General features: G+C 47.9%; 9 protein-coding genes and 1 long non-coding RNA gene across 14 annotated transcripts; 3 read left to right on the top strand and 7 right to left on the bottom strand.

Annotated features, from left to right (window-relative positions):
• The first annotated feature begins 5,366 nt into the window (after window positions 1–5,366).
• DGAT1 (diacylglycerol O-acyltransferase 1) lies at window positions 5,367–43,518 on the top strand. The gene is made up of 17 exons (XM_087958925.1): window positions 5,367–5,689; window positions 10,578–10,665; window positions 15,493–15,533; window positions 17,619–17,704; window positions 17,992–18,044; window positions 19,393–19,498; window positions 22,743–22,862; window positions 29,473–29,547; window positions 31,225–31,328; window positions 32,147–32,185; window positions 32,827–32,868; window positions 34,992–35,036; window positions 36,183–36,295; window positions 38,495–38,560; window positions 39,618–39,705; window positions 42,211–42,273; window positions 42,439–43,518. Exons 1-17 carry the CDS (start codon window positions 5,541–5,543, stop codon window positions 42,583–42,585), a joined length of 1,425 nt encoding a protein of 474 aa, XP_087815051.1. The 5' UTR covers window positions 5,367–5,540; the 3' UTR covers window positions 42,586–43,518.
• Window positions 43,519–45,827: 2,309 nt separating this feature from the next.
• On the top strand, window positions 45,828–67,424 carry LOC113429965 (casein kinase II subunit alpha-like). 2 transcript variants are annotated; one of them, XM_087958928.1, is made up of 14 exons: window positions 45,828–46,061; window positions 48,399–48,660; window positions 54,485–54,620; window positions 55,380–55,491; window positions 56,389–56,490; window positions 58,909–58,959; window positions 60,123–60,182; window positions 61,465–61,548; window positions 62,230–62,340; window positions 64,132–64,233; window positions 65,629–65,729; window positions 65,832–65,980; window positions 66,255–66,344; window positions 66,894–67,424. In XM_087958928.1, exons 3-14 carry the CDS (start codon window positions 54,520–54,522, stop codon window positions 67,007–67,009), a joined length of 1,179 nt encoding a protein of 392 aa, XP_087815054.1. In that variant the 5' UTR covers window positions 45,828–46,061; window positions 48,399–48,660; window positions 54,485–54,519; the 3' UTR covers window positions 67,010–67,424. The 2 variants fall into 2 exon arrangements, with proteins under 2 accessions (XP_087815054.1, XP_087815055.1); XM_087958929.1 differs by having other exon boundaries at window positions 54,424–54,620.
• A 3,531-nt stretch (window positions 67,425–70,955) lies between these two features.
• Window positions 70,956–80,558, bottom strand: LOC113429644 (fucolectin-like). 2 transcript variants are annotated; one of them, XM_087958932.1, is made up of 4 exons: window positions 80,077–80,558; window positions 76,903–76,997; window positions 74,540–74,834; window positions 70,956–71,188 (listed from the first exon to the last, which is right to left on the bottom strand). In XM_087958932.1, the coding sequence occupies exons 1-4, from the start codon at window positions 80,160–80,162 to the stop codon at window positions 71,002–71,004; spliced, it is 663 nt and encodes a 220-aa protein (XP_087815058.1). In that variant the 5' UTR covers window positions 80,163–80,558; the 3' UTR covers window positions 70,956–71,001. The 2 variants fall into 2 exon arrangements, with proteins under 2 accessions (XP_087815058.1, XP_087815059.1); XM_087958933.1 differs by having other exon boundaries at window positions 80,091–80,179.
• A 3,814-nt stretch (window positions 80,559–84,372) lies between these two features.
• LOC113429643 (fucolectin-like) lies at window positions 84,373–94,578 on the bottom strand. Its single transcript, XM_087958934.1, has 4 exons — window positions 94,166–94,578; window positions 90,307–90,395; window positions 86,222–86,516; window positions 84,373–84,610 (listed from the first exon to the last, which is right to left on the bottom strand). The coding sequence occupies exons 1-4, from the start codon at window positions 94,249–94,251 to the stop codon at window positions 84,463–84,465; spliced, it is 618 nt and encodes a 205-aa protein (XP_087815060.1). The 5' UTR covers window positions 94,252–94,578; the 3' UTR covers window positions 84,373–84,462.
• Window positions 94,579–103,544: 8,966 nt separating this feature from the next.
• Window positions 103,545–108,354, bottom strand: LOC113428393 (fucolectin-like). The gene is made up of 4 exons (XM_087958937.1): window positions 108,276–108,354; window positions 106,622–106,710; window positions 105,565–105,865; window positions 103,545–103,776 (listed from the first exon to the last, which is right to left on the bottom strand). Exons 2-4 carry the CDS (start codon window positions 106,707–106,709, stop codon window positions 103,635–103,637), a joined length of 531 nt encoding a protein of 176 aa, XP_087815063.1. The 5' UTR covers window position 106,710; window positions 108,276–108,354; the 3' UTR covers window positions 103,545–103,634.
• A 6,378-nt stretch (window positions 108,355–114,732) lies between these two features.
• On the bottom strand, window positions 114,733–130,387 carry LOC148131592 (fucolectin-like). The gene is made up of 4 exons (XM_087958936.1): window positions 130,283–130,387; window positions 128,568–128,656; window positions 116,667–116,967; window positions 114,733–114,961 (listed from the first exon to the last, which is right to left on the bottom strand). Exons 2-4 carry the CDS (start codon window positions 128,653–128,655, stop codon window positions 114,820–114,822), a joined length of 531 nt encoding a protein of 176 aa, XP_087815062.1. The 5' UTR covers window position 128,656; window positions 130,283–130,387; the 3' UTR covers window positions 114,733–114,819.
• Window positions 130,388–138,874: 8,487 nt separating this feature from the next.
• On the top strand, window positions 138,875–145,249 carry LOC148131591 (uncharacterized). Its single transcript, XR_015748313.1, has 4 exons — window positions 138,875–139,747; window positions 141,940–142,144; window positions 142,603–142,689; window positions 145,120–145,249. It is a non-coding gene; the product is annotated as an uncharacterized LOC148131591 (long non-coding RNA).
• On the bottom strand, window positions 142,310–181,630 carry LOC113430887 (fucolectin-like). 3 transcript variants are annotated; one of them, XM_087958940.1, is made up of 4 exons: window positions 151,292–151,469; window positions 148,077–148,165; window positions 145,091–145,391; window positions 142,310–142,778 (listed from the first exon to the last, which is right to left on the bottom strand). In XM_087958940.1, the coding sequence occupies exons 2-4, from the start codon at window positions 148,162–148,164 to the stop codon at window positions 142,637–142,639; spliced, it is 531 nt and encodes a 176-aa protein (XP_087815066.1). In that variant the 5' UTR covers window position 148,165; window positions 151,292–151,469; the 3' UTR covers window positions 142,310–142,636. The 3 variants fall into 3 exon arrangements, with proteins under 3 accessions (XP_087815066.1, XP_087815065.1, XP_087815064.1); XM_087958939.1 differs by lacking the exon at window positions 151,292–151,469 and adding an exon at window positions 181,332–181,630 and having other exon boundaries at window positions 142,312–142,778; XM_087958938.1 differs by lacking the exons at window positions 142,310–142,778; window positions 145,091–145,391; window positions 148,077–148,165; window positions 151,292–151,469 and adding exons at window positions 173,965–174,200; window positions 176,658–176,958; window positions 180,044–180,132; window positions 181,332–181,484.
• A 10,304-nt stretch (window positions 181,631–191,934) lies between these two features.
• On the bottom strand, window positions 191,935–195,953 carry LOC113431009 (fucolectin-like). The gene is made up of 3 exons (XM_087958935.1): window positions 195,343–195,953; window positions 193,698–193,995; window positions 191,935–192,269 (listed from the first exon to the last, which is right to left on the bottom strand). The coding sequence occupies exons 1-3, from the start codon at window positions 195,425–195,427 to the stop codon at window positions 192,110–192,112; spliced, it is 543 nt and encodes a 180-aa protein (XP_087815061.1). The 5' UTR covers window positions 195,428–195,953; the 3' UTR covers window positions 191,935–192,109.
• Window positions 195,954–201,734: 5,781 nt separating this feature from the next.
• Window positions 201,735–230,771, bottom strand: GPT (glutamic--pyruvic transaminase). Its single transcript, XM_087958924.1, is given in 12 exon segments — window positions 201,735–202,458; window positions 204,102–204,214; window positions 205,724–205,879; window positions 208,430–208,604; window positions 212,193–212,329; window positions 213,528–213,607; window positions 215,069–215,312; window positions 217,696–217,747; window positions 217,749–217,827; window positions 220,514–220,622; window positions 220,807–220,896; window positions 230,582–230,771. Coding segments are annotated over 12 exon segments (1,470 nt in total). The 5' UTR covers window positions 230,720–230,771; the 3' UTR covers window positions 201,735–202,361.
• Window positions 230,772–235,000: the final 4,229 nt, after the last annotated feature.

Raw genomic sequence — 235,000 nt, 5'->3', positions numbered from 1 at the left:
ATTTTCTTCTGAAACTTTTCTTTCCTTGGATTTACCCGTGGTTGGCCTACCAGGGGTCAAAAAGCTCAATAAATTGCATGCCAGTGGGTGTCACACACATTGGCGGTTGGGACACATATTTTGAATGATAAGGAGCAGCAGCAGAGTGGTGAAAGAGCCACATGTGGCTCCAGAGCTGCAGGTTGCTGACCCCTGGGCTAGAACAGGGAAAGCTATGGCGAACCTAGACCACATACTAAAAAGCAGAGACATCCCTTTGCCAACAAACGTGCGTAGAGTCAAGGCTGTGGTGTTCCCAGCGGCAACGTAGGGCTGTGAAAGTTGGACCCTAAGGAAGGCTGAGCGCCAAAGAATGGAGGCCTTTGAACTCTGGTGTCCCTCCTCCGAGTCCCCTGGACAGCAAGGCCATCCAACTGGTTGGTCCTAGTGGGGATCAACCCTGGCTGCTCTATACAAGGCCAGATCCTGAAGATGAAACTCTACATACTTTGGCCGCCTCATGAGAAGGAAAGGCTCCCTGGAGAAGAAGAGCCGAATGCTGGGAACGACGGAGGGTAAAAGAAGAAGAAGAAGAAGAAGGGGACGGCAGAGAAGGATGGATGGAGTCCCTGAAGCAGACGGCGTGAGCTTCAATGGACTCCGGGGGATGGAAGAGGACAGGAAGGGCCTGGAGGAACGTGGTCCATGGGGTCACGATAGGTCGGACAGGACTTTGCAACTAGCAACAACAAAAGAGCTTTGGCCACTTTAGGCCTGGGGACTTCAACTCCCAGAATTCCCCAACCGTGGCTGCTTTAAGCCTGAAGGACCAACTCCCAGAATTCTTCAACCTTGGCCACTTTAAGCCTGGCGGACTACAACTCCCAGAATTCCCCAACCTTGGCCACTTTAAGCCTGGAGGACTACAACTCCCAGAATTCTCCAACCGTGGCCGCTTTAAGCCTGGAGGACCAACTCCCAGAATTCCCTAACCGTGGCCGCTTTAAGCCTGGGGGACTACAACTCCCAGAATTCCCCAACCGTGGCCGCTTTAAGCCTGGGGGACTACAACTCCCAGAATTCTCCAACCTTGGCCACTTTAAGCCTGGGGACTACAACTCCCAGAATTCCCCAACCATGGCCGCTTTAAGCCTGGCGGACTACAACTCCCAGAATTCTCCAACCGTGGCCGCTTTAAGCCTGGAGGACTACAACTCCCAGAATTCCCTAGCCAGCTTTGGGAGTTGAAGTCCTCCAGGCCACTTTAAGCCTGGCGGACTACAACTCCCAGAATTCCCCAAAGCTTTGGCCCAGCCAAGGTTGGAGAGACCTCTGGGCTAGAAGACCTCCAAGGTCCCTTCTAGCCCTGTGACTTTATGATTCTAGTCTCCTCTCCCCTATGGCCTTTTGAATACAGCCCAAATTTCCCAACCAGGAGCCTGTTTGGAAAGAAAGCAGCCTCTTCTTGGAGCGAGGCCCGCCAGGGGCTTCTTTTTGAGACTCAGGAAGCGAAGAGGGGCCGAGGCAGGGCCGATTCAGCCCACTCCCACTTCCCCCACACCAGCTGCAGGTGATGCAAAAACGGCTCCAAGTTGGGCAACCTCCGTTCTTGCACATTTGTGACCGCAAGGGGACTTGGCTGGGCCAGCTTCCAACCGTGAAGGATTTTCGGGGAGGGGAACAGAGCCTTAGAGATGAGCCCTTTTGCGGTCTACTGGCCCCCCCCTCCAGCTGCCATTCCCCAAAGACCCCCCATGAGAGAGGAGGCAGGCTGCAGGCCAGGGCAGGCAGCCCAGAGGTATTTCACGCCTCCAAAGAGTCCTCCACTCCTCCTCCTCCGCTCACAATAGAATCCCTTATGCCACCAGGCTTGAAAGTTCGGACCTGGACAACCTAGAACTATGCTGCCTACAGTCTGACCTACGTTTAGGACACCAAATTGTCGGCTTCAACGTCCTACCTGTCAACGAGCACTTCAGCTTCAACCGCAGTTAACACCCGGGCAAACAACAGGTGCAAACTCAAAGTAAACTGCTCCAAACTCGATTGCAGGAAATACGACTTCAGCAACAGTGGTCAAGGCCTGGAACTCACTCCCTGACTCTGTTATTACAGCCTCAAAACCCCAAAACATTTAACTTTAGACTGTCTACCGTGGACCTCACTCCATCCTCAGAGGTCTGTAAGGAGGCGTGCATAAACACCCCAGCCTGCCTACCGTCCCTGTCCTACTGTTCCCATTTACTCATACTCGTTTATTATGTATATACTTATGCCTGTTTATACTTATATGTTTATATCTTATGTTCAAAGTTATATTTGTTTTCTCATACATGCTTGACAAACTAAATAAATAAGAAATAAGAAATAAATATGCAAGCAGGACAGCCCCTCTGTGTGTGTGTGTGTGCATGTGTGTGTGTGTCCCCAGAAGAAGGCGGAGGAGCGCTGAAACCTGTCAGCCTGCAGGAAGAAAGGCCGAAACACAGTGACAGCAGATCCCTGGGGTGGCAGCCAAAGGGGGAAGCGGCAGGAAGGCTCCGTGCAACCAGAGGCCGACTGCGGGCCCAGAAGGTTCAGCAGGAAGCCAAGAATCTGGGCCCGCGACAAGGCGTCTGGCACAACGGGTTGCCAAATGCGGCTCCTCCTCCCACAAGCCTTGAGGGGGGACGAAATAACCCCGTCGTCCAAGCGAAGGGCTCTCCAAGCCAGTAGCTGCAGCCCCAAAGTCCCCCTTCAAGGCCTGGCGGAGAAGGTGCCCCCTTCCTGCCCCTGAGAGGTGACGTCCCCTCTGAAGAAGCGAATGTGCTCTGGGCCACCAGTCGCCCAGCTGCCAAAGCGTTCTCGGCCTAATCCTTTTTGACAGCTCGTCTATCGTCCCTGGAGGAGCGACCTCCTCAACGCTGCCGGCTTTGGGGACAAAATGTAGCTTCCTCCCTGGATGTAATGTCAATTTTCCTGGTCAGGAAGGATGGTCGTCTTCCCCCAAGCATGGCACTTCTGGTTCGCAGGATCAGAATACAGAATAACAGAGCCAGAAGGGACCTTGGAGGTCATCTAGTCCAACTCCCTGCTCAGGCAGGAAGCCCTAGACCAGGGCTCTCCAGCCTTGGCCACTTTAAGCCTGGCGGACTTCAACTCCCAGAAGCAAATTTCTTTTATTGACTCTTTACTAGTATAATTTGATTTGATTGCTTATTAGATTTCCTAGTATGATTTGATTGCTTATTTGTATCCTTTAACTACTAGTGTTATACCTATGATTCCTGACGAATATATTTTTTCCCCTTTTTATCAACACTGAGAGCATTTGCACCGAAACAAATTCCTTGTGTGTCCAATCACACTTGGCCAATAAAGAATTCTATTCTTGTGCAGAAATGAGTAGATTAATGTTAGCAATTAGAGAGCAAGAAGAAAAAGAACATTTTAAAATATGGACTTTATTTTACCAATGGTTAGATAGAAATATAGGAAATTGAAGTATAATACAATAGCAATGATATGTTATAGTTGATTATTATGGAATGAATTACATGAATTAAATTCAGTAAGAACTGAGATTTGCTCTAAAGGATAATGTGGATTTGAAATTATAGTCTAATGATGATGTAACAATAATATAATACGACATGGAAAGTTGATTAATATGAATGTAAACTTAAATCTAAGAGGAAAAGACTATAGATATTGTGCACAAGAAGTACAGTATATACCAACCCACCCGCTGTGTAATTGAAAGCAGGTTTTATTTGTTGTTTTATGTTTGTCTGTTTGTTAAAAATTAAAAAAAAAACTTTTTATATAAAAAAATAAATAATTCTATTCTATTCAAAGCTGGCTGGGGAATTCTGGGAGTTGAAGTCTGCCAGACTTAAAGTGGCCAAGGTTGGAGACTCTGATTAGGCAGGGCATTGCATGCCAAAACAAGCAGACCCAAGGACGGTTTTGTCCTCCCCCCGCATCCCTCTGCTAAATAACTATTTCCCACAGCACTGTCTTATGCCCTGGGATGTCAAACCACCTAGTAGGGCTCTATTACTATTATCCTTCTCCTCTTTCCTACTACCCATTTCCTTAGCTTCTTATGACTATCACTTGGTTGTTTGTACCTTATGACTTAGGTTGATGGCTTTTATTGAGTATCCTAAGGCCATCACTGAGTGTAGTACCTTATGATTTATAATGATGGTATTTTATGATTATGATCATGGTCTATCACTTGCTGCTTGTATGTGCACTGAGAGCTTCTGCACCAGAGACGAATCCCTTGTGTGTCCAATCACACTTGGCTAATAAAAAACTGAACTCTACTCTTCTCTTCTACCCTACTCTTCTACTCTAGTCCTCTATCCTACTCTACTGTTCACTCTACTCTACTTTTCTACTCTACTCTTCTACCCTACTCTACTCTTTACTATTCTACTACTGTATTCTTCTACTCTGCTCTGCTCTACTCCTCTCCTCTTCTACTCTATTCTACTCTACTTTTCTAGCCTACCCTACTCTTCTACCCTACCCTACTACTCTACTACCCTACTCTTCTACATTCTACTACTCTACTCTTCTACCCTAGACTACTCTACTACTCTACTCTGGTCTACTACTCTACTCCTCTACTCTATTTTACTCTTCCACTACTCTATTCTATTACTTTTTTACTCTATTCTACTGCTCTACTATCCTATTCTACTGTGCTCTACTCTTCTACTTACTCTACTACCCTACTCCTCTACTCTATTACTCTGTTCTGTTCTGCTCTACTCTACTCTACTCTAATGCCGCTCATCTGGTGGGGACCCCCGAACGGAGCGCGGTACCACTGCAACCCCCTGGCTTTGCCACAGGTCCCCCTTCCTCCCCCCCCCCCCGAGGGGCGGGTGGTGGCGTCCCTCCGATCGGGTAGCCCCGCCCCCCATCTGCAGCACCTGCGATTCCACCGCCGCGCATCGCCCCCGGACAGCCGGCGAGAGAAGCCACGCCCCCGCTCTCCCATTGGACGAGAGCGCCGCTCGTCTGCCGTGAGGGCCGGACTGAGAAGCCCGGCTCTGGCGATCCACGGACACCGTCGGGCGAATCGAAGGCCCAAATGCCCCGGTGCGGGGAAAGGAAGGGCTCCTCCCGCCGCGCTCTCACCCTCTCGTAGTCTAATACAAGCGACGGAAACGTTGGCGGGCAGGCAAGGGTTAAGGCCCGCCTTCTGAGGCGGAGGACTCCCCGCCCATCCACCCCAAGCCCCGCCCCCTGCCCGGACTCGCCCCGCCCCTCGCCCGCTATTGGCGGCCGCGCCGAGCGGGCGCGTTTAAAAGGGACTACATTTCCCGGCGGGCGCTGGAGAGGGTTTGCGTGCCTGCGGGGAGAGAGAGAGAGAGAGAGAGAGAGCGAGCGAGGGCGCGTGCGGTGGGCGGAGCTACGGCGTCCCCGAGGCGACGCGGCCGGGCGCTGGCGGCGGAGGGGGCGTGGCCCGGCGGGCGGCGAGCAACGGGCGGCGACGAGGCGGAGGGGAGGAGGTGGCGGAAGGCGCCGCGGGGTCCGCGCTCCCTCCGGCCGCCCCGACAGCCATGGGCGAGCGGGGCAACGACGGCGGCCAGCAGCCGAAGAGGCGGGCGGGGACCGGCTCTCGGCAGCCCCCCGGCGGAGCGGGAGGGGCCAGCCCGGCCCAGCGCGGCGCGGGGGATGGCGCGGATCCTTTCTCCGACGCCGACTTCAGGTAACGAAGGTGCCCGCCCCCCCAGCCCGCGGCTGAGGGGAGGGGTCGTGGGGGGGGGGTGTCTCCCAGCTGTTTCTGCCTCTGGAAGCCCCCCTGAAGGGGGAGTGGAGAGCTCAGACCCCCACGGGGAGGGGTTGGCTTTGGGTTGGAGAGTTTTTAAGAAGGGGCTGTCTGGAATTGCAGGGTATGGGGTCTCCTGTTTGAGTAGGGGGTTGGGCTAGAAGACCTCTAAGGCCCTTGCCAGCTGTATTGATTGATGGATTTGCCCATCGCTTGCAAGCTAATAGGTATAAGTACAAACACGGTTAGGAATACAGGAAATAGGTGCAATAATTGGGGCAATAGGACAGGGACCATGGTGCCCTTATGCACGCCCCTTACAGGCCTCTTAGGAAAGGGGGGAGGTCAATAGGGGATAGGTTGAGGTTCGAGGAGTGGCGGGTTAGAGGATGTAACAGCAGAGTTCCAGGCATTGACCGCTCCGATTGAGAGGCTATATTTTGGGAGGGGGGGGGCTTATTTCTTCTTCCTGCCTTTTTTTCAAATCCAAAATTCTGCCCTGGGAGAGGAGCTTCCCAGTTGTAAAAAGGGAAAGAGAGAGAGAGAGAGAGAGAAACACACCCCTTGGCTTTTTGCTGTTTTTGGCCAAGAAAGCGACCGCGAGGAGGAAGCGAGTTCCTCTTCGAGAGCACGATTGCCTGCGGTTGTTTGCACTGGGTTCAAACTGGTTGCCTCAACCTCTGGCAACACCCATGCAGCCTTCCACGTCAGGAGGGCTTGACTCACGTGCTTGGACTTTGTGCCAGAAGTTGCCAAGACCTTTGGGCTTCCTTGCAAAAAGGCGTCTGGTATGATGCGCCCACACTCTCACAGACAGACCCCCCAAGCCTGGCCAGGAAAGTTAGGAAAGTTTTACTGGCTCTACAAGTCAATGACTCCAAAGCATAGTAAGAACTGGCACACCCTTGGAGAAACTCTGTGTCATCAGTTTTGCAGGACAAAGGTGATCTGCATTTCAACAGGCTCCTCCTGATGTGGTGGTGGTGGGGGGAGAAAGGGGAGGGAGAGCAGCTTTCCCCCCTGCCTTCTCCTGGGGCCCTTGCCCTGCCTTGCCAAGAGTCCTATCACCCTCTCAGGGGCTGCTCCAAAGAAGATTCTGTTCTCCAAAGCCCCCCCCCGAAGGCAGGGCAAGAAGCCCTGGGTGGAAATCCCTGAGGGTGTTTTTATCAAGAGGCAACTGGGCTTCCTTTCCTTTTTTCCTTGGAAGACGTTCTGCTTCTCATCCCAGGAGTTTCTTCAGCTCTTGCATTCTCCTCCATCCGGTCAGAACGGAAGAAGCTTTTCTTGGATGAGAAGCAGAATGTCTTCAAAGGAAAAAAGGAAAGGAAGCCCAGTTGCCTCCCGAAGAAGCACCTTTGGGACAGCTGTGACCTGGGTGACTGAGCATAGATGCTCAAAGGATGGAAACGAGTCAAAGAGAAGCAGCCTAGAACGGAGAAGAAACGTCTTGACAATGAGAACAATCGGTGGAAGACATTAACTCCAGAAGTTGTGGGGGGCCTCAACACTGGAGGTTTCTAAGATGAGACTGGACAGCCATTTGTCTGAAATAGTCTAGGGTTCCCTGCCTGAGCAGAGGGTTGGACTAGAAGACCTCCAAGCTCCCTTCCAACGCTGTATTCCTGAGCTTCACCAGAGTTCAGAACCGCCCGTTTGGCTAAGCCAGTGATAGATTAGGCATTTGTTTTGCCAGGGAGTGAATAGCGGCAATTATTAATTCAGGCTAGTTAGTGGCAGGTTGCAGGGAGGGTTGGCACCGCACCCACGGTGCAAACAGGAGCGTTGGACGCTCTTCTGGGTCGGCTTGCAATGCTTGGCTGGTTTCTTCCTCTGATGCAGAAACTGGCTCCCTGGGTGCCGTTCTCTGGGCGAGGTGTTTGTTTTGAGGTGCCCGGGCAAGTGCTGCAGAACCGCAGCCTTGACGCCCTGGCAGGCATAACTGTCGGCTTGGGTGGTTTATCCATGACCGGTACTGGGAACAAATTGCACGCTCGGCATTTGCATAGGAGCCTCCGGGCTGCAGGTGCCCAGGTCAGGATCCTGCGTTGCCCGGGCTTCCCCTTTGGCAGGAGGCAAAATCTGGGTCGCTTTGTCTGTCCCAAGAGAAGGTCCCGGAGGACGGGCTCCAGCACCAGTCCAAAAGCTTTGGAAGAAGAGGAAACTCCGGTCCCAGAGACCGACTTGGATTAGACCCTGCAGCGTTATCCTGGATTTGCCATCGCTTTGTTTTGCCAGGGGCACCGCTTGAAGACCCAGCCTGCCCTGGGTTCGAGTGCTCAGATAGTCGTGGGAAGCCAACAGGGAGGCTCAGCGTGTTGGGCTGGGCTTTGGGGGCAGCTCCAGCTGACTCTCTGTGTGCTGGGGCTGGAGGGGGCCTGGAATAGGAGCCCCCTCCCCCGGGGTTTCCTCCTGGCAGGGAAGAGCTGGGGCTGCCTTTGGGGGGTGGAGGGGAGGGCCCATGTCCTGGGGGGGCTTCCCTCTTCAAAGGAAGCCTGATCTGGAGCTTCTTCCCTTCTCAGGAATGTGGCTCTGTGTGTGTGGCTGGGGTGGGGACAGAGCCGCTTGCTACCCCGATGAACAGGCTCGGCCAGATAGCAGAACAGCCTGAGAAACGCACAAGGGTCCAAGGTGATTGCCCCTCCCCCACCTCCACAGGCTCTCCTGCTTAACGGGTCCCTTAATAAGCCCGTTTGGCTCTGTTGTTCTTCACCTTAGTGGGGGGTGGGGGGGTCTAGGTGAGCAGGCAAGTTGTGGGGGTAGAGATCCGCTTCCAGTACAGATGCAGGAACTGTTCCCTGCCGCCCTCTTCCCAGAGCAGCCAGCCGGCCAGCAGCTGTCTCCAAGGGGAGGCCCTGGAATTGTGCAGGACAGAAGTCATCTCCAGCTCCCTTCCACAAGTTTGCAAATGAGCCACTCTGCCCCCACGGCCTCTTTGCAGCCCCCCCGGCTTCCAAAGCCAGGATCTTGGCACGGGTCCTCTGGGCAGCCTAGTCGGGCTTCGGTTTTCGATTGAAAGCCCACCTGGAAAGGTTAGTTGTGAGCAGCCTCAGGCGCCCCCACAAGACCCCCAAGAGCTGTGGGCCACGGGGGGTGGGTGTGTCCAAGCGGAGGAGTTGAGGTCCACCAGTCTTAAAGCTGTCAAGTTTGATGACCCCGGCCGTAGAGTTTCTGCTGGAGAGGTTTCCAGAGTTGGTCCTTCTGATTAAAGGACACGGAGGAACCTATGAAGCGGCTGGGTGGCTTTTGCTACCACGTCCCCTTTTCCTGACCTCCTGCCACTTTGTGACTGGGAAGCCACAGGAACACCACCCCCCATATGTAAGAGAGCCCTTCGACACCCCCCATCCAGAAGCAGGGACCTCAAGGAGGGTCACAGTCTGGAGCCCTCGTGTTTCCTGGGTCCTTGCAAGCACGAAGGGGTCCGGCGAGGCATGAGGCGCCCGGGCCCCACTTCTCCTCCGTTGGTCAAGGCAGCCGGGGCTCCAAGGGCCACGGCTGGCCGGAGAGGGCTTGGGAGGGGAAGGCCGGGCTCCTTCCTGTAGGCTGGTCCAGACAGACGAATGGCTTGAGATTAACAGGACCTTTCAACCTGGGGCTGAATGTGGAAACTAGGCGGAGGAGTTGCTCACCTGGGTGTGGTGGGAAGTTCCTCAACCAGAGAGACTTCAAAGGAGGGGTGGAGTCCCGGCTTTTGACATGAGCAGAATAACAGAGTTGGAAGGGGCCTTGGAGGTCTTCTAGTCCAGCCCCCTTGCTCAAGCAGGAGACCCTGTAGCATTCTGTCTAGTCTCTTCTTGGAAATCTCCAGGGATGGAGCACCCACAACCACCGGTGGCCAGCTGTTCCACTGGTTCCTTGTCTTCCCCGTTTCTCCTTGAATTCCAGGTTGCTGCTTCTCCCCTGGATTAGTTTCCATCCATTGCTTCTTGTCCTGCCTTCAGGGGCTTTGGAGAAGCACCCAGAATGCTTGGGGGACCGATTTCAGGACCTCCAGGGCCCTTCCCGTTGCTATCGCCCGTGTCCACACCGTCCTGGACCTGCCTTCCTCACACCCCAAGGATTCTGGGGTGGCCCTCAACCAGAGGTGGGATTCAGCCAGTTCTGGAGAACCGGTAGCGGAACTTTTGAGTGGTTTGGAGAACCGGCCGATCCCGCCTCTGACTGGCCCCGCCAAGCCCACCTCTTGTCCGCCTCCCATTGAGTCCCAGCTGATCGGCAGGGTCTCCTTTGGTTGCCCTGCCCAGGAGAACGGAGCTGGAAAGCAGGTCAGTGGGGTGGGGAAGGAAGGGGGATTTTTGCAGCATATCCTCCCCCTGCCACCATCCCTGGGGCTCAGGTGATCAAAATCCAGACGCTCGGCAATTGACCCGCACAACAGTCGGGCAGCATCCCAGGCTCAGGCGATGGCCTTTTGCGACCTGCGGACAAGGCAAGTCAATGTGGGGAGGCCAGGTTCACTTAACAGCCGCGTGACTCACTTAACAGCGGAATAGAGAGTCCAATTTTCTTAAACTAGTAGCTGGTCCTGGCCAACTGGGCCAGCCCCCCCCCACTCCAATCAGACGAATAACAGAGTTGGGGGGGACCTCGGAGGTCATCTAATCCAACCCCCTGCTCAGGCAGGAGACCCTGCCCAACCCCGTTTCAGACAAACGGCTGTCCAAACTGCAGTGGTTTGCTTAAGAACGTGACCAGAAAGGTTGTAAAATGGGGCAAAACCGACTGAGCTCTCTTGCCCAGCCACAGAATTTGCATTGGGCTCCAACTCCCCCCACACACTTTGAAATCCAGCCTCACCTGTGGCTCCTCCTTCTCTCCCCTCCCCCAGGTGTCACAAGCTGCAGGATTCCCTGCTCAGCTCCGCCAGCGGCTTCAGCAACTACCGGGGCATCTTGAACTGGTGCGTGGTCATGCTGGTGAGTAGCCCCTGCCACCCGATTCCTGGCTGGCTGCCCCTTGGCATCCTCACCCACCCACCCACCCGGACGGCAGACGCCAGCTGCCTTTTTCAGGCCTTGCACCGCGAAAGCTGGCAGCCTGCCAGGCAGATGCTCTCGCCGGCCACTTCTCAGCACAGAGAGGACATTGTGGTCTCAACAGCCCGGCAGCCTGGCGGCTTTGGCTGGGGACGAGTGGCGGCTCGTGCTGGCACGGACGGCTGGGAAATGGGCCAAGGGAACGAGAGTCGAGTGTTTCAGTGGCGATTTTGGCCTCTCGGGATGGAATGGTGGAGGATATTAGAAACTGGGGTGGGTGGGAGGTGACGGTTGTTTTCTTCCCACCTCCTAGAGCAGTGGTCCCCAAACTTGGCCACTTTAAGACTTGAGAACCTCCAGAATTCTCCAGCCAGATCTGTCCCCAAGTCTTCAAGTGGTCAAGTTTGCAGACCTCTGTCCTAGAGGCATCTCCCGTTGGGGTCTTCCAGGCTTCTATCATGGTGGGAAGGCTTCGGGTCTCCATGCTGCCACCGGATGTTTGTCTGCTAGCAAGGGGTCTGCAAACATGGTGCCTTTTAAGACCTGAAGGACTTCAACTCCCAGAATTCCCCAGCCAGCATGAAAAACGTTGCCTTAGACCTGGGAGGCCCAACCTTGGTCACTTCCAGAGGTGAGCTCCCAGAATTCCCCAGGCCAGGATGGCTGGCTGAGGAGAATTCTGGGAGTTGAAGTTCACCCCTCTTGAAGTGGCCATGGTTGGACGTTCCTAGTCTTCTAGAGCAAGGGTCGCCAATCTCTTGGACCTCAGGGACCACCAAACTCATCATTTTAAATCCCACAGACCAGAGACCCTGGGAAAATCCCCCAAAAAGTCTGCAGGAAAATCCCCCACCCCGTTTTCCTACCGATCGATCGTTCTTTATTTGGGATCGCAGGATGTTGTCTCCAGCTCTGTTCTCAGGGGGAAAGAGAGAGAGAGACTTTTGGCTTCATGCAAGGAAAGCAGCAGAAGCCGCAGAAGTCTTTCTTTCTCTCCCCCAAATTCCGCCAGAAACGAGTCTTTGCCGGCGCAGCCTCTTGGAGCAGGAGGCCTTGCAGGGTCCCAAAGACTCATTTCTGGCGGAGTTTGGGGGAGAGAAAGGAAGACTTTGGCTGCTTTCCTTGTGTGCAGCCAAAAGCAGAAGAAGGAAGAAGCGGAGAGAAGCAGCCCAGTGGCCAGGCCAGGCATGTGGAGCGAGTGGGGCAAATTCCCCCCCTCCGCCCTTTCCCCCCTCCCCTCACTCCCTCGTGTTGTGCACAGTGCAAGCGACGCAAGCCTTGTGTTCCCGCAGGCCATGTGGGCGGTGCAGCCTTGCGTTCCTGCGCAGCCTGGATTAATTGCTTTGGGGGGGACATTTCTCTGCGGACCAGCGAAATTTTCTTGCAGACCACCAGTGGTCCCCGGCCCACCAGTTGCCGACCCCTGTGCTAGAGGACTGCCCTGTTCCTCCTCCCTCCTGTCCTCCATGCGTTCCACTTGTTGTGAAGCCCTGGCACAACAGATCGGTTCCCATCCAGAGGACCCCGTGTCCGGTGGCCAGCGGGCACACGGAGGGAGGGCAGCTCTCCACAGGCCATTCCAGTGCTCGGAGGACGCCCCCGAGGCTCCCAAGGGCCTCTTCTCCGGGCCGAAGCGGCTTCCGTCTCCAGGGATTTTATGGGGAACGTAATCCCGGAGCTGGTGGTGAACATCCAAGCAGGTTCCGCATCTCGAGGGTCATCAGGACAGACCCGGGGGGAAAGGAGAGCCGTGCCGGGAGGGGCTCCTGGCCTCCAAGAAGCTGGCGCGACCGCAGGGCAGAGGACTGCAGCGCTGGGCTCCCTCCCAAGGTCCACCCGCACTGCAGATCGGCCTCTCCTGCGGGGATCGGATTGCCAGCTGCACCCGCTGGGGCACAGCTGTGCCAAGGCCGGTAATCCAGCCCCTAATAGCCGGTTCTTGCCAACTGGGCCAGGGGACACCACTCAAAAAAACAAGAAGAATAACAGAACAACCGAGCTGGAAGGGACCTCTGAGGTCACCTAGTCCAGCCCCCTGCTCAAGCAGGAGACCCTTGGCTGTCCAGCCTCTTCTTAAAAGCCTCCAGGGATGAAGCGCTTACAACTTCTGGGGGGAAGCCCTTCCGATGATTCCTTCCTCTCATGGTTAGGAAGTTTCTCCTTAAGTCCAAGTTGTTTCTCTCCTTGATGAGCGTCCACCCACTGCTGCTTGTCCTGCTTTCAGGGGCTTTGGAGAATCAATTGACCCCCTCCCCTTCTTTGGGGCAGCCCCTCAAAGACTGGAGCCCTCCTGTCGTGTCACCCCTAGCCCTTCTCTTCACTAGGCTGGCCATTCCCACTTCCTGGCCACCGTTCTCCATGTGTTTGTTCATATGGACCAGACGCTACTTTGGGGCAGCTTGTCTTCCGAAACGGACCCCTCCATCAGTTCAGCCAAAGGGCTCCCATTCGAGGCTCTTGAACCTTCTCTGAATGGAGGAGTGAGGTGCTTCTGGCAGCATCCTAACAAGATGGATCTCAACCGGCGGGGTCCAACCTTTAAGACTTGTGGACTTCAACTCCTAGCATTCCCCAGCCGGCCACAAGTCTTACATTGGCCAAGGTTGTCTCCCTGTTGGTGGCATGCCCGCTGCTGGCTGCCCTGGCCAAGGACTGCTGTGTTGCTGGCGTCCGTCCCTGGGGGAATGGTTTCTCCATCACGAGACCTTAACAAAAAGTGGGGTGCCCCTCTGTCCATGAACCACAACCACAAGGGCACCTCTGCCATCACCCATCTTCCTGCTTCAGGCTGCTCCCCTAGCTGGCGGTTGGAGGTGACAATCCCTTGCCACGCTGCCTCCTTGACCTTCAACCAGGGCGTGGCTGCACCTGGCACTGCCAGCCCATCTGCCCTCCAGGGACCCAGTGAAGTCGGCTGCAGGATTAGTTAACCTGGGGGTGGAGAAGGGAGTTCAAAGTGTTCTTGGCACATTGCCCCATCACTCTTGGCAACCTTTGCCCTGAAGCTGTGGGATGCCCTGCCTTGTAACTGCACGCTTGCCACAGCAAGGCCCCTCCAATAGCTGGGATGTGCGTCCTCTCCCTCCTCCTCCCCAACTGGGAGAGGGATCTTGGAGTCTTAGTGGACATCCAGCTAAATAGGAGCCAGCCGTGTGCAGCGGCAGCCAAAAAAGCCAATGCAGTCCTAAGCTGCATTAACAGAGGGATACAATCGAGATCAAGGGAGGGACTAATACCACTCTATAAAGCCTGAGTAAGGCCACACCTAGAGTCCTGCATCCAGTTTTGGTCACCTGACTATAAAAAAGATTTTGAGACTCTAGAAAAAGTGCAGAGAAGAGCAACCAGGATGATTAGGGGACTGGGGGCTCAAACACATGAAGAACGGTTGCAGGAACTGGGCCTGGCTGGTCTAGGGAAGAGAAGGACCAGTGGAGACAGGAGAGCATCTTCCAATATTTGAGGGGCTGCCCCAGAGAGGAGAAAGGGGGGGTCAAGCTATTCTCCAAAGTACCCAAAGGCCAGACAAGGAACAATGGAAGGAAACTGATCCAGGAGAGATTCAACCTGGAAATAAGGAGGAACTTTCTGACATTGAGAACAATCAATCCATGGAACAAAAGTTGCCTTCGGAGGTTGTGGGAGCTTCGTCCCTGGAGGCTTTCAAGAAGAGACTGGGCTGCCCTCTGTCAGAAATGGTGTAGCTTCTCCTCTTTGGGCAGGCGGCTGGACTAGATGACCTAGAAGTTCCCTTCCAACTCTGTTAATCTAATCTAACAAGTCTTAAACTTGGGAAGAGCTGGCTAAGCAGGCTGGGGAATTCTGGGAGTTGAAGGCCACAAGTCTTAAGGCCAGAAGTCTTCAATTTGCCAAGGTTGGACACCCTCCTGGTTTCAACCCACTAGGTTTGACCTGCCTTGCTCTGTCTGGACAAAAGTTGGACAGAATTAGGTGTGATCCTGGAAGGCCTTAGGACAGGGGTGTCCAACCTTGGCAACTTTAAGACTTGTGGACTTCAACTCCCAGAATTCCTCAGCCAGCTTTGCTGGCTGGGGCATTCTGGGAATTAAAGTCCACCCGTCTTAAAGTTGCTAAGCTTGGAGACCCCAGCTACATCATCCCAAATCCTGCCCTGCTATTCAAACTTTACCAAATGTATAACTTTAAAAAAATTACTGTCCTTGCTCGAAAACAAAACTCCATTTAAAGAAAACTGCAAGCAAAGCTGGCCGGGGAATTCTGGGAGTTGAAGTCCACAAGTCTTAAAATTGCCAAGGTTGGACACCCCTGCCTTAGGAGGATGTCACTGCCATAATCCCCATACACATTTTCGGTATAATTAGGTGGATCTCGTGTGTGTGTGTGTGTGTGTGTGTGTGTATTCCCTTCTGTCATGTTCTCAACGTATGGTAAACAATACAGGCGGACCTCGACTTACAACAATTCATTTAGTGACAGTTCAAAGTTACAACATCACTGTAAAAAAACCAAACGATGTCCGTTTCCCACCCTATGACCGATACAGCAACCCGTGGTCACGGGAACAAAATTCAGATGCTCGGCAACTGACTCCTATTTACGACCGTTTCGGTGTCCTGGGGTGGTGGCGGTGGTCATATCATCCAAGCTCAACAAGTGCTTGGCTTAGCAATGGGAATTTCTGGGCTCAACGGTGGTCTGTACTGTGGCTCTTCTTACCTACCCCCACTTTCTTTTGGCCCAAGGCTGGTGGGTTATATCGGTCCTGTCTGTCTCCTTTCCCTGCAGGTCCTCAGCAATGCCCGCCTCTTCCTGGAGAACCTCATCAAGTAAGTGCCAGGCGCCCTTCCTCCCTCCAGCTCTGCCAGCTCAACCCCCCACCCCCCCTTGGCCTGCTCCCTGGCCTCTCGCCCAGGAGGGGGTGTTCACGGAAGGCGACAGGGCAAGGAAGGAACTGCCCTTGGGTGCCAAGTCAGTCTAGGCCTGGCAGGGAATCCATCAGAGTCCTACCTTTTGTAGCCTTGCTTGCCCTCAGCTTCAGCAAGGGGGGTGGCGGAGAGGTTAGGGTTGGGCTTAGGTCTCTGTAGTTGCCCCTCCAGCAAAGGCGCTTTTGGAGACCGGATAAACTGCAGGAGCATAAATCCCTCCTCCACCAGTTAGTCAGAACTCCAGGCGCTTCTTGGATGAGAAGCGAAACATTGTCAGAGGGGGAAAAAACCAAGGAAGTTGTTAGGGATATACCCTAGCAGAACGTGCAACGGCAGTCTAGCAGGCAGGCAGATATGTGAGACAAAAGCGTTGTAGTAAGCACACTCAGTAAGACAGATACACTGTGCAAGTTAAATAGTTTTTATTCCAGCAAGAGTTATAGCATAGTCAAAAAGTCCATATGTCATACACTAAGTTCAGTCAGTCCGGGGTTATTCAGTTTGCAAAGTCCAGTGTTGAAAAAGAGTTCATTAAACTTACAATCAATCAGTCCAGTGATATATCTCTTTTGCAGTCAGAGATATGAAGAAAAATCAAACCCCTTTTCTTCTCTCAGCAAACACGCACTTATCACCATCAATTCATCATTGTCAGCAATCCAGTATAAGCCAGGGCAAACAGTGAGCTCTCTTGCTCCCGCTTATGGTGATTTTACAACAGCACCCAAAACTTGGTTTACAGTTTAAAGTGATACATACACTTAAACTCACTAACATAGTTTATATATTATTTTTATCCAAACTAACCAATGTTATCCCTAACAGAAGTCCAATTTCCTTTTTGGAAAAAGCCCCTTTGGGGCAACCCATATATCTACATCTACATCTACATATATATCTACACACACACACACACACACACACACACCTGCTATATACATCTATCTATCCTGATATTCTATGGCAGGGGTCTCCAACCTTGGCACTTTAAGACTCGTGGACTTCAACTCCCAGAATTCCTCAGCCAGCCAGCTCTATGGAACAAAACTGTGACTGAATGGGCTAGGAAAGGGGGAGTCAGACCAGGTCTGCTCCTCCTACAGCTCCTGCTGGAATGCCAGGGTGCCAGGCTGGGAAGCCGCCTGGCGGGTTTTCTATTTCTGGCAGATGGGCAAGGGGGGTGCTGCCACCCTGTGGCTCCACGCCTCTCTGCACGCCCTCCGTCTCTTCCCAGCTAAGCCCCATCTCTTGCCTTCCCACGGGAGACTACAGCTGGCTGGGGAATTCTGGGAGTTGAAGTCCACCGGAGTGGCCAAGGTTGGATACCCCCCTGGCTTTGATCTTCTTCAGCCCCTCCACGGTGACCTCAACGATAGCCCACTCCACTTGAGGCCAGTGCTACGGGCACATCAAACATCTTCCTGCAGCTTGGAAGGCTGCCTGCCCGCTCTCCCTGCAGCAGGCAAAACGCACGGTTGCTCACAAGGGGGAGACACTGGTGCAGTGCGTGGTGTGTGTGCGCCCCCCCTCCCAACGTAAAATGCAGCGTTGCGCATGAGGCAAAGCACAGTTTGCACCATTTCCCACACTCTGAAGGTACTATGGGCCTCCCAGCCCCATTCTTTAAACCTGAGGTCCTTCTCTACCCAGAGGGGGGGGGCCAGGCCGCTCCCTTCCCCTTGCTTAATAGTCTTGGAATCCTCTGGGACAAATTGGAGGGGTGGGGGGCAGTGTTCAAACGACAGAGGATTAGCCCTGATGACGTTACCTAGCTGGGTAATGAAACTTCTGCAAAAATCCAAGCAACCTAAGAGAGCACCAAGGACCCCTCCAACTAAACAGAACTTGGCTTTGGCCTGCAAATAGATAAGACTGTGCAGAATGGGGGGAGGCTGACAGGCTGCTCCATCCCACAACAGCAGCCCCTCCCTTCCTGCCCCCAACCCCCAGTGGGCCCACAGCCAACCAGGTTCTTTGTTTTTTCAGGTATGGCATTCTGGTGGACCCCATCCAGGTCATCTCCCTGTTTCTGAAGGACCCCTATAGCTGGCCAGCTCCATGCCTTATTATTGGTGAGTCAACTTGGCTTCCTTCGGGAGGGGGAGGTGACGGTAGGTGGGTCCTTACTGCCTCCCTCTCAAGAACCCCCGAAACTTTGCTGGGGTGTGTGTGTGTGTGTCAGGTTCTGGACGCTCTGGCATGACGTGGAGAGGGCTACTAAGGGTGCGTTCCAGCAGAAGGGGGTCCCTCCCGCCCGGTTTAGTGGAGAGGGAAGCCCGAGGCCTTTGGGGGGGAGCAGGGGGCCCCTCCTTCGGGGCTGGCCTGTCTGTGACCAGCGTCCTTCTGCCTTCCTTCTCAGGGGCCAACGGCTTTGCCCTGGTGACCCTCCACGTAGAGAAGAAGCTTGCAACGGTGAGCGGGGATGATGGGTTGGGGTGCCGTCCTTCCGCTTTTATTCCCGCTGCTTCATTTATTTGCAGGTCAAGTCCTTGGGTAACTCTCTTGTCCCCACTCGATCCGGCCGTGGGCGATTGGTTTTTATATTGTTTTATATCCGGGTTTTTGCCTTTATAAGCCGCCCGGAGTCGCTGAGGATGACCTGGGCAGCTGTGCAAATTTTCTGAAATAAAGGCAACATCCGATGTAGAGACTCCCATCTCGCTCACAGGATCAGGTCTTCTCTTCCTGGTTGTTTAAGCACAAGACTTACCAGTTAATTTAATGACCGTTCCAAGTTACAGTGGCAGCAAACAAAGCGTCCTAGGACTGGTTTTCACACTTAAGGACGGTTGCAGCCTCCTCGAGGTCACAGGATCAAAATTCAAACGCACGACCGCGGACTCCTGTGTGTCCCCCTTTTGCAGTCTCCTGACAAGCCAAGCCAATGGGGGGAGCCAGAGTCCCTTAACCACTGCAGTGGTTCACTTAACAACTGTGGAAAGAAAGGTCGTAAAATGAGTCACAACTCACTCCACGGCTGCCCCGTTTTGGATCTCGGCGGCGGTTGTAAGTGGAGGGCTGCACCTGGTGCCCTTTGCCATCCGTGGCCCTTGAGAACAAGGAGGACAATGAGAGGAGAGACGGTGGGGGGGTTGGTGCCTGAGGGTTATTATGGGCTGGTCTGTGGCGTCTCTGGCTTTCTCTGAGGGTGACCTTCTCAGGGCTGGAGGTAAGGCAGGGGACCGGAGTGGTGCGGTGGCCTCGAGGTTGGAGCTCTGGCCTCCCAATTAGGAGGCTGTGCGCTCAATCCGAGGCAGATATTTCTCTCTCTGGCCACAATGGGAATATATATCTGCTGAGCAAGAACTCCGCATTGGTGACAGGAAGGGCATCCGGCCAGTAATCACTCAGCTGCCTTCGGTTGCCCAGGCTCCGCTCCAATGCAAGGGATTATGGGGTGGCGAAAAGAAGGTGATGTAGAGCAGGGGATACCCAGCCTTGGCAACTTTAAGAACTATGGGCTTCCGTTCCAGGAATTCCCCAACCAGCACATGGGGGATTCTGGGAGTTGAAGTCCGTAAGTCTTAAAGTCACCACGATTGGACATCCCTGATGCCCCTTTTCTGGAAGGCAGCTGCACCTGTAGGAAGGTCCTGATTGGGGAGGATAACCAGTAAGGCCTTGAACCCAATTCTGGATCGTTTCCCCCATATATGTCATCGAGAGAGTTACCATTTCCTGGTGGGGGTCTGGACTGTGCTGGAGCCTTTTTTTTGGGGGAGGGGTCCTCTGATTAAATGCCCTTTCCTTTGCGCTCCAGGGCTCCTTATCGGAGCAAAGCGGGACGGTCCTGCACACTTTCAACCTCCTGATGGTGTTATGCTTCCCTGCCCTGGTGGTGCTGGCTGTCACCTCCGTCACTCCAGGTGGGTGCTCTCCTGCGGTGGGGGTCTCGCAAGGCAGGCTGCCTCGTGGGAATGGCCTGGCTGGGAGGGGGTCTTGGGGCATATTGAGAGTTTTGCAGGGATAATTCAGCACCGGAAAATTAAAACACAGATGGCTGATGCTTCATTTAACATCTTTATAAACATAATAAGTAGATTTTACAAACCAGTTGTAGATTCCGTCAACCTAGAGCAAACTCAAACAGAAACATATTGCACGTTCAGAGCAGAGTTCCAGTCTTCAGCAAGCAAGCAAGTTAGTTTCATCTTCAACAGACAGACTCGGCGCTCAACGTGGCTGCAGAGTTGCAGAGCTTAACATAGAACCAAGCCTAGGCTGCTTCTAGTTTCAGTTTCCAAACAGCCCTCCTTGGCTGACTTAGTTGCTCTGCCTATTTATTGGCTGACCTTGTTACCAAGCTCCATCCCAGTTCCTGAATAGGCTCTGACAGGGCAACCTGGTGCTTGGACTGCCTTCCCAGCCTGTCCTGCTCCCGTCAGCTGTTCATGGACGGGGCTGCATCTTCCCCAGTTTCCTGCCAGCATGGTCAGACTTAACAGCATAACAGAGCTGGAAGGGACCTTCGAGGTCATCTAGTCCAGCCCCCTGCTCAAGCAGGAGCCCTAATATCTTTTCGGTCTCCTTAAAACCCTCCAGGGATGGACCCACCCACAACCTCTCGAGGGAAGCAGTTCCACGGATTGATTGCTGTAACTACCAGGAAATTCCTTCTTAGTCCTGAGTTGCATCTCTCCTTGAGGGGTTTCCATCCGTTGTTTCTTGTCCTGCCTTCGGGGCTTTGGAGAACTAATTGATATGCTGTTCCACTGGTCGATTGTTCTCACTGTCGGGAAATTCTTCCTTATTTCTAGACTGAATCTCTTCTGGATCAGTTTCCATCCATTACTCCTTGTCTGGCCTTCGGGTGCTTTGGAAAATAGCTTGGCCCCTTCCCTCCTCCTCTCTGGGGCAGCCCCTCAGATCTTGGAAGGCTGCTCTCCTGTCTCCCCTGGTCCTTCTTTTCCTTAAACTAGACATGTCTTCTGTCCATCCATGGTTTGCTCAGATCTTTCTTTCTTCTTTCTTTCTTTCTTTCTTTCTTTCTTTCTTTCTTTCTTTCTTTCTTTCTTTCTTTCTTTCTTTCTTTCTTTCTTTCTTTCTTTCTTCTCTTTCTTCTCTTTCTTCTCTTTCTTCCTTCCTTCTTTCTTTCTCTCTCTTTCTCTCCCTCCCTCTCTCTCTCTCTTTCTTTCTTTTGCTTTGGAGAGTAGCTTGGCCCCTTCCCTCCTCTCTGGGGCAGCCCCTCAGATCTTGGAAGGCTGCTCTCCTGTCTCCCCTGGCCCTTCTCTTCCCTAGACCAGCCATCAGCAAATGTTGAGTAGTTCGGAGAACTGGCAAATACCTTTGACTGGAGATTTTACAGTCTCCTTCCCCTGCCACGCCCACCAAGCCACGCCCATAGAACAGGTAATAAGAAAATTTGAATCCCACCCCTAGACTAGCCAGGCCCATTTCTTGCGATCGATCGTTCTTTGTAGGTTTTAGCCTCCAGCCCGCTAATTGTCTTTATTGCTCTTCTCTGCACTCTTTCTAGAGTCTCCACATTTACATCGTGCCAACCAAAACCTGGATTCAGTATTCCAAGTGTGGCCTCACCAAGGCCTTAGAAAAGTGGTATTAACACTTCGCACGATCTTGATCCTCCGTGGATGCAGCCTAGAACTGGGCTGGCGCTTTTTTGGCAGTTGCTGCACACGGCTGGCTCCTCTTTAAGGGATTCTACTGGGACCCCTAAGGTCCCTCTCACTCTTACTGCTGTTGAGCCGGGTTCTACCTCTATACCGTACCTGTGGATTTGGTTTTTCTTGCCTAAATGGAGAGCCCCTTTTTTTTTTCACCCTTGGCTTTCCTTTCGTTAGACAGGGCCCAATGATGAAGTCTGTTGAGACCCTTCTGTATCACTTAAGCCCACCTTCGGGAGGGTTGCTTAGTCCTGCCAGCTTGGGGTCATCTGAACGTTGTTTTTTTTTGTAAATTTTATTGGATTTTAAAAACAAACAGACAAACAAAACATAAAAACATCAAACTTTCTTCCACAGGTATACAAACAGTGTGCCGGTTGGTTTACAAATCATTTTGTGCATCCATTTTGTACTTTTCAGTTACAATTACATAAAAGCTCATATTATCAATCAAAAATTAAATACCCTAATATTATTAATCAATCATTTGACTATAATTTTGTTCATTCATATTTTACGAGATAACCACAATTTACTTAGTTTATTTTATAACAATTCATATAATCCTCCCAAATCTATCCTAAAAACATTTTGTAGATATAATAAAAAAGAAATACATCTTTATATATTTATTATTTTCTAAAAATCTACATATTTCATTACTGTATTTTATTATCTAACCATTGATAGAAAAGATCCCAAATTTTATAAAATTGTTTATCCTCTTGTTCTCTAATTTCAAATGTCAATCTACTCATTTCAGCACATTCCAATATTTTCTGGGGTCATCTGAACGTTTGATGAGTTCTTGTTGACAGAGGTCTTGGGAAGGTTAGGAGGGCCTCCATAGACACCAGGCAACACGCGGGAAAGCTGCTTTTGTATGCTCTGACCGCGGCCCGTCTGGTCTTTGGGCTATTTCATGGTTGAGGAGAGAGGGAAGAATCTGTGGGCCTCTTCCTTTCAACCTTTTAGAGCAGAGGTCTCCAAACTGGGCCGCTTGAAGACTTGTGGACTTCAACTCCCAGAATTCCTCCTCCTCCAGTCATGTTAGCTCAGGAATTCTGGGAGTCGAAGTCCACAAGTCTTCAAGCTGCCCAGTTTGAAGACCCTTGGAATATAGAAAGAGTAGAACAGAATAAACAGCTGGAAGGGATCTTGGAGGTCTTCTAGTCCAACCCCTGCTCAAGAAGAAGACCCTATACGAGGTGTGTCCAACCGTGGCCACTTTAAGACTTGTGGACTTCCACTCCCAGGATTCCTCCTCCAGTCATGTTACCTGAGGAATTCTGGGGGTTGAAGTCCACAAGTCTTAAAGCTGCCAAGTTTGGGGACCCCTATTCTAGAAATCCCAAGTTCAGACAACTTCGCCCCATCCTTCCTTCTGAGCTGAGACTCGGCCATGAATTCTTTGGGGCTACCCCACCCGAGAGACCACGTGATCCGGGGAAGCCTCTGACCTTCTCTTTCCCACCTTCCTCCACAGCCGGGGCCATCTTTGCCCTCTCGGTCCACACCGTCCTCTTCCTCAAGCTCTTCTCCTTCAGGGACGTCAACAAGTGGTGTCGCGAGAAGAAGTCTGCAAAAGCCGCCCGAGGACCCCCAGGTGAGTGTCGAGGGGCCTCCTGTGATCTGGGCTCCTCTGGAGTCCCCCTGGTGGTGATGGCACCCAGGTGGGAGGAAGGGACGCTGTGAGGGGAAGGAGAGAGGAGGAGGCCCTTGGACCCTTCTGAACTCGACGCAAGCTGAGGAATGGCCTGGTCCTGGCTGAGGGCCAAGGAACACCTGGTTGCAGGTCCAGCCACTGATGACTTCAGGGGATGAGTCAGGGGCCTTTGGGCAGGAGATGGTCTTGTAGAGCAGGGGTCTTCGAACTTGGCAGCTTGAAGACGTGTGGGCTTCAACTCCCAGAATTCCTCCTCCTCCAGTCATGTTAGCTCAGGAATTCTGGGAGTTGAAGTCCACACGTCTTAAAGCTGCCCAGTTTGAAGACCCTTGGAATATAGAAAGAGTAGAACAGAATAAACATCTGGAAGGGATCTTGGAGGTCTTCTAGTCCAGCTCAAGAAGAAGACCCTATGTTAGGGTTTGGGGATTAACCCCTAGAAGAGTATTGCAGCAGTAGTCAATCCAGGCAACCAAAGGAGAGCGGAAGGGCCCCAGAGTATACACACACTGAACACAAACACTGTTTGTAGTTTAAATAGTTTTTAATCCAGTTAGAGTTTAAGCATTGTCATTCAGTCCATTAAGTCATTCACAGTATTTCCATCCAGTAAGACTCACTAGTATAGTCCAAGTTAAGAGTCCTTGCAATATCTTTATCAGCCGATAAAGATATCTTCTCCTCCTCCGGTTTCACTCTCCAGAGAAACAAACGCTGGATATTCAGCAAACAGTAGCAAACAAATAACAGTTCAGTCACAGGCACTCACAGTCAGTAATCACAGTTAGTCGCACACAGTAAGTCGCAGCAACACACAGTTACATTTACAGTAGCACACAGTTACAGCCAGACAGCTTTCCAGCTTCTAATGCTTCCTTATATTGTAACTTCTAACCGCACCCTTAATTGGCTAATTGCCTGCTGCATTGTGCTTAAAGTGATAAACACTTAAACCATGATATCTAAGTTTTATATATTTATTCACCCAAACCATATTTGGTATCAATGTTATACCTAACATACTCCCTTTTGGGTGAAATAAATATATAATACCTTACAATCTTATCCCATATTTTTCACAACTCTCCTGGTGCTTACTGGCACCTTGGGCTTTAGTAAAATTATCAGCTAAATTGTCCTCCGACATACAGTACTCTAGCTGAATCATCTTACTTCTTACAGATTGTCTCACGTTTAGGTATCTTAGATCTGTATGCTTGCTCCTTGTTTTTACTCCAATATTTGTGGCCATTTGAATTGCTGCCTGATTATCTTCATGTATAATTATAGGATAATCTACAGTTATACCTATATCAATTAACATTTGTTTATACATTATTAATTCTGTACATAACAATGATAAACAGGAGAATTCTGCCTCCATAGTAGACAAACTTATATGCTGTTGTCTTATTGACTTCCAGCCTATTAATGTTTTACCCAGCATTATGGCTGTTCCTGAAGTCGACTTTCTAGTGTCTCTTTCTGATGCAAAGCTAGCATCTGCATAAGCACTCAGAATTAAATCACCCTTTGGTTCTAAATACAATGAATAATTCATTGTCTTTTTAAGATATCTTAATATCCTCTTAGCTGCATTCCAGTGTCTTTCACATGGTGCAGAATTGAATCTAGCCAACTGATTCACGCAGTACGATATATCTGGTCTAGACCAATTACTAATATAACTCAAACTACCAATTAAAGATTGATAAATCACCTTATCAAACTCAGGGCTTTGTTCATCAGTGTTGCTAAACTCCTGACTCATTGGAGTCTTAGCTGGCTTACAAAGCTCCATCTTGTAATCTTTTAGCAATTTGCTTATCTTATCTTCCTGAGATATTTTAAAACCTTTCCTTGTTTTCTTTATATTCAAACCGAGATACTTCTTTATCTCCCTAATTGCTTGATCTTTATTCTCTTTCCTAATGATGCTATTATTTTATTTGCTTCATCATTAGTTTCAGTTATCAATGCAATGTCATCTGTGAATAGTAATAATAATGATACTTTCCCATTTGTCTCCTCTTAAACAGACATGGATCGGCTAAACCAGCTTTAAATCCTATATTGTCTAGTTCCTTTACAATATACTGGTTCCATTCATAGCCTGATTGTTTAAGACCATAGAGACTTTTCTTTAACAACCAACAATCATTATTATCCTTATTTTCACTTTTAATACCAACAGGTTTTTTCATATAAATAATATGTTTTAATGGGGCGTGCAAGTAAGCAGTTTCCACATCTAGATGGTTAACTATATAGTTTTTACTAGCTGCCCACACTAAAGCTGCCCTCAAGGTTGCTGCCTTAAGACTAGGTGCAAACACCTCATCATAGTCATTAGCATTCTGCCTAAAACCTTGGGCTACTAACCTTGCCTTTATGGATTAAATTACCATCTTTATCTGTTTTTACCTTAAATATCCATTTGCAGCCAATGGATTTCTTTCCTACAGGTAATTTGGCATTTTCAAACACCTTCATATCACTTAATGAATTCAGTTCCTTATTCATTGCTGCATACCATTTTTCTTTTTCCTTATTAGGATACTTTTTAATTTCTTCAACAGAATTAGGAACTTGATTAATCTGGCACACTGTGTTAGCCTGGTACCTATCAGGCGGTCTAGATATACGTGTAGTTCTTCTGGGAATTACAGGGCTTACAGGAGGACTTTGTTGAACTACTACCTGTTCATCTTCCTCATCCTGTTCAGCTATTGAATCTGTTTCTTCCTTTATGGGCACTATTTCATCCTGTATTTGTCTCTTTACTTTATTTTTAAAGTTACAGGGATAACTAATGGGATTTCTATAGGATTCAATAATTACATCTTTATTGGCATCCTGTTCTAATTTCTCCCATCCTTCATGTTCTAGAAATTGAGCACTAGCACTACATAACACTTTAGATGTGCCTTTCTCCCAAAATCTATATGCCCTATGGTTTGCCTGATAACCAACGAAGAAAATCTTTTAGCTCTATGTTGCCCTTTTTTTCTGAGTTGTGCAGGAATATGCACCCATGCTGGTGCACCAAATGTGTGCAGGTAACTTAGGTCAGGTTTCCTGCCATGCCACCTGGTAAATGGTATTTCACCTGTTGTTGTATTAACAACGTTGTTCAATATGTTATTAGCACACATTGTAGCCTCCCCCACAAAGAATCAGGTAACCCAGAATCATTTAACATTGTTCTAACCATTGCCTGTAGTGTTTGGCCTCTTCTTTCAATAAAAGCATTATGTTCTGGCCTGTATGGAGCAGACTTTATGCTCTATTCCAGCTACCTTAAGTCTGTTCTGGAATTTGTTATTAATAAATTCGTACCATTATCTGTCACCAGGGTTATCAGTTGACGCTTAGACTTTCTTTCAGCAAACCTAAGCCAATTGAAAAATGTTGATATGTTTCAGTTTTGCTTTTCATTAAATAGCAAAACCCATATCTAGAATAATGGTCCATAATGCTCAGTATATATCTAGCACCCCCATACTGGGTTTCTTTGGACCTATTATGTCTGCAAATACCACTTCTAAAGGTTCTTTGTTTTGAAACCATTTAGCCTATTTGCAGGCAATACCTTGCTCTTATCTTCACAGCAAACATTACAACGCAAATATTTATCACAAGGTTTTAACCTTATTCCTTCAGATAACTCAACTGTACGCTTTAGCATTTTAAAATTTACATGCCCCAAACGCCTATGCAATAAATGGATACATTCATCATGAGGCTTTATATTATTAAATACAGTCTGAGCCTCCCCTTTCTTACTATTATCTAAGACATATAATGTTCCATTTAAAGCTGCAGTTACCCTTTTGTTATCTTTTTCAATTATGCAATTATTATCTTTAAAAGTAATTACATAACCTAATTTATCTAATACCCTTACTGAAAGCAAATTAAACTTTAGTTGCGGTACATACAACATTTTTATATCCTGGTTTATGTACGGACAACGTGCAAAACCTTGACCTTTCGCTTTCAGGTTCCAGCCATTGGCAAGTGATATATGTTGAGAACTTGTAGACATTTTTATAAATTTTGTCTTATCTCTTGTGATGCAGTGGGATGCGCCACTGTCAACCACCCATAAATTATTCTTCACATCAGAGTTGCTAAACGTGGCTAGTTCAAATGCTTTCTTTGGCTTTTTACATTCTGGCTTTTTCTCTTTTTGCAGAATCTTGCCAATGTCCTCTGCCTCCACAATTAAAACACTTTTTAATTGTGTATGCCGTTGAAGATAAATTCTCTTCTTCCAGGTGCTTTACTTTGCTTTGCTGGTTTCTTTCAAGCTTTGAAGATAATTTCTCTTCTTTCTTATCTTCTCTCAGCTCGTCACGCCACGCCTTCTTCTGGCTTCTTCTAGTAGCCTGCCTGTAATCTCGGTTAATGAGAGGCTTTCTTTTGGCAATACCTCTAACGAAGTCACATAGTCATCATAGCTTTGATCTAATGAAGATAATATTATGTAGACTTGTTGCAGTTCATTAAATATAAGCTCTTTTTCTTGCAAATCTTGAAAAATGCTCTTCATACAGTTTAAATGAACTAACATATCTCCATTCCTCTGAAGATGCGTTCGAAAAAGCTTCCGTGTAAGATTTATATGTGCTCCTACACTGTCCCGAACATAAATCTTCCTGAGGTTCTCCCAGCAGTTTGCAGCATTTTCTTCTCCACGAATATGGACAAGCTGCTGATCACAGAGAGTCAGTCCTATGATGCATAAAGCCTGCTCATTCTTCAGTTTAAAGTCTTGTAACTTTTCTTTATCATCATCATTAGCAGGATCCCAGCTACTCACATCTGGTGGGTTTGCTATAATGTCCCACAATCCTTCTCTGCGTAGAAGTAAACTACATTTCATTGACCATGAAACATAGTTTGTTCCATCCAGCCTGGATATCATGGACAGTTGTGACAAATTTACTTGTGCCATTACTCTTCAGATATTTTGACTATTTTAAACTAATTAAAACAGTTTGTTTTTACAGTAATGTGCAACTCACACCAACTCTCTCTGCTATATCCTGGTTAGTTAGACTATGCTGCTGGGCCCATAACCAATGTTAGGGTTTGGGGATTAACCCCTAGAAGAGTATTGCAGCAGTAGTCAATCCAGGCAACCAAAGGAGAGCGGAAGGGCCCCAGAGTATACACACACTGAACACAAACACTGTTTGTAGTTTAAATAGTTTTTAATCCAGTTAGAGTTTAAGCATTGTCATTCAGTCCATTAAGTCATTCACAGTATTTCCATCCAGTAAGACTCACTAGTATAGTCCAAGTTAAGAGTCCTTGCAATATCTTTATCAGCCGATAAAGATATCTTCTCCCCTCCGGTTTCACTCTCCAGAGAAACAAACGCTGGATATTCAGCAAACAGTAGCAAACAAATAACAGTTCAGTCACAGGCACTCACAGTCAGTAATCACAGTTAGTCGCACACAGTAAGTCGCAGCAACACACAGTTACATTTACAGTAGCACACAGTTACAGCCAGACAGCTTTCCAGCTTCTAATGCTTCCTTATATTGTAACTTCTAACCGCACCCTTAATTGGCTAATTGCCTGCTGCATTGTGCTTAAAGTGATAAACACTTAAACCATGATATCTAAGTTTTATATATTTATTCACCCAAACCATATTTGGTATCAATGTTATACCTAACACCCTATACGAGGTGTGTCCAACCATGGCCACTTTAAGACTTGTGGACTCTCAGAAGCCCTCCACCAGTCATGTTAGCTCAGGAATTCTGGGAGTTGAAGCCCACAAGTCTTAAACTTGCCAAGTTTGAAGACGCTTGGTTTATCTCTAAGGCAGGGGTCTCCAACCTTGGCCACTTTAAGGCTTGTGGACTTCAACTCCCAGAATTCCTGAGCTAACATGACTGGAGGAGGAGGAATTCTGGGAGTTGAAGTCCTCCAGCCTTAAAGTGGCCAAGTTTGGGGACCTCTGTTGTAGAGGAAGCTCAACCTTTTCCTGTATTGGCGCTTGGGGTGGCCGCCTTCCAGGGACCGTCCTCCAGGCTGCTCTTGAGCCAACCTCTCCCGGTCTGGCTGATGGGGAGCCTGCAGATGCTGCCCTGGGACGCCAGCAGACGGGCCGAGATGGAAGCTTCTCCATGCTCCTTCCGGGGCTCCTGCTCGGCTCTTTTCCTGCCTGACTCAAGCCACTTCCTGCTCCAGTGGCAGGTTCTGCATCCAAAGGGAAGAGCTTCAGAGGTGGAATATTCAGCCGGTTCGGACCAGTTCTGGTGGACCGGCAGTGGGAATTTTGACTGGTTCAGAGAACCGGCAAATGCTCGGGCAGCTCCCCAGCTTTGAACGAGGCTGGCGGTTGAGCCCTGCGTGTGCATGCAAAGCGCACAGAAGCGCATAGGAAAAAAACGTGGGCACCTACCTCTGAAGAGCTTCCTTGGGACCCCCTGGAGCTCCCTCGAGAGACGGTGGCCCAGGGAGGGGGGTCTCTGTCTGGATCAGGCTGGCCCCTGGTCGTGAGCCCCACCGTCTCTTTCTGTTCCAGCTTCGAGGCCACAGAAGGCCAACGGGAACGCGGTTCCACAAGAGGTGACCTATCCAGACAACCTGAGTTACAAAGGTGAGGAACCCAGGGGGTCTCGTGGGGTGAGCGGCAGGCTCTGGTCTCTGCTGGAAGTGTTTTGTCCTCCCAGGGTCACCCACCTTGTCAAGTTAACAAGTAAAGAAAGACACCCCCCCACAGACCATTCTTCTGACCAAGAGTACATCTCCAGTCCATCTGAATAACAGAGTTGGGAGGGAGCTTGGAGGCCTTCTAGTCCAGCCCCGGCTCAAGCAGGAGACCCTATGTGCCATTTCAGACAAGTTCAATCTCTTCCTAAAAGACCTCCAGGGATGGAGCACCCACACGTTCTGGTGGCAACTTCTGTTCCACTGATTAATGGATATGGGATTACAGAAGAACAGAGTCAAAGGGACCCTAATTAGAGGTCTTCTAGTCCAACCCCCTGCTCAGGCGGGAAACCCTATGTACCATTTCAGACTATGGCTGTCAAGTCTCTTCTTGAAAACTTCCAGTGTTGGAGCATTCATAACCACTGGTGGCAAGCTGTTCCACTGGTTAATTGTTCTCACTGTGAGGAAATTTGTCCTTAGTTCTAGGTTGCTTCCCTCCTTGATGAATTTCCATCTGTTGCTCCTTGTCCTGCCTTCAGGGGCTTTGGAGAATAATTTACAATATTTGTCCCAACTATTTACAAAGTCTGCACCACTATTAACCATTAATCTTCTCATCACTTTTTATGTCCATCCCCTCCCGCTTGTGACTGTGTATGACTGTAACTTTGTCGCTTGCATCCTAAAGATTTATATCGACTGTTTCCTAGTATGATTTAATCGCTTATTGTACCATATGACTATTATTAAGTGTGGTACTTAATATGATTCTGGACTCTCTTGATGAATGTATCTTTTCTTTTATGTACATCGAGAGCATTTGCACCAAGACAGATTCCTTGGGTGTCCAACCACACTTGGCCAATCAAGAATTCAATTAATTTCTATTCCATTCCATTCCTTTCTATTTCTATACTATTCTTTTTCTATACTATTCTTTTTCTGTCTGTCTGTCTGTCTGTCTGTCTGTCTGTCTATCTATCTATCTATCTATCTATCTATCTATCTATCTATCATCTATCTATCTATCTATCTATCTATCTATCTATCTATCTATCTATCTATCTATCTATCTATCATGATTGCTTATTGTACCCTATGACTATTATCAAGTACCTGATGATTCTTGACTCTTGATGAATGTATATTTTCTTTTATATACACTGAGAGCATTTGCACCAAGACAAATTCCTTGGGTGTCCAATCGCACTTGGCCAATAAAGGATTCTATTCTATTCTATTCCATAATCCTTTCCTGGAGTAGAGAAGCCGGATCTGGTGTTTTCTTTGGGTGCAAACTACCTGCTCAGCTCCCCTTTCTTCTCCCCAGGACTTCTTCCTCCCCCCTGTTATCCATCTTTGGCCAATTTCAAAGTTTCGGGTTCTTTGGCCGACGGACCCCCTGGGCCCACCCATTCCCTGCCTTCTCTTAGGTGATCCTTAAGGCCGGATTGGGACGTGCCCCCCCCCGGTTGGGCCGGCACTGCTTGCATCCCAGACACCCTGCCCCTCCCCCCCTGCCCAATTCCATTCTCCCTTCGTGGGAGAAGGACCCCCGGCCTTGGCTTTCAGCTCTCCATGAGGGTACGCCCCTCTCTCTTTCTCTCCCCCCACCCCGCAGACCTGTACTACTTCCTGCTGGCTCCGACTCTGTGCTACGAGCTGAACTTCCCTCGTTCCCCTCGGATCCGGAAGCGCTTCCTCCTGCGGAGGCTCTTCGAGATGGTGAGCCTCTTTCTGGGAAGGTCAGGGGGCTCAGGGGGCTCAGGAGGAGGGGGAGGCTGCTCCCCACGGGGCGGGGCTGCCTGCCGGAGGACAGTGAAGCCTGGGATTTGCAATGGTTCATTTAGTGGCCGTTCGAAGTTACGACCCTGGCAAAAGGGACTTGTGGCCGTTTTTCCCGCTTAACGACTGTCGGACCATCCCCACGTGGGCCACGTGATCAGAATTCAGAGGCTTGGAAAACTGGCTCGTATTTATGACAGTGGCCGTGTCCCCAGGGGCCATTGGTTCCGCTTTTGCGACCTTGGTGACGAGCCCAAGTCAGTGGGGAGGCCAGATTTAGCTAAGAACCACGTTACTCGCTTAACAACGGAAGAGATTTGCTTAAGTGTGGCAAGAAAGGTCGTAAAGTGGAGCAAAGCTCACTTCCCCTTAGCCACGGGAAATCTGGGCTTCAGTTGTGGCCGGACCTGGAGGGGCTCCCTGTCCCCCTAGGTTGGCGGGAGGACCCCTGTCACCACCTCCGCAGGCGGCTCAGCTTAGGAGTGAGCTGCGCTTGGCCGCATTGGTCACTGGAGGTGCCTGGGTCATCTAGGCTGACCCCCGGTGGCATGAGGGGGTGTCAGCCGGGTCCTTCTGCAGCCAGAGCAGGTCGCTCCAGTCAGTTCTAGGCCACGGTGTCTGTGGAAATCGCCCGTTGCCCGTTGGGTTTAAGGAAACCTGCAAGCTGCGACCCCAGAGGGCCAGGGAGCGGCTGGGCTGAGCCAGGGCTGGCTCGGCTGGCTGCCCTCACCCTGGCTTCCCTCCTCTTCCTCCCCCAGCTCTTCTTCCTGCAGCTGCTGGTGGGGCTGATTCAGCAGGTAAGCGGGGTGATCTGGGCCATCGAGAGAGGGGGGAGCCCCCTGGGGCAGGTTCGCCTCTCATGAGGATATCCGGCTCTTCCCGAAGCAGGAGATTTCTGGTGCACCCAAAACTGGGAGGGGAGGCCCTGGGGGGGGGGACACTGTAGGGTCGTCTCTCCCCGGAGATGGCTGCTGTTTCCTTCCGGGCCGAGGACAAGGACCGGCTCTTAGCCCTGCCTGGAGGCGCTGGTGCTTAAATCCGAAGACCAGCAGGGACTCTGATCCCGACCACGGAGGAGTCTTCCCAACCTTCGCGGGAGGGAGGGGGTCCAGGGTGGGCTTCAGGGAGCCCAAGACCCCCGAGGCTTCCTCAGGCTTGCACTCTTGACGGCTGGGAGGGCAGGACTGTCCCAAGCTCAGGAGCCCCTTCCCCAGCCTGGCTCCCTTTTGAGGGGACCAGAATGGCCGCTTCCGGTCAAGGCTACTCTAGAACGGCCCTGCAGCTGTTGGGGGCCCCATTGGCAGGGAGATGGGTCCCCTCAGCCCGAGAGCGTGTCTTGAGTCCCAGGGCGCAAGAGAGCCACCCTTGGGGGGTTGGTTCGGGCTGGACCCAACGTGACCCCCCCATAACTGAGCTGCTTCTGGTGTTCCTCTTCTAGTGGATGGTGCCCACGATCCAGAACTCCATGAAGCCTTTCCGGGTAAGCTCTGCTTTTCTCCTCCCCAGGCTGAAGGCGCTTGGAGCACCAGAGACTAGAAGCTGGTGTGGATAGAGGGGAACGTTTGTAGCTCAGGGGTGTTAGGTTTTGCAGCAGAAATTCCACTCCAGAAAAGCACACACAGATGGCTGATTCAGCAGGATTCACGCACTGCTTTATATACATGATAAATGAGTCAAATGAGTAATACCAATAGTAGATTCTGGAAAAGTTACAATCCAACACAAACAACAGCTTCAGAGCTCAGAACAGATTACTTTCCATTTCCCTTTAGAGCTGAGAGCACGGAGGTAAGCCACGCCCAGATTCCTCCCAGTCTCAGCCCCCAATTCAGCTCACATTGGCTGAACTTGTTAACCATGTCTCTGCCAGTTCATGAATAGTCTGACAAAACAGGGGTTTCTTGGTGCTCTCTGAGCTTGGCGGTTTTCTTGCAGACGTCTCATGACCCTGACTAGGGAACGTCATCCGTGGTAGAAGTTGCCTCATTCCCTTCTAGCACGGATGATGTTCCCCCTACTTGGGTCATGAAACATCTGCAAGAAAACAAGATCAGAGAGTGCCAAAGTTCAGTAAAATCAAAGGTCAACAAGCCTAAAGAGAACAAAAAGACCACAAAACACCTCCCCACCCACGGTCAACACTCAGATAAGCACCGATTAACTCCGAGATTAAGATCGGACCATTGGCCAGGATGTAAACAATGCCCAATTCAGGAAACTGCCAAGCTAACAGTAAACAGCCCAGCCAAAGAACCTCCGAGGCCAACCCCACCAACACGGGCAGCGCAAGCCACTAGAAGAGGAATCTTCTAGCCCTGATGGTGATGATCCCTAGTTTGGGTCATGAAACATCTGCATCAATACAACCTCGGAGAACACCAAGGACCCCTCAGGGGTGGGATTCAGCCGGTTTGGCCTGGTTCAAACGAACTGGATGTTCACATTTACATTTGGTTTGCCAAACCGGACCGACCGGCTGGCCCCGCCCACCCCTCCCCTCCCAGGAGTTTCCACGCGGCCCGTTTTGGGTGCAGGTAAGCGCAGGGCCCACGTGGAGGCTCTGGGAGGGCAAAAAAGGGGGCCGAACCGGAAGCCCCGGAAGTCCGGAAATGGGCCCGTTTCTGGCTTTCAGAATGCCTCTGGACTATGGGGAAGGCGATAAAACGGCGGCCCTCCTGGACGTTCTGGCACCATGGCCACACCCCCCCCAGCAACCGGACAGCGAACCGGTTGCTGGTGTTTTTGAATCCCAGCCCTGCAAGGACCCCTCGGCAGCTTTTCTGCTTTGAGGGGAGGGCATATCTCTGGAAGACGTGTCCTCTTCTTGGATACCTCATCGTACAGACCCCTCCTCCTCATTGCTCGTGATAAAAATAGCCCTGCTTTCCTCCCACCTGGAGGACCCCTCTATGGTTGGACCTCCCCAGTCTTGTCTCCCCCTGCAGTGGGAGTGGGAGGTCTGCTTCTCGGCAGGTGGTGAGGGGAAAGCATTTTGACCCCAATTTTTGCCTTTTCCCCAGCCGTGTGGGCTGGTGTCTTAAGGAGGCTGAGCAGTATCGCCCAACGGTCAGCTTTAGCAGAATAACAAGAGTTGGAAGGGACCTTGGAGGTCTTCTGGTCCAACCCCTACTCAAGCAGGAGACCCTAGACCAGGGTCTCCAACCTTGGCAACTTTTAAGACTTGTGGACTTCAACTCCCAGAGTTCCTCAGCCAGCAAAGCTGGCTGAGGAACTCTGGGAGTTGAAGTCCACAAGTCTTCAAAGTTGCCAAGGTTGGAGACCCCCGCCCTATATACCATTCCGGACTAATAGCTGTCCAGTCTCTTAAAAATCTCCAGTGTTGGAGAATCCACAACATCTGGAGGCAAATTCCAGGCCTGTAGGCTTCAGCCACCTGGAAATTTCAGCCATTGCCTTGCTGGCTAAGAAGTGATGGATGTCGAAGCCCACCTCTCTGGAACCTTGAGAAGTTTGGGGGACTGAGACCCTGATATGCCTCAGCCAAGTGGGATGGTATCGGGGGGATATCGTTGAGTGGCTGGGAGAGATGCGGCCACAGCTGCCTTGGCGAAGGAGACAACTAAAGCCAGTCTTGCTTTGCAGGACATGGACTACTCCAGGATCATCGAGCGTCTCCTGAAGCTAGCTGTAAGTATTCCGCAGGTGGCTTGGCTGGGAATCCTGGGAGCTGTAGTCTCGATTTGGAAGGCAGGAGAATGAGGCTCAGCTGGGAAGCGGGTGGCGGCTGGTGTGCAGTGTTGGGGACACAAACATGTTTCTTGAAGGTAAGTTGGCAGCTCCAGTTCTGGGGGCCCCCCTGCAGGATGGTGGCTGTCCCTGGAACGCGTCTTTCAGGACAGACTTCAAAAGGGCCCCATCCTGCGTCAGAGGCCCAAAGCCTGTCTAGATTGGCGATAGGAAAGCTCAATAGAAACTCTTCCCTAAAGACAGGTGGGACTTGCTCTCTTGGTTCTCCACTTCTGGTCTGATGAGGAAGTTGCTCCCAGAAGCTCTTTTTCTTTCAGAGCAGGGCTTTGGTGTTCTGACCTCGGTGTCCCCAAAAAGCAGACGCTTTGTCCCGGCAAAACCCCTTTTCTTAAACGAAGGCGAATTTCTTGCGTTCACCTTCCGCCAAAGGCCTGGCCAACAGCCTTTCCAGGGTGCGATTAGAAGCACAGACCTTATCTAGCCTGGAGAGCTGCCAAGTAACTATTTCCAAACTGCAGTGCTGACAAGGAAGGACTCAGCAAAGCGTCTCTTGAGATGCACAGACAGATCTTCACACGGCTGGAACGGACGAATTGTTCCCTGCAAAAGCCCCCTCCCCTTTCGCTCCTCCTCTTTTAATCCCTATGGGAGGGGCCTGTGGCCTTACTCCCACATCGACCTTGAGTTCTTAATTGTGCCTTCCTTTTGGCAGTTCTGTGCATGCGCAGGCTGGCAACCGGTTCCAGAAGCTCCCCCGCCTCACTGTTGTCCAAGCCCGAAGGCAGGTGGTGACTGCCAGCCCACCCTGGCCCCATCTCTGCCTCTGATGCAGAGCCCTCGTTCAGGAATGGCCCAGGTTCTTCCCCAACCTCCTCACTGCCCGACTCTGCTGCCAGCTCCGCCAGCCACCAGTTGGCCACCACATTTGACCACTTTAAGACTTGTGGACTTAAACTCTTCAGAATTCTTCAGCCAGCGACGAATTCTGGGAGCTGAAGTCCACAAGTCTTGAAAGTGGCCAAGGTTGGAGACCCCTGCTCCAGAGGAACCACCCATGGGCCTTCTTTTTGTCTCGCATCTCCGCAGGTTCCCAATCACTTGATATGGCTCATCTTCTTCTACTGGTTCTTCCACTCCAGCCTGAACTTTATAGCCGAGATCTTGCAGTTTGGCGACCGAGAGTTTTACCGGGATTGGTGGTGAGTTGGCTGGGTGTGTGTGTGTGTGTGTGTGTGTGTGTGTGTGTGTGTGTGTAATCTATTGACTGGGCCACGCAGAGGACTCCCTACCTTTTGGCATGTTGGTCCAAACTGATCAGAATGGCACTGGATTGCTTGGATTACGGCAGCCTCTGAGCCTTTCACAAAGGTTGCAAGCAAATCCGTTTGGATAAGGAAGGGGAAAAGGGCCCTCCCACATCCCCTGAATTGGTTATGGCAGGGGTCCCCGGACCGGTACCGGTCCGTGGAACAATTTCTACCGGGCCGCCGGTTTGCTGGGCGCCGCCATCTTGTTTTGATGAAAAAGTGCTTCCAGTGAGCTTTTCCGGGTAGAAAGCGGCATTTGGGTGCTGAAAGAATCCTCGCGCCTTAGTTTCATCGAGGGGGCGGCCGAACAAAACTAAGGCGCGAGGATTCTTTCAGCACGCATGGCAAGGTGAGCCGGCGACCGTCGCGAGGCCATCGCGAAGCCCATCGACACAGGTACAAAGGAGGAGTTGAAGGTGGTGGGGAGAAGCGGGGGACGGCTTGCTGGCCGGTCGCTCGGCTCGCCTTGCCATGCGTGCTGATGCCGGTACCGGGCCACGGATGATTTTGTGATGCCGGTACCAGGCCGCGGCACAAAAAAGGTTGGGGGCCACTGGGTTATGATATGTAGGACAAAGCAAACATTTAAGTCGGTCAGTCAGAATAGAACTGGAAGGGACCTTGGAGGTCTTCTAGTCCACCCCCGTGCTCAAACAGGAGACCCAAAACCATTCCAGACAAACGGCTGTCCAGTCTCTTCTTGAAGACCTCCAGTGTTGGAGCATCCACAACCTCTGGGGGGCAACTTCTGTTCCACTGGTTAATTGTCCTCCCAGTCAGGAAATTCCTCCCTATTTCTAGCTTGCTGCTCTCCTTGGTTAGTTTCCACCCATTGCTGCTTCTCCTGCCTTCAGGTGTTTTGGGAAATAGCTTGACCCCCTTCCCCCTCCTCCTCTCTGGGGCAGCCCCTCAAACATTGGAAGGCTGCTCTCCTGTCTCCCCCGGTCCTTCTCTTCCCTAGACCAGCCAGGCCCAGTTCCTGCAACCGTCCCTCGTAGGTTTGAGCCTCCAGCCTTTCTTTTCTCTACACTACCAATTGCCAATTCCTGCAGTGTGTTTGCCTCTCGCATCCCATCAACCCGTCAATCAGAACAGAGCTGGAAGGGACCTTGGAGGTCTTCTAGTCCAACCCCCTGCTCAAGCAGGAGACCTTGCTGTCCAGGCATGGAGCACCCACAACCTCTGTCCCCCCAGGTTAATTGTCCTCCCTGCCGGGAAGTTTCTGCTTAATTCCAGGTCGCTTCTCTCCTGGGCGAGTTTCCCTCCATGGTTCTCCTTGTCCTGCCTCCAGGTGATTGTGTCAACCACTCTCCCTCCCACCACCTCCTGTTCCGCTGCACACAAGACCGGCCTAGACCGGCCTTGTCTTGGATGGCAAGGGCCAGTGGGGGGTGTCCTACCGGTTCGGCCAAACCAGATGTGAAAAAGGCTGGCCCAACCAGTATTTCCAACAATCAGGTGGGCCGCATGATTCAGATGAGCTAGAAAGCAGGAAACAGTGGGGTTTCTGGCTTTCTAGCTGATCTAAATCCTGTGGCACAGCTGATCCACCCCCTCGCTTCAAAATGCCTTTTTTTCTCAGTGCCCTGAGGCCCACTAGGCCAAAAATGGAGTGCGTGTGTGTGTGTGTGTGCTGTGAAAAAAAAAATGAAAGAAAGAGGGAGGGATGGAAGAAAGAAAAAGAGAGAGAAAAAAAGAAAAAAGAAAAGGAGAGGAAGGAAGGACCACAAACCTTGGCACTGGGCGCAGCTTCAGAGGATGCTTTGAAACAGCACAGCAGTGCAGGGCTGGAAGGTACCTGGAGGTCATCCAGTCCAACCCCCTGCTCTAGAAAGTGAGCTTGTCTTTTGACCCTTCCGGTCACATGACCACGTAGCCACGCCCACAGAACCAGTGGTAAAAACCATTCGAATCCCACCACCGGTGAGGGCTCCGGGTCGCGGGAGACCACCAGAAGGGAAGGAGGGGTCTTATCAGAAGGGAAGCGGTCCCTGTCCGAAGGAGGGGGGGAGAAAGGAGCATAGAGACGAACGGGTTTTTTCCTAGACCAGCCTTCCCCGTGGCCTTTCTGATCCCGCTGCTCTTTCGCAGGAACGCTGAGTCCGTGACATATTTCTGGCAGAATTGGAACATCCCGGTCCACAAGTGGTGCCTCAGGTAGGACACATCACACGCCAGGCAGCCCCAGACTTACGACCATTCATTTAGTGACGGTTCAAAGTGTACGCTTGGACCCAAGTTTCCCCACTTAACGACCGTTGCAGCGACCGGCTGATCCAAATACGGGCCCCCAGCTCGTATTTATGACGGTTAACTGGAGCGACTCACTTAACGGCTGTGGGAAAAGGAAGGTCACGAAAAGGAGGCACGGCCCAAATAACGAGCGCCTCGCTTAGCAACGGGAATGTTGGGTTCCCTTGTGCGTCGAGGGCTGCCTGCGAGAGGCAAAGGGTGGGGTGTGGGAGGAACGGGCCCTGCTTCGACCCCAGGAAGGTGGGGGGGCACACTGGTTACTTCTGAGACGGGGCCCACCCACCCTGCTTTGAGGCGAGCCTCCCCCGGCCCTTCTCATTTGAGGTCGGAGTCGTCCCGAAAGCCAGAAAAAACCCTTTAGCATCGGGGAAGAGGAATATGGGATCTGGAGTTTGCCTGCCTTTTCTGAGCGGAAGGAGGCCTGGGCCCAGCTGGCATGACCGGACTGGCTTTACCCTCCGCCCCCCAGCCCTCTTTCGTTTCCCATGCCAGAGGTTGGTGTCCTCCTGGGGGCAGAAGCCCCCACTTTCCTTGGAGCTCCTATGCCCTCTGTGCCTGCTTGAGCCAGGGCTGCCAGCAATCTGGAAGGCCCCATCCTCGGATCTTCTCCACGGCAGGGGTCTCCAACCTTGGCCCCTTTAAGCCTGGAGGACTTCAACTCCCAGCATTCCCCAGCCAGCCAAGGTTGGGGACCCCTGCACGAGAGCAAAGCTGGCTGGGGAATGCTGGGAGTTGAAGTCCTCCAGGCTTAAAGGGGCCAAGGTTGGAGACCCCTGCCCAGCTGGCTCTTCCTAAGTCCAAGCAGGCAAGGATGCCCAGGCGACACCTGAGTCCCGCTGGTGCCTTTAGGGTCATAACGGGAAGGGCTTAAGGGAGGCAGCGGCCTCCTCTCGGTCGGCCTTTTGGGGCCAGGCTCCTAAGGGTGGGCTCTCTCCTTTCTTGGCCCCGGTGCATTTTCCAGGCATTTCTACAAGCCCATGATGAAGAAGGGAGCTAGCAAGTGCACGGCTCAGGTGGCCGTCTTCCTCGCGTCTGCTTTCTTCCACGAGGTCAGTGCTCCTCTCCTTTAACTTGCAGGGAAATAACCCCAAATGGAAACTCAGGGGTCCTTGGCGCTCTCGGAGCTTTTCTTGCAGACGTTTCATCACCCAGCTGGGTGGGTGGAGAGGAGGAGGAGGAAGAAGGGGAGGAGGAGGAAGGAGGAGGACTGTTGGGGCCCTTGGCACTTTCTGAGCTTGATGGTTTCCTTGCAGGTGTTTCATTACCTAAACTCAATAACATCATCAGTGTTAACGATCAGCACTAGTGATGTGTTCCCTAGTTGGGTCATGAAACGTCTGCAAGAAAACCGCCAAGGACCCCACAGGTCCCTTCTACTCCTCCCCTCCCTCTCCTCCCCCTCCCCGCTTCCCTTCTGACACTGATAATGCTCCCTAGTTTGGATCATGAAACATCAGTGGCGCAGGGCAGTATTGCAGGGTGACTTCTGCTACCTGCCGGCTGCCTGCAATTTGACAGTTCAAATCCCACCAGGCTCCAGGTCGACTCAGCCTTCCGTCCTTCTGAGGTGGGTAAAATGAGGACCCAGATTATTGGGGGCCAGAGGCTGACTCTGTAAACCACTTAGAGAGGGATGGAAAGCACTGTAAAGTGGTATATAAGTCTAAGGGCTACTGTTTCTCCCTTCCTTCCTTCCCTTCCCTTCCCTTCCCTTCCCTTCCCTTCCCTTCCCTTCCTTCCTTTCCTTTCCTTTCCTTTCCTTTCCTTTCCTTTCCTTTCCTTTCCTTCTTTCTAAAGGTCGACTCAGCCTTCCGTCCTTCTGAGGTGGGTAAAATGAGGACCCAGATTATTGGGGGCCAGAGGCTGACTCTGTAAACCGCTTAGAGAGGATGTAAAGCACTGTAAAGTGGTATATAAGTCTAAGGGCTACTGTTTCTCCCTTCCTTCCTTCCTTCCCTTCCCTTCCCTTCCCTTACTTTCCTTTCCTTTCTTTCCTTTCCTTTCCTTTCCTTCTTTCCTTTCCCTTCCCTTCCCTTCCCTTCCCTTCCCTTCCTTTCCTTTCCTTTCCTTTCCTTTCCTTTCCTTTCCTTTCCTTTCCTTCTTTCTAAAGGTCGACTCAGCCTTCCGTCCTTCTGAGGTGGGTAAAATGAGGACCCAGATTATTGGGGGCCAGAGGCTGACTCTGTAAACCGCTTAGAGAGGGATGGAAAGCACTGTAAAGTGGTATATAAGTCTAAGGGCTACTGTTTCTCCCTCCCTCCCTCCCTTCCTCCCTCCCTTCCTTCCTTCCTTCCTTCCTCCCTTCCCTTCCCTTCCCTTCCCTTCCTTCTTTCTAAAGGTCGACTCAGCCTTCCGTCCTTCTGAGGTGGGTAAAATGAGGACCCAGATTATTGGGGGCCAGAGGCTGACTCTGTAAACCACTTAGAGAGGGATGTAAAGCACTGTAAAGTGGTATATAAGTCTAAGGGCTACTGTTTCTCCCTTCCTTCCTTCCCTTCCCTTCCCTTCCCTTCCCCTTCCTTTCCTTTCCTTTCCTTTCCTTTCCTTTCCTTCTTTCCTTTTCCTTCCCTTCCCTTCCCTTCCCTTCCCTTCCCTTCCCTTCCCCTTCCTTCCTTTCCTTTCCTTTCCTTTCCTTTCCTTTCCTTTCCTTTCCTTCTTTCTAAAGGTCGACTCAGCCTTCCGTCCTTCTGAGGTGGGTAAAATGAGGACCCAGATTATTGGGGGCCAGAGGCTGACTCTGTAAACCACTTAGAGAGGGATGTAAAGCACTGTAAAGTGGTATATAAGTCTAAGGGCTACTGTTTCTCCCTTCCTTCCTTCCCTTCCCTTCCCTTCCCTTCCTTCCCTTCCTTCCCTTCCCTTCCCTTCCTTTCCTTTCCTTCCTTCCTTCCCTTCCCTTCCTTCCTTCCTTTCCTTTCCTTTCCTTTTCCTTTCCTCCTTTCTAAAGGTCGACTCAGCCTTCCGTCCTTCTGAGGTGGTCAAATGAGGACCCAAAATTTTTGAGGGCCAGAGGCTGACATTTGTAAACTGCTTAGAGAGGGATGTCAAAGCACTGTGAGGCGCGGTATAGAAGTCTAGGCGCTAGTGCTATGGGGAAGGCAGGAAGGGGCCTTGTGGCTCAATGCGTGGAGTTCAGTATTGCAGGCTAACTCTGCCCACAGCCAGGAGTTCGATTCTCACTGGCTCAATGCAAGAGGCTGACTCTGTAAACTGCTTAGAAGAGGGCTGGAAGGCACGGTGGAGCGATATATTAAGCGCTATCTGCAAGAAACGCCCACCAAGCTCAGAGAGCCCCGAGGGCCCCTCCGGGCTGCTTCAGACCTTGGGCGTGGCTGAAGGGAGGCCCGTAGCCCGCTTTCCGTAGGCCTCCCTTTTCCAGCAGAGCCGCGTTTTGGCAGGTGCTGCTGCTACGTCCCTTTAAGGCCCCCCCCCGCACGTCCTCCCTTCCTGGGCTCCATCCGTGTCCCTGGCCGAGACCACGGACTCTCTTCCCACGAGAGAGCAGCGTTCTTGGCCTCGGGGCTCATTCCCCGCTTTCTCTTCCGCTCTGGCAGTATCTGGTGAGCGTCCCCTTGAAGATGTTCCGGCTGTGGGCGTTCATGGGCATGGCGGCTCAGGTGAGATTGGGAAGCAGTTGGGGAGGCTGCCGTCCCCTCCCTCTATTTCCAGCCTGGCCTCTTTGGGCCAGGGGACTCCAACTCCCAGCATTCCCCAGCCAGCTTGGCTGAGGTTGGAGGCCCCTCAACGCCCCCCCCCTCTCCTGCTCTCTTCCCCGTCCCCAGATCCCCTTGGCCTGGTTCGTGGGCCGCTTTCTCCGGGGCAACTATGGGAACGCGGCGGTGTGGATGTCTCTGATCATCGGCCAGCCCATCGCCGTCCTCATGTACGTCCACGACTATTACGTGCTGAATTACGAAGGAAGCCAGTGACTCTCCCTTTCTTTCTCTCTGTCTGCTGGCCCGAGGCTCACCTTTCCCCTCCGGAGGATCAGTGGGGGGCTGGTTGTGGGCAGCCTCCCCCCTCCAACCTTTTCTCCTGCCTCCCGGGAGGCCCCGATCCATCGAGGGCACCAGCCCGGGCAACGGTGGCTGATTCTCCTCTGGAAAGGGAGCGGGTGAGCGGCCTCGTGTGTGTTATCTTGTGTGCGTGTGTGTGTGTGTGTGTGAGTGAGATGGCTGCCCATCCGGTATCCTTTGTGTCCGAATATACTGGATCAATGCAATAACCCTCCTGGCGCCCCCAGTCTTTAGCTGGTCCTCTGGCAGGATTCGATCCTCCCTTGAGCCGTCGCCTTCCACCCGTGCAATAGACATGAAGACTGATGCCAACCGTGCCTGGCAGGGCGGAGGGGAAGGCGGGCCACTTGGACCGGAGGGGAGGGGGGGGGGCAAAAGGGGCTGCCTCCCTGGCACTTTAGAAGGACTCAGGTTTATTTGGGGGCCTCCCCAGTCCCGTCAGAGGAGGAGAGCAGCGTCCCCCGTCCCTCCCTTCCCCCCGGGGCTCCCGGCCCCCTTTGGTCCGTCAGTCCGTCACGGGCCTGGGGCTCCCTCCCACCTCCTGCCCTTTTCCTAGAACCGGGGAGTAAGGCTGCTCTTTGCTCCTCCTCCCACTGGTCTGCACTGCCGGTCCTCTGTCCTGACACAAGTGGGGTTGAGCTCTGCACAGCCACCGGTCCCTTTGGGGCAGCGGTCCCTGGGACTCTCTCCTTCCGGGAGGCTGGCAGGAGCCGTGTCCGGTGCCCAGGGTGGGCTGGGGTGCCCCCCCGTGGCCCAACCGTCCTTTCTGGTCAACCCAGCGAAGAGTTTTTAGAGTTTGCAGAATGTATCTGCCCGGTACCAAGTGATTAAAGCATATTTTCAAAAGGTTTCTGTCTCTGTGTGGTGGCGGCAGTGGGGGGAGGATCCCCTTGAGAGGAAGCAGCCAGAAGGGGGGAGGGTGGGAATCTGGTGAAGGGCGGAGCGCCAGCCAACCCGAGGGTGAAGCCAGAAGGCATTTGCTGCAGGGAGGCAGGAGGGAAAGGGGGGGGGGGAATTGCAAGCAGAGGTGCCCAAAGCTTAGCGACTTTAAAGACCTGTGGACTTCAACTCCCAGAATTCCTCAGGGCTGTTTTGGAAAATGGGATGAGTCACGGTGGTGCAGTGGTTAGAGTGCAGTACTGCAGGCTCCTTCTGCCGGCTGCCTGCAATTTGGCAGTTCAAGTCTCACCAGGCTCAAGGTCGACCCAGCCTTCCGTCCTTCCGAGGTGGGTAAAGCGAGGACCCAGATTGTTGGGGGCAAGAGGCTGACTCTGTAAACCGCTTAGAGAGGGCTGGGAAGCATTGTAAAGCGGTATATAAGTCTTAAGTGTTATTGCTATTGAAGGCCTGGAAAGATGTGAAGTTTGTGGCAAATAGTAAGGTTTTCCCTTACGTCTGGAGCGTCTCTTGGCAAGGCCATCTTCGGGGACAGCCCGAAACTGAGGAGAACAAGGTGATCCAGCACAACAGAAAAGCCATTTCTCCACTCTCTCTTCCATATTTATTTGCATCCTGCCTTTATTATAATTTTTATTTTAATGTCTCAAGATAGCAAACACACACCACATTCCTTCCACCTCCTATTTTCCCCGCCCTCTGAGGAACAACGACCCTGTGAGGTGGGTTAGGTTGAAAAAGGAGTGGCCCAAAGTCACCCAGCCAGCTTACATGGTTAAGGCAGGGCTAGAACTCACTGCTTTCCAGCCTGATGTCTTATCCACTAGGCCAAATGGTAGCATTTTACACATATCGAGACTCTAGAAAGAGTGCAGAGAAGAGCAACCAGGATGATTAGAGGGACTGGAGGCTAAAACCTACGGATGGACGGTTGCAGGAACTGGGCCTGGCTAGTTAGTAAAGAGAAGGACTAGGGGAGACATGATAGCAGTCTTCCAATATTTGAGGGGCTGCCCCAGAGAGGAGGAGGGCGTCAAGCTATTTTCCAAGGCACCGGAAGGCCAGACAAGGAACAATGGAAGGAAACTGAACAAGGAGAGAGATTCAACCTGGAAATAAGGAGAAACTTTCTGACAGAACAATCAACTGATGAAAAGGATGTTGCCCTCGGAAGTTGTGGGAGCTTCATCCCTGGAGGCTTTCAAGAAGAGACTGGACTGCCACCTGTCAGAAATGGTGTAGGGTCTCCTGCTTGGGCAGGGGGCTGGACTACATGACCTACAAGGTCCCTCCCAACTCTGTTATTCTGTGTCTTGCACAGCTATTCCTCTAGTTACTTCTGGAGCCACTTGGCTAGCCCTTTCTTGCCCAGGCCAGGCTATTCAGATGGCTAATTAACCCCTCACTCGTTGCTGATTCTGGGTCACCTACTGTTTAAATACCAAGGCACCAGTCTAGAAGGAAGAGCTCTTGTAATTGGTCTATGATAAAAGAAGCCACCAACGAGTCATATCTTGGTTAGAACCACATTTTCAGGCCTTGCTTTATCAGGCAAGGTATTACAATAAGGAGCAAAGGTGATTCTCAAAATGGAGATTATAGGTGAAGACAACTCGGCTTCCTATCACCTGGGTCCCCTGCTTGAGGGGGGGGGCAGACTAGGTACAATGTATTGTATTGTATATGAATCCCAGAATTCCCCAGGCAGCACCCCACCCCCCCAATATCCCTTCATGCAGGACTGCCACACTCACCCCCCCCAGGCCCCGGGGCCTTTTTGGCTCCTTCCAGCTCCACAAGGAACAGAACAGAATAAGAAAGAGTTGGAAGGGGCACTGGAGGTCGTCTAGTCCATCCCTCTGTTCCCACCCCCCCCTTCCAAAGAAATGGCTGTGCAATGTCTTCCTGAAAGCCTCCACTGACGAGGCATCCACAGCTTCTGGTGGCAAGTTGTTCCCCTGGTTAATTGTTCTCATTTGTCAGGAAATTCCTCCTTAATTGCAGGTGGCTCGGCTGGGGAATTCTGGGAGTTGAAGTCCACCAGTCTGAAAGCGGCCCTCTTTGGAGACCCTCCCAGGTCTCCGGGCTCTTCCTTGGTTCCTCCAAGAGAAAAAGGACTACGCTCCAAGGTTGCAATCCGGCCGGACGCGCGAGCCCATCATCCCCAGCCGGCGTCGCTCCAGGCTCTCCGCAGGACCAGCCTCTTGTGGCGACGACTCGCCGGCCAATCCTGCCTTTTGGCCGCTCTGCCCGGCCCCGCGCTCTCTATGGCCTGGAAGCGGAAGCTGCCCCCTGGCGGCCCGGCGGAGAAGCCTCCTCCTCCTGCCGCTCCCGTCCGCTCGCGCTTCTGCCGCCGCCGCCGCCGCCGCCATCTTGTCTCCCCCGCGGCGGGCTGAGAGAGGCCGCCCCCTCCCCCAGGAGCGGACCCGGGAGAAGACCCGCCCGCTCCCCCCCCCCCGTCCTCGTCGCCGCCTCCCGCGCGGCCCGGCGAGGTAAGGAGGGGCCGCGGAGGCGGGGGGCGCCCGGGAGTGGCGGCGGGCGGGGCGCCTGCTTGGGGGGCTCTCTCCGAGGGCGCCCCCCCCGCAGCGATGGTCCGGGATGGGAAAGGAAGGCCCCGGCCGTTGAGTTTGGGGGGTGTCCGAGGGGAGCTTTGAGGCTGAGGCGGCCTCTTCCGGGGGCGATCGGGGAAGGTTCCCCCCGCAGAGGGGGCTCTTTGGGCGCCCCCAGCCTGACCCCCTATAGCAATCCCCGGGGGACTTTGGGGCGCTGCTCTCTCGCCCTCCCCGTGGGGCAGAATGAAGGAGACCCCCCATCCAGTAAAGGGTCCCCAATAAAGGGGAGAAAGAAGAGGGGGGTCTCAGGCCTATTTGGGGCCGGGTCTCTGGTTGGGGGACACAGAGCAGAGCTTTCTGGCCTTGCTCCCCCTTCCCATGGAGGGAGGACTGGCCCCTCCAGCAGCCCCTGCCCCCCTCCAGCGCCTTCCCTCCCCAGGGTCATCAGACCTGAGGGGACCCCGGCTTTCCTGCTCTTTTCTGCCCCCCACATTCAGCCCGTGGGGGGAGAGACCCCTCCTCGAATCAGCCCAGGCCAAGAGATGGGTGGCTGCTGCACACAGGTTCGGATCTGTGCCCACCGTCAAAGGACCCTCCCCCCCCCCGTTTGCCCAAGCGTGCCAGGTCCTGCTTCACCTGGTCAGGTTTGTGTGTGCAGACCCTGGCCTGGCACGGAGGGGGGGACTCCCGTTAAGGTCTCCAGATCCTCAAACCACCCACAAAAGCTTCCGTCCCTTTGTCTGCTTTAAAATGGTCCTGCTTCGGTTCAGGCACCTCCTGGTCTGAGGGACATTTCATGACCCAACTAGGTAACATCATCAGTCAGGTCTCCCTTCCCTCCTCCTTTCCTTCCTCACTTTAGTGCTCTTTGAGCTTGGTTGTTTCCTTGCAGCTAGATAACATCATCAGTGCTAGAAAATGCAAATCTCACTCCCTTCTAGCACTGATGACACTACCTAGTTGGGTCATGAAAGGTCTGCAAGAAAACCACCAAACTCAAGAGAGGACCAGGGACTCCCCAGCCCCCTTCCTTCCTTCCTTCCTTCCTTCCTTCCTTCCTTCCTTCCTTCCTTCCTGCCTTCCTTCCTTCCTGCCTTCCTTCCTCTCCTTTCTTCCTCTCTTACCTCCCTCCCTCCCTCCCTCTCTTCTCTCTCCTTCTATCCTTCCTCTGTCCTTCCTTCTTTCCCCTCTCCTTCCTCTCTTCCTTCCTTCCGCTCTTCTTCTCCCTCCCTCCCTCCCTCCCTCCCTTCCTTCCTTCCGCTCTTCTTCTCCTTCCTTCCTTCCTTCCTTCCTTCCTTCCTTCCTTCCTTCCTTCCTTCCTTCCTTCCTTCCTTCCTTCCTCTCTCCTTTCTTCCTCTCTTACCTTCCTCCCTCCCTCCCTCTCTTCTTCTCTCTCCTTCTTTCCTTCCTCTGTCCTTCCTTCTTTCCCCTCTCCTTCCTCCCTTCCTTCCTCCCTCCCTCCCTCCCTCCCTCCCTCCCTCCCTCCCTCCCCATTCTCTCCTTCCTGGAAATCCCAGGGACATTTTCTTTTGTAAGCAGTTGGCTTTATAAACATCTAGATCAGGGATGTCCAACTTCGGCCCCTTTAAGACTTGTGGAGCTGGGGAATTCTGGGAGTTGAAGTGCACAGGTCTTCATGGTGCTGAGGTTGGACATCCCTGATCTAGATTGATCGGGTACCTTTGTTCTTATCTCTCTACCTTAATGAAAAGAAGGGGTGACACGAGGGCAGTATTCCAATATCTGAGGGACTGCCCCAAAGAAGAGGGGGGGGGTCAAAGCCCCCGAAGGCAGGAGAAGAAACAATGGATGGAAATTCATCAAGGAGAGAACCAACCTAGAACTAGGAACTTCCTGATAGAAAAATCAACCTGTGGAACAAAGCTGTGGGGGCTCCAACATTGGAGGTTTTCAAGAAGAGATGATTATACAGCCATTTGTCTGAAATTGCACACGGTTTCCTGCTTGAGCAGGGGGTTGGACTAGAAGACCTCCGAGGCCCCTTCCAATAGGATAAGGTTCTGTTAATTCTGTGTCTCAGATTCATGCCCACATCACCTTCTGGATTTATCTCGCTCTTGGGCCCTATCTAGAAGCAACCTTAGGATTCCTCTAACCTCGCATCCTCCAATAGCTACCTGAGAGGCAGGCCTTCCATTTTCTAAACGGTTATCGCAGCCACGTAACTTTTTATAGAACGGGGCATCCAGGGTGTCAGAAAGAACCGTTTCCGGGAAGAAGATGAAAATGACAGAAATGATTCCTTCTCTCTTTCAGGAACGGGGCGATGCTCTAACCGGATGCCTGGGTCCTCGGAGCCACCTCTGTCTCTGCCCCCCTTGTTCCGGATGGAATCTGGCCGCTGACGGTGTGGGAGCACCCCTGCCGCACCTTCCGAGCACCGCTGGGGGGGGGGGCAGCCTTGCACCCCCTCCTCCCTGACACCCCCCCTTCCCCACCTGCCTGGAATGCTGTATGTGCCTTGCTCTGCCTCTCGCAGGACAGTGCCCCGTGGCATTGGGGCGACCCACTGAAGCAGGTACCACCCTTTCCCCTCCTGCTGCTGCTGCTCGGGGCTCCCTCGAGGCGTTTGGGGGGCAGAGGTGAACTTGTTCGTACATTGAGCCCAAGGTGTTACGTTGTTGTGTGAGACATTTGATAGAGGTGGCGGCTTTCCTGACCCCGGAGCCCATCCTATGGAGGTGAGGGGGGGCTGTTGTTGTCTTTTTTTTATGCAGGTAGTCCTCGACTTACGACCACAACTGAGGGCAAGGTTTCTGGTTGAACGAGACAATTCTTGACCGAGTTTTGCCCCGTTTTTATGCCCTTCCTTGTCACGGTTGTTAAGCGAATCACTTGAGTTCTGAGGTTAGTAACAGGGTTGTGAAGTGAGCCTGGCTTCCCCGTTGTCAGAAGGTCCCAAAAGGGGATCAGGCGGTCCCCTGGGACGCCGCTGCAGCCGTCATAGATATGAAGCAGATCACACCAGGATGCCGCCGTGGTCGGAATGATGAAAAGCGGCCCTAAGTCGCTTTTTTCCAGGGCCGTAAGTTCGAACGGTCACTAAAGGAATTGTCGTAAGTGGAGGACTACCTGCATCCCATCACGACAGGTTTCGTCAGGGAACTTCTCTGGATCTTCCTTGTGAAAGTGGAATGTCAGGGAGCTTCTTAAGCCATGAATTGACCCTGCTCTACCTGCAGCCCCTGTGCATCCCTGGGTCACCCTGCCTGGTCCCTGGGCGGCCCTGAAGGGTCAGCAGAGGCACCCCGACTCCAGAGGCAGTGCGCCAGCGCAACCAGTGATGTGCTCAGCGAAAGGAGGCTGCAATCCTGTCGTTGCGGCTTTTTTTCTGGGCTCTCGGGATTTGAAAGTCATCCGGGTGCAAAATGCCCCTTTCAGTTTTATTTCACTTGATTTAGCATCTGGTTTTGATTCCTGATCCAAACTCTGCATATTATTATTGCTTTCTCCCTTCTCTTCCCATTTCATGCTTTAGATTTTAAAACTGCCCTGGAACTTTTCTCTTCAGCTGCATGGCCTAAAGTTTCTCTAAATGTATTTTATTTTATTTATTTTTATTTATTTATTTGTCAAAAGCTTACAATACAACAGAAACAAGAATAAACGTAAGTTTAAATAGAAGAAATAGGAACTAATAAATGGGGACAATAGGACAGGGACGGTATGCACGATGGTGCGCTTATGCACGCCCCTTACAGGCCTTTTAGGAATGGGGTGAGGTCGATAGTGGTTAGTTTGAGATTAAAGGAGTGGCGGGTTAGAGGATGTAACAGCAGAGTCAGGCACTGACCACTCTGTCGCTGAAATTATACTTCCTGCAATCGAGTTTGGAGGGGTTTACATTTAGTTTATATCTGTTGTGTGTTCTTGTGTTGTTGTGGTATGTATGTTCGAGAACCGTAAAGCCTACAAACTTGAAATTTGGCACGTATGTTCCTCTTGGCTTCTAGGTGCTCACTAAGAAAGGATTTTTCAAAATTACCACCAGAGTATTAAGTATTTCCTATATTATTATTATTATTATTATTATTATTATTATTATTATTATTATTATTATTATTATTATTATTATTATTATTATTATTATTATTATTATTATTCTGTGATGCTAAGGAGTTCTACTCTCCCACCCCACCTGGAAAGAAATCTCTTCCAAATGCAAAACACAAGCAGAGGAGAGGAGGTTCAGTTTCAGTTTTACTTTCATAGTTTAGTCCAGAACAGTTGAGCTAAGCCACGCCCAGGCTTCTTGCTATCTCCTTGCTCACACATCAAATACTCTTTCAGTTTCCAAACAGCTCTCAACTCTCTCTCACCCTGACAGAATGCTAGCCAGATGAATACCGATGGATGCTGGTAGGCATAGGCAGAATTCCCCCGCCTCCCCTCCTATTTTCCTCCCCAAAAACTAAGCCCAAGCGCATAGTTTAGTCCTAGCGAATCACGGGGATCCAGCTAGTGTGTATGCTTTGTTTGAGAGCAGAGGCGCAGGCAGTTTCGAACCCTCTTCTGGGGAAGCGCGAGAGTGTAGACTTGCGTACCGCATAGATGGAATTGCCCAGAATCTTATCGGGGCTGGAACCCTTGAGGCCTGTGCTATCACTCTGTGGTAGATAAGCTCAGAAGCGCTAATCTCTGCCGGCCCCGAGGTGTTATCAGTTGTTATGCCAATGTGGGCCGTCGTGTTTTCCTAACTTTCTGCGGCTGGACTCTTGGCGAAAGGCAGAGGCGGAGTTTCAGCCTGGGAAAGGAAAACGGGAACTTGGAAGGAAGTTTGGAGGATGTTTTCTTCCTTTTTTCCTCTGTGGCTCCTGCTTTCAATCAATGCCCTTTGAATCTCTCTGTGCGTGTCCACACAACCAGGCGCGCACACAGGCGCTTCCCAAATGGAAGTTCATCTTGAAATGCCAGGTTGCTTTCTTGGAGCACCAGCCGCGGCCCGGGCTGTGAACGTTTGCGCAGTGGGTTTTCAACACTGTTGTGTCACCGAGTGTCACCCTAACCGAACGGAGCCCAGAATTTCTCTCGTGAAGTGAGACATATATGAGTTTGGACTCATTTTGCATCCTTTCTCACCACAGTTATTAAGTGAATCACTGCAGCTGCTGAGTTAGTCTCACACGGTCGTTAAGCGGATCCGGCTCCCGCTTTGCTTGTCCAAATGGCCGCAGGAGGGAATCCCGTGACCCTGGGACCCCGCGACGGTCGTAAACACGAGTCAGCTGTCAAACATCTGAATTTTGATCCCGTGGCCTGGACTTCCTCAGGGTTCCCCCCCCCCCCTTTGTGAACGTTTCCCTTCTCACCTACAGAACTTCAGAACTAAAGAAGCTTTTTGAAAGGGAAGCAAAACGTTTTCAAAGGAAAACAACAACAAAGAAAGTCCAGTTGCCTTTGGGGAAAAACTGCCTTTGGGGGACAACCAGGAGCTGTGAACCTCCGTAGAGCTGGGCTGGGTTGCATGCAGGCTGGTTCTCTGGCTGCAGCCGTGCCTAAGCCTCCCTCCCTCCCTGGCTCCTGGGTTCCCTGGTTGCACAAGGGCTCCTCAGCCGTCGCGGCCCCTTCCTCCCCCCACACACACACCTGGCCTCAAGGCAGCTTCTCTTCTTGACTTCGTGGGCCTCTGGGTGGAGAGCGTGTACGCGTGGGGCTGGCTGGGGCAAGGCTGTTCCGGTCAGGCAGCCTCCCTGCAGGCCTCTTGGGAAGGCAGCCAGGGGCACAAGCTACTTTCTCTCCGGCCTGAGGGAGGGTTGCTGCAGAATAACGCCGTTGGGAGGGACCTTGGAGGTCTTCTAGTCCAGCCCCCCCGCTCCCGCAAGAGATCCTATACCCTTTCAGACCAATGGCTGCCCAGGCTCTTCTCAGAAACCTCCAGGGCTGGAGCACCCACAACTTCTGCAGGCAAGTTTATTGTTCTCACAGGCATAAAATGTCCCCTGAATTCCAGGTTGCTTCTCCCCCCCTTGATCCGTTTCCATCCGGTGCTTCTTGCCCTGCCTTTTTGTCTGGCTTTCTGGGGCTTTAGAGAAGAGGTTGAGCCCCTCCTCTTGGGGGCAGCCCCTCCAATCCTTGAACGCGGCTGTCGTGATTGATATCGTGGTCCTCATTGTCAGGAAGTTGCAGGGGGCTTCGCTCCTTGGTTCCTGAGGGGAGCAAGGGGCCGGTTTTAAGTTTCTGGGTGTTACCCTAAAAGAGGACCTGACCTGGGGGGCCCACATTGCAGCCCTGGTCAAAAGGGCCCAGCAGAGATTATACTACCTGAGGCTTCTCGGAAAACAACAACTGAATGAGAAACTGCTGGTGACCTTCTACCGCTGCACCATAGAGAGTATCTTAACTTACTCTGTATGGTTTGCCAATTGCACAGGGGCAGATAGGACGGCACTCCAGAGGGTTAATGTCATTGCCCCTCAGAGGATCCTGGGTTGCCCTCTCCCCTCTTTGGAAGAGCTTTGTAGCTCCCGCTGCCTTAAGAAAGTTTAAAAGATCCTCAAGATCCATCTCATCCTGGGAACCCCTTTTTTTTTTTGAACTATTACCATCTGGCAGACGGGACAGGATAATAAAAACAAGGACAAATAGGCTGAAAAACAGCTTCTCTCCCAGGGCAGGAGCTCTGTTGAATTCTGCTGCAGAGTGCAACATTAATGCAATATCAGGGGTTTTCAGTTCAATTGTATTGCATGTGAAGGATGTGTGCTTGTGTTTATTTTCATGGTCATGATGTGCACTGAAGATGGTGTTTGATTTCGTTGTACGAGGTGCAATGACAAAAGTCAACTAATACAACTAATACTAGTTAGTTTCCATCCGTTGCTTCTCGTCCTGCCTCCAGGGGCTTTGGAGACTAGGTTGACCCCCTCTACTTTGGGGCAGCCCCTCAGATACTGTAAGGTGGCTCTCCTGTCACCCCGGTCCTTCTCTTTGCTAGACTGGACACACCCAGTCCCTGCAATCATTCAGCCTCCAGCCCCCGAATCCTCTTGGTTGCTCTTCTCTGCGCTCTTTCCGGAGTCTCTTCTTTACGTTCGGAGGGCCCAAAGTGGGGGCCGTATTCCAAGTATGCCCCCCCTCTGAAGGGGACCAGACCCGTCTCCCCGTTGCCAGGCTCGGCCGGCCGGGGCTCAGCTGGGAAGGGAGGGGTCCTTTCCTCCTTCCCGGAAAACTCGGGGCTCGATGCCCTAAAGCAGCGCCCCCAACCCTTGGGCCCCCAGGGACCGGCTCCATGGAGGGGACCGGAGGAGGGGACCGGTTTTGTGTGCTGCCTGCATCTCGTTGGGGGGGGGCTTTGCTTGTCTCAGGGCTTGTGCTGGACCGTTAAGGCCTGCCCTCTTCCCCAACCGTCCCTGTCTAAGCAGCCCCAAATCCTGAGGGTCTATGGGGCTTTCTGGACCCCTGAGCAGCCGCCTCTGTTCTCAGGAAAGGCCGGCTCCTCCTGTGTGGCTCGAGCTTCCTCAGAAAGGCCCAGGCCATGGAAGGAAGTCACGCGGAGAAGCACCTGGGGGCTTCCTGCTGGGGTGTTTCTGAGCAAGGTTAACGGGTGGATAAAAAAAAACACCAGATAATTTAACACAGGTGTCAACCTTGGCAACTTTAAGACTTGTGGACTTCAACTCCCAGAATTCCTCAGCCAGCAAAGCTGGCTGAGAATTCTGGAGTTGAAGTCCAAAGTCTTAAGTGAAGGTTGGACACCTGATTTAACGGATAACAGATAATCAGAGTTGGAAGGGACCTTCTAGGTCATCTAGTCCAGCCCCCTGCCCAAGTAGGAGACCCTACACCATTTCTGACAGATGGCAGTTCAGGTTCTTCTTGGAAGCCTCCAGTGATGAAGCTCCCACTTCTGTTCTATGGGTTGGTTGTTCTCCCTGTCAGAAAGTTTCTCCTTATTTCCAGTTGAATCTCTCCTTGTTCAGCGTCCATCCATTATTCCTTGTCTGGCCTACAGGAGCTTCGGAGAATAGCTTGACCCCCCTCTCCTCCTCTCTGGGGCAGCCCCTCAAATATTGGAAGGCTGCTCTCCTGTCTCCCCTGGTCCTTCTCTTCCCTAGACTAGCCAGGCCCAGTTCCTGCAACCGTCCATCGTATGTTTCAGCCTCCAGTGTCCCCTCATCATCCTGGCTGCTCTTCTCTGCACCTTTTCTAGAGTCTAGGGCGGACTTCAACTCCCAGAATCCCCCAGCCAGCCCTTGTGCTGTTTTTAATGCTTGCCCTGTCAATCAAGCCTCTTCTGGGTCTTTTCTCCTAGTGAGCCAAGCCACCCCCCTTTTTTTTTTAGGGGAGGGACAGCCTTGTTGTGCCTTGTTTGTGCAAGTGATCGATCTCCTGGCTTGTTTCAGAGCAACTGCAGTGGTGACCGTCACCCTGGGACAGCATGTCGGGCCCGGTACCCAGCCGAGCGAGAGTCTACACGGACGTCAACACCCAGAGGCCTTGCGAGTACTGGGACTACGAGTCCCACGTGGTGGAATGGGGGTAGGTGGCGGTGGGTGGGTGGGTGGGTGCTGCAGAAGGGTTGGCAGGGGGGGTTGCTTCTCCCCCTCCCCCGTGGACCCCTGAAGGAGCCAAGCTTTTCCCCTCCTTGAGCTGGTGGTGGCTTGTTGGCCCGGCCTGCCTCTCCTGGGCTGCGAGGCCGGCCAAAGAGAGGCAAAAATAGACATGCGAACCAAGCCAGGTTGCTTCTCTGTCGCCATATAATAGATGTCATTTTGTATTTATCTTGTCACGTTTACATAGTGGGTACATTGGAGGTGGTGCATGCTGTTAAGAGCTGCATGCAGCGAAATGTCATTTGAATGTATGCCGGACATTCAAAGGGACAATAAAGTTATTCTGTTCTTTGTATCTAAGAAGGAAGGAGGAACCCCCGTAATTCTGAGATTGCGAGTTCATCCGAAGCCCTCTGAATGGTCCTGCCTTTGCTCCCCCCCCCAAAAAAAAATAATAATTCCTGTCCACTGTATATTTAACTTGTCAAGAAGGCTCCACCCCCATTTGCCCCACTTAGGTGACCCCAAGGACACAGATCAACCCCCAAGTGGCCTCAGTGACTCTCTACCAGAGGGGTGTCCAGCTGGATTTCTTCCATCAGCATGGGGGTTCTGCAGCAGAGACAACGAAAAGGAGGCCCCTGGGGGGATCTGTCAGCCCCGGGGGCAAGGGGGCAGCCGTGCCAGGGGGCAAAGGGAGCCTCTGCCAGCCTAAACTTCCTTCTCTTTCCCTCGATTCCCACAGTAACCAAGACGACTACCAGCTCGTGCGGAAACTGGGTCGTGGCAAGTACAGCGAGGTCTTTGAAGCCATCAATATCACGAACAATGAGAAAGTGGTGGTGAAAATCCTCAAGGTGGGCGGTCAGGCGGCATCTGCGGGGTTTGGGGGACACTTCACCCATGCCGCCACGGGCAGTGGGCCAGGGGGGGGGAGATCCAGAGTTGGAGTCACCGTAACCCTAACCCCTTCCCTCCCAAATGGGGCTGATCATAGCAGCGCTTCTGCAAAGAACGGGACAGAATAACAAGAGCTGGAAGGGAGCTTGGGAGGTCTTCTAGTCCAACCCCCTGCTCAGGCAGGAGACCCTATAGATCAGGGGTGTCCAACCTTGGCAACTTTAAGACTTGTGGACTTCAACTCCCAGAATTCCTCAGCCAGCAAAGCTTGGACACCCCTGCTATAGACCATTTCAGACAAATGGCCGCCTCTTTCTTTAAAAGCTTCCAAGGTTGGAGAATTCCCCACTTGGAAAAGTTTTTTAAGAAGAGGTTGGACAGCCAAAAGTTGCTGGATGGGAGCGAAAGTTTTCAACCGGCCTGGGGAATCCGCTGCTAACGGGGAGCCCGCCTGTCAGCTACATGCTGCCTAACATCGCCCTGCGTGTGGTTTCTTGCTCAAATGGTTTTCAGTTGGAGGGGCAGGTTGAGTTGCATGCTGCCCAGAGTCAGATGGGGGGGGGGGGGTGTCCATGCAGATTTGCCAGATGAAGGAAGAGCTCTGCGATGCTTTGAAGTCTGGGCCATGTGGGGTTTGCCACCTCTGGCTCGGGCCTGGCTAGTTCCAGGGCTGCAGGAGAGGTGCGGACGAGCAAGGGAAGCAGAGAAGCAGCAGCTCCATGCATCCCTTGGGCTGCCTTGTCTGAACTGAGCCAGAGGCGGGGGGGGCAGGAGGCGTGGGGGGAGGGTCTGGTGGTCCGGCCAAGGCCCCTGAAGCCGAGCGGTAACCGCAGCAACTGGGCCTTTTCTTTCAGCCAGTCAAAAAGAAGAAAATAAAGCGTGAAATTAAGATCCTGGAAAACCTCCGAGGGGGCCCGAACATCATCAACCTTCTAGACATCGTCAAGGACCCTGTGGTAAGGACGGGAGGCCTTTCCTGACCCCCCACCCCCATTGCAGAGGCTGAGCTGCCGGGAGGGGCTTCACAGCCACAGGCGGGAACGGAAGGCAGGGCAGGGTCTGCCGGGAGCGGGGCTGGTTCTGGATCCTGGGGAGGGGGCATGTTTGGGTCCAGAGCTCCCCCCAAAAAAAACATTGGGAGGTGTGGCTTTCTAGAGCCCGACTGCTAGCAAGGGGGGAGGCTGCAGTCTGGTGTCCACCCTCCCTCCCTAAACCTGGAACATAACATAGAGTGACAGAGTAATGGAGCTGGAAGGGACCTTGGAGGTCATCTAGTCCAAGAGTTGCCAACCTTTTGGACCTCAGGGACCACCAAACTCATCATTTTAAATCCCGCAGACCAGAGACCCTGGGAAAATCCCCAAAAAAGTCTGCAGGAAAATCACCCACCCCATTTTCCTACTGATCGATTGTTCTTTAGTTGGGATCGCAGGATACCGTCTCCAGCTCTGTTCTCAGGGGAGAGAGAGAGAGACTTTTGGCTTCATGCAAGGAAAGCAGCAGAAGCCGCAGAAGTCTTTCTTTCTCTTCCCCAAACTCCGCCAGAAACGAGTCTTTGCCAGCGCAGCCTCTTGGAGCAGGAGGCCTTGCAGGGTCCCAAAGACTCATTTCTAGCAAAGTTTGGGAGAGAGAAAGAAAGACTTTGGCTGCTTTCCTTGCGTGCAGCCAAAAGCAGAAGAAGGAAGAAGCGGAAAGAAGCAGCCCAATGGCCAGGCGTGTGGGGCGTGTGGGGCAAGTTCCCCCCCTCCACACTTTCCCCCCTCCCCTCACTACCACATGTTGTTCGCAATGTGATGCAAGCCTTGTGTTCCCCATGTGGGCGGAGCAGCCTTGTGTTCCCGCGCAGCCTGGATTGTTTTGGGGGACATTTCTCTGCAGACCACCCAAATTGCTGGGTGGTCCCGACTACACGATTGAGCCGCCTGACCTTTCTCTTGCTGAGGGAAACTTTAGGGGGGGTCTTGCCCCATTTCCCAACCTTCCTTGCCACTGCAGTCACGTGAATCCCCGCAGCTGTCAAGTTAATGCCACATCCTATGACTCTGGGACACGGCCACTGCCATAAGGACGAGTCAGTTGCCAAGCGTCTGAATTTTGACCCTGGGGAATGCCGCCACAGCCATAAAGTGTGAAAAATGGTCGTAGCTCCCTTTTTGCAGGGACGGTGTAACTTGGAATGGTCGCTAAACGAACTGTTGCAAGTTGAGGACTCCCTGTAATGGAGGGAGGCAGGGGGCCTTCCTTCTGGCTCCAGAGGTCAGGCCCCACTTCTGACCCAAGGCCACTGGACTTAGAATAACTTTATTATATAACTTTCTTTCTTGCCGTGCGACTCTCGAAGGGTGACCACCTCCAATTATACACGACACAAACGTGGCCAAATTGGTTGAGTTTACTTTACTTTATGGTTGTTGCACCTCGTCCAACGAAATCAAATCCCGTCTTCAGTGTTCGTTATGAGTGTGAAAATAAAACACAAACACACATCCTTCACATTCTATACCAGTGATGGCAAACCTTTTTGTTGTGGTGTGCCGAAAGCCCTGCGCGCGTGCATACCAACGTCCACAATGCAATGCGCCCTGCCCCCTTGCGCGTGTGCGTGCAACTTCCCCCGCTCTGCCCCCTTACCTGCATTGCACATGCGCGCACCTCCCAGCTGATGTTCAGCCTGTGAGAGGCCATTTCCGCCCTCCTGGAGGCTGGAGGGAAGCCTCTGCAGCCTTGGGGGGCCGAAACCCGGGCCCATTTCGGCCCTTCTGGTATTTCTGGAAGGCTCGTTTTTCCGGCCTGCAGAGGCTTCCCTGGAGCCTCCAAGAGGGCGGAAATGGCCTCAGAGAGACCGAAGATCACCTGGGAGGTGCGCCCATGCGCAGTGCAGGCTGGGGCCCGTGTGCCCACACAAATGGCTCCGTGTGCCACGTGTGGCCATGGGTTTGCCATCACAGTTCTGAACCATTGAATTGGGAACCCCAGATATTGCATGAATATTGCACAACACAGTAGAGTTCCTGCCCTGGGATAGAAGCTGTTTTTCAGCCTGTTTGTCCTACATAAATAAACGCAACACCATCTGCCCCCCCTTTCCTCCCTAATGGAGACCAGGCCCAGCCCGGGGGTCCCCCGTGCTCTGTCTCCGAGGCCCCGAATGGCGGCCCCGATCATCGGTTTGGGGGCCCAGGACTTCCTGCCGAGGCCTCCCCTTCGCTCGCCTTGTCCCAGAGAAGAACCACGGTTTGCCCCAGTGAAGAAAAGCGAAAGGAAGACGGGAAGATCCGGTTAAACCTCCTTTTGCCTTTTTTTTGTTCCTTCGTTTTGTTTTTTTCATCCTGGCTGCTCTTTGCTTTCCACCTCCGGACCGCCTGGCGCTGCAGTCTCGGACCCCCGCCCTGGTTTTTGAACACGTCAACAACACCGATTTTAAGGTGAGGAGATGCTGGCTGGAGGAGTGGGTGTGTCGCTGGGTCTGGGCTCTAGCCAGACTGGACTTCCTATAGGACTGGACCTCAACTATACCATAGCTCTGCTGGCTGGGGAATTCTGGGAGTCGAAGTCCAGTCCTGTTAAGATGGCCGCGGTGGCCTGGAGCCCCTCTGGATCCAGTTCTGCCGCTTAATGGTTTCCTGAACTGGGAGGAAGGCCTGGCTCGGGTTTCACCCCCAAACCTCCCTTTCCTTTCTCTCCTTTGGTTTGCGCTTGAAGTCTCAGAGCTGCTCCGCAACGGGAGAGGGAGCGCAGAGATCAGAGCGAGGGCAGGAATGAGAGGAGGCAGCCCTGGGCAGGAGGCCAGTGGGGGAGAAACGGTGCCATTCAACGAAGGGCGCCCCATCCTCCTCCTCCTCCTCCGATGCTGAGTTCCCAGGGAGGGGAAGCAGGTCCCTTCCGGCCCTTGGATTCTGGGGTTTCTGTTCCACAGCAGGAGGAGAGTCAGATAAGAATCAGATTAACAGAGTTGGAAGGGACCTTGGAGGTCCTCTAGTCCAACCCCTCCCCTCGCCCAAGCGGGAGACCCTTCCCCATTTCTGACAGATGGCAGTCTAGTCTCTTCTTGGAAGCCTCCAGGGACGAAGCTCCCCCAACTTCCTTCCTTCCTTCCTTCCTTCCTTCCTTCCTACCTACCTACCTACCTACCTACATATCAGATTAACAGAGTTGGAAGGGACCTTGTAGGTCCTCTAGTCCAACCCCTTCCCTCGCCCAAGCGGGAGACCCTTCCCCATTTCTGACCGAGGGCAGTCCAGTCTCTCCTTGAAAGCCTCCAGTGATGAAGCTCCCCCAACTTCCAAAGACAACTTCTGTTCCACTGGTGGATTGTCCTCACTGTCAGAAAATTCCTCCTGGATCAGTTTCCGTCCATTGTTCCTCCTTTTCTGGCCTTTGGGGGCCTTGGAAAGAGAGCAGGGCCAGTGGGGGAAAGTCCTCCAGATCAGAGCAATGCAAGTGCAGAAAACGGGGCCCTGAACCCCAAAGCCTCCTAGAAACAGTCCTACGACCAGCCCAGGGGGTTGGGGGGTCCCTCTGGCCCCGTTTTTGTACTCGGTGGCTGGGGGTGTTTTGCTAACTGCCCTTCCCCTCTTCCGCCCTACAGCAACTGTATCAGACGCTGTCAGATTTTGATATCCGGTTCTACATGTACGAAATCCTGAAGGTAAGAAGGAGGCAGGCGGCAGAGTCCCCTCCTGGGGTGCAGGGAGGACGTTGGCCTTCCCCCTGGGCAATCGGGGTCCCCACCCCGGGAATAGCCGGGAAAGGTGAGTTTGCCCCCCCCGTGGCGTTTGCCGGGCCTGGTCCTGCAGCCCCAGAGGGGCCGGGAGCCCAATGAAGGAGAGCCAAAGGCGATTCAAGGCCTCGGGTTCAGCCCTTGGCGGTGCCAGCTAAGTGGCGGCGGATCTGGAGCAGGCTGGGCAGAGCTGCCACAGCGGGGTGAAGTTGGAAGCTGCTGCCCACTTTATAAGCCAGCTTGGTGTGTTTGCAAGGTCTGAGCTGTGTTTGCACTGGGTTTAACTGGGACAAAGGGACATGCCAGGGCTGGGTCAGTGGGCTCTAGCCCCAGGGCCGGAGTGGGGAGCCCCGGTCCCTGTATGACGGGTGAACGTTGGGCGTTGAAGTCCACAGGGCATCAAAGGAACCACAGCTCCCCACCAGGGTTTCTCTCCTCCCTTCCCTTCCCTTCCCTTCCCTTCCCTCCCATTGGGCCATGAAATGTCTGCAAAAGACCCCGACCAAGCCCAGAGAGCACCCAGGACCCCACCGTTGTCCTCCCCTGCCCCTCCCCCGCCTCCCCCATCTCTACCTCCTCTTCCACTCCAGAAACCCTCCTCCCTTCTGGCGCTGATGTTATAACCTAGTTGGGTGATGAAATGTCTGCAAGAAAATAACCCAGCTCAAAGAATATCAAGGACCCCCCCTTCCTCCTCCCCTCCTCCCCATGAAACATCCTCCCTTGTTGCACTGATGATGTTCCCTAGTTGGGTCGTGAAATGTCTGCAAAAAAACCACTCAGCAGAGAGAGCACCAAGGACGACTCCTCCTCCTCCTCCTCCTCCTCCTCCTCCTCCTCCTCCTCCTCCTCCTCCTCCTCCTCCTCCTCCTCTCCACCAACTGACGATGTTCCCTAGTTGGGTCATGAAATGTTTATTTTTTACTTGCAAACGTTTCCTGACCCAAGTAGGTAACATTGTCACTGCTCCCCTGAGAGCACCATGGAGCCCACCGTTCTCCCCTTCCCCTTCCTCCTGCTCCTCCCCCTCCTCTTTCTAGCCCTAAAGGTGGCTGGGTCATGAATCAGGCAAGCTCAGTGCCAAGCCCCCCTCCGTCCTTGGCCGAAGGGGCAGCTCAGCCCTGGCCGGCCTTGGGCAGCCTTCAGGGGTCCTCTGGGTGGGGGTGGGGGCGTCCCCTCCTCTACCCAGCCGCTCTCCCCTCCCTCCCAGGCCCTGGACTACTGCCACAGCATGGGGGTCATGCACCGGGACGTCAAGCCACACAACGTGATGATCGACCACGAGCACCGGAAGGTGAGCCCCTCCTTGACTTCGAGGGGGTCCAGAGGGGCCCTGCCCTCCTCCGCTGCCTCGCATGGGGTGGAAGGGAGCCCCCCAGAAGGGAAGCAGTTGGGGGGGTGTGCTGTCTTTGAGCTGCGGAGGGTCTCCCTCCCAAAGGTCAGAGTTGCCCCAAAGGTGCCTTTTTGCCCCCCCTCCTAAGAGGCCGCTGGACTTTCTGGGTTTCGTCTACGTTTTGCTTCTCATCCAAGAAGCTTCTTCCGCTCTGAGCTCGTGTAAAAGGACCTTTGGGACTCGGGGGGCCTTGATGGCTTCTCCCCTTGGCCTCCTCTTGCATCTTCTGACTGCCCGGCCCTCCTAGGAGGGTCTCGGGGGTCTCCAAGATCGGCTGCTTTAAGACTTGTGGACTTCAGCTCCCCGATTCTTAAGTCTTAAAGGGGCCAAGCTTGGAGACCCCTGTCCATGCAGTGATCCCTGGAGAGAGAGAGAGAGAGAGAGAGAGAGAGAGAGAGAGACGGAGAGGAGAGAGAGAGAGAGAGAGAGAGAGATGGAGGGAGAGAGAGACTGACTGACTGACCTGTCTGTCCCCTGGCTTGTCGTGTTCCCCCGAGACAATTTTGAGTTCAGGGCCCCCGAATCTTATTTCATTGTATTTCTTCTCCAACTCTTCCCTCCCGATTCCACGGCCGGCTGCAGCTGCGCCTGATCGACTGGGGCCTGGCTGAATTCTACCACCCGGGACAAGAGTACAACGTCAGGGTGGCTTCCCGGTACTTCAAGGGACCGGAGCTTTTGGTGGATTACCAGGTCAGCCGGCAAACTCAGAATGGGGCCTGCCTGGGGGAGGGAGGAATCGGGGCGGATGGTGCCCCTCCCCGAGCAGAGGACCGAGCTCGGCTCTTCCGTCTTCGGCCGGCCGCTCCCGGTTCTTCCAGTCTGTCCGTGGGCTGGGAAAGACACACACCCCCTTTTTGTGTGTGTGTGTGTTTGCATTCCCCTTGTTTATTTTCTATTTAAACTTTGTTAGGAAGATCCAATTCATCAAATACCCTTAAGTTGTTATTTGTCCCAAGGAGGGAAGGTTAAGCTGTCCGTAGAGACAAGTTTCGACAGACAGGGGACTTTTTTTTTCTGCAGATACCAAACTTTTCTGTCAATATCAGGCCCGTGAAACGGGATGGCCACTTCACAGAGGTCTCCCAACCAAGTTGGAGACCCCCAATATAAAGTGGAACTAACACTTCTTTTGGGCAGGAGGATTTTTCCAGTCCATTCATATACATCATATACGAAAACTGCTTGAGGCTTCTATGAGTATTTGGCGCTTCAGGCGAGGTCCAACTTATTCTGAGTTGCTGCTAGTTGGTCCGGCAGCCGTCGCTTGGGCTGGGAAAGACCTTGAGCCACTGGGCCACCTCTGTGCCCAAGAAGTGTTAGTTCCACTTTATATCGGGGGGTCTCCAACCTTGGCCACTTTAAGCCTGGTGGACTTCAACTCCCAGAATTCCCCAGCCAGCTTTGCTGACATGGCCAGGGCTCTCCAACCTTGGCCACTTTAAGCCTGGAGGACTTCAACTCCCAGAATTCCCCAGCCAGCTTTGCTGACATGGCCAGGGCTCTCCAACCTTGGCCACTTTAAGCCTGGAGGACTTCAACTCCCAGAATTCCCCAGCCAGCAAAGCTGGCTGGGGAATTCTGGGAGTTGAAGTCCTCCAGGCTTAAAGTGGCCAAGGTTGGAGAGCCCTGCTTTATATAACGCCCTGGGAAGGCCACACTTGGAGTATTGCATCTGACTTTGGTCACCGTAATATAAAAAAGATGTTGAGACTCTAGAAAAAGTGCAGAGAAGAGCAACCAGGATGATGAGGGGACTGGAGGCTCAAACATACGACGGACGGTTGCAGGAACTGGGCCTGGCTAGTCTAGGGAGGAGAAGGACCAGGGGAGACAGGAGAGCAGCCTTCCAATATTTGAGGGGCTGCCCCAGAGAGGAGGAGGAAGGGGGTCAAGCTCTTCTCCAAGGCACCCGAAAGGCCAGACAAGGAATAATGGATGGAAACTGAACAAGGGGAGAAGCAACCTGGAATTGTGGCTGAATTTGACGCCAGCGAGGACAATGAGCCAGTGGAACAGCTTGCCCCTAGAAGTTGTGGGTGCTCCGTTCCTGGGGGGGCTTTCAAGAAGAGACTGGAGAGCTCTTTGTTTCCAATAGTATAGGGTCTCCTGCTTGGGCAGGGGGTTGGACTAGAAGACCTCCAAGGTCCCTTCCAGCTCTGTTCCTCTCCTCTGGGAGGAAGACTCCACGAGGCCAGAGTCTCTGGCAGCCGAGCAACCTTCCTGGCGAAGTCCGGAGGGCGACAGGACCTTCCCTATATTTGCAAGAAGGAGGACATCCTGGCAGGGCGGGGGAGTAAACTAGCCCCCACCCCGAGTATCCAGAAGGGGGGAGGGGGGACCAGAGATGGGGAGGGGGTGAAGCTTCCTGAAGGTGAAGTCTCCCTCGTCCTCTGCCTGGGGAGGCCGCCTTGGGCCTGGGCCTGTCCTGCTGCTGCTGCTTGCGTCGCCCCATGGCCCCCCTCGCCCTGGTCTCTCCCACAGATGTACGACTACAGCCTGGACATGTGGAGCCTGGGCTGCATGCTGGCCAGCATGGTCTTCCGCAAGGAGCCCTTCTTCCACGGGCACGACAACTACGACCAGGTAAGCCCCCCCCCCCCACCCCCGGCCAGAACTGGCACCGCCTTTTGCCCCTCAGCCTCCCTCCCTCCCTTCGCCTTGATCCCTCCTCCGGGGCTCCTGCCCCAGAATGCCCGGCTCCCTCCGGCCTCCCAGCCTCACGGACAGGAAGCCAGAGGGGGAGGCCTTGAACGGGGCTGCAGGAGTCGCTTCTCCCTCCTCCAGGCCTTGGTTGTCCCAAGGGGCTTTTCCCAGAAGAAGCACCTGGACATTTGTGCTTTCTTTCTTTCTTTCTTCCTTTCCTTTCCTTTCCTTTCCTTTCCTTTCCTTTTTTTTCCTTTCCTTTTTCCTTTCCTTTCCTTTCCTTTCCTTTTTCCTTTCCTTTTTCCTTTCCTTTCCTTTCCTTTTTCCTTTCCTTTCCTTTCCTTTTTCCTTTCCTTTCCTTTTTCCTTTCCTTTCCTTTCCTTTCCTTTCCTTTCCTTTCCTTTCCTTTCCTTTCCTTTTCCTTTCCTTTTCCTTTCCTTTCCTTTCCTTTTCCTTTCCTTTTCCTTTCCTTTCCTTTCCTTTCCTTTCCTTTCCTTTTCCTTTCCTTTTCCTTTCCTTTTCCTTTCCTTTCCTTTTTCCTTTCCTTTCCTTTCCTTTCCTTTTTTCCTTTCCTTTTTCCTTTCCTTTCCTTTCCTTTCCTTTCCTTTCCTTTCCTTTCCTTTCCTTTCCTTTCCTTTTTCCTTTCCTTTCCTTTCCTTTCCTTTCCTTTTCCTTTCCTTTCCTTTCCTTTCCTTTTTCCTTTCCTTTCCTTTTTCCTTTCCTTTTTCCTTTCCTTTCCTTTCCTTTTCCTTTCCTTTTTCCTTTCCTTTCCTTTCCTTTCCTTTCCTTTCCTTTCCTTTCCTTTTTCCTTTCCTTTCCTTTCCTTTCCTTTCCTTTCCTTTCCTTTCCTTTCCTTTTCCTTTCCTTTCCTTTCCTTTCCTTTCCTTTTTCCTTTCCTTTCCTTTTTCCTTTCCTTTCCTTTCCTTTCCTTTCCTTTCCTTTCCTTTCCTTTCCTTTCCTTTCCTTTCCTTTTCCTTTCCTTTTCCTTTCCTTTCCTTTCCTTTTCCTTTCCTTTTTCCTTTCCTTTTTCCTTTCCTTTTTCCTTTCCTTTTTCCTTTCCTTTCCTTTCCTTTCCTTTCCTTTCCTTTTCCTTTCCTTTTTCCTTTCCTTTTTCCTTTCCTTTTTCCTTTCCTTTTTCCTTTCCTTTTCCTTTCCTTTCCTTTCCTTTCCTTTCTTGTTTTGCTTCCCATCCAAGAAGCTTCTTTGGTTTCTGGAGAAGTCCCGGAGAAGCTTCCGGGATGAGAAGGGAAACGTTTTCCCAAGAACAAGGGAGTCCACTCGCCTTTTGGGGAGGAGGCCGAGTGACTCTCCCTTCTGGCTCCTTCCCTTCCCCAGCTGGTGCGCATCGCCAAGGTCTTGGGCACCGAGGACCTCTATGACTACATTGACAAGTACAACGTGGAGCTGGACCCCCGCTTCAACGACATCCTGGGCAGGTGGGTGAGTTGGCGGGGACCCCTCCCGGGCACTCTGTGTGTGTGTGTGTGTGTGTGTGAAGAGCGGCTCCAGGACCCTCTCCCCTTTTCCCTCCGGGCCAGGCATTCCCGCAAGCGATGGGAGCGCTTCGTGCACAGTGAGAACCAGCACCTGGTCAGCACCGAGGCCCTGGACTTCCTGGACAAGCTCCTGCGCTACGACCACCAGGCGCGGCTGACGGCCCGGGAGGCCATGGAGCACCCCTACTTCTGTGGGTAGCAGCCTCGGCTGGGTCCCCTCCCCCCCTCCCCCCGTGTGCCTCAAGCCCCTTGGATTGGAGCTGTGTCACCTGGCGGCCCCTCCTGCAGAGGCTTCCTGGCCTGCCCTGCTGCTCCCGCCCTGCCACCCCGATGCTGCCATCCTGCCCTGCTCCCCTGCTGGGCTCAGCTGCCCCCTCCTGGGTGCTGAGAGGGCCTGAGGCGGCCTGGGCAGGGGGAGCCGCCCACCTGCGTCACCGCTGCTTCCCCCTCTCTCTCTCCGCACAGATCCGATCGTGAAGGACCCGGCCAGGCTGGCCTCCTCCACTGTTCTTTCCTCATCGAACACACCTGTCAGCTCGTCCAGCATGTTGGCAGGTAGGCACCTGGGCTGTAGCTGGGTTGGGGGAGGGGAGGGGGGGCGTGCCAGCCGTACCACTGGGGGCTTTGGCTCCTGTGTGCTGTTCATCCAGGGAAGAGCATGGATGAGCCTCCTTCCCTCACCCCTTCTTTCCTCCTTAATCAGAATGGAGCTAATGGAAGGGGCCGTGGAGGTCTTCTAGTCCAGCCCCCCCTGCTCAGGCAGGAGACATTTCAGACAGTTGGCTCTCCCGTCTCTTCTTAAAAGCCTCCACCGATGGAGCAGCCACAGCTTCTTGTGGCAGGCAGTTCCACTGGCTAATTGTCCTCACTGTCAGCAGGGAGTTTCTCCTTCGTTCTGGGTTGCTCCTCTCCTTGACTAGTTTCCATCCGTTGCTTCCATCTCGTCCTGCCTTCAGGTGGGCTCCCCTCTTCCTTGGGGCAGCCCCTCAACCCTGCCCTCGTGCCACCCCAAGTCCTCCCTTTCCCAGACCATCCGTGCCCAATTCCTGCAGCCGTTCTCCCTCCGCTTCTGTCTTCCTTTCCCTTCTTTCTCTCCTCCTGCAGGAATCGCCTCCATGGCAGCCTCTCAGCCAATGGGTAGCTTGGCCGCCTCCCCCGTCATCGCCTCTCCAAATGCGCTGGGCTCACCAGTCCCTGCGGCCGCTGGAGCTCAGCCCTGACCACCGGGAAGCCACGCCCGGCTTTGAGCACCGCCGAAGCCTCAGCTGTGCCGTCCTCCTCCTCCTCCTCCTCCTCACCCCACCTGCCCGCCTTTGCATGGCGCTACTGACGCCCGGGGAGGGTAGGAGGACGGCCAGGCATGGCAGGGCGGAGGGCTCCTGCATCTGGATCCCGAATTCTTTTCTTTGTTTCTGTTGAGTGTGTCGAGGAGCCACCGCCACTGCTGCTCTTCCGCCTCCTCTCCTCGGCGGGGCCACAAAGGCAGACTCTGGTTGCAGGCCGAGGCTTCTTCTCTGGGGTGATTCGTGTCGAGTCCCGTCGGCTGCATTCTTCCCATGAGGGTCGTGGTTAGCGATGCAGCTACAGTGTAGACACCTGAGCGGAGAATAAAATTTATTTTCTATGTCCCTACAAGGGGCAGGTGTTGGGCCCTGCTTCTTCCTGGGGGAGGGGATGCCAGAGCGTAGGGTGTTGAGGTATTCCCCGTTAGGAGAATGAGTGCACTCAGGGAAACGTAGTGAGAGTGGTGATGAATTAACACACAACCAGCACACAGATCCACTGAATAGTAAAAATGTAAGTTTTACTTCCTGTAAACGGGTAAAGGAAGTCCAACAAACAGCCCAAATCATACACGGTTAAAGCAGTTAGTATCATCAGTCCAGGGATAATCCAAAAACGAAGTTCTTTTCTTTACCAGTATCATAAACAAGTAAAAGGAGTTTGCGAACAGTTGCAAGACTCACAGCAATTCAAGCAGAATGACGATCAGGCAAAAGGGAAGCAAAGGAAATGCAAAAAGAACAAACCAGGTTTCTGGCTCCATCTTATGGCCATTGGAGGAACCTCAGCCAAACACAATTGCAGCATTCTCTTAAAGATACAACAGTATGAAATGACTATCCTGGTTTATATATTGCCAACCCAACTGTTAGGTGACTATCCTTCCTAACATAGGGGGCTCCAACTCTGGCTACTTTTGAGACGGGGGGACTTCCACGCCCAGAATTCCCCAGCCAGCCATGGAAGCTTCCACCACCCTTGGGCACATGCTGGCTGGGGAATTCTGGGAGCGGAAGTCCCCCGTCTCAAAAGTGGCCACGGTTGGAGGCTTCTGCCGTAGCAGACACAAGAGATGAATGCCTGGAGGCTTTTGGGGGTCAAGACAAGGGGGCTAGAAGCGGAAGACCCAGGCCTTGGAATTTTGCCCTGGTCTCCCTCCCTTTCCAGGCCTGGTCTCGGGCTCCTGTGGGTTGGGCACAGGGGAGGGAGGTCCAGTCCGGGGATTTCTATGGGGCGCTTGGTGGGGTTTGGGGGAACCTTCTGCAGCCCAGGTGGGACTGGCTGAGCCCTTCTCGAGGGCTGGGTGGGGGTGGAAGGAGGCGGCCCCTTCCCGGTCCTTCAGTTGGAAGCTGCTGTCATTGGGGGGATTGAAAGGGCACTCGGCCCCAGAGGGGGCATCCCTGGGGTGCCAACCCTGCAGCTCAGGAGATCCTGAACTCGGGGAGCAACACAGACTCCCCCACACCTTTCAGGTTGTCTTGGCAGCAGACCTGCCCCCGTCAGGAGTGGGACGCAGGTGCTGCCCGCAGGGGTGTTTTCCTGCAACCTCTGTCCAGGTGTCCCTCATCTGACACAATGGAGCCCAAGGTTTCCGTGGCTAAAGAAGACCTGGTTTGTCTCGTTCCCCTCAAGGGTCAACTAGGGGGATCGGGATTGAAACCACGGAGACAAGGGGCGGGGAGGGGGGTCTGCAGAAGGCGGATCCCCGTAACGGAAAAGCCCTCCTCATCACTTCCTGCCTCAAACGGTTTAGGGCAGGAGGCTCCAACCTTGGCCACTTTACGGCTTGTGGACTTCAACTCCCAGAAGTCCTCAGCCAGGGAGTTGGAAGTCCACAGGTGGGCTTCACATAATTTAACGACCGTTTCGCCTAGTGCAGAACTGAAAATGTGAGCAGGCCCAGCCGGTGGTCGGAACTACCGGTACTGCCAAACCGGTCCAAACCAGCAGCAGCCCGGCTCTGCCCAAGTCGTAAAGTTGCCAAGCTCTCTCTCTCTCCCCCCCCTCTCTCTCCCTCCCTCCCTCCCTCCCTCTCTCTCTCCCTCTTCCTTCATCCCTCCCTCCCCACCTCTCTCTCTACTCTCTCTCCCTCTCCCTCCCTCTCTCCCTCCTGCAATTCCTCCTAATATCTCACCTGAATCTACTTCCTTGTTTGTGATTATGATCTTTTGAGATCACAAAGTTTCTTCCTCTGTTGGACCCTCTTTTTCGCTATCGGAAGATCCCTGCCCTATAGCCCAATAGTTTTTGTAAGTTAAATATGCCCAGTTCCTTTCGCTGTTCTTCACCAGATAAGAGAAAAAGAACAAAGCCAAAAATGCAGAAAGAAAAGGAAGAAAAAAAAAGAAAGAAATACAAAGAAATGATTTCTGATTTTGCCCCCCTAACGGTTATACCTTTAAATTGACCTCTTTGTTATGGCTACAATGCAACTTTCATTTTTGGCACCTTTAAAATAAATTGTTTTTAAATCCTCAAGCCCGACAAAGCTCAAGTTAAGGGTTGGCTGATCCCCTTGTGGCCCCCTTCGAATATGAACTCAGTTGGGAATCTGCCAATAAATATTCCATGGCTTTTTTAGTCCAACCAAACCACCAGGAAACGTTTGAAAATCCTATTTGGAACCTATTCCATTCACTGGCCCCGTGTTTTCTTGGATGTATTTATAGCAGAATAACAAGAGTTGGAAGGACCTTGGAGCAGGGGTGGGATGCTACCGGTTCGGCCTGGTTCTATAGAACCGGTAGCTCTGTAGAGCAGCTGACCATGAACCAGTTCACTGCAACAACCTTCTGGTCCACCCGCCCACCGGGGCTCCAGGCTGTCGTTTATTTCCTGCTTTTTCAACCTCAACTGCTTTGTGTGGCGCAGCTGAGGTTGAGAAAGCAGGAAAGGAGGAGCTGCAACCCGTGTGCAGCGCTTGTCAGCTGTCCGGGCAGCCCAGCGGAGGTTTTTGCAATTGCTTTACATACGTGCGCAAAACACACTCTGACCGAACCAGTAGTAGTAACACCAGTTGAATCCCACCCCTGCCTTGGAGGTCTTCTACTCCAAGCCCCTGCCCGAGCAGGAGACCCTATACAATTTGAGACAAGTGGCTGCCCAGCCTCTTCTTGGAAACCTCCAGGGATGGACACCCAGGACCCGTGGAGGCAAGTGGTTCCACTGGTTGATTGTTCTTGGTACCAGGTTGCTTCTCCCCTTGATTAGTTTCCATCTGTTGCGTCTTCTCCTGCCTTCTGGTGCTTTGGGCTTAGAAGAGGCTTTTATTAGAGGCCTTGATCTAAGGCTGCAGCACCAGACAGATCTTGAAGATGTAGACCAGTGATGGCTAACCTATGACACGCATGTCACTTGTGACACGCCGAGGCACTTTGACTGGCACGCCTGTTGGTGTGGGGAAAACCTGCACATTTAGAGGCTGCCTGTGCTCTGCTCCAATCCCTGCTCCCTGCTTGTTGCGTGGAGGCGTGGTGTCACCGCTGCCGCGAGATCTTTGCAGCAGAGAACCAGTTTTAACCGCCATAAACTGAGCTTTGTCAGTTTCATTACCTCAGGAACGCTACTGGAGGAAAGGAGATCCATGAGTTCACAGCCCTGTAAGGTGGCCTTCCGATCCCCACATCCTGCACCTGCAGCCCTGAGACCAGGGAGACGAGTTTCACAGCCCTGTGTGATCACCCCAGCCCAGTCCGTCATAAACCAAATTATTGATATTTCTTGAAGTGACACACGACCCGAGGAAGGCTACACTTTTTCCCGATTTTCGACACACCAAGCTGAAAAGGTTAGCCATCACTGATGTAGACGTTCCCTTCTCCTTTGTGGTCCTGGCCCTCCTTGCCTTTGTACCTTACAAACCAACCCCAGAAACAAACCAGAATCGCTCCAAGTAAGTTTATTGAAGAGAATCAAGGTTGGTTATCCGTTATCCCTGTGTGTGTCCCGACGCGCATGGGTCCTGGCTACACACCCTGCTCCCGTAGACCTCCACCTCGCACAGCGCCAGGGATACCGTGCAACCAGGAACAGTGACGGTGACGTAGCGTCCAACAAGACCGTTGCAGGGGATGGTGCTGATGGCGCCCAGACGGGTGTCGGTGATGGTCCCACAGCTGTTAGGGGAAAAAAGGAAGCCAGAGAGTTCAAGGATGTTTCCAGGAAATTTCAAGGCGCCTGGGATGCAGTGGTGGTATTCTACCAGTTCGGCCTGGTTCGAGCAAACCGGTAGTCAAAAATGCTACAGTTCGGCTGAAGTGGTAGTAAAAAAACAGCTACTGGTTCAACCAAACTGGTATTTTCCCTCCTCCTGATGATCAGCTGTTCCGATGATCAGCTGTGCCGGGATCCCCCTCGCTGTCTTACCGCTTCACCCACAAAAATGGGCTCCCAGGTGGCCACACACACCTAGCCACACCCACCTAGCCACGCCCACAGAGCCAGTAGTAAAAATATTTGCCTCCCACCCCTGCTGGGATGATCTCAGGGCAGCCCCAGCGGAAGCGGTTGGATGCAGGAGCAGCTTCCTTAGATATCGAACTATAACATCTATTCCATCGTGTCTGTATAGGGTCATCCTATGGTGATTTTACTATGGTTTTATCTTAATCCTGTATTTGATCTCCTATATAAAATTGTACATGGTCATGTTTTACCCGTAAGTGACTTTTGTAAAGGACTTTCGTATCCACGAACAACCGGCTGGCAGTCAAATGCCACAGTCCCAAATTCCCTAATCTTTACCCAACACTGACACCAAACAGGACCAGGTCGATTGGAGCAACACGAAAAGCGTTGGCCACGCTACCCGCTCCCCCTGCCATGCTGGTGAGTCCACCAAAGCCTGGCACCCCATAAGCCATTCCGTGAACCACAACCAGCCTACGGGCCCCTCAGAAGCCAAACCAAACCGCCCAGCTAAGCAGAGGCGGCACCGACCCTCAACCAACCCACGCAACCTTCACCCCCACTGGAAGTTCACCTCCCAATGATCCCCACCTGAGGCAACTTCCCTGTCACAAGACTCGCACCTGATCCATCACAAGACCCTCACTTGACATACCCACCTGGCTCATCACAGGACCTCCTGACCACAGGAAGCCCTTATACACAACAACACCGACACGCTTCCTCTAAACTCTGCAGTCTGGTAACAGAATGCTCGGAAACCACCCCTCAAGCTTAGAGAACAAAGCTGCTCCACCCTCAGGACTTTGTAATTTTAGTCGTAACGTAACGTGTGAGCAACTGCTTTAAACCTAATGTAAATTGCTTTAAACACCGTTGTAAAAAAAAACAAACACGGATTTTTGTAACAAGAGTTGTCAAATTCTGGAATATCCTCCTCGATTCAGTTGTCTTGGGTACTAATTTTCACAGTTTTTAATTCGAACTTAACTTTTGTGGAATTCATCCCATATTTAAGAGGTTCCTATTGTCTCTGTCACGTTTTAATTTTTTTTTTAATTGAAAATAAAAATATTGTATTGCCCACCTATCCATCCATCCATCTACCCATCCATTCTGATCCTTTATTTAAACATATTTATATATCATGATTGCATGAACTCTGTATTTAATTTACTTTATTGTCATTGCACCTCATACAACTAAATCAAACACCACCTTCAGTGCACATCATGACCATGAAAATAAACGCAAACACACATGCTGTAGATGCCGTACGTTAAATAAAATGAAGATATGCATTCTTAAAAAAGATATGCCTAGATTACCCCTGTGACTATGTAGGACAGACGGGAAGGAAGCTAACCACCAGATTGCAAGCAAGTGGTCAGGTGAGGAGACCCAAATTCACTGGTAGACTCCCACTGCAATGAACAAGGACACACAGTCCATTTTGCATCTAACTAAGATTGTTGGACGAGCAGGCACAAAAACAGCCAGGGAAGTTATTGAACTCTGGGAAACAGGCCCCTTGGGGTCAGTCAACAGGAGTGCTGATTTATCACCAGTTTATCAAACATTTAGGAGGTGAAGGATTGGTAGCACAAGAAAATGATAGCCGGCACTCCAATCAACAACTAAAAAGCCGCACACAAGAGGAATCATAGAAATACCACACACACATAACAGCAACACACTGCTAGAGAGAAGTTCCCTAAAGATGGGCTCCAGCCCAAGTCTGAAAACTTGGAAGACAAAAACTCTGGTCCTGGTGGCTAATCCAGATTAGATCCTATACAACAGTGGTCCCCAACCTTTTTTGTGCCAGGGACCAGTTTCACTCAGAAACACTTTTTCAAGGATGGGGGAGAGAAAGAGTCCGAAGTTTGGTGAGTTTGCTTGCAGACGTTTCATTACCTGACTAGGTAACATCTGATGTTGTTACCTAGTCGGGTAATAAAACATCTGCCTGCAAACCACCAAGTTCAGGAGCGCCAATGCCTCCTCATTGCAACCCTGAGTGACAGATAGTCCCTGCAAGACGGCTGAGAAGCCTCGCCTCTCGGCCCTGCCTTCATCAGCCTCATCCTCAGGTGTCTCCCTCCCTCCCTCAGCCTCATCCCTCAGGTGTCTGCCTCGTTCCTCTCAGTCGCCTCTCGCTCCTCCACCAGCCCAGGAAGAAACTGCTTCAAAGAAGCTGGGGGTGTGTGGCTTTTCCTGTCGGCGCAGCTCCCCGAAGCGCCCGCTCACCCCCGCCCGCCGCCCACGGTTCAATCCAGTGCTCCGTTCTGCCTGCCTGCCTTCGTTTCTGGTGGTTTCGGAGCGCAGCTTCCGGGCGCCCGTTCACCCCGCCCCCGCCCGCCCGCCCCGCCCCGCCGCCACGGTTCAATCCAGTGCTCTGTTCTGCCTGCCTGCCTGCCTTTCGTTTCTGGTTGTTTCGGAGCAGCTTCGGCTGAGAAAAAGAGGCGAATAGTTATTATTCTCAGCCAAAGCTGCTCCGAAACTACCAGAAACGAAGGCAGGCAGGCAGGCAGAACGGAGCACTGGATTGAACCTGGATTGATTGGCGGCGGGTGGGGGTGAAATGGGCGCTCGGAGGAGCTGCGCCGACAGGAAAAGCCACCCCACCGGCTTCTTTGAAGCAGTTTCTTCCTGGGCTGGTGGAGCAGCGAGAGAGCGACTGAGAGAGGAACGAGGTGGGAGGAAACCGAAGCTGCTGAGCCAGAGAGCAGGACAGGCTTTGGTTGCTTCCTCCCTCCCCTTCTTTCATTTGTGTCCTTGATCCCCGATCCCAGCAGCATTCACCGAAGGCGAAGAAAGCCGCCATTTTTTTTCCTTTGCGGCCCGGTACAGAGTGCTCCACGGACCGGGACCGGTCCGCGGCCCGGTGGTTGGGGACCCCTGCTATAGAAGATATCGCCAAATATGGAAGTCTTAAGCATTTTAGCCTCCCCCACACACACAAATCCAAGCACTGCCATCGTCTATGATGTTTTGGGTGCTACCAAATTGACATCATTTTCCTAGCAATTTTGGCTTTTGTGGAAAGGGGAACTTACAGAGGATTGGATTTTCCATGGTCCGTCACACAGTCTCCCACGCGGATTTCTGCTCCCCGGAGCCTTTCTCCGCAGCAGTCCTCGCAGCTTTTCACCACCACGGATGAAATGGCATACTGGCTACCCAGGTCCACGTACCACCAGGGCTCCCTTTCTCGCTTGGTGTGGGTGCAACTGTTCTGCCCAATCCAGCGTCCACTGCAATTCCCGTCCACGGCTTTTCTGGCCACTGAATTGAACTGGCTTACAATAGTGGACGATTGAAAAGCTGGACGCCCTCTGGCCACATTTGTAGCTGGAAAGAAGTTTGGGAGAAGAAAGGCATGTCAACAGAATTCGTTCTCAGTTGACCTTCTCTGGATTTTGCAGACAAACATCCAGGAGGAAAAACAAAATCCCTGGGACACCAATCTTGCTCCCTGTTGGAGACCACTTGGAGAAGCACAATGAAGGGGAAAGTGCTCTGGACTTTTCTGCATGCCTGACCAGGAAGTGGCCGACCAGAAGGAGTGGACAGAGGCAGTCTGGAGAGCTTCTCACAAGAGGAAAAGAATTTGGGAGTTCTCCTAACTCAGCCAGGCTCCGTAATTGCTTTCTTTGCAAGACAACAAAAGGATGGAAAGGAATAATGCTTGATCTCTATCCTGAAGTAGGAATGTGGTGCCCTCGGAGTCAGTCTTGGCAACTTCCAGGATGGAAATAACATACTGAAGATGGCTTTGCTAAAAGTGGAGATCATGAGTGCGGCAGAATGAAGAGCTACAAGTAGACGGGCTCTTTGTAATTCCTCTCTGGACAAGGAGAGGACTTGAGACCAACCTCTAGTGATCCAGACAGTTGTTCCTCATGAGGAGACCACAAGACAGAGGTTTCTGGTGGCTTTAGACCTTCATGCCCCTGTTAGAATCTGACTCAGAGGGAGAGGAGGAACAGCTGACAGGGAGTGGAAGTGGGGCTCCGGAGGTTGTGGAGAGGTTGGGGAAGGGCAGAGGTCGGCTGGGCAGTCAGAGGAAGACCCAGGCCCATCCCCTCTCCATCCTAGGGCACTGCAGGGAGGAGAGGATAAGGGAAACGTGAATGGCATGATCTACGGGGGAGGAAGGGGTCCTGATCCCCTTCATGGGCTGCAACTGTGAGGACTGGTTAAAAGGATGGAGATGCGTATGGCCCAGTGCTGGAAACAAAGCATGGAAATAGTCTGTCGTTCCTCTCTGAGTTTGGCGTCCTTCCCAGTGTGTGTATTTTAATATCTGTGGACGTCTTCAAGCCCTTATCTTGCCTTGTCTCATTAATTGCTTCAGTTCGGTTTGTGTTTTTTTTTCTATTTATAATTTATATGTATGTTGAGTTTGAACGACATTTCTTCCTTTTCGCAACTGTTTGTGGGGGAGTTTTTTTCTCTAGTCAATGATAATTGGACCTTTGAAGCCAAGTGGAAGGAATTAAAGGGACTTCACCTGTTTTTGTGACTTTGCTGCTTTCCTATCCCACCCGGGTCCTCACAAGACCTCTGGAAGACAAGGGAACGCCATCCTTGCTCAAATCATAGCTGGGACATTTAGATGTGCATATTTTCTTTTCTAATCACTTTTGGAAGTTGCTTGTTAATTGCTTTTCAGCTATTATGGATCTTTGGATCAACCCCCAGGTGATTTATCTTAGCAAAAGAAGCTTAAAAACAGGTTTAAGAACTTTAAAGGTTTTTTTTTCCTTTTGGAATAAACAGCAAAAGGGTGATTAGTTTAATTTTGGAAATTAAAACACATTAAGGGTCCAAATGAAATAAGATTTATGAATTAATTATAAGAATCCTCCCTGTGGGAAAATATTTTTGTATTGAATTCTTTAAAAAAAAAAAAAAACATGATAGGAGCAACTTTGAAGGTTGACCACTAAGAGGGAACTAGAAGGAACTAAAGATCACAATTAAAAGGAGAAGAACACTTAAATTCAACTTACCACCGGTAATACAGAACGGAATGAAGTATCATAACATCAGACTTATTGAAGTATACATTTGAACAATAATCCAGAAGTTAATTTTAATAGCGTCCGCCATTATAGATTGGGTTTAAAAGATGTCATGAAAAATGAACAGATAATACTGGGCAAGACTATTGGCTGAACCGAAAGTGGATTTTAAAATGACGGTTTACCAGAATGGTACGCAAAACGATGCTACACCGAATGTACAAATGAAATCAGACGACGTCCTGATAATTAAAAGGGATATACAAATGAAAAACCAAAATAGTGAGCTGGAAGGCAGGCAACGGGCCTTCCCCTTTTCCCTCTCAGCATCTGAGCTGGCCAAACTCCTTCAGAGGGATTGCGTCACTTGTTCCCGTGTCCCCAGAGCTCACCAATGCCTCTCAGCTCCGGCTTGCAGCTCTGGGCCTTCCCGTGGCCGGCCAGGAGCCCCAGAAGAGGCAACCACATCCAGGTGACAAGCATCGTCCTGCAAGGAGACAAAGCAGACGGCAGAGAGAAGGTGTGATGACCCAAAGGGCGAGACGAAAAAATAACAGAGTCACAAAAGTAGAATAAATTCCCTTTAATTCCTCCAACTTGGCCCCCAATGTGCAGCTATCCTCGGCTGGAGATCAAACTCTTCCAAAAACAGTCTACGAAGGGAAGAAATGCAATCTGAACTCAAAGTAAAGATAATTAGAAATAAAACAACAACAACACAAACCACACTGAAGTAATTAACACAACAGGTCAGGATGATAAATTGCAGACTTCCAAAAGATAACGCTGCACCCACAGTTGGGAGGACGCCAAAACCCAGATAAGCCTGGACAAAGATAATGCACACTTTGCTTCCAGCAAGGTGCTGTGTGCAAATGCCCCACTTATATCCCTTTCTTCCAGCTGCAACTAATGAAAGGGATCAGGGCCCTTTCCTCTCCCATAAGCCACGTTGCTCCCTTCTCCGTTCCTCCCTGCGTGCCCCAGGATAAAGAGGGGGGTGGGCCTGGGTCTTCCTCTGAAGGCCCATTCGGACTTTGCCCTTCCCCCGTTTCTTCCACAGCCACCGGAGCCACCCTCCCACTCCCTGTCAGCTGCTCAGTCTCCCCCTCAGAATCAGACTCCAACAAGGGCACGAGAGAAGGAGTATTAGGGGACTGAAGGCTAAAACATATGAAGGACGGTTGCTGGAACTGGGCATGGCTAGTTTGATGAAAAGAAGGACCAGGGGAGACAGGAGAGCAGTGTTCTGATATTTATGGGGCTGCCCCAAAGAAGAGGAGGGGGTCAAGCTATTCTGCAAAGCACCTGAGATTAGGACAAGAAGCCATGGGTGGAAACTCATCAAGGAGAGAAGCAACTTAGAACTAAGGAGAAATGTCCTGACAGTGAAAACAATTAAACCAGTGGGACAGCTTTGCTCCAGACGTTGTGAATGCTCCAACACTGGACATTTTAAAGAAGAGGTTGGATAACCATTTGTCCGAAGTGGTACAGGTTTCCTGCTTAAGCAGGGGGTTGGACTAGAAGACCTCCAAGGTCCCTTCCACCTCTGTTATCCTATTCTATGCTGGAGCCCCTGGACTGGAGTCCTGCTTGGCAACTGACCTCTGCAGAGGCTGGGAGTACTTTGGGGATCAAGACCTCTGTTGCCAGAAGAGGGCAGCCCACCCAACGGGGCCTTCCCACTGGAAACCGACCAGACCAGCAGGCAGGAAAAGAGTTTTGAAGTGGGACATTCGCTCCCACCTGCCCTCCCAGGCTCTTGGCTGCCTTTTATTTCCTGCTGCTTTCCAACCTCAGCTGTCTCGCGTGGCACAGCTGATCGCCGCGTGAATGTTGTGGTACACACAGGGCTTCCAGGAGAAGGTGGTTTTCAAAATGCAGTGGGCAACGCAGATCAGGTAGACAGGTGAAACGACCGCTATTGGTACACCCCAAGCAGGGGTGCACTCGCAAACTGTCAAACCGGTTATTACACTTGGTTGGATCCACCACCCCTGTTCTGCCTGCAATGTTGTAAAGGGGGGGGGGAGAGAAAGAATAATAAGGGGGGGGGGGATGTAGAAAAAAGCTTCTCCCCAGAGGTTCTGGCTGCTTTCACACAAAACTGAGCTGCTCCTAGGTGGAAGAACCTGGACTTCACAGCCCTCCAGAAGGCTAAGAGGGCAGCCACAGAGTTTCCTGATCTGGGTGTAATGCCCATTTCATCCAGTTTCGAATAACATCGGTTGAGGGTTGATTCCTTTCATCATATGCCAATGGTGTCTTAAACATGGGGGGTCCCAGGTCCAGAGGTGGGTATTCAGTAGGTTCTGACCCGTTCTGGAGAACCGGTAGTGGAAATTTTGAGTAGTTCGGAGAACCGGCAAATCCCACCTCTGACTGGAGATTTTACAGTATCCTTCCCCTGCCACGCCCACCAAGCCACGCCTACAGAACCGGTAGTAAAAATTTTTGAATCCCACCACTGCCCAGGTCCAATTTCCCACCTTGGAGAATGAGGAAGCTCTCGATCAACTGCAAAAATCAGAGGGAAGCAGGGAGCGAAAGGTGAATTGCAGGAGGCAGATCTTATCCTGACCCTGGATTGGAGTGGGATAATCTTGGGCAAATATTGACCCTGTCAGCAGCCAAAACAGATAACAGATGACCAGAGTTGGAAGGGACCCTGTAGGTCATCTAGCCCAACCCCCTGCTCAAGCAGGAGACCCTACACCATTGTCTGACAGAGAGCAGTCCAGTCTCTTCTTGAAAGCCTCCAGGGATGAAGCTCCCACAACTTCCGAAGGCAACTTCTGTTCCACGGGTTGATGGTTCTCCCGGTCAGAAAGTTTCTCCTTATTTCCAGGTTGAATCTCTCCTTGTTCAGTTTCCATCCATGATTCCTTGTCTGGCCTACAGATTTCCTCTGTCCAGGTTTTTGGGATGCTGGGCTAGGGGGCCCTGCTTCTGGATTTCTAGGATAGTTATTGGAAAACCTCTGGCTATTCCCAGAGAGGAGATCTAATCCAGCTTCATTATGACTCTATGGAAATAGTATGGCAACATTTCTGGAAGTGTTTTGCCCTGATCTTCTTTTTAGGGCTGAGAGAGAGTGGCTGGCCCAAGGTTGTCTAGCGTAGGTGTCCCCAACCTTGGGAACTTGTGGACTTCCAATACCCAGAATTCCCCAGCCAATTGAAGTCCACAAGTCTTAAAGTCTCAAGGTTGGACACCCCTGAGTTACAGCAAACGTAGAAGTGGCTGAGGGATTCGGGGGGGTTGAAGTCCACAAGTCTTCAAGTTGCCAAGGGTTAGAGACCCCTGGCCTAGTTGACTTTCATGCCTGTGGCAGGATCAGAATTCATGGCCTCCTGGCTCCTAGAGCATGGCCATAAACACTGTGGCAAATGGCAGTCTGTCTATAAATGATCTCAGGACACACAAACACCCTCAGAACTCTTCAACACCCATCCAGATGAAAAACATTTTGCAAATAGATCCATCAAGGTGAAGACCTCCTGTTGAAGGTAGAGAAGGCAAGCAGCTTTGTTCTGAGGCATTCACTCCATAGCTTAACTCACCTGGAGTCTCTCACCTGGCCAACCAAATGTGGGGGAGTTTCACAGCTGCTCCTTTTCAAACTGCGATTTCTCCAGAATATTGGCATTCTTCTATTTTGGACAGTTTTAACTTCTTTCCTAATGGGGTGGCTCCTCCTTCAGACAGCACAGCCAGCCAATGGGAAGGTGCAGAGCAATCAGGACCAGGTTACAAATCTCCCATTGGTTGTTTCCTCCTTGCTTTTCCAAAGCACCCGAAGGCCAGACAAGAAAGAATAGATGGAAACTGACCAAGGAGAGATTCAACCTGGAAATCAGGAGAAACTTTCTGACAGGGAGAGCAATCAACCCATGGAGCAGCTTGCCATCATTTGAGACTTTCAAGAAGAGATTGGACTGCCATTGGACAGAAATGGTGTAGGGTCTCCCGCTTGGGCGGGGTGGGGGTTGGACTAGATGATCTACAAGGTCCCTTCCACTCTGATTATCTGCTATCTGCTTCTGGCTGCTGACAGTGGGAGAGAGGACATGCTGCATAACCCACATCCTACAGGATCTCACCTCTTTCTGCCTGTTAATGTGATTATCTTGAGAGGAACCTAATAGTCTTCCTTGGCAGAGGCCAACTGGTTTCCATATGGGAACATCACCATTGTCTGTGAGCAAGCAGCAATAGGAAGTTTTTGCAAGACTCCAGCATGCTTGCATCTCCAAAGTCAACATAAGTGGGCAGCTACCTTTGCAGGAGATGACCACAATAGTGGATTTGGAGAGAGAATAGTGTCCTACAGTGTATACAAAGATGTTGAGATTCTAAGAAGAGCAACCAAAGGTAATTAGGTGACTAAAGGCTAAAACAGGAATTGGGTATGTCTAGTTTAATGAAAAGAAGGACCGGAGTGACACGATAACAGTGTTCCAATATTTGAGGGGCTGCCACAAAGTAGAGGGGGTCAGTTTATTCTCCAAAGCACCTGAAGCAACAGGTGGAAACCAAGTAGAGACGCAACCTGGAACTAAAGAGAAATTTTATGCCAGTGAGAACAATTGACCAGTGGAACAGTTTCCCTCCAGAAGTTGTAGGTGCTTCATCGTTGGAGGTCTTTCAGAAGAGACTGGACAGCCACTTGTCTCAAATGGTATAGGGTCTCCTGCTGGAGCAGGGGGTTGGACTAGAAGACCTCCAAGGTCCCTTCCAATCAGTGGTGGGATTCAAAAATTTTTACTACTGGTTCTGTGGGTGTGTCTTGATAGACATGGCTTAGCTTGGTGGGTGTGGCATGGTGGGCGTGGCAGGGGAAGGTTACTGCAAAAAAACCCTTCCCTCCCCACTGACCTGCTTTCCAGCTCCGTTCTCCTGTGCAGGGCAACCAAAGGAGACCCAACCAATCAGCTGGGACTCAATGGGAGGCAGAGAATAGGTGGGTTGGTGGGGCCAGTCAGAGGGGGGATTTGCTGGTTCTCCAAACTACTCAAAATTTCCACTACTGATTCTCTGGAACCGGTCAGAACCGGCTGAATTCCACCTCTGTTATTCCTCTTTCTGTTTTTGTTATTGTTGTATATATTTTATTTGTTGTTGTATATATTTTATCCTTTAACAACCAACATTTTTTGTGGACAGTGTAATTACTGGGTTAATATATTTTTCACACAATGCTAACAGTAACAATACAATTACATACACAGTTTTTATCTTCCAACTTCTAACCTTGAGATGCTGATTATAATTATAATATATTCTTTTATATATCAATATATATGTGTGTGTGGGCATGGCAGGGGAACGATACTGTAAAATCCCCATTGCCTCCCCACCTCACCAACCTGCTTTGCAGCTCCGTTCTCCTGTGCAGGGCAACAAAAGAAGATTCAGCCGATCAGCTGAGACTCAATGGGAGGTGGGGGTGGGGTGGGGAATCAGAGCTGGTATTTGCTGGTTCTCCGAACTACTTAAAATTTCCGCTTCCATCTCTCCAGAACTGGTCAGAACCTGCTGAATACCACCCTCTGTAGGTATCCACCTGACCACCTTAGTTGATGACTGGAATTCCCACTCTCCTGTTGTAGTAGCTAAGCGATTAATTAAGCCAGAGGTCTCCAAATTTGGCAATTTTAAGACTGGTGGACTTCAATTCCCAGAATTCCCCAGCCAGCCATGGGGAATTCTGGCTGTCCAGGTGAAATTCTTGGTTGACGTTCAAGGGCCTCTCAGCAAATGCAGCAGGAGAAACAGAGAAAATGAGAACTATCAATTACTCTCCAGAATTTTTATAGGAAACAATTTGAAATCCAGTCACTGTGGACGTTGTACTGTGTACAAACTTGGAGAGGACTCTTGTTATTGCCAAAGACTGAATTGGCCAATGTGAGACCTGGATGACGCTTTGTTGCCTTGTATTACTCTTTCTTTTACAGCATAATTTATTTGTTATTTAAGTCTGACCCGCTGCTTATGTTGCGCTGGATTCCTGGAGCTTTGCTAGATATGTGATAGAGCTTCCTTCACAGCAATCAACGGAAGGGATTGTGTCGTCCCAATGCAACAAATATATAAAAAGTTAGAGTATCGTAAATCCCTTGATTAAATATTGACCAAGTAGGCAAACAGGAAGCAGACTGCCATGGCGTGTGATCTGAACTGATACATTTATCCGTCCCTGGCAGTCAACAGAAACCAGGGAGTTCCTGCAGGTATTTAGGGGTCTTCTTAGCAATCTAGCAAGGTGTTTCTCGGAGCTCCTGGTGGATTGTTGGAATCTTGAAATAACACATATGAAGAATGGTTGCAGGAATTGGTTATGTCTAATCTAATTAAAAGACGGACTAGGGGTGGCATGTTAGCAGTCTTCCAATATTTGAGGGGCTGCCCCAAAGAAGAGGGGGGGTCAACCTCTTCTCCAAAACACCAGAAGGCAGGAGAAGAAGCAACAGATGGAAACTGATCAAGGAGAGAAGCAACCTGGAATTCGGGAGAAACTTCCTAACAGTGAAGACAATCAACCAGTGGAACAGCCTGCCACCAGAAGTTGTGGGTGCTTCTTCATCACTGGAGGTTTTCAAGAAGAGACTGGGCAGCCGCTTGTCTGAAATGGTCTAGGGCAGTGATGGCTAACCTTTTCAGCTTGGTGTGTCGAAAATCGGGACAAAGTGTAGCCTTCCTCGGGTCGTGTGTCACTTCAAGAAATATCAATAATTTGGTTTATGACGGACTGGGCTGGGGTGATCCCACAGGGCTGTGAAACTCGTCTCCCTGGTCTCAGGGCTGCAGGTGCAGGATGTGGGGATCGGAAGGCCACCTTACAGGGCTGTGAACCTCATGGATCTCCTTTCCTCCTGTAGCGTTCCTGAGGTAATGAAACTGACAAACCTCAGTTTATGGCGGTTAAAACTGGTTCTCTGCTGCAAAGATCTCGCGGCAGCATTGGTGACACCACGCCTCCACGCAACAAGCAGGGAGCAGGGATTGGAGCAGAGCACAGGCAGCCTCTAAATGTGCAGGTTTTCCCCACACCAACAGGCGTGTCAGTCAAAGTGCCTCGGCGTGTCACGAGTGACACGCGTGTCATAGGTTAGCCATCACTGGTATAGGGTCTCCTGCTTGAGCAGGGGGTTGGACTAGAAGACCTCTGAGGTCCCTTCCAGTCCTATGAATCCGTGTTCTAGTTTGGAGCAGGAGACGGGACAAGTATGGGAAAAAGTCTTTTTCCCGGTCTCACACGACCATAATTCAGGTTTCTCCACAAAAACAAAATGTGGAAGTTGAAGGGCCATAGAAAAGTTTTAACAAAAGCTGGAAGAAGGACATCTCCCAGGGCATTTTTAAGAAGAGAGTGGACAGCAGTGGTGGGTTTCAATTTTTTTTTAACCACCAGTTCTGTGGGTGTGGCTTGGTGGGCACGCTTTGCCTGTGCATGCACGCTTTGCTTTACGTGTGCACGGGAGGATTGGCTACTAACCTTCTCCTGCAATCCTGCACTCTCCTTGTGTCTCCAACAGCTGACGCCCAGCAATCCGCTGTGCCGCGCGAAACGGCCGAGGTTGAAAAGCAGGAAATCTAGGTCAGAATAGAGCCAAGGTGGGTGGGAGGAGCTGATCATTGGAGCAAACCGGTTCACTCACAGACGATTGTTGGAGCTACCAGTTCTGCCAAACCAGGCCGAACCGGTAGAATACCACCACTGCTGGACAGGCATTTGTCTGGAATGGTATGGGGTCTCCTGCTTGAGTAGTGGGTTGGACTAGAAGACCTTCAATCTCCCTTCCAACTTCGTTATTCTTCGGGGGCTTATTATAAACCAAACCCAGAAACAAAAGTGTTGCTTAAAGTAAGTTTATTTGAGAGTCAAAACTGATCTAAATGATGAATTATCCCCATGTCTGTCCTGACACACGTGGGTGCTGGCTTCACACTTTGGTCCCGTAGACCTCCACCTCGCACAGGGCCAGGGATACCGTGCGACCAGGGACGGTGACAATGACATAGCGCCCCACTTGACCTTTGCAGGAGATGGTGCTGATGGCGCCCAGACGGGTGTTGGTGATGGTCCCACAGCTGTTGGAAGGGGGAAAAAAGGAGGAGACCCTTTCATGGTTTGCGATGGTTCAGAAAGAGAGAGTCAAAAGAGCAGATAATGCGTCCCTGCAAATGGTAACATGTATAGTTGGAGAAGGTCTCCTGGGACACTTCAGGGCACTTTGGAGGAACTCATGGCAGCCACAGCAGAAGCGGTTAGAAGGCTACCTTCCTTGGGTACCGACCTGTAACACCTACCCCAGGGCTTCTCAACCTTGGCAACTTGAAGAGGTGGCTGGCTGCAGATTTCTGGCTGCAGAGTTGAAATTCACACATTTTTAAGTTGCTATGGTTGAGAACCACTGATCTATCCCATTGTGATTCCGTGGTGCCATATTATGGTGATTTTATTACGGTTTTATCTTAATTTAATGTTTTATCTCCTATATTGTATTGCCCTCATTCCCTATCTATTTTTCTGTCTGTCTGTCTGTCTGTCTGTCTGTCTATCTATCTATCTATCTATCTATCTATCTATCTATCTATCTATCTTCCATTTATCATTCTGTCTATCTATCTATCTATCTATCTATCTATCTATCTATCTATCTATCTATCTATCTATCTATCTATCTATCTATCTATCTATCTATCTATCTATCTATCTATCTATCTATCTATCTATCTATCTATCTATCATCCATTTATCATTCTGTCTCTATCTATCTATCTATCTATCTATCTATCTATCTATCTATCTATCTATCTATCTATCTATCTATCTATCTATCTATCTATCTATCATCCATTTATCATTCTGTCTCTATTATCTATCTATCTATCTATCTATCTATCTATCTATCTATCTATCTATCTATCTATCTATCTATCATCCATTTATCATTCTGTCTCTGTCTGTCTATCTATCTATCTTATCTATCTATCTATCTATCTATCTATCTATCTATCTATCTATCTATCTATCTATCTATCTATCTATCTATCATCCATTTATCATTCTGTCTCTATCATCTATCTATCTATCTATCTATCTATCTATCTATCTATCTATCTATCTATCTATCTATCTATCATCTATCTATCATCCATTTATCATTCTGTCTCTGTCGTCTATCTATCTATCTATCTATCTATCTATCATCTATCTATCTATCTATCTATCTTCATCCTATCTATCTATCTATCTATCTATCTATCTATCTATCTATCCCTCATCTATCTCCTTCTTCTCTATCTATCTATCTATTCTATCTATCTATCTATCTATCTATCTATCTATCATTCATTATCTCACATATCCTTTATCTAGTTTTATTATCTATCATCTATCATCTAACTATCTGTCATGTATCTATATTTGCTGAAGCTTCATTTAAACTTATATTTGTACATTTGTGCATTGCATGACCTCTGTAGATGCTTTACACTAAGCAAAATTAAGAAATCCATTCCTAAAGAAAGGATGCTCAAAAACACAGAAGCCTTCAGCAATTTAGCTTCCCCCCCACCCCAAATCCAAGCGCTGCCACCATCTACAGTGTCCTGGGCGCTACCAAATTGACGTTGTATTCCTAGCCCTTTGATCTCCCAATTAACCACTTTCTGTGGAGTGAGCCAAGAGGAACTTACAGACGGTTGGAAAATCCACGGTTGGGCACGCAGTCTGCCACGCGGATCTGTGCTCCCCGGAGCCTCTCTCCGCAGCAGTCCTCGCGGCTTTTCACCACCACGGATGAAATGGCATACTGCCTCCCCAGGTCCACGTACCACCAGGGGTCCTTTTCTTTCTTGGTGTGGGTGCAACTGTCCTGCCCAATCCAGCGTCCACTGCAATTCCCGTCCACGGCTTTTCTGGCCACTGAATTGAACTGGCTTTCAATAGTGGACGATTGAAAAGCTGGACGCCCTCTGGCCACATTTGTAGCTGGAAAGAAGTTTGGGAGAAGAAAGGCATGTCAACAGAATTCGTTCTCGGTTGACCTTCTCTGGATTTTGCAGACAAACATCCAGGAGGAAAAACAAAATCCCTGGGATAAACTTTAAACTCTCTTGAAGTCTTGTTACCTGCTGGAGACCAGTCTGGGAGAGCAGAGGGGAGGGAAAGGCTGGTGACCCTCGGCACTTTCTTGCATGCCTGACCAGGAAGTGGCCGACCAGAATGAGTGGACAGACAGAGGCAGTCCGGAGAGCTATTCATGGACATCAACTATTTTATTAGTTTATCAAAATATGAAATACAGGAATATCAAGAAAAATGAAGACAATGGGAAAATAAGGGAGGAAAAAGGGAAGAGAGAAAAGTTTATCAGACTGACAGAGTCGGAAGGGACCTTGTAGCAAAGCTGGCTGGGGAATTCTGGGAGTTGAAGTCCGCCAGGCTTAAAGTGGCCAAGGTTGGAGACCCCCTGCCCTAGAGAGAAGAAAAGAATTTGGAACTTCTCCTAGCTTGGCTATCTCCATATTTGCTTTGTTTACAAGAGAACAAAAGGGTGGAACACAGGGGTGGGATTCAAATTTCTTAACAACCGGTTCTGTGGGTGTGGCCTAATTTGTGGGTGTGGCTTGGTAGTCACTTGACTGGCTGGGCATGGCTTGTATGTAAACATTGTAAACATTTATGTAAATATTGAATTTTTTAATTAAAAAAAGAACAACTTCTACCCAAAATCAGGCAAGGCAGGCAGGCAGATTGAGTTGCTCACAGAATCACAGATTCACTCAGAGATCTACCTTTCTGCAATCTGCTGCCTGAGTCTGTCACATAAATTTTGCTTGCACAACGCAGGCAAGTTGGCTGGCACACACGCGAGATAAGGAGTGACTGGGCAGGGAGGGGAGGGGTGAGCAGGGAGGGGCAGGGCCAGCCAGTGGCATGATTTGCCGGTTCTCCAAACTGTGCAGAATGGTAACAACTGGTTCTTATAGAACTGGTCCAAACTGGTAGAATCCCACCCCTGGTGGAAGGGGAAATCTGTATCTCCTTAAGAGGTAGGAATGTGGGGCAGAGTTGGTCTTGATATCAAGGAAGGCAACCTCTGGGGTTTTATTCTTTATTATTTGGTGTATTCAATCAACCAGAATAGAGTTGGAAGGGACCTTGGAGGTCTTCTAGTCCACTCCCATGCTCAAGCAGGAGACCCTATACCATTTCAGACAGGTGGGCATCCATTCTCTTCTTAAAGACCTCCAGTGATGGAGCATCCACAACTTCTGGTGGCAAGCTGTTCCACAGATAATTGTTCTCATAGTCAGGAAATTTCTCCTTAGTTCCAGGTTGCTTCCCTCCTGGATTTGTTTCCATCTGTTGCTTCTTGTCTTGCCTTCAGGGGCTTTGGGAAACAGATTGTCCCCCTCTTCTTTGGGGGCAGCCCCTCAATTAGCGAAACACTGTTATGTCACCCCTAGTCCTTCTTTTCTCTAGACTCAATTCCTGGAATTGTTCTTCATGGGTTTTTTTGGTCTCTGTGCTGTCCAGACAGTATATAGTTAATGGGGAATTGGTATTGTTAGTTAGGAATTGGGAGCTGTCCCCTTAAGGGAATGCATCATGGTAAATGTAGTTAAGGTATCCTAGGAAATGTAGTCCATGTCATGTGGCCACATCTGTAATCCCGATTGGTCACTGAATTGACCCTTGATGGGTTGGGCGAGGCTCCTTCACTCTGGCCTGAAGCCAGCATCGGGCTGCTGCTTCACCTCCTTGCTCCACCATTATCGGAATGAAAGGAGACCTGTCCTTTTACACCAGAAAGTCAGCTATGCAAAGAGTTGGACATTGAGATGAATCTCAACGTAACCGTGAATTATCTCGAGGATGTCTGATGAACCAATAAAAAGACTTTGTATGGATGCTTTGTGGAGTTAATCTGTCTGCTTTATAATCAGATATTGATTGTAAGGTCCAGAACAGTCTCCAAGTCCTTAATCATTTTAGTTGCCCTTCTTTTCACTTTTTTTTTTTTTGGAAAGTCTCAGCATATTTTTGTAATGTGGGGACCAAAACTGGGTGCTGTATTCCAGGTGTGGTCATTCACATCACATTTTGATAAAAACACAAGAGATAAAAATGCAAAACCGTGAAATATAATGTCTAAAACATTATAAACCTATTAGATTAGAGATATCATTTTTGCTTCCTTTATCACAGCCAGGAAATCAGCAAAGCCTCCATTATAGCCTTTGTTTTGGCACTTTCGATGTTGTCCCCATTGTCACAGTTCAGAATAACAGAGTTGGAAGGAACCGTCTGTGATTCTATGCTGAATCGAACTACACAACAGCACACATTAACATGAAATTCCGATGAACTGCTCTTGAAAAAGAAAAAGAAAAAGAAAAGACCACACACCAAACAACGTCACCATCCCAAGGAGGAGGAGGATAACAACACCAGCATCCAAAAATGCCAAATTATTACCAATGTTCTAAGGCCGTGATGGCGAACCTATGGCACATGTGCCACTGGTGGCATGCAGAGCCATTTGGGCGGGCACGCGAGCCCCAGCCAAACTTACCTGCACTGCACATAGGTGTGCCTCCCAGCTGATTTTTGGCCCGTTTGAGGCTGTTTTCGTCCTCCCGGAGGCTCGAGGGAAGCCTCTACAGCCTCAGGAGGCCGAAAAATGGGCCTTCCGGAAATACCAGAAGTGCCCATTTTCAGCCTTTGGACGGCTTCTGGAGCCCAGGGGAGGCTGTTTTCATCCTCCCGGGAGCTTGAGGGAAGCCTCTACAGCCTTTGGAGGCTGAAAAACGGGCCCGTTTCTGCACTTCTGGTATTTCCAGAAATACCGGAAGTGCCGAAATGGGCCTGTGTTTCAGCCTCCAAAGGCTGTAGAGGCTTCCCTCGAGCCTCTGGGAAGCTGAAAAAGGCCTCAAATGGGCCAAGCATCAGCTGGGAGGTGCGCACATGCGCAGTGCAGATAAGGAGGGCATTGTGTGCACATGCGCATGGGGGGGATGGGGCTGATTGCATTGTGGGTGCTGGCATGCGTGCGCACACGCTATCGTGCATGCACGTGCTTTCGGCATACCACAGCAAAAAGGTTCACCATCACTGTTCTAAGGTTTTTTTTCCTATCTTAATTGTCTGCACTTTCTCACTGATTTCTTCCTTTATTTTTTAGTTTGCATTACTTTTTATTCTCTTTACTTTGTAATGTTTGATAAAATTACTTAAAAATAGAGCCACCAAGGAAGGCAACACAGGCGCTCCCCTTTCCCCTTCAGCAACTGAGCTGGCCAAACCAGGGGTGGGATTCAAACATCCCAGCAACCGGTTCGCTGCCCAGTTGCTGGGTGGGCGGGACCATGGTGGGCGGGGCCTACCGGTTCTTCTGGGAGGGCAGTTTCTCACCTTCCCAAGGGTCTGGAGGGTTCCCTCTGGCTTCTGGGAGGGCGAAGATGGCCTCCCCAGGCTCTGGAGGCCTTCCGGAAGCCAGAAACAGGCCCAGAAGGTCCGTTTTTCCCCCTCCCAGAGTCTCCGCACAGGCCCTGCACTTACCTGCATTGAAAATGGGCTGCGTGGAGACTCCTGGGAGGGGTGGGAGGGGGTGGGAGGGGCCAGCCGCTCAGTTCAAATACAAGCTCGGTGAACCAGATGCAAATTTAACATCCAGTTCAGGCAAACCAGTCCAAACCGGTAGAAACCTACTCCTTGGCCAAACTATTTCCAAGGGAGGATTTGAGTTCTCCCGTGTCCGGAGTGCTCACAGTACCTTTCATCTCCGGTTTGCAGCGCTTCGCCTCCCCGTGGCTGGCCAGGAGCCCCAGAAGAGGCAGCCACATCCAGGTGACGAGCATCGTCCTGCGAGGAGACAAAGCAGACGGCCGTCAGAAGGAGCACAACCTGCGGGAGCCTCATAGCTGGGTTCCTGCTTAGCAATTGGTCTCTGCAGATCCCCTCTTGGGGGACACTGGGAGGGCCTTGGGCATCAAGACCTTCCCAGTGGAAACGGACCAGACCAGCAGACAGAAAAAGAGTTCTTCTTTTTTTTTTGTAATTTTTAAAAAAATTATGTAAGGTATAGTAGGGGTGGGATTCAAATTTCTTAACAACCTGTTCTGTGGGCATGGCCTAATTTGTGGGTGTGGCTTGGTGGCCACGTGACTGGCTGGGTGTGGTTTGTATGTAAATATTGTAAATATTTATGTAAATATTTATTTATTTTATTAAAAAAAGCAACTTTTACCCAAAATCAGGCAAAGCAGGCAGGCAGATTGAGTTGCTCACACTTAAGAGATCTGTGTTTCTGCCATCGGCTATCTGAGTCTGTCACATAAAATTTGCTAGCAAGCAAACTCAAATAATTTGCTAGCATGCAAACTCACAAAATTAACTCACAACACACCATATGCGTAAATATTGAATTTTTTAATAGAAAAATGGCAACTTTTACCCAAAATCAAGCAAAGCAGGCAGGCAGATTGAGTTGCTTGCAGAATCACAGATTCACTCAGAGATCTATCTATCTGCAATCTGCTACCTGAGTCTGTCACATAAAATTTGCTAGCAAGCAAACTCACAAACTTAACTCACAGCACGCCATATATGTAAATATTGATTTTTTTTTAAATTAAAAAAAGAGCAACTTTTACCCAAAATCAGGCAAGGCAGGCAGGCAGATTGAGTTGCTCACAGAATCACAGATTCACTTAGAAATCGATCTTTCAGCAATCTGCTACCTGAGTCTACACTGAAAGATAGAAGCTTCAGCCCTAAGGAAGGTTCAGCTCTGCTTTTAGATTAGCTAGAAAGCAAGAAATCCAACGATTTCCTGCTTTCTAGCTAATCTAGTTGGAACAGCTGATGGTCAGGGGGGAAAAAAGGGAAAATTAGCATCTTAGCCGGCAAGTTTGCCAGGTAAAGAGTGAGTGGGTGTGGAGGGGAGTGGCCAGCCAGTGGCACAATTTGCCAGTTTTCCGAACTGGGCAGAATCATAACAATCGGTTCTATAGAACCGGTCCGATCAGGTAGAATCCCACCCCTGAGGTACATACAATTCATCTTCCATTTAACAGTGTGTCATCTGGGTACAAATATCTTATGCAATAACAATTAAAATGTACATCCATGTTCATTCGTTTGATATTAATATTCTATTCTTTTCTTATTCTTATCTTATTAGTATACATAATATGTCTATTACTGTAACCCTCCTCTTCTTAACATATTTAATTCTATAAACCTATTTTCTATATTTCATTAATCTATCATCTATTTCTAGCTTTCCTTTTTTTTTCTCTAGCCATCGATAAAATAATTCTCTAGCCATCGATAAAATAATATCTTATAATATTCAGTTTGCTCCTTCTCTTTAATTGCTAATGTGTTAATCTATTCATTTAATGTGTTAATCTATTCATTTCTGCACAGAAAAAGAATTCTGAGAAGAAGCGAACATAACAGAAACGGTCAAGTGAAAAAGACCAGCAAAACTGGAAAGAAGGCAATGTTCCCAAGAGGGTAGAAGCAAATTTAAGGGTCGTTTGTGCTCTCTGAGCTTGGTTGGTTCTTTGCAGATGTTTCATTACTAGAACTAGGCAACGTAGCCCTAGTACTGATGATGTTACTTAGCTTGGGTGATGCAATGTCTCCAAAAAATCCACCAAGCTCAGAGAGCACCAAGGACCCTGCAGTTGTCATCATCCTCTTCCTCCTCTCTATAAACCCTTCTCCCTTCTAGCACTGATGATGTTCCCTAGTTGGGTCATGAAATGTCTGCAAGAAAACAACCCAGCTCAGAGAGCATCAAGGACTCCACAGTCCTCCTCCTCCTCCTCCTCCTCCTCCCGAATCCCACTCCCTTCTACCACTTTGGGTAAATTGTGTAGTGAAACACCTGCAGGAAAACCCCCCAGCTCAGAGAACTCCATTTCAATCCTGAGCTACAAATAGTTGCGTTTATTGGTAGCACATTTAGAGTAGCGATTGGGATGGATGAATGGATGGTCTGATTGACAGGACTTACGTCATTGCCTATCACGTACAATGATTCTCAGCGATTCACCACAGAAAAAAAACTTCTCCCTGAGTACCAAACTGAACAAAATCCCTTTCTAGATTTGCTGGAGTCTCCGGCAAATTTTTATTTTATTTTTTTCCAAACATATCTTCTTCCATTTGATGACGTGTCCTCTGGAAACAAATACCTTGTGCAATACAGTTGGTGTTTACGGTCATATTCATCACCTAGCGTTATTCTCTGATTTATCTTATTGTACTTATTGTACTTAATTTCACTATCTCTTTATCTTTCTTCTTAGCTTTTTATTTCTATTAAAAATATCTATTATCTTTCTTAACTAATCCATTAATTATAACCAGCCTTCATATTTTTTCTCTAACCATTGATAAAATAATTCCCATGCCTTATAATATTCAGTTTGCTCTCTCTCTTTAATTACAAGGGTTAATCTATTCATTTCTGCACATTGTAGTATTTTCCTAATCCCTTTTCCAATTTTGAACAAATACAATTCTCGCTACAGTTATCACGTGAATAATCAGATATACATTTTCTTTACTGTAAGTTTCAGGTAAGATCTCCAACTGGAATATTTCTGGTTTTAAATCAATATGCTGTTGTATCGTCTTTTCCCGCCATATTTTTTAGCTTCCTGTCCAACACTGGAGCGGTATATAAGTCCAGGGGCTACTGCTTTTGGGGTCTTTGCACTGCAGGAGGTGGCCAAACCTCCCCCAGAATCTCCAAAGTCTTATCTGGCCTTTCCCAAGCAAATGCAGCCAGTCTGGTGCGATTCTTGTAGCATTGATGACTAGCAAGGAAGCTTCTGTTTGCAACTCTTCACAGGTGGTTCTGGTTGCTTTCACTGAGACTGAGCTACTACTTGGCGGAAGAACCAAATCTTCACAGCCCTCCGGAACAGGAGTGTCCAACCTTAGCCACTTTAAGCCACTTGTGGAGTTCAACTCCCAGAATTCCTCAGCCAGCAAAGCTGAGGAATTTCTGGAAGTGTTCTGCCCTGACCTCCTTTTTAGGGCCGAGAGAGAGAGAGACTGGCCCAAGGTCATTTAGTTCAGGGGTCTCCAACTTGGCAACTCGCAACTCCCAGAATCCCCCAGCCAGCATGTCTTGAGTTGAAATCCACAATCCAATGTTGCGAGGTTGGACACCCCTGGGTTACAGCAAACCTAGAGGTGGCTGCGGGGTTCTGAGAGTTGAAGTCCACAAGTCTTCAACTTGCCAAGGTCAGAAACCCCTGATCTAGTTGACTTTCATGCCCGTGGCAAGATAAGGATTCATGGCTTTCTGCCTACTAAGGCATGGGCATAATCCGGTATCAAATCGCCATCTAAGCATAATAGAACAGAATAGGATTATTTCTTGGCCAAGTGTGATGGGAGTTTGTCTTGGTGCAGCTGCTCTCAGTGTACATAGAAGTAAACATACATTCATCAAGAGATTGGATCTAAGCCTCTTCAAATGTTTTGTGTGTCAACTCCCCACCAGAAGAAAAGCATTTTGTAAATATATTCATCCAGGTAGAGACCACCTGTTTAAGAAAGCCTGTGGCTCTGGTCTTTGACAAAATCTTGGACTTTGTTTAACTCACCTGGAGTCTCTCACTTGGCCAACCAAATGTGGATGAATTTCACAGCTGGTCTTCTTCAAACCGCAATTTCTCCAAAATATTGACATTCTTCTGTATGGGGCATTTTTAACTTCTTTCTTGGTGGGTTGGCTCCTCCTTACTCTTCCTTCAGAGAGCTCAGCCAGCCAATGGGAAGGTGCAGAGCTTCTGCTGGAGACCAATCAAGGCCAGGTTACAAATCTCCCATGTCTGTTTCCGCCTTGCTTCTGGGTGCTGGCAATGGCGTGAGACGGCATGTTACCCAACCCACATTTTACTGGATCTCCTCTTTCCACGTGTTAAGTGATTCTTTTGGACAGGCATTTAATAGTCTTCCTTGGCAGATGTCAACTGGTTTCCATATGAGAAGATCACTATTGTCTGTGAGCAAACAGCCATATAAATGTAGTTTTTGCAAGGCCCAGGGATGCTCACACCTCCAAAGTCAACACCCATGCAATGTTCAGGTGACACCTGTCAGGTTTCCAAGTGATGAAATCCATTTTAAAAGAAAAGAACAAAGTCCATCTTCCAAGACAATTTCTTTGATTTAGGAAAGCATCAGATCGGCCTAGTCCATGGAAATTGACAACACCAAGCTGGCAGGAATAAGCAACACTCCAGCAGACGGGCTCAAGATACAGAAAGACCTGGACAGACTTGAACGTTGGGGCCTATCTAACAAAGGGAAAGCCAATGGTGAAAAAAGCCAGGTTCTACATTTAGGCAAGAAAAACCGAATGCACAGCTACAGTATATAGGCGGAACCTGGCTCAACAGCAGTAAGAGCGAGAGGGATCTCGGAGTCCTTGGACAGAGATCATGGCTGATTACCAGGCCTTGAACGGTTGAGAACCAGGCTGAGGAAGTGGCAGGAGAGAATGTGTGCAGGTGTTCTATTTGCAGGAGTGGCAGGTGCGCAGCTGCTCACACAAATAGAGTTGCATGCACACTCACGCACTTGCTCATTACTTGTGCAGATCCATCCTCTCCACACACACACACACCCCGCCGGTCCACAAAGCCAGAAAGATTGGGGAAGTCCGTCCTAGTGGACAATCCCTTAGATATGAGCCAGCTGTGTGCTGCAGCTGCCAAAAAAGCCAACACAATCCGAGGCTGCATCAACAGAGGAACAGAATCAAGAATGCCTGAAGTGTTAATACCACTCTATAAAGCCTGAGTAAGACCACACCTAGAGTACAGCATCCAGTTCTGGTCACCACACTATAAAAAAAGACGTTGAGACTCTAGAAAAAGTGCAGAGAAGAGCAACAAAGAGGATTAGGGGACTGGAGGACAAAACATATGAAGAACAGTTGCTGGAACTGGATATGTCTAGTTTAATGAAAAGAAGGACTGGGGGAGACATGATAGCAAAACGTAAAATCACTGAACCGTTAGTTACACCGGTTGGATCCCACCCCTGCTCCCATAGGGCCACGCAGGGGCAACTCTGTAGGCTGTCCTGAGTCCCAGTCTTGGTTGAGCCTTGCTGGGTGATGATGGAATGAAAGGGCTTTGGGCAATTCCTATTATAGCTCTACCTGGAATAGATCTTTGTTATGTGAAATAGACTGGCCCAGGCCAGAGTAATGGCCCATGAGCAAAAATGGGGGCTGAGTTTCTGCTTCTGAGTGTCTATTTTTCTTTTTAGGGGAAATATTCTGCCTTTTTAGTATATCCTAAAATATTTCATTTTCCTAGGAGAGGGGAGGGTTTTAACTTCCAACACAACGGATGGAAACTAATCAAGGAGAGAAGCAACCTAGAACTAAGGAGAGACTTCCTGACAGTGAGGACAATTAACCACTGGAATGACTTGCCACCAGAAGTTGTGGGTGCTCCATCCCTGGAGGTCTTTAAGAAGAGACTAGACAGCCATTTATCCAGAATGGTTTAGAACAGGGGCCTTGGCCACTTGAAGGCATGTGGACTTCAACTCCCAGAATCCCTCAGCCAGTCCCCACATCTTAGCGGTCAAGGTTGGAGACCCCTGGTTTAGAATTTCCTCTTTGAGCAGGGGGTTAGACTAGAAGATCTTGAAGGTCCCTTTGGTGGGCCCTCTGCTAAAAATAAAGCCAGGTCATGGCACGTGCTTTAAAGTAAACCAGGAAGCCTGTCATTGTGGAGTCTGCCTGGCAAGAACAAAGAATGCTTATCCACAGGAAGATATGCGTGTGTAAATCTGGTAACAATCCTGGCTAATTGGAAAGCTGTAACACGAGTTAGCCAACTTGTAGACCTCAGCTAAAAGTTAGGGCTAGAGATGGCCTGCAGCAAATCAAATGTGTATTAGATAACTCCTAGGGCGTTCATTAGCTAAGACTTGGGAATAGGGACAGCGAGAGACCAATAGAACAAATTGTAGAATTGTGACTAAAAGGTTTATTAGGTGATATGTCTTATTACCTCGCTTTGTCCCACCTTCTCCTTTAGTGAAAATGCCGTAAAACTTGCTCAATCCTTTGTTCTTGGCTCTTGGCATTTTGGTCAGGAGCCCTTTTCCTTGGAGGACTCCAGTAAATAGCAGTCGGAAAACCTGCACCTCGTGTCTGGCGTCTCTCATTGGCTTTGCCACCAGGCTCAGACCCGAATTGGGGACAACACCTTCCAACACTAAAATGACTCTTCCTGGGCAGCCTCTCAGTCCCAGGAGAACCTCATGGCGATGGGAAGAAGTGATACACGGAGCCTCCGTGGAGGAAGACAAAAGTGGCATTGGACCAAGCCCAGCTCTGAGCTTGAATAGAATAGAATAGAATAGAATAGAATAGAATAGAATAGAATAGAATAGAATAGAATCTTTCTTGGCCAAGTGTGATTGGACGCACAAGGAATTTGTCTTGGTGCAAATGCTCTCAGTGTACATAAAAGAAAAGGTACACTCGTTAAAAATCAAGAATCATAACGTACAACACTTAATGATAGTCATAGGGTACAATAAACAATCAAATCATACCAGGAAACAGTCCATATAAATCATAACGATACAAGCAACAAAGTTACAGTGATACAGTCACAAGTGGGAGGGGATGGGAGATAAGGAGTGGTGAGAAGATTAACAGTAATAGTAGTGCAGACTTTGTAAATGGTTGGATAGTGTTGAGGGAATGATTTGTTTAGCAGAGTGATGGCTTTCGGGGAAAAACTGTCCTTGTGTCTAGCTGTTCTGGTGTGCAGGGCTCTATAGCGTCGTTTTGAGGGTAGGAGTTGAAACAATTTATGTCTGGGATGTGAGGGGTCTGTAGATATTTTCACAGCCCTCTTTTTGACTCCTGCAGGATCCAGGCCCTTGATTGAAGGCAGGTGGGTAGCCATTGTTTCTTCTGCAGTCCTAATTCTCCTCTGAAGTCTGTGTCTGTCCTGTTGGGTTGCAGAACCAAACCGGACAGTTATGGAGGTGCAGATGACAGACTCAATAATTCCTCTGTAGAACTGAATCAGCAGCTCCTTGGGCAGTTTGAGCTTTCTGGGTTGGCCCAGAAAGAACATACTTTGTTGGGCTTTTTTGATGATATTTTTGATGTTAGGTGCCCATTTTAGGTCTTGTGATATGATGAAACCTAGAAATTTGAAGGTCTCTACCGTTGATACTGTGTTGTCTAGTATTGTAAGAGGTGGTAGTATGGGAGGGTTTCTCCTAAAGTCTACCACCATTTCTACGGTTTTGAGTGTGTTCAGTTCCAGATTGTTCCAGTTACACCACGAGGCAAGTTGTATAACCTCCTGTCTGTATGCAGCTACTTCGTTGTCTTGAATGAGACCAGTCACTGTTGTGTCATCAGCAAACTTCAGTATTTTAACAGATGGATCGTTTGAGATGCAGTCATTGGTATATAGGGAGAAGAGAAGTGGAGAAAGCACACAGCCTTGGCGGGAGGGGGGAGGGGGGCTGTGCTGATTGTACAGGGATCAGGTGTGATTCTGCCTAGCTTCACCTGCTGCTTCCTGTCTGTTCATGGTGGTGGGGCCAGCAGGGAAGCACTTGCAAGTCTGGTTCCATTGCATCAGCCGGTGGCTTCTCCACTGACCAGGTTTAAGGCACCTCTTTTGGGGAGGCCAGGCAGGAAAAGCTGACAATTTGACCAGAATAGGTTTCAAGTAAAGCTTAGTTAGGTACACAAAGGTTGTGTTAAGAGTTGTTTATTTAGCATCCTTTTCAGGACAGACTCAAGGATGTGAGGAAGGAAGTGCATAGTACACAAAGCTTTGCTTGGCTGGTTCTAGAGAATGGCAGAGGTGTGTGGGGCAGCGTGGAGGATGATTACACAGGAAAGATTGTTTTGTTTTAAAAAAAAAATTGGCAACGTTGAAGCTGAAAGGTGAGAATCCGGGCATATTCTTGAAAAGGCCTGGCAGATTTTCAGGCTGGCTGTTTCTGTCTGTGAACAAATGGAGAAAGCGTGGAAATGGCCTGGTCTTATTGCAATTGTGAACTTGGATTGTTGCATACAGAATGGTGGCTGTGATGGGGTCTGACTTGGTAAGTATTAAATACTGCAGTATTATTTATCCTTGTATTACCTCTTATTTCCCCTTTCTACTGACTGAACACTTTGAATGCAATTATTATTACTTTCTCTGTTGTCTTGCAAGTGTAATGAGTGTTTCTCTACCCAAAACACACTTGTTCAAATAACCTATTCTATTCTATTCTATTCTATTCTATTCTATTCTATTCTATTCTATTCTATTCTATTCTATTCTATTCTATTCTATTCCATATAATATAATATAATACGATACGATACGATATGATACAATACAATACAATACAATATAATAAATATAGTATAGTATAGTATAGTATTGTAAAGTCCTATCCTGTCCTGTCCTGTCCTATTCTATTCTATTCTATTCTATTCTATTCTATTCTATTCTATTCTATTCTATTCTATTCTATTCTATTCTATTCTATTCTATTTTACAATTAACCAGTGGAACAACTTGCCACCAGAAGTTGAGGGTGCTCCATCCCCCAGAGGTTTTCAAAAAAACAACAACTGGACAACCTTTTGTCAAAAAAATGGTATAGGTTCTCCTGCTTGAGCAGGGGGCTGGACTAGAAGACCTCCAGGATCCCTTCCAACTCTGTTAATCTGTTATTCTCTCAAGAGCAAGCAACCAGAATTACTTGGGAAGAGTCTCCAAGAGGTTTATTAGGGGTCCCTGAAGCTCTCTGACCTTGATTCGTTTTATGCAGACGTCCCTTTACCCAAACTAGGTAACATAAACCGTTTCATGGCTAGTCACCTATGAGACAAGGATCTCGCCAGACTGACCGCCTTCCCTTGGGAATGGCAAGGGAAGGCTTGGGGGATTCTGGGGGAGGCAGCCCTGGGGTGCTTTCTGCAGCTCAAAGACTCCAAGCTCAGCCCCCTCTTAACGCCTCCCTCCAGTCTATCTGGAGAGTCCGCCACACCCTGCTTCCTTTTTCTGCCCCTCCCCAGATTCATAATCCAGGCGTCTTGCAACAGCCATGGTCCCTTGTTGTGCTCCTCAACAATATTTCCAGTGACCCTTCACAGCTGAAGAGGGGTTGGCCAGAGAGCTGACCAGCCAGTATGGGAAGGCAGAGGTTCTTGGTGGGTGAGAGGGAGGGGAGTCTGGGTCCTGGGCTCCTCGGGATGACCCAGGGAGGTTGAAGGTGCCACCTGAGACAGTCCTTTCTGGTAGGATGAAATATTGACCAAGCTCCATTCATCAATTGGCAAAAATTGAGGTTTTGCTGTACTAGCCAATGTCCCCCTCTTCTGCTGGAGTGCTCAAGCCAGGAACACCAGTAGCAAGGATCCACATAGTTGTGGGAGCTCCAACACTGGAGGTTTTAAAGAAGAGATTGGACTGCCATTTGTCAGAAACGGTATAGGGTCTCCTGCTTGGGCGGGGGGTTGGACTAGATGACCTACAAGGTCCCTTCCAACTCTATCAATCTGTAATCTGACTCTCCACTAGGGCGAAGCAATTGCCTTTGTTGGTGAGGAGATGGGAGTGCCTTCTGGTCATGGGAACTCTTGTTTGTTTGTTTGTTTGTCAAACATGTACAAGATAACAAGTGTAAGTATGAACATAAACATGGACAAAGGAAGGAAATACAGATTAAACGGGGACAGTAAGACAAGGAACGGTAGGCACGCTGGTGCGCTTATGCACGGCCCCTTTAAGGACCTCTTAGGAAGGGGGTGAGGTCCACGGTAGACAGTTTGAGGTGGAAGCTGTGAGGGGTTGAGGGGCTGTAACAACAGAGTCAGGTAGGGCATTCCAGGCGGTTGAAGTCATATTTTAAAGTCATAATCTGTTGGTGAAATCATATTTTCTGCAGTCGAGTTTGAAGCAGTTTACCTTGAGTTTGTGTCGATTGTTTGCCTGTGTATTATTGTGGTTGGAGCTGAAGAAGTCGTTGACAGGTAAGACATGGTAGCAGACAATTTTGTGTACTATGCTTAGATCAGACCACAGGCAATGCAGTTCCGGATTGTCCAAACCCAACATTTCAAGCCTGGAGACATAGGGTGAGTAGATAGAGGAGTGGAGAAATTTCTCGAGAAATACCACTGAACCCGCTCAATCGTGTTAATGTCAATATACAATGTGGATTCCAGGTGGACGAGCTGTATTGGAGAATTGGTCTGGCAAAGGTTTTGTATGTCCTGGTTAGCAATTCAACATTGCTGGAGAAGAAGCTTCGCAAAATAAGGTTAACAACAACACTGCCTTTTTGGCAATGCTGTTACAGTGAGCTCTGGGGCTTAGATGAGTTCTCCTAGGTCCTTGATGGAGTGAGGGCCTTGCATAGAAAGAACCAAAGAGAAGCTGATGTATGAAGGCACCTGCTCAGAATTTACCTGACCTGGTTAAGGCCACACCTAGAGTCCTGCATCCAGTTTTGGTCACCACACTATAAAAAAAGAGGTTGAGACTCTAGAAAAAGTGCAGAGAAGAGCAACCAGGAGGATGAGGGGACTGGAGGCTAAAACATAAGATGGACGGTTGCAGGAACTGGGCCTGGCTAGTCTAGGGAAGAGAAGGACCAGGGGAGACAGGATAGCGGTCTTCCAATATTTGAGGGGCTGCCCCAGAGAGGAGGAAGGGGGTCAAGCTATTCTCCAAGGCCCCCAAAGGCCAGACAAGGAATAATGGATGGAAACTGAACAAGGAGAGAGATTCAACCTAGAAATAAGGAGAAACTTTCTGACAGTGAGAACAATCAACCCATGGAACAGAAGTTTCTTCCCCAAACCACAAAAACTTTAACCTTAGACTGTCTACTATTGTCCTCCCCCCTTTCCTAAGAGGTCTGTAGGGGGCCTGCATAAATGCACCAACGTGCCTACCGTCCCTGTCCTATTGTTTCTTTTTATTTTTCTTATATGTATCCATGTATTCATAACTATGTTTTTACTTATACCTGTTATCTTGTAAGCAATTGACAAAAATGAATAAATAAAATAAAATAAAGTTGTCTTCGGAAGTTGTGGGACCTTCATCACTGGAGTCTTTCAAGAAGAGATTGGACAGCCCTTTGTCAGAAATGGTATAGGCTCTTCTGGGAGGATTGGATTAGTTGACCTCCAAATTAAGGTTAGGATTAGGGCTGTTACGTTATTCTATTATTATTCTATTTTATATCAGCCACTGTTGAGCTCTAACTCTGTTGACTGTCATGAAACCAACCAGGGGGCCAACAGCCACAGAGTCTGGGGGGGCCCCCTCACAAAATGTCAGAATTAGGGATTGAGGGGTAGGGGACCCCCTCCGTTTACCTGGTGGGCATTCCTGAAGTGCCACCTGCTTCTTTGGTCCAAGAGGGGAAACAAAGCCACCTTGGCTAATTGGTGAGATTTAAGTGTTGTACCTGATGATTCTTGACTCTTGATGAATGTTCTTTTCTTCTATGTACACTGAGAGCATTTGCACCAAAGACAAATTCCTTGTGTGTCCAATCACACTTGGCCAATAAAGAATTCTATTCTATTCTATTCTATTCTATTCTATTCTATTCTATTCTATTCTATTCTATTCTATTCTATTCTATTCTATTCCTATCTATCTATCTATCTATCTATCTATCTATCTATCTATCTATCTATCTATCTATCATCTATCATCTATCTGATTTGATTGCTTACTGTACCCTATGACTCTTATTAAGTGTTGTACCTGATGATTCTTGACTCTTGACGAATGTCTCTTTTCTTTTATGTACACTGAGAACATTTGCAACAAGACAAATTCCTTGTGTGTCCAATTACACTTGGCCAATAAAGAATTCTATTCTGTTCTGTTCTGTTCCATTCTGTTCCCTTCCCTTCCCTTCCTTTCCCTTCCCTTCCCTTCCCTTCCCTTCCCTTCCCTTCCCTTCCCTTCCAGACGTTTCATTACTTAGCCTTGTAACATTGTGGTGTTTGTCTGCAGAGAGACAACCAAGTTCAGGGAGCACCAAGGACTCCACTTGCTGGACTGTTGAGGCAGCTGGACTGGCTCAGCCCCAAAGCTCCTCTGTGAAAAAGGGAGAATCCCCACATCCAAACTCAATTCCAGATGACACCAGACATGCTCTTGTCTTGACAGGATGATACAGGTGGATTTCCACCCTCCGAGATCTTCGAGCTTCTTGACCAAGCTCACCTTTGAGGCGTCAGAATGGTACATACAGTCCATCTTCCCTTAAATTCTCAAGGAGAGACGTGCAGAGGTTGGGTTAGGTCTTACCCCTGTGTAAAGGGGTTTACAAGACCCCGTCTCTCTTTTTCTACTGTGTACAACCTGTGTGATGTTTTTGTTTACATTTACCACCAGGAGAAGTTGAATGGTACATGCCATTCTGAAGGAAATGCGATACACAACTCCCTGTAATTCCACTGACCACCAGGATCTCCTAAAGCTAATGTACTGTATATAAAGTAAGTGTGAAGGTCTGTGAGTCTATCCGTCCATGCACCCATGCATCCCCCTCCATCTATCCCTCCATCCCTCCATTCCTTCATCTATTCATTCATCCATCTATTTATCCATATATCCATTTATCTATATATCAATTCCTCCATCCATCCATCCATCCATCCATCCATCCATCCATCCATCCATCCATCCATCCATCCATCCATCCATCCAATCATCTATAGATACACACAATCATCTTCTTAAATGCAAAAGTCGGAAAGTTCAGTTCCAGTAGACGTTGGAACCTCCATCTCTGAGGAGTCCCAATAAGGACAAACTGGTCACACTGGGATTCCTGGGGGTCAATACATCAGATGACCTGAAAAGCGCATGGAGGAGTGAGGACAATCAGGGAATAATTCCCCCGAGAGACACAAAGGTTTTCACCAAAGAAGGAAGAGGGGAAACCTAGGAGTGCATCTTAGGAGCTCGTTTATTTGGAGAGCAATTGGCATTTCGTAGGAGCGTTAATGCCCCCCCCCCCCCAATGCAAGGCGTGGCTTCTTTACTCGGCGCTGTAGGCCTCCACTTCACAGACGGTCAAGTACCCCTCCCCGGGTAAGTGGATACTGATGTAGCGGCCTTCCTGCCCGTTGCAGTAGATGGTAGTGATGGAGCCCAGGCTGGTGTTCAGGATAATCCCACAGCTGTGGGGCAAGAGAGGTCACAGGTTAGGAGGGCAGTCCTTCTGGTCCCCCCCACCTGCTGGGGGTGATTCTGCAGGGAAGGATTTTTTAAAAGTAAAAAACTTTGATTGCTTTCTCAGGGTCATCAACTGTTCTGACCCAAACCTTGTTCCAAGCAAACAAACACCAAGCAGAGGTAAAAGCAAAACCTTTTAATGCTTCTCTGCGAATTCCTTTCCTTCACAGTTAAAAGGCTATGAAAACTCATTGTCTCTGATCAGAACGAGCCTTGCCAAGGTGGTGCAAGGCTGCCAAGAACACTAGATTAAATTGCAAGGAAATATTCAAAACCCAAAGTCTCCAAACACAAACCAGGATAGTCCAAACATCCACAAGGCTTGAAGAGCAAGAACTTCTTTGCTTCCTGCAAAGAATCCCACCTCTGAGGGCTGGCTTTTATCCCTTAAGGGAGAGGCCATCACCTTGCAGCCTTACTCCCGAGTCATCCGTGCTGCTGCAGCTGCTCTTTCCTTCGAGCAGCCCTGCACGCACGTGCACTGGGCACAGGCTCCTCAGGGACCTTGTCCTCACTGCTGCCAGCCTCCACAATATCCGAAGGCAGCACTCCACTCCCTGATGGTCCTGGCCCCATCCCTGCATCCCACGCAGGCCCCTCATCCGAGTCCTCGCTCTCCGAGACCTCAGCCGTCCTCACCGGCTGCCAGCGAATCACATCATTATCTTGATTTTTCTGGATCCAGCTCTGAAGAAGGCTACTGTCAAGCACGAGAAACCAGGAGATCCAGGCAGTTATATAGATTATATAGGTTTATGGCAAACTGAGGCTCTCTACAAGAATCTGAGCTACTAACGGTCAAAGAAAACTGGCCGTAGATAAGAGTCAGCAGAATTCAAGGTGGGTTGGAGTTGGATCTCTTGTAGGCATGAAGGGATGCGAGTCGAGACCGATAACGTGTTTGACCCCTCCCTCCCCCGGGCTCATCCTGTTCATCTTCTACAGCTACGGCCCTTGTTTTTTGCTCCTGCCCTGAAGAAGGTTACAGTCTTCATCAAGGGACACATGAATTTATCCAGCCTGGTTTTGTCCCTGACGCAGCTGGCTGTCTTGGCCAGATCCATCCCCTGGAATTGGGCAGCTAATCAGTTCAAATAAACAAACATATAAATAAAATCCCAGATCTAATGGGAGAGAGGGGAAACCTGAGCAATTTATTCAGCCGTAACTTAAAACCTCTCCTTTGCTCCCTTATACAACAGTTCCTCTAAGTGCAATAAAATGATCGAATCCACCTATATTTGATGTTGTCTTTTCCTAATTTATTGTTTTAGTTCTAAGTCTTGCCCAAAATACTTTGGAAGCCTCTTTTCCGCTCCGAGAACATCTTTTTTGAGATTCAGAGACCAGAACAAAAGTCCAAGGAGAGAAACTGCCTTTTCTACCCCAGCCTCATATCAGGTGCTTTACCCAGTTCTGAGGGAACCCAGGTTCTAGATTTGCAACATAAATGATAGCAGAAGTTAGCAATCAGGTCCCCCAAACAACTGATAAGACAACTTAGCCAGATGTCTCCGGTCTTTCCCTACCTCTTGGGGGAGCAAGGAGGGAGGTGATCTCACAATCTCCACATCAATGGAGTCACGATGTCTTGGTCCCCAGGACAAAGTCAGCACCTCATACCCAACAGCACCCCAAAATCTCCTGCACTGGCTGTGGATTCTGTCTATTCTGGCGATGCCCCAAATACCTGGAGGACTCCAGCTGGGGAGGACGGACTCCGAGCAACTTACAGAGGGTTGGCTCTTCCGTGGTCATCCAGAGAATCTCCTAGGTGGACCTCTGCTCCATACAGCCTTTCTCCACAGCAGTCCTCACGGTTTTTCAACACCACCACGTAGATTTTATGAGGCTCCCCCAGGTCCACCAACAACCAGGGGTTTCTCTCCAGGCTGGTGTGGGCGCAGGAGCCATGTCTCCAGGTCCCATTGCAGTCCCCATCCACGGCTTTGTCTGGTGATCCAAGGCTCTCATATATGTAGTCGGAAGACTGGGAAGTCGGCTTCCCTAAGGCCAAATTATCTGCGCCTGCACCTGCAGGAGAGAACGGAGGAGATCCTTCAAGCAGAGAGTGGTTGGGAGGAGAAGAAAAAGGGAGGGTGCAAAGCCACAAGGGCAACATTTTGGAGACACAAGGAGTAAGTTTTGAAACGGGTTAAAAGAAGTGAAGCTGAGTGCAATGCTACCTTCCTTTGCTATTGGGGGAGGAACCCCTTGGCCTCCTTTTCTCCCACTCCCAGAGAAGATCTGGACCTCATCACAGTAGGTTCAATGAGATCCATATCAAGTGGCCATTGACCATGTGATGTGGCTCCGCTGGAGACCATGTGGGTGATGAGTTCGTAGGACAGATTAGGGAGAGCAAATATCCGGTTGGCCTGAAGTGCTGTGGGCAATTACACACACACCCACCCCAGTTTATACTCTATTGCCTTGTTCCTCTGCAAGTGTCTCCAGGGGGCACCCAGACGTTCTGAAAGTGTGCGAGCATAGAGAAGCAAGGGACACACATCAAAGAGAACATAAGGCCCAGTTTGTTGAGAAACATACAAGCAGAAGTCCCTGCTCCCAAGGACAATCTTACTGTGGTTGTGCAACAGACCCACTGAAGTTCAGGGATCTCGTGGCCCTTGTACCCTTTGAGTAACAACTACAGTATGTGTTGCAGGCAGTGCGCCGGTATCTGAAGGTGCTACAAGACTAAGAGGAGAGACTGGGAGAGGACTAGTGGATGTTACATCTGTATCCACACACACACGCAACACACAAGGGTCTTTAGGTGATTCTTACCTGTAGGTGGAGGCCTGCAACTCTGAGCTGCTGTAGGGCCTGCCAGGAGGGCCACGGCCAGCAGACCCCCCCAGATAATGAGCTTCATCCTGCAAGGAGCAAGGAGGGGAGAGATCAGGAAAGGCGTGGCAGGGCCATGTAGAGATGATGAAGAGCTGGCTTCCTCTGCTCAACACACCTGAGCATCAGGACTGGCCATGGACCCAAAGGAAGGTTGGCGGTACCTTCAAGGTTCTGCCCTTCTCCCAGAGGTCCATCAAGAGCATTCCTGAAATCTGCCTCTTCTCTCACCTGGCCTTTCCCACATACTGACGTTAATCTCATTAAAAAACACCAAGGTGGGGTTTATTAGAGTCTCTTCCTCTTCTGCCGACTTTCTCGGGCCATCCCATAATTTCACCCACCCCTCCTTCCAGGGCTCGCTCTGTGGTCAGTCCTTCCTTCTTTCCCCGCCACTCACCTCCTTCAATCTCTTGGCGATGTCCAAAGGGCTGGATCTCCTTCCTGGAGGGGGAACAAGGGCAGCTCCTTTCCCCCCACAGGTGGTGCTTCAGGTGAGCCCAGGGCCTCCCTCTGACCAGCCTCGGTTTTATCCCCTTCCTCCCAGGTAGGACTAACCTGACTCAGGAAGCCCAAGCCAATCAGGAGGCCAGAGCAAAGGTTGGCCTCTTTCCCAACTCAGGGGGACCTTTAGGTTTGCTTTGGTACAAGATTTGTCACCAACTTAGCAAACATGGGATCTTCTCATCTCCAACAGGTATTAGCTCTCTCCCACAGTGAAGGGCAACACAAGGCTTTTTATCAGGAAACTGCACTGCCATCCAGCTCACGATAAACTCTCAGCAAACACTGGGTTTCTTCACTCAGCACTGAATTTCCCGAGGCCTCTGGGTCTTATGCATGGAATAGGGGGTAGTTCGCTTAGTTTTACAAGCAAAAGTTTTACAAACTCAAGGGTTTTTTTTTAGGAAAAAACCATGGCTGCATCAACTAAGCCAACTATTCATTATTTTCCCCATAATTATCTTCTCCAACCCCACCTCCTTGTCCACATAAATGAAAACATTGGCTGTTGCCTCTGTTGAAGACCCAAAGGTGAGGAGCAGCAGTGGAATCCTACCTGTTCAACTTCCGATTTGGGGATTGTGTGTGTGCAGAGGTCTGCACATGGGCACACCTAACTCACACGCACTTAACGCACGCGTGCAGCTTTCCACACACCAGCTGAGGCTCTGCCGCACCAACCAGCTGAAAGGATAAAGAGGAGAAAAGTGTAGGGGCAGGTGAGAGGGCTGATCCTGCACTTTTCTCTTCTTCCTCTTATCAGCTGATTGTCTTTCAGCTGAACTGGTAACAATTTTTGCAACCGGATCAGTTGAACCGAGCCAAACCGGTAGCCTAAAACCACTGGTGTGTGGAGCAACCTTCTCCAACAGATTCTGGTCTCCTGCAGGAGCCATGATCCTCGAGAACTGGGCCCTTCCAGGAGAGGACCTCAAGGTCCATTGACCTCTCATCATCTTCAGAAGATGCCTGAGCAAGCCATCCACAGCTCCAGCAAGGTCCCTCAAAGTGGGGACCCTCCCTGTTCATAGGAGACCAGGGTTGAGGGTCTGGTCTTGACATTGTCTCCACAGACTTCTCAAAAACTCACCCGGAGTCTGTCACCAACCAAATGAGCTTTCCCAGCTGTTCCTCTTCAACCTGCGATTTCTGCAAAATATTGGAATTCTTCTGTAGCGGATGCTTTTAACTCCCTTCCTCGTGGAGTGAACTCTTCCTTCAGGGGGGCCAACCAGCCAATGGAAAGTGGCGGAGCTTGTGCTGAAGACCAGGGACCCAATCAAGACTACGTTTCAAATTCCCCACAAGTGGTTTCCTCCCTACCTCCTGGGTGTTGACAGTGAGGGGAGAGGGCACACGACACAACCCACATTCTACTGGATCTCACTTCCTCTTTCCAGGTGTTCAGGGACTTTCTTCTGCACAGGTACATAATAGTCTTCCTTGGCAGATGTCAACTGGTTTCCATGTCAGAACCACATCCTTGTTTGGAAACAAAGAGCAACATGAATGTTGTTTTTGCAAGATGCAACCATGCTCACACCTCCAAAGTCAACACGAGTTCTGGTAGCTTCCAGATCACTTCCTCCCAATCCTGAAAAATGCTATTACATAAGAAGAGAATATTCCCAAATTAAAGTCAGAAAAAGGCTTCCTGGCAATGAAAGTGTACCACACTGATGTGCCTCATTGAAGGAAACATTGAGCTCCTGTGAAAAGTAGTCAACTTGCCATCTTTTGATGTGTCCAACTGAAGAGGAGGCTAGACCTGATGGCCTCTGAGGGAAGCTTCTAAAACACCAGGTAAGTGAAGGAAACCTGCTTTCTGGGGACATGAGACTCCTGGTGTGTATGATGAATGTGCTGCTATGTACCTGGACAGGTATATATACTCTATAAAGCCTTAGTAAGACCACACCTAGAATACAGCATCCAGTTTTTGATCACCACACTATAAAAAAGATGTGGAGACTCTAGAAAGAGTGCAGAGAAGAGCAACCAGGATGATGAGGGAACTGGAGGCTAAAAGATATGAAGAACGGTTCCAGGAACTGGGCCTGGCTAATCTAGGGAAGAGAAGGACCAGGGGAGACAGGAGAGCAGCCTTCCAATATTTGGGGAGGAGGAGGGGATCAAGCTATTTTCTAAAGCACCCAAAGGCCAGACAAGGAATAATGGATGGAAACTGAACAAGGAGAGATTCAACCTGGAAATAAGGAGAAACGTTCTGACAGTGAGAACAATCCACCAGTGGAACAGAAGTTGTGGGAACTTCATCACTGGAGGCTTTCAAGAAGAGATTGGACGGCCATCTGTCAGAAATGGTGTAGGGTCTCCTGCTTGGACTAGATGACCTCCAAGGTCCCTTCCAACTCTGTTAATCTGTATGGTGGATGGCAAGAACACCTCTTGCCTCTGATCACCTGGGTTTTCCATTCAGTCCAGTCAGGGTGTGATGGGCATTCGTTGTCTTAGGTAAACCACAAGCATTTGCCTGCATCACTGAGTCATGGATGGTTGACACGGCCCTTCTGGCCAAGGAGGACAACTCTGGTTGGGGTGGGAAGGAGGGGAGGAGATGTTTCACTTGGAGGACGCTTGGTAATTTTGGGGAATCCATCTGCTGGCCCAGCCCAAAGTTGGGCATTTTTTTCCACCTTGTGTGAGTTAGCTAACATAGGTAGTGTCATGCCTCTGTTAGAATCTGACTCCGAGGGAGAGGAAAAACAGCCAACAGAGAGTGGGAGTGTGGCTCCGGAGGTCGTGGAGGAAACTGGGGAAGGGCACAGGCCGGCTGGGCAATCAGAGGAAGACCCAGGCTCATCCCCTCTTCATCCTAGGGCACGCAGGGAGGAACGGAGAAGGGAGAAACATGAATGGCATGGTCTTAGGTGGAGGAAGGGGCCCTGATCCCCTTCATGGGCTGCAGCTGTGAGGCCTGTTTAAAAGGACAAACTGTGCATGGTCCAGTGCTGGAAGCAAAGGATGAAATAATTCTAGTCTTTCCGTTCTTATCTGAGTTTGGCGTCCTTTCCAGTGTGTGTATTTCGATATCTGTGGACGTCTTCAAGCCCTTATCCTACCTGGTCTCATTAATTGCTTCAGTGTGGTTTGTGTTGTTGTTTTTTCTATTTATAATTTAAATGTATGTTGAGTTTGAATGGAAGTTCTTCCTTTTCGCAACTGTTTGTGGGGGAGTTTTTTCTCCAATCAATGATAATTGGACTTTTGAAGCCAAGTTGAAGGAATTAAAGGGACCTCACCTGTTTTTGTGACTTTCTTGCTTTTGTGTCCCACCCTGGGTCCTCACAGGTAAGTCCTCGGCTTTACAAAGTTCATTAAGAGACCATTTGGAGTTACAGCAGCAATGAAAAAGGGGACAGGACAACTTTTCACACTTATGACCGTCGCAGCCTCCCCGGGGCCAGATGATCAAAATTTGCTTAGCAACCGGCCCGTACTTATGACGGTTGCAGCATCCTGGGTTTATGTGTCTCATCACCACTTTCTGTGACAAGCAAAGTCCTCGGGGAAGCCAAATCCCCCACGACAACTGCGGGACTAATTTAACACCCGCTGGGATTCACTTAAACAGCGGTGGCGAGAAAGGTCGTAAAACAAGGCTAAAAAAACTCCGCTAATGACCCTCTCGCTTTGCAATGGGAATTTTTCGGGGTTCGCTTGTGGTCGCAAATTAACAACTGCCTACGATTTCACAAAGGTGGAGGGGAAACATTTAAAAAAAAACTTTATCTCTGCACAAAAGTCATGGCCAGGATTAATGTCTCAACTTCCTCCCCCTTTTGTGTCATCGCCAAGGGCTGCGTCCCCTTTTCTCTGCTGCAAAGGCTTTATATAACTGGTACTGAGCAGTGGAAGATTTTAACGTGGCCTTTCATGGTCTAGGACAGGGGTCTCCAACTGTGGCCACTTGAAGACTGGTGGACTTCAACTCCCAGAATTCCTCATCCAGCTTTGCTTTGGGAGTTGAAGTCTTAAAGTGGCCACAGTTGGAGTCCCCTGGTCCAAAGAGATAAGCAGAGACCAAGGCCTGCGATGCAAGCACCATCGGACTAAAATCCCTGTGGTTACTTACAGAACAAGGCAAACAGACCATAATTTCAGCTGTCCAAAATTTGGCAACCGTGAAATAACATAATTCCAAAGTTCAAAGAAAGGAGGGAAAGAGGCATCGGAATGTCCTAAGGGTTGAGGAGGCGACCGGCGTGCCGCAGCAGCAACAGGGTCCGCCCGGGCCCGCCAGGGTCCGGTTGGGTGTCAGGAGTCACGGCGCAGCTCGGCGCTGTTTCAGGGAAGCGGGGGAAGAAAAGGCAAAACAAGAGCCGGAGCCTGGCTGGTGCCGCGCTGCCAGCACCCCCGGCCCTTTGCCTTCCTCCCGAGGAGCTGCTGAGCGCGGGTAGCAACCCTGACTCAGGGGCCCTGAGGAGGGAAGGAGGAGAAGAGGGGGAAGGAGGGCGATAAAAATCTTGGCGACCCGCCGTCAAATTTAAAGTCAAGCGCCCCGAGCAAGTGCCCACCCTGTCCTATGCAGTGGTGGGATGCTGCCGGTTTGGACAGGTTCTAGCAAACCGGTAGCTCCGAGGGACAGCTGGCCACGCCCACTCCCTCCCTCCCTCCCTCCCTCCCTCCCTCCCTATCCTGTCCTATATTTCCATGTTTTTCAGCTTAGCTGATTTGCGCAGCACAGTGAATTTCCGCGCCTCAGCTGTTTCACTTACTGGGGCTGTAGCGGTTGAAATTGGTGCGTTTTGAATGCTGTGCGCACGTGCTCACAGAACCGGTTGTTAAACTGGTTGCAACCCACCGCTGCTTCTATGGTGTGCAAAATAGCCGATTGGTTTCAGATGGTCAAGCAAGAACCTGGCCCTCCTGGTCATAGAAGGTATGAGCCAGGGTGGCGCAGTGGTGAAAGTGAAGTACTGCAGGCTACTTCTGCTGACTGCAATTGGGCAGTTCAGGTTCTAGGTTGACTCAGCCTTCCGTCCTTCTGAGGTTGGTAAAATGTGGACGCAAAATTGTGGGGGGCCAGAGGCTGACTCTATAAACTGCTTAGAGAGAGAGATGTAAAAGCATTGTGAAGTCTAAGGGCTATCGCTAAGTGGGAAGGAAGGAAGGAAGGAAGGAAGGAAGGAAGGAAGGAAGGAAGGAAGGAAGGAAGGAAGGAAGGAAGGAAGGAAGGAAGGAAGGAAGGAAGGAAGGGGGAAGGACCGTGGTGGCATAGTGGTTAGAGTGCAGTATTGCAGGCTGATTCTGCCCACTGCCAGGAGTTTGATCCTGACCAGCTCAAGGTTGACTCAGCCTTCCCTCCTTCCAAAGTCAGTAAAATGAGGAGCCAGATTGTTGGGGGGAAAAGGCCGACTCTGTAAACTGCTTAGAGAGGGATGTAAAAGCACTGAGAAAGCGGTGTATAAGTCTAAGGGCTCTTGCTTTTCTCCAAAGGCCCTGGAGGCAGGACAAGGAGCAAACAGATGAGCATTTAGGAAGGAGAGGAGCAACCTGGAATTCAGGAGAACTTTCCCCACATGAGGACAACTAACCGGTGGGACACAAGTTGTAGGGCTCCATCATGGGGGCTTTCAAGAAGAGGTTGATAACCATTATGGGATAGTTATACCATTCTAGAATGGTCTAGTTTCTCCTGTTTGAGGAGAGGGTTGGACTGGGAGACCTCCAAGGTCCCTCCCAATTATTCTATAATCCTGCGAGTGCAGCTGCTAGCATTGATGAGGGCGCAGGGCACAACAATTGGCTGGCTATAAAAAAAATCCGGAGCCTCACAATTCTGCAGGATCCAATCTGGATCCGTCCCCAGGACCAGAAGTTTAGACTTCTGAGTTCTCTCCGATGCGCTGAAGCTCCGTCAGAATGGCATACAGGTAGTCCTTGACTTACGACAGCCATTGAGCCTCACCCTTTCCATTGCTAAGTGAGACAGTTGTTAAGTGAATTTTGCCTCTTTCTTGCCTCAGGGGATAAGTGACTCACTGCAGTGGATACGTTAGTAACCCGATTGTTAAGTGAATCTGGCTTCCCTCTTGACTTTGTTCATTGGGAGGTCACAAAAGGGGATCACAGGATCAACGGTCATAAATAGGAACCGTCTGAATTTTCATCCCACAATCATAGGGATGCTGGAAAGGTTGTAAGGGTCATCAGTCACTATTTCAGTGCCGTTGTAACTTTGAACGTTCACTAAAAGAGCTGTATTATGGACAACATTGTCTTGTTCAGCATGGAAGCGTGGGAGTTCACACATACACACCTACAATTAATAATCTTCTTAAAGGCAAATGTCCCTAAATTCAATTCTGAATCAAGGTTGGAACCTCAACAGATCCTGCTCTGACCTCGGCGTCCCCCAAAAGCACTAAGCCGACGCTTTGTCCCGGAAAACCCCTTTTCTTAAACGAAGGCGAATTTCTTGCATTCACCTTCCGCCAAAGGCCTGGCCAACAGTCTTTCCAGGGTGCGATTAGAAGCACAGACCTTATCTAGCCTGGAGAGCTGCCAAGTAACTATTTCCAAACTGCAGTGCTGACAAGGAAGGACTCAGCATCCTTGAGATGCACAGACAGATCTTCACACGGCTGGAACAGACGAATTGTTTCCTGCAAAAGCCCCCTCCCCTTTCGCTCTCTCTTTTAATCCCTATGGGAGGGGCCATTCACCGTCCACCTGTGGCCTTACTCCCACGTCGACCCTTAGTTCGTAATTCTTCTTTTCTTTGGGCAGCTCTGCGCCTTGCAGGCTGGGAACCGGCTCCGCCTCACTGCTGTCCAACTCCAAAGGCAGCTGATGACTGCCAGCCTGCCCTGGCCCAAAGCAGAGCCCTCATCTGAGCCTTCCCCAGACTCCAGGACTGGCCCAGGTTCCTCCCCAACCTCCTCACTGCCTGACTCTGCTGCCAGCTCTGTTAGCCACTGCCAGGCCCCAACAGATCCTACCCATCTGCATGTCTCCGAGGAGCCTGACTAAAGACAAAAGGGTAACACAGGCCTCCCTGGGACCAACAAATCAGATGACAGGAGGAGCCAAGGGGGCATAGGGGCATATGGGCATAGGGGAAGAATGGAGAGTGTCGACCCAGAAGTGAGCCTGGCTGAGGCCATCTTGGGGGAAATAGTTAGATGGGGTTTTGTAGCCAAAACAATAAAGCTTTCCTGTGGGAACCAAGGACATTCTCACAAGTGGCTGGCCAGAGGAGGAGCGAAGTAACCAAGCAACCAGCCAGCAACTGGATTGGACAATGTGACCAATGACTTGAAGGAAAGGGGAAACTTTTACTTTTTAATTAGGTGAAAGGCGCAGGAACTTTCATAGTCGGCTTTCACCAGTTTGTGCCAAAATGAGGTAACCAATACATTGTTTTTTGAGGAATTTGCCTGCCTTGGAGTTTCTATGGGTGCATTACTTGGAATGCTGACAGAGAGCAGAGACGGTTTGAGGAAGGGGAGGGGGCTTGGATTCCCCCGACAGACACAAAGGTCTCCCTTTTCACCAAAGAAGGAACAGGGGAAACCTAGGAATGCATCTTAGGAGCTTGTTTATTTGGGGAGCAATTGGCATTTCGTAGGAGCGTTAATGCCACCCCCCCAATGCAAGGCGTGGCTTCTCTACTTGGTGCCGTAGACCTCCACTTCACAGACGGTCAAGTACTCCTTCCTGGGTAAGTGGATACTGATGTAGCGGCCTCGATTATTGTCGCAGTAGATGGTACTGATGGAGCCCAGGCTGGCGTCCTGGATTATCCCACAGCTGTGGGACAAGAGAGGTCATGTTAGGAGAGCAGCCCTTCTGGCCCCCACCTGCTGGTCACCCCAAGCACCCCCCCCCATTGACTCTTCAAGCCCAGCCCCATCCGAGCAGTAAACCAATCCTCCCATGATCCTCTGCTCCCTCGGGTGCATTTGCCTCCATTTTGTCTCTACTATTCCATTCACTGTAAACATGAACCTCGTTGGATAAACCCCCGGGGTGATTCTGCAGGAAATGTTGTTGTTGTTGGTTTTTAAACTTTGGTTGCTTTCTCAGGGTCATCATCATCTTGATTTTTTCTGGATCCAGCTCTGAAGAATGCTACTGTCAAGTACAAGAAACCAGGAGATCGGGGCAGTTCAAAAGATTATATAGGTTTATAGCAAACTGAGCCTCTCTACAAGAATCTGAGCTACTAACAGATAACAGATAATCAGGGTTGGAAGGGACCTTGTAGGTCATCTAGTCCAACTCCCCACCCAAGCGGGAGACCCTACATCATTTCTGACAGATGGCAGTCCAGTCTCTTCTTGAAAGTCTCAACTAGTCGTAGATAAGAGTCAGCAGAATTCAAGGTGGGCTGGACTTGGATCTCTTGTGGGCATGGAAGGGATGCGAGACCAATGATGTGTTTGACCCTTTCCTCTCTCTGGCTCAGCCTGGTCATCTTCTACAGCTATGGCCGTTGTTTTTTGGTCCTGCTGTGAAGGAGGCTACAGTCTTCATCAAGGACCACATGAATTGATCCAGCCCGGTTTTCTCCCTGACCCAGCTGGCTGTCTTGGCCAGATCCATCCCCTGGAGTTGGGCAGCTAATCAGTTCAAATAAACAAACATATAAATAAAATCCCAGATCTAATGGGAGAGAGGAGAAACCTGCACAATTTATTCACCCCAGTGGTGGGATTCTACCCGGTAGTAGAAAAACAGCTGTCAGTTCAGCTGAGCCAGGTTTTTTTCCCCCCCTCCCAACTGTCAGTTTTTTTGACAATCCTCTGTGCCAGGATCCCCCTCCCCCCTCTTATGCTTCGCCCAGGGAGGCAAAGGAAATGGAGCGCGGGGGGAGGGGGGCTGCACAAAGAAGAAGAAGCCACGCCCACCCAGTCACAGGGCCACTCTCACCTAGCCACACCCACAGATCTGGTAGCAAAAATATTTGCATCCCACCCCGGATTCACCCATAACTAAATCTCTCTCTTTGGCTCCCTTACACGACAATTCCTCTAAGGGCAACGAAATGATTGGATCCACCTATATTTGCCTTTTGTTCTAAGCCTCTTTTCTATCTCAAGGGCCCCCCCTTTTTTTTTCCAGCTGCAGAGACCAGAACAAAAGTCCAAGCAGAGAAACCCCCTTTTCTACCCCAGCCACGTGGCCTCGTATCAGGTGCTTTACCCAGTTCTGAGGGAACCCAGGTTCTAGATAAATGTTAGCAGAAATCCACCAATCAGGTAGAGCTCACACAGTCCCCCAAATTAATGGAGACCACAATGCAGCCAAGTTAACAGGTGTTTTATCAGGTCAAGTCATTTGCTGCCTCTGGGGGAGCAAGAAGGGAGGTGATCTCACGGCAACTTGGTCCCCAGGCCGAAATTGGGGCAGCACCCCAAGATCACCCATACTGGGCTGTGAATTCTGTACGTGGGAGGCCCCAAACCCCTGGAAGTCCCCAACATTTGGTGGCAGCTGGCGCAGAGCAACTTACAGATGATTGAATATTCCGTTGTTTTCCAGAGAGTCGCCTAAGTGGATCTCAGCTCCAAAGAGCCGATGGCTACAGCAGTCCTGGCGGTTTTTCACCACCACCGCGTAGATTTTATAAGACTCTCCCAGGTCCACCCTCCACCAGGGGTCTTTCTCCAGGTGGGTGTGGGTGCAGGAGGCGTGGGTCCAGACCCCGTGGCAGTCCCCATCCACGGCTCTGTCTGGTGGTCCACCAAAACTATTAGGGTAGATGGAGGACTGGTAGGTCGGCTTCCTTAAGGCCAAGTTAGTTCGATCTACACCTGCAGGGAAGAATGGAGGAGATCCTTCAAGGAGAGAATGGTTGGGAGAAGAATAGAATAGAATAGAATAGAATAGAATAGAATAGAATAGAATAGAATAGAATAGAATAGAATAGAATAGAATAGAATAGAATGTCAGCCTCAAGAGATAATCATCCCTACCTATCAAGATATCTTCGGCCCCTAATTATGACTTATTTGTTGCTATGCTCTTTACTTCTCTTTCGGCTGTCATGAAACGGTGGGAGGGGGGAATCTTGGAGGGGAAGAAGTCAGGAGGTGTTTTGCATTCCTTTGCTGGGTAAAGGAAGGGAGGGGGGATTCTTTGTGGTAACTTTCCATTTCTTACTAACCTCTGTCCTTTTTTCTGCGCAACTGCAAACTTTTATCAAAATATGTCAAGGTCACTGACAGTAGCCTCATCATCACCTAGAGATGACCACATGATCCTATTCAGAAGTTTTAATTGGAAGAATCATTTGATCTCTGGAGGGGGGAGCAATTCTATCCCTTTGTATATGCATTTTACCCGCCAATAATTTAGTTTCGAATTGATTCTGTTTGCTACCATTCATTTCCCAGTAAAAGATAAATTCTGCTCTACATCATGGAGTCTGAGTATTTCTTTCTTGGGATTTAGAAGGAGCACAGTCTGACATTATTCCGAAACTCACTTACATCAACCCACCCGGAGAAGACAGCAACTTTTCTTCCGAGGGGGTTTCATCTCATGTCATCTCCAGCCAGCGATGAAGAGGGCCAGAGAGCTGTGGGGGGGCAGCCCTTGCTGCTGCCAGAAATGCCGGCTGCTGATTTACTGGCCGACCTGACTCTGGAAGAAACCCCAGCTGAGATGCCCAGATGGTCGTTGGGGGTTGGTTGGAGAGATCGGGACGACCCCCCTCCTCCCAGAATCACTGTAAGACGAAAGGGTGCGAAGAAACGGCTGTGGCAGGAGGGGGAGGAGATGGAATGCAGGCTGGATCAAGGCGGCAGATTCCTTATGGATGCTTCTGAAAAGCCCGGCACAGCTCAAAGGTATGAGGGGGAAGAGGGAGCGAAGTCAGCCCGGAGAAGTCGAGCCACCCCCACCCCCTAGCCCAACCTACGCCGGTGCAGCCACCCGCAGCCGCCTGGGGAGCCCCAGCAATAGGTGTGCTTCCTGGAAGGCGCCCTGCCTCCCTTAGATGTGAAATTTGGAGGAAATCCCAGAGACTTGGGGTTTTTCCTGGTGCAAGTGGGAAGCTACATGGCAGAATTTGAAAGGGAGTTCATTTCTGAAGCAGCCAAAGTGAGATGTGTCACCAGAACCCTGGAAGGGATGGCAGCGGACTGGGTGGTGACTTTGTTCAATGATAACTCCCCCCAACTGCGAAACCTCGATGTTTTCATGACTGCATTAAGGAGAAGATTTGAGGATCCCTTGGCAGAGAGAAGGGCTAGAATCAAAATGAAAACCTTAACCCTAAGGGGGGAAATCGGTTGCAGATTACACCCAGGAGTTCAGGCAGTTGGTCTCCTGTCTCCAGGCTGGCCCCAAGAGGCCCTGGTGGAAACCTACAAAGACGGCTTAAATGAAGATGTATACCACATGTGCATCTCCCGGAAGGATCCACGTGATTTGCAGTCGTGGTACTTGCTGGCGGAAGAGGTGGATATTGATCTGGCTCGAAGCAGACGCAGAAGGGGCCCCGGCTGGAGAAATCTAAACCCCCCACGCCCCAAGAGGCCTCCACTCCCCAAAGAGGAGGGATGGCAGCAAGAGCCAAGACCACAGCCTGTTTCCGTATGGAAAGAGGGCCACCGGATGGCGGAGTGCCGAGTCAAGTTGGTCCCACCAAAGACGCAGGGTCCAGGGACGAAGCCCGGTAAACCCCCAACCAAGCCCCCGCGAGACTGGACTGAAGGCGAGAGAGGTTGTAGAGGTCGCCCTTCCGGCGGGGGAGGAGCTGGGACCTCCAACCTTACTCGATGAGACCGATTCGGAGGATGACGCCGGTAAGTCCTACCCAGGGGCCCATGACCATCCCAATAAAGTTAAGGGACCCTACATCGGGGACCGAGGGAGAGATGTTGGCCTTGTTGGACTCGGGTGCACGAGGTGTGTAATTAACATGAAAGTAGTTAAAAATATGGGCATCGGACTGAGAACTTTGAAAACGCCCATAGCTTTCTGTCAATTGGACGGATCTGTGGCGGGAGGTAGCCCAGCGAGCTTTATAACGGAACCCTTAGAAATGACCATGGGAACTCACGCGAGATCTTGTGCTTTATTGTGGCCCCTGGGATGGAACAGCCTTTAATATTGGGACTACCTTGGCTTCAAAATGGAACCCCAAAATAAACTGGAGGGAAGGGTGGATACGCATCCGTACCGACCAGCCACCGGAAGGGGAGGAGCCCAACTCTCGGGAGGGGAGGAGAAACCCCATCCGAAGCCCCAAGTTCCGGCCGAGGCAGCTTCCGCAGGTGTCGAACGCAGTGGATGGGGAGGAGAAAATCCCGAAGGAGTACTGGGACTTAAGGGAAGTGTTTAGTGAAAAAGCCTCTGACGAGCTCCCTCCCCATCGATCAACCGATTGCAGCATCGAATTTCTACCGGGGTAACGCTCCCAAACCAAGCTGTATCCATGACACCGGGGAGCTGGAAGAACTGAGAGCGTTCATCGACAAAAACCTGAAACGTGGTTTCATCACGCCTGCCAGACCTCGAGTGGCGGCCCTGTAATGTTCTGCGAGAAGAAAGATGGCTCAAAACGTTTGGTAGTTGACTATAGAAACCTAAACGCCGTGTCGGTGGAGAATGTGTACCCCTCCCCTGATGAAGGACATGCTAGCCCACCTGGCGAAGGGAAGATTTTCACAAAGTTGGACATGAGGGAAGCATACTACAGGATCCGAATTAAGAAAGGTGATGAGTGGAAGACTGCTCAACTGCCCGATGGGTTGCTTCCAGTTCAACGTTCTTCCTTTCGGCCTACAGGGGCGCCCGCTGTTTTCATGCAAATGATAAATCAAGTGCTTCACGAACATCTATACAAGGGGGTTCTGGTCTACCTTGATGATATTCTCATCTACACGGAGAATAAAGACGAACATGTGAAACTCGTGACGCTCGGTGTTGCACAAATTGAGGGCAGCCAAACTGTACGCCAAACTGTCCAAATGTGAGTTCCATCAAGAAAAAATCGACTACTTGGGATATCGTATCTCTCCGAGGGCATCGAGATGGATCCAGAGAAAGTGCGAGCGGCATTGGAATGGGTCCCCGAGAACCCGGAAGCAACTTCAAAGCTTTCTTGGGTTTGCCAATTTCTATCGCAATTCATCCCGTCTTTGCAAAAATAGCAATGCCCATCACCAACCTCCTGAAGACAAAGGGAGAAGCGAAACCAAAACCCAGCCAACCATTGAACTGGTCCATGGAATGCCAAGCCGCATTCGAAAAGCTTAAAAGACTTTTCGCTGCAGAACCAGTATTGAAACACCCGACATGGATGCCCCTTTCGTGATCCAAGCTGATGCAAGCGATGTGGCGGTGGGGGCGGTTTTACTTCAATTAAACGAGAAGGGGACACTACAGCCGTGTGCTTATACCTCCCGTAAATTGACTGACACTGAAAGGAGATGGGCCGTCTGGGAGAAGGAAGCTTTTGCAGTCCGTTGGGCTCTACTAGCCTGGAGACAATTTTTGGAAGGAGCGAAACATCCATTTGAGGTATGGACGGACCATAAAAATCTGGAAGCCTTAAAGACTCCTCGAAAGCTATCTCCTAAGCAGGTTAGGTGGGCTCAGTTTTTCAAGCAATTCAATTTCTCGTTGAAGTATATCCCAGGAGGAAAAAATTTTATGGCGGATGCTTTGTCTAGAATGCCTCAATACAACAGTATCCGAAAAGAAGTGGTAAGACCAATCATGTCCACTACACAGTTGGCTGCTCCTGTAATTACCAGAGCACAAAAAAGAGACCAGGAGAGGGATCTGTCCACTGACCTGATGGAACGATTTAAGGAGGCTTTGGAAACAGATGAGTGGTTCCTAGCAAATGCGAATAATTGCACTATTCGAGATGGTCTAGCCTGGATAGGTGCAAAATTGTATGTACCCCAAATCCTGAGAAGCCAAGTTTTACAACAAACTCATGATTCTAAAGCGGCTGGTCATTTTGGATTTGTGAAAACTCTACATTTGGTGAAACGACAGTTCTGGTGGCCTTCGCTGAAAAAGGACATTGAGACTTATGTGGCGAGTTGTCCAGTGTGTGCTTCAGCGAAACGGCCGCCTGGTAAACCACCAGGTTTGTTGCAGAATGTGGCCAGGCCAACGGCACCTTGGAAGGAAATTTCCATGGACTTTATAGTAGATCTACCCGAGAGTGTTGGACACACTGTCATTTGGGTAGTGACTGATTTGTTTTCCAAACAAGCCCATTTCATCCCTTGCTCTAAGATTCCTTCAGCGAAATCATTGGCCAGAATGTTCATTATACATGTCTACAGGTTGCACGGCATTCCTGAGCGTGTAGTTTCTGATCGGGGGGTCCAATTTACCTCGAACTTTTGGAGAGAATTCTTGAAGTTGATAGGCTCCACCCAGAGCCTAAGCTCCGCCCATCACCCCCAAACTAATGGAGCCTGTGAGAGGACAAACGGGGTGTTAGAACAGTACCTCAGATGTTATATAAACTATCAGCAAGACAATTGGGTGGACTTACTGCCTTTTGCGGAGGTGGCGTATAATAACTCTGTACACAGTAGTACGGGGTTTACTCCTTTCAAAGTAGCCACGGGACAAGATTTTGTGCCCATACCTGAACTGCCTCAAGAAAACCCCACTGTCCAATCGTTGGACGACTGGATATCTAAACTCCAACAAAATTGGCCGGTCGTTCGCAAAGCTCTGGACGAGGCACACCAATCTCATAAGAAATTTGCTGACAGAAAGCGAGCCCCACAGATGATGTATAAGGTGGGCGATAAAGTTTTCCTCTCAACCAGATATTTGCAGACTACTCAGAAGTCGAAGAAGTTGGGTCCTAAGTACGTGGGACCTTTTCCCATTGAGAGAATTGTAAATCCGGTGACTGTTCAACTGACTTTACCAAAGACTCTTCGTCGTATTCATCCAGTTTTCCACGTCAGTTTGTTGAAACCAGAACATACCAGTACTTTGCGGCCGACCCAGTCTGATCCACCGTACCTCTGTTGATCGAGGGGAGCAACATTTCGAGATTAAAGAGATTCTAGATTCTAGGAAATGGAGGGGTCGTGTCCAATATCTTGTAGCGTGGAAACATTTTCCTCCTTCCCAGGCTGAATGGGTTAATGAGAAAGACATTAGGGCCCCTGCCTTGCTTAAGGAGTTTTATGCCAAATATCCTGATAAACCATAGAAATGTATGCCAATGTTAATACATGATTGTTTTCTCTTACAGGGACAAATGTCCTTTTTCTAGGGGTCCGAATGTCAGCCTCAAGAGATAATCATCCCTACCTATCAAGATATCTTGACCCCTAATTATGACTTATTTGTTGCTATGCTCTTTACTTCTCTTTCGGCTGTCATGAAACGGTGGGAGGGGGGAATCTTGGAGGGGAAGAAGTCAGGAGGTGTTTTGCATTCCTTTGCTGGGTAAAGGAAGGGAGGGGGGATTCTTTGTGGTAACTTTCCATTTCTTACTAACCTCTGTCCTTTTTTCTGCGCAACTGCAAACTTTTATCAAAATATGTCAAGGTCACTGACAGTAGCCTCATCATCACCTAGAGATGACCACATGATCCTATTCAGAAGTTTTAATTGGAAGAATCATTTGATCTCTGGAGGGGGGGAGCAATTCTATCCCTTTGTATATGCATTTTACCCGCCAATAATTTAGTTTCGGAATTGATTCTGTTTGCTACCATTCATTTCCCAGTAAAAGATAAATTCTGCTCTACATCATGGAGTTTGAGTATTTCTTTCTTGGGATTTAGAAGGAGCACAGTCTGACATAGAATAGAATAGAATTCTTTCTTGGCCAAGTGTGATTGGACACCCAAGGAATTTGTCTTGGTGCAAATGCTCCCAGTGTACATAAAAGAAAAGGTACACTCGTTAAAAATCAAGAATCATAACATACAACACTTAATGATAGTCATAGGGTACAATAAGCAATCAAATCATACCAGGAAACAGTCCATATAAATCATAATGATACAAGCAACAAAGTTACAGTCCTACAGTCACAAGTGGGAGGGGATGGGTGATAAGGAGTGATGAGAAGATTAACAGTAATAGTACTGCAGACTTTGTAAATAGTTGGACAGTGTTGAGGGAATGATTTGTTTAGCAGAGTGATGGTGATGAGGGGAAAACTCCCCTTGTGTTTAATTGTTCTGGTGTGCAGGGCTCTATAGCGTCCTTTCGAGAGAAGGAGTTGAAACAGTTTGTGTCCGGGATGTGAGGGGTCTGTAAATATTTTCACAACCCCCTTTTTGACTCGTGCAGCATGCGGTCTTCAATGGAAGGCAGGTGGGTAGTAATTGTTTTTTCTGCAGTCCTAATTCTCCTCTGAAGTCTGTGTCTGTCCTGTTGGGTTGCAGAACCAAGCCAGACAGGTATAGAGGTGCAAATGATAGACTCAATAATTCCTCTGTAGAACTGAATCAGCAGCTCCTTGGGCAGTTTGAGCTTCCTGAGTTGGCCCAGAAAGAACATTCTTTGTTGTGCTTTTCTGATGACGTTTTTGATGTTAGGTGTCCATTTTAGATCTTGTGATATGATGAAACCTAGAAATTTGAAGGTCTCTACCGTTGATACTGTGTTGTCTAGTATTGTAAGAGGTGGTAGTATGGGAGGGTTTCTCCTAAAGTCCACCACCATTTTTACGGTTTTGAGTGTGTTCAGTTCCAGATTGTTCCGGTTACACCATGAGGCAAGTTGTATAACCTCCTGTCTGTATGCAGATTCATTGTTGTCTCAAATGAGACCAATCACTGTTGTGTCATCTGCAAACGTCAGTATTTTAACAGATGGATTGTTTGAGATGCAGTCATTGGTATATAGGGAGAAGAGAAGTGGAGAAAGCACACAGCCTTGGGGGGCCCCTGTGCTGATTGTACAGGTATCAGAGGTGATTCCGCCTAGCTTCACCTGCTGCTTCCTGTCTGTTAGGAAACTTATGATCCACTTTCAAGTGTGTTCAGGTACCGCTAGCTGTTTTAATTTACTTAGAAGAGTGTCTGGAATGATGGTATTGAATGCTGAACTGAAGTCTACAAAGAGGACCCTTGCGTAGGTATTTGGAGATTCAAGGTGTTGTAGGATGTAATGCAGAGCCATATTAATAGCATCATCTGTCAACCTATTTGCTTGGTATGCAAACTGCATGGATCTAACAGCGGATCCGTGATGGTTTTCAGGTGGGACAGCACAAGCCTTTCAAAGATTTTCATAACTACAGATGTTAGAGCAACTGGTCTGTAGTCATCCAGTTCCTTGATGGAGGGCTTCTTTGGCACTGGGATGGTGGTAGAGCATTTGAAGCAGGAAGGAACATAGCACATCTCTAGTGATCTGTTGAAGATTTGGGTGAAGATGGGGGCCAATTGGTCAGCACAGACTTTTAAGCAAGAAGGAGTTATCTTGTCTGGCCCTGGTGCTTTTCCTGGCTTTTGTCTGTGAAATAGACCTGATTGCTCCTCATTCTCTGTAATCCCCAGAGGTGGTGGGCCCAATGGGGTGGGGTCGGTTGTAGGAGGCTTGGCTGTTGGTGGTGTGTTTGAGATGTGAGTTGTGGAGATAGGTGGCTGAAGTTTCCTTTCAAACCTGCAGTAAAACACATTCAGGTCATCTGCTAGTTGCTGATTTCCTTCTGCCTGGGAAGGAGGTTTGCTGTAACCGATGATGTTTTTAAGAGTTTTCCACATGTTTGCTGGTTCATTTGTTGAGAATTGATTCTTTAACTTTTCAGAGTAGCTTCTTTTTGCTGCTCTGATCTCTCTGGTTAATACGTTTCTGGCCTGGTTGTATAGCATTCTGTCACCTTTTCTGTAGGCTTCCTCTTTGGAACGACGTAGCTGCTTACGTTTAGCTGTGAATCAAGGTTTATTGTTACTATATATTCTCAGGTTCCTGGTTGGCACACATAAGTCTTCGCAGAAGCTAACATGATGTTACAGTATCTGTGAGCTCATCTAGGTCTGCAGAGGCATCTTCAAAAACATTCCAATCAATGGGACTTCCGGTTTGCAGGGCTTCGGTGGCAGGCAGGAATCTGCGATCGTGCGCAGTTTCTGCCTGGGCTCGCTGCTGGAGCGCCCCGAGCCAGCTGGCTTCGGGGCTAAGCCACCCCGTAGAGGTGGTGAAGAAGGGGGAGATCACCAGCAGGGTTGAGGAAAGTTGCATCTCTCCTCCTCAGCTGGTCAAACTCCCTTTCCTGAAGGTGGTAGGAGCGGTGGTCAGAAATGGCCACCTCAAAGAAGCACTCAACCGGAAAAGAAAGTGCAGGAAGAAGATAAGAAGTGAAAGTTTTGGCTGACCAGGTTAAAAAGCAACAACTAAGGTACCCTGGAATTTAAATTTTATAAAAGATAACATCGCTCCCAAAGAAGAGTCGGAAGCGGCGAGGGAAAGTGAAAAGGGAAAGTTTTCTTCTCTCTCCTTCCATTGACAATGAAGAGAGCTGAATAGGAAATCGGAAAAATCCGCTTTGGCACTAATAGGCAATTAAGCTAAAAATATAATTAAATGCCAAAGGGACAATAAAGATTTCTGAACACTAAAATTTTTTTTTTCTATAAGCAGGAAGGGAGAGGAAAAGAATAAGGGCAGGATCTGGAAGAGGGAGGAGACTGCCTGGACTTTAAAAGAATCTAAAGTAAAATCTTAATAAGACATTTCTAAAAGATACATTTTAACTGGAACTTTGTAACTAAATAGTAACCCCAGGAAGAGAAAGTGAAAAAAGAAGAAAGTGCAAAAAGAAACAGCCTGTGTGTATTTGGATTGCTTGGTGACTTTTGGACTTTTGGATATTATATATGAATTACTAAAAACAATTGGGTGGTTGTTTAAATTTTTTTACAATGGCATCACTTCAGGATGAACTGAAAATGGAATTTAAAAAATATAAAGAAGAGGCACAAGAAGGGAAGGGCTCTTTTGGCTCTGTTTTTCAATTTTTAGAAATGGCGATTTGTAACTACGAGAAACTACAAGAAAAGACTGCGCAACAAGAAGATGGGGACAAAGAAGAAGCCATCTTTAATGAACAAGTAACTCTATCTAGGGAAGAAAGGGGAAAGGGGAAAAAGAGAATGGAGAATTTAAGACTTAAAAAAACAGCCAAAAAAAGGAAAAATAATTTGAAAAGTGGATATAATGTTGGAAAGCAACAGAAAAGGGGAATACAGAAGAGGGAAATGGAGGTGGAGAGACAGGGGGGTAAAAAGGGGGGAGAGAAGAAGAGCGGGAAGAAGGAAAGGAAGAGAAGTTACAAAGGTTTGGAGCAAGATGTAAAGAAACAGGACTTATTCAGAGATAATGGGTGAAAATTTAACTGAAAAAGGGATTCTGTGAAGGTACATAAGATTGTATTGTTATATTTGTAATAGAAACAATGTTAGAAAATTGGAAACAACATATGATTAAAAAGAGGGATAAAATACTCAGTGTAATTTAGTGAAACTTTTGTGAATAAAATAAATGAAATAAAATAAATGAGAAAACTGAATTAGGAAGGAACGGGAACATTTTAATTACTCAATGTTTTATAAAATATAAGTGAAGAGGGGGGGAATTAACTATGGAAAGTTTATAAGCGTTCTCATAGAAGTATGATATTTATTTGAAAAGTAAATGTGTAAAATGTTAAGATTTAAATGAATATTAATATTAATGATAGAATTGAATTGGAATGGATTGTTGTTTTAATTATATTATATATTTATAATTTTTTCTTTTTTCAAAATACAGTGTGTAGCTTTAGAATGTACCAAGCAGAATCCGAATGGAAGTTATGTATTATATTAAGTGTTATATTTTAGGGGAAAGATATAAAAGCGTCATACTCCAATCAGTGATTACAGGAGAAATTTTGTCTAATGAGAAAAGATAGTAGACAGTTGAAACAGGACAGATGAAGAATATAAGTATAAAGATCTGAATTGAGATGAAATAAACAAAATAAAATTAAGAAAGTGAAAAGAGGGGAGAAGCTATATAGAAAATGTAGAATAGTAATAAGATATGGAATGGAATATAAAAAGGAGCATGAACTTGAATTTGTGTCTGTACGAAGAGATGTAACCCGGGATTATGCTGCTTTCAAAAAAGATGTTTTATGTGTTTATGTTTTATGTTTTGTTTGTTTATGTTTGTAATTAAAAATCAATAAAATTTCCAAAAAAAAAAAAAAAAAAATCCCAATCAATGCAATCAAGGCAGGCCTGGAGTTTCAGCTTTGCCTCATCCGACCAAGTCCTCACTGATTTAATTGTTGGGTTCATGGTTTTAAGTCTTTGTCTGTAGGCAGGTACAAGGTGAATCATGCAGTGGTCAGAGTGTCCCACAGCTGCTCGTGGTAAAGACCTATAAGCCTCTTTTACTGTTGTGTAGCAGTGGTCTAAAGTATTTTTGCCCCTGATGGGACAATTTACATGCTGGAAATATTTTGGGAGCTCTTTCCTTAAATTTGCTTGATTTAAATCTCCTAAAATGAGGGGAAGGGAACCTGGGTGTTTGGCTTCAGAAGAAGAAGGGAAGGTGCAAAGGGCACGAGGGCCTTTCTGGGGGGATTGTGGGGTGAGAAAGGGGTGGAGGGCAGAGAGCTGAGTGCAGCTCTCCATGTCTTTGCTATTTGGTGGGAGGAAACCTCCTTGGCCTCCTCTTCCTCCCTCCCCACTTGGCTACAAATTGGCCAGAGACATCAACTGGACATCATCACATCAGATGCAAGGACAACTCAATGGATAGCAGGTTCTTATTCTGACCGGTCAGATCCATCCCTAGGCACCAATACCTGCATAATCGGTATGAAATGTTGCTGCACCTGAGACCTGGTGGGTGATGGAACTGTAGCCAGCGGGAAGACTTGGGAGAGCAAAGTTGGCCTGAAGTATGATGGGCAGTTATGCCATTCCCCACCCCACATCCCAGTTCTCAGTCCTTGATCTCCCCAGTTCTTTCCAGGGGACACACAGACGTTGTGTATGGGCAGGGGTCTCCAACCTTGGCCACTTTAAGACTTGTGGATTTCAACTCCCAGAATTCTGGGATAAGTCCTAAAGTGAAGCGGAATTCTGGGAGTTGAAGTCCACAAGTCTTAAAGTTGCAAAGTTCGCGGAGGAATTCTGGGAGTTGAAGTCCACAAGTCTTAAAGTGGCCAAGGTTGGAGAGCCCTGGTGTAGTGGATGTTTGTGGAATAGAAAAACATCAAAGGTATATCATAGAACATAGAACCCTAGGGCTGGAGGGGAACCTTGGAGGTCTTCTAGTCTAACCTTCTGCTGCTGGCATCTAAGAGGAGTTGGAGGGGGGGATTAGGGAGGCTTTGAAATGGCCAGGAGTACAACTATATCCATGCACATACAGCACACAGGGGTCTTCTGGTGGTTCTTACCTATAGGTAGGTGTGTGCAACCGTGAACTGCTGCAGGGCCTGCCAGGAGGGTCACGGCCAGCAGACCCCCCCAGACGATGAGCTGCATCCTGCAAGGAGCAAGGAGGGGAGAGATCAGGAAAGGAGTGGGAGGGCCACGTAGAGACGATGAAGAGCTGGCTTCCTCGGCTCAACACATCAGGACTGGCCTGATGGACCCAAAGGAGGGTTGAAGACTCTGAAAGTCTGTGGAGATTCTCCATCATCTCAATCATGGTTGTCCCAAAGGTGCTTCCTTTTTTCCCCCCAAGAGGCAACTGGACTTTCTTTGTTTTGCTTTGAAGAAGTTTCGCTTCTCATCTAAGAAGCTTCTTCAGCTCTGACTGGATGGTGGGACTGAATGGAAGGATCGATAGTCCTTGCAGACAGAACTGGTCATTTGCATCCTTTTAGAGAGTCCTTGAGGCCACTTGGGGGGTTTATCTGTGTACTGAGGGTCAGGGCTTCCAAGTGCTTCAATGACCCTCCTGTTGTGGTTCGCCAGCAGCCGGTGCAGACAGCAGCGGTATAAGGACGAAAGGGAACCAGTCTGGGAGTCTGGAGAGGACTCAGACAAGGGTCCTGCATCCGATGCAGAGATGGGGCCAGGACCATGTGAGGGTGGGGTGCTGCCTTCGAAGTCTAGCAGCAGTGAAGCAGAGGACCCAGGGGAGCCTGTTCCCAGTGCGTGTGTGTGCAGAGCTGCTAGAAGGCGAGAGAAGCTGAAGCAGAAGGGGCAACATGGGAGTAAAGCTGGGAGGTGATTGCCCTCCCACCAGGGATAAAAGTCAGCCCTCAGTGACGAAAAGTTTTGCAGGAAGCAAAGCAGTTCAGTAATTTCCAAGTCTGTCTTGAAGCTCTGACTCTGGTCGATTTTTTTCTGGGCTTTTGGGTTGGTTTATGTTAAGCCTTAATTGGATGTCTGTTTGTTGGCAGCATTCTACAGCACTGAAAAGCGTGCTCTTATCTGGAGGAACTGTGCATCATTAGTCCTGGCTGGAAATGCAAGTAATTCCCAGCATCACGTTAAAATAGGTTTTACTTTTAAAATCAGTTTGTGTTTTATTAAGTGTGACGAAGCCTGGGTCAGAACAACTCCAAAAAGAATGCAAATGACCAGCGGTCTGCAAGGAGTATGAATCCTTCCCTTCCCCAGCATCCAGTCAGAGCTGAAGAAGCTTCTTGGATGAGAAGCAAAACGTCTTCAAAAGAAAAAGCAAGAAAGTCCAGTCACCTCTTGAAAAAGGGCCAGAGGTCGTATGCTGCCGGTTCACACCAGTTCTAGTGATCTGGTTGTGCTGGTCAGCAGTCAGCCCCACCCACCTGCCCCCACCATTTCCTGTCCTACGTTTCCTTTGTTTGTAGCTCAGCTGATAGGCGTGGCAGAATGAAGTGCACGCCCACAGAACTGGTAGTAAAATATTTTGAATTCCACCACTGAAAAGCACCTTTGGGATTTGAAGGTTCTGCCCTTCTCTCAGAGGTCCATCACGAGCACGCCCGAAATCGCTCCTCTGCCTCTTCCCTCACCTGGCCTTCCCCACACACTGGCATCAATCCCATTAAAAACACCAAGGTGGGTTTATTGGAGTCTCTTTCTCTTCTGCCGACTTTCTCGGGCCATCCCATAATTTCACCCACCCCTCCTTCCAGGGCTCGCTCTATGGTCAGTCCTTCCTTCTTTCCCTGCCACTCACCTCCTTCAATCTCTTGGCGATGTCCAGAGGGCTGGATCTCCTTCCTGGCGGGGGAACAAGGGCAGCTCCTTTCCACCCACAGGTCTAAATTCTTCAGTGTGCTCTGGACTTCTTTCTGGCCGGCTCTGCTTTTATCTCCTTCCTCCCAGATGGGACTAGCCTGACTCAGGAAGTCCAATCAGAAGGAGGCCAGGCCAGAGGCTGGACTCCAACCTGACTCCGATGGACCGTTAGGTTTGCTTTGCTACAAGATCTGTCACCAACCTAGCAAACACAGAGTCAGTCTTCTCTCCTGTATTTTCAGCACCATGACCATGACTCATCTCCAGGTGGTGTTGGCTCTTCCGCATAGCAAAAAACAACACGCAGCTTTTTCACAGAAAAGTCTGCCTTCCATACAACCCACGACAAGCTCTCCGCAAACACTAAACTGAGTACTATCAGAAGACCTGTGCGTCTTATGCATGGAATGGGGCCATGATTTCAACATGCTCAGTTCATCAAACAGACCAAAAGCAAACTCAATCTTTGATACATCCGCTCAGCCGACTATCCATTGATTTTATTTTCTCAGAAATTATGTTCTCCAACCCCACCTCCTCGTCCATATAAATTTTTTTTAAAAAGGCTATCGTCTCTGTGGCTATTACACCTGTGGGAGATCCAAGGGTGAGGAGCAATGTTCTCCAACAAGTTGTAAAACAACCCTTGGGATATTGCAAGCAGTTTTGCTCGCCAAAATATAAAGATGTTGAGACTCTGGAAAGAGTGCAGGGAAGAGCAACCAGGATGATGAGGGGACTGGAGGCTGAAACATACGATGGACAGTTGCAGGAACTGGGCCTGGCTAGTCTAGGGAAGAGAAGGACCAGGGGAGACAGGAGAGCATCTTCCAATAGCACAATTGAGAAAGTCCAGAAATATTTCACAAGAAGAGTTCTCCACTCCTCTACTCGTTGTAGAATACCTTATGCCACCAGACTTGAAATTCTAGAACTAGAAAACCTTGAATTACGCCGTCTTCGGTCTGATTTAAGCATGGTATATAAAATCATACATTGCAATGTCCTACCTGTCAATGAATACTTCAGCTTCAACCATAACAACACAAGAGCACACAATAGATACAAACTCAAAGTAAACCGCACCAAACTTGATTGCAGGAAATACGACTTCAGCAATAGAGTGGTCAATGTCTGGAATACTCTACCCGACTCTGTAGTTTCTTCCCCAACCCCAAAAACTTTAACCTTAGACTGTCTACTATTGACCTCACCCCTTTCCTAAGAGGTCTGTAGAGGGCGTGCATAAGCACACCAATCGTGCCTACCGTCCCTGTCCTATTGTTTCTCTTATTCTTCTTTTATTTTTCTTATATGTACCCATTTCATGTATTCACAACTATGTATACACTTATACTTATTATCTTGTAAACAATTGGCAAATCAAATAAATAAATAAAAAATAAATAAATATTTGAGGGGCTGCCACAGAGGAAGGGGGTCAAGCTATTTTCTAAGGCACCCGAAGGCCAGACAAGGAGTAATAATGGATGGAAATTCATCAAGGAGAGAACCAACTTTTGAATAAAAAGGCATGGTAATATAATAGATTAGATAATTTTGTGATAGAAATTTAATAGATTGATATAAAACGTAATATAGAAAATATAGATATAACCAATGGTTGAAAGTATAAAATAAATTTTAAGATAAAACTTGGAACATCTCATATAAAATGATGGAATAAATAGTTTAGTCATGGATGATTAATAACTGATAAATACATAAGCATATATTAGTTCGACAACGTGAAAACTGATATAAATTGTGAGTAAATGACTATAAAAAGATAGCACAAAAGTTTTGCAACCAACTGACACTCTGTATGTATATAAAATGGAAGATGGTTTTATGTTTTGTATGTGTATGTTTGTTTTTAAAAATAAAAATTCTTTATATAAAAAAAGGAGAGAACCAACCTTGAACTAAGGGGGAATTTCCTGACAGGGAGGACAATTAACCAATGGAACAACTTGCCTTCAGAAGTGGTGGGCGCTCCATCACTGGAAATTTTCCAGAAGAGACTGGACAGCCACTTGTCTGAAAGGGTAGAGGGCAGTGATGGCTAGCCTTTTCGGCCCAAAGCGCATGCCCCCTGTGTTGTGAATCAATAAAAGTGAATAACCTAAATGCAAATTAGGGGTTGAAAACCTGCACACTTGATTGGTCCTTATACAACAACTTGGGATTGGGCCAGAACCAGTCCCTGATTGGTTACTTTTGGGACTGTCCTTATTGGTCAGTAGTTGGAACCTGTTGCGCAGTTTCATTGGTTAATAAGGCAGCAGCTAACCCTATAAAAGGGTTACTGCTGCCCATAGCTGCTCTGTTCCATTCTGATTCCTGTTACTATTAAAGAGTTGAAGTAACTGGTCAGATGTCTGGTCTCCTTATTCTCTAAACTTAACACTGGCGACGAGGATGGGATACGGAGACCGAAGAGCTGACTAACCTACAGAGCAACCTACAGAGCACGTGGTCAAACACGCACCATCAACGGCGACATGGCCAGCGGTGCCGTACCACCCGCTCCATTCAATCCAGAGACCGAAGACTGGGAGGCCTACATGGATCGGTTCCAGATGTTTCTGGAAACTAACAATTTGAAAGATGCAACAACCGGCAAAAAAAGAGCTATCTTTCTAACACATTGTGGAGCCAACCGTGTTTAAAATGGCAAAGTTGCTTGCCAAGCCAGCAGAGGTAAAAGAAATGGACTGGGGCGTCCTCGAGCCGTTACTACGGGCTTACTACGCGCCCTCCGTACCGACCCTAGTAAGAAGACACGAATATTACCAGAGGGATCAACGGAAGGGCGAAAGCCTTGCCAATTACATCGCGGACCTCCGGAACCTAGGAGGCCTCTGCGGGTTCGCCCGACCTGGAAGAAGCCCTCCGGGACCGTTTGGTTCTGGGCCTAGAAAGACGGTGCTATCCAGAGCAAAATTATGGCTAAGGGGACATCAGCCTCACCGATGCCCTTAAAAAGCCTCAGCAGCAGAGCGACAAAGAAGTCAGCAGCCCAAATGCGCCGCACCAACGCACCGCTACGTAAACTCGCCACTGATACCTCGCCTCGCTCAGAGAGACACCGGTATCAACTCACCACGAAGACCTAGAGTCCCGTCCGACAGCGATGAGGAAGAGGTAAACCGACTTGAACGGAGAGAGCAGTCCTCACAACACTCATTTCGACCGTGTGCCGGCTGTGGAGCGAATCACCCACGATCCGGCTGCAAATTCCTTGACGCACCTTGCCGCCATTGCGGGAGGCGGTCACATCGCAAGGTTTGCAGAAGCAAACAGAACTCCAAACCCCGACAGGGCGAATTCCAGTCTTCCGGTTCTTGGCACACACCGAGAAAAAGTGAACCACTCCTACAGAAACAAGCCGTCCACCACTTCCACCAGGCGTGAGGAAACCAGGCGGGAAGAGACCCACCAAACAATCACCATAGGCCACGCTACATCCCTTGATGCCGGGAAAATCGAGTAAAGGTCGCCATCGAAAACAAACCTTGCCTGATGGAGGTAGACTCGGGATCTTCCCTCTCGATGGTGTCGTGGAAAACGCTCCAACAGCTCCTTCCAGCGATTCGCCGCCAAGACCTTAACCCTCAAGGTTATACTCAAAGACTATCAGGGCAGCGAATCCCGTCGTCGGGTCCGCAGATTCAGGTCTCATTCAAGGACCGCACCGTCGCCCTACCACTGACTGTTGTGGATCGAGACAGGCCTAGTCTTCTAGGCCTCCAATGGTTCAGGCCGCTCGGAATCACTGTGGCGGAGTCCACAAGGCCGGCGTCGATTGGGAGGAAGACCTCGTGCAAGAATTCAAAGACGCGTTTTCGCGAACGGACTAGGCAAGTATAAGGGGACCCCAATCTCGTTTAACTTGAACCTTGAAATAGCACCCATCCGCCTAAAGCCGCGTCGGGTGCCGTTCGCCTATAAAGCCTAAAATCGACGAACAACTTGATAAGCTGATAGCGCAGGGCGTACTGGAACCCACCGACCACGCCCATTGGGAAACCCCCATAGTGGCGCCAATCAAGCCTGATGGGTCCCTAAGAATTTGCGGAGACTACCGGGCCACATTAAACCACGCACTGCAGCAAAGTGCTTATCCAGTACGGTAGTGCAACACTTACTCCATTCTCTGGGCGGCGGGAAAGTTTTAGCCAAACTAGATTTAGCCCAGGCATATCAACAATTGCCTGTAGACCCAACCACAGCCGAGGCACAAGCGATCGTAACACATAGGGCGCCTTTAAATGCAACCGGCTCCAATTCGAGATAACGTCACCCCTGGAATCTTCCAGAGTTTAATGGAAAGGTTGTTACAAGGGATAAAGGCATTGTCCCATATTTCGACGATGTACTCATCGCCGCACCTAACAAAGACACCCTAGAAAAATGACTCAGAGAGGTTTTACGAAGATTCCAAAATGCAGGCCTCAGAGTAAAAAAAAGATAAATGCCACTTATGTACCGAAAAAGTAGAATTTTTGGGATACCTCCTGGACAGCCAAGAATTCATCCCACCGAAGACAAATTACGGGCAATTAAAAAGGCACCCTCCGAGGAACAAGGCAGACCTACAGGCGTTCCTTGGACTTATCAATTTCTATAATGTGTTTTTACCCCACAAAGCAACAGTAGCTGAACCATTGCACAGACTATTAGACAAAAAAGCAACGTGGGTTTGGGGACAAAGGGAACAACATGCTTTCCAACAGATAAAGAAATTGCTAACTTCTGATTCAGTACTTATGCAGTACAATGAGACTCTGCCGCTTACTATCACGTGTGATGCATCGCCTTTGGGGTTGGGGCAATTCTGGCCCACGTGTTACCAAATGGAGCGGAAGCCCCCATCATGTTTTTCACGAACCTTAGCTAAAGCTGAGCGCAATTATAGTCAGCTGGACAAAAAGCTTTAGCTATTGTTGCTGCAGTTAAAGATTTCACGAATATGTTTATGGCCGTGCCTTTACAATAATCACTGATCATAAACCGTTACTGGGGATCATTGCGGGTAATAAACCAACCCGTATATATTGTCCCCCAGAATGACCCGTTGGTCTGAATTCCTGGCGGCCTACAACTACACTTTGCAGCACCGCCCGAAGAAATCGATTCTCCACGCCGATGCATTGAGTAGAACACCGCTCCCAGATGCTGTTGTGGATCCAGCCCCAACCCTCTCAACACTACAGATTGAATCTCTACAGGCACCACCCTTGTGGCTAGAGACATTGCTTTTGAAATGAAACGTGACCCAGTTCTGCAACACATACTCGCTGGGTTGAGCGGGGTGGCCGACGGACCAAATTACACCTGAATGGGCGCCCTTCAAAGCCCGCCAAACCGAGCTGTTTTCCCAAAAGGCTGTATCTTGTGGGGCGATCGAGTCGTAATCCCTGCCAAATTGCAACAGACTGTGCTGGCGGTATTGCATGAGGACATCCGGGTATTGTGCGGATGAAATCACTCGCACGCAGCTACTTGGTGGCCGGGAATCGACAAAGAATCGAGGCCTGGGTCGCTACGTGCCAACGCTGCCAGGGCGTCAGCAACGCCCCACAAAGCAAGCCCAACCGAATGGGAAACGCCGGGGGACCGTGGTCCCGTATTCATATTGACTTTCGGGGCCTACCAAAGGTCACACTTTCCTGATTACTGTCGGCGCCTATTCCAACTGGCTCGAGATTCATCGAATGCACACAACTACAACCGACTCAGTTATTAATAAATTAAACAGACTCTTTGCCACTGCACGGGTTTCCGGACGTGTTGGTCTCGGACAACGGCCCGCAGTTCACTGCATTGCCCTTTGAACAATATCTGGCTGATCGGGGCATCCGCCCATGCGCTGACCTCGCCCGCGCACCCTGCGGCGAATGGACATGCAGAGCCGCATGGTACAATTTGTGAAAAAGACCCTGCATAAAATGGAATTTGGCAACATCGGCGAGAAAATCAATCGAATCCTCTTATTGCAGCACATCACACCTCACAGCGTGACCAACAAAACACCCGCTGAACTTCTTATGGGGCGGAAAATACGATCGCACCTGGACCGACTCCACCCGCTTTACGCACCAGAAAAACCTGTCGGCTCCAGCAGCAAATGCCGGGGAATTTAAGGTGGCGATTTAATCTTTGCCAAAAACTTTTCCCGGCGACCCGTTATGGATACCCGCACCGTTACCCACCTCACCGGACCTAGATCTTACCGCTTGCTAACAGGCGATGGGAGGGTGTGGAAAGCGCCACATAGACCAACTCCGATCGAGATTATCACCCAGCGGCCATGACTTTCCCAGTTCAACAACTCAAGGGGAGGGAGTATCGAGGAATTGACTTTGATACAACTAATAGCGGGTCAATGGGAGCCCTACAGCCCAGCGAAGCACCGGGCGTGAAGCGGGGAGGGAGTTGATGTCGCCAGGGAACTTGAATACAGGGGAAAAGCGAACTGCAAAACCCTGAAGAAACACGCAGCAGCAGAGACATCCACAGTGAATGCAGCACGGAATCACCGTGCAGCGAAATAAAAATTAACAATGGTCATCCAAACGCTCCACGGAACCGGACGTTGGACAAAACCGGTGGAGCCTCGAAAATCTTCCAGGCAGACCAAACGGCCTGCCTATCTTGAGATTTTATCACAGCTCCCTCAAGCGGAACCCAAGGGGAGGGTGTTGTGAATCAATAAAAGTGAATAACCTAAATGCAAATTAAGGGTTGAAAACCTGCACACTTGATTGGTCCTTATACAACAACTTGGGATTGGGCCAGAACCAGTCCCTGATTGGTTACTTTTGGGACTGTCCTTATTGGTCAGTAGTTGGAACCTGTTGCGCAGTTTCATTGGTTAATAAGGCAGCAGCTAACCCTATAAAGGGTTACTGCTGCCCATAGCACGTGCTCTGTTCCATTCTGATTCCTATTATTATTAAAGAGTTGAAGTCACTGGTCAGATGTCTGGTCTCCTCATTCTCCAAACTTAACACCCTGCATCCCCAAAATGTGCCCTGTGCATGCGCCCCACCTGCCCCCCATGCATGTGACCCCATGTGTGCACCCTCCCCTGCAGCGCATGCACGGCAGAGACCTGAAGACCAGCTGCCCAGTGGGAGGCACATGCACACGTGCACAGAGAGAGGGCTCTGCGTGCCACTTCTGGCACACCTGTCATAGGTTCACCATCATGGGTATAAGATCTCCTGCTTGGACAAGGGCTGGACTAGAAAATTTCCAAGGTCCCTTCCAACCCTGTTTTTCTCTGATTCTTCCAGGACCCAAGATCCTCCTCTTCAGAATGCCAGGGTTCCAAGCAACCCCTGCAACAGAATCAAGGCAAAGTCCTTCTGCAAAGTATAAATTTATTGGAGGCATCATATTGGCATATCTGGGGAAAACCTAAATCTAAAATCCCACGTTTTCCCCACCCAAAGTAAAACCCCACAGTTCCTTCCCCTGCATCCATCTCTGCATCGCATGGTCCAATCACAGCCATGTCCCAACTCCGGCCAACTTCTCTCACACCTTCCCAGGTGCCAGCTGGATGTCCTTGGCTCCCAGAGGAAAGAATGTTGTTATGATTCTACACCTCCCCCACTGTCTACACCAGGGCTCTCCAACCTTGGGCTCTTGAAGCCTGGCGGACTTCGACTCCCAGAATTCCCCAGCCAGCTTTGCTGTGAATTCTGGGAGTCGAAGTCCACCAGGCTTCAAGGGCCCAAGGTTGGAGACCCCTGGTCTACACCTCCCCCCTTTCGTTCCCAGAGCTAGCTAAACCATCGCTGTGGCTGTGGCAGCCCTATATACTCTCTCATAGGATGGCTATTGGGTGCACCTAACACTTGCGCACCTAATGCACTTGTGCAGCTTTCCACACACCAGCTGAGGCTCTGCCACACCAATCAGCTGAAAGGATAAAGAGGAGAAAAGCGTAGGGATGGGTGGGAGGGCTGATCCTGCGCTTTTCTCTTCTTCCACTTCTCAGCTGATCGTCTTTCAGCCCAACCGGTAGCAATTTTTGCAAACGGATCAGTTGAACCAGGCCAAACCGGTAGCCTAAAACCACTGGTGTGTGGAGCAACCTTTTCCAACAGATTCTGGTCTCCTGCAGGAGCCAGGATCCTCGAGAACTGGGCCCTTCCAGGAGAGGAACTCAAGGTCCATTGACCTCCCATCATCTTCAGAAGATGCCTGAGCAAGCCATCCACAGCTACAGAGTTTCAAAGTCCCCGGGACAAGTTCTGCTCCAGCAAGGTCCCTCAAAGTGGGGACCCTCCCTGTTCATAGGAGACCAGGGTTGAGGGTCTGGTCTTGGCATTGTCTCCACAGACTTCTTAAAAACTCACCTGGAGTCTGTCGCCAAGGTGGTTTTTCAAGAGGCAACTGTTTCGCTTCAGCTCAGAGCTGAAGAAGCATCTTGGATGAGAAGTGAAACATCCTCCAAGAAAAGCCAAGAAAGTCCAGGTGCCTCTTGAAAAAAAAAAAGCACTTTTGGGAGAACCAGGACCTGGATGACTGAGAATCTCCATAGACATTCACCTGGAGTCAGTCACCTGGCCAACCAAATAAGCTTTCACAGCTGCTGCTCTTCAAACTATGAAACATTGAAATTCTTCTGTACCAGATATTTTTTAACTTCCTTCTCGTGGGGTGAACTCTTCCTTCAGAGGATTCAACCAGCCAATGGAAAGCAGCTGAAGACCAGGGACCCAATAAAGACCTGGTTTCAAATCCCCCACAAGTGGTTCCCCCCTAACTACTAGGTGTTAGCAGTGGGGGAGATGGCATGTTACACAACCCACATTCCACTGGTTGTCACTTCCTCTTTCCGGGTGTTCAGGGACTCTCTTCTGGACAGGAACACAATAGTCTTCCTTGGCAAATGCCAACTGATTTCCACATCAGAATCTCATCGTTGTCTGGGAGCAAAGAGCAACATGAATGTTGTTTTTGCAAGATCCAACCATACTCATACCCCCAAAGTCAACACGAGTTGCAGCTGCTGAGAGATGCTGAGAGAACCAGAATGCTCCCCCAATGTTCTAACTTGATAGGACATAAGAAGGGGATATTTCCAAATTAAAGTCAGAAAAAAAGCTTTCTGGCAATAAATGTGTACACCGTGTTTCTCAACCTTGGCAACTTTACGACTTGTGGACTTCAACCCCCAGAATTCCCCAGCCAGCAGAGCTTGGCCGTTGAACTCCACCCACCTTCCGGCAGCTAAGATTGAGAAAGTGTGCAACGCTGATCAAGAGAGACGGAGAGAGATGCTCCTTTTCAAAAAAGTAGCCAGAATGCCATCTTTTGAAGATGACCAGTTGAGTAGGAGGTTGGACTTGATGGCCTCAGACAGAAGCTTCCAAAACACCAGGTAAGTAAAGGACACCTGTTTTCTGGCATCATAAGTTTCCTAATTTGTACTATGCATCTACTGCTATGTACCTGGAGAGGTAAGATGATAGTAAGAACTACTCCCACCTCTGATCTCCTGGGTTTTCAATTCACCCCAGTCTGGCCTGACGAGTGCAAGCAACACCTTCCTTATGTGCCAAACATTTGCTGTCATATGGAAACCACATTTAGAAAGACTAGAGTAGAATTAGAGTAGAAAAGAATAGAGTAGGAGTGGGTTGGAATAGAATAGAATAGAATAGAATAGAATAGAATAGAATAGAATAGAATAGAATAGAATAGAATAGAATAGAATAGAGTACAGTGGAGTAGAGTAGGTTGGAATAAAATAGAATAGAATAGAATAAGGAATAGAATAGAATAATTTATTTATTTATTTATTTGATTTGCCAATTGTTTACAAGATAATAAGTATAAGTGTATACATAGTTGTGAATACATGAAATGGGTACATATAAGAAAAATAAAAGAAGAATAAGAGAAACAATAGGACAGGGACGGTAGGCACGTTGGTGCGCTTATGCACGCCCCCTACAGACCTCTTAGGAAAGGGGGGAGGTCAATAGTAGACAGTCTAAGGTTAAAGTTTTGGGGGTTTGGGGAAGAAACTACAGAGTCGGGTAGAGTATTCCAGACATTGACCACTCTATTGCTGAAGTCGTATTTCCTGCAATCAAGTTTGGGTGCGGTTAACTTTGAGTTTGTATCTATTGTGTGCTCTTGTGTTGTTATGGTTGAAGCTGAAGTATTCATTGACAGGTAGGACATTGCAATGTATGATTTTATATACCATGCTTAAATCAGACCGAAGACGGCGTAATTCAAGGTTTTCTAGTTCTAGAATTTCAAGTCTGGTGGCATAAGGTATTCTACAATGAGTAGAGGAGTGGAGAACTCTTCTTGTGAAATATTTCTGGACTTTCTCAATTGTGCTAATATCAGATACGTAGTGTGGGTTCCAGACTGATGAACTGTATTCGAGTATTGGTCTAGCAAATGTTTTGTATGCTCTGGTTAGTAGTGTGATATTACCAGAGAAAAAGCTACGTAGGATTAGGTTAACAACTCTTAATGCCTTTTTGGCTATGTAGTTGCAGTGGGCTCTAGCACTTAGATCATTAGAGGTGAGTATTCCAAGGTCCTTTACAGAGCTTGGGTATATAGAAGAGTATATAATATACTTGGGTATATAATAGAAGAGAATAAGGAATAGAAGAGAATAAGGAATAGAATGCAGAATAGATGCAGAGTAGAATAGAGAATAGAATAGAATAGAATAGAATAGAATAGAATAGAATAGAATAGAATAGAATAGAATAGAATAGAGAAGAGATGAGAAGATAATTAGAGAATAAAATAGAGAACAGAACAGAATAGAATAAAGAATAGAATAGAATAGAATAGAATAGAGTAGAGTAGAGTAGAGTAGAGTAGAGAAGAGAAGAGAAGAGAAGAGAAGAGAAGAGAAGAGAAGAGAAGAGAAAATAGAATAGAGAATAGAGAATAGAGAATAGAACAGAACAGAACAGAATAAAGAATAGAATAGAATAGAACAGAACAGAACAGAACAGAATAGAACAGAGAAGAGAAGAGAGAATAAAATAGAGAACAGAACAGAATAGAATAAAAAATAGAATAGAATAGAATAAGGAATAGAATAGAATAGAGAAGAGAACAGAAGAGAAGAGAATAGAGAATAGAAAAGAGAATAGAAAAGAGAACAGAACAGAACAGAATAGAATAAAGAATAGAATAGAAAAAAGAATAGAACAGAACAGAACAGAACAGGAATAGAATAGAATGGAATTTAGGTGCACAAGGAATTTGTCTCTGGTGCAGAAGCTCTCAGTATACATACAAGCAACAAGTGATTAATTGTGATCATAATAATAAAATACAATCATCATAAATCATAAGATACGAGGCTTGGTGAGTCATAAGCTATTAAATAAGCAATTGACATAATCATAGGATACTAAACAAAAGAAAATGTAGAAAACTGACAGCAGAAAAAGACCTAGTTGTCCATCAAATCAGCCTTTTGAGTTTACTTGCTTTTTGTTTTCTTTCTAATTTATTCATTTTTAAGGAGTATTATTTTATTTTGTATTTTATTATACTGAGAAGGCTTCCCTTGCTTTCCCCAAACAGACCTCAAGGCACAGGTGGTCTTCAGCAGGTTCTGACCAATTCTGGAGAACCGGTGGAGGAAATTTTGGGTAGTTCGGAGAGCCGGCAAATCCCACCTCTGACTGGCCCCGCCAACCCCATCTCTTCTCTGCCTCCCATTGAGTCCCAGCTGATCGGCTGGGTCTCCTTTGGTTGCCCTGCACAGGATAATGGAGCTGGAAAGCAGGTCAGTGGGGTGGGGAGGGATTGGGGATTTTGCAGTATATCCTTCCCCTGCCACGCCCACCAAACCATGCCCACAGAACCAGTAGTTTAAAAAGGTTGAATCCCACCCTGCTCCAAGGCCTCCCTTTCCACCAAAGAAGGACCAGAGGACACCCAGGAATGCGTCTTAGGAGCCCAGAGGCCGTTTATTTGGATTGATTTATTTATTTATTTATTTATTATTTATTTATTTGATTTGTCAATTGTTTACAAGATAATAAGTATAAGTGTATACATAGTTGTGAATACATGAGATGGGTACATATAAGAAAAATAAAAGAATAAGAGAAACAATAGGACAGGGACGGTAGGCACGTTGGTGCGCTTATGCACGCCCCCTACAGACCTCTTAGGAAAGGGGTGAGGTCAATAGTAGACAGTCTAAGGTTAAAGTTTTTGGGGTTTTTTTGGGATTTGCAGGTGTCCATCGTCCCCAGAACAGGACGTGGCTTCCCTACTGAGTGCCATAGACCTCCACTTCGCAAAAGGCCAAGGTGTTAACTCCAGGTAGGTGCACACTGACGTAGCGGCCTTCCTGCCCGTTGCAGTAGATGGTAGTGATGGAGCCCAGGCGGGTGTCCAGGATAATCCCACAGCTGTGGGGCAAGAGAGGTCACAGGTTAGGAGGGCAGTCCTTCTGGTCCCCCCACCTGCTGGTCCCCCCACGCCCCCTGAGAACACAGCCCCCCTCGCTCCCCCCAGCTCTCCAGTGCTCTTCTCCCTCTTCTATTCCGCCTCCAGTTGGCCTTTAATATTGAAATTCATTGGAAAAATTAATCTAGTTGGGCAAAGAATAGAATAGAAGAAGAGAAGAGAACAAAATTCAATATAATATGAATAGAATACAATAGAATAGAATAGGGGATAAGATAGAATAGAATACAATATGAATAGAATACAATAGAATAGAATAGGGGATAGAATAGAATAGAAGATAGAAATAGAATAGAATAGAAATAGAATAGAAATTAGAATAGAATAGAATAGAATAGAATAGAATAGAATAGAATAGAATACAATACAATACAATACAATACAATACAATACAATACAATACAATATAGGAATAAGAATAGAATTAGAATAGAATTAGAATAGCAATAGAATATGCTTTATTTGGCCAAGTATGATTAGATACACTAGGAATTTGTCTCCGGTGCAGAAGCTGTCAATGTACATACAAACAAAGGAATAATAAGCATAATAACAAAGGATAATCATAATAATGATACCAATAGAAGGTTGTGGAACAGATGAGGAAGATAATAGTAATACAGCCATACCACGTGGGTAAATATCCTTAGACGTAACACCGTATTGTGGTCATTAGGTGTTTGGCAGAGGGATGGCATGAGAGGAAAACTATAGGGGTAAGGTTTTTTAAAAAATACTGTCATTGCTTTATCAAGGAAAATGTCTAATTGTGCAGCAGTTTCTCTAAGTGAAGTGCAATGATTGAGTCCATCTTTATTTGCTATTTCCCCCTCATGATTTATTAGTCCTAGGTCTGGCCCAAAATAATATGGAAGCATCTTTTCCACCTTGGGTCATTCTTTCCATGGTATCGTCACCATGGGCGAATAGGTGGCAATATAAATGTAATAGATAAATAAATAGTGACCGAAACGCCATGCACCAAATCCAAAGCAGAGAAAAAAAACACCTTTTCTACCACAGCCAGGTGGCCTGATATCAGGTGTTCAACCTCAGTTCTGAAGGAACCCATGTTCTAGATTTGCAACATACATGCTGGCAGAAATTAACTAACAGTTAACATTAGCTAATGTTAGCTAACATTAGCTAACAGAAATCCCTATCAGGTGGGATTCACACAGACCCCAAACTAATTGAGACCACAATTGAGTCAGGTGAACAGCTGGCATCAGCCCAAAGTCAGGCCTTTCCCTGTCTCTTGGGGGAGCGAGGAGGGAGGTGAACTCACAATCTCCATACAATGGAACCGTGGCCTCTTGGTCCTAAGCCAAAGTTGGCACCTCATATTCAACAGCACCCCAAAAGCATCCACACTAGCTGTGGATTCTATGTGTGGCAATCCACAAACATTGGGTGACCCCAAACACCCAGACATGGTGACTCAGTGGCTAAGACGCTGAGCTTGTCAAGCAGAAAGGTCGATGCCAACTCATCAAACATTCCTGGGCCTGTTTGAGTAGTTGCCATAAAAAAAGGGGGAAGGGGAGGAAGGAAATCTGGAAGAGCAATGCAGCAAAGCAAAAGTACATTCCAACTCTTTATCTTTAAAAGACTGTAATTAAACTACCAGAGCTTTTGCCCGTGAATATATTTAATTGGAGAACGTGATTGATGCCACCCAGCCTGTGAATGGGCTCAGTTGGAGAATCTGATTTATGACACACCTGGGAGGGGAGGGGGGGAAACAGGGTCCCAGGGGGCTGTAAATGACCTATGCCAGAGTTGGCTTCATACAGAGCAGGGCCAGTATGTCGCCTCTAATGAATCCTTTGAAGTTTTTTAAGTTGGGCTCGAGACTCATGATTTAATTAGAGTGATTGCTGGAATCCTGACAGCCGGCAGTTCGGCGGTTCGAATCCCTAGTACTCTGAATTAGAATGAGCTCCCGTTACTTGTCCCAGCTTCTGCCAACCTAGCAGTTTGAAAGCATGTAAAAATGCAAGTAGGAAAATAGGGACCCCTTTGGTGGGAGGGTAACAGTGTTCCATGCACCTTTGGCGTTTAGTCATGCCGGCCACATGACCACGGAGACGTCTTCAGACAGCGCTGGCTCTTTGGCTTTGTAACGGAGATGAGCAGCGCCCCCTAGAGCTGGAAACGACTAGCACATAGGTGCCAGGGGAACCTTTACCTTTTACCTTTAACCACCCGGAGCCCCCAAACACCTGGTGACAGCTGGCTCAGCGCAACTTACAGAGCATTGGATCTCCCGTGGTTTTCCAGAGCGTCTCCCACGTGGACCTCAAGGTGATAGATGTTTTCTCCACAGCACTCCTCGACGTTTTTCACCACCACCGTGGAGATGTTATAGGAGTGTCCCAGGTCTACATACCACCATGGTTGTGCTTCATGCTTGGTGCGGATGCAGGAGCCGTGGCTCCAGTTCCCATTGCAGTCCCCATCCACGGCTCTGCCTGGTGACCCATGGAGCTCATGGGGGTGGATGGAGGACTGGTAGGCTGGCTTTCCTAAGGCCACGTTCGTTGCCTTTACTCCTGCAGGAGAGAACAGAGGAGGCCTTGAAGGGGGACAGGCAGCGGGGGACCTTCAGGGAGAGAGGAGGGAAGGTGCAAAGCTGCCAGGGGAGCCCTTTTGGAGGGGGCGTGGGGTGAGTTTTGAAGACTGGGAAAGGGGTGAAAGGAAGGGAGCTGAGTTCTGTGCTCCGTTTCTTTGCTACTGGGGGAGGCAACTGGACTTTCTGGTTTTTCTTTGAAGACGTTTCGCTTCTCAGAAGAGCAGGGGCTTGGACTAGAAGAGTGGTCGCCAACCGCTGGTCCACGGCCCACTGGTGGTCCGTGAGAAAATTTTGGTGGTCCGCAGAGAAATGTCACCCCCAGAGCACCCATCAAAGCAATTAATCCAGGCTGCACAGGAACACAAGGCTGTGCCACCCACATGGCCCACAGGAACCCTCCCCTCCCCGCCCACTCACTCCTTACCCGGCCAAACTTGCCCGCTAAGTTGCTGTTTTTCCTTCCCCCCCGACCATCATCTGTTCTGCTGTGCCGGGAGATTTAGATTAGCTAGGAAGCAGGAAATGGTTGGATTTCTTGCTTTCTAGCTAATCTTTAGATCTTCGGCTGTGCTTTTAAGCAGAGCCAAACCTCCCTTAGGACTGAAGGTTCTGTTATTCAGTGCAGACTCAGATAGCTGATGGCAGAAAGACAGATCTCTGAATCTGTGATTCTGTGAGCAACTCAATCTGCCTGCCTGCTTTGCCTAATTTTGGGTAAAAGTTGCTCTTTTTTAAATAAAAAATTCAATATTTACATAAATATTGATAATATTTACATACAACCCATGCCCAGCCAGTCACATGACCACCAAACCACACCCACAAATTAGGTCGTGCCCAAGAACCGGTTGTTAATAGATTTGAATTCCACCCCTGCTTCTGTGTGTTTGTGTTTGTGTGTGTGTGAGTGAGAGAGGGAGGGAGAGAGAGAGGGAGGGAGAGAGAGAGGTTAGATCAGGTCTCTCTCTCTCTCTCTCCCTCCCTCTCTCTCTCTCCCACCAACGTCAGTCAAAATTCATATTAGTGGTCCCCGAGATTTAAAATTATGAGTTTTGTGGTCCTTGAGGTCCAAAAGATTGGTGACCCCTGGACTAGATGACCTCCAAGGTCCCTTCCAACTCTGTTATTCTATTCTATTCTATTCTATTCTATTCTATTCTATTCTATTCTATTCTATTCTTCTATTCTATTTTCTATTCTATTCTATTCTATTTTCTATTCTATTCTATTCTATTCTATTTTCTATTCTATTCTATTCTATTCTGTTCTGTTCTGTTCTGTTCTGTTCTGTTCTATTTTCTATTCTATTCTATTCTATTCTATTCTATTCTATTCTATTATTTCTATTTCTATTTCTATTCTATTTTCTATTCTATTCTATTTTCTATTCTATTCTATTCTATTTTCTATTCTATTCTATTCTATTCTATTCTATTCTATTCTATTTTCTATTCTATTCTATTTTCTATTCTATTCTATTTTCTATTCTATTCTATTCTATTCTATTCTATTCTATTCTATTCTATTCTATTCTATTCTATTCTATTCTATTCTATTCTATTCTATTCTATTCTATTCTATTCTATTTTCTATTCTATTCTATTCTATTCTATTCTATTCTATTCTATTTTCTATTCTATTCTATTTTCTATTCTATTCTATTCTATTCTATTCTATTTTCTATTCTATTCTATTCTATTCCTATTCCTATTTCTATTCTATTCTATTTTCTATTCTATTCTATTCTATTCTATTCTATTCTATTCTATTCTGTTCTGTTCTGTTCTGTTCTGTTCTGTTCTATTTTCTATTCTATTCTATTCTATTCTATTCTATTCTATTTCTATTTCTATTTCTATTTCTATTCTATTTTCTATTCTATTCTATTTTCTATTCTATTCTATTCTATTCTATTTTCTATTCTATTCTATTCTATTCCTATTCCTATTTCTATTCTATTCTATTTTCTATTCTATTCTATTCTATTCTATTCTATTCTATTCTATTCTATTCTATTCTATTCTATTCTATTCTATTCTATTTCTATTTCTATTTCTATTCTATTCCTATTTCTATTTCTATTCTATTCTATTCTATTCTATTCTATTCTATTCTTCGTTCCATTATTCTATTCCTATCCCAATTCTATTCTATTCCATCCCATCCTGTATATTCTATTCTGTTCTGTTCTGTTTCTTTTGAGATGAGAAGCGAAACGTCTTCAAAGAAAAACCAAGAAAGTCCAGTTGCCTCTTGAAAAAAAAAAGCACCTCTGGGACAACCAGGGCCCTGCAGGACGGAAAATCTCCATCGACATTTAGCGTTGCACCCTTGGCCTTTTCTTCCTCCCTCCCTACTTTGCAACACATTGGCATCTCAGTAGATTCCATGCGATCTACATTGAGACGCTATTCGCCATGTTCTTATCCTGCCTGGCCAGACTCTCCCACCCTCCCAAGGGCAATGCAGCAGGCCACAGGTTCCACTGAGGTTGAGGGCTCTCATCGCCCGTGTTCCCTTCAAGCAACCACCTATGGCCTCAAATGCGTTTGAGGTGGTGGGCTGGTATGCGAAGGTCCTACAAGACGAAGAGGAGACCGCTGGGCTGTCGAGAGGGCCAGGACGACCCCTATATCCCCTCCAGGGGTCTTCAGGGGGTTCTTACCTTCAGGTGAGGTCCTGCAACTCTGAGCTGCGGCAGGGCCTGCCAGAAGGGTCACGGCCAGCAGACCCCCCCAGACGATGAGCTTCATCCTGCAAGGAGCGAGGAGGGGAGAGATCAGGAAAGGCGTGGGAGGGCCACATAGAGACGATGAAGAGGTGGCTTCCTCTGCTCAACACACCTGAGCACCAGGACGGGCCATGGAGACCCAAAGGAGGGTGGGAGATACTTTGGCCATTCTCCCAGAAGTATATCTAGAGGATTCCTGAAATGGCTCCTCTGCCTATTTCCTCACCTGCTCTACTCCATCAGAGAGAGAGAGAGAGAGAGAGAGAGAGAGAGAGAGAGAAACAGATAGAGATAGATAGATAGAAACAAATATACAGTAGATAGACAGAAACAGATAGGTAGATATCAATAGTTAAAAACAGATAGAGATAGATAGAAAGAGATAGATAGATAGATAGATAGATAGATAGATAGATAGATAGATAGATAGATAGATAGATAGATACATACATACATACATACATACATACATACATACATACATACATACATACATAGATAAATGGTGATAGATAGAAAAAACAGATACATAGATAGATACTGATAAGAGAGAGAGAGAGAGAGAGAGAGAGAATGAGAGAGAGAGAGAGAGATGGATAGATAGATAGATAGATAGATAGATAGATAGATAGATAGATAATGATAGATGGATAAATAGAAACAGATAGGGATAGATATATAGAAGATAGAGAGATAGATAGATAGAAACAAATATAGATAGATAGAAACAGATATAGAGACAGATAGAAACAGAGATAGATAGACAGATAGAAACAGATAGATAGATATATACAGTAGATATATACATAGATAAATGGGGATAGATAGAAAGAAACAGATAGATAGATAGATAGATAGATAGATAGATAGATAGATAGATAGATAGATGATAGATAGATGGATAGATAAATGGATAGATAGATGATAGATAGATAGATAGATAGATAGATAGATAGATAGATAGATAGATATGATAGATGATTGATAGATAGATAGATATGATAGATGATAGATAGATAGATGATAGATAGATAGATAGATAGATAGATAGATAGATAGAAACAGATATAGATAGAAACAAATATAGATAGATAGAAACAGATATAGATAGAAATAGAGATAGATAGACAGACAGAAACAGATAGATAGATATATACAGTAGATAGATACATAGATAAATGGGGATAGATAGAAAGAAACAGATAGATGCATAGATAGATACGGATAGATAGATGATAGATAGATAGATAGATAGATAGATAGATAGATAGATAGATAGATAGATAGATAGATAGATAGATAGATAGATAGATAGATAGATAGATGATAGATGGATGATAGATAGATGATAGATAGATAGATAGATAGATAGATAGATAGATAGATAATGATAGATAGATAGATATGATAGATAGATGATAGATAGATAGATAGACAGACAGACAGACAGATAGATGATAGATAGATAGATGATAGATAGATAGATAGATAGATAGATAGATAGATAGATAGATAGATAGATAGATAGATAGATAGATAGATAGATGGATGGATAGATAGATAGATAGATAGATAGATAGATAGATAGATAGATAGATAGATAGATAGATAGAAACAGATAGAGATAGATAGATAGAAACAGATATAGATAGATAGAAACAAATATACAGTAGATAGATAGAAACAGATAGGTAGATATCGATAGTTAAAAACAGATAGAGATAGATAGAAAGAGATAGATAGATAGATAGATAGATAGATAGATAGATAGATAGATAGACAGACAGACAGACAGACAGACAGACAGACAGACATAGATAAATTGTGATAGATAGAAAAAAACAGATACATAGATAGATACTGATAGAGAGAGAGAGAAAGAGATATAGATAGATAGATAGATAGATAGATAGATAGATAGATAGATAGATAGATAGATAATGATAGATGGATAAATAGAAACAGATAGGGATAGATATATAGAAGATAGAGAGATAGAGAGATAGAAACAGATAGAGATAGATAGATAGATAGATAAGTAGGGAGGTAGATATTTAACTAGATAGTGGATAGATAGATAGATAGATAGATAGATAGATAGATAGATAGATAGATAGATAGATAGATAGATAGATAGATAGAAACAGATATAGATAGATAGAAACAGATATAGTTTCAGATAGAAACAGATAGATAGATATATACAGTAGATATATACATAGATAAATGGGGATAGATAGAAAGAAACAGATAGATAGATAGATAATAGATAGATGGATAGATAAATGGATAGATAGATAGATAGATAGATGATAGATAGATAGATAGATGATAGATAGATAGATAGATAGATATAATAGATGATAGATAGATAGATAGATAGATAGATAGATAGATAGATAGATAGATATGATAGATAGATGATAGATAGATGATAGATAGATAGATGATAGCTATGATAGATAGATGATAGATAGATAGATAGATAGATAGAAACAGATATAGATAGAAACAAATATAGATAGATAGAAACAGATATAGAGATAGATAGAAATAGAGATAGATAGACAGACAGAAACAGATAGATAGATATATACAGTAGATAGATACATAGATAAATGGGGATAGATAGAAAGAAACAGATAGATACATAGATTGATATGGATAGATAGATGATAGATAGATAGATGACAGATAGATAGATAGATAGATGATAGATGGATGATAGATAGATAGATAGATGATAGATAGATAGATGATAGATAGATAGATGATAGATAGATAGATAGATAGATAGATAGATAGATAGATAGATAGATAGATAGATAGATAGATAGATAGATAGATAGATAGATAGATAGATAGATGATAGATAGATAATAGATAGATAGATGATAGATAGATAGATAGATAGATAGATAGATAGATAGATAGATAGATAGATAGATAGATAGTCAGTCAATTCAGGTGAATTGTTCCATTGGTCTTTGGCAGTGGAACACCTTGCATCCATCATGGGGACTCCAACACTCTTAAGAAGAGTCTAGACAGTCACTTATCTAAAATGATATAGGTTCTCCTGCTTGAGCTGGACTGGAAGACCTCCAAAGTCCCTTCCAGCTCTATTCTATTCTTTTCCTTTAACTCACCTGGACTCTCTTACTTGGCCAACCAAAATGGAGGTGAGCTTTCAAGGTTGCTTCTCTTCAAACTGCAATTTCTCCAGAAGGTGGGAATTGTTCTATATAGGACTCTTTTACACGTCCTTCCTCGTGGGGGAATTCCTCTGGAGAGCTCTGCCAGCCAATGGGAAGGGGCAGAGCTTCTGCTGGAGACCAGGGACCCTATCAAGAGCAGGTTTCAAATCTCCCACAAGTGGTTTTCCTGTCATTCCTGAGTGTTGACAGTGGGCGAGGGGGCAGGTGACACCCTCTACATTCCACAGGGTTTCACACGTCCTTCCATGGGTTAAGTGTCTTCTTGAGAAGAACATAATGGGTTTCTTTGGCAGATGCCAACTGAGTATCGATATCAGAACAACACCATGGTCTGTGGGCAAACAGCAATGGGAATGTTGGTTTTGCTAGACCTAAGCATACTCCACACCTCCCAAGTCAACACAAGTGGGCAGTTTGCAGAGGCTGGAGAGAACCAGAAACACCTGCCCCCAATCTTACTGGAACATAACAAGAGAATATTTCCAAATTAAAGTTTAAAAAGAGAAAAACTTCCTGGCAATAAATAACAGTGAAGTGCTTTCATGTTGAGTTCTTGTTTATTTATTTATTTATTTATTTATTTATTTTATTTATTTGATTTGCCAATTGTTTACAAGATAATAAGTATAAGTGTATACATAGTTATGAATACATGAAATGGGTACATATAAGAAAAATAAAAGAATAAGAGAAACAATAGGACAGGGACGGTAGGCACGTTGGTGCTTATGCACGCCCCTACAGACCTCTTAGGAAAGGGGTGAGGTCAATAGTAGACAGTCTAAGGTTAAAGTTTTTGGGGTTTGGGGAAGAGACTACAGAGTCGGGTAGAGTATTCCAGACATTGACCACTCTATTGCTGAAGTCGTATTTCCTGCAATCAAGTTTGGTGCGGTTTACTTTGAGTTTGTATCTATTGTGTGCTCTTGTGTTGTTATGGTTGAAGCTGAAGTATTCATTGACAGGTAGGACATTGCAATGTATGATTTTATATACCATGCTTAAGTCAGACCGAAGGCAGGCGTAATTCAAGGTTTTCTAGTTCTAGAATTTCAAGTCTGGTGGCATAAGGTATTCTACAACGAGTAGAGGAGTGGAGAACTCTTCTTGTGAAATATTTCTGGACTTTCTCAATTGTGCTAATATCAGATACGTAATGTGGGTTCCAGACTGATGAACTGTATTCGAGTATTGGTCTAGCAAATGTTTTGTATGCTCTGGTTAGTAGTGTGATATTACCAGAGAAAAACTACGTAGGATTAGGTTAACAACTCTTAATGCCTTTTTGGCTATGTAGTTGCAGTGGGCTCTAGCACTTAGATCATTAGAGGTGAGTATTCCAAGGTCCTTTACAGAGATTGGGTCATCAACAAGTTCTTGACTATTCAGCTTGTATTTTATTTTCTGATTTTTTTTGCCAATATCTAAGACAGAGCATTTATTTGTTGAGATTTGAAGTTGCCATTTGTTTGACCATTCTGATACATAGTCAAGATCTTTTTGTAGGGATGTGTTCAGGGATGTGTTTGAAAAGTAGCCAAATTGCTGTCTTTTGAAGACAATCAACCGAACAGGAAGTTGGACTTGATGGCCTCCAAGGGAAGCTTCCAGCTCTATTCTATTCTTTTCCTTTAACTCACCTGGACTCTCTTACTTGGCCAACCAAAATGGAGCTGAGCTTTCAAGGTTGCTTCTCTTCAAACTGCAATTTCTCCAGAAGGTGGAAATTGTTCTATATAGCAGGGGTCCCCAACCACCGGCCCGCAGACCGGTACCGGTCCGCGGAACAACTCCTACCGGGCCGCTGGCTTGCTGGGCGCCGCCATCTTTTTGATGAAAAAGTGCTTCCGGTGAGCTTTTCCGGGTAGAAAGCTCACCGAAGCACGTTTTCATCAAAAAAGATGGCGAGCTTCAGCGCTTCGTGAGCTTTTCCAGGTAGAAAGCTCACCGGAAGCACGCTTTCATCAAAAAGATGGCGGCGCCAGCGCTTCGGTGAGCTTTTCCGGTAGAAAGCTCACCGGAAGCACGCTTTTCATCAAAAAAGATGGCGGCGCCAGCGCCGGTGAGCTTTTCCAGGTAGAAAGCTCACCGGAAGCACGTTTCATCAAAAAGATGGCGGCGCCAGTGCTTCGGTGAGCTTTTCCGGGTAGAAAGCCATTTCTACCCGGAAAAGCTCACTGGAAAAAGAGCCGCTATTTTTGATGAAAACGTGCTTCGGTGAGGTCACCGGAAGCACTTTTTCATCAAAAAAGATGGCAGCGCCCAGCTGATGCCGGTGCCGGGCCGCGGCGCCCAGCTGATGTCGGTACCGGGCCGCGGCGTAAAAAAGGTTGGGGATCACTGCTATATAGGACTCTTTTACACGTCCTTCCTCGTGGGGGAATTCCTCTGGAGCGCTCTGCCAGCCAATGGGAAGGGGCAGAGCTTCTGCTGGAGACCAGGGACCCTATCAAGAGCAGGTTTCAAATCTCCCACAAGTGGTTTTCCTGTCATTCCTGAGTGTTGACAGTGGGCGAGGGGGCAGGTTACACCCTCTACATTCCACAGGGTTTCACACGTCCTTCCATGGGTTAAGTGTCTTCTTGAGAAGAACATAATGGGTTTCTTTGGCAGATGCCAACTGAGTATCGATATCAGAACAACACCATGGTCTGTGGGCAAACAGCAATGGGAATATTGGTTTTGCTAGACCTAAGCATACTCCACACCTCCCAAGTCAACACAAGTGGGCAGTTTGCAGAGGCTGGAGAGAACCAGAAACACCTGCCCCCAATCTTACTGGAACATAACAAGAGAATATTTCCAAATTAAAGTTTAAAAAGAGAAAAACTTCCTGGCAATAAATAACAGTGAAGTGCTTTCATGTTGAGTTCTTGTTCAGGGATGTGTTTGAAAAGTAGCCAAATTGCCGTCTTTTGAAGACAATCAACCGAACAGGAAGTTGGACTTGATGGCCTCCAAGGGAAGCTTCCAAAGCGCCAGGTAAGTTAAGGACACCTGCTTTCCGGGGACATGAGACTCCTGGTTTGTATGACAAATGTGCTGCTATGTACCTGGAGAGGTAAGATGATAGTAAGAGCTACTCCTGTTAAGCCTGGATTCCCCAACGGGTGTTAAGGAAAACAAACTAAACAGAACGTGTAGCGAAGTCAGATAGGAAGACAGGTAAATATGTGAGATAAGTTTTCTAGTTAACACGCAGTAAAAATACAGATACGCTTGTGCTATCAAGAATATAGTTTATTCCATTTAAGAATTATAGCATAGTCAAAATAAACGGTCCATTAGTCATATATCAATTTCAGTCAAGTTTTGTCGGGGATATTCTATTTGCAAAGTCCGTGTTGAATAGCCAATGTCAGTTCACTTACAATAAATCTGTCCAAACTTTATTTTCTCTCCGTTGAGAAAATCAACACTCCCTTTTTCTCTCACCTCGTTTCAGCAAGAATGCAGTCATCAAACCATCCAGTAATTATTTATTTATTTATTTTTATTTATTTGTATTTATTTATTTGATTTGCCAATTGTTTACAAGATAATAAGTATAAGTGTATACATAGTTGTGAATACATGAAATGGGTACATATAAGAAAAAATAAAAGAATAAGAGAAACAATAGGACAGGGACGGTAGGCACGTTGGTGCGCTTATGCACGCCCTACAGACCTCTTAGGAAAGGGGTGAGGTCAATAGTAGACAGTCTAAGGTTAAAGTTTTTGGGGTTTGGGGAAGAGACTACAGAGTCGGGTAGAGTATTCCAGACATTGACCACTCTATTGCTGAAGTCGTATTTCCTGCAATCAAGTTTGGTGCGGTTTACTTTGAGTTTGTATCTATTGTGTGCTCTTGTGTTGTTATGGTTGAAGCTGAAGTATTCATTGACAGGTAGGACATTGCAATGTATGATTTTATATACCATGCTTAAGTCAGACCGAAGGCGGCGTAATTCAAGGTTTTCTAGTTCTAGAATTTCAAGTCTGGTGGCATAAGGTATTCTACAACGAGTAGTGGAGTGGAGAACTCTTCTTGTGAAATATTTCTGGACTTTCTCAATTGTGCTAATATCAGATACGTAATGTGGGTTCCAGACTGATGAACTGTATTCGAGTATTGGTCTAGCAAATGTTTTGTATGCTCTGGTTAGTAGTGTGATATTACCAGAGAAAAAGCTATGTAGGATTAGGTTAACAACTCTTAATGCCTTTTTGGCTATGTAGTTGCAGTGGGCTCTAGCACTTAGATCATTAGAGGTGAGTATTCCAAGGTCCTTTACAGAGCTTGGGTCATCAACAAGATCTTGACTATTCAGCTTGTATTTTATTTTCTGATTTTTTTTGCCAATATGTAAGACAGAGCATTTATTTGTTGAGATTTGAAGTTGCCATTTGTTTGACCATTCTGATACATAGTCAAGATCTTTTTGTAGGGTAGCAGTATTGTCTGTGGTATTGAACAGCTTTACATCATCAGCGAAGAGAACGCAATTGCTCTTAATATGATCACAGAGGTCGTTTATGTAGAGTATGAAGAGAGTTGGTCCTAGAACACTGCCTTGGGGACACCACTATTGACAGGTACTGGATTTGATAGGACGCTCCCGATTTTGACCATTTGTTGTCTGTTTGACAGGAATGCTTCTATCCAGTTATTCAGTTGTCCAGAGATACCATAGGATTTTATTTTTAGGAGTAGTTTGTCGTGTACCACTGAATCAAAGGCTTTACAGAAGTCTATGTAGATTGCGTCTATTGCTTTGCCCTGGTCGAGTTGTGTCGTCCATATGTTTTTGCAGTGTAAGAGTTGCAGATTACAGGATAGTTTTTTCTGAAACCAAATTGTTTATTGGAGAGTAGGTTGTTTGTCTCTAAGTGGAGGATGATGGATTGGTTAATAATTGATTCCATGACTTTGCAGGTGACGCAGCATAAGGAGATTGGCCTGTAATTTTCAACTAGGCTTGGGTCTCCCTTTTTTGAAGATGGGGATGACTGTGGCTTGTGACCATAGGTTAGGCAAGGAGCTGGTCCTGAAAGATTTTTCAAAGATTATGCTTAGAGGTTTGGCTATGGCAGTGGATAGCTTTCTTAAGAAGTAGGCACATATTCCATCCGGTCCAATAGATAGGGATGGTTTTAGATTGCGTAGTGATTTTTCAACACTGTCTTCTGTGAAATCAATATGTATTAGATCATTGTTGTTATCTGTGGTACGGCTAGGAAATACTGGGCATGATCCATTGCTGTTTACAAATACTGAGCCGAAGAATGTGTTAAAGATGTTGGCTTTAATGGTGTCGTCGTTGCAGTCTTTACCATCAGGTCCTATCAAGGGAGGGATGGACCTTGAGTCTTTTAGTTTGTTGTTTACAAAATTGTAAAAAGCACGGGTGGAATTGGTGCTTAGAAGGTTTTCCTCTTGTTTAATGTGATAATTGGTGCATTCGGTCTTTATCTGGTGGCATAAATTTTTGTATCGGTTTTTGAAATTGGCAACGTGACCAGATTTGTTTTTCCGCCAGAGTGATCTCTTTTTGGATTGAAGTTTCCTTATTGATATGGGTAATCTGCTTTTTTGTTTTGTTTTGGGATTAGGGATCAGTAAAGCCAGAGAGAGAGATGCATTTGCCTCCCTTCATATATAGTGCTTTTACAACCACACCCTTAATTACATTCTTGCTGTTAAAGTTACACACACTTTAACTAACAAACCATGATACCATATTTATTATTTTTACCCAAACCAGTTAGGGTAAACAATGTTATCCCTAACTGTTGTGAATCAATAAAAAAAGTAATGTGGCCCAAATGCAAAGCAGGTTTTGGAAGCCTGCACACCTGATTGGTCCTTATACGTTGTACAGGGATTGGGCCATAACAAGCCCCTGATTGGCCACTGTTGGACACTTCTTATTGGACCTTAGTTGGACTTGTTGCATATATTATTGGTTAATAGGGTAGCAGCCAACCCTATAAAAGGGTTACTGCTGCCCATAGCCTTGCTCTGTTCTGTTCTATCTACTGTTATTAAAGAGTTGAAGTCACTGGTCAGATGTCTGGTCTCCATTATTCTCCAAACGTAACACTGGCGACGAGGATGGGATTTGGAGACCGAAGAGCTGACTGATCGACAGAGCAACAAACAGAGCACGTGGTCGAATACGCACTATCAACAGCGACATGGCCAGCGGTGCCGTACCACCCGCTCCATTCAACCCCGAAACCGAAGAATGGGAGTCGTATATGGATAGGTTTCAGATGTTTCTAGAGACCAACAACTTGAAAGACGCAACAGCCAGCAAAAAAAGAGCTGTATTTCTAACCCATTGCGGCCCGACCGTGTTTAAAATGGCAAAATCACTTGCCAAGCCAGCCGAAGTAAAAGCAATGGACTGGGACGTCCTCGAGCCTCTGCTACAGGCCCATTACACGCCCACCGTTCCAACCTTAGTCAGAAGACACGAATATTACCAGAGGGTCCAACAGAAAGGCGAAAGTCTTGCCAACTATATCGCGGACCTCCGAAACCTTGGAGGCCTCTGCGGATTCTCTGATTTAGAAGAAGCCCTCCGGGACTGCCTAGTTCTGGGCCTCGAAGACTGCACGATCCAGAGCAAAATCATGGCGAAGGGGGACATCAGCCTCACCGATGCCATTAAAGAAGCCACGGCAGCAGAAGCAACTAAAAAGTCGGCAGCCCGAATTCGCCGCACCAGTGCACCGCTACGTCAACTCGCCAAGGATACCTCGCCTCGCACAGAGAGACACACGGTATCGACTCACCACGAAGACCTAGAATCCCCGTCAGAGAGTGATGAGGAAGAGGTCAACCGACTCCGAACTGAACGAGACCAGTTCACACCACACTCATTTCGGCCTTGTGCAGGATGTGGAGCGAATCACCCACGATCTAGCTGCAAATTCCTTGACGCACTCTGCCGCGTTTGCGGGAAAAGAGGTCACATCGCAAAGGTTTGCAGAAGCAAGCAGAACACCAACTCCAAACCCCGACAGGCCGAATGCCAGTCTTCAGGATTCCTCGGTACACCCCGAGACCAACTGAATCACCAATGGGGAAGCCGCTCCTACAGAAACAAACCGTCCACCACTTCCACCAGGCGTAAAGAAACCAGGCGGGAAGAGACCCACCAAACAATTACCATAGGCCACGCTACGTCCCTTGATGCCGGGAAAATCAGAGTAAAAGTCGCTATCGAAAACAAACCTTGTGTAATGGAGGTAGACTCAGGGTCATCACTCTCGATGGCGTCCTGGAAGACACTCCAACAGCTCCTTCCGACGATTCGCTGCCAGGACCTCAACCCTCAAAGAGTTATACTCAAAGATTACCAGGGTAACCGGATTCCCGTTGTCGGGTCCTGCCGATTCCAGGTCTCTTTCAAAGACCGCACCGTCGCACTACCACTGACTGTCGTTGACCGTGACCGGCCTAGCCTCTTAGGCCTGCAATGGTTGAGACCACTGGGGATCACTGTAGCCGGAGTCCACCGGGCCGAAAGCAACGATTGGGAGGAAGCACTCGTGCAAGAATTCCAAGACGTTTTCGTGAACGGACTAGGCAAGTATAAGGGGACCCCAATCTCATTTAACTTGAACCCTGAGATAGCACCCATCCGCCTTAAGCCGCGTCGGGTGCCGTTCGCCCTGAAGCCTAAAATCGACGAACAACTCGATAAGTTAATAGCACAGGGCGTGCTGGAACCCACCGACCACGCCCGGTGGGAAACCCCAATAGTGACACCTATCAAGCCGGATGGCTCCCTGAGAATTTGCGGAGACTACCGGGCCACCCTAAACCATGCACTTCAGCAGAGTGCATATTCAGTGCCGGTAGTGCAACACCTGCTCCATTCCCTGGGCGGCGGAAAAGTTTTCGCTAAATTAGACTTAGCACAGGCGTATCAACAATTGCCTGTAGACCCGGCCACCGCGGAGGCGCAAACTATCGTCACGCATAGGGGCGCATTTAAATGCAACCGCTCCAGTTCGGGTGAGCGTCGCCCAGGAATTTTTCAGAGCTTAATGGAAAGACTGTTACAAGGAATAAGGGGGTCGTTCCGTATTTCGACGATGTACTCATCGCCGCCCCTAACAGAGACACTCTAGAGAAACGACTTCGAATGGTCTTACAAAGGTTCCAAGACGCCGGCCTCAAAGTCAAAAAAAATAAATGCCAGTTATGTACCGAAAGGGTGGAGTTCTTGGGATACCTTCTGGACAGCCAAGGAATCCATCCTACTGAGGATAAATTAAAAGCAATTAAGAAGGCCCCCACTCCAAGGAACAAAGCAGATCTACAAGCGTTCCTTGGACTTATCAATTTTTATAACGTATTCTTACCAAATAAAGCAACAGTAGCAGAGCCGTTACATAGACTCTTAGACAAAAAAGCATCGTGGGTTTGGGGACAACGTGAACAACACGCTTTCCAACAAGTAAAAAAATTACTGACTTCTGAGTCTGTACTTATGCAGTACAACGAGACTCTGCCGTTAACTATTACATGTGACGCCTCGCCTTTTGGGGTTGGAGCAATCCTGGCCCACGTTTTACCAAGTGGAGCAGAAGCCCCCGTCGCGTTTTTTTCACGAACTTTAGCTAAAGCTGAAAGAAATTATAGTCAGCTGGATAAAGAAGCTTTGGCTATTGTGGCTGCAGTTAAACGGTTTCATGAATATGTGTATGGGCATGCGTTTACAATAATTACTGATCATAAACCACTACTGGGGATTATTGCGGGTAATAAACCAACCCCGTATATATTGTCCCCCAGAATGACCCGATGGTCTGAATTCTTGGCGGTGTACAATTACACCTTGCAACACCGCCCGGGGAAATCAATTCTCCACGCTGATGCATTGAGCAGAACACCGCTTCCAGAATCGGTTGAAGATCCCGCTCCAACCATCACTACACTACAAATTGAGGCTCTTAACGCGCCGCCATTAACAGCGAGAGACATTGCCCTTGAAACAAAACGAGACCCGGTGTTACAACACATCCTACGCTGGGTGGAACGTGGTTGGCCAACAGAACAACTATCACCTGAATGGGCACCTTTCAAAACCCGCCAAACTGAACTGTTTTCCCAAGGGGGGTGTATTTTGTGGGGCGACAGAGTCGTAATCCCGGACAAACTGCAACGAACTGTGTTAGCGGTATTGCACGACGGACATCCGGGCATCGTGCGGATGAAAGCACTCGCACGGAGCTACGCATGGTGGCCGGGAATCGACAAAAGAATCGAAGCCTGGGTCGCTACGTGCCAACGTTGTCAAGACGTCAGCAACGCCCCACCAAAAGCAAGCCCAACAGAATGGGAAACTCCGAGGGGACCATGGTCCCGTATTCATATTGACTTTGCGGGGCCTACAAAAGGCCACATCTTCCTTATTACAGTCGATGCCTATTCTAATTGGCTCGAGATCCATCGAATGAACACAACTACAACAGACTCAGTTATTAACAAATTAAACAGACTGTTTGCCACTCATGGTTACCCGGACGTTCTGGTCTCGGATAACGGCCCACAGTTTACAGCATTACCATTTGAGCAATATCTTGCTGACCGGGGCATCCGCCATGCGCTAACCTCACCCGCGCACCCTGCGGCGAACGGACGTGCAGAGCGCATGGTACAGTTTGTAAAAAAGACCCTCCACAAAATGGAATTCAGCGACATTGACGAAAAAATCAATCGAATTTTATTGTTGCAGCACATCACGCCCCACAGCATTACCAACAAAACGCCCGCCGAACTTCTCATGGGGCGGAAGCTACGATCACACCTCGATAGGCTCCACCCCGCATACGCACCTGAAAAGCCTTGCGGCTCCACTAGCAAATGCCGGGAATTTAAGGTAGGCGATTTAATCTTTGCCAAAAACTTCTCCGGCGACCCTTTATGGATACCCGCAACCGTCACCCACCTCACAGGGCCTAGATCTTACCGCCTGCTAACAGACTATGGGAGGGTGTGGAAACGCCATATAGACCAACTCCGTTCGCGATTGCCACCCAGCGCCCATGGCTCCCCGGGTTCATCAACTGAGGGGGGAGGAAATATCGAGGAAATTAACTTTGATACGACAGATAGCAGGACAACAGAAACCCTACGGCCCAGCGAAGTACCGGGAATTGAAGCGGGGAGGGAGTTGAATTTCCCATGGGATTTTAACACGGGGGAAACCGAACTGCGAAACCCCGAGGAAACACTGATTGGTGGAGACAACCACAACGGTAGCAGCACGGAATCACCGTGCAGCGAAACAGAACTTAATGGTGATCATCCAAACGCTCCACCGGAACCGGACGTTAGGCCAAACCAGGTGGAGCCACGGAAATCATCGAGACAGACCAAACAGCCTGTCTATCTTGAAGATTTTGTTACAACTCCCCTCAAACGGAGCCCAAGGGGGAGGGGTGTTGTGAATCAATAAAAAAAGTAATGTGGCCCAAATGCAAAGCAGGTTTTGGAAGCCTGCACACCTGATTGGTCCTTATACGTTGTACAGGGATTGGGCCATAACAAGCCCCTGATTGGCCACTGTTGGACACTTCTTATTGGACCTTAGTTGGACTTGTTGCATATATTATTGGTTAATAGGGTAGCAGCCAACCCTATAAAAGGGTTACTGCTGCCCATAGCCTTGCTCTGTTCTGTTCAATCTACTGTTATTAAAGAGTTGAAGTCACTGGTCAGATGTCTGGTCTCCATTATTCTCCAAACGTAACACTAACATTCTCCCCTTTTGGGTAATAATAATAATATTACAATAATATAACCATTTACATCTTTAAATCATAATTGTCACAACTCTCTTTAAATTTTACAATACCTTGTGCTTTTGTAAACTGGTTTGCAATATTTTCTTCCGTCATGCAGTACTCAAGTTTAATTAGACCATTTTTAACAGATTCTCTAATATTTAAGTATCTTAAATCAGTATGCTTTGATCTAGTCTTTACAGCAATATTAGTAGCTAATTGTATAGCTGCCTGGTTGTCCTCGTACACAATAATGGAATCTTTAACAGTTATACCCATGTCTAATAATAACTGTTTGTACAGAATTAAGTCAGTACATAGTAATGACAGACATGAAAATTCTGCTTCCATCGTTGACAAGCTGATATGCTGTTGTCTGATTGATCTCCACCCTATTAGTGTCTTACCAAATAATATAACCATTCCAGATGTTGATTTTCTAGTATTTATGTCAGTTGCAAAACTTGCATCTGCATAGGCACTAAGATTCAAATCACCTTTTGGCTCTAGATACAATGCATGGTGCATTGTTCCTTTAAGATATCTTAAAATTCTCTTTAATGCTTGCCAATGACATTGATGTGGATCATTATTATATCGTGCCAGCTGATTAATACTATAAGCTATATCTGGCCTTGACCAATTGCTTATATATGATAAGCTACCAATCAAAGATTGATATATGGTCTTATCAAATTTGGGACTTTGAGCATCCATTTTGCAAATTTCCTGACTCATTGGAGTCTTTGCAGGCTTACAAAGTTCCATTTTATACAATTTAATTAATTGGCAAATTTTATCCTCTTGAGATATCTTAAATCCTTTTGTGGTTTTATTAATTGTCAATCCTAGGTACTTTTTAATTTCACCTAAATGTTTTAATTTTATCCTTTTGGCTAATAATGAAATAATCTCAGTAGCTTCATTATTGGTCTTAGTAATCAAAGCAATATCATCTGTAAATAATAACAATAATGACACCGTTCCATTATTTTCTCTTTTAAACATACATGGATCTGCTAAACCAGATTTAAACCCTATATTGTTTAATTCTTTCACAATATATTGGTTCCATTCATAGCCAGATTGTTTCAATCCATATAAACTCTTCTTGAGTTTCCAACAATCATTGCTATTTGCTTTATTATCTTTTATACCAACTGGTTTTTTCAAATATATTGTATGCTGCAATGGTGCATGTAGATATGCAGTTTCTACATCTAAATGGTTAACTATATAATTATTCTTAGCTGCCCATACTAGAGCTGCTCTTAAAGTTGTAGCCTTAAGATTTGGTGCAAATACCTCATCATAATCAAATACATTTTGGTTAAATCCTTGTGCTACTAACCTAGCCTTATAAGTTACTTTCCCATTATTTCCAGTCTTTACTTTAAATATCCATTTGCACCCAATGGATTTTTCTCCTGGAGGTAATTTGGTTTCATCATAAACCTTCATTTCCTTTAATGAATTTAACTCTTTTTCCATTGCCTTTTGCCAATTCTCCTGATCCTTAGCAGGATACATCTTAAGTTCATCTATGCTAGTTGGAACTTTATTTACTTGGCAAACAATACTTGCCTGATATCTTTCAGGTGGTTTAGTTATACGTGTTGTGCATCTAGGTATAACAGGACTTACAGGTGGACTTTCTTTTATTTCCTGTTCTTGACTATCTATCTCTTCTTGATCAATTATTTCCTCTTGATCTGATTCTATTTGCTCTTCATGGATTTCTTCTTTAATTGGACTTTTCTTATAACTAGTCTTTTCTTTCTGCCTCTTGTAGTGTTCTATAATAACATCATTATCTGAATCTTGTTCTAATCTATTCCATCCTATATGTTCTAGGAATTGTGCACTAGCACTGCAGTATACTCTAGATGTACCTGGTTCCCAGAATCTATAAGATCTATGGTTTGCTTGATATCCAACAAAAATTAATCTTTTAGCTCTATGTTGTCCTTTGTGCCTGAGTTGTGTAGGGATATGACCCATGCTGGTGCACCAAATGAGTGAATGTAACTCAAATCAGGTTTCCTACCATGCCACAGAGTGAATGGTAATTCACCTGTTGTTGAATTAACAACATTGTTTAATATGTGATTCCCACACATTATAGCTTCTCCCCACAAATTGTCAGGTAATCCAGAATCAGATAACATAGTTCTTCCCATTGATTGCAGTGTTTGGCCTCTCCTCTCTATAAATGCATTATGTTGAGGCCTATATGGTGCAGACTTTTTATGTTGGATACCTGCCATTCTAAGTCTATTCTGGAATTTATTATTTGTAAATTCCGCACCATTATCTGTTATAAGAGTTACTAATTTCTTTTTAGTTTTCCTCTCTGCAAATTTTAACCAATTAAAGAAATTTGTATACGTTTCAGTTTTTCTCTTCATTAGAAAACAGAAACCATACCTAGAATAGTGGTCCATTATGCTTAATATGTATCTAGCACCACCTACACTTGGCTTTTTAGGACCTATTATATCGGCAAATACTACCTCTAAAGGCTCTTTGGTAGTAAATCCATCAACTCTATTTGCCGGTATAACTTTGCTTTTGTTTTGATTACAAGCAGAACATTGCAAATACTTATTACAAGGTTTCAAACTTATTCCTTTAGATAGTTGAACAGTTCTCTTAATCATTTTAAAATTTAAATGACCTAACCTTCGGTGTAACAAGTGAATACATTCATCATGAGGTTTCTTATTTTCATAAACTGTGTTAGCCACTTCTAAACCATTATCATTTAACACATATAATTCACCTCTTAAAGATGCAGTAATTTTCTTACCTTCTTTTTCAATTAAACAAGTATCTCCCCTAAAGGTAACTATGTATCCTAATCTAACCAACATTCTAACAGAAAGCAAATTAAATTTAAGTTGAGGTACATATAACATTTTTATGTTCTCATTTATACTAGAACAATGAGCAATACCTTGACCTTTTGCCTTCATTTTCCATCCGTTTGCCAATGAGATATGTTGTGAACTCATGGACATTTTTACAAATTTTTTGTTATCATTTGTAATACAGTGGGACGCACCACTGTCAACCACCCATAAATTATTTTTTACAACTCCATTACTATACATTGCTAACTCATAATTCTTATTTCTTCTTTGATGTCTTCCAGTATTCTGGCTTACATTCTTGCGCTTTGGTTTCTTACAAAATCTTGCAAAATGTCCTCTCCCTCCACAATTAAAACACTTTTTAATTGTGTATGCAGTAGGAGATTCATTATTTTCCTTTTGAGGTTGCTCCCTCCTTAACTGATCTCTTTCAAGCCTTCTTCTGGCCTCTTCAATCAATCTGCCAGTGATATCAGTTAAAGTTAGGCTTTCTTTAGGCAATATTTCAAGGGAAGTTACGTAGTCATCAAAACTTTCGTCTAATGAAGATAGAATTATGTAGACCTGGTGTAGCTCAGAGAAAATTAACTCCTTCTCATGAAGTTCTTGAAAAATGCTTTTCATAGTATTCAAATGACTCAGCATATCACCATTCTTTTGAAGATACGTGTGGAAAAGCTTCCGTGTAAGATTTATGTGAGCACCAACGTTATCTCGAACATAAATCCTCCTCAGTTTTTGCCAACACCCAAAAGCTGTTTGTTCTCCGCGTATATGAACAAGCTGCTGATCAGTTAATGATAGTCCTATGATGCAAAGTGCTTGCTCATTTTTCTGTTTAAATTCTTCTATCTTTTGACTATCTTCCTCATCTTCAGGATCCCATTCTTCTACGTTTGGTGGGTTTTCAATTATGTTCCACAGACCTTCTCTTCGTAGAAGTAGACTACATTTCATAGACCATGAAACATAGTTTGTTCCATCCAGCTTGGATATAAGGGACAAACTTTGTAGACTGTCTTGTGCCATATTTCACTATATGGATATAAAACTATAATTGATAAAACACAGCTGTCTGTTTACTGTAACGTGTAACAACACAAAATCTCACTTTTTACATAAACCTGTTTTTATCCTAGTTAAATTGACTTTGCAGTCTCTCTGGGCCCATAACCAGTGTTAAGCCTGGATTCCCCAATGGGTGTTAAGGAAAACAAACTAAACAGAATGTGCAGCGAAGTCAGATAGGAAGACAGGTAAATGTGTGAGATAAGTTTTCTAGTTAACACGCAGTAAAAATACAGATACGCTTGTGCTATCAAAAATTATAATTTATTCCATTTAAGAATTATAGCATAGTCATTATAAACAGTCCATTAGTCAAATACCAAATTCAGTCAAGTCTTGTCGAGGATACTCTAATTGCAAAGTCCGTGTCGAATAGCCAGTGTCAGTACACATATAATAAATCTGTCCAAAACTTATCTTCTCTCCGTTGAGAAATATCTTCAAAGTAATCCAACACTTCTTCTCCTCCCCGATCCAGCAAGAACGCAGTCTTCAATAAGCCAGCCAGTGAGAGCCAGAGAGTGCCTTGCTGCTTATATAGTACTTTTACAGCTGCACCCTTAATTACATTCCTTTAGCTTAAAGTCACATACACTTTATCTGACAAACCATGATTCATCATTTTATTATCTTTACCCAAAACAGTTAGGGTAAAACAATGTTATCCCTAACAGAGGCCTCCAAGGATGGAGCACGCACAACTCGTGGAGGCAAGTAGTTCCACGGGTCGATTGCTCTCCCGGTCAGGAAATTCCTCCTGAGTTCTAAATCGCTTCTCTCCTTGAGGACTTTCCTGCCTTCTGGTGCTCTGGAGAAGAGGTGGACCCCCTCTTCGTGGGGGCAGCCCCCAAATACTGGAAGACGGTGATCATGTCACATGTGGATGCGGAGGGGAGTGATAGAGAGCAGATGAAGAACGGAGGCCCTTTCTGACCCAAAGGCTGACCCAGGGACCCATTGCAATCCTCCAAGCCTCCTTGGCAGAGTCCCTCCACTGCCATGGTCTCCATCCTTGGGCCTTGAGCTGCATGGATGTGCCTGGATCCTTGACCTCCCCACTAGGAGGGACTGGCGAAATGAGAGGGAAGAAGGGAAGGAGGGAGGGAAGGAAGGAAGGAAAAAGAGAGAGGGAGGAAGCGAAGGGAGGAAGGAAAGAAGGGAAAATAGGGAAGGGGAGGGAGGAAGCGGAGGAAGGAAGGGAGGGAGGGAGGAGGGTTAGAGTTTGTTAGTGTTAGGGGATTAACCCCTAGCAGAGTATTGCAGCAGTAGTCAAGCCAGGCAGCCAAACGAGAGTGGAAGGGCCCCAGAGTATACACACACTGAACACAAACACTGTTTGTAGTTTAAATAGTTTTTAATCCATTTAGAGTTTAAAGCATTGTCATTCAGTCCATTTGTCATTCACTATATTTCCATCCAGTAAGACTCACTATTACAGTCCAAGTTAAGAGTCTTACAATATCTTTATCAGCCGATAAAGATATCTTCTCCTCCTCCGGTGCCTCTCTCCAGAGAAACAAACGCTGGATATTCAGCAAGACGCTCAAACAGTAGAACAGTTGAATTCCGCAGTAAATCAGCAAACAGTAGCAGACAGGATCATCTCGGTCACAGGCACAGTACAAACAGTATTCACAGTTAGTCACAGTAAGTTTTCCAGCTTCTAATGCTTCCTTATATTGTAACTTCTAATCGCACCTTAATCGGCTAATTGCCTGCAACATTGTGCTTAAAGTGATAAGCACTTAAACCATGATATCTAAGTTTTATATATTTATTCACCCAAATCATATTTGGTATCAATGTTATACCTAACATACTCCCCTTTTGGGTGAAATAAATATATATACTTTACAATCTAACCCCATAGTTTTCACAACTCTCCTGGTGCTTACTGGCACCTTGGGCTTTAGTAAAATTATGGGGTTAGATTGTCCTCCGACATACAGTACTCTAGCTGAATCATCTTACTTCTTACAGATTGTCTCACGTTTAGGTATCTTAGATCTGTATGTTTGCTCCTTGTTTTTACTGCAATATTTGTGGCCATTTGAATTGCTGCCTGATTATCTTCATGTATAATTATAGGATAATCCACAGTTATACCTATATCAATTAACATTTGTTTATACATTATTAATTCTGTACATAACAGAGATAAACAGGAGAATTCTGCCTCCATAGTAGACAAACTTATATGCTGTTGTCTTATTGACTTCCAGCCTATTAATGTCTTACCCAGCATTATGGCTGTTCCTGAAGTCGACTTTCTAGTGTCTCTTTCTGATGCAAAACTAGCATCTGCATAAGCACTCAGAATTAAATCACCTTTTGGCTCTAAATACAATGAATAATTCATTGTCTTTTTAAGATATCTTAATATCCTCTTAGCTGCAATCCAGTGTCTTTCACACGGTGCAGAATTGAATCTAGCCAACTGATTCACACAGTACGAAATATCTGGTCTAGACCAATTACTTATATAAGTCAAACTACCAATTAAAGATTGATAAATCACCTTATCAAACTCCGGGCTTTGTTCATCAGTGTTGCTAAACTCCTGACTCATTGGAGTCTTAGCCGCTTACAAAGCTCCATCTTATAATCTTTTAGCAATTTGCTTATCTTATCTTCCTGAGATATCTTAAAACCTTTCGTGTTTTCTTTATATTTAAACTGAGATATTTCTTTATCTCCCTAATTGCTTGATCTTTATTCTCTTTCCTAATGATGCTATTATTTTATTTGCTTCATCATTAGTTTCAGTTATCAATGCAATATCATCAGTGAACAATAATAATAATGATATTTTCCCATTTGTCTCCCTCTTAAACAGACATGGATCGGCTAAACCAGCTTTAAATCCTATATTGTTTAGTTCCTTTACAATATACTGGTTCCATTCATAGCCTGATTGTTTAAGACCATAGAGGCTTTTCTTTAACAACCAACAATCATTATTATTCTTATTTTCACTTTTAATACCAACAGGTTTTTTCATATAAATAGTATGTTTTAATGGGGCGTGCAAGTAAGCAGTTTCCACATCTAGATGGTTAACTATATAGTTTTTACTAGCTGCCCACACTAAAGCTGCCCTCAAGGTTGCTGCCTTAAGACTAGGTGCAAACACCTCATCGTAGTCATTGGCATTCTGCCTAAAACCTTGGGCTACTAACCTTGCCTTATGGATTAAATTACCATCTTTATCTGTTTTTACCTTAAATATCCATTTGCAGCCAATGGACTTCTTACCTACAGGTAATTTGGCATTGTCATACACTTTCATATCTCTTAATGAATTCAGTTCCTTATTCATTGCTGCATACCAACTTTCTTTTTCCTTAGTAGGATACTTTTTTATTTCTTCTACAGAATTAGGAACTTGATTAATCTGGCACACTGTGTTAGCCTGGTACCTATCAGGCGGTCTAGATACACGTGTAGTTCTTCTGGGAATTACAGGGCTTACAGGAGGACTTTGTTGAACTACTACCTGTTCATCTTCCTCATCCTGTTCAGCTATTGAATCTGTTTCTTCCTTTATGGGCACTATTTCATCCTGTATTTGTCTCTTTACTTTATTTTTAAAGTTACAGGGATAACTAATGGGATTTCTATAGGATTCAATAATTACATCTTTATTGGCATCTTGTTCTAATTTCTCCCATCCTTCATGTTCTAGAAATTGGGCACTAGCACTACATAACACTTTAGATGTGCCTTTCTCCCAAAATCTATATGCCCTATGGTTTGCCTGATAACCAACGAAGAAAAATCGCTTAGCTCTATGTTGCCCTTTTTTCTGAGTTGTGCAGGAATATGCACCCATGCTGGTGCACCAAATGTGTGCAGGTAACTTAGGTCAGGTTTCCTGCCATGCCACCTGGTGAATGGTATTTCACCTGTTGTTGTGTTAACAACGTTGTTCAATATGTTATTAGCACACATTGTAGCCTCCCCACAAATAATCAGGTAACCCAGAATCATTTAACATTGTTCTAACCATTGCCTGTAGTGTTTGGCCTCTTCTTTCAATAAAAGCGTTATGTTCTGGCCTGTATGGAGCAGACTTCTTATGCTCTATTCCAGCTACCTTAAGTCTGTTCTGGAATTTGTTATTAATAAATTCCATACCATTATCTGTCACCAGGGTTATCAGTTGCCGTTTAGACTTTCTTTCAGCAAACTTAAACCAATTGAAAAATGTTGATATGTTTCAGTTTTGCTTTTCATTAAATAGCAAAACCCATATCTAGAATAATGGTCCATAATGCTCAGTATATATCTAGCACCCCCATACTGGGTTTCTTTGGACCTATTATGTCTGCAAATACTACTTCTAAAGGTTCTTTTGTTTTGAAACCATTTAGCCTATTTGCAGGCAATACTTTGCTCTTATCTTCACAGCAAACATTACAACGCAAATATTTATCACAAGGTTTTAACCTTATTCCTTCAGATAACTCAACTGTACGTTTTAGCATTTTAAAATTTACATGCCCCAAACGCCTATGCAATAAATGGATACATTCATTATGAGGCTTTATATTATTAAATACAGTCTGTGCCTCCCCTTTCTTACTATTATCTAAGACATATAATGTTCCATTTAAAGCTGCAGTTACCCTTTTGTTATCTTTTTCAATTATGCAATTATTATCCTTAAAAGTAATTACATAACCTAATTTATCTAATACCCTTATTGAAAGCAAATTAAACTTTAGTTGCGGTACATACAACATTTTTATATCCTGGTTTATGCACGGACAATGTGCAAGACCTTCACCTTTCGCTTTCAGATTCCAGCCGTTAGCAAGAGATATATGTTGAGAGCTTGTAGACATTTTTATAAATTTTGTCTTATCTCTTGTGATGCAGTGGGATGCGCCACTGTCAACCACCCATAGATCATTCTTCACATCAGAGTTGCTAAACATGGCTAGTTCAAATGCTTTCTTTGGCTTTTTTACATTCTGGCTTTTTCCCTTTTGCAGAAACTTGCCAAATGTCCTCTTCCTCCACAATTAAAACATTTTTAATTGTGTATGCTGTTGAAGATAAATTCTTTTCTTCCATGTGCTGTATTTTGCTAAGCTGGTTTCTTTCAAGCTTTGAAGATAATTTCTCTTCTTTCTTATCTTCTCTCAGCTCGTCACGCTCACGCCTTCTTCTGGCTTCTTCTAGTAGCCTGCCTGTAATCTCGGTTAATGAGAGGCTATCCTTAGGCAATACCTCCAACGAAGTCACATAGTCATCATAGCTTTGATCTAATGAAGATAATATGATGTAGACTTGTTGCAGTTCATTAAATATAAGCTCTTTTTCTTGCAATTCTTGAAGAATGCTCTTCATACAGTTTAAATGAACTAACATATCTCCATTCCTCTGAAGATGCGTTCGAAAAAGCTTCCGTGTAAGATTTATATGTGCTCCTACACTGTCCCGAAGCGCACCAACGTGCCTACCGTCCCTGTCCTATTGTTTCTCTTATTCTTTTATTTTTCTTATATGTACCCATTTCATGTATTCACAACTATGTATACATTTATACTTATTATCTTGTAAACAATTGGCAAATCAAATAAATAAAATAAATAAATAAATAAATCTTCCTGAGGTTCTCCCAGCAGTTTGCAGCATTTTCTTCTCCACGAATATGGACAAGCTGCTGATCACAGAGAGTCAGTCCTATGATGCATAAAGCCTGCTCATTTTTCAGTTTAAAGTCTTGTAACTTTTCGTTATCATCATCATCAGCAGGATCCCAGCTACTCACATCTGGTGGGTTTGCTATAATGTCCCACAAACCTTCTCTGCGTAGAAGTAAACTACATTTCATTGACCATGAAACATAGTTTGTTCCATCCAGCCTGGATATCATGGACAGTTGTGACAAATTTACTTGTGCCATTACTCTTCAGATATTTTGACTATTTTAAACTAATTAAAACAGTTTGTTTTTACAGTAATGTGCAACTCACACCAACTCTCTGCTATATCCTGGTTAGTTAGACTATGCTGCTGGGCCCATAACCAATGTTAGTGTTAGGGGATTAACCCTAGCAGAGTATTGCAGCAGTAGTCAAGCCAGGCAGCCAAACGAGAGTGGAAGGGCCCCAGAGTATACACACACTGAACACAAACACTGTTTGTAGTTTAAATAGTTTTTAATCCATTTAGAGTTTAAAGCATTGTCATTCAGTCCATTTGTCATTCACTATATTTCCATCCAGTAAGACTCACTATTACAGTCCAAGTTAAGAGTCCTTACAATATCTTTATCAGCCGATAAAGATATCTTCTCCTCCTCCGGTGCCTCTCTCCAGAGAAACAAACGCTGGATATTCAGCAAGACGCTCAAACAGTAGAACAGTTGAATTCCGCAGTAAATCAGCAAACAGTAGCAGACAGGATCATCTCGGTCACAGGCACAGTACAAACAGTATTCACAGTTAGTCACAGTAAGTTTTCCAGCTTCTAATGCTTCCTTATATTGTAACTTCTAACCGCACCCTTAATCGGCTAATTGCCTGCAACATTGTGCTTAAAGTGATAAGCACTTAAACCATGATATCTAAGTTTTATATATTTATTCACCCAAACCATATTTGGTATCAATGTTATACCTAACAGAGTTAACTGCTTAGAGAGGGCTGTGAAGCTCTGTGAAGTGGTATATAAGTCTAAGTGCTATTGCTAAGTAGGTAGGAAGGAGGAAAGGGAGGAAAGAAGGAAAAAGTGGGAGGGAATGAAGGAAAAGGGAGAGAAGGAAGGAGGAAGAAAGAGGGGGGGAGAGGAGGGAAGGAAGGAAGGAAAAGATGGAGGGAGAAAGGAAGGGAGGCAATGAGGGAAAAGAGGGAGGGGAGGAGGGAGGGAAGGAAGGAAGGAAGGAAGGAAGGAAGGAAGGAAGGAAGGAAGGAAGGAAGGAAGGAAGGAAGGAAGGAAGGAAGGAAGGAAGGAAGGGATTGTAGCTGCCAGGAGAGGGGACTATTTTAGAGGAGCGAATCAGGGAAAAAGTCCATTTCTGAAGTTCCTCCACAATTTTCTTCATTTGTGGGCACTTGTGCTGGGCGGGTGAGGCCAGATTCGGATGAGCTCCACCTCAGGGCCTGATTGTGCACAAGTGCGAGGTCTGTGTGTGCTTGTGCATGTGTGCCGTAGCTCTCTGTGGCATGGAAAGTCCTGTGTGGCACCTGCAAGGCCCGGTCAATGTGTCACCACAGAAACATTTGTCCCCTGGAGTTTTATGTATCTATTTAAAATATTTGTAGAGCTGCCCGTCTTCTACCAGTCTCTGGGCGGTTGCCATGAAGGCTGGGGAAACCACCGTCCCCAGGAAGGCCTGAATCCTGGGTGCCTGCTGGGGACACCAGCCGGGGTCTGTGGTAGGGAGACACTCAAAGCCCACCTCCCATTAAAACAAATGTTCTCTCTTGTTCACCAGCAGGTGCCCTGGCCACTGCAGAAGGCGGGGGGACACAAATCTCTTGGAACAGAGGTGGGATTCAGCCGGTTCGGACCGGTTCTGCAGAACCGGTAGCGGAAATTGTGAGTCGTTGGGAGAACCGGCAAATACCCCTTCTGACTGGCCCCGCCAACCCCATCTCTTCTCTGCCTTCCATAGAGTCCCAGCTGATCGGCTGGGTCTCCTTTGGTTGCCCTGCACAGGAGAACGGAGCTGGAAAGCAGGTTAGTGGGGTGGGGAGGGAAGGGAAGGGGGATTTTGCAGTAACCTTCCCCTGCCACGCCCATCATGCCACGCCTACCAAGCCGCACCACGCCCACCAAGCCACGCCCACAGAACCGGTACTATAAAAAAAATTTGAATCCCGCCACTGCCTTGGAGGACTAAAAATCAGAGGAAACCCAAGAATGCCTCTTAGTAGCCCATTTATTCAGATTCTTTTGGGAGAGCAATCGGCGTTTTGTAGGAGACTGGTTGGCCCCCAACCCAAGCCGTGGTTTCTCTACTTGATGCCGTAGGCCTCCACTTCACACATGTTCAGGTAGTCCTTTGCGGGCAAGTGGACACTGATGTAGCGGCCTTCCTGCCCGTTGCAGTAGATGGTGGTGATGGAGCCCGGGCTGACGTTCAGGATGGTTCCACAGCTGTGGGGCAAGAGAGGTCACGTTGAGGAGAGCCTCCCCACCTGCTGGTCACCCCACACTCAACCTGAGGACACAGTCTCCATCCCTCCCCCTTGAACCTTCAAAGGCAGCCCCATTTCAGCAGCAGTCCAGACCTCACACCCTCTGCTGCCTCTGCTGCAGGGATGGGCTTCAAATTTTTTTAGCAACCGGCTCTCTGCCCAGTTGCTGGGTGGGTGTGTCCATGGTGGGCGTGGCCTAGTCGGCCTCCTGCACCAGAGGCTTCCTTCAAGTCCTTCCCAGGCTCCGGAGGCCGTCTGGAGGCCAGAAACTGGAGCCCCCTTTTTCATCTTCCCCGAGCCTCTGCGCAGGCCCCGTCCTTACCTGCATCAAAAATGAGGTGGGGGCTCCTGGGAGGGGAAGGGCAGGGTGGGCAGGGCCAGCCAGGGGTGGGATTTACCGATTCGCCGAACCGGCCATTAAAAATGATAAAATTAGCCACCGGTTCCTCCAAACCGGGGTGAACCGTTAGCAGCTCAGCCCTGCTCTGCTGTTGTGCCTCCATGGTGCCTTTAATATTCCGATTAATTGGAAATATTAACCGAGTGGGAAGGCCTGTGGAGGGGTGTGGTGTGTTTTTATTTTAAAAAACCGTACTTTGATCGCTCTATCAAGGAAAATATCTCTTTTGCTCCTTTGTGCAACAGTTTCTCCGAGGGAATGTAATGACCGAGTCTACCTTTCTTTGCGGGGTCCTCTCTGAGTTTGGTGGTTCTCTTGAAGGGGTTTCGTGCAGCGATGATTGTTAGGAATAACATAGGTTACCTAACGTAGTTTGGGTAAAATAATATATATAGACTATGATAGTGAGTTTAAGTGTGTGTCACTTTAACTGCAAAGCATGTAATTTTGGGTGCGGCTGTAAATCGCCATAAGAGGGAGCAAGAGAACTGGATTGATTGCTGACGATGATGGATTGTTAACTGCGTGTTCCCTGCTGTTGCTGAAGGAAGAAAGGAGGTTTTACTTCTTCATATCTCTACTGCGAAGAGATATATTACTGGACTGATATTTGTAAGTTTAATGACCTCTTTTTCGACACTGGACTTTGCAACTGAATAATCCCCGGACGGACTGAACTAGTGAATGATATATGGACTGTTTGACTATGCTAAAAATCTTACTGGAATAAACTATTTAACTAGCACAGTGTATCTGTTTTACTGAGTGTAAGCTACAAAAGCGTTTATCTCACATATTTGCCTGCCTGCCTGACTGCCGTGCAGGTTCTGCTAGGGTGTATATCCCTAACAATGATCATACAACATCATGCACTGATGACGATAGCTAGTTGGGAAATGAAATGTCTGCAAGAAAACTACTGAGGTCAGAACCCCATGGTCCTCCCCCTCCTCCTCCTTCTCCTTCTCTCCTCTCCTCTCCCCTCCTCCTCCTCCTCCTCCTTTTCCTCCTTCCCTTCTCAACTCTGCAATCCCCACTGCAAAACACTTTGGAACCATATTTTCCACTTAAGAGCATCTCTTTGAGGTGCAGGGACCAGCATTTTGTACAAAATCCAAGCAGAGAAACCCCATTTTCTACCCCAGACCCATGGCCTCATATCAAGTGCTTTAGCCAGTGCTGAAGGAACCCGATTTGCAACATGAATGATAGTGAAAATTAACAATCAGGTGGAGTTCGCGCAGCCACCCCCCACAATGGAGACCATAGCGTAGGGAGGTGGTATCAAACGAGGTCGTTCCCTGTCTCTTGGGGGAGCAAGGAGGGAGGTGATCTCACAATGTTCACACCAATGGACTCATGCCACCTTGGCCACCAGGCCAAAATTGGCACTTCCTACGCAATAGCACCAGAGGTGGTATTCAGCCGGTTCTGACCAGTTCTGGAGAACCGGTAGTGGAGATTTTGAATAGTTCGGAGAACCGGCCAATCCCACCTCTGACTGGCCCCGCCCCCATCCATTGTCGGCCTTCCAAGTCCCAGCTGATGGGCTGGGTCTTCTTTGGTTGCCCTGCACAGGAGAACGGAGCTGGAAAGCAGGCTAGTGGGGTGGGGAGGGAATGGAGATTTTATCCTTCCCCTGCCATGCCCACCAAGCCACGCCAACAAAACACCATGCCACCAAGCCACGTCCACTGAACACCACGCCCACAGAATGCCATGCCCACAGCTGATTGGCTGGGTCTCCTTTGGTTGCCCTGCACAGGAGAACGGAGCTGGAAAGCAGGTTAGTGGAGTGGGGAAGGAAGGGGGATTTTGCAGTATCCGTCCCCTTCCACGTCTACCAATCCACGCCACACCCACCCAGCCATGCCCACAGAACTGGTAGTAAAAAAATGTGAATCCCACCACTGTACAGCCCCGCAAAATCATGTACACTGCTTGTGAATTCTCTGTGCGAGGGGCACCACAAATACCTGGAGGATACCTGGGGATGACTGGCTCCAAGCTACTTACAGAGGGTTGGCTCTTCCGTGGTCTTTGAGAGAATTTCCTAAGTGGACCTCCGCTTCATACATCCTTTTGGCACAGCAGTCATAGCGGGTTTTCACCAAGACCACAGAAATTTTACGAGGCTCCCCCAGGTCCACCAACCACCAGGGGTTCATCTCGTTTTTGGTGTGGATGCAGGAGTTGTTGTACCAGTCCCCGTTGCAGTTCCCATCCACAGCTTTGTCTGCTGACCCAACGATGTCATGGTGATGGATGGAAGACTGGCTGGCCGGCTTCCCTAAGGCCAAATTTCGACCTTCCACACCTGCAGGAGAGGATGGAGAGGAAGAGGAAGGGAAGGTGCAAAGGGCACGAGGGCAGCCTTTCTGGGGGGATTGTGGGGTGAGTTTTGAAGGCTGAGAAAGGGGTGGAGGGCAGAGAGCTGAGTGCAGCTCTCCGTGTCTTTGCTATTTGGTGGGAGGAAACCTCCTTGGCCTCCTCTTCCTCCCTCCCCACTTGGCTGCAAATTGGCCAGAGACATCAACTGGACACCATCACATCAGATGCAAGGACAACTCAATGGATAGCAGGTTCTTATTCTGACCGGTCAGATCCATCCCTAGGCACCAATACCTGCATAATCGGTATGCAATGCTGCTGCACCTGAGACCTCGTGGGTGATGGAACTGTAGCCAGCGGGAAGACTTGGGAGAGCAAAGTTGGCCTGAAGTATGATGGGCAGTTATGCCATTCCCCACCCCACATCCCAGTTCTCAGTCCTTGATCTCCCCAGTTCTTTCCAGGGGACACACAGACGTTGTGTATGGGAAGGGGTCTCCAACCTTGGCCACTTTAAGACTTGTGGACTTCAACTCCCAGAATTCTGGGAGCCGAAGTCCACAAGTCTTAAAGTTGCAAAGCTCGCTGAGGAATTCTGGGAGTTGAAGTCCACAAGTCTTAAAGTTGCAAAGCTCGCTGAGGAATTCTGGGAGTTGAAGTCCACAAGTCTTAAAGTTGCAAAGTTCACTGAGGAATTCTGGGAGCCGAAGTCCACAAGTCTTAAAGTTGCACTGAGGAATTCTGGGAGTTGAAGTCCACAAGTCTTAAAGTGGCCAAGGTTGGAGAGCCCTGGTGTAGTGGATGTTTGTGGAATAGAAAAACATAAAAGGTACATCATAGAACATAGAACCCTAGGGCTGGAGGGGAACCTTGGAGGTCTTCTAGCCTAACCCTCTGCTCAACATAGGTGACCTTATCCCATCCTGGTCAAATGGTTGTCTAATCCAGGGGTCGCCAACCTTTTGGATCTCAGGGATCACCAAACTCATAATTTTAGATCCCAGGGACCACTAACTGGTTCTGTGGGTGTGGCCTAATGTGTGGCATGTGACCGGCTGGGCATGGCTTGTATGTAAATATTATAAATATTTATATAAATATTGATTTTTTTATTAAAAAAGAGCAACTTTTACCCAAAATCAGGCAAAGCAGGCAGGCAAATTGAGTTGCTCACAGAACCCCTAATTTTTCCGAAATCTATCTGCCATTGGCTAGCTCAGTCTGTCACATAAAATTTGCTTGCAAGCAAACTCACAAAATTAACTCACAACACACCATGCATGTAAATATTGAATTTTTTTATTTTTAAAAAAGAGCAACTTTTACCCAAAATCAGGCAAAGCAGGCCGATTGAGTTGCTCACAGAATCATTCAGTGATCTATCTATCTGCCATCGGCTAGCTCAGTCTCTCAAACTTGCTTGCCGTGAGTCTGCACTGAATTTGCTTGCAAGCAAGCCTTCAGTCCGAAGGGAGGTTTGGCAGAGCCAAAAATCTAAACTTTCTAAAGACTAGCTAGAAAGCAAGAAATCCAACCATTTCCTGCTTCCTAGCTAATCTAAATCTCCTGGCACAGCAGAACAGATGATGGTCAGAAAAAGGAAAAATAGCAATTTAGCAGGCAAGTTTACCGGGTAAGGAGTGAGTAAGTGGGGAGGGTTCCCGCGGGCCATGTGGGTGGCGCAGCCTTGTGTTTCTGCACAGCCTGGATTAATTGCTTTGTGGGGGTGCTCTGGGGGTGAGATTTCTCTGCGGCCCACCAAAATTTTCTCACAGACCACCAGTGGGCTGCAGCCCATCGGTGGCCGATGGCTGGTCTAATCTATATTTTGAAAAGCTCCAGTGATGGAGAATCCACAACTCCAATAGCAACAGCCGTAGCACTGAGACTTACGCACTACTTCACAGGGCTTTACGGCCCTCACTAAGCCCTCTCAAGCAACCAGCCAGCAGCACCTTCATTGGAGTCAGCCACTTGCCCCCCAACAATCTGGGTCCTCATTTTAGCGATCTCAGAAGGACAGAAGGCTGAGTCAAACTTGAGTCAGTCAGGATCGAACTGTTGGCAGTGGGCAGAGTCAGCCTGCAATACTGCACTCTAACCATTGTGCCACCATGGTCCTTCCTTCCTTCCTTCCTTCCTTCCTTCCTTCCTTCCTTGCACTAACACCTAGGCTTATATGCCGCTTCACCATGCTTTTACAGCTCTCTCTAAGCGGTTTAACCGAGTCAGCCTTTTGCCCCCAACAATCTGTGGCCTCATTTAACTGACCTCGGAAGGGCAGAAGGCTGAGTCAATCTTGAGCTGGTCAGGATCGAACTGCTGGCAGTGGGCAGAGTCAGCCTGCAGGACTACATTCTGACCACTATGCTACCAATGCAAATGAAAGGGCCAAGTGCCCAGTTTGATGAGAAGCACGCAGACCCTTCACTCTCCGTTCTTCCCCAAATATGTTGGAGGCTCCACCCTCCAGGTCCTGGTTGTCCCAAAGGTGCTTTTTCTTTCAAGAGGCAACTGGAATTTCTTGGTTTTTCCTTGAAGACATTTCTCTTCTCATCCGAGAAGCTTCTTTGGCTCAATTTGATGAGAAGGAAAACATCTTCAAGGCAAAAGTCCTGTTTGAAAAAGCACCTTTGGAGGCTGCTGGTATCTAAGAGGAGTTGGAGGCGGGGACTAGAGGGGGGCTTTGAAATGGCCAGGAATACAACTATATCTCCGTACACACAGCACACACAGGGGTCTTGTGGTGGTTCTTACCCAGAGGTATTATTCAGCTGGTTCTGACCAGTTCTGGAGAACCAGTAGCGGAACTTTTGAGTGGTTTGGAGAACCGGCCAATCCTGCCTCTGACTGGCCCCGCCAACCCCATCTCTTCTCCGCCTCCCATTGAGTCCCATCTGATCGGCTGGGTCTCCTTTGTTTGCCCTGCACAGGAGAACGGAGCTGGAAAGCAGGTCAGTGGGGTGGGGAGGGAAGGGGGATTTTGCAGTATATTCTTCCCCTGCCACGCCCACCAAGCCACGCCCACAGAACCAGGAGTAAACATTTTTGAATCCCACCCCTGTTCTTACCTATAGGTAGGGTCCTGCAACTCTGAGTTGCTCCAGGGCCTGCTAGGAGGGTCACGGCCAGCAGACCCCCCCAGACGGTGAGCTTCATCCTGCAAGGAGCGAGGAGGGGAGAGACCAGGAAAGGCGTGGGAGGGCCACGTAGAGACGATGAAGAGCTGGCTTCCTCTACTCAACACGCCTGAGCATCAGGACTGGCCACGGACTGGAACTATTTTATTGATGGCTAGAGCCAAAAACACAGTAAGCTAGAAATATCTAATAGAGCAGTGAAATACGGAAAATATCTTCATAGAATTAAACACGGTAAGAAAAGGATTGTTATAATGATAGATAGATTATTATATACTCATAATAAGTGAAGATCTAAACAGGCTATTGTTATAGTGTGAGAGATATTATGTATATTAATAACAAGATAACGATGGAGAACTAACATCAATGTAATGAATAGGGTAGTAATTTTGATTATTGTCACACAAGACGACACACCGTTAAATGGAAGATGAATTGTTTGTACTTATATTTTTTTTAAAAAAACACCCCTTTTATTTTATTATGAGGACTGGCCACAGACTCAAAGGAGAGTTGGAGATCCTTTCAAGGATGATTCTGGGTCATCCAGGCCCTGCTTGTCCCAAAGCTCCTTCCTTTTTTCCCCCAAGAGGCAATTGGACTTTCTGGTTTTCTTCTTTTGAAGACGTTTCGCTTCTCATCCAAGAAGCTTCTTCAGCTCTGACTGGATGGTGGGGCTGGATGGAAGGATTAATACTCCTTGCAGACAGAACGGGTCATTTGCATCCTTTTAGAGGGTCATTGAAGCCCTTGGAATCCCCACTCAGGTGACTCTGAGGACACAGGTCAACCTCCAAGGGGCCTCGATCACCCTCCAAAAGGATGCAAACGACCAACTCTGTCTGGAGTATCAATCCTTCCATTCCCCACCATCCAGTCGGAACTGAAGAAGCTTCTGGATGAGAAGTGAAACATCTTACAAAGAAAAAGCAAGAAAGTCCAGTTGCGTCATGAAAAAAAATGCACTTTTGGGATTTGAAGGTTCTGCCCTTCTCTCAGTGGTCCATCAAGAGCACCCCTGAAATCGCTCCTCTGCCTCTTCCCTCACCTGGCCTTTCCCACACGCCGATGTCAATCTCATTAAAAACACCAAGGTGGGGTTTATTGGAGTCTCTTCCTCATTTGCCCACTTTCTCGGGCCATCCCATAATTTCACCCACCCCTCCTTCCAGGACTCGCTCTGTGGTCAGTCCTTCCTTCTTTCCCCGCCACTCACCTCCTTCAGTCTCTTGGCGATGTCCAAAGGGCTGGATCTCCTTCCTGGAGGGGGAACAAGGGCAGCCCCTTTCCCCCCACAGGTGGTGCTTCAGGTGAGCCCAGGGCCTCCCTCTGACCAGCCTCGGTTTTATCCCCTTCCTCCCAGGGGAGTCCAAGCCAATCAGGAGGCGGCCAGAGCAAAGCTAGGCCTGGGTCCCAACTCAGGTGGAGTTTTACGTTTGCTTTGCTACAAGATCTTTCACCAATTTAGCAAATACTAAGGTCTTCTCTCCTCTTGTTTCCACCACCAGGGCCCGTCCTAAACTGGTGTTGACTCTGCTGCTGTGGATGGGACAAGAGGCACTTTTGTAGCAGGAAATGCTGCGTTCCCGTCCAACTCACGACAAGCCCTCAGCACACACGAAATCAGTGACTGGGGACTAATCAGTTCTAGATCTGAATCTGTCCCCAAGTGGGAGCATAACTTTGGTAAGATTTGAAATGCTCCATTGATTTACTCTCCCTACCCCCCCCCTCTCTCTCTCTCTCTCTCTCTCACACACACACACACACACACAGAAAGAGGGGGGAGACAGGGAGAGAGAGAGAGAAGGAGAGAGAGGTAGAGGGAGGGGGAGAGAAGGAGAGGGTGGAGAGGGAGAAAAGAGAGGGGAAGAGGGGAGAGAGGGAGAGAGAGAGGAGGGAGAAAGAGAGAAGAGCGAGGAGAGGGAGAGAAAGAGAGGAAGGGGGAGAGACAGAAGAGGGAGAGAGAGGAGAGAGAGCGAGGGAGGAGAAAGAGAGGAAGGAAGAGGAGAGGGAGAGGGGTGGAGGGGAGAGAAGGAGAGAGAGGGGAAAGAGAGGGGAAGAGGAGAGAGAGGGAGAGAAAGAGCGAAGGAGGGAGAAAGAGAGGAAGGGGGGGAGACAGAGAGGGAGAGGGAGAGAGGTAGTGGGAGGGGGAGAGAAGGAGAGGGAGGAGAGGGAGAAAAAGAGAGGGGGAAGAGGGAGAGAGAGGGAGAGAAAGAGCGAAGGAGGGAGAAAGAGAGGGAGGGAGACAGAGAGGAGAGAGAGAGTAGGGAGGGGAGAGAGAGAGGGAGAGAGGGAGAAAGAGAGGGGAAGAGGGAGAGAGAGGGAGAGAAAGAGAGGAGGAGAGAGAGGAAGGGAGAGAGAGAGGAGAGGGAGAGAGGGGGAGAGAGAAGGAGAGGGAGGAGAGGGAGAAAGAGAGAGAGGGAGAGGGAGAGAGAGAGAGGAGAGAGAGAGGGAGAGGGGAGATGGAGAGGGAGAGAGAGAGGGAGGGAGACAGAGGGGAGAAGAGAGAGGAGGAGAGGGAGAGGAGGGAGGGAGAGGGAGAGAGGGGAGAGAGGAGGAGGGAGAGAAGAGAGGAGAGAGAGGGAGAGAGAGGGAGGAGACAGAGGGAGAGGAAGAGGAGAGAGGGAGGAGAGGGAGAGGGAGAGGGAGGAGGAGAGAGGAAGAGAAAGAGGGAGAGAGGAGAGAGAGAGAGAGAGAGAGACATTGAATTTCACAAGATCTCTCCATATTATGCATAGAGCAGGGACATTATTTCATTGGGGCAATTTGTTTAGCACTAAAAACACATCAAAAGCAAAGTCATCTTTTCAAAAATCTTGGATGCATCAGCTGAACCAGGGTCTCTGGACTCAGGGGGTTCCCAACCCCCAGTAGTGGGTGGTGGCCTGTTCGGAACTGGGCCGCACAACAGGCTGGCCAGCCCCATGCCAGTCACATGCACACTAGCCCATCGCTCACCTGGCCCAGATCCCCTCTCCCCCAAAGCCGGGCAGCCAAGCCCCAAAGGTTGGGGACCACTGTCCAAACTTGGCAACTTTAAGGCTTGTAGACTTCAACTCCCAGAGTTCTCCAAACAGCTATGCAGAAATCACTGGAAAACACAGTTATGAAGGGAAGTAAAAGGGAACCAGGCCGCCAAAGAAGTCGGTGGCCAAACACCATCAAAGCTGATACCAGCCAGAGCATAGAAGAAGTGGAAGAAGCAGCGTAAGATCAGGAGATGCGGAGAGACCATCTGGCCCTTAGACTCGCCAAGAGTCAGATGTGACTGGTGCATCACATCCTCCTCCTCCTCCTCCTCCTCCTCCTCCTCCTCTAATACCCTGTTTTCCCAAAAATAAGACCTACCCTGAAAGTAAGCTTGATTTTTACATGTGTGCCCAATATAAGCCCTACCCCCCAAAATAAGCCCTAATTAAGATCCCACCCACTCCAGAGTGGACGGGTAAAAATTAAGCTAGGGTGGGGGTGGAGGGGTGGAGCTGCCCTACTACTTACCTTTGGCCAGGTGTAGACACCTGCCTTGCCAGCCCATTTCTTCTGCAGACGGCAAGGCTGGCAAGGCTTCAGAAAAGTCCTCAGTAGCTGATAACAGAGCTCAGGATCGATCCAAAGCTCTGTTACCGGCTGCAGAGGCCTTCAGGAAAGCCGGTCGCAGAAGAAGAGGTTCCTGAAGGCCTCGGACAGCGAAAAGGAGGCCAGGTGCGACGCACACAAGTGAGGCTAGTCAGTGGATGTCATCCCCCCAAAATAAGACTTGGTGCCTTTTTTTTGGTGGCAAAAAAATATGTAAGACAGGGTCTTATTTTCGGGGAAACACAGTAGCAATGGGCTAATTTTTGTCCAGCTTCGTAAGGTCCTTATGTGAACAGAAGAAAAAATGGCAAGCAGAAATCAACCTTTTAGGTTTGACAAGAAGTTCTTGGCTCCAACCACTTATTCTGAATAGACCTGCAATGCATTTGAGGGCTTTTTCCTCCAATATAACCAACGTAGGACAGGAGGGCATGCTCCGAAATCGCCAGACTTCCTCCTTAGAAGAATTTTATGAATGCAGGGTTTTGGAGCCCGTTGAAGTTCGTCATGTCCCCAAGTGAAATAGTTGATGCATGAGACAGATAAAAATGCAGGAAGAAATAAAAACCTTCCCAGTGTAACAGATGGGCAAGAGTCCCAAGCTGTAATGTTCAGAGATTATTGCATATTTGTACTTTTTATTTTTGCTTCTGGTGGTGATTTATAAGCCCCGAGCAGCATTTGAAACAATGGAAGAGGACTAGAAGACAGTAGCACTCGGGCACAATTCAGTTCACGAAGGATGAAGAAAGAGAAAAGTCTAGAGCGAGAAAGAAAGATCTAGAAGGAGAAGGATGATTAGAGGGCTGGGGGCTAAAATATATGAAGAACGGTTGCAGGAACTGGGCCTGGCTAGTTTAACGAAAAGAAGGACTGGGGGGACATGATAGCAGTCTTCCAATATCTCGGGGGCTGCCCCAGAGAAGAGTGGGGGGGTCAACCTCTTCTCCAAAGAACTTAAAAACAGGACAAGAAGCAAAGGATGGAAACTCATCAAGGAGAGAAGCAACCTGGAATTCAGGAGAAACTTCCTAAAGGTGAGGACAATCAACCAGTGGAACTGCCTGCCACCAAAAGTTGTGGGAGCTCCATCACTGGAAGGTTTTAAGAAGAGACTGGACAACCCCCTGTCCGAAGTTATACGGTTTCTTGCTTAAGCAGGAGGGGTGGACTAGAAGACCTCTAAGATCCCTTCCAAGCCTATTGTTCTGAAGAAGGATTCTTGGCCTGAAGGAAGATATTTTATTTATTTATTTGTGTATTTGTGTATTTATTTATTTATTTATTTATTGTTCTGTCTCGTCTTTCCTCTTTCTCAAAAGATGAAAGAGTACAAACTCACACAAACACAGGCAGGCAGGCTGGCTCGGACTTCACAGAGTTAATTCTTTGGAACTGATAATGTCCTTGGCATTCCAACATGCTCTGCCTGCCAAGTCCGAACTGATAACAAGTAAAAAGCTACTTACAGAAAATTACAAGGCAGACCACAAAAATCATTCACAAAGAAAACCTGAAGTAAGATCAAACCTTGTCCCGTACAAAGTTCCAGCCGACAACACACCCACTTTTATCCCCTGTGGGGTGTGGCTCAATGACTCAGCTCACTCTCTGACCCTCCCACGCTTCCTACGTTGCTGCTCACGTTTCTCCCTACGACACTGCTTAGGATCTGCTGCTTAGGATCGAGCCAACACTCTTCCTCTTTACTCCCTGTCAGGGGCTGCTCTGATATGCCTTCCTCCTGATTAATCTCAGGCTGTTCCTCTCAGTTGTCTGATGGAACCTGAGGCATTATTACGGAGGAAGGTCCTGGGGAGGAAGGCATTCCCAGTTCCTCCTCCTCATCTTCCGAGTCCTCTTCCTCTAACAGCACAGGCTCGGGAATCGGAGCCACAACATTTATTTTTATTTATTTTTGTCAATTGCTTACAAGATAATAGGTATAAGTAAAAAAACATAGTTATGAATACATGGATATATATATATATAAGAAAAATAAAAAGAAACAATAGGACAGGGACGGTAGGCACGTTGGTGCGCTTATGCACGCCCCCTACAGACCTCTTAGGAAAGGGGGGAGGTCAATAGTAGACAGTCTAAGGTTAAAGTTTTTGGGTTTCCATTCCATGAGAATGGAATCAGGAAGACATTCGCCAAATATAAGTCCTCCAGAAAGGTTTCACTTCTCACCTAATTTGGACAGGTCCTTAGGTGAGTGGGCAAAGGTCCAGTGGGTTGTAAATGTTCCAACTCCTGAATCCTTTACATCTCAACACCTGGCATGGCTCAAGTTCCAGACAGGTCTACCTGGGCGACTGAGGGTGTTCGTTGCCAACAGGAGAAGAAATTGAGCAGGAACAAGGACTCTCCGTAACTACCGACCAGAAAGATGCAACCAAGACCACTGATGGGGAGCAAAGCACTTGCAGACCAGGAGCCAAGGGTTCTACCAAGACCACCCCCCAAGTTCCTCTGTAGAAGGAGAGCCCCCATTTTTATGGGAGCAAAAAAAAAAAAAACCAGAAGAAATTTGGTAGCACCTTTTCCAATACACACTGTTTATTCAAGGGCCTGGGGACTAATACAGATTAACAGAGTTGGAAGGGACCTTGTAGGTCATCTAGTCTAAACCCCCCACCCCCACCCAAGCTGGAGACCCTACACCATTTCTGACAGGTGGCAGTCCAGTCTCTTCTTGAAAGCTTCCAGGGATGAAGCTTTGGAATTGGGTATATCTAGTCTGGGGAAAAGAAGAATTTGGGGTGACATGATAGCATCTTCCAATATTTGAGGGGCTGCCCCAAAGAAGAGGGGGTCAATTTGTTCTCCAAAGCCCCTGAAGGCAGGACAAAAAGCAATGGATGGAAACTTGTTATGTCTCACCTATTTTCACAAGTGAGAATACAGAGTTCCACAATTCAAAACATTCAAACAAAACAGAAGCAGACTAAAAAAGGGTTAATAGTACTATATTCCAGTCCTTGGCAGACTTCCCGGAATCTGTCTGGTAATTCAGAATATCCATAAATTACAAAGGCCGCTCCCCACGTATCCTTTCGACACATCAAACACTTTGCTTCCAAGCAAAGTTTGAGAATCATCACGCCTCCTTAAATCACCTGGATGGGCGTGTCAATCTCCCTAATCAATGTCTGGCTTGACGCCTCCCCTCAGCTTGACGTTTCAGTCTCCTCCTAGTTCTGGCGTCAAGCCACGATCTGTCAGCTTCCCCACTCGAAGCCTCTGACTCATTTTGTGGATCAGTTGCTGGCATGAATGAGGTCGAAGATTCTGGGGAGGACTGTCTCTGTGACAAACTCTCATCCCCCTGGCTCACTTCTGTGTCCTCTAATAATTCAGACTCCACATTCACAGCAGGCTCCAGCCTTCCATCTTCAGAGTCATCAGAGTCAAAACTCCCAGCAGGATCCTTCCAGTCACAACAGAAACTCATCCAGGAGAGGAGCCATCTGGAACGAAGGAGGAATTTCCTGACAGTTGGAACTCTCAAATCAGTGGAACGACTCCAGAATTTGTGGGTCCTTCATCACTGGAGGTTTTTTAAGAAGAGACTGGAGAGCCATTTGTCTATCATGGTTTAGTCTCCTGCTTCAGCAGCGGGTTGGACTAGACCAGTGGTCACCAAACAGTGGGCCGGGGACCACTGGTGGTCCACGAGAAAATTTTGGTGGTCCACAGAATAATATCGCCCTCAAAGCAATTAATCCAGGCTGTGTGGGAACACAAGGCTTGTGTCACTTGCATTTTGAACAACATGAGGTAGTGAGGGGAGGGGGGGAAGGGCAGAGTGGGGGAACTTGCCCCACTCACCCCACGCACCTGGCCTGGCCACCGGGCTGCTTCTTTCCGCTTCTTTCTTCTTCTGCTTTTGGCTGCAGGCAAGGAAAGCAGCCAAAGTCTTTCTTTCTCTCCCCCAAACTCCGCCAGAAATGAGTCTTTGGGACCCTGCAAGGCCTCCTGCTCCAAGAGTCCTTCCCCTATCCCCTTTCCCCTTCTCTTTCTCTTCTAATCCTTTTCCTTCTCCTCTTCTTTCCATCTTTCTTCTTCCCCTTCTCCTCCTTCCCCTTCCCTTTCCCCTTCTCTTTCTCCTCTTCCATCTTTCTCCTCTTCCTTCCATCTTTGTCCTTCTCCTCTTCCTCCTCCTCCATCTCCTCCTTTTCCTTCTCTCCTTCCCTCCCCCCCCTCTCCTCTCCATATTTCCCTGGCTGACCCATTGGCTTGAGGCCTGTTTTTTTCCCACCTGGACCTGCTCCTTCAAGAACAGTTTCCAAAATCCTCCAAGGCCACCACTTCAAGCGATCCCTTCTGGCTTCTTTGTTTAAAGGCAAAAGAAATAACCCGAAGGAAACGCTCTTCGTATCCTTCTTTCTAAGCCATGGAAGGAAACTGGAAGGGAAAAGAACAATATTGCAGCTGAGCAGGAGGACCGTGGAAATCTGAGCGTGATATCTTGGTTCTTGCTGGCCCTTTTGGCTCAGAAAGCTGCTGGCACAAGGTGAGGTTGTGCTCCTCAAGATCTGAGAACATCTGGAGCATCTGGGGCAGAATGAAGACAACTAGCGATTGTAGGACTATAAGCCAAATCAGGAGATTATTTATTTTATTTATTTATTTATTTATTTATTTATTTATTTATTTATTTATTCATTTATTCATTCATTCATTCATTCATTCATTCATTCATTTATGTCAATTGCTTACAAGATAATAGGTATAAGTATATACATAGTTGTTGTGGCTCAGAGGTTTAAGCCTGCTTTGTCAGAGGTCGAGGACTTGGTAAATGAGGAAGAGGTGGACTTGGCTCTGAGGTTTGAGCCTGCTTTGTTAGAGGATTTGGAATTGCCTTCCTCCCCAGGACTTTCCTCCCCGGCAAGACCTTCCTCCCTGATTGTGCCTCAGGTGTCGGCAGATAACCAGGAGGGCGTATCAGAGCCTCTGACTGAGGATCAAGCTGAGGAATGCTGGCTTGATGCGAGGCAACGGCGCAGACAAAAGTGTAAGTTGCAACGTAACAGGAAAGGCCGAATTAGAGACTGAGAGGAGGGACTGACACGCCCCACAGAGAATAAAAGTGGGTGTGTTAGTTCTGGATTCTTGTTCAGGACAACGTGTTAATTTGTGAGAGCAGCTCCGATGGATTCTGTGTGTGTGGCGATAGCCTGTGATTTATGTTCTTTCTTTATTATCGGACTTGGCAGACAGCTTGCGTGAGACTGCCAAGGACTTGCCTGGCCAAAGGAATTTAACCCTGTCATTACTGGTCTTGTCTGCTTGTGTATATTCCTTTGGAAACTTGGACTTCTCACTTCATTGGCACAGGTGAGACATAACACATAGTTATCAATATATGAAATGGATACATATAACAAAAATAAAAGAAGCAATAGGACAGGGACAGGAGGCACCATGGTGCACTTATGCACGCCCCTTACAGGCCTCTTAGGAATGGGATGAGGTCAATAGTGGTTAGTTTGAGATTAAAGGAGTGGGGGTTAGAGGATGTAACAACAGAGTCAGGTAGTGCATTCCAGGCAGTGACCACTCTGTGGCTGAAGTCGTACTTCCTGCAATCGAGTTTGAAGCGGTTTACATTGAGTTTGTATCTGTTGCGTACTCTCGTATCGTTGACCACCTATGTGGGGTTAACAGAGGCCCAGTCCGGCTTTTCCAGTATTGTGTGTTACACTGGACAGACATAACACTTGCCCCCAGTAAGTCAGCAGCCACTCCAAACAAAATGTCTATTAAGTCACAACTGGCAGCAACGCCTGGCCCACACCCCACCTAGAAATGAAGGGCAAAGGAGCCAATAAAGCCCAGGACACAAATGCCGCACATTAAGAGGCCACGACTGAGCAGCCATCTTGAACCACAACTTCAGAGCTGGTTGGATGTGCTGTGGAAGACGGGAGAGCTTGGATCTCTTCAGCGGATCTCACCCTCCCCCGTTCTCATCGTATTCCCTCCTCCTCCCCCCCACACACTGTCATTATATATATATATATATATATATATATATATATATATATATATATATATATATATATGTGTGTGTGTGTGTGTGTGTGTGTGTGTGTGTGTGTGTGTGTGTGTGTTGTGGTTCCGATGCATGAGCCTGCGTTGTTAGAGGAAGAGGACTCGGAAGATGAGGATGATGAGGAATTGGGAATGCCTTCCTCCCCAGGACCTTCCTCTTTGGCAATGCCTTCCTCCCTGATTATGCCTCAGGTTTCGGCAGATAACCGAGAGGGACAGCCTGAGGCTAATCAGGAGAGGGAGGGCATATCGGAGCAGCCTCTGACAGAGAATCAAGTAGATGAATGCTGGCTTGATCCGAGGCAGCGTCGCAGGAAAAAGTGTGAGCTGCAATGCAGGAGGTGTGGACGAATCAGAGACTGAGCTGAGCCATGGAGACACACCCCACAGGGGATAAAAGTGGGTGTGTTTTCTCTGGGAACTCTGTACGGGACAAAGTGTGAATTTTCTGTCGAGCTTCGGTGCATCTTGTTTCTTGAAAGCTTTCGCGATTAATGTTTCTGGTTATCTTGTTGGACTTGGCAGGCAGCGTGTGTGATACTGCCAAGAACATTGCCTGCTTAAAGGAATTAACTCTGTAAATACTGAATCTTCTGGCCTGCCTGTATTTGGTCGGAGTTTGGACTTCTCATCTGCCTTAGAAAGGTGAGACATAACATACATACATACATACATACATACATACATACACATATATATAAGTTTTCACGGGTACTTACATGTATGGTATTCAGCTTTGTTCGGGTATTTTCCCACGTCATTATAGTTGTGCTTTTAAAGTTGTAGCAACGTTTCGGCAGAATCTCATCTGCCATCATCAGGCTTCTGTATTGTGTTCATCTGGACGAACACAATACAGAAGCCTGATGATGCCTGATGATGGCCTGATGATGGCAGATGAGATTCTGCTGAAACGTTGCTACAAGTTTAAAAGCACAACTATAATGACGTGGGAAAATACCCAAACAAAGCTGAATACCATATATATATATAAATACACACACACACACACACACAGAGAGAGAGAGACATTAGATATAGATAGATAGATAGATAGATAGATAGATAGATAGATAGATAGATAGATAGATAGATAGATAATAGATAGATAGATAGATAGATAGATAGATAGATAGATAGATAGATAGATAGATAGATAGATAGATAGATAGATAGATAGATATAGATAGATGGCCCTTGCACACCAGTCCTGTGTTAGACATAACAAGGCTGGCCTGGTAATAAAATCTCCCTGTTGGTCTGTGTGCTTGGAATGTTGAGCAGCCTGTTCCCCAAAAAGTAGCAGTCCCAAAGAGGACTTGGTTTCAAAGCCAGGGGACCCCACACTATTGACCAGAAAGGCAGACATGAGCCAGCTGTGTGCTGCAGCCGCCAAGAAAGCCAATGCAATCCTAGGTTGTATCAACAGAGGGACACCATCAAGATCATGTGAAGGTCATGCTAAGGCCACCCTTGGAATTTTTGCATCCAGCATTGGTCGCCACGATGTAAAAAAGATGTTGATACTCTGGAAAGAGTGCAGAGAAGAGCAACCAGGATGATGAGGGGACTAAAACCTACGATGGACGGTTGCAGGAACTGGGCTTGGCTAGTCTAGTAAAGAGAAGGACCAGGGGAGACAGGAGAGCAGCCTTCCAATATTTGAGGGGCTGCCCCAGAGAGGAAAAGGGGGTCAAGCTGTTCTCCAAAGCTCCTGAGAGCAGGACAAGAAGCAATGGGGTGGAAACTCATCAAGGAGAGGAGGAGGAGGAGGAGGAAGGAGGAAGGAAGGGGAGAGAGGCAGAAAGGAAGGAGGAAGGAGGAGGGAGGAAGGAAGGAAGGAAGGAAGGAAAGAAGGAAGAAGAAGAGGAGGAGGAGGAGCAGAGGAGGGAGAGGGAAAGAAGGAAGGAAAGAAAAGAAAGGGCAACGTGACCCTGAGAATGAGGAAAGTGTGAGAAAGAAACTCAAAACTAATTTGACTTTGCTGGGTATAAGATGAAATAGAAACTCTGACTGCCTTTGAGATTCTCTGATGACCCCCAGTACAAAAATAAAGCAGCATTGCCTGACTCCCTCGTGCCTCTGTCTTCTCTGCCCTTCCTCAAAGGCCAACCTGATGGGTGCATCCGAGGTGGGACATTGCACCTCCCTCCCTCCCTCCCTCCTTCAGCCCCAAGAAGCCTTCATCCTGGTTGAGGTAACGATCGCTGCAGGTACCACAGGCCAAGAAAGCTGGCTTCTCAAACCTGGCCTGCCGACGGAGGAAGGAAACAAGAAAGCGTTCCTTGAACCGGGAGTTTTATTAGGGAGCCATTCCAGTCCGGTTCGTAGTCCCCCCTCCCTCGATGGCCTCTAGCACCCCTCCCCCACTCTGGAGCCATAGACCTCCAGCTCACAGAGGGTCAAGTACTCTGCTTGGCCAGGGATGACCACCGTCACGTAACGTCCTCGCCGTCCGTTACAACAGATGATGCTGAGAGAGCCGGCGCTGCCATTCGAGATGGACCCACAGCTGCAAAGGTAGAAAATCAACTGACTTGTTGTTAAAGACACACACACACCCCACATGCAACACATGCAGAAAACAGCTGGCATGTTATCCACGCAGGGGTGGCTGCCAGTTCACTTTTGGGGCACCCTCTGGGCCCCGTTGCAGAGAAAGCAGCTGCCTCCCGGCCCCCTTGCCTTGGGTGGGGAGGCTCCTGGTCAACCCTGAAGCTGGCCTGGTGGAAGCCATCTTGGAGCTTCAGTGCTGCCACTCTGGAGCTGAGGGATGTGGGGGAGGGATAGAGATCGCTGGGGTTGTGCGGTCAAAACAAAATACTTTCTCTTGGGAACCAAGGACGTTCTCACACCTGGTTGGAGGAAGGAAGAGGGATGTCACCAGACCATCTGACAGAGCCTTGATTGGGCCATGTGACTGATTGCTTGGGGTTGAAGGAAAAACTTTTAATTAGGTGAAAACCATGGGGACCTTCAGAGTCGGTTTTCACCAGTACTGTGCCAATATGGTATATCCACGGGTGGGGCTGCTACCGGTTCACACCGGTTCAGCTAAACCGGTTATTAATTTTAATGGCCAGTTTGGCGAACTGGCAAACCCTGGCTGGCCCTGCCCCGCCCACCCCACTCCCATGTGGCCCATTTTGGATGCAGGTAAGTGCAAGGCAAGTGTGGAGGCTCAGGAAGAGCAAGAAATGGGCCCGTTACCAGCTTCCAGAGAGACTCTGGAGCCAGGGAGCCTGTTTTCGCCCTCTTGGAGGCTCAAGGGAAGCCTCAGGAGTCTGGGGAGGGTGAAAACGCCCCCCCTGCCATGGTGCAGGAGGCCGACTAGGCCATGCCCACCATGGTCACACCCACCCAGCAACCGGACAGAGAACCCGTTGCTAAAAATTTTGAAGCCCACCCCTGGGTATATCTAATAAAGCTATTCTTTGAGGCATCTACCTGCCTCAGAGTTCTTGCTTGCAATGGATCTATTCCTTGGAACCCTGATATTAAACCCACTCCCCTAAATCTCAAGCTCCAACCAGAGCCGCTATTTGGGCTCCTGAGCCCCAGATGCTTACCCAGTCTACTCGGGCAGCAGGAGGACTCAGGGAAGATGGAGGAGAGCTTGGGGAGGAGCCCTAGAAAGGGGTCTACAGGCCTCCTCGGAGGCTCAGCAGGTGGTGGATATGGTGGCAGAGGTCATGCACCAAGTGGGTGCCCAACCCAAAGTCCGCCCTGAATGGCCAGTCACCCAGGAGCTCTACCGCGCAGAGGAAGACATCGGCTGCCAGGCTGCATTCCAGGCGCCAGTGAGAGATCACCCAGTCACCTCGATGGGGGAGGCAAGAACAACGCTCCTCACATGGAGGTTGATGGGCCCCCTGGAATCTACCTGCCTTGGAATTTTGTTTGATATGGGTGTCTCACTCAGAATCCGGACACTCCTTACATTGGGTTGCACTTGCCGTGGTGGGCCCCACAGTCTCCCACGTGGATCTGGGCCCCCTGAAGCCGCCCTGAGCAGCACTCCTGGCGATTCTTCACCACCACAGCCGAGATGGCGTAGGAGGCGCCCAGATCCAGGCTCCACCAGGGCTCTTCCTCTGCCAGGGTGTGGCTGCAGGAGCCATGGCGCCAGTCCCCATCGCGGTCGCCATCGATGGCGCTCTCTGCTCGGCTGTAGACGGTGCCCCACTGCGGGTATGTGGAGGACTGAGTGGCAGGCTGGCCTCTGGCCCAGTTCCTGGCTGAGGGGCAAAAGGAGCCATGGGTTGGTTGACCTCTTGGCTGTCCATCAATTTCTTAGACTGAGAGTGAAGGAGGGGGAACAGGAGGGGGAAGGAGGAGGTGGACTGAGGGGTCCTTGGTGCTCTCTGAGCTTGGTTGTTTTCTTGCAGACATTTCATTACCCAACTAGGTAACATCATTAGTGCTAGAAGGGAGTGGAGCTGGAGGGGAGGGGAGGGGAAGACGGAGGAAGAGGAGGAGGGGGGAAGAGAAGGAGAAGCGGGAGGGGTATGGGGTTTGGTGCTCTCTGAGCTTGGTTGTTTTTTGCAGGCGTTTCATGACCCAACTAGGTAGCATCTTCAGTGCTAGAGGGTGTGGTGCTTGCAGAGAGGAGGAAGAGGAGGAGGAGGAGGAGGAGGAGGTGGTGGTGGTGAACAGCCAGAAACCCCCTTTCATCATGCCCCAGCATTTATTGGGACCCCATGGCAAAGAAGACCTCCCCTCTACCTCTTGGGTGGCTCCTACCTCTTCCTCCGTGCTCTTAGGTGAAATGTTCTGGGGAGGGGGCTGCAGAGGAGATAAAAGCAAGACCCCAGGAAAGGCACTGCAGCAGAGAAAGAGCTTCCTAGAGAGGTTCTGGAGGAGGAGGAGGAGGAGGATTAAGTCAACGCAAGAGGAGGAGGAGGCATCCAGCATCCTCAAGTGAGGAGCCCGCATTCCCAAGACCCAAAGGGGAGGCCGCTTGGCAGTGGACTGGCAGGGATAGACCCTGGAAGAGCCCAGGGAGCTACTCTGGGGAAGCAGCTCCCAAGCACAGCCAGCCTCTTTTAAGGTCAGGCTGCAATGCCCCGATGGCCTCTGCCATCCTACGGTGTAGATGGAGGTGGGCATGGCTGTGGAGGCATCTGTCCCCAGGTGGGGATGGTGCACAATATTAGTCCAGCATAGATGGAGGGCAGGAGGCTGGGGGGGGGGGCGGTCATCCTTGAAAACCTCCAGTGTTGGAGCAACCACAACTTCTGGTGGCAAGCTGTTCCCCTGGTTAGTTGTCCTCAGTGCTAGGAAGTTTCTCCTTAATTCCTGGTTGCTTCTCTCCTTGATTAGTTTCCATCCGTTGCTTCTTCTCCTGCCTTCAGGGGCTTTGGAGAATCGATTGCCTTCCCCCTCTTCTTTGGGGCAGCCCTTCTAATATTGTAAGGCTGCTCTCACGTCCCCCCTAGTCCTTCTTTCCATTAGACTAGACCCTCCGAGGTCCTTCTGGAGCTCCCAAAAGAAGAGTTATAGATGTCCTCCCCTGCCCCAAGCCAGCTCCCTCCCAGCATTTGTGCCAAACCTCCCCACAAACACCCCCCTTTCCCGCTTCTTACCCCCTGGAGGAGGCACACAGCTCAGGGCCCCCCTCAGCCCTTCCAGGAGACCCACAGCCAGCAGGCAGCTCCAGAGCCCAGCCATCCTCTGGGTGAAGAGGGCAGAGAAAACTGCCCAAAGCAGCCGAGGCGGGTCAGGAAAGGGAGAGCAGCACGTGGGGTGCTGGACAGGGTCCAGAGGGCGGTTTGCCCCAGACTTCTGGGTCCCAGCTGGGGCTTGGCTGGCTTCCACATCGGGAGAAATGCTCCGAGGGATCTTTGGCCCGTCTCCTGGTCAACGATGCAGGAGGTCCCCTTGGGAGGAGACCAAGGCTCAGGACCAGGGTCTCCGCCATGGCCAAGAGATCTCTGCTGGCTCCTCCATCCTACGAGAGTCCCAGCCATGGAGGACTCCATTGGGGGCAGCAGAAAGTGTCAGTGTGTGTGGTTCAAGAACTCGATTAGACATGGCAACAGGTCAGTCAATGGGGACTGGCTGGAATAGACATGGCAACAGGTCAGTCAATGGGGACTGGCTGGAATAGACATGGCAACAGGTCAGCCAATGGGGACTGGCTGGATTAGACATGGCAACAGGTCAGTCAATGGGGACTGGCTGGAATAGACATGGCAACAGGTCAGTCAATGGGGACTGGCTGGATTAGACATGGCAGCAGGTCAGCCAATGGGGACTGGCTGGAATAGACATGGCAACAGGTCAGTCAATGGGGACTGTCTGGATTAGACATGGCAACAGGTCAGTCAATGGGGACTGGCTGGATTAGACATGGCAGCAGGTCAGCCAATGGGGACTGGCTGGAATAGACATGGCAACAGGTCAGTCAATGGGGACTGGCTGGATTAGACATGGCAACAGGTCAGCCAATGGGGACTGGCTGGAATAGACATGGCAGCAGGTCAGGCAATGGGGACTGGCTGGAATAGACACGGCAACAGGTCAGCCAATGGGGACTGGCTGGAATAGACATGGCAGCAGGTCAGCCAATGGGGACTGGCTGGAATAGACATGGCAACAGGTCAGTCAATGGGGACTGGCTGGAATAGACATGGAAACAGGTCACTCAATGGGGACTGGCTGGAATAGACATGGCAGCAGGTCAGCCAATGGGGACTGGCTGGATTAGACATGGCAACAGGTCACTCAATGGGGACTGGCTGGAATAGACATGGCAACAGGTCACTCAATGGGGACTGGCTGGAATAGACATGGCAGCAGGTCAGGCAATGGGGACTGGCTGGAATAGACATGGCAACAGGTCAGCCAATGGGGACTGTTTGGATTAGACATGGCAACAGGTCAGCCAATGGGACTGTCTGGATGAGACATGGCAACAGGTCAGCCAATGGGGACTGTCTGGATGAGACATGGCAACAGGTCAGCCAATGGGACTGTCTGGATGAGACATGGCAACAGGTCAGTCAATGGGGACTGGCTGGATTAGACATGGCAACAGGTCAGCCAATGAGGACTGGCTGGATTAGACATGGCAACAGGTCAGCCAATGGGGACTGGCTGGATTAGACATGGCAACAGGTCAGCCAATGGGGACTGGCTGGATGAGACATGACAACAGGTCAGCCAATGGGGACTGGCTGGATTAGACATGGCAACAGGTCAGCCAATGGGGACTGGCTGGAATAGACATGGCAACAGGTCAGCCAATGGGGACTGGCTGGATGAGACATGACAACAGGTCAGCCAATGGGGACTGGCTGGATTAGACATGGCAACAGGTCAGCCAATGGGGACTGGCTGGAATAGACATGGCAACAGGCCAGCCAATGGGGACTGGCTGGATTAGACATGGCAACAGACCAGCCAATGGGGACTGGCTGGATGAGACATGGCAACAGGTCAGTCAATGGGGACTGGCTGGATGAGACATGGCAACAGGTCAGTCAATGGGGACTGGCTGGATTAGACATGGCAACAGACCAGCCAATGGGGACTGGCTGGATGAGACATGGCAACAGGTCAGCCAATGGGACTGTCTGGATGAGACATGGCAACAGGTCAGCCAATGGGGACTGGCTGGATTAGACATGGCAACAGACCAGCCAATGGGGACTGGCTGGATGAGACATGGCAACAGGTCAGGCAATGGGGACTGTTTGGATTAGAAATGGCAACAGGTCAGGCAATGGGGACTGGCTGGAATAGACATGGCAACAGGTCAGCCAATGGGGACTGTTTGGATTAGAATGGCAACAGGTCAGCCAATGGGACTGTCTGGATGAGACATGGCAACAGGTCAGTCAATGGGGATTGTTTGGATTAGACATGGCAACAGGTCAGCCAATGGGACTGTCTGGATGAGACATGGCAACAGGTCAGCCAATGGGGACTGGCTGGAATAGACATGGCAGCAGGTCAGCCAATGGGGACTGTCTGGAATAGACATGGCAAGAGGTCAGCCAATGGGGATTGTTTGGATAAGACATGGCAATAGGTCAGCCAATGGGGATTGTTTGGATTAGACATGGCAACAGGTCAGCCAATGGGGACTGTCTGGGTTAGACATGGCAACAGGTCAGCCAATGGGGACTGGCTGTATTAGACATGGCAACAGGTCAACAGGTTGATTACTGAAACAAAATATTTGTTTTGTATGGGGCCATAAGAGACCGTTTGGAGTCTGGGCGTGGCTTTGGCTTGCTGAAGGGTATATAAGAGTTGGTTGGTCCTCTGTCATTTGGCGGCCTCTGTAAATCTAGGCCTCTGGGCCTCTGTAGTGACTGGCCTCTGAGAATATGGCTTCTGTGTTCCTGAATTTGTATGCTGACTTCTGCTGTGTGGGATTGTATATAAAGAAGTTTTTCTCATGTGGATGAATCCTGCAGGATTATTTCCCTTGTGTGCTGGTCAGATGTGCTACAAAAACTCTTGACCGAAAGCCCCCTCAGGTGACTTCAAGCCCTATGGTCAGGGGATGTCCTGCTCAGTCGCTGGACCCTGTGCTTCTCCTCTCACCATGACCAGAGCCAGCAGGGGACAGGTAGTCCTCAACCGTTCATTGAATGACCATTAGAAGCCACAACGGCACCGAAAAAGGGGACTTATGGCTGTTTTTCACACTTACATCCATTGCAGCATCCCAGAAGTCACGTGATCAAAATTCAGCCGCTTGGCAACTGACTCATACTTATGACGGTTGCAATGTCCTGGATCCCCTTTTGTGACCTCCTGACAAGCAAAGTCAATGAGGAGCCAGATTCACTTAACAACCACATGACCAGTTACAACTGTGGTGATTCACTTTACGACTGTGGCAAGAATGGTCGTAGAATGGGGCAAAACTCTCCTAGCTGTCTTGCTTAGCAATGTAAATTTTGGGCTCAAATGTGGTTGTAAGTGGAGGACCAGCTATACTGTGACCCCAATTAAGGGGCTCGTTTCTCAGCCAGGTACATGACTAGAAGACCTCTAAGGACCCTTTTGACACTGTTATTCTGTTCATTACTATTTACCATTCGTTGCCTGTAGATTAAGGTGCCCATTTATCAAACTGAGCCGTCCCACTGATTGTTCTCACTGTCAGGAAATTTGTATCTCACTCACCTGAAGTTGTAAAAGGGAAGGAGGAGGGGAGAAGAGGGGGAAAAGGAAGAAGGGGAGAAGAAGAAGGAGAAGGAACAAAAAGAGGAAGAAGAAAGAAAAGGAGGAAGGAGGAGGAGGAGGGGAGGAGGAGGAGGAGGAGGAGGAAGAAGAAGAAGAAGAAGAAGAAGAAGAAGAAGAAGAAGAAGAAGAAGAAGAAGAAGAAGAAGAAGAAGAAGAAGAAGAAGAAGAAGAGGAGGAGGAGGAGGAGGAGGAGGAGGAGGAGGAGGAGGAGGAGGAGGAGGAGGAGGAGGAGGAGGAAGAGGAAGAGGAAGAGGAGGAAGAACAATAACAAGAAAACAAGAACAAGAAGAATTAGAACAAAATGTGCAAGATCAAGAGGAAGAGAAGAAGGACTAGGAGGAGGAGGAGCAGGAGGAGCAGGACTCTCATTGGGGTGGGGGGTTTCTCCTCTAAACTGACCCCTACCAGATGGCTGAGCTATAACTCCCATCTCACCCAGCCCGGCCATCGAGGGGAGCTGCAGCCCAAGAACCTCTGGAAGACGCCACAGCGCCAGGCTCCGCTGCAATGATGCGATCCGGATGGGCTCCTCTCAGCCGGTGCAGCCCTGTGGCTCCGCTCTCTGGAAGGAGCGCCCAGCGGGCAAGGTGCCCAGAGAGCTGATTGTATCTTGCCCAGAGGCGACCAAGAGCGGAGAGAACTTCACGGCCTCTGGTGCCCTTTCAAAGAGAGCATTGTCTCTGGCCAGGGCAGGGGGCGGAGGGACCCGCCCCGAGGAGAAACATTTTGCAGGGGTTCCAAACAATGAACGGTGGGCCTTCCCTCCCTCCTCTTCCAATGCTCCCTGGGATAACTTCCCCCAACCAGGTTTGCTGTACTGGAGCAGCTTCTCTGCAGCCTTTAACTCCCCCTCCTGGTTTGGGAGTGGCTCAGCCTGCGCAAAACAGAATAATGAGAAAATAGCTACGGTCCCCTCACACCAAGGACACAAACTGTTTCAACTCCTACCCTCAAAACGACGCTATAGAGCCCTGCACACCAGAACAACCAGACACAAGGGCAGTTTCCCCCCAATGCCATCACTCTGCTAAACAAATAATTCCCTCAACACTGTCCAACAATTTACAAAGTCTGCACTACTGTCACTATTAATATTTTCATCACTCCTTATCTCCCATCCCCTCCCAGTTGTGACTATAACCCTGTTGCTTGTATCTTTACAATTTATGTTGTTTTATTTAGTCTCCTAGTATGATTTGATTGCTTATTTAGTATGCTATGACTATCACTAAGTGTTGTATCTTATCATTCTTGATGAATGTATTTTTTTCTTTATGTACACTGAGAGCAGATGCACCAGACAAATTCCTTGTGTGTCCAATCACTCTTGGCCAATAAAGAATTCTATTCTATTCTATTCTATTCTATTCTATTCTATTCTATTTTCTATTCTATTCTATTCTATTCTATTCTAATTCTATTCTATTCTATTCTAATGTTCTATTCTATTTTATGCTATTCTATATTCCAATTTCTATTCTATTTTATTCTATTCTATTCTACATTCCAATTTCTATTCTATTCTTTTCTATATTCCAATTCTATTCTATTCTATTCCATTCTATTCTATTCCATTCCATTCCTCTCTCTATTCTATTCTATTCTATTCTATTCTATATTCCAATTCTATTCTATTCTATTCCATTCTATTCTATTCCATTCCATTCCTCTTCTCTATTCTATTCTATTCTATTCTATTCTATTCTATTCTATTCTATTCTATTCTATATTCCAATTCTATTCTATTCTATTCTATATTCCAATTTCTATTCCATTCCATTCTATTCTATTCTATATTCCAATTTCTATTCTATTCTATTCTATATTCCAATTTCTATTCTATTCTATATTCCAATTCTATTCTATTCTATTCCATTCCATTCCTCTTCTTCATTCTATTCTATTCTATTCTATTCTATTCTATTCTATTCTATTCTATTCTAATGTTCTATTCTATTTTATTCTATTCTATTCTATATTCCTATTCTATTCTATTCCTTATTCTATTCTATTCTATTCTATTCTATTCTATTCCATTCCATTCTATCCTAATGTTCTATTCTATTTTATTCTCTTCTCTTCTATATTCCAATTCTATTCCATTCCATTCCATTCCATTCCTCTTCTTCATTCTATTCTATTCTTTCCTTATTCTATTCTATTCTATTCTATTCTATTCTATTCTATTCTATTCTATTCTATTCTATTCTATTCTATTCTATTCCATTCCATTCTATCCTAATGTTCTATTCTATTTTATTCTCTTCTCTTCTATATTCCAATTCTATTCTATTCCATTCCATTCCATTCCTCTTCTTCTATTCTATTCTATTCTGTTCTATTCTATTCTATTCTATTCTATTCTATTCTATTCTATTCTATTCTATTCTATTCTATTCTATTCTATTCTATTCTATTCTTTATTCTGGTTCTTCAGTTTCTTCTTAAAAACCTCCAGTGATGGAGCACTTATAACTTCTGGTGGCAGGCAGTTCCACTGGTTAATTGTTCTGACTGTCAGGAAGTGTCTCCTTAATTCTAAGTTGCTTCTCCCCTTGATGAGTTTCCACCCGTTGCTGCTTCTCCTGCCTCCTTCAGGGGCTTTGGGGAATAGATTGCCCCACCTCCCTCTGGTGTCCACCCTTCAGATCCTGGAAGGCCGCTGTCCTGTCCCCCCCCTCGTCCTTCTTTCCCCCTGACTAGATCCCCCCAATTCGATTCAGTTCAGATTAACAGTTCAGCTGTTCCCCACTGGTTAATCCGGAGAGACGGGTTTCAACTCTTGATCAGGTCGGTTTTATTGATCCTCCGCAGCCCCCTTGCACACTCCCCGGAATGTGAGGGAGGGAGCCCTGGCCCTCCCTTCCCCCCAAGGCACAACGGTCATCTCGGAAGGCTTCGCGGCTACCTCAGCTGGGCAGCCACTCCGGATGGTGTGTCTGCAGGCCCCATGGATGGCCAGGTCCCCTGAGCCCGTGAGACCCCCCTAGCCGGGTCCGTGAATGGGGCAGAGGGCGCCCCTGGGGAACCCCGGGCACAAAGGCACATCCGCACCAGGGGGCCACGTTAGAAGGCAGGCCTGGTTGAGCCTCTTGGCTGGATGGCCCCAAATCGCCGGAGGGCGCTGGTGCCCAGAGCTGCCCGGGTCTTGCTTGCAGGAGGCGTCCATCTGTAGATCCTGGAAGGTCCTGGAATTCGAGGTCAGGCAGGGCTGGTGATCTTCTCAGGCGCCCACCTGTGCACCGAGCCTCCCCCTTCCGTCCGTGGAGGAGGGACAAGGATGGGGCTGCTGGGGCGCTTATGAACCCCGAAGGTGGGATGAGGCCCAGAGGGCGACACCCCCACCCCCCTCGGCCCACCCAGTACCCCGGCTCCTCTACGGCTGGCCTTCCTGGACCCGCTACAGCTGGGAATATTCCCGGGTGAACTTTGCGTGGAACTGGCTCAGCTTCTGGAGGAGAACGTCCAGCTTCTCCTCGGGAGGCAAGATGGTCATTCTGGGATGGAGAGAGCGAAGAAGAGAGTGTGAGAAAGAAAGGAAGGAAGAAAGAAAGAAAGAAAGAAAGAAAGAAAGAAAGAAAGAAAGAAAGAAAGAAAGAAAGAAAGAAAGAAAGAAAGAAAGAAAGAAAGAAAGAAAGAAAGAAAGAAAGAAAGAAAGAAAGAAAGAAAGAAAGAAAAAAAAAAGGAAGGAAGAAAGAAAAAGGAAGGAAGGAAGGAAGGAAGGAAGGAAGGAAGGAAGGAAGGAAGAAAGAAAGAAAGAAATGAAGAAACAAAGAAAGAAAGAAATGAAGAAAGAAAGAAAGAAAGAAAGGAAGGAAGGAAGGAAGGAAGGAAGGAAGGAAGAAAGAAATGAAAAAACAAGAAAGAAATGAAGAAAGGAAGGAAGGAAGGAAGAAAGAAAGAAAGAAAGAAATGAAGAAAGAAAGAAAGAAAGAAAGAAAGAAAGAAAGAAAGAAAGAAAGAAAGAAAGAAAGAAATGAAGAAACAAAGAAAGAAAGAAATGAAGAAAGAAAGAAAGAAAGAAAGAAAGGAAGGAAGGAAGGAAGGAAGGAAGGAAGGAAGAAAGAAAGAAAGGAAGAAAGAAAGAAATGAAGAAAGAAAGGAAGGAAGGAAGGAAGAAATGAAGAAAGAAAGAAATGAAGAAACAAGAAAGAAATGAAGAAGGAAGGAAGGAAGGAAGAAAGAAAGAAAGAAAGAAAGAAAGAAAGAAAGAAAGAAAGAAAGAAAGAAAGAAAGAAAGAAAGAAAGAAAGAAATGAAGAAACAAAGAAAGAAAGAAATGAAGGAAGGAAGGAAGGAAGGAAGGAAGGAAGGAAGGAAGGAAGGAAGAAAGAAAGAAAGAAAGGAAGAAAGAAAGAAATGAAGAAAGAAAGGAAGGAAGGAAGGAAGAAATGAAGAAAGAAAGAAATGAAGAAACAAGAAAGAAATGAAGAAAGGAAGGAAGGAAGGAAGGAAGGAAGGAAGAAAGAAAGAAATGAAGAAAGAAAGAAAGAAAGAAATGAAGAAACAAAGAAAGAAAGGAAGGAAGGAAGGAAGGAAGGAAGGAAGGAAGGAAGGAAGAAAGAAATGAAGAAAGAAAGAAAGAAAGAAAGAAAGGAAGGAAGGAAGGAAGGAAGGAAGGAAGAAAGGAAGGAAGGAAGGAAGGAAGGAAGAAATGAAGAAACAAAGAAATGAAGAAAGAAAGAAATGAAGAAACAAGAAAGAAATGAAGAAAGGAAGGAAGGAAGGAAGAAAGAAAGAAAGAAATGAACAAAGAAAGAAAGAAAGAAAGAAAGAAATGAAGAAATGAAGAAAGAAAGGAAGAAAGGAAGAAAGGAAGGAAGGAAGGAAGGAAGGAAGGAAGGAAGGAAGAAATGAAGAAAGAAAGAAATGAAGAAACAAGAAAGAAATGAAGAAAGGAAGGAAGGAAGGAAGGAAGGAAGGAAGGAAGGGAGAAGAAAGGAAAGAAAAGGACAGAAAGAAAAAGGAAGGAAAGAAAAGGAAGGAAAGAAAAGAGAGGGAGGGAGGGAGGGAGGAAAGAAAGGAAGGAAGGAAGGGAGGTAGGGAGGTTACAAGTAGTCCTTGACTTATAACCACTCACTCAGTGACCCTTTGAAGTGAGCCACGCCCTGGCGACTCAAGGCAGGGCAGGCGATCGCTACCGGAAGTGGAAGGTGCCTTCTCGCTGGCCAAAGCCGCTGCCGGGCACCACACAGATGCCCGTCTCCTCCAGCAGTCGGAGGCAGAAGAACATGTCCGGCGCCTGGCCCTGGGCCTGCAGGAGATCCGGGGGAGGGGGAGGAAGTGGGGGTCAGCCTGGCTTTCACTGGGCTCCTGAACTCAGGGAAACTCGGGTTGCTGGGGGCTCAGCACGGAGGACCCTTGGGGACCCAAAACCTCTGCAGGGGAATCCAAACCGCTCTAGCGAAAAGCTGGACAGTTTCCCTTTTTGCCCTTATAGGGCCAGCATTATTTGCATATTTGCCCCCAACCATCAGGGTCCCCATTTTGCCCACCTCGGAAGGACAGAAGGCTGAATCAACCTGGAGCCGGTCAGGATTGAACTCCTGGCAGTCAGCAGAATCTGCCTGCAATACTGCATTGTGACCACTGCACCATTATGGCCCTTCCTTCCTTCTCCTTCCTTCCATCCATCCATCCTCCCTCCTTCCCTGCCTGCATCCTCCTCTCTTCTCCTTTCTTTCCTCTATCCTTCCTTCCTTCTCCTTCCTTCCATCATCCCTCCTTCTCATTTCCATTCCTTCCATCCTCCCTCCCTCCTTCCCTGCCTGCATCCTCCTCTCCTCTCCTTTCTTTTCTTCATCTCTCTTCTTCCTTCCTTCCTTCCTTCCTTCCTTCCTTCCTTCCTTCCTTCCTTCCTTCCTTCCTTCCTTCCTTCCTTCCAACTTAGCAACAGCACTTAGACTTATATACCGCTCACAGTGCTTTTACAGCCCCCAACAATCTGGGTCCTCATTTTACCGGCCTCAGAAGGACGGAAGGCTGAGTCAACCTTGAGCTAGTCAGGATCAAACTGCTGGCGAGGGGCAGAGCTGGCCTGCAAGGCTGCACTCTAATCACTAGGCCACCAAGTCAAGAGGGTGGAAAAACCCCACACCCTTGATGGCCCCTCCCCTTGTAACACTTGGACTGGGCAGCAGCCATCTTGACTTTTTCGACCTTCCCCTGGTCATCCCTTGCCCCACTTCCTCGTCTCCCTGAACAGAAGATGGGGCCAGGTGTTGCCCACCTGTCCTTCCCTTCCTGCCTTATTCTCCGGTGTCCTTTCCCATCTATGCAAGCTGTCAACTAAAAAGATACTCCTCTGGCCTTTTTAGCTGCCAGCAGAAAGGAATGGGGGAAACAGTGCATTCCTCAAATGTTTCAGATAATTGGTAGGCAGCCGAAGCTGTTGGCACACAAGATTATTACTGGAGAGCAGCATGCTTGATGACTCTTGGCTATGGATGGGTCCCATTGGAGAATATACATCCAGGGGGTGCGGGGAAGACCAGGGTCAAGGGGGAAATGAGTGATGTGTCTTAGTGTCGGCTGCACCCAGGTAACGCCGACATGGCCACTTCTAACAAATCCTTTTTTTTTTACTCTTCGAGATGTGGCTAGAGACTTAGGATTTGAATGGGGGTGGATTTGTCGGAGCCCTGACACAAGCAAGCTCGTCCTCCCTGGGGTGCCCCACAGCCCCCCAGCCCCTGCAGGTGCAAACCTGCCTGCTGCCCCCCCAACCTCTGGAAACGCCAGACCCGCAGAGTGCCCGCCTTACCTGAGCCTCTTGGACGGCTCGAGCAGGCAGCTCAATTCGGGGAAAGGCATACATGGCCCCTTGCACCGGGTTGCAGTGGATCCCGGGTGCCCGGTTGAAGATCTCCTCGGTCAGCCGGGCCTTCCTGGCCAGAGCACCCAGGACGGCGGCCTTTTCCTGCAGGCAGGTGAGCAGACAGATGAGGGCGCCCAGTCGCTCTTAGCCCAACCACCCCACGGGTGTTTAATGCCCGTGCCCAGCACACAAATTGGATCCAGCTGATCAGCTCAATCGGGGTGTCCAATCTTGCAACTTTAGCACTTGTGGACTTCAGCTCCTAGAATTTCCCAGCCAGCACTGATGAGGTTCCCTAGCTGGGTCATGAAACGTCTGCAAGAAAACCCCCAAGCTCGGAGAGCACCCAGGACCCCACAGTCTCTCCTCCTCCTCCTCCTCCTCCTCCTCCTCCTCCTCCTCCTCCTCCTCCTCCTCCTCCTCCTCCTCCTCCTCCCTGCAAACTGCACATCCCTCACACACTGATGAGGTTCCCTAGTTGGGTCATGAAACGTCTCCAAGAAAATCACCAGGCTGAGAGAGCCGGAGAGCACGAGGGATCCCCTTAGGGTGCCAAAACAGGTCAGGGGGCTCCAAGCAGGCCTGGAGACTATGAAGGGTCCCCCCTCCCTTCCTGCAAGGCCTCCCATAGTCTCTCCCATCGTGTCTCATAGATGCATGTCACGTATTTCTAGGGCTGCCCATCCCCCGATCAGGGCCGGGCAGCTCGCAAGGCCTTAAAAATAAAATAAATTAAATCAACACAATGAAGTGCCAGGGAGGACGTGCCAAGAAGCCACTCCGGGTGAAAGAACACCCCCCCCCCCATTCCAGGCGAGCCCCCCGTCTCCTGCTGGCTCCGTTTCTGGACAAGAAGTTCTGATTTCTCCCTTTTGCATCGAACGACACAATGGCAGGGATCCAATACTTGTTGGGGGGGGGGGTTAGACATGGGGGGGGTTGTCTTTCTCCAGGCACCGCAATGCAGGAGGAATGGCCAACAAAGCAGAAAAGGGGTCAAGCTTCAATGGACGGTCCCAGCGGCCATCTTGGGTTTTTTTTGCCCATCCCTGTGCGTGTGGATGTGTGTGTGTGGGGAGGGTCAAAGCCAACATGGAAGCTCTGCAGGGTTGTTTTTTTCATGAGGGCTTCCCCGCCGCCCCCGAATAAAAACACGCAAACTTCAAAGAAAAATTCAAACCTGGTGCTGTGCATTATTACAGGGAGTTCCTGGACTCAGACACTTCGTTTAGTGATTGTTCGAAATCGCAACATCACTCAGAAAAGGGACTTAGGGCCATTTTCCACACTTAACAACCGTCACGTCTGCTCCCTGGTCACGTGATCAAAATCCAGAGGCTTGGCAACTGGCATGGACTCCTGTGATGACCCAGGGCGTGACACAAAAATAACCAATCTCCAACCTGGCCCCAATGTCCGATGATCCTCAGCAGGATATCAAACTCTTCAAGAAAACAGTTTACGGAAGGAGTAAATGCCGTCCGCACCCAAAGTAAAGCTAATTCGAAATAAAAAACCCAACACAAACCACACTGAAGGAATTACTATGGCAGGCCAGGATGATGAATTGCAGACTTCTTCCAGGTAACGCAGCCACCACAGTTGGGAGGAAGCCAAAACTCAGATAAGCTCCATCAAGAATAATGCAAGCTTTGCTTCCAGCAACTTTGCCATGCGCAGTTTGCCCTTTTAAACAGTCCTCACAGCTACAGCCGATGAAGGGGATCAGGGCCCTTTCCTCCACTTGGCCTGTGCCCTCCCCCAGTTTCCTCCGCAACCATCGGAGCCACACTCCCACTCCCTCAGCTGTTCCTCCTCTCCCTCGGAGTCAGATTCCAACAGAGGCATGACAACTCAGGTCAGTTGCGGTGTCCTGGGGTCAAGAGATCCCCTTTTGTATCCAGCAAAGTCCAACGGGGGAAGCCAGATTCACTTAATGATCATGTGACTAGTTTAACAAGTGCAGTGATTCACTTAGCAATGGTGGTAAGAAAGGTCGTAAAATGGGGCAAAATTCAGTTAACGACCGTCTTGCTTAGCGACAGAAGTGTTGGGCTCCATTGCGGTCGTAAGTCAAGGACTCCCTGGGCCTGCCACTATCCCTACTCTCATGTCCTCTGGGTCTGCAGGATGACAACGACCACAATCCTCAGACGGGGTTAGACGGGCATGATGGGCACGGTAGTCCAGAGGTCTGAAAAGGTCTAGGGCTCAGGAAGTCCAACATCCAAGACAAAATACAGGCAGTCCTCGAGTTACGACCCCAATTGGGATCAGAATTTCCATGGCTAAGTGAGGCGGTCGTTAAGTGAGTCGCACCCAATTTTACAATTTTTTTGTTGTCGTTGAGCGAATCACGAACGGCTTTTCTTGTCCAATGTTTGCCGGTTTGTCAATTCTGGTCACGTGATTGTGCGGATGCTACGACGGTCTTAAGTGCAAGGACTTGAGTCACGTTGCTTTTTTTTCCAGAGCTGTTGAACGGCTGTTAAATGAATCGTCGTAAGTTGAGGACCACCTTTGTGGCATCCAGCAGATGATCTGGATTTTTTAGCATCCTCATGAAACCGATTCCCTGGGCTCAGTAAGGAGTGAGGCACCCCCCCTCTTTCCCCCCCACCCCATTTGCCCCCCTCCCTCTTCTGAACTCACCTGGCTGAACTGCGGGTAGGAGGGGTCCCCTGGCCGGGGCCGGTTGACCACAGCGTCCAGGAGAATCTGACCAGTCACTGGTGGGCATAAACGGACGGAGACCAGCTTGGTCAGCTGCTGCTGGACTAAGGGGTCCATATTAATCACTTCCATGTAGCCTCCACGGAAACCACACCTGGCCAGGTACAGATACGGATTAATAGAGGTGCAAGGGACCTTGCAGGTCATCTAGTCCAACCCCACAACTTCTATCTCTCTATTATGTCTCTCTCTCTTTCTCTATAGAGGAAATAGGTACGAATAAATGGGGACAATAGGACAGGGACGGTAGGCACGATGGTGCCCTTATGCACGCCCCTTACAGGCCTCTTAGGAATGGGGTGAGGTCAATAGTGGTTAGTTTGAGATTAAAGGAGTCGGGGTTAGAGGATGTAACAACAGAGTCTGGTAGTGCATTCCAGGCATTGACCGCTCTGTGGCTGAAGTCGTACTTTCTGCAACCGAGTTTGAAGCGGTTTACACTGAGTTTGTATCTGTTGTGTGCTCTTGTATTGTTGTGGTTGAAGCTGAAGTAGTCATTGACGGGTAGGACATTGTAGCAGGTAATTTTGTGAGCTACGCTTAAGTCCACAACCGTAGGCGGCATAGTTCAAGGTTGTCCAAGCCTGGTGGTGTAGGGTATTCTGTTGCGAGCAGAAGAGTGTAGTATTCTTCTCATGAAATACTTCTGGACTCGCTCAACTGTATTAATGTCTGATATGCAGTGCGGATTCCAGACTGATGAGCTGTATTCGAGTACTGGTCTGGCAAAAGTTTTGTATGCCCTAGTTAGCAATTCTATATTTCCAGAGGGAAAGCTTCGTAAGATTAGATTTACAACTCTGAATGCCATTTTTGGCAATGCTGTTACAGTGAGCTCTGGCACTTAGGTCATTTGATATGAGAACTCCAAGGTCCTTGACGGAGTGAGGATCATCAACCAGGTCATATTCACATGGTCAATGCCTGGATTGCACTACCTGACATCCTCTAACCCCCACTCCTTGAACCTCAAACTAACCACTATTGACTTCACCCCATTCCTAAGAGGTCTGTAAGGGGCGTGCATAAGTCCACCATTGTGCCTCCTGTCCCTGTCCTATTGTCCCCATTTAGTTGTACCTATTTCCTGTAATTCTTACTCATGTTTATACTTATATCTATTATCTTGTAAGCGATTGACAAATCAAATCAAATAAATAAATAAATAAATAAAAATAAAAAATCTATCTACCTATCAATCATCTATCTATATCTCTATCTATCTATCTATCTATCTATCTCTATCTATCTATCTATCTATCTATCTATCTATCTATCTATCTATCTATCTATCTATATCTATCTATCTCTATCTATCTATCTATCTATCTATCTATCTATCTATCTATCTATCTATCTATCTATCATCTATCTATCTATCTATCTATCTATCTATCTATCTATCTATCTATCTATCTATCATCTATCTATCTATCTATCTATCTCTATCTATCTATCTATCTATCTATCTATCTATCTATCTATCTATCTATCTATCTATCTATCTATCTATCTATCTATCTATCTATCTATCTATCTATCTATCTATCTATCTCATTATCTATCTATCTATCTATCTATCTATCTATCTATCTATCTATCTATCTATCTATCTATCTATCTCCATCTAACAGATTAACAGAGTTGGAAGGGACCTTGTAGGTCATCTAGCCCAACCCCTCCACCCAAGCAGGAGACCCTTCCCCATTTCTGACAGGTGGCAAGTCCAATCTCTTCTTGAAAGCTTCCAGTGATGAAGCTTCCACAACTTCCGAAGGCAACTTCTCTTCCATGGGTTGATTGCTCTCACTATCAGGAAATTCCTCCTTACAACTATTGTTCCTTGTCTGGCTTTCGGGGGCTTTGGAAAATAATAGCTTGACCCCCTCCTCCTCCTCTCTGGGGCAGCCCCTCAAATACTGGAAGGCTGCTCTCCTGTCTCCCCTGGTCCTTCTCTTCCCTACACCAGCCAGGCCCAGTTCCTGCAATCGTCCATCGTACGATTTAGCCTCCAGTCCCTCTAATCATCTTTGTTGATCTTCTTTGCACTCTTTCTAGAGCCTCAACATCTTTTTCCTAATACGGTGACCAAAAAAGATAAGTCCAGAGGAGATGATGGCCTCCGCCAGCAGGAACCAAAGACTTGGCGGCATGTCCTGCACTTCCCTGTCCGGCCAGCAGGGGACAACAAAGTCAAGAAGGAAACCCAAAGGTTCCTGCCCCCAAAGCTTCCTTCCTGTTTGTTTTTTCTTTGAAAAGGTTTTGCTTCTCCTCCAAGAAGCTTCTTCAGTTCTGACATCCAAGAAGTCTAAAATGGTCAAGGCAGGGTCTCCTGCTTGAGCAGAAGGTTGGACTAGAAGACCTCCAAGGTCCCTTCTAGCTCTATTCTTAATTTCTTCAATTAGAACTGAAGAAGCTTCTTGGATGAGAAGCAAAATGTTTGCTTTAAAAAAAAAAAACCCACAAGAATGTCCGGTTGCTTTTTGTCCAGTTGTGCAGTTGTCCCCGTGATTGCCATTCTAACTGAAGAAGCTTCTTAGATGTTAGAACTGGACCGCCATCTGTCAGAAGTGGTGTAGGGTCTCCTGCTTTTGGGGGGGGGGGTTGGACTAGATGACCTACAAGGTCCCTTCCAACTTTGTTAAAGCTGACATCTGAACTGAAGAAGCTTCCTGGATGAGAAGGAAGTATTCAAAGGGGAAAAAACCTGAAGGAAGTCCAGTTGCCTTTTGGAGAAAGCCCCTTTGGTTCACTGGTGACCTGGATGCTGGAGAGTTTCCGCAGACCTCGAGGAGGGAGGAAAGAAAAGGAAGGAATGAAAGAAAAGGAAAGAAAAGGAAGGAAAGAAAAGGAAGCAGAAGGACAGGAGGGAAGGAGGGAGGAAGGAAAAGGAAAGAAGGAAAGGGAAGGAAGGAAAGAAAGAAAAGGAAGGAAAGAAAAGGAAGGAAACTAAAGGAAGGAGAAGGGAGGGAGGGAGGGAGGAAGGAAAAGGAAGGAAGGAGAAGGAAAGAAGGAAAGAAAAGGAAGGAAAGAAAGGGAAGAGAAGGAAGGAAGGGAGGGAGAAAAAGGAAGGAAAGAAAAGGAAAGAGAAGGAAGGGAGGGAGGAGGGAGGAAGAGGAAGGAAGGAAAAGAAGGAAGGAAGGAAAGAAAAGGAAGGAAGGAGAAGGAAGGAAAAGGAAGGAAAGAAAAGGAAGAAGGGAGGGAGGAGGGAGGAAGAGGAAGGAAGGAAAAGAAGGAAAGAAAAGGAAGGAGAAGGGAGGGAGGAAAAGGAAGGAAGAAGGAAGGAATGAAAGAAAAGGAAGGAAGGAGAAGGAAGGAAGGAAAAGGAAGGAAAGAAAAGGAAGAAGGGGGAGGAGGGAGGAAGAGGAAGGAAGGAAAAGGAGGAAAGAAAAGGAAGGAGAAGGGAGGGAGGAAAAGGAAGGAAGAAGGAAGGAAAGAAAGAAAAGGAAGGAAGGAGAAGGAAGGAAGGAAGGAAAAGGAAGGAAAGAAAATGAAGAAGGGATGGAGGAACTCCTACAACTTCCGAAGGCAACTTCTGTTCTATGGGTTGATTCCTCTCATTGTCAGAATTTTTTCCCCTATTTCCAGGTTGAATCTCTCCTTGTTGAGTTTCCATCCATTCCTCCTTGTCTGCCCTTCGCTCTGGATGCTGGAGAATCTCCCCAGACCCCTTGCTACTCACTCGCCCATGAAGCCCTTTGAAATGGAGTGGAAGGAGGCCAGCTCCACCGTTTCCGAGTACTTGGGACCCATCTCAAAAAGGACCTTCTTGAAGGAGTGGAACTTGGAGCCCTCTGCATAGACGTTGTCCTGATAGACCTGGGGGTGGGGTGGGGAAATAATCCAGATGTGGTTGGTAGGCAACTGGGCAACCGAAGTGGTGAAGCCACTTAAGTCCCAGAGTTTTTCCAGGTGTTTTCTATTACAGTTCTCCTCATCGCCAATGGTAAAATACTACCAGTTCGGTCTGGTTCGGGTGAACCAGTAGTAAAAAAAAAAAAAAGCCTCCCATGATCAGCTGAGGAAAAAAAACCCCACAATCAGCTGAGGAAAAAAAGCCTCCCATGATCAGCTGAGGAAAAAATCCCCACTATTAACTGAGAGGAAGAAAAAAAAAAAACACGATCAGCTGAGGAAAAAAAAGCCTCCCATGATCAGCTGAGGAAAAAAAACCCCACAATCAGCTGAGGAAAAAAAAGCCTCCCATGATCAGCTGAGGAAAAAAAAAACCATGATCAGCTGAGGAAAAAAAGCCTCCCATGATCAGCTGAGGAAAAAAAACCCACAATCAGCTGAGGAAAAAAAGCCTCCCATGATCAGCTGAGGAAAAAAAAACCCACAATCAGCTGAGGAAAAAAGCCTCCCATGATCAGCTGAGGAAAAAAAACCCACAATCAGCTGAGGAAAAAAGCCTCCCATGATCAGCTGAGGAAAAAAAAAAAAAACAACCACGATCAGCTGAGGAAAAAAAAAGCACTCGCCCACAATTAACTGAGGAAAAAAACCCACTATTATGCTGAGAGGAAGAAAAAAAACCACGATCAGCTGAGGAAAAAAGCCCCCACAATCAGCTGAGGAGAAAAAGCCTCCCATGATCAGCTGAGGAAAAAATACCCCCATGATCAGCTGAGAGGAGGGGAAAAGCCTCCAACCATCAGCTGAGAGGATAAAAGACCGAAAAATGCATGAGGGGGGGGAGGTTCGCTCCTCTCAGCTGATTGGTGCATTAGGGGCACACGCACACATGTGCTCACCCACCGAACCTGTAGCGAATTAAGGTAGGATCCCAGTACTGCTCATCTCTGACCATGCTGATTGGATCTGGGGAGCCCTGTGGCCCCCAACATCTACAGGGTACCCCACTCAAGGAGGCTGAGGCAGAATAGAGGGCCAGAAGCATCAGTGAAACCCTGGACATGCTCCTCCTCCTGGCCCAGGTGCCCCACCTGGCAAAGGGAAGAGTTGGGGGTGGGAAGGATTCTGTTTTGGGGGGCAGGAGAGACTTCCCAGGTTTTACCTCATCGGCCATGAGGAAGAGACGCTCTTCCCAAGCAAAGTGAATGACCTCTTCGATGCATTTGCGGCTTTGGACTTGACCTGCGGAGAGAAGGAGAGGGAGGAAGACTCTCTGAAGCAGGGCCTCCCCAAGGACGACTCCAGGCCAGCTGGGACAGAGAAGAGAAGCAACTCCCTAAAGAACCAGTCTCAGCCAAGGGGTCAACTTAAGGGTCAATCAGCCGAGGACTAAGTCTTCTGAAGCAGCGGTCGCCAACCGGTGGGCCGTGAGAAAATTTTGGTGGGCCGCAGAGAAATCTCACCCCCAGAGCACTCACCCCAAAGCAATTAATCCAGGCTGCGCAGAAGCACAAGGCTGCGCCGCCCACATGGCCCGCGGCAACCCTCCCTACCCACTCACTCCTTACCCGGCAAACTTGTCTGCTAACTTGCTATTTTTCCTTTTTCCGACCATCATCTGTTCTGCTGTGCCGGGAGATTTAGATTAGCTAGGAATCAAGAAATGGTTGGATTTCTTGCTTTCTAGCTAGTCTTTAGATCTTCGGCTCTGCTTCCCTTAGGACTGAAGGTTTGCTTGCAAGCAAATTCAGTGCAGACTCACAGCAAGCAAATTTGAGAGACTGAGCTAGCCGATGGCAGATAGATAGATCACTGAATGATTCTGTGAGCAACTCAATCTGCCTGCTTTGCCTGATTTTGGGTAAAAATTGCAAACATTGCTCTTTTTTATAAAAAAAAAAATCAATATTTTCATATATGGCATGTTGTGAGTTAATTTTGTGAGTTTGCTTACTAGTAAATTTTAGGAGTTTGCTTGCAAACAATTTTTTTGTGACAGACTGAGCTAGCCAATGGCAGATAGATAGATCTCTGAATGAATCTGTGATTCTGTGAGCAACTCAATCTGCCTGCCTGCTTTGCCTGATTTCGGGGTAAGAGTTCCTTTTTTTAATTAAAAATATATATCAAAATTTACATATATGGCGTGTTGTGAGTTAATTTTGTGAATTTGCTTGCTAGCAAATTTTATGTGGCAGACTCAGGTAGCAGATGGCAGATAGATAGATCTCTCAGTGAATCTGTGATTCTGCGAGCAACTCAATCTGCCTGCCTGCTTTGCTTGATTTTGGATAAAAGTTGCTCTTTTTTAATAAAAAAAAATTCAATATTTACATCAACATTTACAATATTTGCATACAAGCCATGCTCACCCAGTCACATGACCAAGCCACACCCACAAATTAGGCCGCACCTACAGAACCAGTTGTTAAGAAATTCGAATTCCACCCCTGACCTCCAGGAGAGAAATCCACATGCTCCTGTGCCCGAAAGGGGGATGTTATGAATGACTTAACCTCATTTATGGTGTCTTAAGACAGGGGGTCTGCAACCTTGGCCACGTTAAGCCTGGCGGACTTCAACTCCCAGAATTCCCCAGGCAGCAAAGCTGGGAGTTGAAGTCTGCCAGGCTTAACGTGGCCAAGGTTGGACACCTCTGTCTTAAGAGGCACCTTCTTGAGCTGCCTGGCAGTGAGACCATACCTGTGGGATTGCCTGGGTTGATGACGCACAGCACCCGTGGTTGGCATCGCTTCCGAGCTTGGCCCAGCGCCCTCCGCAGCTCCTCAATGTTCAGAGCCCAGCAATTGTCCTCATCCAGGTAGTAGTTGATCTGCTGCGCGTTGAGTTCTGCCAGCGTGGCTGAGTAGAGCGGGTATTGGGGGATGGGAATCATCACGCCGGTCCGGAAAGACCCCTCCCCTGAGACCAGCAGCTTCAGGATGGTCTACGGAAGAAACCCAGACGGGGCTTAGCAACGCCAGGATGGGTGCAGGATTTGGGTTTATGTAGTCGAACGAAGAAACGGACTAGGCGGGGGGGGGCGTGATAGCAGTGTTCCAGTATTTGAGGGGCTGCCCCAAAGAAGAGGAGGAGGGCTCAACCTATTCTCCAAAGCAGGGGTCTCCAACCTCAGCAGAGCTGGCTGAGAGGTTCTGGGAGTTGAACTCCACAAGCCTTAAAGGGACCAAGGTTGGAGACCCCTGCCCCAAAGCCCCTGAAGGCAGGACAAGGAGCAACGGATGGAAACTCATCAAGGAGAGAAGCAACCCAGAACTAAGGAGAAATTTCCTGACAAAGCGAGAACAATTAACCAGTGGGATGGCTTCTCTCCAGTGCAAGGGTCTTCCAACTTGGCAAGTTTCAGACTTGTGGACTTCAACTCCCAGAATTCCTGAGCTAGCATGACTGGAATAGAATAGAAAATAGAATAGAATAGAATGGAATGGAATGGAATGGAATGGAATAGAAGAGAAGAGAAGAGAAGAGAAGAGAAGAGAAGAGAAGAGAAGAGAGAATAGAATAGAGAATAGAATAGAATAAAGAATAGAATAGAATAAAGAATAGAATAGAATAGAATAAAGAATAGAATAGAATAGAATAAGAATAGAATAGAATAGAATAGAATAGAATAGAATAGAATAGAATAGAATAGAATAGAATAGAAAAGAGAATAGAGAATAGAGAATAGAGAATAGAGAATAGAGAATAGAATAGAATAAAGAATAGAATAGAATAGCATAGAAATACAGGAATAGAATAGCATAGAAATACAGGAATAGAATAGAATAAAGAATAGAATAGCATAGCATAGAAATACAGGAATAGAATAGAATAAAGAATAGAATAGAATAGAATAGAATAGAATAGAATAGAATAGAATAGAATAGAATAGAGTAGAATAGAATAGAATAGAATAGAATAGAATAGAATAGAATAGAATAGAATAGAATAGAATAGAACAGCAGAGTTGGAAGGGACCTTGGAGGTCTTCTAGCCCAACCCCCTGCCTAGGCAGGAAACCCAACACCGTTTCATTATCCAACATCTTCCTAAAAACTTCCATTGTTGGAGCATTCACAACTTCCGGAGGCAGATTGTTCCACTGATTCCTTGTTGTCACCGTCCGGAAAGTTCTTCTTAGTTCCAGGTTGCTTCTCTCCCGGATTAGTTTCCACCCATTGAAGAAGCTTCTGGGATGAGAAGCAAAACGTCTTCAAATAAAAACCCAGAAAATCCAGTTGTCTCTGGAGGAAACAGCCCCTTTGGGACAACCAGGACCTGGAGGACGGGGAGCCCCCGGAGGCTTACCCACGGATTCAAATTGCCAGAACGGGGCCACTGCTACCGTCATAAAGTGGGAAACGGAGGGGAGGCATTCTGGGGCCAGTCCAGGCAGGCAGGCAGGCGCGGCAACTTCTCCGCATGGGAGCCTCCTCCAGCTCTCAGTCCCCCCCACCTGCTTGGGGGTCCCGGGCAAGGCCCCCTCCCTCCTTTGGCTGCCCCACTTCTGCCAGGAGACGGGACAAAAGGGGCTTTGTGTAGTTGTTGCCATGCCCGGCGTGGGGGTTCTGCCAGGGGAGGGCATCGGAGGGGGGGCTAGTGGGAGGCCCCACCAGTGGCTCCCCATGACTCAGCTCTTTTGGGTAAGCGGCCGAGCAATCGGACAGTGGCACCCTTGCCAGGAGGAGGAGGAGAGGAGGAGGAGGAGGAGGAAGAAGAGATGGAGGAAGAGTGGAGGAGGAGGGGGTGGTTTGCAACTCTGGGTTGCAATTCTATTACGCCTGCTAACTTTAGTCCTGTTTTTGCATTTCTGACTCCATTTTCTGGCTTTTTTTTTTTTTTTTTTTACTTTAGACAGTAACTCACAGATCACCAAAGACCCTCACAGCCCTCCTCCTTCTTCTCCCCTCCCCCCCTCATTCTCCTTCTCTCCGCAAACCCAACTTCCTTCTAGCACTGATGGTGTTGCCCAGTTGGTTCGCGAAAGGTCTGCACCAAAATCACTAGCACTGGTGATGTTCCCTAGCTGGGTCATGAAACGTCTGCAAGAAAACCAGCAAGCTCAGAGAGCACCCAGGACCCCACAGTCTTCCTCCTCCTCCTTGCCCCCTCCCCCGTTCTTCTTCTCTGCAAACCCAACTTCCTTCTAGCACTGATGATGTTACCCAGTTGGTTCATGAAAGGTCTGCACGAAAACCACCAAACTCAGTGATCACCTAGGATGCCCCCGCTCCCAAGAAACCTTTCTTTCCTTCCATCCTTTGGTGCCACCCGAATTCAGCTGCCCCCCCATTTCCACAGTGGCTCCCTAGGGCTGGGCTCCTTACCACAACAGCGTTGCTGGCCCCCGTAGACAGGTAGATGTTCTCCGGGTTGGAGGATTCCCTCATCTCGGTGTTGGATGAAGGCAGCCACATCGTGACGGATGAGCTCGATCCCAGGACTGGCACTGTAAGCCCCTGAAAGGGGGGGAGGGGAGAGAAGGCAGGAATAGAAAAGGAGGAGGAGGAGGACTTGGCTCTGGTCTTTGGGGGTGGGGGGGGGCAAAGGGGTTTAATGAGAGGAAGAGGAAGTTTGCACCGGGGTGAATGAGGAAGCCCTGCGGAGCCCATATGGGATGCGCAACTTTTGTCTGCAGGGGCTACACAGGGAGGGGCAGGAATTTATTAGTTTATTTAAAATATATGAATGTATTTTAGTTTTTTCTTTTATGTACACTGAGAGCATTTGCACCATACACAAATTCTTGGTGTGTCCAATCACACTTGGCCAATAAAATTCAGTTCTATTCTGTTCCATTCCATCTATCCCATCCTATCCTATTCTATTCTGTCTGTTCTGTCCTGTGCTGTTTTGTTCTCTTGTGTTGTGTTATGTTCTACTCTACTCTACTTTACTCCACTCCACTCCATTCCATATTTTCTGTTCCGTTCTGTTCTCTCCTCTCCTCTCTTCTCTTCTCTTCTTTCCATTCCATTTCTATTTCTATTTCATTCTATTACTTCATTCTATTCTATTCTATTCTATTCTATTCTATTCTATTCTATTCTATTCTGTTCTGTTCTGTTCTGTTCTGTTCTGTTCTGTTCTGTTCTGTTCTGTTTCGTTCCGTTCTGTTTCATTCCGTTCTGTTTTGTTCTATTCTATTCTATCCTGTTCTATTCTATTTCTATTCCATTCTATTACTTCATTCTATTCTATTCTATTCTATTCTGTTCTGTTCTGTTCTGTTCTATTCTTTCCATTCCATTTCTATTTCTATTTCATTCTATTACTTCATTCTATTCTATCCTATTCTATTCCATTCTGTTCTGTTCCGTTCTGTTTTGTTCTATTCTATCCTATTCTATTCTATTTCCATTCCATTTCTATTTCTATTTCTATTTCTATTCCATTCTATTACTTCTTTCTATTCTATTCTATTCTATTTATAAAATTTACAGGCCACCCACCTTACCTCAAGGGAACTCTGCGTGGCCTATAAATCTTATAAATAAGGCAAGCCTGGGAAACATCCCATCTTCAAGGGGTACCCACAAATGAGGCCATGGTGTCATCTTGGAGTAATTGGTGGGATCCCACACGATGCATATGGGGGTCCCTCACCCCGTCCTCACCCCTCTTCAGACGCCTGGCAAAGAGGATAACCCAAGGCTTGGGGTTCAATCCAACCATCTGAACCCCAAGACTGCAGAAGATGCTTTGCCTGTGGCTCCCCAAGAGCCAGTTGCTTTGACTGCCCCACTGCAGGACTGGCCCTCCGTATAGGGGGTCCAGGAGCCAGGGGAAACCCCCCTCCCCATCTGAATAAAGGCAGGGGTCTCCAACTTTGCAACTGCAAGGCTTGTGGGCTTCCACTCCCAGAATCGTTGATGATCCAAGCTCTGTCAAGGATCTTGGAGTACTCATCTCTAATGATCTAAGTGCTAGAGCCCACTGTAACTACATAGCCAAAAAGGCATTAAGAGCCGTTAACCTAATCATATGTAGCTTCTTCTCTGGTAATATCACACTACTAACTAGAGCATACAAAACATTTGCTAGACCAATACTTGAATACAGCTCATCAGTCTGGAACCTGCATTACGTATCTGATATTAGCACAATTGAGAAAGTCCAGAAATATTTCACAAGAAGAGTTCTCCACTCCTCTACTCGTTGTAGAATACCTTACGCCACCAGACTTGAAATTCTAGAACTAGAAAACCTAGAACTACGCCGCCTTCGATCCAATGTAAGTATAGTATATAAAATCATGCATTGCAATGTCCTACCTGTCAATGAATACTTCAGCTTCAACCATAACAACACAAGAGCAAACAATAGATACAAACTCAAGGTAAACCGCACCAAACTGGATTGCAGGAAATACGACTTCCGCAACAGAGGGGTCGATGTCTGGAATCCTCTACCTGACTCTGGGGTTTCTTCCCCAAACCCCAAAAACTTTAACCTTAGACTGTCTACTATTGACCTCACCCCTTTCCTGAGAGGTCTGTAAGGGGCGTGCATAAGCGCACCAACGTGCCTACTGTCCCTGTCCTATTGTTTCTTTTCTTTTTCTTATATGTATCCATTTCATGTATTCATAACTATGTTTATTCTTATACCTGTTATTTGCTTGACTAACTAACTAACTAACTAACTAACTAAATAATAAATAAATAAATAAATAAATAAATAAATAAATAAATAAAAATTAATTAATTAAAATAATTAATTAATTAATAAAAAAATTCCTCTTCCAGTCATGTTAGCTCAGGAGTCGTGGGAGCTGGAAGTCCACAAGTCTTAAACTGGCCAAGTTGGAAAACTCCTTGGTCTAAAGCTGTGCTGGCTGGGGAATTCTGGGAGTTGAAGTCCACCAGCCTTAAAGTGCCCAAGGTTGGGGAGACCCCTACTCCAAATGACCAGGTCTGGCCTGCAGAAGTCATCTGATCCACCTTGACCAGCAGCTCCTGTAGAAACCTGGACCAAGTCCCTCCAACACGGAGACGAAGATCCATTTAGTCGGAGGGACCCAGTTTTTCCGGGGGTCTCTCTGAGGCTCAGGTGAGGCTCCTGCCCAGGCAGGTCTTCCAAGGACCCTCCCCCCTTTAATGGAAGAGGGAAGCAGGGACCCTCAAGGGATGCCCAGACACTCACCAATGCTCTGCCCTCCGCACGCGGCCAGGAGCCGCTGAGCTTTCTGCTTTGCATCTTGGGGGAAATCGGGGGAATTCAGGAGGTCAGGATACATGCAGAGGGCACTGACCTGTTTGGGGGGGAGGAATTAGGGTAATGTGCAGCCTCCCCACCCCTCCTCACTTCCCACCCACCCCCAGGTCTCACACCAGAGCTGTTTGCGGGCTTTCTGCACATGCTCAGAGACCCTCTGTTCCTCGTTCCGTCCTCCCAGGGACCAAGTCTGTCTGGGTATATGTGGGGCTTGGGCATACCTGGCGCAAGAAAGTGATGGGTTTCTGCCCCATAGCTTGAGCGTCCCCAATGTTGGCTCCAATCACTTCGGTGAAGGGTTTCTTGACCCCCTGCAAGGAAGAGATTGAGATTGAGATTGGGATTGGAATTGGGATTGGGATTCACATTCAATTAGACAAGACAAGGATTAGGATAAGATTGGGATTGGGATTGGGATTGGGATTGGGATTGGGATTCAGATTCAGATTCAGATTCAGATTCAGATTCAGATTAGACACGACAAGGATTAGGATAAGATTGAGATTGGGATTGGGATTGGGATTGGGATTCAGATTCAGATTCAGATTCAGATTCAGATTAGACACGACAAGGATTAGGATAAGATTGAGATTGGGATTGGGATTGGGATTGGGATTGGGATTGGACATTCAATTAGACAAGACAAGGATTAGGATAAGATTGAGATTGGGATTGGGATTCAGATTCAGATTCAGATTCAGATTCAGATTCAGATTAGACACAACAAGGATTAGGATAAGATTGGGATTGGGATTGGGATTCAGATTCAGATTCAGATTCAGATTAGACACAACAAGGATTAGGATAAGATTGGGATTGGGATTGGGATTGGGATTCAGATTGGATTCAGATTCAGATTAGACACGACAAGGATTAGGATAAGATTGAGATTGGGGTTGGGATTGGGATTGGGATTGGGATTCACATTCAATTAGACAAGACAAGGATTAGGATAAGATTGAGATTGGGATTGGGATTGGGATTCAGATTCAGATTCAGATTCAGATTCAGATTCAGATTCAGATTCAGATTAGACATGACAAGGATTAGGATAAGATTGGGATTGGGATTGGGATTGGGATTCAGATTCAGATTCAGATTCAGATTCAGATTAGACACAACAAGGATTAGAATAAGATTGGGATTGGGATTGGGATTGGGATTCAGATTCAGATTCAGATTCAGATTCAAATTCAGATTCAGATTAGACACGACAAGGATTAGGATAAGATTGAGATTGGGGTTGGGATTGGGATTGGGATTGGGATTCACATTCAATTAGACAAGACAAGGATTAGGATAAGATTGAGATTGGGATTGGGATTGGGATTGGGATTCAGATTCAGATTCAGATTCAGATTCAGATTCAGATTCAGATTCAGATTCAGATTAGACACAACAAGGATTAGGATAAGATTGAGATTGGGATTGGGATTGGGATTGGGATTGGGATTGGGATTCAGATTCAGATTCAGATTCAGATTTAGATTAGACATGACAAGGATTAGGATAAGATTGAGATTGGGGTTGGGATTGGGATTGGGATTCACATTCAATTAGACAAGACAAGGATTAGGATAAGATTGAGATTGGGATTGGGATTGGGATTGGGATTGGGATTGGGATTCAGATTCAGATTCAGATTCAGATTCAGATTCAGATTCAGATTAGACACGACAAGGATTAGGATAAGATTGAGATTGGGATTGGGATTGGGATTCAGATTCAGATTCAGATTCAGATTCAGATTAGACACAACAAGGATTAGGATAAGATTGGGATTGGGATTGGGATTGGGATTGGGATTCAGATTCAGATTCAGATTCAGATTAGACACGACAAGGATTAGGATAAGATTGAGGATTCAGATTCAGATTCAGATTCAGATTAGACATGACAAGGATTAGGATAAGATTGGGATTGGGATTGGGATTGGGATTGGGATTGGGATTCAGATTCAGATTCAGATTCAGATTCAGATTCAGATTAGACAAGACAAGGATTAGGATAAGATTGGGATTGGGATTGGGATTGGGGATTCAGATTCAGATTCAGATTCAGATTCAGATTAGACACAACAAGGATTAGGATAAGATTGGGATTGGGATTGGGATTGGGATTGGGATTGGGATTCAGATTCAGATTCAGATTCAGATTAGACACAACAAGGATTAGGATAAGATTGGGATTGGGATTGGGATTGGGATTGGGATTCAGATTCAGATTCAGATTCAGATTCAGATTCAGATTAGACACAACAAGGATTAGGATAAGATTGGGATTGGGATTGGGATTGGGATTGGGATTCAGATTCAGATTCAAATTCAGATTCAGATTAGACACGACAAGGATTAGGATAAGATTGAGATTGGGGTTGGGATTGGGATTGGGATTCACATTCAATTAGACAAGACAAGGATTAGGATAAGATTGAGATTGGGATTGGGATTGGGATTCAGATTCAGATTCAGATTCAGATTCAGATTCAGATTTGACACAACAAGGATTAGGATAAGATTGGGATTGGGATTGGGATTGGGATTCAGATTCAGATTCAGATTCAGATTCAGATTCAGATTAGACACAACAAGGATTAGGATAAGATTGGGATTGGGATTGGGATTGGGATTCAGATTCAGATTCAGATTCAAATTCAGATTCAGATTAGACACGACAAGGATTAGGATAAGATTGAGATTGGGGTTGGGATTGGGATTGGGATTCACATTCAATTAGACAAGACAAGGATTAGGGTAAGATTGAGATTGGGATTGGGATTCAGATTCACATTCAGATTCAGATTCAGATTCAGATTCAGATTCAGATTAGACACAACAAGGATTAGGATAAGATTGGGATTGGGATTGGGATTCAGATTCAGATTCAGATTCAGATTCAGATTAGACACAACAAGGATTAGAATAAGATTGGGATTGGGATTGGGATTCAGATTCAGATTCAGATTCAGATTCAGATTCAGATTAGACACAACAAGGATTAGGATAAGATTGGGATTGGGATTGGGATTGGGATTGGGATTCAGATTCAGATTCAAATTCAAATTCAGATTCAGATTAGACACGACAAGGATTAGGATAAGATTTAGATTGGGGTTGGGATTGGGATTGGGATTGGGATTCACATTCAATTAGACAAGACAAGGATTAGGATAAGATTGAGATTGGGATTGGGATTGGGATTGGGATTCAGATTCAGATTCAGATTCAGATTCAGATTCAGATTCAGATTCAGATTCAGATTAGACACAACAAGGATTAGGATAAGATTGATTGGGATTGGGATTGGGATTGGGATTCAGATTCAGATTCAGATTCAGATTCAGATTCAGATTCAGATTAGACACAACAAGGATTAGGATAAGATTGGGATTGGGATTGGGATTGGGATTGGGATTCAGATTCAGATTCAGATTCAAATTCAGATTCAGATTAGACACGACAAGGATTAGGATAAGATTGAGATTGGGGTTGGGATTCAGATTCAGATTCAGATTCAGATTCAGATTCAGATTCAGATTCAGATTCAGATTCAGATTCAGATTCAGATTAGACAAGACAAGGATTAGGATAAGATTGAGATTGAGATTAACTTTTATTGTCATTTTCCTGTATCGACTTATTTATTTATTTGTTTGTTTGTTTATTTAGTGACCGTTCAACATTACAATGGAATTGAAAAAAGGGAGTTATGACCATTTTTCACACTTACGACCATTGCAGCATCCCTGGGGGGTGTCACGGGATCAAAATCCAGATTCTCAGCCACTGACTCTTATTTATGATGGGAGCCGCGTCCCAGGATCGCACAGTCCCCTCTGCTTGCGACCGTCCGAGCAAGGAAAGTCCTTGGGGAAGCCTGATCCACTTAACGACTGGGTGACTAACAGAACTGCCCTGATTCTGCGGCAAGAAAGCTGGTGAAAATGGGCCAAAACTCACGGAACAACTGTCCTGATTAGCAATGGAAAGTGTCGTCTCCGTTGTGGCCGCCAGTCGAAGCCTACCTGGAATGGGGACTCCTGCAGTGGCCGAGGTTGGGCACCCCGAGATACAAGGCGTTCAATGGAGACCTAAGCCTGGACTGCTGGCTGCAATCATGCCCCCCCCTCCCTTAAAAGAAAGGAGACCCCATTTACAAGGCCCAGAGAGTTCCAATATTGGGGGGGGGCGCCCCAAAGAAGAGGGAGGGGCTCCACCCATTTTCCAAAGCCCCTGAAGGCAGGACGAGAAGCAACGGATGGAAACTCATCCAGGAGAGAAGCAGCAACCTGGAACTAAGGAGAAACTTCCGAACGGGGAGGAGGACAATGAACCAGTGGAACAGCCTGCCACCTGTTGTTGTTCATCCTCTAGAGGTTTTCCAGAAGAGACTGGACAGCTGCTTGTCTGAAATGGTAGGGTCTCCTGCATGAGCAGGGGGCTGGACTAGAAGACCTCCAGGGTCCCTTCCAACTCTGTCATTCTATATTCTATAAAAGTTCAGAACAGAAGGACTAGGGTTGACGTGACCGTTTCAACTCCTACCCTCAAAACGATGCTATACAGAACAACTAGACACAAGGGGAGTTTTTCCCCCAACGCCATCACTCTGCTAAACAAATCCTTCCCTCAACACTTGTCCAACTATTTACAAAATCTGCACTACTATTACTATTAATCTTGTCATCACTCTTTATCATCCATCCCCTCCTACTTGTGACTGTATGACTGTAACTTTGTCGCTTGTATCCTTATGATTTATATTAACTGTTTCCTGGTATGATTTGATTGCTATGACTATTATTAAGTGTGATACTTAATATGATGCTTAACTCTGGACGAATGTATTTTTTCTTCTATGTACACTGAGAGCATTTACACCAAGACAAATTCTTTGTGTGTCCAATCACACTTGGCCAATAAAGAATTCTATTCTTTCTTTCTTTCTTTCTTTCTTTCTTTCTTTCTTTCTTTCTTTCTTTCTTTCTTCTTTCTTTCTTTCTTTCTTTCTTTCTTTCTTTCTTTCTTTCTTTCTTTCTTTCTTTCTTTCTTTCTTTCTTTCATTTTCTATCTATCTCTCTATCTGATTTGATTGCTTATTGCACCCTATGACTATTATTAAGTGTTGCACCTGATGATTTTTGACTCTTGACGAATGTACCTCTTCTTTTATGTGCACTGAGAGCATTTGCACCAAGACAAAATCCTTGTGTGTCTAATCACACTTGGCAAATAAAGAATCCTATTCTATTCTATTCTATTCTATTCTATTCTATTCTGTTCTGTTCTGTTCTGTTCTGTTCTATTCTGTTATTTCTATCTACGTACCTACCTACCTACCTGATTGCTTGTTGTGCCCTGTGACTATTATTAAGTGATGTACTGATGATTCTTGACTCTTGACGAATGTATCTTTTCTTTTATGTGCACTGAGAGCATTTGCACCAAGACAAATCCCTTGTGTGTCCAATCACACTTGGCCAATAACGTATTCTATTCTATTCTATTCTATTCTATTCTATTCTATTCTATTCTATTCTATTCTATTCTATTCTATTCTATTCTATTCTATATTCCAATCTCTCAGGGGCTGCCATAAAGAAGAGGGAGTCAAGCCATTCTCCAAAGCACCTGAGGGCAGGACAAGGAGAGAGCCAACCTGGAATTAAGGAGAACTTTCCTGACGGTTACAACAAGGAACCAGCGGAACAAACTTGCCCCCAGAAGTTGTGAATGCTCCAACACTGGAAGTTTTTTAGGAAGAGGTTGGATAACCGTTTGTATGAAATGGTGTAGGGTCTCCTGCCTGAACAAGGGGTTGGACTAGAAGACCTCCAAGACCTCCCTTCCAACCCAGTTATTATTCTGGCTCCCTTTCCCAGCTGACTCTTAGAGGACCTCAAGGTCAGCCTCCCCCACTTCCCCTCCCCACCGTCCTTGGGTGCTTTTGCAGGGCCTCCTTATCGTCTTGAAAATGATTGCACGGTATTTGCCTAAGGCGGTTTCTCGGGCATTGATTTCTCACGTCACGTAGACTTGCCCGGATCATTCCTCTACAGGCAGAGGACATCGCTATCAGTTTAACAGAGTTGGAAGGGACCTTGGAGATCCTCTAGCCCAACCCCCACCCAACCCGTGCTCAAGCAGGAGTCTCTATACCAGGAGCATCCCACCTTGGGGACTTTAAGGCTTGTGGACTTCAGCTCCCAGAATCCTTCAGATCTATGGGCATCCCACCTACAACTTCTGAAGGCAGGCTGGCCTACGGTTTAACGATTCTATCCAGAAATTCTTCCTTAGTTCCAGGCTGCTTCTCTCCTCGGTTGGTGGTTCGCATCCATTGCTTCTTGTCCTGCCTTGCGGGGCTTTGCACCCAGGACCTTCAAACTTGACCAGGTTCTGTGGAATGAAGCACTTTTCCAGTGCTTTCTTGGTGGCGGGTGCAAAGATTAAAGTGGCATTTATTTAAAGTCAAATCATGTAACATTTTAAACACGTTAATAGCTTTTAGAGTTGAAGTCCACAAGTCTTAAAGCTGTCGTGTTTAAAGACCCCTGCTTTGGACCATAGGCTGACTCCCCTCTTCTCTGGGGCAGCCCCCCAACTATTGGAAGATGCTCTCCTGCCTCCCCTGGTCCGTCTCTTCCCTAGACTAGCCAGGCCCAATTCCTGCAACCGTCCATCGTATGTTCTAGCCTCCAGTCCTCTAATCTTCTTGGTTGCTCTTCTCTGCACACTTTCTAGAGCAGGGGTCTTTAAACATGACAGCTTTAAGACTTGTGGACTTCAACTCTAAAAGCTATTAACGTGTTTAAAATATTACATGATTTTACTTTAAACAAATGCACTTTAATCTTTGCCACCCGCCACCAAGAAAGGACTGGAAAAGTGCTTCATTCCACAGAATACCCTAACTCAGCATCTTCACTTAATATTTATTTGGCTGAAGAAATTTGGAGTTAAGACCCCATTTCCTGAATCCATAAACTTGCCACAAACTGTCAAACCTTCCAACAGTGATACAATTAACAAAATTACCCTCATGAAAAATGTCTACAGTCTGCTTCCAGGTACACAGTACTTTGTCAGTGTACGTCCTTCATCTAGGACCTGGATCCAACTTTTAATTATAATCAGTGGGAATAAAATTGTGGTTTAATTATTAGATGGTTGAATGGTTGTTCCGTTATTGTGCTTATAATACTAGAAATGCTACGAATGCCTAGTCTTCGGCTATGAGGGGGGCAGCAAATAAATGTTATAAATAAAGGTAAATAAATAAATCATGCCAAGTTTGGAGACCTCCCTTCTAGAGCCTTAGCGTCTTTTTTTGCATCTTTTGCACCAGAACTGGACACAGTACTCCAGAATCAGAATCAAGCTGGGAGGACCCGAGAGGTCTTCTAGTCCAACCCCCTGTTTCAAGCAGGAGGCCCCATATGCCAGTTCAGACAAACGGTCATCTCTTCTTTTTAAAAAAGCCTCCAGTGATGAGGCACTCAGAGCTTCTGGTGGCAGGCTGTTCCACTGGTTCATTGTCCTCATTGTCAGGAAGTTTCCCCTGAGTTCTGGGTTGCTTCTGTCCCGGATGGGTTTCCATCCAAGACGACCTCTTAGCTCTCTTCTGGTTGATGCCCAGGAAGAAGGCCGCCCTTCATTCCAGGTGGCCTCTTCCCCGCTGGCATCCCACAACCTCAGAGTGTCTTCGTGCCTGGGGTGGCAAAGCTCTTCCAAAAAAAAACCTCCCTCCCCTAATGCCACCTCCCCATCACTTGGCCCAGGTCAGAATCCTGGCTTCATTCTAGAAGCTGGCATGGCTAGTCCAGGGAAGAGAAGGACCAGGGGAGACAGGAGAGCATCTTCCAATATTTGAGGGGCTGCCCCAGAGAGGAGGAAGAGAAGAGGTCAAGCTATTCTCCAAGGCAACTGAAAGGCCAAACAAGGAAGAATGGATGGAAACTGGTCAAGGAGAGATTCAACCTGGAAATAAGGAGAAACTTTCTGACAATGAAAACAATCAACCGATGGAACAGAAGTTGCCTTCGGAAGTTGTGGGAGCTTCATCACTGGAGGCTTTCAAGAAGAGATTGGACAGCCATCTCTCAGAAATGGGGTAGGGTCTCCTGCTTGGACTGGATGACCTCCAAGGTCCCTTCCATCGTTGTTAACAAAGAGAGGGAGAGAGAGAGAGAGAGGGAGGGAGGGAGGGGGGGGAGGGAGGGAAGGAAGGAAGGAAGGAAGGAAGGAAGGAAGGAAGGAAGGAAGGAAGGAAGGAAGGAAGGAAGTTAGTTGTGGGAGCTTCATCCCTGGAGACTTTCACGAAGAGACTGGACTGGCATCAGTCAGAAATGGTGTGGGTCTCCTGCTTGGACTGGATGACCTCAGGTCCCTTCCATCGTTGTTAACAGAAGAGGGGGAGAGAGAGAGAGGAGGAGGGAGGGAGGGAGGGAGGGAGGTAGGAAGGAAGGAAGGAAGGAAGTTAGTTAGTTAGTTGTGGGAGCTTCATCCCTGGAGACTTTTACGAAGAGACTGGACTGGCATCAGTCAGAAATGGTGTAGGTCTCCTGCTTGGACTGATGACCTCCAAGGTCCCTTCCATCATTTAATTAGATAGATAGATAGATGATAGATAGATAGATAGAGAGATGATAGATAGATAGATAGAGAGATAGATAGATAGAGATAGATAGATAGATAGATAGATAGATAGAGAGAGAGAGAGAGAGAGAGAGAAGAAGAAGAAAGAAAAAAAAAAGAAAGAAAGAAAGAAAGAAAGAAAAAGAAAGAAAGAAAGAAAGAAAGAAAGAAAGAAAGAAAGAAAGAAAGAAAGAAAGAAAGAAAGAAAGAAAGAAAGAAAGAAAGAAAGAAAGAAAGAAAGAAAGAAAGTTAGTTAGTTGTGGGAGCTTCATCCCTGGAGACTTTCACGAAGAGACTAGACTGGCATCTGTCAGAAATGGTGTAGGGTCTGCTGCTTGGGCAGGGGTTGGACTAGATGACCTCCAAGACCCCTTCCAACTCTGATCATCTGTAATATTCCCTGTAATATTCAGCTGGTGCCCTTCTCTTCCCCAGGTTTTCGGGGTCCCTTTTCCTTTAGTTTTATCAGTGTGCATCGAGCAGATACTGCTTTGCAGCTGGTCCTCATCTTATGACCACAACTGGGCCCAAAATATTGATGCTAAGTGAGGCAGGCATTCTGTGCCATTGGACAACCTTTCTTGCCACCGTTGTTAAGTGAATCACTGCCGTTATTAGACAGTTAAGCGAATCTGGCTTCCCCGCTGACTGTCAGCAGGTCATAAAAGGGGATCACGTGACCCCAGGACCCTGAGACCATCATAAATAGGAGTCAGTTGCCAAGAGTCACAAGTTTGACCATGTGACCCTGGGGAGGGGCTGCAACGGTCGTTAAGTGGGGAAAATGGTCATTGTAACTCACTTTTTTCCATTTTAAAGTTTGTGTTAACTTTCAGTGGTCACTAAATTAACTGTTGTAAGTTGAGGACAACCTGCATTCCAGGACAGTCAAGGAAAAAAACTGCCAGCCTTGAAAGAAGCTGCCCAGAATCATTTTGGATAAGAGTCATGGGCAGGATGTAAATTTAATAATTAAACCAAATTAAAACTAAACTAAATTGAACGTGAAAGTAAAAGTAAAGTAAAAGTAAAGTAAAAGAAAAGTAAAAGAAAAGTAAAGTAAAGTAAAAGTAAAGTAAAGTAAAGTAAAATAAAAGTAAAATAAAAGTAAAATAAAAGTAAAGTAAAAGTAAAAGTAAAGAAAAGTAAAAGTAAAAGTAAAAGTAAAGTAAAGTAAAGTAAAAGTAAAGTAAAGTAAAAGTAAAGTAAAAGTAAAGTAAAAGTAAAGTAAAAGTAAAGTAAAAGTAAAGTAAAAGTAAAACTAAAGCCAATAAATGAAGGAAACCACAAAGCCAAGACCCCACTTTCCAATCTTCGGACTCCGGAAGAGACAAGTGATCTAGTCAGTTGCCCAGCTTACTTGCGCCAGCTCCTTCTTCAGCTGGTTGGCCCTGGCAACGATGGGGCCCCGCACGGCGTACTCCACCATCCGGACGTGGGGGTTCATGGACTCCAGAGTCAGGACTCTGTCCTTGCGCGTCGCCTGGTTGCCCGCCATGCCCGGCTGCTGCCTCTCCTGTCGGCAGCGCCCTGAAATGCAAAAGAGATTCGGGGCTGAGCGAGGGGGCCACCCAGCAGAGGGGGGGGGGCCTCGCCCGGGGGAGCCTGCTGCTCAGGACCATCCTGGCAAAGCGAAGCCTCGGCATGAGGAGCCCCGGCGGCTTCAGCCGCTGCTGCCCAGACGAGAGATCTGCTGTTTGGGATCCCGGCTGCGGCCAGGGAAGGCGGGATCCACCACGCAGGTGGCCGAAGTCCTCTCCCTCCCCAAGTGGCCCCGGGGATTTTGCAGAGGGGCCGGGTGGATGGGCTGGCTCAATCCCCAACCAAGTGGAGGGGGGAGAGACATGCCCTGTCTTTTCCCAGCCTTAGTAGGGCTCAAGGTTCCCCTCCCCCTTGTTCCCCCCCACCAGCACCAGCACCCAGCAAACGGAGGGACCCACCAGCCTCCCAGGCGAGCGAGCAGCTGCTCCCACATGGGCAGAGTGGGGGAGGGCACTGCTCCTTTTAACCCAGGGCCGGAGGGAGGAGACAGGCTGGAAGAAAGCTGCACTTTGTGCAGGGCGGCTGAAAGGATCCGGCCGGAGCCACAAGGACGATGACGGTGACAGGGGAACAAAGCCGAAACGAGCTGTCCCACCGAGGCTCTGGCTGCCAAGTGCGGGCAGGATGCCCAGGTGGCTGGCACGGAGGGAGGGAAAGGCTGGCCGGCTGCCTCGCCCTCACTTGCCCCCTGGAGGAAGAGGCAGAGGAGGGGTGCCAAGGCTGGGCACCTCTGAGGAGCAGCGGCTGAAAGGCACGGCCAGGATGCTCCTCCACCCCCCACCCCCAAAACTGGCTTCCTGATGCCCTAAAATACCCCTCCCCCACCCAGGATCCCTTTTAAGAACAGGTGGCATCTGGGCAGCGCCACTTGCTCCACCCCATCCTAGCTCGAAGGGTGCATTTTATTTGCATTTGTATTTATATATTGTTTTGTTTGGTATTTTATATGATATTTTCTATCCTGTATTGTACGGGTAGTCCTCCACTTGCACCCTTTCGTTTAGCGGCCATTCGACGGCACTGGGGAAAAGGGACTCTTATGACCAGTGTTCACAGCGACTTACGACCGGTGCAACGTTCCCATGATCCGCGTCAGGGGTCCCCAAACTTGGCCACTTTAAGACTGGTGGACTTCCAACTCCCAGAATTCTCCAGCCAGTTTGGAAACCTCGGAATTCCAATCACACGACCACAGGGGATGCTGCCATGGTCATAAGTTTGAAAAACAGTCCTTTTCAGTGCCCTCGTAATTTCAAACGGTCACTAAATCAGAGGTCTCCAACCTTGGCCACTTTAAGACTGGTGGACTTCAACTCCCAGAATTCTCCAGCCAGCAACCTTGACCACTTTAAGACTGGTGGACTTCAACTCCCAGAATTCTCCAGCCAGCAACCTTGGCCACTTTAAGACTGGTGGACTTCAACTCCCAGAATTCTCCAGCCAGGAAGTCCACCAGTCTTAAAGTGGCCAAGGTTGGAGACCTCTGATCTACCTGATCAGAATTCAAACAGTTGGCAACTGACTCATATTTACGACCGTCGCAGTGTTTTGGGACCACAAGCGGATGCCCTGCAGAGAAGCTGAACTCCGACTCCCAGAATCCCCCTGGACCTTGCTGGACTTCTAATCAATCTGGAGCAAACCAGGCTGGGGGTGTCCTGAGGGGCGGAAGTCCCAAAGGGCCTTTCCCCCCCTCCCCCCCCCAAAAGGCAACCGGACTTCCTTGGTTCTTTGAAAACATTTCACTCCTCATCCAAGAAGCTTCCTCGGTTCATCATTCCGTTCTTCACGAACTGAAGAAGCTTCTTGGTTGAGGAGCGAAATGTTTTCAAAAAGGGGCGGGGGGGAAACCCCAAGAAAATCCAGTTGCCTTTGGGGAAAAAAACGCCTTTGGGACAAAACGATGACCTGGACAACGGAGAATCTCCGCAGACACCGAGGAATGCAAGGGTACATCTAGAAGCCCCCCTCCCCGCTCACGTGGGCCCTCCTCCCCTCGCATCAGCATGGGATCAATCAATCAGAATCGAGCTGGAAGGGGCCTTGGAGGTCTTCTAGTCAAACCCCCTGCTCAAGCAGGAGACCCTTTCAGACAATGTCTTCTTGAAAACCTCCAGAGATGAAGCACCCACAATTTCTGGTGGCAGGCTGTTCCACCGGATAATTCTCCTCACTCTTAGGAAGTTTCTCCTTAATTCCAGGGTTGCTTTCTCTCCTTGATTAGTTTCCACCTGTGGCTTCTTGTCCTGCCTTCAGGGGCTTTGGAGAATAGCTTGACTGCCTCTTCTTTGGGGCAGCCCCTCAAATACTGGAAGACTGCTATCGCGTGTCCCCCTTGGTCCTTCTCTCCTCCAGACTGGCCGTCCCTAAATCCTGCAACTGTTCTTCAAACGTTTCAGTCTCCAAGCCTTTCATCCTCCTAGTTGCTCTTCTCGGCCCTTTTTTTCCAAAGTCTCGACCTCTTTTTTTTTGTACTCTGTTGACCAAAATGGGATGCAGGATTCCAGGTGGCCCTGGGAAATATTTATTTCCACGGGCATCTAAAACAGGGGCAGAATTTCCTGGAATCCACGCCAGGATACCCAACCTGGGTGTTATTCCATCCACCCGTGCCGTGTTCCTCTTCTGCCCGTGGGGAAAATCCTCACGAGGAGAGAAGCCGTTTGTCGGCGTTCACGTGGTTTTCCCCACACCTTGCCCAGCCCTGGGTGTTGGGTATGCCGCTAAAGGTGAGCCAGGTTGGCCAAGAAGGTGGCTCTGCAGGTGCCAAGACAAATGCCTCCCTGGCAGGTCACCTCCGGGGAGAGCAGGGAGAGGCGGGGGGGGGGGCAGGGCGGGTCCCAAGCCGGCTGGGCCAATCCAGGAAACGGCTGAACGGCCCACAGGCCCTGAGCAAACAGGCTCACCTGCCAACCTGAGCAACAGGTTGGCTCCTGAGCGTAGGTGAAGCCGGGACAGGAGGAGAGGCAGCCTCTGGCACACCTATCAACGCTCAACTCACTGCAGGCGACCAAAAAAAACCCCCCACCTTGCTGCCCTCCAGTCCCCCCCTCCCTCCCGAGCGTCTCTGGGTGGGTTGGTGGGCTCTGTGCAGAGCCCCAGGCAAAAGAAGGGGGAGGAATCCACCCAAAGGCACCCACCCCACTGCAGTGCAGGAGCCCCCCTGGGGATGAGCTGACCCCTCCCCATCTTTGCAAGCCGAGCCCCCACCCCCACGCGATCCAGAACCCGGGGCTCGGAGGGTCCCCCTCTCTCCCCTGGCACTGAGGAGGTTGCCTAGTTTGGATAATGAGACGTCTGAAAGGAAACCACTCAGCTCAGAGAGCAGCGAAGACCCCCCCCCCCACCCCCCAGGCCTCCTCCTCTCTGCAACCCCCCACTCCCTTAAGCACTGGTGAGGGGACCTAGGTGGGTAATGAAACGCCTGCAAGGAGACCGCCGAGCTCGGAGAGCATCAAGGACCCCACAGTTGTTGTTTCTTCTTCCTCTTCTTCCTCTCCTCCTCCTCCTCCTCCTCCTCCTCCTCCTCCTCCTCCTCCTTGCAAACCAACCCCTTCGAGCACTGATAATGTTACCTAATTGGGTCATGAAACATTTGCAACAAACAACCAAGCTCAGAGAGCACGAAGGACCCTCCTCCTCCTCCTCTCCATGAACCCTGCTCCCTTCTAGCATTGATGACGCTACCTAGTTGGGTAATGAAACATCTGCAAGAAAAATACCAAGGACACAGTTCTCTCCTCCTCCTCGACTCCTCCTTTTACAAACCCGTCCTCCCCACTAACACTGGCGTTACCTACTTAGGTAATGAAACGCCTGCAAGGAGACCCCGAGTTCAGAGAACACCCAGGACCCCACAGTTCTTTCCTCCTCCTCCTCCTCCTCCTCCTCCTCCTCCTCCTCCTCCTCCTCCACCTCTCCACAAACCCCACTCCCTTCTAGCCCTGAAGATGTTACCTGGTCGGGTCATGAAACGTCTGCAGAAAAACCACCATGCTCAGAGAGCACCAAGGGCCCCACAGCCAGTCAATCTGCCCCTCCCTCCCTCCTCCCTCCCTCCCCTCCTCCTCCTCCCTGCAAACCCTCCTCCCTGCCAGCACTGAGGACGCTACCTAGTTGGGTGGTGAGACGTCTGCAAGAAAAACCACCCAGCTGAGAAGAGAGCACCAAGGACCGCAGCCCCCGAGCTACGAATAATCCTCCATTATCAGTACTATCCAAAGGGACAGAACAGGCA

Source organism: Notechis scutatus, chromosome 3, assembly GCF_049901735.1.
Source record: "Notechis scutatus isolate UNSWTSFEM ecotype Mainland chromosome 3, rNotScu1.2, whole genome shotgun sequence".
Taxonomy (NCBI): Eukaryota; Metazoa; Chordata; class Lepidosauria; order Squamata; family Elapidae; genus Notechis; species Notechis scutatus.
The sequence above is the reverse complement of the archived record's forward strand: the minus strand, read 5'-3'. Positions and strand labels throughout refer to the sequence as shown.

What these genes read in the sequence shown, in the direction of transcription:
- LOC113428393 (XM_087958937.1), bottom strand. Translation starts at nt 106,709, where the DNA reads ATGAAGCTCATTATCTGGGGGGGTCTGCTGGCCGTGGCCCTCCTGGCA. An exon ending in TTGCAGGCCTCCACCTACAG is followed by an intron (nt 105,866 to 106,621) that starts GTAAGAATCACC and finishes TCTCTCCTGCAG; the next exon opens with GTGCAGGCGCAGATAATTTG. An exon ending in CACGGAAGAGCCAACCCTCT is followed by an intron (nt 103,777 to 105,564) that starts GTAAGTTGCTCG and finishes CTTGCCCCACAG; the next exon opens with CTGTGGGATTATCCTGAACA.
- LOC113431009 (XM_087958935.1), bottom strand. Translation starts at nt 195,427, where the DNA reads ATGGCTGGGCTCTGGAGCTGCCTGCTGGCTGTGGGTCTCCTGGAAGGG. An exon ending in CTGTGTGCCTCCTCCAGGGG is followed by an intron (nt 193,996 to 195,342) that starts GTAAGAAGCGGG and finishes TTTGCCCCTCAG; the next exon opens with CCAGGAACTGGGCCAGAGGC. An exon ending in CACGGCAAGTGCAACCCAAT is followed by an intron (nt 192,270 to 193,697) that starts GTAAGGAGTGTC and finishes CTACCTTTGCAG; the next exon opens with CTGTGGGTCCATCTCGAATG.
- LOC148131592 (XM_087958936.1), bottom strand. Translation starts at nt 128,655, where the DNA reads ATGCAGCTCATCGTCTGGGGGGGTCTGCTGGCCGTGACCCTCCTGGCA. An exon ending in TTGCACACACCTACCTATAG is followed by an intron (nt 116,968 to 128,567) that starts GTAAGAACCACC and finishes TCTTCCCTGCAG; the next exon opens with GTGTAGATCGAACTAACTTG. An exon ending in AACGGAATATTCAATCATCT is followed by an intron (nt 114,962 to 116,666) that starts GTAAGTTGCTCT and finishes CTTGTCCCACAG; the next exon opens with CTGTGGGATAATCCAGGACG.
- LOC113429643 (XM_087958934.1), bottom strand. Translation starts at nt 94,251, where the DNA reads ATGTCAATATTTTGGAGAAATTGCGGTTTGAAGAAGACCAGCTGTGAA. An exon ending in GGCCAAGTGAGAGACTCCAG is followed by an intron (nt 90,396 to 94,165) that starts GTGAGTTAAACA and finishes GTCTCCTCGCAG; the next exon opens with GACGATGCTCGTCACCTGGA. An exon ending in CGTGGATTTTCCAACCGTCT is followed by an intron (nt 84,611 to 86,221) that starts GTAAGTTCCTCT and finishes CCCTTCCAACAG; the next exon opens with CTGTGGGACCATCACCAACA.
- LOC113429965 (XM_087958928.1), top strand. Translation starts at nt 54,520, where the DNA reads ATGTCGGGCCCGGTACCCAGCCGAGCGAGAGTCTACACGGACGTCAAC. An exon ending in TGGTGGTGAAAATCCTCAAG is followed by an intron (nt 55,492 to 56,388) that starts GTGGGCGGTCAG and finishes CTTTTCTTTCAG; the next exon opens with CCAGTCAAAAAGAAGAAAAT. An exon ending in CATGGAGCACCCCTACTTCT is followed by an intron (nt 65,981 to 66,254) that starts GTGGGTAGCAGC and finishes CTCTCCGCACAG; the next exon opens with ATCCGATCGTGAAGGACCCG.
- LOC113430887 (XM_087958939.1), bottom strand. Translation starts at nt 148,164, where the DNA reads ATGAAGCTCATCGTCTGGGGGGGTCTGCTGGCCGTGACCCTTCTGGCA. An exon ending in TTGCAGGACCTCACCTGAAG is followed by an intron (nt 145,392 to 148,076) that starts GTAAGAACCCCC and finishes TCTCTCCTGCAG; the next exon opens with GAGTAAAGGCAACGAACGTG. An exon ending in CACGGGAGATCCAATGCTCT is followed by an intron (nt 142,779 to 145,090) that starts GTAAGTTGCGCT and finishes CTTGCCCCACAG; the next exon opens with CTGTGGGATTATCCTGGACA.
- DGAT1 (XM_087958925.1), top strand. Translation starts at nt 5,541, where the DNA reads ATGGGCGAGCGGGGCAACGACGGCGGCCAGCAGCCGAAGAGGCGGGCG. An exon ending in ACTGGTGCGTGGTCATGCTG is followed by an intron (nt 10,666 to 15,492) that starts GTGAGTAGCCCC and finishes CTTTCCCTGCAG; the next exon opens with GTCCTCAGCAATGCCCGCCT. An exon ending in TAGAGAAGAAGCTTGCAACG is followed by an intron (nt 18,045 to 19,392) that starts GTGAGCGGGGAT and finishes TTTGCGCTCCAG; the next exon opens with GGCTCCTTATCGGAGCAAAG.
- LOC113429644 (XM_087958932.1), bottom strand. Translation starts at nt 80,162, where the DNA reads ATGCCAATATTCTGGAGAAATCGCAGTTTGAAAAGGAGCAGCTGTGAA. An exon ending in GCCGGAGCTGAGAGGCATTG is followed by an intron (nt 74,835 to 76,902) that starts GTGAGCTCTGGG and finishes ACTTCTTTCCAG; the next exon opens with CTACAAATGTGGCCAGAGGG. An exon ending in CATGGAAAATCCAATCCTCT is followed by an intron (nt 71,189 to 74,539) that starts GTAAGTTCCCCT and finishes TTCCCCTAACAG; the next exon opens with CTGTGGGACCATCACCGACA.